Genomic DNA, 234,128 nt, shown 5'->3' on the forward strand with positions numbered 1-234,128 from the left:
CCAGAGGACAGCAAAGTGCCGGCGAGCAAGAGCTCTTCTGGTAGACGTCTCTAGAGGTGGTGGGGGTGGAGGGATGCACCACATAGGAGGTAGGAGAGCTCTGTGACCTTGACCTCGCCAAGCCTCAGTTTCCCTGTGTAACCTCAGCTCTGGCGGCTCTGTGGTAGATGGGTTTAACCCAGCGTGTGAGCCTTGAGTACCGACTGCCTCGTTTTCTTGCCAGAAGCCTCCAGTTTGGCTGGCAGAGTGGCGACCAGCTGGCCAATTGGACGGGGCTCTTTAATGTCACGGACGACCCAGCAGTGCAGAGCGGCAGTGACTCCAGCTCCAGGTACAGATCCCCCGGTGAAGGACGTGGGTGGGGGGAAGCCCATCCTGAGGTCACCTCATAGCTCCTGCCCCATGGCCCACCCCAGAGCTACCCTCAGGGAAGAAGCAGGCTCCAAGCTTCCTGTGTCTCCGCCTTGTCTCCTTTGATATGAGGGGTGAGGACTAGACTCAACCACAACAAAGTTGGGACTCACTGGCCCCTCTTTGTCGGGGGGGGGAGCCTGAAGGGGGGTGGAGTCTGGGCTTCAAGCTTTCATTTGAGGTGGGGGCTTCGCTCCCTCCCTGCCACAAGGATTTCGGATGTCAGCCTGCAAGAGCGTGCAGGTGTGTGGGTGGCATCGGGCTGGGTGTTGGGCATGGGCTCTGCTCCTCTGACACCCCGCTGGGCAGGGGGTCCCTACTCTGCCCATTGGTGGGGCTGACCTTGGCGGGGGCTGACCTTGGCTGGGGAAGAGCCGTTCCCATCAAGATGGTGCTGGCATTTGACATTCATACCATCACGTGGATATTTCTTCTTGCTCTGCTGCCGTGGTTGGAGTTCAATCAGGAATGAAGGGCACTCTGTGTATTCTGAGTTCAGTGTTTGTTGAATGAAGGAAAATACAATATTCTCGGGTGGGGCACACTCATTGCAGGGAAGGCATTGTGGGGAACTCTTTCAGACAGGTGGAACTCTCCCTGCAGAGCTGGGTGTGGCTGGAACTCCCCAGCTAAGGGATTCCAGGGGCCAATTAAGTTGTTAGGTCCCTTAATTTTTGCATTTCTAAGTACGTGCTAACTCTCAGGTCCATGTACCTGGGAAAGAGGCCTGAGTTTTTGTTGCTGTTCATTTTGACATCAGAACACTAAATTGACCCCACAGAGAGGAAGTAGTGTGTTTTTTAGGGACCCCCAATATGTATGTGATTTGGCTCGATGATTTGAAAAAGTTAAGATGCTCCAGTGTCGGAAAAACTTCTGTCGGGGCAGTGTCCACACACAGGCCAATTAAGGCGTGGGGTAGCCTGGGGACCTGGTCTTATTCTGGTCTTTAGGAGTACGGTTCTTTCCATATGTGAGTGGTGGGAGCCCTGGCCAGCTGCTGGGTCCCTGGGCTGTCACCTGGTGAGGGGAAGGGGGGGGTCCAAATGCTTGACCTTCCCAAGCATTGAGCCTCCAGTGTTGGTCTTTCCGCTGCGTGACTCGCCCACCTGCATGGGGGGCCGTCTAGGTAAGTCCGCAGGTGTCTGCCTTCTTGGGGAGGACTCTGAAGAACTCTCGAGACAGGTTTGGCTGGAAGATGCTAATCATCTGAGCAAGAGGGCCCACGCCCTTCGTGCCACTTCTGGAGGAGATGCCTGCAAGAGCTCTCCTTCCACCTTTTCCTGTTGCTAACAGCCTTTCTCACTCCTCCTCTTTCTGCATTTTGTTGCTAATTTCTCTGCCTTCCTGCCCCATCTCCTCTTCCCCCCCTTTCTTCCCCGACACACTTTTTGGTCCCCATTTCCTGCTTCCCTCCCATCTCCTTTCTTAACTACTCCGCCTCCAAGTGACCCAGGCCAGGATCCCCCAAAGTCAGGGCCGCTGCTGGCGTCTATCCACTTGGCTTTGGAACTAAGTCACCCTTTGTTCCACATCCTCCCCAGCGGAGTTGATTTCCTCCTGGAGGGCTGCCATTGACACAGAGCCCCCTTGCTCATGGAATAATCATGATGGGTCAATTCCAGTGTCAGATCCCGGTTTCTGGTTGACCCTGCAAAGTACTTGCTATGCATGTGAGAAACCACGGTACATAGAGTTCCCATGTGTTGGAAATAACGGTGAATGTACTTAGAACCAAACTGTATGCTTCTGCCCTCCTTAAAACGGATAGGACAGCATGGGCAGTGGATTTGCAGGGCTTGGTGAGGGGGCTCTTGCTGCTCTGGAAAGCGCTCTTTAGGGTGAAAGCTTGTCATCGTCATGAGCAGCCCTCCATGCCTGGAATATGCGCGGTGTCTCGTGATATTATTCACCTAGTGAATAATTCAGTGCGTATGCCATATTTTGCTAGCCATAGCGGTGTGGTTTGTCAAAGTGTGGTAAACTGTGTTATTTATTATTAAAACGGTTGGAAGGGAAGACAGGAGTTACCATATATAACCAGAAGACAAGAAGAGGCAAAAAAAAAAAGTGCAAATGACTCATAAATTGTATATTCAACCAGGAGCCCCAGGAGAAGGAGCAGGTCCAAGTGATTGGTCTGGAAAGCTGCAAATAAGACCACAAAGAAAATCCAGGCCAGATAGAGCTGCTAATGGCTGTGGTCAGGTCTTCTCATTGGACATGAGCTAGGGGAAGGCTGGGCCAAAATGGAAAGTGTGTGGGTTATAAAATATACATCGACATATAGCCTTCTTAATTCAAGCACAGGCCTAAAGGTGTCCAATAAGAGTCCTTAAGGGAACTGCTTTAGGGAGCCAATAGGAATAATTTTTAATCACCAAATGCTGCTATTTAAGTGTGTGCTTTGAACAAGCAGGAAGATCTTAGAATCTTAGAAGACTGCTCAGCACGTACGAGTTAGTGTCTGTTTCTTTCTGTCTCTCGCACTAGACAGTGATTGTGCTTCCCCACCTCTGAATTCCCAGCATGCAGTGTGGCACCTGGCACGTAGAAGGGGCTCAGTAAATGTTAATTGAATTAAAAAATGAATTAAGCAGGCATGTAGTAAAGGCTATTGGTCAAAAAGCAAACTTAAATGTCAGTGTTGCTGAATTCTCTTTTAGAGATATATTCCTTGGCATCAATCTGTCTCTGGCACTGTCTTTGAAAATTCATCCCCAAAGCGGAAGCACATTGAATCACAAACTCATTCAGTTTGAAATGATGGGAGAATGTTCTCTTGACAAGAGCAGGTAGTAGAGTTCTGGGCAGCCGGGTGGGAAAAGGGAGCCTGTGGGTGGGGAGGGATGGCTGAGGAGTAGAGAGAAGGCGGCGAAGGCAGATTATGTACTTCTGCAACAAGGCCTCCCAGACACCTCCCACAGAGCATCGTGGCAATTCTGGAGCGGGGATGACAGTGTGGGGAAAGTTCTTGTCCTTCATGGCCAGCTCCATGCTTTGAGCCCCCTGGCCTGGCCCAGCTGCCTGCCTTCCCGGTGACGGCCCAGAGGGCGGGGGGAGGCAGCAGTGCCCTTGGCTGTCACGGTCCTGCAGGGTGGGCAGTGTGGCGTCTGCTGCCTCCGCGTGTCCCAGGGAAAGGACCGCGTCAGAGGGGCTGAGGGGGTGAGGGCCGCTGGGGCAGGAGTCCTCCCAGTGCTGACTCTCGGCCAGGCCCGCAGCCACAGCACAAAGGGCTTCACTCAGCTTCTGCCAGCCGGACCCCTGCTCCACCTCAATGTGTTATCATCCTGCCAGTGTCCACCTCCCACCCCACCTCCTCTTTGAAGCCTTCCTGGATAGCCTCTCTCTATTCTATAAGAAGTGTCTGCACAGAGGGCTGTTTCTAACATCTCACACACGGAGAACTCTCCAGCAAGTGCACGTGCCCTTTTCTGTGTTTGTCCAGGCATTCATTCCGCAATCCCGAGACCTGGGCTGGACTGCCTGTGCGTGCATCTCCAGGGCCCTCCAGCCCCTCCAGCCTCGGACACGGCCCCCAGGTGGCCTGACTGGTGGGCCTCACAGCCCTTCTCACACATTCTGCACTGCCTCTGCCCTCCTGGTCTGGGTGATACGGTGAGAGGCGGTGTGCAAAGATGACTCCAGAAACTCTTCTCCCTGATGTCTAGAGCAGAGCTGACCCCAGGCCATGGCCCACCCGAGCTGCCCGCTCCTGGGACAGCAATCTCTCCCTGCTGCCGGGCTTTCAGCTCGGGATGCAGGGGACTTCCCAAGTCGGGGGCGGGGTGACGCACCAGCCATGGGAGAAAAGGGCAAGCCCCGAACTGATGCGACAGAGACTGTTCCACAGAGAGTGAGCTGGCTGAGTGTTCAGGGCGCCGGGCCAGAGCCCTTCATTCTGGGGTGAGGTCTGTGTGCGTGTCTAGCACGTACTGTGCGGCACAGGATTAGGGACGGTCATATTTCAGAGCTGGAATTCAATTTAGCGTTTTATTACGCTGTATTCGGTTGTCCCCTAATTGTTTCAAGGCAGCGTGTAACTAGGTAATAAATTTGCGTGGCACGGACGGCGAGTGCGCCAAGAGCTCCGTGTGGAAGTCAGAGGGGGGAGGATCCGGCCGGGATCCTGACAGGTGACGCCCACGGCCGAGTGCGGCTGACGGCGTGCCCGGCCCTCCTGCGTTTCCTCCCCACCCTCCACTGTTTGAGGCAGGTCTTGTCATTGCCCTCATTTTACAGGTGAGGAAACTGAGTCCCTGCTTGCAAGCGGTGGGGGAAGGAGCTGGCCCATGCCACGTGCCGTGGGATTCCAGACTCCCCGGCGGACAGGCCGTGCTAGACTGAGGGATTTTCTTCCTGGACTGTGGACAGGTCAACCCGAGTAGGGTTGGGTGTTTGGGTACATCTTTAGGGTCTCTCAGCTCGCGACCCCCCATCTCTTTGCCTCCTTTTATCATCTGTGTATTTCTCCCACCGCCTTGTGGTTGGTGCTTTCTTGACTGTTACCCAAAGGTTTCCTTCTACCTGCTCTTGGAGGCTCTGCATTTCAAAGAGGAGCCCTTGAGGGCAGGGTTACCCCAGGGAAAGAATGTTCCTTGCTCTGCTCGCCCTGCACACCTGACTTGTGGGTGGAGGCTGGCTTAGTACCGGCCTTTCTGGTCAACTTTTAAGTCTGTGGGAAAGGACAAAAAATAAATAAAAAGAGGGATGGCGTTCTTTCGGGCTCCATCCAGCTGGGAAGAATTTGGAGAATCAGGTTTGGCGGAATGTTCTGGGCTGGGTGCTGGAAAAGCAAAACAAGATGGCACAGCTTCTGCATCTCCTCCCACGTACCCGACGTGGGGCTCTGGTGGCCACCGGGCAGGCGGCTGTCTGTGGAGGTCAGGTCGTTGGTGTCCTGGGACTCATCGACTGGTGGTGTCCCATGTGGTGAAGTCCCCGGCCCTCGAGCTTTGTGGCCCTTGGTTGAGTCTGAATTGAGTCTCCTGGGCAAATGACCACTTGGGTGAATGGTTCTGTGCCTCAGTTTCTCATCTGTTAAACTCTCACGTCATTCACTCACTAGTGGTGGAGTCCTCTGAGAGGACCTTCTGGGGAAGATCTGGGCCCCAGCCTCGCCCCAGCTCACGGCTGGGAATGAGGACTTCCCTCTCTGAGCCTCGTTTCCAAATCAGATGACCATAGGTGCCTGCCAGGACCTCCCTCAGGTCTGCTCCCAGAATGGAAAGGAAGAGGGGGTGGGGTCCGGCTAGGAGGAGCAAGCATGCACCTGATAAGCAGTGTAGGGGGCTCCCAGATAGTTAGGCGCCCGAGGCCGCCCAGTGTTGCACTCCCTACGTGCAGTGCTCGCACAGCCTGCACCTTCTACGTCGATGGCCGTAAGGACCGTGCTGGTGGGGATGATGGGGTGACAGGGCTCACAGAGGCTGCCCTCCCCTCTCAGGCCTCCTCGTGCAGATGTAAACCTTCCCTCCCTCACCCTCCACCGGGGTCCCACGGAGCACTTAGGTCTAGTCCTTCCCACTCCAGGGGAAAGCCACTCTTCCCATTTCAGCAGGACCGAGGTGTCCCAGTGTCACTGTCCGGGTCCGGGCTGGCTGCTACTACAAAGTACCACAGATGGGGTGGCTTCGGAGCAGCTGACTGTCTGTCACAGTTCTGCAGGCTGGATGTTCGCGATCAAGGTGACGGCACAGTCAGGCTCGGGTGGGAGTCCACCCTGCCTTGTACACCGTCGACTTCTTGCTGTGCCCTCGCAGGGTGGGAAGCAGGTGAGAGAGCTCCATAGGGTCCCTTTTATAAAGGCACCGATCCCATTCGTGAGAGCTGCACCCTCGTGACCTAATCATCTCCCAGAGACCCCCCGCCTCCTAATGACATTACATTGGGGGTTAGGATTTCAGTATGCGGATTTGTGGGGAGCACACACCTTCAGTCCGTGGCACTCACTCAGTGCCCGACACGCAGACTCCGCAGTCATTGTGTCCAGCACCTCCCACTTCGTTCTCACCTCAAGCCATGCCAGCGGGGCGTCTGCCTCCCAGCTTCCTGAATCTGCTCTTGTCAAGGTCGCTGATGACCGTGTAGTTGCTAGGGCGGCGGGACCTCCTCCAACCTCCTCTTCGGGGCCTCCATGGGCTCCGGACAGAGCCGACCCTTCTGTCCTGGGAACGTTCTCTGTTCTTGGTTTCTGTGTCACTGGGCGCTCTGGGTTCTCCTTCTTCCCACAGACTTTCCTTCTCAGTGTCACTACATCCTTTGTCCCTTGACTCTGGAACATGCGTCTCTAACCCCGGCCTCTGCACCGGGCTGCGGACGGGTGGGTCTGACCGCCTGCTTGCTTACGATCTCCCCCTGAGCATCAGAGTCCCAGCAGCCTTACTGTGGCCCAGGGGCTTCTGATTTCTAGCCACGCTGTCATCGTCATTCTTCCCTCTGTCAAAATGGCTCTGTGATGCAGCCAGGTGTCCAAGCTAAACTCCTAGGAGTTACTGTTGATTTCTTTCTTTTTCGCTGTTTACATCCTGTCATCAGCTTATCCTTAACCCATTTCTCGCTCTGTCTCCTTCTCCCACGTCTCAGCCGCCACTCTGTGCCGTCCACCCTCTTCTCCGGCGGCAACAGTCCCGTCCCCTCGTCTGCCCTTGCTGTACAGTCTGTCCTCCCTGCAGCGGCCAGAGGGACCGTTTCCATCAGACCGTGGGATTCCCCTGCTTCACCGTGCGGCAGTACCGAGGGGCAGCTTGACCTGGTGCCGCTCGCCTCCTCGGCCTCAGATCCTCACTGTCCGCCCCGCCGCCCCCACGGCCCTGTCTCTGCAGCCCACTGGCCTCGTCCCTCCTCAGGGTGTCTGTGTTTAGTCGCCCTTCCCTGTCCGCAGTGCTCTTCCTGCGCTCCTCCTGAGGGCGCCGTCTCTGCTTGTTCAGAGAGGCCGTCCTTGACCTTCCGCAGCCTTCCAGATCCCCTCCGGGCCCCTATCCCGTTTTCATCACCGCTTGGCACTACGTTGCATTCTTATTTCATTTGTCTCCTCCCGTGGAAGTCCACGAAGGCGGGGATTTTATCTGGCTTGGTCACCACAGCCTCCTGGCCCAAAACAGCACCCGGCCCGTAGTGATGGGTCAGCAAACCTTGGGTGAGGGCAGGGGGAGAGGGGAGTGGCACATAGTCCAGCTTACTAAGGACTGAGCTGGGGAGCGTAGCGGGGGCTGTGGGCACATTAGAGGGAGAACACGGAGGCTGCCACGAAGCTGACCTCTGATGTATAAGCAGCTAGGAAGACACCGTGAGGAAGAGTGTCCCTGGCAGAGACACCCCTCCAGCGAGAAAAGAGGGCCGACTCACGCCCCTGGTGCTGCGAGGGAGAGAAGGACCCCAAAGGGAGCAGAGGCGGCCCGCAGGGTGGGCGGGGAAGTACGAGGAGGCCAGTACATGCAGTGTTTAGCTCGGGCCCCTGCAGCGGGACACCTGGCAGTGTGCAGGGTGATTGGGCTGGATTTTACAGAGGAGCCCAGAGTTTTCCAGGGCTCCCCGGTGCGGCACAGAAAGTAAGGCCAGTGCGCATGCACGCTTGCATGGACCATCTGCACACCGGGTGTGGGGCCCCCGCCGAAACGCTGGCTGGGGGAGGGAGTGGCAGCAGGCTTTGCCCCTGACCTCAGCCCCCACCCTGTGCCGGGAATGACCCTCCAGGGAAGCTCTCGCACTGAGAGCAGAGCACGGGACTCTCAAGGGTTCAGAACATCAGGCTTAGCTTTCCGTTCTGATCCTCCAAGCCCCTCTGCAGATCCCTATGGACATATGAGGAAATGGTGGCCCAGAGAGAGTCAGCATCCAGCCAGGGGTCCGAGTCGGGTCTCTACCGCCCGGGGAGGGGGGAGTGTCTCCTCTGGGCAGCTATGACCTGCAGTCGTTGACAGTCCAGCTCTTCTTGCTTCTCGCTGTACCTGTTTGAGAAGACGCTGCAGTCCTCTGAATTGTCAGGCTGCAATTTTCAGACTCTGATTTCTGTGCGTTTGCTCTGATGGGTAGTGTGCAGTCTCGAGATGGCAGCTGTTCTGGCCCTGAAATAGCTCACTGAAGTGGGGGGGGGTTGCTCACCAAGAAAGCCCCCCACCCCCCGCCCCGTAACTGAGGCTTATCAGAATCAGGGAGAAGGAGTGCATTGTAGTCACTGAAGAACATAGATTCTGTGCTCCTGAAAGCCTGAGGTCCACTTTCCAGCACCCCCATTTATGAGCTGAAGGACTTTGGGCAGGTTGTTTTACCACTTACAGTCTGAATCTTGGATATTAAAATGGGGAAACAATGTCTGTCCTCATAGGGCTGCTGGGAGGATTAAACAACACAAAGTTAAAGAGTCCAGTCTCAGGCTGCCACATACCGTTGTGCAGGATGGGCACTGCACAAAGATGCCCAGCCAAGCGGTCAGGCAGGGTTGAAGTCCAGCTCAGTCTCACTTGATAAACCAGGTGACTGGCGTGTGGCTTAATTCATCTGGAGAAAACGGTACTTTTTCCTAATTTGCACAGAGGTGCCATACCCTCAGTGTGTTCCTACCTGGTGTGGAAAAAATAAACCACTCTGTGGTGCTCTGAAACTCTGTACCAGGTTTCAGAAGAGTGCAGGGGTTCAGATTGCTGAGCTGATGCCACTTCCCTGCTCCCTGGGCTGATGGAGGCTCTTGCAGGACATAGAGACCTCCCTGGGCTCCTGTCCTCTTGAACACCATCAGCACCTGGGGAGGAGGGGCAGTGTTGGAAAGCTGAACACATGCCCCTTATCCGGTACCAGCCAATGCTTGCTGGGGCTCAAGGTTCTGTGCCCTCCAAGAAAGATCCCATGGTCCGGGGCGCCTGGGTGGCTTAGTCGGTTAAGCATCCGACTTCGGCTTAGGTCATGATCTTGTGGTTCGTGAGCTTGAGCCCCGCATCAGGCTCTGTGCTGGTGGTGCAGAGTCTGCTTGGGCTTCTCACTTTCCCTCTTTCCGCCTTATCCCTACCTGTGCTCTCTCGCTGTCTCTCAAAATAAATAAATAAACTTTAAAAAAAAGCCCCCATGGTCCTGATGAAGTTCCAGAGGGGGTTCAGGCCAACAGGAGGGCCAGGTTCACGGAGGAAGGCTGGCAGGGATGTGTGCGGGCCCCTGCGCACGCTGACGAGTCTCCTCAGCCTGCAAAGCTAGAGCCCATGTCTGGGTAGGGGGAGGGAGACTAACCCACCGCGGTCACCTCTGCGTCTGCCTTCTCACTTAGCGGAGGCCATCACCCGCTGGCCAGGCAGCCCCCCGACCCCGCACGGTTCCTGAGGGCACAGAGGAGGGGGCAGGATGGAGGTGGCTTGGCGCCGGCCCCAGACTTGACTGCCGGAAGCCAAGTGGCATCTGAGATGAGCTGCTCTGAGCGGCTGTGACTATTTATACCTGTGAGGTGCCAAATTCGATGCCGGGGCCCCTCCCCTTTGCTCTGGGCAGGGATCATCTTTCGAGAATTGGACGAAGAGACGGTGACTGACTCCCCTTGAGAGGCCAGTGGAGCGGAGAAGCTTGGAGAGACTGCTTGTTGGAAAGTTGGGAGGCTCAAGCTGTGCTGTGGAAGATCTAGGACATAAAAGGGCATTTATTAGCGCTTTCCTATAGAGAAAGAGTCATAACCCCATTACAGAAAACTTATAACAATACCGAAAAGTCTTTTAAAAATCACTCACAGCCCCATTATTCACAGAGCCCCCCATCGGGGCCGGGTTATGGCTCTCGCCTTTTGAGCTGTGCGTTCACATATGTGTACAGCGTTCTCTTGGGAGGGCGCAATGGTGTGGCTTGTGTTTCCCATGCGGCCTCCTCCTGGGAGCATCTTCCTGCATCATTGCACACGGAAACAGAAGCATCTTTTCTGATGTCTGCCTAGCAGTGTGCGTCTGGGCCAAAGAGGGATTACCACGCCTCGTCCAGAACCCAGTCCTTGGGTGTCCCATCAGAAGCGGAAGCCGGGGGAAATATGATCTTATTTCCTCAAGTGTTATCTTTGGAGACTGGGATGGAGCAGCGCAGCTCAGGAGAGCGAAGCCCGGGTGGGATGGGGACGGGAGAGCACGGGCTACCGGCTCTGTGACCAGACGGCAAACCTGGGGCTTTAGACCCAGGCGTGCAGCGGTTTTGACAACTTGGCGTGGAGTGTTTTCAGGGTGGCCGGGGTTTGGTATCGTCATGTACAGCAAGACACGCAGATGTGGGAGTCAGTGCCGTGAAGGAGGAGGAGTTTATACTCACAGACCCCTAGACGCAGGAGGCACACCGCACCGTGCAGGGCTGCATAGGGGCCACGGGCTGGTCNNTTTCTGTGGAAGAAGCAGATGAGGCAGGCACAGAGGCACGGGGCTGGTTAGTCTGAATGATTTCAGTGGGCTCGGGGGCCTCCGGGCTGTCCCTAGCTGGGCGGTTCCTGGCCCCGGGACCAGGGCAGGGAGAGAGAGGCCCTAATGTGAGAGGATGGATGGTGGCGGGTTATGAGCTCTGGATTGGTTTGTTCGCATAGGAAGGGTGTGCTCTCAGGGGGTTACCTTCTCACGGAATTGGCTAGCCCCAGGGTCAACAAGGCCCCGGATGCTAAAGCGTCAGAAACACGTCGTTTTTGCACGGAGCCTGCCGCACAGATGGGTGATCAGGGATATTCGCGTGTCCAAGCAGAACACAGCATGGGCTTTATCCACAGGGTGGCAGGGGAGAGGTTTACTAGCAGCTGCGGAAAGGGGATGCCCGCCAGTCCAGATGGCAGAGAAGCTTCCCAAGGTGACCCATGCCTGACTCAGCGCTGCCATCAACCAGCCGAGGGCCGTAAGCAAGACACTGGCCCTCTGGCAACTCTTGCCCTTTAGTGGCAGGAGAGAGGAGAACGAGGAATACACCTTCCTTGGGCTCTTGCTGTGTGCCAGGCTCCGTGCTGGGGCTTTCCATGAAATTCTCATCAATATCTTATCTCAGCCTTGTCACACATGTACTGCCCTTTCTTGTGTGTGGATTTTACAGATGAGGAGACTAAGGCTCACAAAAGTATGGGCCTAGGGTGGCTTCTGGGGGCAGAGAAAGAGCATGACCCACCCAGTTCTGAAGGTCTGTCCACCTCACGGCCACCAAACACAAGGCACGAGACCATTTGGAGTCACCCGCCTGCCTGGTTCCCTGGATGGGTGAGGTCGGGGATTCGGGGGAGCAGGAGACGGAGAGGAGGCTGGCAGAGGGAAGGTGGGGATGGAGGGGCTGCCTGATCTTTGTGAGCTTCTTCCTTGTGTTTGTGGATCATTCATCCACAGTCTCACTGTGGCGTGGTGAGTCCGTGGGAAACACGGAGGGAAACTTGGGATCATACTGGAGTGCTGGCTGGGGCCCGGGCTGCCACCTCGTTCAGACAGATTGTTTTAAGGAGGAGAAAGAAGAGGCCCAGAGAGGGGAAGCGATTTACCGAAGTCACGCAGCTGGGTTTAGCATATGCAAGATGTGTCTGCAAGACTCCCAACCCTCCTCCTAAATAACTCCTGCACTCTTTGAATCTGGAGCTTTTCTTAGTAGCAGCCTGAGATCACGGCTTCAGATGACCCAGTGGATTCCAGAGGACCCAGTGCCACTGGCTCTGGTTGCAAATAGTGATCCTTGTGATAAGACACCAGACCTCACTTACTGGTGTGTGACTGGAAAATGATGTGAGTTACAGCCAAGTTCTTGGACTTTTCTGGTGGCATCATGCTGACCCTTTGTTCTTAATTGTGGGGAACAGAATCCATTTAGTGAGTGAAAGCAGAAAGGGATTTATTTAGGGTACAGCTAGTGCAGAATCATTGGGAACATTGAGGCAAGACTGAAGGCTGAGCCTCCCTAAACTGCACTGTGAAACGGGGCCACCGTGAAAGCTACTGCCTCTGATGTAATCATGAAGGTGCTGCTACCTCCTTGCAGTTTCCGAGAGCCATGCCACTTCTGCTATGTCATGTGCGAGCCAAACAACGCCTGGAGCTCGGTCATTGTTTACCTGTCACCCAGCTCTGAATCAGTCTCATGCAAATAGTTCTGATTGGTTGAACTTAAATTATATCCATACCCTAGCTGCAAGGGAGTCTGGGAAATATAGTTTTTAGCTTTCTGTTCAGTAGTACAAAAGGTACAGAGGTAACAAAGAGTCCCTGTGTTTGAGATATTCACAACATGGTTTGGAAGGGAAAACAGATATATAAACAGATTATTATAATACAATGTTATTTCCTCTGATTAAGAGATGAAGTAAGAGGGATCCCAGGAGTGGGGGTCAGACGAGGCTTCACATGAGTAGGGGCATCAAGCTGGGTACTAAAGGATCAATGTGGGTTTGCCAGAGGAGAAAGACAGAGAAAGGAGTTCTAAAACATAAGGGAAACAGAGAGAAAAAGGAAAATGTGGCATTTTGGGAATCCTCAATGCCCAGTTCTTATTAACTCTGCTTCAATTCTTTTAAGACATGAGAATAAGAAGCCAATTTCATTTTGTAAATAGGAGCCAATTTGTTCTATAAAATGTTTTAATATTTGCGGCGCCTGGGTGGCTCAGTTGGTTAGGTGTCCGCCTTCGGCTCAGGTCATGATCTCACAGTTTGTGAGTTCGAGCCCTGTGTCGGGCTCTGTGCTGACAGCTCAGAATCTGGAGCCTCCTTTAGATTCTGTGTCTCCCTCTCTCTCTGCCCCTTACCTGCTCTTACTCTGTCTCTCTCAAAAATAAATAAACATTAAAAATATAAAAGAAAATGTTTTAATATTTAAAAATATTACTTAAATTTACTTAAAAATATAACTTTAAAACTTAACTATTATATTTTATGAAAATTAAGAACAAATATTTTAAAATATATTTTTTCAAGTATTAAATACAATATTATTGTATATAGAAATGATTTAAAATACACATATTTTTAAAAGAAGCCAGTTTATTGGTCAGAATGCCTTTCTCTGTCTAAAGCAGCACATCCATGCGTTTGTGCACGTAAATTAGGTGTGCGAGAANAGAGAGAGACGGGGGCAGAGGATCCAAAGCAGGCTCTGTGCTGAGCCCAGAAAGCCCAATGCAAGGCTTGAACTCACAAACTGTGAGGTCATGACCTGAGCTGAAGTCAGACACTTAGCTGACTGAGCCACCCAGGTGCCCTCCCGCAGCCCTTTCTGAGCAACCTCCAGAGAGAGGCCCTGAGGAGAGGTCCCATCCTGCCTCTGTGGCCGAGTCCAGCAGTGAACTACTGTGTTTCATATCTGCGGGAAGCCTCCCTGCCACCCGCTGTCAGGCAGGTGCTCTTCCTGCCCTGGGCTGGTGGAACTTCAGGTGTGAGGGGGCTCTTTTAAAGGCCTCCCCCCCAGTGGCTGTGGGAGGCCACAGGGCCCTTTTCAGGGGCCACCAGCTTTCCTTATAGGCGCATGGACAAGAGCAGCCTCAAGTCAACGCGTAGGTTCGTGCCCCTGCATTGCCACCCACCATCTGTGTGGCTCTTGGCGAGTGAGTCAACTCCCAGAGCTGATTCCGGATGCTTATGATGATCGCTTGCCTCGTAGGCTAGTTACAAAGATGAAAAGGGAATGCATTCCCATCAAGCATTTGGCCCGAGGAAAGGGCTCGGCAAGCACTGGCTGACATCAGTATTTTTCTGCACGAAGCTGCAGAAGGGGTCCTGGGGTGGCTCTGACACGCCTGGATCCAGCCGGTGTTGGAAAGGGCTTGCGCTCCTCTGCAGTGGGACCCAGCCCGAGCCTGGCCCTGCCCTGCAGCTTGTGTGACCTGGAGCTCCCTCTGTCTAGACTCAGTCTTCTCAGCTGCCAAACGGGAAGAAAGAAATGTCGGTCTCACCTGGTCACAGTGTGAGCATGGAAGTCAAGTGAGCTAATGACATGTAGAAAAGGCAGAAGATCTTAGCTGTGTTTGAGGCTGTCACCGTGTGGCACTTTCCCAAGGGGAGAAGAAAGGGGCAGGAAAGGGCAGGACTGGTTGAAAGTCTGGGTCTCACTGCCCTGACTCCCAGTGCTGCCTCATTCAGGGACTGATCACAGGAAGCTGGAGAAGGAGACGGTGCTCAGAGCATCCTGCCCTTTCCTTTACACTTGCAGCCACTAGTTTGGAACCCAGCCTGCTTCAGAATGTCATGATTTGCGGAGACGAGTTCATGCCTTGTAAAGGCTTACACTCCTGGGATTGTGAGGCACTCTGAGTAGTCAGCCACCCAGTGAACAACCCAGAGGGCCCCCAAGGTCCTGGTGCCCCCCACCAGGTCATCTGCTGGGGTGCGACTGATGTGCTGTATTTATTTGACCAGGATAGACCCACCGCCGAGGAGAGCCCCGCAGTCCCCCAAAAGTCTGGCCTGCTTCTCTGCATAGTAACCTCTGTCCCTCTCGTTTCCCAGGTACTTTGAATTTTACGAGGGCCCATTTGAATATAACTCCACAAGATGCCTGGAGCTGAGACACGAAATCCTGGAAGTGAAGGTGCTATCCATGTGAGTGTGGCCGGGGTGGGTGGTGGGTGATAGTGCACGTGGAATGGGCTGGGACCAGGGGGCAGGGTGGGGCACGGCCGGAAGGAGACAGGAATGTGGCAGATCCCAGCAGAGCGAGAATTAGGTCTCCTTCCCCCCCAGGGCCTCTGGCATTTGGAGAGCAGGGCTAATTGTGCATTTGATGAAAAAAAGGCCAGGTTTGCAAGGTCACCTCTGGTGACTCAGGGGATTCAGTCCCTGTCTCAATTACCAGTCTCCGTGATACCGTCACCGGGCGCCGCTTGTACAGAAACCAAAGAGGGCACGAGAGCATCTCACCTGAAATCCGGTGCTTCTAGCAGAAGCTTCAGCATTGCTCTCTTGCTATTGCCTTTTTAAAATGTTATATTGATTACATTTCTTAAAAATCTTATTGAGTGATACAACATTCGAGCAGTACAAAAAAGTATACAATGAAAATCCCCCTGCCCAGAGCCCCCCATTTCCCGTCGCAGGCAACCTACGTGCCCTGGTACATGTTCCCAGAGTCTGCATAAGCAGCATCTGTGCGTGGATCTGGTTTTTGTTGTTGTTTGTTTTGCACACGTCACGAAAGCACTGTACTTTCTGCTCCTCTCTCAACAAGACACCACCTATGGCTCTTTAATTTTATTTTTTAAAATTTATTTGTTTGTTAATATAATTTATTGTCAAATTGGCTTCCATACAACACCCAGTGCTCATCCCAAAAAGTGCCCTCCTCCATGCCCATCACTCATTTCCCCCTCCCCCACCCCCATTAACCCTTATTTTGTTCTCAGTATTTAAGAGTCTCTTATGGTTTGCCTCCCTCCCTCACTGTAACTATGTCTTTCCCCTTCCCCTCTCCCATGGTCCTCTGTTAAGTTTCTCCTGATCCACATATGAGTGAAAACATGGTACCTGTCTTTCTCTGCCTGACTTATTTCACTTAGCATAATACCCTCCAGTTCCGTCCATTTGCTGCAAATGGCCAGATTTCATTTTTTCTCATTGCCAGATAGTATTCCATTGTATACATAAACCACATCGTTTTGATTCATTTGTCAGTTGATGGACACTTAGGCTCTTTCCATGGTTTGGCTANTTGGTTGCCTATTTTCTTGATTGTTTCCTTCACTGTGCAGAAGCTTTTATCTTGATGAGGTCCCAATTCTTCATCTTTGCTCTTGATTCCCTTGCCTTTGGGGATGTGTCAAGTAAGAAGTTGCTGCAGTTGAGGTCAAGGAGGTTGTTTTCTGATTTCTCCTCTAGGGTTTTGATAGTTTCCTATCTCACATTCAGGTCCTTCTTGCATTTTGAGTTTATTTTTGTGTATGGTGTGAGAAAGTGGTCTTTCCGTGTTGCTGTCCAGTTCTCCCAGCCCCGTCTGCAAAAGAGGCTGTCTTTTTTCCATTGGATACTCTTTCCCACTTTGTCAAAGATTAGTTGGCCAACATTTGTGGGTCCAATTCTGGGTTCTGTATTCTGTTCCACTGGTCTCTGTGTCTGTTTTGTGCCTATGGCTCTTTTATAACCAATGGGAGGAAAAGCGCATTCCATGTGAAACATTTCAGTGCGTGTGCTCACCCCTCCTTCTCTCCCACATAGAATTCCCTGTCCCACTGAAAAGAGTTTTGTGGTTTAATTTCAAATAAAGTTCCTATTTGTTTGAAAACAGGTCTATCTGGATGTAGAAGGAATATGGTTGATTCAGGGTCAGGTGGTGGTGGGTGCTCTTGCAGACTCGTAGGCCCCTGCCGTGATCCCTGGGACCACTGTCCGTGGCCCACAGGCAGGAGCCACGGCTCCTTGAGCGATTTGACATGATCCATGCAGTGTGGGTCAAGACAGAGCATGGCCCTGGGGGTCTGGCAGACCCGAGGTCTCATGAGCTCTACATCTTTATACAAATTACTTAATCTCTCTGAGCCTTTTCTTACCTATAAAAATTGGGACGCTATTACCTAGCTTTGAAGGGTTTCCATAAAGAGTAGATGAAATAACGTATGTGAAAGCAGGTAGCGCCGCGGGCCACCTCCATAGTAGCACACGTAAGAGGTGCTCAATAAATGTTAGTGTGCCGCCCTCCCTTTTCTTTCCTTCCTGGGGCCGCTACCAGCAGCAGCAGCTTTTCTGGGCTGTCAGTCGGAATCCAGAAGCTTAGTAGCTGCAGGAAAGCTCCAAGAAATCCACTGGGAATAGCTGTGTTGTTTCTGCTTCCTGCGCTAACCAAGGGTCTGTGTACCCTCTCTAGAGGTAAACGTCTGAGCACCTCCCTGATCAACTCCACCTGCCCTCGGCTGCGCACACGCCGTGGTCTCTGCCCTCATGGAGTTCACGGCCCGGCAGGGAGGCAGACGTGAATAACTACCCTAGGGAGACAAGGCGATGGCAGGGAGCTTGACCTGGGCTGGGGCGGGAAGGGGGCTGTCAGGCAAAGCTTCTCTGAGGAAGTGATGCTGGTGCTCCCATTGGACAGGCGTTAGGAGTTAAGTAGGCCAGGAAGGTTCCAGACTGAGGTTCTAGTCTGTGCAAAGGCCCTGTGCCAGAAGGAAGCCCGCTGTGTCCCAGGCTCTGAAGGGTCAGGGCAGCTTGAATGCCAGTGTGAGAGGGGGACTGGGAAGCCATGTGGCCGGAGGGGCATATGGGGCCCTGACCTTGTGGGACCTTCAGTGTGAACCTGGATCCAGATTCTAGCATCATCTGAGAGCCGTGGGAACCCATGAGAAGCCTTTAAGCAGGTGGCGGTGCAGTGTGTACGATGTGCTTGGTTGAGGAGTTGGGATTTAGTGGCAAACGTGGCCACCCGGACCTCAGGCACGAGCCAAATTCATCAGCTCCTTAGCAGAGATCCTTTGTCTTTTCCCAGAATCCAAAGACCCCAGGCCCTTAAGTGTGTCGTTCTGGAAGGCCAGAGCACACCTGTCGACAACATTCCTTAGTGTTTTCAAAGGCAAATGATTACTTTTTAAATTAGATAATAATTTCTTCACGGTTACTTCGCAGTCTAGAGCCAGAGATCCAAGAGACCCATAAAGTGGTCATCCTTCTACATAACTTCCTGTTCTGCAGGCTGGGGGCCCAAACAATGGAACTTCATTCATCACAGTCTGGAGGCTGGAAGTCTGAGACCGACTGAGGCGCTTCTTCCGAGACCTCTCTCCTTGCCTTGCAGATGGCCGCCGTCTCCCTCTGTCTTCACACGGACTTCCTTCTGGGCCTCCCATCTGTGTCCTCATTTCCTCTTCTAATGAGAACATGGGTCATATTGGATTAGGGCCCACCCTAATGACCTCATTTTAACTCAACTACCTCTGTAAAGACCTTGTCTCCAAAGACTCACATTCTGAGATCTGAGGGGTTAGGATTTCAACACGGAAGTTTTGAGGGAGAGACGATCTGGCCCATAATAGTCCCTGTTGCGGCTTCCATTCGGGGATCAAGGTCGAAATGACCCAGGCCCTACGTCACAATCATGGTGGGGGGGGTGGTTGGGAGGAGGAACTTCATGCTTCCATGATCTGTGCACACCTTTGTCCCTTGTCATGGCTGCGTGTTTGGTGCTCCGCGTGTTTAGCTCGAGCTCTCACCTCTGCCCTTGGGCACCCTCTTTGGTCTCCTGAGCGGAGCAGCCGTCGTCCCAGCTGGTGACCCTGGGCCTTGCGCTCCCCCATTCCCTCTGGGACACTGGCCTCCCTGGGGTCCCTGGACTCTGAGAGGAGAGGAAAGGCAGAGGCTATTTGCAGGCCATCGGCGTGAGGCTGGTGGGACGGCGGGGGGCGGTGGGCCTGGCGTCTGCTAGCCTGGGTCCGGAGGCTGAGGCCCAGCGGGAACCCCAGGCCTGAAACCAGAGAGCCCGGAGGCCGGCCTCTGATCCGGAAGGTTCTGGCATCGCCAGGGCACCCGTGGGCTTTGCTGTGCCCTGGCCCGGAGCCACGAGCGGTGCTCAGAGTGGAGACTCTGAGTCACTGGGGAAAGGTTAAATCGCCTTCTGTGAATGGAGGGGGCCGGACGGATGGGCTGCGAGGCCCTTTAGGTGCAAAAATGTCAGCTGGCATTCTGAGGAGACAGGGAGGGGTGTGATTCATCCGGGAAGGATTCAGATCCAAGTTTGCTCCAAACACTGGTAGAAATCAGCCAGCCGGAAAATTCCCACATGGAAAAGGCCTTGGTCCCTGACAATGTCAGATGCGTGAGGAATGACTCCGTGGTGATTTATTATGAAACACATTGTCACGGATACTTGTACAAATTACTTGTTTGTATTTAATCATTCTGGAGTCTCTTTATTTTATTTTATCTTTTACAGTTTCTTTACTTTTAAGCCAGTTACTGCCAGATGGGGGTGGTACCTGGGACATCTCCCTGGGGCCTCTCATGCCACCCCTTCCCCATCCTTCTGGGGCAGAGAACCCTGCGCTGAGCCCAGGAAGAGAGGCTGGGAGCGAGGCTTCTCCTGGCTGAGAGGCCCTTTGGGGCCCAGGCATGTCTGAGTCCCAGAGTGTGACCCTGCAGGTCTTGTTATGTGAATGAGTGGACTGGGCACGTCCAGGAGAGCTGGGCGGAAACGGAGGAGACCATCAAGGAAAGGAGGAGAAAGAAGAAAGAGAACAGAGATGGCCATTATCACCTCATTATCCTCAGGGAAAATCAAGTAGGATACAAAAGCTGATAATAACAAGAAGCCAGGTCCCTGCCCCACGCCTTCTTCCACCCACCCTGTGCCTTTAACTCTTGGCCGTTTCTTCTTGTAATTACTTCCACACCTCTCAGTAATATGCACCTGCTGTTATTTCTCGAGCTACCGAGTTTGCACAGCGTGCACTGACCTCCTGCCTCAGTGGGTGAGGATTTGGCCCCCTTACACCACCCCCGCCCCCTCCCTCTCTTCTGGGTTGAGAGATATTATTATTTTTAGTTCTTCTGTCTATAGATTGCCCGAGGAACCAATTTCTTGTTCTGCCAAATACTGGCAGTACCTCTTGATCCTGTACTTTGTGAGATGAGGCTATTAAAATTATCCTCATATTTTGGTTCCAGCCTCTGGCTCCAGTCATCCATGGGTTTACCTTTAAAATGTCAAGGCTGATAACATTTACATTTGGTTTGTACCCGTAATGAGTCGTTTGGGGGTTTTCTCTATAGGTTGCCTTTAAAATTTCAAGATCAGAAAATAGTGATTCTATTTCCTTTCTTGTACGTTTCCCCCCTCCCCCTTTTTTTTCCTGGATATTCTTGTCATCTTTTCCCTCTTGGACTGTTTGTCTCTGTTTTGCCCTATTTTAATTTCTTGCCCGCCTCTCCATCAGCCAGGCCTTCCTCTCGAATCTTCCCTTCATCCTCCTGCCCCAGCATGGACAGGCTGCTCTCCTGGTGGGTCACACACGATTGTCCCCGGACTTCCCTTCTCTACCTCCTTAGGTTGGATTCACTTTTGCTTAGAACCCATAGCTGCTTCTTGTTTACCTCTTCATTTTGCTTCTTGCTCATGTTCCAGTAATTTCCCAAAAAATGATGGGTAGGGGGTAGGGCTTTGAGTTCTTTGAGTTCTCTGTCTAAATGACTTAATTCTACCTTTATACCTGATTGTTGGCTTGGTGGGGTTGGTGTTTTAGGTGAAAATCATTTTCCCCCAGAATGCTGAGGACTTTCTCCATTGCCTTCGGGCATGCAGGGCCAGAGGAGCTTGTCGCTTGTTGTTCCTCTGGAGGTGACCCTTTGCCTTCTCTCTGGACTGTTTCCGGGTCCTGCAGTTGTGAAATGTACCAATGGTGTCCTTCAGGATAAACACCTGTTGGGATCTCTTAATTTGGGGCTCATGTCCAAACTCTTGAATGTTCTTTTGGAGTTTTAAACTATTTCCTTCTCCCTATTCTTCTCTACCTCCTTTTTTCTAGTCCTTTCAAGATTTGTACACTGGACCTTCAGCATCGCTCATGTGATCTCAGCTTTTCTGTCTCTGCCCATTGCGTCCACTTTCTGAGAAGAGTCCTCGGCTTCATTTTCCAGCTCTTTGAGCAAACTTGTCTCCCCCGCCCCATCCCTCCCAAGAGCTCTTTCTTTGTTCTAAGAGCAGTCTATTCCTATCTTTAAGAATGTCGGGGTGCCTGGGTGGCTTAGTCGGTTAAGCATCCGACTTTCGCTTAGGTCATGATCTCGCGGTTCGTGGGTTCGAGCCCCGCGTCGGGCTCTGTGCTGACTGCCAGCTCAGAGCCTGGAGCCTGTTTCAGTCTGTGACTCCCTCTCTCTCTGACCCTCCCCTGCTCACACTGTCTCTCTCTCTCTCTCTCCTAGAAATAAATAAAACATTAATCTCTAAAATAAAAGAACGTCATGTCTTCTAGACTATCTCTGGAGACACTAAGCAGAATATTTTAAAGTTGTATTTTGTTCCTCCAGCATTTTCTTCTTTTTTTTTAAGGAAGGGAGAGAATCAGAAACAGGGTAGAGAGAGCGAGAGCAAGAGAGAGAGAAGTCCAAGCAGCCTCCATGTGCAGTGCGGAGCCTGCCATGGGGCTCCATCCCACAACCCTGGGATCAAGAGCTGAGTTGAAATCAAGAGATGGATGCTCAACAGACTGAGCCACCCAGGCGCCCCTCTCTTTGGATATTTTAACTTATCCTTTATCTATTGTTTCCATCCAGTTGACCAGGTGATCCTGGGTTATCTATTCATATTTAAATTGAGAACAATAAAAAGCTGATAGAAACTCTGACTGCAGGCCTTGTTGGAGGTGTGCCTGGATGGCTCAGTCCCTTGAGTGGCCCACTCTTGGTTTCGGTTCAGGTCATGATCTCATGGTTTGTGGGATTAAGCCCTGTGGCAGGCTGTGCTCTGACAGCACAGAGCCTGCTTGGGATTCTTTCTCTCTCTCTCTTTCTCTCTGCCCTTCCACTGCTCTCTCTTTTTTTTCTCTCAAAGTAAATAAATAAACTTAAAAAATTAAATTAAAAAAAGAGTCATTGTTGGAGATGCCACTCCTTTTCCCTGGGAATGATCATTTGCTTTTGGTTTTTTGTTTTTTTGGTAGGAACTGACTAACAGTCTGGGTCAATCCCTCACCTCCCTTTGCTGGACTAAATATCTGGGAGTGGGTTTGATGGTTCCAGATACAGACGTACAAATGATGCTCATTTTCAGCACCATGCCCCTTCCCCACCCTCCACCCCTCTTTAAAATGTCCCATGAGGTTAGACTCTGTCTCTGGGCTGTGTCACCTTTCCTTATGTCCCCTCTCCTCCTTCTACACACTTGTCAAAATCTCTATTCCATTGAACTCCCCCCACCCCGGTCATTCCATTCATCTGGTAGGTCTAAACCTTTTTTATTCCTCTTCTGGAATGTAAGTGGTATCTTGGGAGAAAGGAGATAAGAGCCTATGACCAACCCCTCGTCTTTAAAGTCAATATGATCTCTGCGTTGGGAAAGTAATTGATAAAATATTGTTATGCATATTATCTCATTTGATCTTTCTGACAACCCTTGAGATTAGCAGGGCAGAGGTTGTTACATCTGTCTTTTAGATGAAGCACCTGCGTCTCAGAGAGATTAAATGACTTGTCTAAGGTCACACTGCAAGTTGGGTGTTCAGGCCCCAGCCTTGGTCTAGCTTGTGACAGGCATTGGAGGCACACAGAAGGGGGCCCAGACACTGGTAACAGTTGGAACTGAGACCCTGGCCTTTAGTCTTGCCATGTCTGTGTTTCTAGAAAGTGTTTGGGGGCATTGGTCATGTAGGGCACTGCTCTAGGGGCCTGTGGGTTGCAGGGTGCAGGGGAGGGAGGCAGTGAGTGAGCCAGGGTAGGGCTGTGTAATGGCACCCTCGTCTGATGTCACACTGGCCTGAGATGTGAGAGCTGCTGTGGGAGCTTTGGGAAAGCCAGAAGGAAGGCATCAGGATGGAAGGATGGATTCCTTCCAGCTCCCTAAAGCTACCAAGTAAGTTCCCACCCCAGTGCCTTTGCACTCACTTTTCTTTTTGCCTGGAATACTCCTTCCCCAGGTATTTGCATGGCTCACTCCTGATCATTTCGGTTCTTTGTGCAAAGCTCGCCTCTGCAGGGAAGCCTTCCCTGACCAACCCTTCTGAAGCAGTCACTCTGTGGTTCCTTTGCCTGCTTCATTTTTCTTCATGGCATTATTATCTGTTTTCTTTTTCTTAAGGGGGGGGTGGGTAAGAACACTAACCATGAGATCCTTTTTACAAATTCTGAAGTCTATAATACAGTGTTGTTGAATGTAGGCACTAAGTTGTACAGCAGATCTCTAGAACTTATGCTTCTTACATAACTGAAACTTTATATACATCGAACAGCAAGCAGCTCACCATCTCCCCTTCCCAAAGTCCCTGGCAACCACCACTCTCTTCTCTGTTTCCATGAGATTGACTATTTTAGATACATCATGAACAGAATCATGCTGTATATATCCTCTGGGACTGGCTTACTTCACTGAGCATAATGTCCGCCAGATTCACCCAACTTGTCACATGAGACAGATCCCCTTCTTTTAAAACACTGAATAGTATTCCATTGTACATCTGTCACACGTGTTCTCTTTCTGTTCATCATCAGTGGACATTTAGGTTGTTTGCACACCTTGGTTACCGTTGACTAATACTGCAGCGACCACGGGAGTGCAGGGAGTTCTTTTAGATCCTGATGGCAATTCCTTTGGCTATATACCCAGAGGTGGGATTGCTGGGTCACATGGCTATTCTTGTTGTAATTTTCTTGAGGAACCTCCATATCGTTTGCCATGCTATCTGCACCATGTTACATTCCCACCAACGCTTGCAAGGGTTCCCTTTTCTCTACATCCTCACCAACACGTGCAATCTTTTGTTTTTTGTTTTTACCTTTTTGATTTTCTTAAAAATGTTTATTTTTGGGAGAGAGAGAAAGAGAGAGAGAGCACAGGTGTGAGTGTGTGAGCCAGAGAGGGGCAGAGAGAGAGGGAGATGGAGGATCTGAAGTAGGCTCTGCACTAACAGCAAGGAATTTGATGCAGGGCTCAAACTCATGAACCACAAGATCATGACCTGAGCTGAAGTCAGACGCTTAACCAACTGAGCCACCCAGGTGCCCCTTTTGTTTTTTTTATATTAGCCATCCTAACAGGTGTGAGATATCTCATTGCAGTTTCGATTTTTATTTCCCTGATACTTAGTGATGTTGAGCACGTTTTCATCTGTCTGTTGGCCATTTGTATGTTTTCTTTGGGGAAATGTCTTTACCAGTCTTGTGCCTTTAAAAATCAGGTTATTTGGAGGTGCCTGGGTGGCTCAGTCTGTTAAGTGTATGACTCTTTAAAAAAATTTATTTTTTACATTTATTCATTTTTGAGAGACAGAGTGAAAGGGCATGAATGGAGGAGAGGCAGAGAGAGAGAGGGAGACGCAGAATCCGAAATAGGCTCCAGGCTCCGAGCTGTCAGCACAGAGCCCGATGTGGGGCTCAAACTCATGAACCATGAGATCATGACCTGAGCCGAAGTTGGACGCTTAGCTGACTGAGCCACCCAGGTGCCCCTAGCATCTGACTCTTGACTTTAGCTCAGGTCTGATCTCACAGTCATGGGATTGAGCTCTGCATCAGAGTCTGCACTGAGCGTGGAGGCTGCTTGGGATTCTCTCTCTCTTTCTCTGTCTCTGTCTCTCCCTCCCTCTGCCCCTCCCCTGCTCATGCACTCTCTCTGAAAATAAATACACATTTAAACATAAAAAAAATCAGTTTATTTGGTCTTTTGCTATTGAATTGTAAGAGTTCCTTATGTATTTTGGATATTAACCCCTCATCACATAAATGGTCTGCAAACACCTTCTCCCGTTCCCTGTGTTGACTTTGCACTCTGTTGTGGTCCTTTGCTGTACAGAAGTTTTTTTAGCTGGAAGTAGTCCTGCCTGTTTATTTTTGCTTTTAGCGCATGTGCTTTTGTTGTCATGTGCATACATACCTGTTTTTCCACCTGCCTCCTTACTGGTATTTAAGCTCTGTGGAAGCAGGGGTTGTTTTGTTCACTGCTATATTCCCAGTTCCTGCCACATAAGGGAGTTCAGTAAATAATTATGGACTCTATCGGAACTCAGACTTCTTGGCCCACTCACCAGCTTATTGATATTCTCGGCACACATTCACCGCAGGTCGGCCGTGTGCCTCAGCGCCAGACTTAGGGCAGTGAACTCAAGCATGATCCCCTCCCTCTACCATTATTTCCTGGCTTGTGGGAAAGATTAGGAATGAATAGAGATGGCCCGTGGGTTTAACAAAAGGGGAAAGTCCAGGGGGCTGTGAGCAAGAAGAGTCCAGGCGGTGCAGTTTAACCATAAGAATAACTTACAGCAGGGGCGCCTGGGTGACTCAGTCGGTTGAGCATCCGACTTCAGCTCAGGTCATGATCTCACGGTTTGTGGCTTCAAGCCCCGCGTCGGGCTCTGTGCTGACAGCTCGGAGCCTGGAGCCTGCTTCGGATTCTGTGTCTCCCTCTCTCTCTGCCCCTCCTCCACTCGTGCTCTGTCTCTCAAATATGAATAAATTTAAAAAGATAACTTGCATCTGCCAGGTACTTTCCGTGTGCACTTCCCATTCTTAGCCCTTTATTGCATCACCTTATTTAATAATTTTAAGAATTCTGAGATGGTGAGTGACAATCTATTATTATACCCATTATATAGATGAGGCTCAGAGAGGTCAAATAACCTGCCCGCGGTCCCATAGCTGGGGGGAATCTGAGGCCCAGCTTCTGAGTGCAAAATCCACATACTGTGCCACTATCCTGTACTTCTGCACTCGCCATTCGCGATCACCCCTCCCCCCACCAGTCATGTATGTGTTCCTTCTGTGGCTGAGGCTTGCCCTGTGTGGGAACAACCCTTTCCCCTCCATTTAAACACAGGGGACCCAGCTCTGCAGAATGAAACTGGTTTTTACTTTACAGTTAAGTGAGTGTTCGTCCCGTTTTTGGCATCAAGGACCTCTTCGGGAAGCCAGTGAAAGCTTCAGATTCTCCACGAGATATGCACATGGGCAGACAGACATGGGATTGTGCCTCTAACTCAGAGAGCTCTTGAGTCCCCTTAAGGCTGGTGGCCCAGTTGATAAAGGAGGCGGTGAGACTGTGGGCTCAGGACCGGTAGGTTTGTGTGCGGAAGGCATGCTTGCAGGAGAGCGGTTGGCTCTGTCTAGGAGTAAGCAAGGCCCTGGGTGCCAGAGCATCAAGTTAACACAGTTAACGTCAAGGACCTCACCAGGACTGGGCGTAAGGGGGAGCGGGGAGGAGTGATGGCAAATGCCGCCTCTCTGGCCGGCCTGGCCCTTTCACGTGCTCTTCTGTCTCTGCTCCCAAAGGGTGAAGCAGTCGGAGCTGTTCGACAGATGGAAGAGCCTGCAGATGTGCAGATGGGCGATGAATATCTCTGAAGCCAACCAGTTCAAGTATCTGTGACCCATATGCCCTCCCCTGCCCTCCCTTTGGTGCTGTTCTCCTTGCTGGACCTGCAAGGTCCAGCCCCGGGGTCGCCTTTCCCCAGAGCTCGCCCTGGCTGGGCTTTGGGGTCTGGGCAGCGGGGAGGTTCTGACTCAGCATGCAGGCTGCAGTGGGCACCCTGCTGGCCACCGTCCCCCCCCCAATTCTGGCTTCTGCTCCCCTGCCCCCATCGCAGGCCTCGCAGCTGCCCGGCGGGCTCAGGAGCGATCGCCACTACAGGTCCACCCTGGCTCCAGGTCTCCTGGAGGGAGGGGCCAGCCCCTCACGGGGCAGCTTGCACCAGATGTGCATGCGAGGCCTGCTGCAGATGAGTTTCTAATTGCTCTCTGACCCGAAGCGATAGATTATAAGCTTCCAGAGAGGCAAGAGCCATAGCTCTGGTCCCCATCTGCAAGAGCCGAGCAGCTGGCAGACATCCTCAAGTTCCTTCTGATTCACGCGAACCATAGGGTTCTCTCCATCGCGAAAATGCTGTGAGCTCACAGTATAATGTTAGTGCAGAACGACCTTACTGAATGCACTTGATGGGACCCCGGCCATGTGGGTATGGACCGAATGCCGCCACTCAGGATGAAGTTCACATGTAGTCAGAGGCCATTGGCATGCAGGAATCCTACCTGGGGAGGCTGTGAAAAGCAAACGACACTAAGCATTTTGTCTTTTCCTTATGAGTCATTTGGTCCGGTTTGCTGCAATTCCAGGCCACATCTAAAGACTGAGTAGTAGTTTTAAGTGGCACATTTTTAGAAATGTGGATGTTTAAAGTGATAACCCTGGAAGAACAGATATGAGCAGCCGCAAACCAGAGGCCTCTGTGAGACTGCAGATTCCCAGCTAAGGCCCAGCAGGTGTGCACGGGGACCCCGCCTGCCCTCCCTCCTCCTGCCCTGCACCCCCCCTCCGCCCCCCCACCCTCAGAAAAGTAGAACATGGACTTGAACAAAGTGCTGGGAGGGGGAAAGGTCCAAGATCTGTGTGGCAAGTGCCACCCTAAATCCACCCCTACGCAAGAGGTGTTAGTGTCGGCGCCGGATAGGCAGATGCCCCCTGGGGTGGGCGGGCCCTGAGCAGGTCGGTGGCGTGGCTTACCTGGTGCAGAGGAGGCCAGTGAGGTGCAAGATGTTGTCTGGGCCGGAAGCTGCACCGAAGTGTCCTCTGTGGGATTCACATATCTAAGGAAATAATGAAGCAACAGGAAGATGAAATGGCAGCAAGAGAACAAGGATAAGTGTGGGAGCCTTCATCAGGGATCAGCCAGCACTATCCAGGGGAGACGCTGGGGGGCGGGGAGGCTGAGCCCCTTCTTGGGGTGGGGATGGAGGAGTAGTTTCAGGTGAGGAAAAGGGAGATGACATCAGGTCTTGCCAGGCCCCAGATGGAAAAACCTTCAAGGCCAGTCAGCTGCTTCCCTTTGCTCTCATTACAAGTTCATTCAACGAGGATGAGATTCTTCATTCAGGCTCACAAGAACCTGGGATGGTGAAATGAGGTGGGGTGGAGGGGGTGCGCTAGAAAACAGATGTGAGCTTCCCACTTACAGGAAAGGAGTCCTGTAACTGAGGCCTTCCCTCACCCTACTGCCTACAAACGGACACGTTGGCATTCTGGTTAATAGATCAGTCACTCGTAAGCTTGGTTAATATGAGTCAGTTTCCATCAGTGGAGAACTCTCCAGCGGGCTCACAAGGTTGAGTTTCTGGACCAGCAAAGCTAAGTGGGCCAGTGCTGACTCATGGCCTGTGCTGGCCAGACCCCTGGCCTCCCCTCTGCGAAGGCTTAGTCACATTCTGAAACTCATCACTGCACAGGCAAGACCTCTCTCTGACCTGCAGCCAGCCGAGCTTCCCCAGTGAAATCCCTGCAAGAAATAAAGTCATAAACAATAATTGTATAACCTTCCTGGCTTTGGCAACCCAGTCACAGAACTAGAGAGGCTCAGCGGTGGAAGAGCCAAGGCTACATTCTGTGGATGAGGAAGCTGAGGCCCAGACCAGGGAAGACCCCTTCCCAGAGCCCCACAGCTGGCAGGAGCAGAGCAGAAACTAGAACCCAAGCCTCCTGACACCAGGTTGGCAACCCAAGTTTCCATCCCAGACCTTGGATGTGAACTTTCCAGAAAGCTCCTCCTCAAACGTTGGTGATCGTCATCATCCCGGCTCCATGGAGAAGGTGTTCCATCCCTCCTGGGGCCGCCTGACACTGCATGTGATTGTGCCTACAGCCAGGGTTGGGGGGAGGAGGCCAGTGTGCACTCAGCACAACATTGCTGCTTCTGGAGAAAACGGAGCCTTGTGGCTTCAAAGCCCTCCCCACCCCCACCAGGAGGAAGGGCTGCAGCCTGCCTCCTGTGTCAGGNTCAGCAGGCCTGGGAGAGAGAGCAACCTGGGGAGCACTAGCTGAGGCAGAGGGAAGACTCAGCCTTCTCTGGCCTGGCTGACTCCCAGGTCTAACCCTCAGCACACCCCTTCTCCCTTGGAGGGTTATTTTTTTTATTTTTTATTTTTGCAAAGCCTGCTTGCGTCATCTGATCTTTAACCCTTCTGTGGCTTGTGTTTGAATGTTTTTGTGAGTGAAAACTGCAGGGCTTTTGCCTTTTTTTTTTTTTAAGAAACCATGAACTCCTGAAAACCTCTTTTGGAAGTCAGTCAGACTCCCCTTTCGGCAGGAAGTCACATCCAGCATCTGCCCACCAGCCCACTTCCTGACCTCCCCCTCTTCCTCAGACACTCTCTAATTGGTTGAAATTACATGCTTTTGTTGACATTGGTGTCTTGNGCCCTCCCTGGTCACCCCCAGGGGCCTCAGTTCCCCGACTCTGTTCTTCCAGAGACTTTGCTCTGCCCTGTGTCACCTGTCCCTCCTGGTCTGTCTCCTGACTGGCAGGTCCACTCTGTCCAGGTGCTGCAACGCCCCCTCCTTCCTCTTCACTACGCAGAAGAACACACCCCTGGGGACAAAGCTCAAGTACGAAGTGGACACCAGCGGCATCTACCACATCAACCAGGAGATCTTCCGCATGTTTCCCAAGGTGCTGCTTCGGGCTGGGCAGTCCGGGCGGGGCACGGGGGCGACCTCACGTGGCCCTCTGTGGCCATGCGCAGGTGGTGTGGCATCACTCCGCTGTGCTCTCTGCACCCGTTGTGGCTCCGGTCGCCTCAGTGGACTGTGCTCCAGGGCTCCTCCAGTGAGTGCCACCTGGCTGTTACTTGAGTGACTCTGGCAGGAAACTGGTTGTTAACTTTGGTTATCGCGTTGCTTGCAGAGGACATCCTGAAGGTCCCTGGGAAAGCAATTAGGCATTTGTCCCCCACTAGCGGCAGGCACAGGAGCAAAACCATCCATGCAAAGGTTGCGTGCACAAGAAATCACAAACCAGTAGAGAGCAAAGCGGGAACGATTGATCTCACGTTGATGACCTTAGACGGTTTTATCTTCCAAAGCCTCAGTCTCCCTGTCCATCAGCTCATTCTGATGGTTGTTACCATCTGAAGTGGAAGAAAGTTCCACAAGATGTGTTCATAACCACCACCTGGAGAGCGATGGGCCCAGGGCAGGACTTAGTGGGTCTAGTTTGTAGAAATGCTGAGTGGGGGCATGTTTAGGTCTTTGCAGATGAAATCTGAGGGCCTGGACTGCCCTGCTTCAGTGGGCGTGCTCATGAATGAAACAAAGCCCAGAGGTCCCTGTGTTCTGTTACTTACACGGAAGGTGCTGACAAGATTGGGCCTTGTGGGGGCAGTGGGGAGGAGCTAAAGGTGGAGAGGCATCACACATACTCTCCCCACGTCACTGGGCTGGAGGATGATGGAGGGGGAGGGGCAGAGAGAGGGAGACAGAATCCGAAGCAGGCTCCAGGCTCTGAGCTTTCAACACAGAGCACATTGAACTCCCAAACCACGAGATCATGACCTGAGTTGCAGTTAGACGCTTTACTGACCGAGCCACCCAGGTGCCCCTACAAGGGGGTGTCTTGCAAGGTCTGGACAGCAGGCTGATGTCAGCAGGTGGACTTGCATCTCATGAAGGTTATGCCAGTGGGTGACACACAGGTCCGTTACGACACGTGGGTCCAACAAGGGCCGTGGGTATAGACTGCCAAGGCCCAGGGAGTTAGGGCAGGGCTGCCAAACGTTCTCTGGAAAGGGCCAGAGAGTAAATATTTTAAGCGTCGCAGGCCATATGGTCTCTGTCACAGCTCCTCACCTTTATGGCTCCAGCACAGAGCAGTCATGGACCTTCGTAAACAAATGAGTGTGGCTGGGCTCCAGTCCCTATCAGCCACTGAAACGTGAACTTTACACCATCCTTACTTGTCACAAAGTCTTCTTTTGATTCTCCCCCCCCCCCCCGCGCGNATCCATGCTTAGCTCACGGGCTGTACAGAAACAGGCAGAAGGTCCGATGTGGCCCGCAGGCCATAACTGGCCACCCCCTGAGTTAGAGCATGTGACTTAGAAGTATTCTTACCCTCAAGGTAAGTACTCCTTTGGGACTGTATAAAATTCAGCTTCTCGATCTCCTCCCCCGACCCTGGAGATTCTGATTCCATGGTTCTGGGAAGGAGCCCAGGAATTTCTATTTCCAGAAAGTACTCCAGGTTGTTTCTGATGTACAGAAGTTTGGGAAACACTGACATAGAACATAAAGGCCTTTGAGGATCTCTCCAAAGATAACTTTGGTTTTTTCCTTTCCCTGGTACAAGTCAAACAGTGCCGTTCTCCCCACTGGCTGTGAGACTCCCTTGTTTTCCCCATCCTGGCCCCTGGGCCTGTTCCTTCAGAGAAAATGGGCCTTGAAGGACAGCCGCACAGACGGATGCAGCATCTCCTTTGGATTTAGCCTCCTTCCTGAGGACCCACTGTGGTGTCATTTCCTGTGACTCCCCCTGGCAGCTGGCCCCACTGGAAGGCCAAGGTGCTGACCAGGGCTGCTGTCATTCAGGGCTGGCCAAGTGACGTGTGCTGAAAGGGGAGCTGCCCATTAGGCTCCTGGGGGAGGGAACTTTGGGGACTAATGACAGTAATAATCTGGCCCTCCTGCAAGGTATCATCTCCCAGAGATAACCTCTGGGCCCAACATCACACTGGGTAGGCTTTTCATTTAACCAGTGGTTCTCAACTATGGGGCCATTTGGCAATGTTTAGAGACATTTTGGTTGTCATGATTGGGGGATACCTTGGACATCCAGTGGGGAGAGGCCCAGGATGCTGCTAAACATCCTACAGCCCACAGGTCAGCCCCCCCCGCCCACAACAAGGAATGAGCTGGCCCCAAGTGTCAACGGTGCCAGATCAAGAAACTCTGCTTGAAAAGCACAACATACACATGGAATTATCCTAATTTTACAGATGGGAAAACTGAGTTGCTGAGAATTCAAATCACTTGTCTATAGTTCCTTCACCTCATTATTGGGCAAAACCAGGGCTGAACGTGGGTCTTCTGCCTGGCGGCCTGATCCTGATTGGCCCCAGACTTTTCTGGTTTGACCCGAGGGAAGCCCTGCAAAGTTCCCCGGTCCTGGGCACACTGGGATGGCTGGGCACCCTGCCCTGGACTCCAGGTCTGTGCTCCTGTCTGCCCGTGCCGTGCCTACGGCTGCTTGGCTCCATCTGCCTCAGGTTCCCCGGGAGGGGATTATGACCCAGACCAGGGACGGGACAGAACTGGGACCCTTAACCCTCAGACCAGTGTTTGCTTTCTCCTGCCGATGTGCCTGTGGTCCCCTGGAGAGCATGCCCGGGGAGCCTTGTGGGGAGCCGGTGGCCAGACCAAAGTAACCCCAGCAGTCAGTGTGACAAGGTCAAAGTGCCATGAGATGGTCGCTCCCAGGGCTCCCGTGAGTGCCACTGTCACTCAGGGTAAGTCCCGCGCTCCTCTGCGCTTCGCAGAGACTTCAGGTGCTCCGGCCCCTCCCCGCTCTCCTGGCAGAGCCTTGCTTACTCAGCCCATGGTGTCTTGTCCCTGCTGCTGCCAAGCCCTGCCATCTGTCCTGGTCTGTCTGACCTTTCTATCCCAGGCGTGTGTCCCCACTGCGGAGCAGAGGCAGGGTCGGCACCCTGCCCTGATCTGGAAGAGGTGAGAGCCAGGTTTAGGGCCCTGGTCCCCGGGGGCCCCGCCCCCATCTCTGCTGCTGTCATCCCCCAGAACAGCTGCATTAACCAATAAAATATGCACACTCGAAGTCGTGAAGAAGATGTGCTTCCAAACACTGGCAAAACCAAAGGCAAGCAGGACTGGCCATAACGTGTACTCTCTTCTTTCTGGAAACCCGAGGCATCCCAGAGCTTATTAGAAAAGGTTGTGGAGACCGGGCTTCTGTTCCAGCTCATTCGTACTGGCCAGTGGCGCTGGGAACAAGTCTCCTGGCCTCTCTTCTCATCTGCAAAGTGGAATGACCACTTTTCTCCCACATTCCCTGCAAGGCTGACTCGTAGACGTGGCCATGGGTACAGGGGTGAGGGCACCCGAAGAAGGCAGGGAGGGCACTGCCTGTGACAGCTGCGTCCCTGTCTCCCCCAGGACATGCCCTACTACCGGTCCCAGTTTAAGAAGTGTGCAGTGGTGGGCAACGGAGGCATCTTAAAGAACAGCCGCTGTGGGAGGGAGATCAACAGCGCCGACTTTGTCTTCCGGTAAAGAACCCCCCAGGCTCTGCACCTGCTGCTTCTACCCCCCCCCCCCTCCCGCTCTGTGCCCTTCCCTCTTGCTGTGCCCCGCCCCCATGCCCCAGTGCTGTCCTTCAAGTGCTCCGCCCCCAGCCCTGCACCCCCTCATGCTCTGGGTTGTTTCTTACCCTCTCCTGTCCTATCTTTTGGTGCCAGTGGCCAAACCTCTCACATCCTCCGTCTCCATGTCTGCGGAATAAGAGGTGTGTAAAGAACACTTCTGTTCTTTAAAAAATTAAAAAGAATTAATTTTTTAAAAAGAGCACGGCAGCTATGCAGACACTGAGGACGCACAAGGTCGGTGCAGATCTGTTGGTGTGCAGAGCCCTCCCCAGTTGGGTTCTACCCCTCCAGAAGCAAGGTTTGGAACCCGGTCAGCCTTGGGGCTGGCACCAGTATTGGCTTCGCCTTGGCCTTAACTAAGCCAGAGATGGGTCCTTGTATTTCTTCTTCCTTAGATAGAGCCTCCTCTTACTTCTTTGGGGATCCTCACTTACGTCTTTAGCCTGCAGAAAGAAGATGGGTTGAAAATAAAGGCTTAATGCAGAGGGATTGGGGTTGAGGCTGTCCATGATCATTGTGCCACTCGGTGGGGGGCGGGGGGGAGGAGCTAAACTTGCCTCTCTATGCACAGGCCACCAAGATTCCACCCAGCTGGCTGCCTCTGCATCCGTCTGACCATCTGAGCACCATCCCCTCCTTCCCCACATCCCACCCTGATAGCTCTCCAGCTCTATCTAGAATGACTGAGCACAGATGGCCTGGCTGCCTTGTCTCCTCTGCAGGTGCAACCTACCCCCCATCTCGGAGAAGTACACCATGGATGTGGGAGTGAAGACGGATGTGGTCACTGTGAACCCCAGCATCATCACAGAGAGGTAACTGACCCTCTTCCAGACTTGTGCTGTCCAATATAGTAGCCATTAGTCATACGTGGCTACTGGCCACTGGAAATGTGGCTATCCAGATTGACATGGGCTGTCTGTAAGCATAAAACACACCCCCGATTTCAGAGACTTAACATGCAAAGGAGGATGGTCCATATCTCATCTATTGTTTATATCAATTACATGTTGAAATAGTAGTATTTTGGGTACAGCAGGTTAAATAAAACATTGTGAGCATTAAATATAATATGATGAAAATTAACTTCACCTACTCCTTTCTACTTATTTAAATATGATCATTAGAACATTAAAAATGACATATGTGGCCTGAATTATATTTCTTTTGGACAGCACTGGTCTAGATAGTCTTCATCTAGATGGGCCAGAAAGCTTTCCTGAGTGTGATGGGGGAAGGCAGCTCCCTACGCTGGTGTGTTCAGGTGGCCCTGGGGAGAAGACTCTTGCAAAGATCTCAGTCCCTACCTCGTGCCCCTCCTGGGGTCTGTCTGCCTGGGAGGCCTTGGAGAAGCGGGTTAATGAGTTAAAACTCCAGCCAAGAGCATAGTCACACCAGCCAGGTCAGACAGGGTTAAGATGGCCAGACAGCCAGAGACCAGAGGCTGGGGAGTTGGTAAATCAGGTGTGATGCCCAGGACACTTACAGAGTCAGCAAGGTGAAGGAGCGATTGGAGAGGTGGGAGATGAGCCCACAGGAGGGCTGCTTGGTGTAAAGTGCAAGGTGAGTGAGGGGCTGCGGGGCAGGAAGGAGAGAGCAGGCACACTCATCTGCTGTGCTCGTTGGGGGTCTTGGGAAAGAAAGTACATGTGGCTGCCCTGAGAGCCCAGAGAAAGTCCCCACTTCCTCCCCACCTCTCCACCTCCTCACCGAGTCTCTTCCCCCACTCCCCCGAGACGCTCTCATCACTTTGGGGGAAGCATTGCCCTCCCTACGTGGTTGTTTGCTTCCACTTAGAAAAATAGAGCTGCCCGAGAAAAACAGGCATTCATCTTCAGAGGTGAATGAGATGAAAGGAAGCCGGGTGGCCTTGAGTCTCCTGCAACTTCTGGAAAGGCCCCAGGGTGCCAGGCGGGGGCAGCAGGGGCTCCCGGGAGGGTCACAGAAACAGGGGTGGGGACGGGGAGTGGGCCGCCCACCCTCTTTCTCTGACCCCGCCCAGGTTCCACAAGTTGGAGAAGTGGCGGAGGCCCTTCTACCGGGTGCTGCAGGTGTACGAGAACGCGTCGGTGCTGCTGCCCGCCTTCTACAACACGCGCAACACCGACGTGTCCATCCGCGTCAAGTACGTGCTGGACGACTTCGAGTCGCCGCAGGCCGTGTACTACTTCCACCCGCAGTACCTGGTCAACGTGTCGCGCTACTGGCTCAGCCTGGGGGTGCGCGCGAAGCGCATCAGCACCGGCCTCATCCTGGCCACGGCGGCGCTAGAGCTCTGCGAGGAGGTGCACCTGTTCGGCTTCTGGGCCTTCCCCATGAACCCCTCGGGCCTCTACATCACCCACCACTACTATGACAACGTCAAGCCCCGCCCCGGCTTCCACGCCATGCCCTCCGAGATCTTCAACTTCCTGCACCTGCACAGCCGAGGCATCCTCCGCGTGCACACGGGCACCTGCACCTGCTGCTGAGCGCGGCACAGGCTGGCCGGCCACCCGGCAGGCAGAACCTCGCTCCTCCTCTCCTTCCTGCGCCGGGCAGTGCGTGGGCCTGGCGTTCAGGCGGTCACTACCTCCGGCGTTCGGCTTCCTGCTTGGGTGTTGTGTGGGCCGGGAGGCAGGGATGAGTGGCCCCGGGCAGAGTCAGCTCTGTGCTGAGCCTCCTGGCCTCAGCCAGGGACCTGTGTCCCCACCCTGCCCGCGGGTAGCATGAGGCTGGGCCACACCTCAAGGTCAGGGGCTTTGAGGATTGCGAATGAATCAAGCACATTTGCACTCAAGGTTTGCATTCAGAACGCAGGCCTTGTCGCAGCTAGAGGAAGGCCCTACGGCATGGACAAGGGGGAGACTGGGTGTGTGAGTATGGTCAAGGTTTAATTCAGACTTTTGGCTTCCTGAGTTTTATACTGAGGCCTCAGCTGTGAATCGCTATGTAGAATCTCAGAGCTTACTGATCAACCCAGCAGTCAGACTTTCCTGGGAAGACAGAGTGGCTGAGGGAGGCCCAGGGTCTTAACCACGCCTTTTCAAACATCCTCAGACACGCACGCGCACAGTCTTGGTGCCTCCGGGTTCAATCCTGTGTTTGATCTTCTGATGAGAAGGACCAGCCATTTGCACTAAGGTTTTCAAGCCAATGTGATTGACTCAATACGTGCTTAGCAATTTGCTTCCTCTACTGTCTCCTTATTTTCAGCTCTGTTTTAACCAGGAGTTATTTATAAGATCCGTTCCTCTCTATGCTCCAGCACCCTGCAGAATCCTGCTATCTTGTGTTTCTGAACTGTGGGCTCCGGGCTGGAAAGCACTGAGATGTAACTGATGAGCTTTGCAGACGGGAGTGCGTCATGGCCTCTGACACCAGCATCACCGAGGCTTCTACTGTGAAGGCAGGACTTCTCACATCACACAGCCAGACAGCCTTCACACACTTGGACCCACAGAGCCTGTGCTTTGGGAAGTTAACAGTGCCTGGGCCAAAAGGGGTTAACATGGCATTTCACATCTGACGTTCCCTCCCTTTGCTCCCCCCAGGGTGTAACCACCATTAGCGTGGCTGTACCTAGTAGACTCCCACGGTGAACTGCCTTAGCACCTAGCTGCATGGACTCGTAGAATGTTAGCTCTGGAGGGACTTCAGGCTTTTCTTTCTCTCCTTCTCTCCCTGCCTCCCTCCCTCTCCCCGTTCTTCCCTTCTTCCCTTAGACACTTCCAGAAGCTTATTCTGCTTTGGTCTGGGGTTAGGCTTGGGAAGACATGATAACGAATCAATTAAGTATCGCTTTCTTCTCAGAATGGAGGGCAGACAATGCTCAGGCCCGGACCCAGCTGCCACGTGCTCTGAGGAAGACGGGGAGCTGTGAGGGTTGAGCAGGGAGAGCATCTGATGGCCTCCTTGTACGAGGCATCGCAGCAGGCCTAGCAAGTGGGACACAGAGGGGAGTGTGGTCGCGGTCCCAGGCCTCCAGGCTCCCGGCCCATGGCTCCTTTCATGGCCAAATCGCTTTGTTTTGGATTTTAACAAATCCCCTGTCGGTGGGTTGTTACGGAGTGCATGCCTTTTCTGAGCCCTGGTCCTGACTGGGGAGACCTGGCACCGCTTGCCTGTAGGGCAGGGAAGTAGCCTATGAGACCAAGTAGACCCTGGTATGCCATAAACTGGGAAAAACTCCGCAGGGGTGGTGGATGGCTGTGCTTTCTCGGGCTCTTCCTGTTCCTCCCAAGGTACTTCTGGAGAAGCGGCCAGTTAGTGGAGGTTTCCAGCCACTTGTTTGTGGTTAATTGAGCTCAGTTCTTAGAACCATGGGATGTCAAGACTACAGGCTCCTAAAGACCATTTTGTCCCATTTGAGGAAACAGGCCTAGAAGGGGGAGGTGGCCTGGGTCATGCCTGGGGCTCTACTGAATGCGTGCTATGGCCAAAGCCCCCCGATGACACTTATGTTCTAGGTGGGGCAGGAGCCATGGTGAGTCAGACATCAGAGTTCCCACCACTTGAGGCTCCTGCGGTTTGGCATCTGCCCCAGCAGGGCCCTCATAGGAGCTGGTGATAGGATGTAATGATCCATGCCCATAAAGAAATCGGGACCCGTGGTCCCCTTTCTGCCTGTGGATTTTAGGGTGAGTCACTTCCTCTCCCCACAGAGCTCAGTTTCATCACCTCTACAGCTAGAGGCTTAGGAAAGATCTCTGGGGTCTTCACAGCCTCTAATTTGTTGTTAGAGGTGCTCCTGATGTACGGATCTGATCCACAAAGAGTATTTGTTATTACAGTCGCTAATATGTAGTGTGTTCTCATCCTGTGTCAGGCCCTGCACGAAGCACTTTCCTTGCATTATCTCCTGTGAGCATCGCCAAGACCCCCTTAGGCAAGAAGACTCCCGTCGGACAGGTGAGGTGGAGGTCTCAGGCCCGTGCTCTGGACCTCTGTCTTAGCTGCCTCTCAGCCAGTGTCACAAGGGCTGGAACCAGAGGGATCCTGGTGGGGGTGGCGCTGCAGGGTGGACCCCGCCCCAGGGACAGATGCTCTGGGAGGCTCTCATGGGTCTGGAGGCCACTCTCTGCCTGGAGGTGTCCCCCACACCCCCCCCACCATGAATGTGTGCTCTCCTGGCACTGGAGGGGGTTGAGGGCACCCCTACATCTTCAGGTGAGGAGGGATGCCCAGTGACAACATGTTGCGTGACTTGCCCAAAGGCCCATGGCCACCAGCTAGTGCCTCATTTGGGACTCACCTGGTCTCCTGACCTCCAAGCCATCCTCCTTCTCCCGCAGTCAGTGTTTGAAAAACATTTTTTTTCAAAGGCTCAGAGAGACCTGGGCATTGATTCAGGAAGCCCCCAGCATGTTCCCTGCAGCCCCGACACCCTCCTGCTGTGCAGTGCAGACTAGCAGTTTAAGTTCTTATTTAAGGGAAATCGATTCACCACAAATAAAACAACCCTCATGTCTTCCTTTGTGCTAAAGCCACTGCTCCAGGGTTGAAAGGCAGCAAAAACAAGTAAATGACTCAGTGCTTAGCCAAGCAAAACAGAAGGTGGCTCAAGGTCAGATGCAGCCTTTGAGGCGGTTTAGCAATGCTGTCGAAGCAACTCTGCCTACGAATCACCTGGTGCCACAGAGAGCAGAGAGCCTCATGGCCCTTGACTTTGCTGAACGTGGGGAGGGGGCAGGGACAGCGCTTCCTTGACAGTTGAGGGAGGGCGTGGAGCTGGCTTCAGCCAGGCCTTTAACAAATAATTATTGGGCACTCACTTTGTGCAGGGCAGCGTGCTAGGCGCTGGGGGACGAATAATCAAAAGTATCAAAAGGTAGCCCCTGCCCTCCCCGGGGCTGACAGCCTGGTGGGGGTGTCCAGACGCTGAACCAGGATCCCACACATGTGCTGAAAGCTGGTAAGTCCGAGCTCAGGGACAGTTATCAGGGAAAGAGGATGAGGCTGTGCTGGGGTTAAGCTGGAATTCTGAAGGCTGGTGATTGCCAAAGCAGTGGCCACATCTCAGGCCACATCCTTGATATCCATGTGACATGGGTGGCTTCCCTGTCCTTTGTTTCCTAACAAACCACTCTCTCCTGACTTCCCTCCTGTCTCTGAATGCTCCTTCTCAGGCCCCTTTGTTGACTCATCTCCTGTGAACCTCGGGGTTCTCTTCTCTCACCAGGGACGCTCCTGCAGAAAGCTCATCTATTCACAGCCCGTCTCTCCCGTCCTTCTGCCTTAGCCCCCTAACTGCAGGCTGGTTCTCCCTGGGACCTTCAGAAGCGTGCTCACCGCAGCCTCCTGAACACCTGTCCATGCACTGCATCTCAAACTTCATCATGTCCTCAACTGGCATAGTTAAAAGGACAACCTGGATTCAAGGTTGCCTCTTACCACTTACTAGCTGGGTGTCCTTGAGGGAGCGGCTAAAGTCCCTCTAGGCTCTGATTCATTATCTGAAGGGTGAGGCCAGGACGCCAGCCTCTCCAGCTGTGGCGAGGGTTCAGTGAAATCGGGCTGCGCAATGCCTCACACAGAGCCGGGCACAAACTAGACACTCGGTAAGCACAGCTTCCTCTGCCTCCTCCCTTCCCCAACCCTCTCCCTGTGAATGGCTCTCTTGCACTGCCGGTCACTCATCCCAAAAACCTGGGCCATGCCTGGCTCTTCCTTTTCTCTCATCTTGCATGTCAACACGAGTGCTGGACAACCACACTCTGCAATGCCTGTCATTCAGTGGCTGCTGCCAGGTGAGTGCTGATGTCTGGCTTGGAATTCAGACGAGACAGATTCTTAGGTGAGAAAAGAGTTGAAAATGAAAATCTGGCACACAATCCAACTTCTGCATCTCTATGAATATGAATATAAAATTTAACCCACTATTAAACTAGCAACACAAAAATAATTGCTTGGGAATCTATCACATTTATGAAATCTGTTTTGGCCTTGACCCTATCGTAGATTGTTTTTCTCTATTTTTGGTTGTAGTAAAATTCCCATGACATAAAATTGACCATTTGAGCCATTTTTAAGTGTACAGTTCAGTAGTGTTAAGGACGTTGACATTGTTGTGCGACCAATCTCCAGGACACTTTTCATCTTGCAAAACAAACTCTATGCCCATTAGTGGACAGCCTCCATTTCCCCTCCCCCAGCCCTGGGAAACACCACCCTACTTTCAGTCTCTGTTCTAGGTATCTCATATAAGTGGAATTATATGGTGTCTGTCTTTTTGTGACTGGTTTATTTCATACGGAATCACTTAGGCAGGTACAAGCTGTTCTCGGATGGCATTAATTGTTTTCAGCGTCTCCGTGACAGAATTCTGATTTTCCTTTTGGTCCAGAGCAGCCCTCCTGGGCCCTTGGTCCATCCCTGGCTTCTGATGACCTTGGCACCTTTGCTGAGGCTCAGCAGACCCAGTCTGCTTTGCTAGCTGGGCTCAGCTGTCCTGGCTGCGGCCAGCATCCTGAGAGGCAGTAGCTCTGTGCATCTTTTCTAAGTCATTAGGCATTTCCCCTGCAGAGTATTTTCTGCGAATCTCCTTTCTTTTTTTCATTTCAAAAAACAGAAAAGGGAGAGGGAGAGGGAGAGAGAATTATACACTTCAGTCAGTGACTTAGTGTTTGGCACAAAAGCCAGAAATCAGTGACTGTCTTTCTTTCCATTCGAGGGACGGTTCCCTTGGCAACTAAGTAACTCATTTCCTTCAATAAAATTGCCTTGCTCAGCTTTGGGGTAAAAGTTTTATTTCCTCTAGAATTGTGGTTCTCAGCCTTGCATACACATTAGAATCACCTGGGGATCTTTATAAACTAACCCCCATGCCAGGTCCCAGAGATTCTCCCAGAGAATCGGATTCAGTTGGCTTAGGGATAGGGCTTCGATCCTAAATCTCACATGACTCTATGGCACAGCAGTTAGGATCCATCCAGCCCGGAGAGGCTCTGCCTTGGCTGCACTTTGCTCATCTGAGGAGCTTTGATAAATACTCGTGCCTGGACCCTGTCCACCCCCAGAGGTTCTGGTCCAGTTGGTCTGAGGTATGACTGGGGTATTCAAACATTTCAGACTCTCCCAATGACTCTAATATGCAGCCAACGTGGAGAACCATATTCTAGAGCAGTAGTCCTTGAACTTGAAGCTGCATCAGAGTCACCTAGGGAGCTTGGGGGTTCCTGGGCCCCACCCTGCAGTCTCTGATTCGATGAGTGGGCATGGGGCCTTTCTTGCCAGCTCCCACATGACGGCGATGCTGGTCCAAGGATTACGAGGCCTGATCCTGGTTGGCCCCAGACTTTCCTGGTTAGACCCCATCCTGGCCTGCCCCCACTCCCCACCGCACCCACGGAAAACAAGCAGGGAGGTGGTGATGAGGGAACATCCCACAGAAATGGTTCATGTGACCCAGGGACTGAGCTCCCTCCCGATTGCACTGGGCCCTTCCTTGCTTTTCCACCTTCCTTTGGACAAGGTTCCAGTTGACTCCAGCTTCTTAGCATCTGGATCCTGCCTCAGTCTCTCCTCCCTCCAACTGAAGGCAAGTCCTCTGCCCCTTCCCTCTGGAGACGTCCCCAGTGATGTGGACCCAGCGAGAACTTTATCCCCATGGCAGCTCAGAATCCCACATTCAACGGCAAGGTTTACAAGAACACCTTGAAGACTTGTTAAAGGGGAATATGGTGACTTTCTTACTGAAACAAGGTCAAAGCACATCTCACTTCCCAGGACCACTTACCCAAGCAAGCTCCTTCAGCCCTTAGGTAGCTGGGGACTCAGATGAAGGAAAATTAATTTTGAGCCCCTGAAATAGATGCTGTAAAGCTCTGTGTTAAAGACCAAACATTTTGCTAAGAGCAGATCCCTGGTGGCGCTCGCTTTAATTTTAAATTCAATTCTAGGGAACTTGATTCCAGTTTTTCATAATAAAGTGAACCAAGAGAATGACAACAGGTGCTAGATTTAGCAAGAAATGGCAGCTAGAAGCCTATACAGCAATGGCATCAAAAAGACCAAAACTATACGTTTCAGAAAATGCCAAGTGATCTGAGGTCAGTTAGTGGAGGGGCACATACTGGAATAGCCCCGAGGCTATACACAAAGCATCTTAGATCTGCTCACCTTGTGGTATCTGCAACCACACTGGGAAATGGAAGCAAACGGCATCCAGTGCCCTGGGTTTAAGAAGTCGGAGGAGCAACTTACCCATTGTGGAATTACTTCCGTTCCCAAACACTTAAAACACAGTCATAGAAATCTTGGTGCTTAAAAGGTTAGCCCTCAGTTCTCTTGACGTTCAGGTAGGTGAAGTAGTTCATTATCTGATAATGTAGGATAAAGGAGATGGGCGAACTCACGCATTTGGACTGGCGTGTTCCCTCTGACGCTTGCTACCCCGTCCCCTAAGAAATAAAGGGCCAGGAGAAGAGGGGAATGCCCCCCTTCCGCTTCCCCCCTTTGAAGGGAGCTTGGCGGCCTGGTTGACGGTGGCACCACGGCATTCTCTTCCTGCACCTCTGCTTCCGCCTGTGGTGCCCTGGTCACGCCGGGGCCAGGACAGTCTCTGCAGTGACTCAGGCCTGGAGTCATTTGTGAATTTAAGAATATGACTCTTTCCTGTGCACAGATGAACATCTCCCACTTTCCAAACACCATCATTGATCTCACCAGGCCTCCCTGTGTTCTTCTGAGGTGGGCGGGGCAGTCAGCGGGGTCCCTACCTGACTGGGGCCCAGAAGGATGACAGTGGCATGCCCAGGTCACATTGGATTGGTGGTAGCATTCTGGTATCGGGCGCTCAAGCTTCCAGAGGGGACAAAGTGGGGTAACCATGTCCTGCTGTAGCCGCTGAGTCTTCTCTGCTTTCTTCCCTCTGAGGTTGTCAGGCTGGTTGGGGTCTGGTCCAGGCCTGGGCTCTACCCCTGGCTTCGTGCCCTGCCTCGGTCTGAGGAGGGCCCTTTGTAGTGTTCATTCCTCTCTTGGTCCTGCGTGCAGGGTGCCCAGAGCCAGAGCACTGGGTGGCCCGCTGTACTTGGCGGAGAGTCACCTAAGGCCACAGGCCTGAGCCAAGTGGGACTGCGGAGGGAGTGAGCATCAGCCCCAGTGATGCAGGCCCCTAGTGCTGTGGCTGTTTGGGAAGAGGCTGGTGGGGTCCCCAGCAACAGACATACCAGCGCACCCCGGAGCCAGCTCCCTGCCCTCTTCTTCAACAGGACCCTGGACTCTCACCGTGGCCACTTTCTCAGCACGCCTTCCTGCCCGACGTTGCTCTGGGGGACGGCCCATCCTCTGGGGGCTCCCACACTTCGCACAAATGTTTTAGGGATGCAACAGGGTCTTCCTGGCAGCCTGCAAATGTCACTTTTGGACTCAACCGCCCTCCCTTCAGAAAGCCATAACTCTTCCTCAAAACCGTGTTGTTTGAACTGTGAAATATATGTATATGTATTATTATTATTATTTTTAACTAACACACTATCTCAATGAGCACATGCTGGGTTGCTCAGTGCTAACAGTCTGGAGTCACTCCCATGCCACCCAGCTCCCCAGATGAGGCAGGGGGGCAGACAGGAGGCCAGCAAGGAGCACGGGGAGCGTTGCCCTCACCCCCACAGCCGCGCTGGCCTCAGGCAGCCCCCTCTGCAGTTTGCAGCAAGCCCTGCCCAGGGGCTCCCGTGAAGGCAGAGGAGTTTGTCCCTGTGGGGTCGGTGGCACCAGCTTGACTCGAGCCGAGGGGCCTACTGTGTGTGAAGGCAAAGCGGCCACGTGGCCGTGACCTGTGTGGGCCCCTCTCCCGGGAGCTGGATGACACTGACCATGCTCCATGGAGCCATTCCCGCTGGGCAGGGAAAAGGGGGCGGGTGGGGGTGGAGATTTGCTGGGATGCAGAGATGCTCCATCTGGGTGCGAGCAGGTTGTTGCTGATCTGGCTCGCCCCCTCCGCGGCCCTGTGCCTGACGCCCTGGAGAGAAACACATCCGAGCTGAGTGAAGCCCCAGGGCCAGGGGAATGCGGTCTGTGCCCAGGACCAGCCTATCCAGGCTCCTGCAGCACGATGACAGCAGTGTGTGGCTGTCCCCAAGTGACTCGGAAGCGATGACTGAGTTATCCTCAGAGTATAATCAGGGTACTTTGTATCTGTCACTGTGCTTGAAAGGCCCTCAATTTCCATTCAATAAAACCAGTCAGATGGTTCATCTAGCAAAGACTCCGGCTGTGGCCGTGTGTGTGTTTGGGGCTTGGGCTCTGCGGCGCAGCCCAGCGTGAAGAGGCCGCCGGGTCTTGTGAGGGGCCCCGTGGCCACCCTGGGCACATTATTGCGCAGTCTTGGGTAGGGTGTGGGGTCCTCACGCACCCTGTCCGTGTCTGAGCAGGGGAGCGGGTGGGCTCAGAGACCAGATCCAGATGGAGTCGGGCGGGGTAGCAACACCCTACAGGGCTCTAGAGGACGCCGAGGGGGAACCACAGGCTTGTGCCTGAGGAGGGAGAGTCCTGGAGGGCTGGAGGGCTGCCCGAGCAGGGGGGTGTCAGCTGCGCTCCTACCTAGAAGCTCTGCGGCCCTACCTCTCTTGAAGCAAAGTAGCTGCCAAGGTCTGGAGTCACATCAAAAGGCATTTGAGCACGAATTCCCTTCTTATAAAATGTTTTTACATGTTTATTTATTTTTGAAAGAGAGAAAGCAGGGGAGAAGCATAGAGAGGGAGACGGAGAATCTGAAGGACACTCCACACTGTCAGTGCAGAGCCCAAATGTGGGGCTCGAACTCAGAAACTGTGAGATCATGACCTGAACTGAAATCAAGAGTTGGACACCTAACCGACTGAGCCACTCAGGCACCCCTAAAAAGCTTTAAAAAGTTCTTTCCATTCCAGTGTCCATGAGTGTGTTTAAAATAGGATTATATAGGGGCACCTGGGTGGCTCAGTCGGTTAAGCGTCTGACTTTGGCTCAGGTGATGATCTCACGATCCACAAGTTCAAGCCCCTCTTTGGGCTCCCTGGTGTCAGCACAGAGCCTGCTTCAGATTCTCTGTCTCCCTCTCTGCCTCTCCCCTGCTCACACACTCTCTTTCTCAAAAATAAATATTAAAAAATGTTTAAATAAAAATAAAATAGGAGTGTGTGTGTGTGTGTGTGTGTGTGTGTGTGTGTTTAATTTGTGCACAAACAGCCTGACGGGGGCTTACCTGTAGAAAAGACTTCCCCACATCTACATCTTGGGGAGGCTCAAAGCCTTCCCTGTGCTTTCCCGTTAGAGAAGACAACGTGTAAACTCCCAGAGGCTGGCATTTTCACGTTCCCTCTGCCTTCAGACTCCTGCTTTTGAACATGTTTTGGTTTTATATCCCTTAACCACCCATGTACTGGGCGCAGACCTTTCCTCGATATCAGTGATCATACAAGGCATCCTGGAGTGATGCAGGAGCAGAGGAGAAAGGGATGGAAACCACTTCCGAGCAAGCAACGTCAAATGGAATGTTCACCATCGTCTTGGTGTCGCCAGGCTAACATGTCCGTGGCCAGCCCAAACCCCCGCCAGCCTCCCAGTGTGGACACTGCACGTGGCCCCAGCCTTAGCCAGCCCCTCTGGCCCCTCCTCTTCCTGTCTCCTCTGTGTCTCCCTGGCCCTAGTTCCCCAACTACCTCCAGGGGAGAACATAGCTCTGTGCACTTGGTCTCCTACAGAACTGGGATCTCAGCTCACACTTTACCTTCCTCCTAACAAGGATTTCCATGCCATCTGCAACATGTTTCAGTGTTTCTTATTACAACTGTAAAATGCAAAACACTCAAGCAAGCAACCATGGACTCTAAGGATGCTATTTGAAGGCTAGCCCTGAGACCCGGGCACTGCATTGTAGTCTATCATCGTAAAGAAAGAGTTCAGGGTCAGGGAAGCAGTAGTTCAATAATATATTTTTGAATGAATGAATGAATCAATCAATCAATGAGCTGGGGGACAGAAGTTGAATGTAGTTAATTGAGTTATTTAATATACACTTATCAGTTTCTCGCGATATGATTTGTTTTGCAGTAAAATCCCTTGGCTCTGAGCGGAGTGGATCAGAGGGGGCAGAAGTGGTGGAGGGGTGAGCTTTCCCGATACCTCAGGCAGCCTGAAATGAAGTGTTAGTGGGGACTAACAGAAAACCACCAGCCTCACAACACTGCACTTGCTCTGCTTCCAGAATAGGAGGTGGTTCATTTCGAGATAGCAGGGCTACCTGGTTACCTTGGATGAGAAATCAGGCACACGTGGTGGTGGGAAGCCCCAGGTGGGAACCAGAGCCTCTAGGGCACGCCCTCAAGTTCTTGGGATTTACATGGGCTCTCTACACCCCACTCACCACCCCCCCACACACACTTGTAATCGGCTCATTCACTGAACATGTCTTGAGGGCCACATTCATACTCTAGTGGGCACTGGGGATACATGTGACTTCCTTAGAAGGGAGTGCAGACTGGTGGAACCGAGAAGAGATTGGGGTAGATTGAATTACTGGTCCCAATTCTTCACCCTTTGCTGTGTCCACACTCTTTGCTATGAAACTTTACAGCCGCTGCTTTGTGTGGCTGAACGATGTTAGCAGATGGGATGCACGTGGAGTCCTCAAGGGTGCTGGCAGCGCCAGACTTACCCCCTTGCTCTTCCAACATGGCCCTGAGAAGTGCCCTCCTGGCAGCTGCTGCTCCTTCAGCCTGGCCCCAGGGTGACCCTCCCCAGCCAAGGTCAGCTAGGCCTGTAGCTTGATGCAGAGCTACGGGCTGAGCCCAGCATATGCAAGTCACCCCAGCCAACCCCCAGACCTGTGACAAATAATGCTTGCACCACTGAGTTTTTTGGGATTGCTCGTTATGTAGCAATAGCTGGCTGATACAGAAATGCATGCTATAGTTCCAATGTCAGAGTGAACTCAGGCTTGTGGGAGGAAAGCACCGAGGAACGTCTTCAGTTTAACTACACTGTTAACTCCCCTAAGCAGGAGGTTGGGACAGATTACAGGGGGCCTTCGATGTCAGCTTGACGTGCTAGAATTTAATTTGTGTCGGGGACATTTGTGATTCTTATGCAACCTAGCATCTGAGTGCCCCTTCTAGAGTTTGAGGAGAGGACAGCTCCTCGTGGAAGAGCTGAACATGCCCCAAACTCACTTTCCCAGCCTCCTTTGCAGCAAAGTAGAGGCACATGACTTAGGCTCAGCCAGTCAGGTGCACAAGCCCCAGACTTAACTGGCGGAAGTCAGCAGAGCCTATTCTGGAAAGGTTGGCACCAGCAGGGGCAGCAGAGGCCAGTGCTGAAACTTGGTACGAACTGCGTGTCCGGGCCCAGCACAGGGCCAGTAGGGGCCACCCTGGATCAGGTGTCCTTTCTAGGGAGCAGCCACTAAGACCTCTGGGAAATTCTGAGATCCCTGTGCCCCAACATTAACTTTTTAAACAAATTTTCTACTTAAACCAGCCAGTGTTAGTTTCTGCTACTTGCAGTCCTCGAATCTTGGCTAATAAAATTTGTCTGCACTGAGGTGTAAGTGAAGGTTTGTGAACTGGAAAGTGGCATGACCAAAGGCAAGCTTTAGGAGAATTCATTCAGCCGCAGAAGGATGCCCTTGAAGCGGTGTGAGGCTGGGGCAATGAGATCACTTTGTGTGTATGTGTGCCTTCGTGCGCAGGTGTGCATGGCCCCTGGGATAAACAGCCCCTTCCCTGTAATCAGAGGCTTGGGATTCCCATAATTACTATGTCTGGGTGGCATTTTTACCACTACGCAGGAAACTGATGGGAATCCAAGTGTCAGCTTTATCATTTAGGGCACAGGACCACCAGACGATGCTACGCCTAGATTGGAGGAAGGGGCCTGCAATGACCTTGGCCCTGCCTGGAATGAAAGTGGGTCTGCAAACCCACCCTGAGCACCCTTTCTCAGCCAACCACACACAGGGTGCTAATACCGCAGAGCTTGGGATGAGGGTCAGGCCAGCAGCCAGGCCTGTGCTGTGGGCCTTCCCCAGATGGGCTCGCGCCTGCACGTGGAAAGCCAGCAGATGAGGCAGCCCAGGAGGATAGAGAGGGAGGAGCCCGGGGCAAAGCACTGCCTCCTCCTGCCTCCCTGTTGCAAATCCCCTGCCCCAAGGCCCAGCCCCTACGACCACTGGTCTGGTGTTACATCTCCCAGAATGCCACAGAAATGTATTCAGACAGAATGTAGCTTTTCTTCTGACTAGGTCCTTTCACTTGGCTTAATGCTTTCGAGATTTGTCCACACCGTAGCAGGTACCACTACCTCCTCCCTGTTTATGGCTGAGTAGTATTGGCCAGTTGATGGGCATCTGAGGTGTTTCGGGTTTTGGCTGTTATGAATAAAGCTTGCATGAACATTCACATGTAGCTTTTGTGTGGACATATATTTTCATTTCTCTTAAGTAAATCCCCAGGAGTGGAATTTCTGGGTTGTGTGGGAAGTGTCTGGATAGCTTTCTAAAACAGGGCCAATTCTTTTTCAAAGTGGCTGTACCACTTGTCACTGTCACTAGCAGGAGGAGAGCTCTGAGAGTCGCTCCCTGTCCCTGTCAACACATGGTACTGTTTCAGACCCTGTTCTCTCGCTCTTTTTAAAATTTTAAAAAATCTTTATTTATTCTTGAGAGACAGGGTGTGAGCAGGGGAGGAGCACAGAGAGAGGGAGACAGAATCCAAAGCAGGTTACAGGCTCTGAGCTGTCAGCACAGAGCCCATCTCAGGGCTCGAGCTCATGAACTGTGAAATCATGACCTGAGCTCAAGTCAGACGCTCAACCGACTGAACCACCCAGGTGCCCCTCAGACCCTGTTCTCTTAATCATTGTTCTGTTAATCATCTTAATCATTCAAGTTTTTGAAAAAACAGTCCAATAAGCATTTTATTGTTTTTTTAATCTGAACCGCCCTTCATGCAAAATGAACACTTTATTTTATTTTTTCTCTGGACGTATATAGTATTTGCCATAGCAATCCTAGTAATTTCTCTGTACTCTTTAAGGCCTGTTTCTAAAGAACCCAAAGGTCGAATTAACAACAGAGGTCAAACCACATGCTGCCAGCAGGGGGCGCGCATCGTCCACGATTGAACTTCCCTCTTCTCCCTCACAAGGACTTTGGGCTGATTCCGGGGCGGTCCTTCGGCAGAATAGGAGAGGAGGTGAAGTTGATCTTTCCTGGGTGACGACTTTGGGGTCAGAGATACCTCCTCGTGGTGGGGACGCGGGTGGCTCGAGAGAACAAAGCCGCCCCAGACTTTGGGGAGGGGTGTGAGTGCTGACTGCGGCTTAGGGAGCTTTGGAAATTCCCTGCGCCCAGGCTCCACCGCACACAGCGAAAATTCGGCTTCTCTGGGGTCCCACCGACCCAGGCATCAGCATTTAGAAACTCTCCGGGCAACTCCAGTGTGCAGCTAAGGCTGTGTACCCTTGCAACGGAAGCTTGCTGAGCCCCTCCCCTTAGCCTAGGTGAACTGATCAAGTTAGTGAGTTCACCTGGGCAGGTATAGGCCCCTCTTGCTCTCTTTTAGTACATCCCCCCATCTCCTCTCCTACCCCCTGAGGAGAGGGGCTTGTTGAAACCCTGGCTCCCCAAACTTCATCTTCAGAGATTTTGACTCAGTAGGTCTGGGGTAGGGATGAGGAGTCAGAAATCGGCCCTTGGTGAGTTATGCAGGGCTAGTCCAGGCATTCCTGGAATCCGGCTTTAGGAAACATTGACCTTGACAGAGAGCATCTCAGAGGGAGAAGACCCAGAACAGAGAAGTTGAGGTGGTGGCCAGGGAACCTGGGCGCCGGGCTAAGGGCACTCTGGGCAGAGAGGTGGTGAGACACAGAGGTGACAAAAGAGGAGCTAGTGAAAAGTCTTGAGGTAGCTGCAGACCCGCCCCCTCCTCCCTTCTGAACCCCACCGCATGCTGGGGGCCATTGCAGTGGCCCCTGGCTGGGTGACCTGTCATGTTCCTCCACTGTCTGTCTGCACCTGCCATCCAGCCTTCCAGAGTGTCCCAGCTACCAGATGGAGGGCTGTCCAATCCAAATCCACAGGGGCTGCTGGAGCGCCCCCTGATGGACGTTGACTAGTGATGTCATCCAGCACAGTGTGTCACCCAGGGCAGCACTGGGGGTCCCACCCTTCTTCCTGGATTGGGTCAAAACCTGCCTTTCTGCAATGACCATCCACAGCCACTCAGATTAGTCTAGTGCTTGCTTTACAGGACAGACATCCACATTTGTGAGCAAGTGTCCTCTTCTCTAGGCCAAATGTGCTCAGAATGGTATCTATTCTGGGACACTCACCCTACCAGTATATCATTTAAAGTGTGGCCTCTTTTCAGCCCGTACAGATTTCCTGGGAAACAGAGGGCCTTGTGTTCGTGGCTGCTTTATAGATCTGCCTGCAATTTGCCCCTGCAGCCACTGAACTGATGCTTACTGAAGCCCGCTGTGTGCCCGGCATATGATAGGTCCTGGAAGCCCAACACTGAACAAGAGGGCACGACCCCTGCCCCCTCAGAGCTTGTGGCTGGGAGAAGCGGGGGGGACAGACCAGCAAGTAAACAGACGTCTCTGTCCTGTGTTGGAGGAGACGATTCAGTGTGTTCACACGTGGCCTCTGATGTACTGGGGCCAGTCCTTGCATAGGAGACCCAAAGGAGGGCTTCTGGAACAATCTGAGATGATAGCAGAGCATTACCTACTCCTCTCCCCGCCTCCATACACACACATCATGCAAAATAAGAGAGAAACCCTCATTAGGAGTCACAGGCATTTAGTAAGCCCCTACTGTGTTCCAGAGGCTTCTGCTTACTGAGCACTTTCTCCAAGTACTCAATATGCCTTCATGGGTCATTATCCCCTTTCCACGGATCGGGAGCCAGGCCTCCTCCCAGGCCACGCAGCCAGGAGGCAGTGAGGGCGGTCTAGCTCTTGACCTCATCCTGCCGTGACAGAGGGATAGGAGTTCCAAGTAGGATGGAAATTTCCAGCATTTTGGGATTTACCCAGAAATCTTACAACTCAGGTTGTAAGAAATCTTAATACAATCTTAATTAAGTGCCTTAATAGAATCTTAGCAAAATAAAATAAAGAAGGAAGAGGAGTCTAGCAGTTCTAAGGGGAACTTTCCTTGCTGCTCAAGGGTGCAGAGGAGCCTCTGGGCCTTGGTTCTCTTGCCCCACCCCAGATCCCCCACCCCCCACCCCCTTGTGAGGCTGTGGTTGAGGAGTAAGGGCCAAGTGTCAGGGCTCTGAGGGCTTGTACCATTTCATTTGTAAGTGCGGAGGGCAGGGTGGGCCAGCGCAGAGTGCCTGTTAAAACAGATGCTGGTGAGCCCTGCCTGGCCTGTCCAGGCACTATGGGGGTCACGGATGATACAGTGGGGCCTCCCTGGCACCCACGGCTCTCGCCTGGCAGTGCTCGTAACTCACGCCTCAGAAAATGCTTTGTGGATTATGAGTGCTGGTCTGAGCAGCGTCTCTGAAGGAAAGCAGGGTCTCCTCCAGCCAAATGGTCTCTTCTAGAAGCCAGCGGTCACATGGAGGTGGAAGCAGAGAGAACAAGAAGGATCACTAAGAACTTTCTCTGCTTCGTAAGGTGAGCAGAGGTCATGAATAATGGAGAGAAACAGAGGCCTCTGAGTCCTGGGAGCTCAGAGGATTCGGGCCCTGCCCTCCTTAGGAAGGCCCCAAGCCCTGGGGACGCTGTTCACAGCTCTACCTGTGAGGCTAGGGGATCTCCGTGGGGGACGCCCCCCTCTACTGCTGCGGTGACCTGGAGAGGCCCCCTTGCTGTGAGGCCAGGTGGGAAAAGATGCCAAGGGCTTGATGTCACCTGATTCTCCGTGAAGGGAGGAGAGGGGCGGGGTAAGGAAGACAGCCTGCCCGCAGTCCCCATGAATAAGAGATGAGGCCCAAGGAGAAGCCCTGGGGCAGGTGCACAGGGTGGCAGCGAGAGGGGCCGGGACAGGAAAGGCAGAGATCGGGCACCGAGGTTCTGCTCAGGGGCCGGAGAGGCAAGGGGAGCACGAGGGGGCTGTGCACACAGGGGATCCAGAGGTGGGCGCGGGAGCTCAGGGCCAGGAGGGTGCGAGAACGTGGGGGCCGTAAGCCCACCAGTGCCCGGAAGGGGCAGCCAGCAAGATGATGCCCCAAAAGAAAAAGAGGAGAAAGAAAGACATCGACTTTCTCGCCCTGTATGAGGAGGAGCTGCTGAACTACACCTCGGAGGACGACGAGGAGGAGCTGGAGCACGAGTATTACAAGGCGAAAGGTGCGGGGCCCTTTCCTGCGCTCGGACGAGGGCGTGCGGGTTCCAACCCGGCTCTTTCCCGTGGATGTGTCTGTGCTCCATTGCCAGGGAGTGGCCGGGCAGGCATCACACTGGGGTCCCTCCCGTACAGAGTCGGGGCCAGTGCCCTTAGTCATGTCTTAGTGGCACAGAATAGAGCCGAACCACGGCGCCCACACTCTCCAGTCCTATACCTCCCAAGAGCCAGGCTCCAGCATGGCCTGCACCCTGTGGTCTGACGGCCCAGAGTCCCTGCTCAGGCTGTGGAGGGGAGAGAGGAGGCCTGACCCCTCTCGGCTGGCCTGGCAGGGGTGAGGACGGCCGTCACCACAGCGGCGGAGATGGGGCCTGGAGCTTTGCAAGGAGGACACTTACCGCTCTGCACCCCGGGGCTTGCCCTTCCAGTCTCAGCCTCCCCCTGCAGTGGACGGGGCTGCTTTGAACGGCAGGTAACCCGAGAGGGCTCCTTGGGTGAGTCCAGAAGGTAATTTTGGCCTGCAGAGGGGTTTTGCTGGTTTGGTTTGATGGTGTTTAGGTTTTTTTCTGCCTTTACAATGTTTTGAAAGGTTTGGCCTTTCAAAAGGTTTGCAGGCCGTGGACGTCCAGTCTCCACTGCTCCCTATCGCTCACACCAGGTCTGCTTCACCCATCGTCGCTCACTGCCGGGCCCCTGAAGGCACTGAAATTCTCCGTGCTTACTCCAAAGTGGCTCGCTAGTCCCTGTAAGCACCACATTCATTCGTTCACTCTCTCATTCCATAGTCTGCGTTCCTTTCATTGATTGATACATTCATTCACTTGCTCATTCATTCCCCCAGGTAATTATTTATTGTGCGCTTGCCACTTGCCAGGCTCTGTGCTGGGAGCGATGCTGTGGGGCCATTGACAGTTCTCTGTGCTCACCTGGGGGGGGCACTTTGTTCGTTGGGGTTCGTTCCCTCTGGAGCCAGACAGAATGTTGTGTTTTCCACAAGATCATTCTTCAGCTCTCTGAATTAAGTTTATTAATTAAAATTTTTAAGTTGAGGAATAATCTATATATAGTATAAAACTTTCATAAAAGTACAGTTTAATGACTTTTCATGTGTATGCATGCTTGTGTGATTACCGTTCAGATCAGGACACGGAAGGAACATTTCCAGCCTCCAGAAAGTTCTTCACTCTCCTTCCCAGAGGTGGTAGCTCTCCCAGTTCTATCACTGTAGATTAGTTTTTCCTCTTCTTGAACTTCAGATAAATGGAATCATACAGTAGATGCATTTTTGTGTCTAGCTCCTCTTTCGCTCAATATTATATCTGAGAGATTTCTCCATGGTGTCACACCCTGTACAGTTTGTTCTTTTCGTGTACTCTACTGTATTTTATAAATGCATCATTTATGTAACCCTTCTATCTTTGATGGGCATTCAGTTTATTTCCAGTTTTTAGCTACTATGCATAAAGTTGCTGTGAATCTTTTTTTTTTTTTCTGAGAGAGAGAGAGAGAGAGAGAGAGAGGCAGCGTGAGCAGGGGAGGGTCAGAGAAAGAGGGAGACACAGAATCCGAAGCAGGCTCCAGGCTCTGAGGTGTCAGCACAGAGCCCGACATGGGGCTCGAATCCATGAACCATGAGCTCATGACCTGAGCTGAAGTCGGATGCTTAACTGACTGAGCCACTCAGGCGCCCCAAAGCTGCTATGAGTCTTGTACATATCTTTTGATGGACACGTGCACTCATTTCTTTTGGATTTATACTTAGAGGTAGAACTGCTGAGTCATCGAGTGGACATATATTTGGCTACAGGTGCTTGTACTGATTTACACCCCCACCAGCATTGTGTGAGAGTGCTAGTGGCGCCACCTTCTTGCCAGCACTTAGTACTGTCAGTCTTTTTAATTGTAGCCATTCTAGTGGGGACATAGTAGTATCTCATTGTCATTTTAATGTGCATTTCCCTGATGAATAGCGGTGCTAAGCACTCTTTCATATGTTTATGGGCCATTAGGATATCTTCGCCTATGACTTGCCTATTTAAATCTTTTGCCTACTTTTCAATTTTACTGAAATACAATTTTGTTGAAATACAACTACTTTATAATAAAATGCATCTATTTTATTTATTTATTTATTTATTTTTACAAATAGTTTATTGTCAAATTAGTTTCCACATAACACTCAGTGCTCATCCCTCCTCCATGCCCATCACCCCCTCCACCTCTCCTCCACCCCCATCAACCCTCAGNATGCATCTATTTTAAATGTGCTGTTTGATGGGCATTGACAAATGCCTCTGTGTGACCATTAGCACAATCTATGTATAGAGCACTTAAATTATCCCCCAAAGTTCCCTGAGCCCCTCCTCAGTTAATTTCCCCTGCTTCCAACTCTAGGCAACTGTGTTTTGGTTTCTGTTAAAATACTTTAGTCTTTTTAGAGGCTCATGTAAATGGCATTATAGTGTGCAGTGTCTTGTGTCTGACTTCTTTTGCTCAACGTACCCTGCTTGAGATTCATCTATATGGTATATAGGGTGGTTCACTCCTTTTTGTTGCTGAGTAGTATTCCATTGTGTGGATATGCCACAATTTGTTTATCCATTCACCTGTGGTTGCATATTTAGGTTGTTTGCAGTTTAGAGCTATGATGTATAAAGCTGCTATGAACATTTGTATGTGGGTCTTTGAGTACACATGCTTTTATTTCTCTTGGGTGAATAACCCAAAGCAGAATGTCTGGGTCTTCTGGTAAGTGTGTGTTTATCTTTTAAACAATTTATTGCCCATTAAAAAAACATAGTGTGGTATCTGTTTTCCTTATTGATTTGTATGAATTCTTTATATCTTCTGAGTATGAGTCCTCTGATAGCCATATGCATTCCAAATAGCTGCACCTTTTCATTCTTATGATGGTCTTAATTTTCATTAAGTCCAATTTATCACATTTTTTATGGCTAGTGTGCTGTTTAAGAAGGAGCTGTATGCCCTTGAATCAGCTTTTGAGGCAGCTTCCTCATCTCTCTCATACCCCAGACTCCCCTTTTCTCCAAACCATGCATCTTCAGGCCTCTATGTCTTCCCACATGTGATGTGGTCCTGGAATTTCCACCATGCTGCTCATTCTTCTGCAAACACTCAGTTTGGAAAAGCCCTTGTGTAAGTGCAAAGCTGTGTGGGCAACACTTCAGGCCCTGGGGTTGTCCAAGGAGGGCTTGTGTACAGATCAGGCACCCCTGTGGTATAGACCATGATGAATTAGGATTTGTTTATCACCAGAGACAAGGAGTTGTGCAAATGTACTGCATCCTTTCTTCCCTCACAGTGCCTTGATCGAGACCTTCATCAGAACCAGTGACTTCAAAATAAAAGGCATCAACAGCAAATAGTACAAGCTTCTAGGAACCTAAGAGAAGGGAAATCAGTGCCCCTGCTAAGATAGGACTCCTGGCAAGCTCTTCTCAGCTCTGGGACACCTTATCCTGAGCCTGCAATGGCAGTGCCAGGAGCTCATGGGAGACGAGAGCTGGCAATGCAGCTGTACTCATAGAGGGCAGAGAGGAGAGTGAGGGGCAGGTGCAGGCTCTGAAGAAGGCCATGTCCAGGAGGCATATGAGTGCTGTGCTGGAAAGATAACAGACCAGGAGTCCAGAGACCCTGGACTGGGCTCTAGCGTTGACACTGAGTGATGTGTGACCTGGGCTTTCCCCCTGCCTATAGGCTCCTTGCCTATAAAAAAGCCACCCTGGCTCAGTGGCTTGTGGGTCATAACAGGGGTTTGCATAGACCTTTGTAGCTGGGTACCCCCCTGGGGAGCTGGCAGGAGCTATGGCTTCTCCAAGCCCATGTAGGATCCTGGGTTTTCACAGAAGTCTGTGATCTATTCTCTCTTCTCCACCAGTGTACGAGGTGGTCACAGCCACGGGGGATGTTCGTGGTGCAGGGACAGATGCCAATGTCTTCATCACCATTTTCGGAGAGAATGGGCTCTCTCCCAAGCTCCATCTCACCAGCAAGTGAGTACCAACTTGGCCTTAGTGAGGTCATGGGCCACTAAGGTTGGGGCTGATGCAGCTCTGGAACCCAGGGAGAAGACCCGTGTGTCCACAGACCTATTAAGTGGCACGGGGTCTCTGTCAACCAGGTCCCTCCCAGTGATCTCCAGTCAACCTTCCTTAGCTCCCCAGTTGGTTTTTGTGTGAAGTATCGCCCACTTTGGATCTCTGACTTCCCAAGGATCTTATTGGCTGTCCCTTGCTGTGGTAGAGGACACTCAGGACTAAGTAACATGGGTCTAGGTCCAGCTTTATCACGTCGTTGCCATGTAACTTTGGCCAGATCTCTTTGCATCCAAGGCCTTGGCTTCCTCATCTAGCGTCTGGGAGTGAGAATTCTCCTTTTTACCAAACTTACAGGATGGTTGAGAGGAAGAAACAGAAGTGTGCATTCAAAGGAGCCCTGAGCTTAAAATGCTCTGCACCTGTGTCCAGACTGCTAGGGCCCAATGTCACACTAAACCTGTTAATGCACACTCGAGTCAGCCGTATAGACTACTTGTGTGTGTACTTGTGCACGTGCCTGTGTAGACCTGCTCTGTGTATACGTTTGTGTGTGTGCCTTGTGTCCTTCATGTCATTTGCAATCCATTGAGACCAGGGGCTGCTGCCTCTTCGTTTTGATCCTCTCGCCTGACCACACACAGGTGCACACAGATAAACCCAGAACAAAACATGGGAACACTTTAGTGGAATTCTAGAATTCTAGAGCTTTCCAGGGGCTGCAGGTGTCGTCTAGGAAGCTGGTTTTCAATCTGTGCTGAATGGAACTGGGGTTGGTACTGGGCCCGTCGTGCCTCCATCCTTCCTGCAGAGTAGCTCACTTATCGTCGTCTTACCCACTGAGTTTTAGAGTCAGATTTTATTTGTACCAAGAAAAGTTTGAAAACCCACTACATTTATTTCAACTTATTCTCGGGGAAACTGAGGCCCAGAGAGGTGAGGAGATTAGCTCTGAGCCATGGAGCTTCTAGATGGGAAAGCTAGTCCTCAAACCACAGGTACTGGATGTGGACGTTTTTCCTCTGGACTCTGTGGCCCAGAGGGTGTGTGGGAATTTCCCCTGCAGCCTTCCAGGTCATCACTTCCAAGGGGGCAAGGGAGGCTATAGACAGGTGGGGTCCACAGGCCAGGACATCCCCAAACTCTGTGCTTCACCCGTGTTCCAGGTTTACCCCGAGCGCGGGCTTTGGCATAAACGTGATCCCGTCGAGGCAGGCATAACATCCTATTTTGTCCATTTCCGCAGAACAGGGTACCCGGCTTCTTGTACTCCTAACAATGCAGAGTGGCTGGCTTGCGGAAGTCTTTCTCACCAGTGATGTGGGCACGGTAAAGGGAAGACATGAAATGTCCATCCTCTTTGCCATGTGACTGCCCCCAAGCACACCTTTCTAGGGAGAAAACACTGGGCTCTGGGAATGCAGCCACGTTGGTTTCTAGAGTCCTCAGCCTGCCTTTTTTAAACAAAAAGAGCCATTTTCTTCTTTCATGGTCATTTCTCACTGTCCTTCCCACTTTCTTGCACCTAGTACCCCCACTCTTCCCCCTCGGCAGCTTCATGTGTCAAACAGCCTCTCGGGAAGGCCCCAGAGTCAGCCTTCATGAGCTGGTGTGAAGGTTTGTCCCTGAGTCCCCGTTTCCAGGAGTGGGAGACCCAGCCTTTCTTCTCAACGTGGAAGGGAAGACGGCCTCACGGCAGAGGGGCTAGGGCACGAGCAGGGCCAGGAGGTGTCTGGGCGTCGCCCGCAGGCCAGTGTCTCCACGNGCTGGAGCAGCAGGGGCACAGGCCTGGCCAGGGCTCCCGTCGGGCTGGCCTGGAGGGCTCTGCAGGAGCCCACGGGGAGTGGGTGGTTTCGGAGATGGGGCTCATTTTGTAGCATCAGCCATGTGTCCTGGGAGGCTGGGGAGGTGCCGTGCCCAGGGATGCCAGGTGGGGGCGGCTGATGAGGGGAGGTCTGCTTCATCACTCCGGCCCCCTCCCAGTTGTTGGCAAACAGCCAGGGCTCAGTAATATTATGCTGTCAGGGTGGCCAGAGTGGGACTTTACAGGGAAGGGCACGTGATCTGGGCCTGAGGTAGAGAGAAAGACTCAGATGAGAGAGGGGCAGGAGGAGGGGACTTTAGACCAAGGGGAACAGCTTGTGGACACATGGAGGCAGCAAGGGGCAAGGAGGCTATAGAAGGCCTTGCTTGCAAGCTGATCAGCGGAGGCCTGACTTAGGATGCGGCCCAGAGAAATGAATCTGGCTGCCGCGAGACCCGGGGAAACGTCTGCAGAGAGAATTGCAAAGACACAATCCTCACCATCTAAGATGCATTCAGTTCAAGACGGAGCCCGTGGGCCTGGGAGGGGAGCACCGCTTTCCAAGGAATCAGGGTCGCAGAGGTCACCTTGCTCTGTGCTGTTTAGATGCAGGTGTTCCAGCCCACCCCTCACCCCCACCCTCGCCCCGGGGTCTGGCTCGGAATCTCTCGTCTCACTGCCGGCTGCCGTTCCCTCCTTGCCATGCTGTGTCACCCCAAACCCAACTCATGTGTCAACTGGAACTGAGCTCTTTTCCTTGCCTTACACACACATGCATACACACACACATGCATACATGCACATACACACAGGCTACAAGGTGTTTTGGGGTGCATCAGACTTCACTGATACTCGGCACCAGAGCGAGTTCACATCACAGCAACGCGAATGGCTTAAAGTGGAATATTAGACAGACTCCCTCATCTTAAGATTCAGCCCTGCCTGTCCTGGAATTTCTCCCTGGCTGCTTTCTCCACAGTGCCAGGCCTTGTCCCCTCACCCCACCGTCCACTCCTGCTTCACCCACATCCTTTCTCCCCTCCGTTCCTCCTCCATCTTCTTCTGCCTTTTCTCCTGAGCCCCACATGGCTCGTCAGCACGTTTGTTTCCCAACACAAAATCATTCTGCTGCAATTATTTGGTGCCTGAGGTTAACATGCTGACTGTTGTTATCCTCATGGTCTAGTGTCTAAATTCCTCCATCCACATTGGGCTGTCGCTTAGGCATGTTCACTTTGATCCTCTGTTAGCTTCACCCCGAGCCCAGACCAGTTGAGTGCAAACCGCCCTGGGTCCCGGAGGATGCCCCCCCATGTTCTGGGCTCCCTTCCCGGTGACCCAGGACCACCCCCAGCGCTGGCCCACATGTTCAGAATATGGCAAAAGGATGGGATCTCATGCATCTTCTGGAACACGGATCTCCTGTTGAGAATTCGCCATCTGAGTGTCAGAAAATGCCTGGCATTTTAGCCTGCTAGCCCAGCCAGGTTGGAGGCTAAAATGCCCTGTGCGGCCTGGGAAGCTTCTCCTGGGCAGGGGTCCCTGCTGAACGGCAGGCATGGACAGGGAGGGGGCTGTGAACTGCATTAGGCTTCATTTGCTGAGCAGCCAGGAGCTGTGGTGAAGCCGCAGCCTCCCACAAAGAAACATGAAGAAGCCTGCACTCCTAATGTTTCCCTTGACAGGGGGGCCTCCGTCCTTGGGATTTCCACCTCACCTCCAGTTTCTGAAACCCACTGCATTGTCTTCTGACTTCCCAACGTGGGGATTTTGGAATCTGACCCCAGTGGGCTGCAGTTGGGGGTTATCTGGGATTATCCTGGCTGCTCCCTGTGAGAAGAGAGTCCGGGTAGGCCGGTCTCCATAGTCCTTCTTTTCCTTTCTCTGGGGACAGGCCCTCAGAAGGCCTCCCTCTCATCTGCAGGGAAGATGTTGGGCCCCATCTGGTGACTCTGCAATCGCTCCACACTGTGTGATACCCTGGCACACTCCGGTGTGGTCCTGAGACCCTCTGCCCGTCCTGGTACTTCTTTCTCTCCGGCTCTCCCTCCTTCCTCCTCGCTTTTTAAAATTTGTTTTCTGAGTGACAGTAAAGCACCGCGCTCAACTATTAAACAAACACGCTGGAACGTTCAAATCCACATTCCACCTGGTCACGAGCTCAGGGCCTTTCTGCAGGGCACAGGCAGCTGTCAGAGCTTCTCTGGAAGGGGCTGCGGTCAGAGGCCCCCCCCTCCCAGGACGCCAGCTGCTCTCCTTCCAAATCACCCTCCTCTTCCCCTGCTCATGGGCACTCGCTCTTTTTCTAAATTCCAGGCGAGTCGGCAGATGAAGCCTGACAAGCCTCACACTCATCCCCAAGGACTCAGCCCAGGCAGCTGCTGGCCATGGGGCGTGGGGGCTGCGGACACGGGGCCCAGTGCTGTGTGCGTAATCACAGATCGGGATGTCCTCCCTTTGGCAAACTTAGAAAACATATACGTACAGGCGAGAAAAAATAAGCAACACTTCATAATACTTTTAGCATCTAGACATGATGTTTTGTATACATCCTTCTCCTTCATTTTTTTAAATGCACCTGGCCTCCTATGGTGTTCATACATTTTCTTTTTCAACTGCTTTTTATTTTAAGCCTATATTATAAACCTGTTTCTGTTCCATTAACATAATAGGATATTTTTGATGGCTGCATAATATTCTACTTCACAGCCTCCCAGGGTGGCTATTTCTTAGGGTATTTATTTGGCGTAGAGACCCTTGTCTATTCCACGCATTTATTTCCTGGTCTCATATGTTGAAAGTACCTCTTGTTCACTTCCTTATGTCCCACCCACCCAAGCCTGATGGGGCACAGAATTGACGTTCCCGTGTTTTCCATGTTGTTGTGCATCTACTCTTACTCTACGGCACAACATGGGTTGTGATTAATCACTTTTAGAGATAAGATTCCCACAGGCATTTGCAGCAAGCCTGGGGAAGGGAACCTTCAACTCCAGCGAAAATCCAGAAGTTTCTGCCACTTTCTCCTCCTCCCCCTCAGTGCCCAGACCACAACTTTGGGGCCTCTTTTCCCCCAACAAGGCTGTCTCCATGTACACTTTTCACTTCATTTCATGAGGCCTGCCCTGCTTTTGGAGGAGCTTAGGCCTCATGTCACACAATGTGTCCACCTTAAGGAAACTTCTCGGGACAGACTGCTTGCTAAAGTGGGTCTGTTTGCAGAGAACCACAGCTTTGGAATCTGAAGAACTCACAAGCCTTTTGTTACTGAGTCTGAGCCTTGTTGCCTTAGAGAGAAGGCTCTTCCTCTCCATATTTGGAAATACAGTGATGGCTGATAAAGAGGTATTCGTCTTCTGCGCTTTTCTTTTCCCGTGGGCTGTGTGCTGGTGCCGGGAGCCCGTGCCGGGAGCCCCGGGGGAGGTCGACGTGAGGCTCTGAGGCCTGTGAGGGTTTCACTGCGTGGGCAGGAAGAACTGTGAGTAGACCCCGATGGCTGGGTCCGAGCCCACACAGAGGACGCAGCGGATGTCCGAGCGAGATTCAGGCTTCTGCTCCCGGAGGACTCCGGGCTGAGGCTGCTCCAGCCCTCCTGTGTCTAAGCTGATGGAATCTAGGATGCTCCTGAGTCTGGACTCACCTGGGCGGCTCGTTGGGGAACATCTCAGGTGTACTAGCTTCTGTTCACACCATCTTTGTGTTGCCAGATATGCATTCCCTCACCGCCCCACCTCCCTGGGTGCTGGTTTGAGTGTTTCCTTTCTTGTTGGAATGGCAGGACCATGGACCACCACCCAGGTCCGCATCCGCTGCTTGGGGCTGCCATTGCAACTCCCCCCGCAAGAGCAAGGCAGTGAGGAGAGGCCCGGGGGCCTGCAGACCCAAGGGCACCATGGCATCCACTCTGCCCTCCTTCCTCCTCCACCGTCCCAACGCAGAGCAACCAGAGGGCATTGGATCATGACTCTGGAGGTCCAGGTTCTGGTCCAAGCTCCGCAATCAGTTAGCAGTTTACCTGTTTGTAAAATGGGGCTAATTGTTGCCCACCATACCTGCCTTAGTGATGCATGGCGAGCATCACAGGAGAACGTGAGTGTGAAAGAAAGGAACAAATAGTAACAGACCTTGCCCTCTGTCAGGAATCTCCGAACAGGAGCGATTGCTTATAGCACTGCCTAGGGCTGGGATGGTGGAGGAAGAAGGGGGATGCCAGCCCTTGGCTCTCCTCCCGGGCTTGTGAGCCAAGTGCAGATCTGTACTAAGGGTGCACGTGCTCGTTGTAGGAGTGAATCTGCCTTTGAGAAAGCCAATGTCGACGTGTTCCGGGTGAGAACCAACAATGTGGGCCTCATCTACAAAATCAGGTAAGAATCTGGCCCCTGACCAGCAAGGGAGTGAGATAAAAACCAGTAGATTAGGAACTGGTGTTATTACTGACACTTTCTACATGTTGAGTACTCCCTGGTGTCATTGAGGGGTGACTGAAGGCCCAGATCTTCCCCTTCCACGCTGAGTCATGGCTCCCTAAACTTGCCATTAGAGATTCACTTCTTTGTGTTGAGACTACTTAAGACAGTTTCTCATAAACTTGGCAAATATGCTCCAAGAGGCACTAACATAGCGGTTAAGAGTGGATTCTGAGTCCAGATTGCCTGGGTTCAAACTTCTGCCCTGCCATTTGTTAACTGTGGAACTTTGGGCATTTCCTCTCCAAGCCCCAGTTTCCTCATTTGTAATAATGATGCCTACCAGCTAGAGTTACAGAGGACTCAACCAGTTAGTGCTTAGATAGTAACCGGCACTCAGCAAGTATTAGAGATGCCGGGTCACACTTCAGGGTGCCTTTCCACAGACAGCTTGTCTCTCTCTGGGGGCATCTGTGTGAGTGGTGGGAAGGGGTAATTCTATCATCCTGGTTGCCAAGGAAGAGTCTTCAATTGCCCCCCTTCCCCCCTCCCTTCTCCCTTCCCACTTGCATGACCCACTTGCATTCAAGTTCATGCCCATTTGTCTTCTGACAAATTCTTGTCTTCTTGACATTCTTGTCAAGATCATCTGGGGTCTGATTGCATGCAGGCTAGGGCCTGGCTGGCTCAGTCCTAATTTTTCTTCCTCCCACTAGAAAGTATAGGACCATGCCTGTCTTTCCTGGGAAAATAAGGGACAAATGAGGGTCCCGGCACTGGTGTGTGAGGGAAGGGTGTGACAAACAGGGAAGGGGAGGGTCGGGAAAGGGGTTTTGCTGTGGGGAAAGGCAACCACTATGCTGAGGTCCTACTAGGTGCTGGGCTCTGTGCCAGGCAGAGGTACACATGCTCGGGTATGTCACACGTCATCAGTGTGTCGGGACTGTGTGCTATGAGCTGTGACTGTCCCATGATGGCCTGCAAAGATAAGGTCCCAGTGCAGTGCACAGGGAGGAGATATTTGGTGCCAAGTGAGGTCATGCAGGGGTCAAGGTCTGGGGGAGTAACTGACCTCAGAGAAAAAACTGGGATTGCCAAGGATGAGGGGGACTATCAGAAGTCCAGGAAATCTGGGGGGCCAGATTTTGAAGAGCGCCGATCTATACTGCCTGATACAGTAGCCCCTGGCCACACGTGGCCCAAATGCTTGAAATGTGGTTACTCCAGATTGAGATGCACCATACCCATATAAACACAGCAGAGTTTTGAAAACTTAGTATAAGAATATAAAAAATTGCATTGATAAATTGTCACATGGTTGCATGTTGAAATGATAAATGGATGAGATAGAATATATTATTAAAATGAACTTCACCTGTTTTTTTGCTTCTAGAAATCTAGAAAATCTAAACCTATGTACATGGCTCACACATGCAGCTCATGTGATATTTCTATGGGGCGACATCAGTGTAGATGGCCACATGGTATCCTCGGGTGGCTGGATTCAGGAGAGTATCTGGGGGGCCTGGGGGTCCGGGGATTAGGGAGAGAAGGGAAGTTTAAGATGGTCGTGCTGCAATCCTGGGCAAGCCTGGATTTTCCCTGGAAGGCAACAGTACCTTGCAGGCGATGTAACAACGTAACACTCATTAATAAGCACATCTACCTTGCAAGGTATTCCCATTTTGCAGATGAGGAAACTGAGGTTCGAGGGGGTAAAGCAACAACAACAAAATGAGGGAACCTCTCTTTGGAGTGAACATTTGGGTATGCCAGTGTGGAAAGGGTGTCATCTCTGTTCTGCCAATGACGTGTGGGTGTCTGCTTCTGCCCCAGGATCGAGCATGACAACACTGGCCTGAACGCCAGCTGGTACCTGGATCGTGTGATCGTGACCGACATGAAGAGGCCTCACCTCCGTTACTACTTCAACTGCAACAACTGGCTGAGCAAGGTGGAAGGTGACCGCCAGTGGTGCCGTGACCTGCTAGCCAGCTTCAACCCTATGGACACGCCCCGAGGTCAGTGCTGAGGCTGGCCTGCCTGCCGTCCCTCCCTGCCTGGGCTGGCCCCCGCCCCTGTCTTGCTCTGGGCAGTCCCCGGTCCCCTTGCCACTCCTCCAGGGTCTTCCAGTCATCTGGGGCCCAGCGGAAGCCCCATCTTTTCCACAGGACCTTCCCAAGAGCAAGCTTATGTGCCCTGGGGGCTCAAGGAAAGGGGAAATGCAAAAGGACCGGGAGGCATGATGGAGGGGTGGGATATCCTGCCCCTATCTGGTGTTTTCAACAACTCTTGTTGATGGGTATCTACCTTGAGTCCTCTCTGAGTTCACAGGCAGCTTTCTACATCTTCCCGTCTCTTTGGCCTTCTTCTCATGTCCAAAGGAAGGTGAGCTACAGCCACGCCATGGTGGATGGGAATCAGAACTCACAGATGCAGGGGCTCGGTTGAGCTGTCCCCACCTCCTCCTGATTCTATGAGGAGGGAAACAACTAATTCCACGTGCATCTCTGGCCAAAGGCCTTAAATTCAGGCATTTTAGCTCAACAGGAGGGGTGTGAAGAACAAACCATGTAAAAACACACACCCTGTCCTATGACCTACTTTATCACACTTTGTCCCCTAAAGTTCTGACCTCACTTCCTCTCACTATTGGACATATTTGCCTTTCCAGAAAGGGAGACATCACGTGTGGGCACTACCATCATAGCACCTTGCTCGCAGAGCATCATGGGCCATCGGAGGTGAAGGCATTTGATAGCCAGGAGAAATGACTTTGCTGGGGTCGCTCAGTAGAGTAACAGAAGGCGGATGCACTCCTTAGATGCTGCCTTCCAGCATGTACCTTGTGGTCTCCAAGTTCCATCCTCTCTTGCAGCCCAGCTGGGCAGAAATAAGCATATCCTGTATCTCACTGGGCTTTAGCTCACCTTCCTCTGTCTACCTCTGATTTCCTACCTTCCAGTGCATCTTGAACGTGCTTCATTCCTCTGTGGCCTCCATCATAATAACTTTCAACTTCACTGTTTCTTTTTTAAAAATGAGATGTTACTGATTTTTCTCTTATTACAAAAGCCAGATTTGATCACTGTAGAAAATTTAGAAAATGGAGATGCTCAAACATAAAAAAAAAAAAAAAAGAACACCTGTGATTCCATCACCTGGAGAAACATCACTGATGACACGTTTGTGCTCTCATTTCTAGTCTTTTCTGTGCATAGATAGTTTGAGAGAATGGGCTGGCACCACATCCTGTTTAGAGGATGTTTGTCTCTATGCCATTAAATATGGCTCAACGCCCTTGCTTGGAGTGGCTGTGAAGTGTTCTTGTACAGGGAGGCACCATCATTCATAATCCCTTGGGTTGAAAATTTACATTGTGTACTCCTCTAAAATTTTATTGTTAATATAAATAATACACCTAAATCCTTGCACAGACAAATGATTCCTTAGGATAAATTCCTAAATAGAATTTCTAGGTCAAATAGAATGCACATGGGTAAGGCTTTTAATGGGTGTTTCCAAAATGCTGCAGAAGGGGTGCATCAGTGCACAATCCCACCAGCTGTGCAAAAGCACCCACTTCCTTGCCCTTAATACTTACTATTATTTAACTTTCTAATTGGCTAGGAAAAGGGATTTTGCAATGTTTTCTCTTTGGTTATTCGTGTGGCTGGATTTTTTTCATGCTGGATATTTTTCATGTGTTTATTGGCCATCTGTATTGTGTGTGTATATTTGTGTGTGTGTGTGTGTGTGTGTGTGTGTGTTTATGAATTGTCTGCCCATACCCCATGAGTGTCTTTTTTATTTTATTTTATTTTTCATTTTAATTCTTTTTTTTTTTTTTTACAAATAGTTTATTGTCAAATTAGTTTCCACATAACACTCAGTGCTCATCCCCTCAAGTGCCCTACTCCATGCCTATCCCTCCTCCCCCCCACATCCATCAGTTCTGTTTTTGTCAGCATTCAAGAGTCTCCCATGGTTTGCCTCTCCCCCTTTCTCCCACTATTTCCCCCCTTCTTCTCCCCCATGGTCCTCCGTTAAGTTCCTCCTAATCCTCCTATACGTGCAAACATATGATATTTGTCCTTCTCTGCCTGACTTATTTCCATGAGTGTCTTTTCAATTGGGGTGAATTTCATAGATTTTCCCCAAAACTTTAAGTATCCATGACGCTTGATCCAGTCTTTTTACTAGGATCAGTCCTTAGCAAGTTGTTAAGCTGGCTATAACTCTTCCTCTCTACTCTCTCAGGTTTTCCCTTTTGTTGGCTTTTTCCCACCATTTAGTCCTTCATGCTACCTTTTGCTTTGGTCACATGAAAATCTGGGGTTCCTCTGTTAGAAGAGCTTCTGAGAAGTCACCATTAAGAAAGAATTCATGTAACTCCATGGTTCTCCAGCTTTCCATGGGAATCATCCAGCATAGTGTTCTTGCCTCTTAAAGGAAAGACAAAGACACCAGCTGACCTTGTCCCTGAATCAGACCACTTGGGCCCCAGGCCCTTTTATGAGCTTGGAGGGTACTGAATTTTTAGTATTTCCATGTTGGATTCTAGAAGAAGGAATGAAAAAGGGGATCTTCGAATATTCAAAGGACTGCATTGATAAACAAAAGGTTAACTCTCTTTGCTTTTCACCTGGAATTATACCCACTTGATATTTGGTTGCTGCAGGAGGCACTCTAATGGTCAAAATGGAGAAGATAATCAGATCTTGATAGACGAAAATATTTTAAGTCGTGAGATGGGGCTTAAGAAGGGGACTTTTTAGTGTATATTTCATCCCCTCCCAACCATCCAAGGGATGGTGAGTCATTAGCTGGGTAGCTTTGCTCCTCTGTTCCCACCTCCAGGACCATCTCCTGAAGCTCTGTCTGATAAATAACTGGAACCTTCTTTCATTCCTGCTCTTCAGGGAGGGTAGGTGTTCTAGGCTGACCGACTGACCCTTTGGCCGAGGTGGTCAGCAGTAGTGACAGGGGTGGAGGGACTGGACCTTGATCAGGTTTCTAGATGGTTCCTCTATAGGGGATCTTGTATATCATGCTTAGTTAGAGATATGGCCCCTGTGGGTGCTGGTGAGCTGTGTAGCTTTAGGATTGCTGCCCTGGACAAGAATGTCACCCTTCCTGAATGACACAGTGCCTGACGTTTGCCATGGAGATGACTTTTCCCTCTCTAGGGTTCTCTTTAAACATGGGAAAATGCCCCACATATTCCTGGTACACTGGGGTGAATGCCTGGTCAGGGCCACCCTCTTCCTTCATGGAGCCCATGGGGTAAATGTAGCCATGTGAAAAAATACGCAGGAGGTTCCAAAAGCAGAAGGTGGACGGTGGCTAACTCACAGTTGTGTGGATGGAATATCCTAGAGCCCAAGTTCAATTTCTCAATTGGTTGGTAAAATCGCTGCACCTGGCAACTTAAGGAAGCCAGGCAGCAGAGCCAACCCAAACACTTCACCTTTTGATTTCCTCTATGTCTGACTGCCAGGCCTGGGGATCTCTTGCTGGGGCCTGGGGAGACCGGTGGTGGTGTCCCCTCAACCAGTGGAGGCTCCCGAACTCCAGCCACTCACATTCCATCTTCAAGAGTCTTGCCTTATTCAAGGACAACACTTTTCCTTGTCTTATTCTTCTTTAACTCACTTTTGGCAACTTACATATTAACTTGTAAACTTATTTTTAAAAGAAAGTAGATATCGATATCACAAAAATACTGTTATCAATTCCTGTAAATATCAGCATATATGATAACCCTCCTGTATCACCATTAGCACCCCATGTGGTGTGCAAATTGCACTCTGGGAAACACTACCAGCCCTGATCTGTGAGAAAGGGAAAGCAGAAGTGGGGAGGAGGGGAGGGTATCTGGGCTGTCTTCTTCAAGAGTCCTTGCTTCACTTCTTCATCCCTGGCACACTTTTGGGGGAGGCAAAGTGAAGGATGGTAGGCAGGTGTTAATTGCACAGAGGACCAAACTGAGGCTCAGAGAGGTGGTGATTCATCTAATACCAAATGGCCAACCACTGATAGAGCTGGGACTAGAATGTGGAGCTCCTAATTCTTGGAATGGGCTTCCTGCCTGTTTCCAAGACCAAGGGCAGCCAACCTGGCCCCTAAGAGATCAGGGCTTGAGGGATCACAGCTAGGGCTCATGGGCATTAGTAGGATCAGTCTACTGTCACAGGGATCCTTTCCACACTGTCCACATCAGTTGCTTCTCCAGCCTTGGTTTGAATCCAGTCTTTCTTGAGGATGATTGATTCCTAACCACCCAGCTCAGCCATCCCAGTGCTAAGTGGCACTGGCTTTCAGGAAGCTCTTCCTGCAGTTAAACCCCATACAATCTCCCTGGGACTTCTGCTTGTCTGTTGCAGTCCTCAGCTGATGACCCCTTGGAGGTTTTCATGTCTGCCTTTCAGCCACGTGAAGACAGGCTGCCCTCCTCTCAGGACTGCATCCCCAGGTTCCTTAGACTCTCGTGTTGTGGCTCATGTCCAGCCTGCATCCCTGAGTAGCTCTGGTTGCCAGTGTTCCCCAAGAATGTACTTTCTAGGCGAGAACCCTATCTTCCAGATGGAGGAACTCCTCAGAACAAGAGTGGATGGATCTCCCTGACTCCATCATCCTACTTCTTTTAAAAAATTATTATTATTGCAGTAAGACATAGATAAAATTCACCATATTAACCATATTTAAATGTATTATTCACTGGCATTAAATAAATTAATTATTGGGTATCCATCACTATCATCTGTCTCCAGAACTTTTTCATCTTCCCAAACTGACACTGTCCCCATAAAATAGCTCTCCTTTCCCACTTCTTCCAGCCATGAGTAACCTCTGTTCTGCCTTCTGTCTCTATAAATTTGACTTAGGAATCTCATATAAGTAGAATCGTACAATATTTGTATTTTTGTGACTGGCTTATTTTACTTTAGCATAATGTCTTCAAGCTCCATCCATGTTACACCGTGTGTGGGAATTTCATTTCTTTGTATGGATAAATAATATTCCATTATATGCACAGCCCCTTTTTTATTTATCTAGTTATCTGTCAATGGACATTTGGGTTCTTTCCACCTTTTGGCTATTGTGAATAACACTGCTATGAATGTTGTGTACAAATAGCTGTTGAAGTTCCTGCTTTAATTTTTTGGGGGTACAGGTCCATCAGTGGAATTACTGGATTGGGTAGTAATTCTATGTTTAACTTTTTTGAGAAACAGCTATACTGTTTCCTACAGCAGCTACATCATTTTGCATTCCCACTAACAATGGACAAGGTTCCAATTTCTCTACATATTCACCAATACTTGTTATTTTCTGGGTTTTTAAAATAATAACCACGGTTAGTGATGTTGAACATCTCTTCTTGTGCTTATGGGTCATTTGTACGTTGTCTTTGGAGAAATGTTCATTCAAGTCTTTTGCCCATCTTAAAGTTGGGTTGTCTGTTTTTGTCATTGAGTTGTAAGGGACCATCCAGAATATATTTGGAGATATTAACCTCTTATCAGATGTGATTGATTTATAATTACTTTCTCCCATTCTATGGGTTGCCTTTTCACTCTGTTGAAAGAGTTTTGTTGGTGCACAAAAGCTCTTAATTTTTATGAAGTCCAATTTATTATTTTTCCTGTTGTTGCCTATGCTTTTGGTGTCATACCCAAGAAATCATCACCAAACTCAGTACCATGAAGATTTTGCCCCATGTTTTCTTCTAAGGGTGTTATACATCTACCCTTACATTTAGCTTGTTGATCCATTTTGACTTAATTTTTGTACACAGTATGAAATTTAAAAAATTCATTTTTTTGCACCTGGAGATCCAGTTTTCCTAGCATCATTTGTGTAAAGGCTGTCCCTTCCCCCATTGAATGGTTTTGGCACTCGTGTCAAATACCATTTGACCATATTCGCAAGGGCTTATTTCTGGGTTCTCTATTCTGTTCATTGACCCAAATGTCTGTCCTTAAATCTACTGCACTGTTTTGATTACTGTAGCTTTGGACAGAGTTTGGAAATCAGAATATGTAAGACTTCCAACTTTGTTCTTTTCTTTTAAAATTGTTTAGACATTCAGGCTCCCTTGATGTTCTGCTTTTTTTTTTTTTTTTTTTTTTTATNTCCACCCTGCATCTTCATTAACCATTTTTCACAATGACAATATATCACATTGACTTTACTGTCAAAGAGCTCTTATTCCCCCAGAAGAAAGGATGAAAGTGCTGTCTCCACCCCGAATCCTCAGTTCTTGCTCAGGACTTCAAGGCTTCTGGAGAAGCATCCTGGATTCTCCTGACTAATTCCCACATGAGTCAGCAGGAGCGGGTGCCCCATTCTTGGCTGGCTCCCCTCCACATGTTGGTGGGATGGTCCAGGAGACACAACACCTCCTGATTAATAATCGCAGACATACATGCACACTGCTGGGGAGTTAGCAGCCGTCTCTATGCTCGTTTCCCTCTTAGAGTGGGTGTCAGGGGTCCTGGCACTTTCTGGGGCCAGGGGAGGATTGGCAGCCGCTTTCCCAGCATGTCTGCATTGACTATCCCTGGGAACACAGTCTTGGCTATCGAACTGCTCCAGAATTGTAGTGAATTCTCCCTCCTGCCATCTGCTTCTTGGCATCCCCCCATTGCCATGCATGCCTGACTCTCTTCCTAGAGGATTTCTGTCTAGAATGGCTGCCCCTTTTGACAACCCAAAACCCAGAGGGTCAGGGTAGCTGCATTGACATCTGTACACTGAGGGCAGGCCCTGGCCAGAATCTCAGCACAGTCTCCCAGGCCTTGAAGTGAAGTATCACCATTAGCAGCTGTCATTGGTCATGCCCCTCTGCTCCCTGAGCTGCTCTTAAATGCTGAGTCTGGGGTAAGGATATGACCCTTGCCTTCCTGCTGCTTGAAGTCCAGTAAGGACACAGACCTCATAGTACGAGCTACCCTCAAGGGGAGTGGAGGGCATCACATGGTTCAAAGCTCCATGTCTCAAGTCATAAGAGTCCTAGGTTCAAATCCCCAAACACTGCCTTCTAGCTGTGTGACCTTCGGACAAAATACTTCTGTAGTCTTGTGTCTTCATATGTATACACGGGACAAATCTACAGCACTCCTAGGAGGTAAGGTCTATTATCCTCCCCACTTTACACCTGCAACAAGGGTCAGGGTGAGGAGGCATGGACCACCTCTCCCTGTGTTTCTTAGTTCCATTCTTAGTCCCAGCTCCCATTTCTCAGCTTGTTTGCTCAGACTGTGTTGGCTCCAGTGTCTGGCAGACGGAAGCTCTGAAAGCTGTTCTCTCCAGCACTAATAAACCATGGGGAGGTTTCAAGGGATCCATAGGAAACCGGTCTGAGAATGAGATATCTTCCCCCCACCTGCTCTCAGATTGTGGAGAGAAGCCAGACCGCTGACAGAAGTTTCTGGGGTTCAGCCCTGTCCCATCAAGCCCCACAAGGACCCAGTAGGACTGCTGTCCCCAGAGCCCAGAATCCTGCCTGCCTATGGCCTGGAAGGGTTATCCTTGCTCCTAGACTTCTGTGTCAAGTTGGTTAGAGAGAAATCTGTGGATCTCCTACTAAAACATATCTCAGGGTCAGGAAATGTCAGAGCCAGTGCCTTCCCTGCCCCTCTTCCTCCTGTCTGCTCTCTTTTATCCTGTGCTTCATTTTTCTCCAGGCTACCCAAATCCCACTAAGGGTGAAGCTGCAGCCTCTCTGGAAAGCACTGCCTGCTCGCTCACCTTGGGGTTCCTCCTCCAAACTCTGGAGAAATTGAAGTCTGTGCTATCCACTGAGGTGGATTTTCAGGGGGTTCCCCCAATCCAACTGCAGTCAGGGATGTGTAAGGAGTCTAAGGGCAGAGAGGAGGAACTTTTCAGCCAGCTCTTTGAGACGCAGACGTGATCCGGCCAGTTCGTAGCCAGAAGGAGCCACCATGGCTGATGGGGTGGGTGGCAGCCCTCAGGGGTTTTGAGATGGATCAATGGCTGAGACACCCCATACCTCAGGGACTGCTGTTGGCCTCTTTGGGTGCGAACTGCTGAAGATGTGTCTATCTGGGCTCTCCAGCCAAGCTCAGGCTTCTCTGGGCATAACACTGGGGTCTTCCCACCTGATGATTTCTCTTATACTTGCTGACTTGGTCACTGGAACTAAGAGGCTTGAGTGAAGATGAATAAGAAACAGGCGTGTGTGTGTGTGTGTGTGTGTGTGTGTGTGTGTGTGTGTAGACACAATCACTTATAAAGACCAGCAGCAGAGATGGGTGGAAAGAGCTCTACCGTGGAGTGGGAGGCAGATAAATGGCTTCCAGTCTTGCCCTTCGGTAACTGTGTGACCTAAGCAGGTTACTTGTCCTCTCTGGGCTGCTTCCTCATCTTACCAGAAGGCTGGACCAGATGTTCTCTGAGGTCCTTTGTAGCACTGGCTTTCTCTGGTATTCTGCCAGCTAAATGCCTCCTTGTCTCTGGTACCTGGCTCCAGGTCTCCCACTCCCCAAATTCACTCCCTGAACTTTGACGTGGTTACTTCTGATGTGACATTCATGGGGCACAGCACTCAGGTGCAATTGATGACTACATGACAGAGTTGCACAGGCTGAGAGCACAGGGCTGCCCATCCCTCTGGCCCCAGGGAGGCTCAGGACACATTTCTGGGGCTGAAGAGGGCCAGACCTGTTTAAGACAGACCCTGCCTGGCCTTCTCACTGCCAATATGATGTCATTTCCTGCTTCCCGGCCAAGTAATTGTCCTCATCCCAGCACCAACCCACAAACCCGCCCACCTTAAAAAGCACTGAGATGATCACGTGGCTTAACTTAGTACTGAGCCCACACTGCATCGCTTCGGGAGAGTTCTGCCAACTTGGCAATGCGACAGGCCTCTGAAGCCAAGAGCTGAGTTCCAGCTGGCCTGGGGGCTGTTCACACCCCAGAGCTGTCAGAACCCAGGCACAACAGCTCATCGATGTTTCAGACCCAGGCCTCGCAGACAGTGGAGGAGGCCCTTGCATTCAGAAGGTCCCTGTCTGAAGTGGGTCCTGTCCCTCCCTGTCTCCCAACGGAGCCTGTTCCCTAGGCTTCCCTTGGGACAATCCTTTCTCTAAAGGAGCAGTTATCTTCTTTGGTGGGTTAATAATTAACATGGCTGCAGCCAGTATTGTGCTATGCCCCAGAGAGACTGAGGGGCTGGCTGTTGAAGGAAAGGGGGCCCATGAGAAGTAGCAACCACTGGGGAGGAGAGCTGGGAGCATGCAGGTTGCTGGGGAGTGGCAAATTGCCACTTTTCGTCCAAATTCTCAGTCTGGGGCTTTTTCTTTCTTCCTTTCTTCCCACTTCTTCCCTTCCTTCCTTCCTTCCCTCCTTCTTTCCATTTTTCGATCCTTCTTTCCTTCCTTCCTTCCTTTTTTCCTCCTCCCCACCTTCCTTCTTTTCTCCTCCCCCTCACCCTTCTTCTTCTCCCTCTCCTCCTCCTCCTCCTCATCTTCCTCCTTCTCTTTGGCTGTAGCAAATAGGACAGCTAATGCTGGGGCCGAAAGCTGCCCAGAGCCACGGAACAGGTAGAAATGGTACTGTGTTTGTCCAGCATAATCACTGTTTCCACTCCCAGTGATTTCATCAGGCAACTGGGTTATAATTTCATTACAGCCCACACTGTGCTACACAGTGATTATCACACAGCTCCAGATGTGCACCCAGTCTAGGCAAGACCATGCTGGGCATGGTGCCCACAGTGCATTTGAAGAAGAGATTGGATGAGAAAGGGCTCTGGATTAACATTTTAGGGGCATGTGCACATTTCGCTGATGTATGGTGGATTATGATGGGCCTGCCCGGGTGCTGCCTGGTGCCAAAGCAAATGCAGCATGAAAGCAGCCTGGGTGATTGATGCAGAAATCACCCATCCTGAGGGCTCTGTCACACAAGCCAGCAGCCCTGACTTACTCCCCGATTCTACAGGATGACACCACAGAGTAATTAAATCATTGATTTTAAATATAGCTCTCTGGGTTAGAAAGCACATGAGACTATATACCCTGAGTTCTTTTTTTTTTTTTTTTTTAATTTTTAATGTTTATTTTTGAGAACAGTGAGAGACAGAGTGTGAATGGGGGAGGGGCAGAGAGAGAGGGAGGCACAGAATCTGAAGCAGGCTCCAGGCTCTGAGCTGTCAGCACAGAGCCCAACGTGGGGCTTGAACTCATGAACCGTGAGATCATGACCTCAGCCAAAGTCGGACGCTTAACCAACTGAACCACCCAGATGCCCTTATATACCCTGAGTTCTAGTTCTGGCTTTGCTACCAATAGCGATGGGACCTGGGGCAGATCTCAGGTCTACTCTCATCCTCAGTTTCTTCCTCTGTAGAATGGGTGCACTAGGTGGCTTCTGGGGGTCTTTTTAGGATTAGTAGAGTGTCATATCAAAAGAGAGACAGATAGGTCTGGGGCTAGCCCTCCTCCGTGGGGCAGGGGAAATTGGCTTTTGGTAACTTTTGGAAATTGACTTCTGCTGTGGACACATTCCTCTTTCCACCCCCAAACACTCACCATTCTTCTGCATACTGTCCATCTTCCCACTGTGAGCTTGGTTGCTGGACCCCCATTCTCTGTAGTCAAAACTTGGCTCTGCTATTCTACCAGTTGGTTAAGCATGAGCAAATGTATAAAGCTCTGTGCCTCTATTTCTTCATCTGTAAAGTGGGGATAACATTAATTCCCACTTCATAAAGCAGTTGGGCTGATTAATTGGGGAAATGAACATAAAGACTTAGCGTAGTGCTGGACATAAAGTAAGCGCTCAGTAAATGAGTACCGTGGTGGTGGTGGTAGTGATCCTGATGTTTTACCTTCTTCCTCCCGTCCATCCAGGCTTTTTCTGACTCTCAGATGCACAGACTCAAGATTCTGGCCTTTCAGAATCAGGACTTTGGAGCCACTCAGTGCCAGGATCGCCTCTATCATCCAGCAGGCTCATCTAGACAACTGGAAACAGGCTTATGACTTGATTTCAGTTAAAGCCTGCAGAGAGTACCTCTTTTCCAAACACTTTTCCTTCTCCCTGATGTGTCCCCTTAACTCAGTTCAAATGTTATCCAGAGCCCTCTGAGCTAGATTTGCTGTGGATGCTGCTTGGGAGTTATTGTTCCTTTGAACCCTATGGAGGTGGTGCTGGGCCTGTGGACTCAGAGCCGGACTCAGAGCTAGAGGGCTTCGGGGCGGGGGAAGCTGGGCCAGTCCTGCCGCACTCTCCTCCTCTGAACTTGCCAGCAGCTCCCCGCCCACCCCATCTGCTCCCACCTAACATTGCAGAAGATCATCTCCGGAAAGAGTGGGAAGAAGAGAACTGTTTCCAATGAGGCCCCAGTGAGGAGTATCAGAGAATTTCAGGACCAGAAGGGACCTTATCTGCTCTTCCTCCATTGTACAGAAAACAGAAGCCTTGGCAAGTTAAGCCACCTGCTCTTGGTCACACAGTGTGGACAGAGCTAGTGCCCTGGGCTCCAGATGCCACCTTATGCTCCTCCAATGTCATTCAGTGATTCAATGGGCACCAGTTGGGAATCTTATATGTACCAGACCCTTTGCTCAGGGTAAATATGTACAGGCCTTTCTCTCTAGGAACTTAGCAACTAGAGGGAAGAGGGTCCAGCCGGTAAATAATGAGTACCAAAAAACAGAATATTCTAAGTAGGAACTGACCTATATCAATGGAAGCATAGAGGCAGGAGGAATCAGGAGGGCTTCATAGAGGAGGTGATGCCCAATTGAGACTTCATAGTTGAGAAGGAGTTTGCTAGGTTTTCAAACAGAGTGAGGTTTCCAAATAGGTGTTTATAATAACACCTACGCCCCTATTTTTGGAGAGTACTTTCTCAGAGCTGCATTTTGTGTGTGTGAAATCAGAACTTATGATACAGACATTGTCTTGGCCCTGATCCAGCCGTGGGTGTCCATTGCAGCAGCCACCAATGTTTTCCTGCTGGACCCTTCCCCTGAGCTCCAAGCATTGGCCTGGGTGGTGCAGGGGTGTCAGAGAAGGGGTTCCCACCTACCTGGGGCTGAATTTCTATCCGGTGGCCAATGCCTCTGTTTCTTCTCTTCCTTCATCCAGTCCTCAACCCTCCCCCTAGCCTCCTAGCCACCCAGACCAGCAAGCTCAAAGGTTTCTGGTACCAAAGCCAGCTCGAGGATGTAAGGCTATCTCTCATGTGCATGGGTTTTCCTCAGGTGTGTATTGCAGACTGGCAGTTATCAACAGCTCCCTCCAGACCATACAGGGCATAACTTATCCAAGTGTTGGCTTTAGGTGACTTCAATCTTTAGTTTTCAATTGCAGGAAAAAGAAATATGGCTGTTGTAAAGATTATCAAAAGTACAAATAAGCAAGAGTTTGAAGAAGAATAAAATCTTCCATAATCCCATTAGCCCAAAATGATAATAATAAATTTTATCGGGCATTCACTCAATGTCAGATATTGTTATAATCACTGTCTATCTAATCTTGACAATAATACCATGACAGATGTATTATTATAATACCCATTTTATAGGTAAAGCAAACTGAGGCACAGAGTGGTTAAGTAATTTGCATATAAGTGAAGGGCCCAAGAATAAACCCAGAACCTTGAACTTAATCCCTGTGTAGGAGAGCCTTGGAGACACCGTCATTAACATTTTGGTGAATTTCCTTCCTGTTCTTTATTATGCATGAATGTATTAAACACTACATACTGATGAAAAGTGGTGTTATATCATAGTCAACTTTGTAACTAGATTTTTTTCACTTAATACTAACACATTGAATAATCTTTGAACCATTATTTTAAATGGCCACATGGGTGAATGTCATAATTCACCCCACCAATCCCCCATTCTGGATATTTTCAGCTTGTTCTCAATTTTTTGTTATTAACGATGCTGTGATAGACATCTTTATAGGTCATCTGTGAACCCAATTATTTCCTAGTATAAATGAATTGTTAGGCACAGGGATTGAATGGTTAGTTCAGGGGTCTGCACAACGGAAAGCCTTTTGGCAGGCAGTACTCACCCGGCCCCCGGGAAGGCCGTGCAGCGTTCTGGTTCCTCCAGCCGTGTATGAGAAGTGCATTAGGGGAGGATAAGCTCCAGCAGTGGAGTGGAATCTGGGTTGGAAAGGGAAGAAATGGACAAGATTGCTGGGGTGTGTGTGTAGAAGGGGAGGGTCTACTGTGGAGCCACAGGAATGGGAGCCAAAGGAGATGAGTGACTGAGGGGCATGTGGAGATAGCTTTGTGGGGCTTGGCAGTGAATTGGGTAAGAGCGGCTGAGCGCAGTGAGCTAAAAGGAGGCAAGGCCTACCTACTCCATACTTTTTCAGCACCTGATAGATAACATGAGGCTTACATCACAGCTTCCCATGAAGATGGGCTAGCTGTCTATGATTTGGGGGTGAAACAAGGGACAGAGTATTTTTTTCTTGATTACCACCCAGGAGCAACTGGTAATGACTGCGCGACGTTTTAAAAAATTTTTTTAATGTTTTATTTATTTCTAGGAGAGAGAGAGAGAGAGAGAGAGAGACAGCGTGAGCAGGGGAGGTTCAGAGAGAGAAGGAGTCACAGACTCTGAAACAGGCTCCAGGCTCTGAGCTGGCAGTCAGCACAGAGCCCGACGCGGGGCTCAAACCCACGAACTGCGAGATCATGACCTAAGCGAAAGTCGGACGCTCAACCGACTAAGCCACCCAGGCACCCCGACTGCACGACGTTTTAATGTCCTTGTATAACCAGGCTCAGCTGAGGTCACCCCACGGCCTGTGCTTGATCAGATGTTAGGTGCCAAATAAGTGATACAGTCGTGGGAGTTCAGGAGTGGAGCCCCCTGGGAGGTGGGCTTTCAGCTAGACTTGGGGGTGATGGGTGAAAGGACAGCCGAGAGAGAACCGTCTTGCCTGGACCTCTTGAGTCCAAATCTGGGCCTCACCCTTTCTAACTGGGGGAACTTGATTAGGTTTCCTAACCACTTGCTTCCATTCTCTCCTCGGTAAGCGGTGCCCGCGGTAGTCATAGGGTCTGTCATCGTGACGACTGCATGAGAAACAGATGTGGCCACCCCACAGTCGGTCCTCAGTAAGCTTCAGAGGCTCTTACCAGCTTGAGGAGTGCAGGTGTCTGCAAGGGCGGCAAGATTGAGGTATTCTCCAGAGAGCAGAGAAGTTCCTACCTGAAGAAGTGGGTGAATCTGGGTGAGAGATTCGGGGCTCTGGACCCGAGGGAAGGAAGAGGAAACCCTCTGGGGGCAGCAGCGGGGAGGGAGACTTAAGTCTGGGTATCTGGGAGGCTGTTCACTGCTCAGTGGCCAAAACGCAGCTCCCTGCCGGTAGGGTGCGGCCCATCCTTGGGGTCTGTGGACGCTGCTTCCCTCACAGGCGGGTCAGCGGCCACTCCTCCCCGCACGGGCGCAGGCCAGAGGAGTTAGGGGCCTTCCAGAGCCGGGGGAGAACATTCCCCTCGCCCTCACTCCCAGGACAGCCCCGCCGGTGTCTCTCGCTTGTTTCCGTGTCTTCCCCCGTCTCTTCCCCAGCTCCTGGCTCCGGGTGAGCGGAAGTGATGGGTGCCGGGGAGCAGCCGTGGCCTCGGGTGGGGGTGGGCGGAAGTCAGGCTCAGCCAGCCTCCTCCCCCCACCCCCCTACCACTCACCCTCCGGGCGAATGAAGCCGCGCGTTCTAAATATGTTCTAAATACGCACGACCCGAGAATGGGCGAAGCCTAGGGAAAGAAACACCCTGCGGCACTTCAGGATCGCTTCATTCATGATTCCCTGCTTCCTAAAAAAGCTTGGGCCACGTGAGCTGCTGTGAGGCACAAATCACGTTGGGTGTGGGATGGTCCCTTCCTTGGCAAGCAGGACGGAGGCCTAGTTTCCGGCCATTTGCTTGACTTCTGTCATCGGGAACGTGACAACCAGCTCAGCCCGGCTCAGCACCGAGATTTGGGGGATCCGGCCCACTCATGGCTGTGCCTCCCCCACGTCGCCCAGGGCGGTTCTCTCAGATGTGTCCTGTCGCTGCTGTGTGCTGACTGTTCCAGACAGAGCGCAGGCGAGGCTGTGGGGGCGGCTGGTGCACCAGGCCAGGAGGCAGCTGGGGCCTGCCAGTGCCTGCCTTTTCTGGAAGCCCACACAGGCAGCTTCCGGCTGGCCCACAGGGGACACGGTTTCTGTTTAGAGAAGCAGGCCTGTGCCTCTGCCATGGAGGCTTCAGAGGAGAGAAGAGGCAAGGCTGGGCTTGTGGGCAAGCAGGGCACAGGCCGCCTTATGCTTGTGGCCTTGAGGGCCGTCTGTGTGTCTTTAGGCTGCTGCTAATGCCATCCGTGTAGCACCCCAACTCAATTCTGTTTGGCTCTGGAAGGTACTATGTAATTACTTTAATCTCTGGTCTATGTCCTTTCTTGTATGTTGTTCGGATCAATGCTTAAACTACCTTGGCTTCTTTGAGCTCACACTGACCTTCAGCGAAAGGCAGCCATTCTCTGAAAGGTAGTGTTCCTGGGTTCAGGTATGTGGGTTGTGCACTGTACAACTGAGACTATGTAAAGAGACGTTTTTCACATCATAGAGGTGGTAGGTTGTATATTTATGATAACAATCATCCAACAGATGGGTCAAGTGTCTTGAGGAAGGAAGCCTTTTTCTAATTTGTAGAAAGGCACCCTATAAGCTACTGGTAGCTCCCTAAAAGGCCAGACAGAAATCAGTTCTAGGGAGAATGCTGTAGCATTGATTAACCCACAGGCCAGCCCTAGAATTGGCTGGGGCAACAATTCCTGCAAGCCTTCACTAGGCCCTATCGGTCCCACTGCTTGCTCAGGAAGGACAGTGAACTTGCCAGCCGCTCCTCCAACCTGACCTTCCTCTCTCTTTCCATCTCTATTCCTTGCTCACTCTCAGCCAGGCAATGAACTGAAGGCACAATGTCTGAGGTTGCAGAACTGGTGCTGCCATCTGTCCCCACCTTTAAGAAACCCCAGCCGCGTCCCCCCATTCTCCACTGCGCTCAGGGGAACATTGAGCTCAGCCCAGTCACCCAGCATTGCAGGGGCATGGGAAGGCTGGCCCTGCCCACCCACTCTGGGCACGGGACATGCTCCTTCTCACCCCCTCCAGCCCAACAGATAAAGGACAATAGTTCCCCAATCTCCAGAGCTTTGAGCTGGTTCGCTAGTGAAGAGAGTGTGCTGTGATTACCCTGAGGCTGCACCAAGCAGCTCCCAGTCCCCGTCTGCAGAGAGTTGAGTTGCCTCAAGTCCCCTGCCTAGACGCACAGAAGAGGGCCTGAAAGTACAAGGCAGCCTGGGGCAGCCGGTGGCCAGCGACAAAGTGGCTGACTAGGCGAAGCTTTGTGAGGCCCTGGAGCTAACAAAATTATTTTACATTTTTTAAGCGTTGAAAAGAACTAAACAGGAACAACAGTTGATGACACAAGAAATTTATACGAAGTTCAGGGTCTGTTGCCCACAAAATTTTTTGGCACAAGGCCACGCCCATTTGCCTACGTGGCTTTTACGTAGCGCCATAGCTTCCGCGTTTCCGCGGTTCACTCCTCGCGGTTTGAGTTTCTCGAGGTGAACCCACGTCCAGAGCGGTTCTTAACATGCGTCAGAGCCTGCGTCATTCTCTTCCCTTCGTCATCACGCAGCTGTTTGTCACCCCCTACCCCCAACCTTCAGGAGAAGGGTGAGTAGAGGGCAGGAAGGAATTTTCAGGGAGGGAGACTGCGTTCACATCGCTGTTATTACAGGGTATTATTACAGTTGTAACGTGATTAGTTATTGTTGGTAAGATCTTTGTGCCTGATTTAGAAGTCAAACTGTATTATAGTATGTATGGATAGGAGAAAACCTAGTTTCTAGAGGGTTCGGTACCACGGGTGCAGGCATCCACGGGGGGTCTTGGGCTGGTCCCNACTCCTGTATTGCGCCTGGCTGCTTTCACGATACAGCAGCAGAGTGGAATAGTTGCAGTAGAGACCAGGTGGCCTGCAAAGCCTAAAATATTTACTACCTGGCACCTTACGGAAACACTTTGCCTTCCCCTGGCATAGAGAATGAGAGGCCATGACACATTCTAAAAAGAGCCCTGACTTCAGAGACAAGAGACCTGGCTTTGAGCCTCTCTTGCATCATTTAGCAGCTATGCATCCCTGGGTGTCCCTGGGCAAGCTGCCGTGCCCTCCGAGCCTCTGTTTCCCCATCTGTAAATGAGAACGTCAGCAGTATCTGTCCTGCCTGTATCATGTGGCCATGGTATGGCTCAGATGACATCAAGGACGTGCTGGGACCTCGTGAGCTGCAAGGCCTGGGTGACTGTTAGGTGTTATTTGCCCTAGAAGGTGGGCCAGCCCTGGCCATTTTCTTTCAGGTCTTTCCTCTCATCATTTTTCTCTGTCCCGCCTTGTTCCCCTCTGGCTCCTGGGGCAGGGGTTTCTACTGGCCTGGGACCTTTCCCTCTGGCCCCATTCCTCTCACCAGGAAGGCAGCCACATTTCACATATGGGCATTTTGCTCTCACGTGGATCCACAGATCTAAGGGGTGAATTCAACATATAAAAGCCCACTTGTGACCAGACTTGCAAGTTTGTGCTCATTGAAATTCTGATCACGGGGACCTGGGGGGCCTCTCATGACCGCTTGGGAAGAAGGCTTGATGCACTGTGAGGACAGTCTGGCAGCCGTGAGAGAATGAAGCCCTGCTTTTATCCCGTCTAACTCTTGCCACAGTATATGCATTTAATCACAATTTAGGGTTGGCACCAGGCCCTAGGCCTTGTTCAGAAAATGGCAAATCAGATAGTATGGGGTTCTGCCTGAAGAGGAAATGTGGACGAAAAGCAGGGAGAACAGTAATATAATCAGGCTCATTGTGTACAGAGCGGTTGTGTGGGGTGTGCCTTGCCCACCCCGCAGCAGCTCTCAGCCCTTCCTCGGTGTGATCAGAGGTCACCTGGCACCGGAGGGTCCTGCTTTTCACTCAGCCAACTACGTGGAGAACCAGGACCCCATCTTGCCATAGGGAGGTCTGCAGAGGATACAGAACAGTCCAACCTCATTCCAGAACTGATTACCTCCTATATTCTGTTCAGCTGACTTCCTGACCCCTGGGCTTGAGCCCCTTGTCCACCTCGGCTGGACAGTTCTGGAAGCTCCTTCCACCCTTGGCTTGTCTCCTACCTTGCCTCATTTTAGCCCTGATGACTGCTTCTCTGGACTTCCCTGGGGATGCTGTGTGTTTTCAAAACCCTGCATGGGGTCCTGCCCCCCAGGCCTGCCTGTACCGGCCTCGGGCACCTCCCCCTGTACTTTGAGGGGCCCCCTCCATCTCTTGGCTTCCCTCTGTATCTGCAGGCTGCCTTTCCTGGTCAAATGTCATGGAATTGCAGATTGAAAAGGACCCATAGTGTTCTCACATTCTCTCACCTCTGTCATTTTCTTTACAGCCTTCCTGACAGATGGCTCTCCACCAAAGTGCTTGTCACAAAGTGACTGCTTAGATGTCTCTAGGGGTGGGAAACTCGCTTCCCCCAAGGGCATACCATGCTTTGTTGGGTAGCCCTACGTTCTAGAAAACGTTTCTTTTGGTGAGCTAAAATATCCTTCTTTATAATTCAAGTGCTAAGTCTAGTTCTGCCTTTTGGAATGATGCAGAATGTCTGCTACTCCTGCCCCAAGTGCTCCTCACCCCCACCCCCATCCTTCCTCCTGCTGCACCGTGCCCAAGGCTGTCTGGAGTCCGCTCGCCCTCTCGGACTGACTGATGCTCAGCAGGGGCCTTTAGGGCCTCTCCCCAGCCCCCTGGCATCACCAGCCAAGGGGTCCTGGGCATCTTGTCCCTCTGCAGAGGGGACTTGCCTCTGTGTGAAGTGAGCCCCAGACTGGACCTGAGAAAGGATGTGAAGCGAAATGAATGGTTCTCAGAGGCCCTGGCAGCCAGGGGAACAAGCCTGCAGCCAGGGGCCTCTGCAGCTTGGAAGATGAGCAGGAGCAGGAAGCTAGACATGGCCAGGGCCTTCTTCGTTCTTCACAGCCATGCGTGAAGGACCTTCTGGGGGGGCGGGGCCGGGAGGAGCCTGGAACTCTGCCGTGTCGGCAAGCTAGCCTGAATGTGGCCCGGATGTCAAGGCACTCATCTAGGGGTGGCCTGAGTCTGGCCTCTTCTGAAGACCTGGATATGTCTCCCATCTCAGAGGGGTCTTCTTGGGAATCCAAGGTGGGTGGGAGTCTGGGAGATCTTTGGTTGGGGGCACGGATTAGAGGGGCTTCCCTCTCTTCTGATGGGTCTCACCGAGTGAGGTTTGAGGGGAGAATGGCTGTCTCCTGGCTCGGGTTCTCGGCAGGTTAAAGATCAGCCTTCAGGGCTGCATGTGTGTCAGGGGTGCCCTCCGTGGGTGCCTGCAACGTTCTGCATCATGTCATCTCTAGATGGCAGGTGCTGGGCGGGATTTGAGATGGGAGTGGGGTGAAATTAGGTTTTCTCCTTATCGCCCCCACCTCACTCCTTTGCACTGAGCGACTTCCCTGGGACTTTGAGCTTTAGGAAGTTCGAGTCAAGTTGTTTTCCGATAAACTTAGGCTCTAGTTTGTGCCCAGCACCGTGCTAAGAGGACGTGTGTGTGGGGAGCTATAGGTGAGAAGGAAGTCCTGCCCCAGACCTCTTTTAAATTCTTGAAGATCTTAGAAGCCTCACCTGCAGGAAAACAGCAACTGCACAAGGCAGTCCCTGGTGAACTTGGAAATCACTGGCACAGACAACCTGGCAGACCCAAGGAATGCAGGGGAGAAAGGCCCTGGGGGCTAGGACATCAGGGAAGGCCCCCGGGATGGCGGTGGGCAGAGGGACTGGAACTCTGGGCCTCAATTAATACAGTTCTATTGTTTTTTTATTGAGGTGTAATTGACATGAAGCATTATATTCGTTTCAGGTATACAAAATAATGATTTGATGTGTGTGCCTATTATGAAATGATCACCCCAAGTCTAGTTAATATCCATCACCACACATGATTATAATTTAATTTTTGTAATAAGAACTTTTTAAGATCTGCTCTCTCAGCAACTTTTCATATGCAGTGCGGTGTTATTAATTATACTTGCTACGCCATACATCTCACGTCATGATTTCTTTACCTCATAACTGGGAGTTTGTACCTTTTTAAAAAAGTTTTTAAGTTTATTTATTTTGAGAGAGACCCAGACAGTGTGAGTGGGAGGAGGAGCAGAGAGAGGGAGAGAATCCCAAGCAGGCTCCACGCTCAGTGCAGAGCCCGACGTGGGGCTGGAACTCACATAACTGTGAGATCTGACCTGAGGCAGAAACCAAGCGTCAGACACTTAACCGACTGAGCCACCCAGGCGCCCCAGAGTTTGTACCTCTTGTTTCCTTTCACCCATTTTGTACACCTTCTTATCCTCCACCCCTGGCAACCACCAATCTGTTCTCTGTATCTACGAGTTTTTTTGTTTTGTTTTGAGGGGTGTTTTTGTTGTTGTTTCTTTTTTAGATTCCCCATATCTGTGGACTCATGCTATGTTAATCTTTCTGTGACTGGCTTTTTTTCACTTAGCAAAATGCCCTCAAGGTCCATTCATGTCAAGATTCCCTTCTTGGAATGCTGTTCATGACTAAGTAGTATTCCATTGCATATATGTAATACAACTTCTTTATTCTTCCATTGAGGGACACTTAGATTTTCTCCATATCTTGGCTACTGTAAGTAATGCTGCAATAAACATGAGGCTACAGATACCTTTTTGAGTTAGTGAAACACCTCTAATTTTTATTAACTTCACATATTGGGCATAAGGAATCTGAACAGAGTTCTTCTACATAAAAAATAGAAAGTCTTTGAAGGAAGGGAGAAGGGAAGGGAAAGTCGCCTCAGCCCTTGGAATTGTTGGGACCTAAAGAAAGTCTAGAGGAGTCTTCCTTCCCATACCACCCAGCAGCTCCTGTCCTTCGCTCCCCACCCTGAGGCGGGCTGCAACGCAGGAGACCCAGGTGGGCTCAGCATGTTGTGAAGTTTACATTGGGCCCCATCTCCCCGGTGAGGCCATGGGCAAGGCTGAAGCATTTGGGGATTACAGTGCATGGGTTTCTGTTCAGCGAATGGGGGAAAGATACAGGAAGCGGTACAGGTCTTTAAGTGAGGTAGCCACTAAGCATGCGCGTGCTGCCTACTATTGGTGCCCTGGTCTTTGCATTAGTTATGACCCTGACAATTAATTTACAGATAAATTTGATTCTCATTTGCAGAATGTATTTTCCCTAGTGAATTTTTACACTGTGATGTGTGTGGAGAACAGATTGGAGAAGGCAGAGTAGATGTGCAGTGGGCCCATTAAGAAGCATTTCAGTATCCAGGGGAGATTGGCTGGTGGTCTGGTTCAGTGTGGATCTGGATTTGGGCTGATTTATGCATCCCAAGGCAGCCTGAAAACAGAAGTTTCATCTATCTCCGATTTATGCTGTGTACACTGTTTAGCAGTGACCATTTGACTTTTTTCTTTTCTTTCCCGCTTTATTGGGATATAACTGACATATAACATGGTGTACGTTTAAGGTGTGCGATGTGTTGATGTGAAACAGGTATATTAGTAATGGCCATTTGGAACCAATGTCAGGCAGCTTGTTTCTTGCTCTGTTTTTGACAGCGATGGTGACACTTGATGCATTGCTGGAGGGAAGGGTTGGGGATGTGGTAGCTCCTTTGGAGGCCTTTGTTCTCTTCTTTACAGGATCCTAACGAGCTGAGGCTTTCTCTGTCCTCATTCCCAGGTAACAAGTATGAAGTCAAGGTGTACACTGGTGATGTCATTGGTGCAGGGACTGATGCTGATGTCGTCATCAATATCTTCGGAGAGTATGGAGACACAGGTACTGGGTTTGAAATCTTCTCTTCCCAAGCTGTGCCCACTTCTGCTTCTTAGGTGGGCTCTTCCCCCAACTCCTGGCAGAGGAAGACAGCTCCAGTCTCTTCTCGTGAGCGGTAATTCTGCTTGTGGTGTGCTTTGTCACAGCCTTCCCTGGGCAGCAAGGTGCTCATCTTGTAAAATTTATGTGTGTGAAATGTTTTTAGAATAAGGTGGGTTTGAGGTCTATTTAAAATTGTCCTTCATGCTAGACTATGAACAGACCCGAGCTTTACATTACCAGGGAGCTCATTCTCACTGTCCTGATCTCCTTAAGTTCCATGGCCATCTTGAGTTATATTTTGAATGTGGCTGGGCACAGCTTGATTCAGTGCAGTGGCTTGATGCAGACCAGAATGGGATCAGGGGATAGAATTAGACTTCGTGGGTGAAGCAAGAACTGAGGACACAGACATGGCTATGGGTGTTGGGAGGCCAGTCAGGCCAGTAGAACTGAGATGGGAAGGCTCTCCTGTTTCTTCCAATTTTATGAAATAAAAAAGGGGTCAGAAAATCTACTGACATGTGAATTTTGGTCACAATGTATTAAAGAATTCAGAATGCATTGCTGAGCTTATAAGAAGAGAGGAGAAATCTCCAGGTGCCAGAAATGAAGAGGGAACTCAAAACCAAAGTATTAGCTATTAATCGGTGCACAGCTCTTGGAAGCAGGGACCTTTCATGTTCAGCTATCTACAGGATAGATTGTCATACTCATTTGGGGTCAGAAAATGAGATTTTGTGCTGTGTGAAGCAAGACAGGCAAAATTAGAACTGCACATAAAGCCAGGAGCCTTGAAAGTTCACAGGAACATCTTCACTGAAAAAATAGGCCAGGAAAAATTTTGCTCATCAGTACAGTAACCTTATTTCTGCAAGAGCTCTAGATGAAAAGACAGTTGCTGAGAAATTGATACCTCCTGCTTGCATACATGTGGGCTTGACGTCTGATTTTACACTACAGCTGTGATTTGGGAACCCCTACTCCCCCAAAGGACGGAAAATTTGCTCCATGCCAGAAATACCCTTGGGAGTCTACAGAAGCATTGCATAAGATTCCCAAAGACAAGGTACTGGAGATAAGTTCACTTTTCAAAATTACAAAACACTCAAGGGCATAATCCACTGTGACTAAACATTAGTGAACACAACAGATTAAATCCTGCAAAATTTCAGACAATAGAGTAATCTGAGAAAAGCTATAGTTTAAGGATGCTTAAATAGGCTAAAGACATGAATAAAACAATTGAAGAAAATAACAAGACCCCATGAAAAATATAGAAAACAGAAATATAGAAAATGAAAATGTAGTTACCAAATATAAATACTTTACGGATGTGTTAGGCAACACAGTTAGAAACCACTGAATAGAGACTCAAAAACTGTAACACAAATATGAGCAAAATACTCAGATATAGTAGAGGTATAAAGAGTTGGAAAATATAAATGAGAGGTCATAAGGTCATGAGGCATGTAGGACAGAGTAAGTTCTGATAAATGTTGAACAGGAATTCCAAATAGAGAATACATAGAATAGGCAAGAGGGTATATTTGAACAGATGATGGCTGAAACTTTTTCAAAACTGAGCAAAGATACGAATTTTCAGATTAAAGTAACAGAAGGAGTCACTGAGCAGGATAAATGAAAACAAATCCACATTTAGATACATTGTGGTAGGGGCGCCTGGGTGGCTTAGTCGGTTAAGCGTCTGACTTTCACTTAGGTCGTGATCTCGCGGTTTGTGGGTTCGAGCCCCGCGTCGGGCTCTGTGCTGACTGCCAGCTCAGAGCCTGGAGCCTGTTTCAGAGTCTGTGACTCCCTCTCTCTCTGACCCTCCTCTGCTCACGCTGTCTCTCTCTCTCTCTCTCTCCTAGAAATAAATAAAAAACATTAAAAAAATGCATTGATACATTGTGGTAAAACCAAAGGCAAAAGGAAAGAGCTTAAAAGTAACCAGATTTGACAGATTCTCTTCCACAAAACCAATTAGGTTGATAGCAAATTCCTGTCAGCTACCTATACAAGGTCATAAGTTCTAATAGCTTAGTGTTCTGAGCAAGACTATATCTCAGCCTAGAACTCTGTATCCAGTTAGGTTATCATTCCAGAGTGAGGGCAGAATTAATGAATTGCCATGCAAACAAAGAGAAATAGGGTTTACCACTCATAGACTTAAGCAGCCACTGAGGAATGTGCTTTAATAAAAAGGAAATCCTGTCCCCAAGAAAGGTAAAGCAAGAAAGAGAGTAAAAATTATTGATAATTATGTAACAAAGCTAAGCAAGCTTTGGCTATAGTGAGCAATTCTAATAATGATTATCATTAGGGCATGAGAAAATATGGACCCAAAATACTAAAACATAATAATCTTTAAGAAGGAAGGTGGATAATGAAAGTTAAAACATACTTGGGTTCTTGATCGCAGTTCATTCCCCAAGGGATAGGAGAGTAGAGACATTGATGAACTTTAGACTTTAGTAAGTCAAGTATGCATATTAAAATTGTAAAAGTAACCATGCCCCCCAAATAAAAAAATGCATAACTTCTAAACCAATAGAGTGAATAAAAGAGAATAAAGCCTTAATCAAATCCAATAGAAGGCCGAAAATGAGGAAAGGGAAGCAAAAAAAAAGCATGGCTAATCCTAAAAAAAAAAGTAAATGTATAAATAATCACAATAAATAGAAACAGATGATGAACTGATGATGGCTGAAACTAAACTCATCAGTTAAAGGATAGGTATTTTCATATTAAATGTAAAGAAAAAAACCCCAGCATAAACATGTGATCCAGAAGGGCAGAGAATAAATAAAACTGAATAAAGTGTGTCAGGAGCATATCAATAACATGGAAGATGGTGGTACAGCTGTATTATTATTTGTTAAATTAAACTTTAAGGCAAAAACCACTTTGTTAGAAATAAAAGCATATTGGACAATGACAAAAGGAACAATTTACCTATAAGATGTAATAATTATGAACTTGTATAAATTTTACAACATATTCCCAGAATACGGGAAGCAAAAATTAACAAAATTGTTGAAGAAACTTGACAAACACAGAAGTATAGTGAAAGATTTTTATATATCACTCTCAATAATTGATAAGTGAAATGGATAAAAATTTAGTATGGATACAGAAGACTTTAATTACCCAGTTAATAAGCTTGATCTAATGGAACTATACAGATTCCTGTGTCCAACTGGTAGAGAATATGTGTTTTTCAAGCACATAATGACCACATACTAAATCACAAAGCAAATCTTAACAAACAAATTAAGTAGTAGGACAGAGACAGCATTCTTTGATCACAGTCAATAAAATTAGAAGAAACTCCTAATTTCTCTCTCACCCCATTTAGAAACAAATTTTAACTTTCATAAAAATAATAATCAACTATAAAATCTGGAGGATTTACAAATCATTAGAACCATGGGAAAGAAAGTTTAATAAAGGTGCGGGATACAAGATTAATATACAAATCTTAATAGAAACAACAAGCAAACATTTATTTTTATTTTTTTAAGCAAACATTTAATTTAAAAATACATGGTTTATAATAGCAATTATAAGGTGCCTAAGAAAAACTCTAACAAAAGAACTTTCTGTAAAGAATATAAATATTTACGTGAGGATATACAAGAAAATTTAAATGGAGAAATATGCTTGTGGATGAGAAAAGTCTCAAATTCACTAAGAAGTCAAATTTTCCCAGATTAGCCTATGAATGCAGTGCAATTTCAGTTACATTTCCAAAAGGCAATATCCCACAGCTTAAGCTGCTAATAAAATTGGCATCCATAAAGGGCTAACTATTGCCAAGACTATTTTGAATAAGGAAAATAATATTAACAATATTAATAAGTGGGGATACTTACTGTGATCCTAAAAGACACCACTGATCTCTAAAAACTAAAACAGTATCATATTGATAGAATGAGAAACAAATCAGTGAAATAGAATGGAGTCTAACACAGAGATAGTGTTATAAATCAGAAAGAAAGGATGGAATATTCAATTATTCGTGTGCAAACAGTTGTCTTACCATATGAGGAAAGATAAAATTAAATCTTTTTACCTTTCACCATACACAAAGATAACTTCCAGATGGGCTAAAGACTTAAATGTGAAAAAGCAACCCTCTGAAAATTTTAGAAGAAACTTTAAGAGCATGTCTTTTGAATTTCAATTTAGGATGGGGTTTCTTGAACAATTCACTAAGAGCACAAACAACAAAGGAAAATATTGATAAAAGTCCAGTAAAATAAGAAAAGTATCTGTATGATAAAAGACACTGTAGACAGAGGAGAGATGATAAAGAATATAAGAAAGCATACGGACAGAAAAAATTACAGAAGAGCAAGGTCTAAATGGGTGTATATCTCTCAAGAAATATATATGCACAATATATATTTTAGTCTCTCCATATAATCAAGAGAATGTAAATAAAAATCACAACGAGATACCATTACATACATATTGATGTAAACTTTTAAAGAATGTATTTTAATGATGATTGTGGGGAATGGGACCCCTCATACACTGTGGTGGTAACTGACGTACAACCGTTTTGGAGGGTAATTTGACAACACCTAATACACTGAAGGTGAGCACACCCCAGGACCTGGTGACTCTGTAGGTGTCCACTCAGAGCATTTGTCATGGGTATGCAGCAGAAGACAGTTATGAAAGAGTCCATTTCAGTGCTATTTGCAAAGCAAAAAGCCAGGCACAACCAAAATGCCCATCAGCAGAAGAAACATAATAGTATTTTTTCATTCAGTGACTCTGATACAGCAGTTCCACAAATGAACTCAAGGTCCCAGTATCTACAGGGTAGTCCCAAGAGCACTGTATCAACTGAAAGGGAAGTCAGTTGCACAGGGTATGTTGACAGCGATGATTGGGTGATTAGGGAGCGACAGCAACAGCCTCCATCGCTGACACACTTCCCATGGGCGGGCGCGGCCACCAGTGTTTAGTGTGTACCAGTTCAGTTAATCCTCACAGCGGACCCTGTGCGGTGGTGCTATTACCATCCCCACCATATAGATGAGGAACCTGAGACAGATATGCGCTGTGATGTTATTTATGTACATTCTTTAAAAAAAAATTTTTTTTTAATGTTTATTTCTGAGAGAGAGCATGAGCAGGGGAGGGTCAGAGAGAGAGGGAGCCACAGAATCTGAAGCAGGCTCCAGGCTCTGAGCTAGTTGTCAGCACAGAGCCCGACGCGGGGCTCGAACCCACAAACTGTGAGATCATGATCTGAGCCGAAGTTGGACGCTCAACCAACTGAGCCACCCAGGCGCCCCATACGTAAATTCTAAAACATGCAAAAATAGCATGTTTTCTTTATGAATGCCTCCATGTGCCAACCAAAATTCACAGAGACCATACATATCACTTGTGGATAGTGTTTATTTGGGAGAGGGAGCAGGGGAGGCAGGATGGCCAGTGAGACTGTAGAACTACCTGTCATCTCTTCTTTAAAAAAGGGAAAGGTCATCGGCGCCTGGATGGCTCAGTCGGTTGGACGTCCGACTTCTGCTCAGGTCATGATCTCACAGTTCATGGGTTTGAGCCCCGCGTTGGGCTCTGTGCTGATACCCAGCTCAGAACTTGAAGCCTCCTTCTGATTCTTTGTCTCCCTCTCTCTCTGACCTTCCCCTGCTCATGCTGTCTTTCTCTGTCTCTCAAAATAAATAAAACATTAAAAAAAGAGAGAGAGAAAGGTCTTCAGCAAATTAGACAGTGTTAGCATCTTTTTTGCCTCTGAAATCTGGGTGGTGGGTGTACAGATGTCTTTTCATTTTTTAATGATTTTAAATTTATTTTTGAGAGAGAGAGTGCATGAGAGTGGGGGAGGGGTAGAGAGAAAGGGAAACAGAAGGTCCGAAGCAGGCTCTGCACTGACAACAGTGAGCCCGAGGGGGGGACTCAAACCCATGACCTGAGCCAAAGTCAGATGCTCAACTGACTGAGCCACCCAGGCGCCCCTCTATGGATGTCTTACGCTACTTTTGTATGGTTTTGAGTTGCTGCCATTACAATGTAGAAAGATTTAAAGAATTCAATTAGAAAAGAAGAGGAACAGGTGGCATCAGAACAAAGCTGGTGCTTAGGTGGGGCCGTAGGGGTTAATATGACCTGTAAGCTTGGGAACATAATAACGGAAAATTGCAAAGTAGAAGGAACAGGTTAGAACGGATCCTAATGACATGCTTAGCACCCAGCATGACTTCTGACATGTAATCTCACTTCTCCAAGCCTGTTTCTTCATCCACAGGACAGAATTAATAATACTCCCTCATGGATTGTAGTGACAAATAGAAAGAAAAAAAAAAGTATCTGTGTGAAACTAGTGTGTCTGATGGTAGCTGTCATCACTGTTTTCCAGAAAAGGAGGCGGGCCTAGGGAAGTGTGTTGGCCGTCAGGGTCCCAGCACAGCCCAGGACCAGCTCCCATGGTTGTGCTCCCAGTTTGCGCCAAGCAGCTGGTACAAGCCAGGCAGGACCTCAGCTCCAGGCCTGGGCGTGCACGTGTGGTTCCCAGGATGGGAACTCCAGACCAAGATAGAAATCAGAAGCCCAGTTATGGGAACTGGGCACAAGCCACACACGGGGCAGGCTTGTGCCTTGACTGGAGGTTGCGACAAGGGACATACAGAGCTCAGAGATCTCAGGGTGAAGCTGAGCTAATGTTGTTGTCAGGGTAGTTTTAGGTTCACAGCAAAATTGAGCGCAAGTACAGAAAGTACCTACGAACCCCCTGTCCCCCGCTGCCCACCCACCTCCTGCCTTGTCAAGAGACTACCTTCAGCGGGCAGACCATTGGTTCTTTCTCCTCTTCAGTCTCCTTTGTAAGTTTCCTGCCTGTGTGTGTGTGCAGGGGAGCGCAGGCTGGAAAACGGAAAGGACAACTTTGAAAGGGGAGCTGAAGACAAGTTCATTCTGGATGCTCCCGACCTGGGGCAGCTGATGAAGATCAATATTGGCCACAACAACAAGGGCGGCTCTGCAGGTTGGTTCCTGTCCAAGGTGGGTCCAGCTGCCTGTCTGTGGTCCCTGAGGCCTGGGAGGGGGAATTCTGGCTCTTCAGAGGGTTTATTTCAGCCCCGACTTCCCTCTCTTGGCCCATCTGGCTCCACTCTTCCATCTAAGCCTGCTGGCCAACTATGCTGCCCCACCCTGCCCACGTTACCCCCTTCCCAGAAAGCCCAAGTCTCCCATCTGAATGTAACCATGGCCTGATCATCCTTGAGACTCTGCCACGAAGCTCTCCCTGACTTGCCCACCAGAACCTCTCCCTCCCATGAGTTTATAACCCTGCCTGCTTAGAGCACCCATCGGAGCTTAATCATAAGCTCTCTTGTGACTTATCTTGGGCTGTTGCCTTGAATCTCAAATTTCTGCATCTTAGATGCCTTATAGTCTCACCAACCCAAGACAAAGGTAAGAATCAAGAAAAAAGCAAACAGGCTTCTGAGAAGCTAAAACACAGCAGGCTCAGAGTTTGTGAGTAGCTCTATCTTGCCCTGTGCTGATTTTGAAGGAGAGACCCCTCAGACTCTCTCTCATGTCCTAGTGCTCACTCACAGTCCCTTCTAGCAAATTCTTGCCTGCAATTTTAAACCTACAGTAGAACATCAGAGAGGGAAAGAGTCATTATTTTAGGTAGGGCTGTTGAAAACTGTAATGGGGACTCAAGGAAGATAGAAAAAGCCAAAAGAATATTAAAAATCCACAGAAGTCTGGGGTCACCTAGAAAATGAGCTATCAGCCTTTTGTAGATACTTCCCTTCATGAGGCTATCAGTAAATTTCAGCTCATTCCAGAATGATAGGGAAAGGTTATTGTAAACCATAGTTCCGAGAAATATTTTGGAAAAGATCTTAGTGCTTAAAACAGAAACCCCTCCAATTTGTGACAATTTAACAATGGAGAATGAGGCTACCGGCTAGGGGAGATTTTGTTATTATTCAACTTCATTTACCTTCTAATATCTGCAGTGGCTGACCTGCAGTTATCAGAAGATTTCTCATCTCACACAAAATCCAGATATGGTCAGCTCAGGGCTGGGACAGCTGCTTTCTAGGACACCTGCTTTCTTGCTGTGTCACCATCCTAGGCACTGTGGCTGTCATCCTCTACCTTGTTGCCTCATGATCACATGATGGCTGCCGAACCTCTAGGCATCTCATCTGTGTTCCAGGCAGGAAGAGAAGAGAAGACCAAAGGGGAAAACCACTTTTTTTTTCTTTCTGGCACATGTTGTTTTATTTTGAGAGATGCAGTGCCCTCCTTGGGCCTTTTGCCTACGTTTGGCCAGAAATGAGTCATGTGACTAACCTAGCTACAGTGGAAACTGGGACAAGTGGCTGGCTTTCCAGCCTTTATAAGAAGAAGGTGACCAGCAAAGGGCTGGGTGAGCATCCTCTAATGTCTGCCACGCTCCTCTCCATAACTAGCCCAGAAATTCCTTGAGGGCCTTTCCCCAGCTCTTGGCCTGGGATGGGGCATGAATTGGTGAAGTGAGGAAAGGCCAAAGTTCCTTTGGAAAGGAGGGGGCTTGTTTGGCCCTAAGAGCAGCAGCCCGGTGCTGACCAGGGTTCTAGGAGGCTAAATGCTGCTTGGATTGGAGAAGAAATGGGGCAGGAGTCCAGAACCAGAATAGCCAATGTGAGGCCGAGGTGTGTCTTCAGGATGGAGGAGGGAGAGGAGGCAGGTGCGGTTTGTGACCTCAGCGGGGATGGGGCCCAGGGACCCAGTTCCCTCATCCTGGGAAGAAAGGCAGTGAAAACCCAGGGTTAGTGCAAAGAGCTGCAAGGTGCACCCCTGGCCTGGGCGTGGCCTTAACCAGTTTTGCAGCTGCCCCCTCCTGAGCTCAGGTTCCTTTCTGGTTATATGGGCCCACTCACCCTGCTTCTGCGCTCTCAGAAACTTCACGAAGGAAGTGGGTTTTTGTGCCAGAACAGGCCCCTTTGCATAAGGAAGGGGCAGCTTGACTGAGTGAACACATTTTTTCCTTTTTTTTTTTTTCCTGTAAGGTGTTGTAAATCTTGTTCCATTGCCTTCTGAAATTTGGTACTGAGGCCAAGGAGATTTTTGTTTCTTTCGGGATAATCTGTTTTATTTTGTTGTTCCAGCCGGGATGCTCGCAGAAATCTTTTTCTTTATATTTATAATTAAAGTCTAGAAGGGGGGGCTCTGTTAGTTCATTTACACCCCCATCCTCCCTCCCACCCTCCTTCCTTTCCTTCTTTCATTCTTTCGTTCCTTCCTTTCTTTTGCTTTTGTTTTTGATTTTTCAGGGACATGATTAGTCTTTACGTTGATGCAAAGGATATTTATTTATTTGTAATTCATTTATAGCTCAGAGAAGAGAGCTTGGTTGTCTTGGACTTCACAGGACAACTGTTCCTTTGGTATTTACATTCAAGGACTTGGAGGGATAAACCTAGAAGCCAGTATAATTAACCCCTTCACAGGTCGTCTCCTTTCTAGCCAATTGCCCACATATGCTTCTCAGCCCAGGGGTATGGCCCTCGGGGTGACCAGCACCCCCTTTCCCCTGTGCTGCACCCTCTCCTGGAGAAGAGGGGGCTGGCATCCTCCCCTCTCCTGGCTCTTGCCCCACGACCCATGGCCTGGGACCTCACGTGTGGTTAGTCCACAACTGTGATCAACTCAGATGGTAAGTTCAGTTCAAAGACCATTTCAGAAGAGCAACAGTCACAAGATGGCACATCATGCACCAATGGGCCTTGTCCTCGGTCTATCCGCTGGAGCAGAAACTTGCCTGAGGCCTTGCAGCTCTTCAGTGGCCAGCCTGGTCCTTACCGCATCCAGGCTGGTCCTTACCCCGACCTAGGGACTCCCGTCCAGCCTGGTCCTTACCCCGACCTCATGACCCCCATCGGTCCCAGATACCCTGCCCCTCCAGCCTCATGTTGTAGACCTTGGGGCCAAAAGTTTCATAAATAATTGTTTGCATACTTTAATATGCACTGGGAAAAGCTTTTTTAAAAATTTTTAATAATTTTTTAAATGTTTATTTATTTTTGAGAGAGAGAGAGACACAGAGTGTGAGCAGCGAGGAGGGGCAGAGAGAGAGTGAGACAGAGAATCCCAAGCAGGCTTCAGGCTCTGAGCTCTCAGCACAGAGCCCGATGCAGGACTCAGACTCATGAACTGCAAGATCATGACCTGAGCCGAAGTCAGACCCTGAACCTGCTGAGCCACCCAGGTGCCCAGGAAAAGTTTTAGACCTGTTCATGGACTCTTATACTTTCTGTACCAATATTTAAACTTTCATCTTCTCTCTTGGCCCTCCTTTGTATGTAGTATTTTGGAAAACCTCATTTTTCCAAAAATGTATTCAAGTATTGCCTCTTTCCTTTGTGGCTCAGCTAGTTTTCTCCTGTAGAGGTAGTTAATGGTACACGTTCTATTTCTCAGATTAGCTAAACTTCTCTCGTGAGGAATTTCCATCAGACACCAGGCCAGGAGAGGGCGCTTTATTGATGACAACCCCATGAGCTCTGAGGGGGGTGTTCTTGCTCTTGAAACCGTGGCCAGCACGCTAGTCTATGAACATTTAAAGATAGAGATGGTGCATCTGTTCATCAAGGTTTATTAATAGGCTCATAGCTTCTCTGGTAAACTAAGTCCTGTTTTCCTTCACTTTGCTTTTAAGAGTTAAGGGGGTTAGGAGGCAGGCTGAAGCCTCAGACCTTTGTCATTGGCTCCCCAATCTCCCCCTAACACGGAGATGAAAGCCACAGAGAAATGTGCAGATAGAAGGGTTGCAAGAGGCTGGACTTTGACAGCAGAACCCTCCCTGGCCTGTGCCACAGTGGTCTCAGGTGCTCAACTTTAAAAGTACAGACACTCCATCAAATCAGCGGGCTCTGAAGGGTGACTCATACCAACCAAACTCACAAAGGACTGATTTATAAACCAAAGCCTGAATGCTGATATATCTGAGGAGAGAAGCCTGGGAAGACAGTGGCCTCTAGTCACTGGTTCAGGACACTGGCTTTTCCCTAGTGGATGGTATCCTCAGGAGAACAGCTCTTAGCCCAGAGGGTTCCTTTTTAAAACGGGATTAGAACAGGGTGAGATGGCTTCAGGCAGCCCAGTGTATGCCCTGTTTCCACACTGCAGACATTTTGATCTTAGGAAGTGAGACTTTCATTGAAATTGGACCCCCCTCCCCCCATCTTGGGCAATCTTGGGAATGCCTGGGCAGACACTTTCACTTTCCAGTTCATCCCGTCTATCACTAGAAGCCTCTGCCTGCACAGGGCTATGACTGGAGGACAGATCCTAGTTATTAATGAGTCTGCTTATGTTAGAGTGGGGTTTTGTTTGGGTTCCTGGGACATTTAGGAGGGCCTTTCAGCTCCTTGGTAAACTCTGAAAGACATACTTATCTCAGCCTTGCCAACCTGGCTCACAGGTGAGCGCCCTGTGGGAGGCTCTGTAGGCGGCCAGTTCCATTCTCCTCACTGTCAGTGGCCGACATTTTCTGACCTGGTTGCCAGACCCTGGGATTCCGTGTGCCTCACTTGGGGCTTGTAATTCTCCTTGCGGGTAGGGTCTCAGCCTTCTGCTTCTCACCGAGGGTAGGGTCCCAGCCTTCAGCAGGCGGGGAAGGTGATGCTCTCATTGCCGTCTGTAAATTCAGGCTTCACACCCAGGTCTCACAGGCACATCCTGCCAAATTTCCTGCACTTAGGTTTGAAAACAATCTGCAGCAGAGGAGGGAATAGTGGCTCAGTCGTTCAAGGAGGAGGTAATTCCAGTCATCCCTGTGTGCCTCTCAGTGCTTTGCAAAAGGCAAGCCCTGGTGCTAAGCTTTCTCTGGGCCAGGAAGAAGGTGAGAGTGCATTCAAGTGCTGGAGGTATTTGATCACCAGGTGCGCTGTTAGTGACCCTTGCCGCTCCCGCCACCCTCTCTTCTCCTCAGATTATCATTGAAGATTTTGGGAACAAGAGAAAATATGACTTCCCTCTTAACCGCTGGCTGGCTTTGGATGAAGATGACGGCAAAATCCAAAGGGATATCTTGGTGGGCGGAGCCGAGACCACAGGTAGAGCAGAGAGAGGGGAAGCCGGACTGGCTGGTATTCCACTTACTGCCTGAGGTTCAGTGTTCTCCTCTGTGGGCCTGGAGGCCTGTGATCCAGTAGGAGGCAGCCACTCCTCCTGCTCTTGAAAGTGTTCCGTCCCTTTGTGCTGGAGCCTGACTCTGCTGATGCCAGAGGCGGTGGGGGGGATACCCCTGAGCAGACACTAACTTTCAGGGCGAAAGAGATTAGCCACTAGATAAAGCCGGAAAGTGAACTCCTGTTCACGGTGGATGGGGGTGTGGATTTACTCATAACTTCTCCTCCTATCAAGTGCTTACTATATGCCAGGCCCCCTGCTAGGCACTTGACCCATTTGGTCCCCTTTAATCCTCACAGTGACCCTGTAAGATACAAACTGCTATCATACCCATGTCGCAGAGGAGCAAACTGAGTCACATAAGCATTGAGAGACCTGTCCAGGGTCACACGGCTGGTAAGTGACAGATCAGGATTCGGTGTGCCACGTAAATCTCCACGCTGTGTGGATTCCACAGAAAAGCTGCACCTCCCAGCGTGGGAGTTCACGGATGTTCCAGAACATCATGTCGTGAATGTGCACACCTGAGAACGTCTCCGCCACACAGCGTCCACAGAGAATAAGGCCAGGCCCTGGGGCATAGCATGCAAACTGCTTCACGGTTTGGCTCCAACTTACGTATCAGCAGAATCTTCCAACATCTTGTCTCCCCACTTCCACCTCCCCACCCGTCTCTCTGCACCTCATCAGCACACCTTTTGCTCTTTCCTGAACCTACGCCCCCTTTACCCTCCTTCTGCCTCATCCGCTTGTCTTCCTGCTTCTGCTGGTGGGGGGCGTGGGGGACTTCCCTCCCCTCCCCTGTCCTCCTCCTCAGCCATGCCTTCCCCCTCCCCTCCCTGAGCCGCTGGCCTGACCCTTTCTCTCACTTTATCTTTAGAGTGTCTTTCTCCTCAGCCTGTAATGCCATTTCTCTTCTCTACATTCCCAAACTCCTGCTCCCGTCACTCCTTCTGAGCCCTCCTTCCCTCCCTCCCGTAGACGGGTACTCCCTTCCTTTGCACCAGACACTTGGGCGGACCTTGAATGCTCTCAGGAAATCAAACGTTCCTCTGCGCCAGCCCTTTCCAACCTTGCACGGTATTTGTAACTGAAGTTCACAAATTATTTGCTCAAAAACAGAGAGGAGGGGCACCTGGGTGGCTCATTTGGTTAAGCATCTGACTCTGGATCTCAGCTCAGGTCTTGGTCTCAGGGTCATGAGTTCAAGCCTCGTGTTGGGCACTGCACTGAGCATGAAGCCTACTTAAAACAAAACAGAATGACAAACAACAACAACAAAAACCCCCAGGCCCCAGTAGGGGTCTGCTCTGACCCCTTTAACCGCGTTAGTCTTACTGGCCTCCAGTGGTAGAGGAGAAAGAGAAATGCCTGTCAGAGCCTGGGAATTGCTGGCAGCCTGGGCCAGGGTGTGTTCTGGAGAAGTAGAGCTGGAGACACGGCTGGTTTCATCTTCTCGCCTCCCTGAAGCCTTGGGTGTAGTAAGCGCTCAATCCGCATTTGTTGAAGAAAGGAAGGTGTAAATGTTTGAATGAATCAGGCATCCCGTAGCTGCATGTGGCTAGCTCGAAAAGACATTTAGGATCTTCATTTCATTTTCCAGGGCCCAGGGCTGGGGGTGGGGGCGGGGGTAGGGAGAAGGGGTGTGTACGCGCAGGCCATTACCCTAGACTCTGGGACCAAATGGAGGGAGGCCAGGCCTTAGCAGAGCTTCCTGTCCAGATGTTTGTCTTTGGTGTTTTCTCTTAGTCCATTCTCACAGCTAATCTCCCTTTGCTGGCTCTAGCCCCAAACTTCATGTCCTCATCTCTCCTCCCGACTGACCAAAACCCCAAATGGCCCGACCTCTTCCCTCCCTCTTCTCTCAACCCCCCATGTCAGGCAGTGAAGAAGGACGTTAGTGCCCTCTATTAAAAGTTATCTTTTTAAGCGATGAGCTGAAGAGCAAGCGAAATGAATCAGCTAGCCCTGAGTATAAATCTCCATTAATGGAGTTGACTATTATAATTAAATCAGACATAACAGAATTCATCCGGCAGCTATTAATAATATGCACATGGTAATTAACATTAATAACAAGTACTATTCTTAGCTGACTCAAATTCCTCCTTCTCCCTGGTAGTTCTTGTAATCAGGGCTGGCAGCTTCTTAGAGTGATACCTGTACTTTACTCCTAAACTCGGATACACTGACCCCCAAACTCTGAAAAAGAGAGCACAAAGTGGTGAGGGGCACTGGGTGTCCCCTGGGGAAGAGGACGGGGGGGAATGACGAAGAGGGAGGGCCTAGGGAGGCGGTAGCCAGGGAGGGGAGACTTGGGTGGGATTCTGTAATCAGCGGGCACTAACCTTCTCCTTCCTTGTTGCTTCCGCACCAGCTATTTCATATATTGTCACGGTCTTCACTGGGAATGTCCGTGGCGCCGGGACGAAATCCAAAATCTACTTGGTTATGTATGGGGCCAGAGGGAATAAGAACAGTGGGAAAGTCTTCCTGGAAGGCGGTGTGTTTGACCGTGGCCGCACAGACATCTTCCACGTCGAGTTGGCCGTCCTCCTCAGCCCCCTGAGTCGGGTCTCCATCGGACATGGCAACGTAGGTGTCAACAGAGGCTGGTACTGTGAGAAGGTAAGGGATGCCCCGGAGAGGGGCCTTTCTGATTCAAGCCCTCTCTTCTTTAACTTGCACATGCAATCTGACCTGCTTCCTGCTTCCTTTGGACCAGCTACAGAGCACATGGGCAATTGGGTTGGTAACATGCCCATCCATCTTGTTCTGCTTATGGTCAGGAGTGAGGGCTGCTCTGTGCACGTATCCAAGGGCCAGACTGCAGGGTAGCTTATCCAGAGGTGGAAGTTGATAGTTACAAACTATCCTGATTCTTCAGCTTACAAGTCTCTCAATCAACAAGTATTTTTGAAAATACGTTTGCATTGTGGAATACTTATGCTTTAAAGCATACACTCAATAAAAGTGAACTATAGATAATGATAAGGAAACAAATATCCATTTTGTCTACCACCCCACTTAAGAAATGGAACATTTCCAATACTTTTGAAACTCCACTGTACCCTTCCTCAATATAAAATTTTCTTTCCCCCAAAGAGCGTGCACTGTTATGAGTTGTATCTGTGGAAGTATTATTTGTACATAGCAGTTTTCATTCAACACTGCTTTAGAGATTCATCTGAATTGGTAACGGAAACTGTAGTTCATCAATTTCACATTCATTCCATTGCATGAATCAATCACCATTTATTTATTCTTTTATTGACAGACATTTTGGGGTTGTTTCTTGATATTTTCTATTATAAGCAATGTTGCCATGACATCCCTATACATATATCTTTGTACAGACATGCAGTTGGTTGATAGTATATGTCCAAGTATCTTTTCATAGCTTGGCTTACAATGTTCTTTGAGCAAGAGAATATTTAATTTAGAAGTAATCTATTCAGGGGCACCTGGGTGGCTCAGTTGGTTAAGCATCTGACCTGGGCTCGGGTCATGATCTCATGGTCCACTGTTGGTCTCTGTGTTGACAGCCTAGAGCCTGGAGCCTGCTTCAGATTCTGTTTCTCCCTCTTTCTTTCCCCTCGCCCCCCCCCCCCAAAATAACAAAGAAATATTAAAAAATTTTTTTTAAAAAAACCCTGGAATTCTTTTAAAATATAGATTCCTTGGCTCCAATGCAAGCCTACTGTGTCAGAATTTCTAGGTAATCAGGATATTTAGATAATTCTTATCATTAAGGAAATTTCAGAATCATTGATTTACTAAATAGTAATTCCCAATTGTTCTAAAAAGGCAATGTAGTCTTGTCAAATTCCCCAAATGTATGGTTTTGCTTCTGAGCTTTCTTGTCTATTCCATTTATTGATTTAATTTATTCCTACACTAATACAATACTCACCCTCATCGTTTCATATCTTTATGCAAGTCTTGGTATGTGCTAGGGCAAATTTGCTCATTGTATTCTTCTTCCCCAGGAGTGTATTAATATTCATGACCCTTAACTCTTCCATAGAAATTTTAGAATTTTCTTGCCAAGTTCCATGAAGAATTGTGTTCAAAAGAATTCAACTGGATCTATAGATCCATTTGGAAGAATTGACACCTTTACTAGATACTTTTTATATCTGTGAGCATGGTACACCTCTTAAAATGTAGGTCTTCTTTAATATTTTCCTTCTTTTTTCTTTATGTTAAAAGTTTATTTATTTTGAGAGAGAGAATGAGAGAGGAAGCACTTATGCGTGTGAGCCAGAGAGGGACAGAGAGAGAAGGAGAGAGGGAATCCCCACCAGGCTCCCCGCTGTCAGTGTAGAGCCCAACAAGGGGCTCAGTCTCACAAACTATGAGATTACGACCCAAACCGAAATCAGGAGTTCGATGCTTAACCAATAGAGCCACCCAGGCACCCTAATGTTTTTCTATATAGTTTTATATTTTTCTCGATAAAGGTCTTGCACATCTTTGTTACATATATTCATAGAGACCTTACAATTTTTGTTCCTATTATAAATGATACCCATTTAAAATTATATTTTTAAACTATTTGTTTAAAATAGAAGAAATAGGGGTGCCTGAGTGCCTCAGTCAGTTGGGCGTCTGACTTCGGCTCAGGTCATGATCTTGCGGTTCGTGGGTTCGAGCCCTGCATCAGTCTCTGTGCTGACAGCTAGCTCAGAGCCTGGAGCCTGCTTCAGATTCTGTATCTCCCTCTCTCTCTGCCCCTCTCCTGCTCTCTCTCTTCTCTCTTTCTCTCTCTCTCTCAGAAGTAAATAAAACATTAAAAAAATTTTTTAAAAAAAGAAGAAATAGAAATACTTCTATTTGTAGAAATATAAGTACTTTTGTACATTGAATTTACAAATAGCTATCTTACTGAACTTTAATTATGATAATTTGTCTTTGGATTTTGGGAGAAGTTTCTTTATAGAATAAACTTTGTTGTTTGTGAATGGTGACAGTTTGGTTTCTTTCTCTGCAAATCTTACACTTAATTTGTTTTTTTTTTTTTGTATTTGACCACATGAGCAGTACATTGCTGAACAGAAGGGTTAACAGTAGACATCTTTGTTTTGTTTTTGATTTAAAGGAACTGCTTCTAATTTTCTGGTTATTTAATTATGATTGTTGAGGGTTGTTAGTAGATAGTCTTAAATTAGATTAGGAAGTCCTATTTCTGTATTGTTCAAAGTTTTTATTGTTAATTGTTGAATTTTATCTAATGCTTTTTCTGCATTTAGTGCAATAGCCATAAGGCTTTTTCTCTTTTAGTTATTAATTTGGTGAATTATGACTGCATTTTCTAGTGGCAAACCAACTCCGAATTTCTTTAAGACATATTTAGTCATAAGGGGTTATAATTTTACATGCTTCTGGAATTGGTTTGCCAACATTTTATATAGGATTTTTGTGTGCATGTTCATGAGGGGCATGGCCCTTAATTTTCTTTTCTCATGTAGTCCTTGACAGGTTTGATCCTGGCATGAAATGAGAAATACTCTCTTTCCTGAAAGAGGGTATATAAAATCGCAATGATCTGTCCCTCAAAGTTTGGTTGTAGTCTCTTGCAAAATTGTGTGTGTGTGTGTGTGTGTGTGTGAGAGAGAGAGAGAGAGAGAGAGAGAGAGAGAGAAATTACTGATTTTAAAAAGTTGTTGTTTTCGTTTTGCTGGTTATAGAATTATTTAGGTTTTCTGTTTCTTCTTGAATGTTTAAATGAGCTACATTTTTTCTTGGAATTTATATATTTATAGGTATCAAATGTATTGGCACTTACAACATTAGTCTTATACAGTATTCCCTTATCTTTTTAACCTCTGCTGCATCTATAATTATGACCCTCTTTTTGTTTCTAACATCATTTGTTCCTGCCTTCTTGCTTTTTAAAATACCGTTCTCACAAAAAGTTTATTTAGTCCTTTTAAATAATCAAGATTTGACTTTTTTATAGTCCATTTTATTTCCGTTCACATGTTTTCGGTTTCTGTTGTTATCTCTCTTAATTTCTCTGGGTTTCTGTTGTTGCTATTTTTCTAAATTCTTTTTTCTTTTAATGTTTATTTTTGAGAAAGAGCATGCAAGCAGGGGAGGTGCAGAGAGAGAAGGAGACAGAGGATCTGAAGTAGGTTCTGTGCTGACAGCAGAGAGCCTGATGTGGGGCTCGAACTCATGAACTGTGAGATCGTGACCTGAGCTAAAGTCAGATGCTCAACCGACTGAGCCACCCGGGCACCCCAGTTATTTTTCTAAGTTCTTAAATTGGATTCTTAGCCCATTAATTTTCAGTTGCCTTCTTTTCTCATATAAGCATTTGATACTATGACTGTGTCTCAGAGTAGTGCCCTAGCCGCACCCCACATGTTACAATATGGAATATTTTTATTATCATTCAGTTTAATTTTATTGTTTCATTTAAAAGCCAACTTTGCTGAGGTACAATTGACATAAAAATTACACTGTTTTAAATCACATAGTTCTATGAGTTTTGACAAATTCATACATCGTGTAACTATTACCGGAACCGATATGCAGAAAGTTTCCATCACTGCAGCCTGTTTCTTGTGTTCCTCCCGTCCCCGTCAGTCTCTACAATTCCAAACACTAACGTGATTTCAGTCACTAAAGATGAGATTTGTCTTTCCTAGCATTTAATATAAGTGGAATCATGCAGTGTGCACTCTTGTGTGTGTGCCTGCGCACACGTGTGTGTGACTTCTTTCACTCAGTATAGTATTTTTGATATTTCTCTGTGTTTTACATATTAGCAATTTATTCTTTTTATTGCCAAGTAGTATTTCATTGTTAGGGTTTATAAGAGTTTGTTTATCCATTCAACTATTCATGTACATTTGGGTCATTTCCAGTTTATGGTTTTTGTCTTGCTTTTCACTATTGTGAATAGAGTTGCTGTGAATAATCATGTACAAGTCTTTGTATGAGCATGTTTTTAATTTTGTTGGGTAAGTGCCTAAAAGTGGAATATCTGGATCCTATGGTAAATATATACGTAACTTTTTAAAAATCTCCCAAGATGGTTTCTAAGTGGCTAGAATGTTTTGTACGCCCCTCCAATGTATGAGAATTCCAGTTCCACAACCTCACTATCACTGGATATTGTCAAGCTTTTTATTTATTAGCTATTATAATGGGCGTATCATGGCATTTAATTGTGATTTTAATTAATATGCCTCTGACTACCATGTATGTTGAACATTATTTTCACGTACTTATTGGTCATTTGTATATCTTTTGTGAAGTATTTTTTGCTTATCTAATTTTTTTTTTGCCTTTTTATTACTAATTTATAAGAGCTATTCATATATTCTTCATACAGGTTTTTTTGGTCAGGTATATCTCTCTATATATGTTTGTAGTGTATTAAGTATAATCTCCGAATGTGTGGCTTTCCTTTTCCATTTCTTTTTTTTTTTTTAAGTTTATTTATGTATTTTGAGAGAGAGAGAGAGAGCGCGCAAACAAAGGAGAGGCAGAGAAAGAGGGAGAGAATCCCAAGCAGGCTCCACACTGTCAGTGCAGAGCCCCACATGGGGATCGATCTCACAAATTGTGAGATCGTGACCTGAGCTGAGATCAACAGTTGGATGCTTAACTGAATGAGCTACCCAGGCACCCCTCCTTTTCATTTTCATGACAATGTTTTTTGAAGAGCAGAAAGTTCCATATTGATGAAGAGCAATTTGTTAGCTTTTTCCTTTATGCCTAGTTATTGTTCTACATAAAATTGTGCTTAGTTATTGTTCTACATAAAATTCTTCTGTGACCCATTAGCTATTTTGAAGTGTGAGTTTTAGGTTCTAAATACATGTTCTTTTGTTGTGTTTTGTTATTTATTTCTAATTTAATATCATTTCAGCCAATGAACATAATCTGTATGATGCCACTTAAAGAGATTTGAGATTTACTTTAAAATGCATGTTCAATTTATGCATTGTTCCAGGAGTTGAATTTAAGATTTTGAATTTAAGATTAAGTTTATATATTAAGTTCAGTTTATTAATACTTTTGTTACTTGAATTATCTATTTCCTTACTAGCATTTTATTTGATCTATTGATTACTAAGAAAGATGTGTTGAATTTTCTCATGTAAGTGGTAGATATTTCAATTTCTTATTATAGAGCTAACAGTTTTTGCTGTACACAGTGTGAGGCTATGTTATTAAGTGTGGAATTACTATAACCTCTTGGTGAGCTAAATCTTTACATAATCCAGTCTGACACCATCTGTTTTTTTAACTGGCAAACTTAGTCCACTTATATTTATTGTAATTTCTGGCATATTGGTTTTTCTGCTTTTATAGTTTTCATTTCTTTAGGATTGGTTGGGTTTTTTTTCCTTGATACTAAATTAGAAATTGTATTCTATTTCTGGTTTGTTTTGTGTTGTTTTAGTGGTCACTATTGCAGTTTTACCCTACATATTTAATGTGCCAAACCCAAAATTCAGTCACCAACTGTACTTTCTTTTAGGCAAGGACCTTGAAAATCTCTAATGGTAATAACCCTGCATCTGGGCCGCATGCTAATCTCGATTAGTATTTTAGCTCTGTTTTAAATTATTTTCAAATCCACACATGAGATATGGTTTTGTAGAATCATTTTTTGTTTAGATTTACCTACATGCTGCCAGTTTGCTTGCCATCCCTCCTTGCATCAGAGACCTTCTCTCTGGTGTCCATTTTCTTCCTCCTGAAGTTATATTTTAGAAGTTCCTTTGGTTAGGGTCTGTTGGTGGTGGGCTCTGTTTTTTTTTCATTTAGGATATGTTTTATTTCATCCTCATTCATGAAAGCCAGTTTTGGAGTACAGAATCCTAGATTGAGTTATTTTGCCTCTCCGCTCCCCCAGGTATTTTCTGGCTTCCGTTAGTCTAATTGCTATCAGCTCTCTTTACTCTGCTGGTGCTCTTATCTTCTCTTTGTCTTTAGCATGCTGATGTTTCCCTTCGATACATCTAGGTGTATGTGTATTTCTACTTCTTCTGCCTGTGACCAGGCTTGTGGTAACTAATTCTCAGGGGAAGATTATTACTATCTGTCTGGAGCAAAGGCAGAGAAGATAGGATCCCTTTGCAGATGTTTCCCTGCCCACCTTTTTCCTGAGGGAGCAGCTCCTTCACATGTGTCTCCTTAATTAGGGTTTGTAGTTCAGACCCTACAGTTCACAAAGCCCAAGGGCTCCTGCTTCTCAGTTGTTTGTTGGTTTCCTGATCTCTTGAGTGTCTGGTATTGTCTTTTCGCTTTGGGTGCAGCGCCAACTTTGCCATTCACATATGCCCATTCCCTCGGCTTCTGCTTACTCTGAGTTTTGCTGGCTCTTGTGGCCTTTCTATAACTTCATGGCAGCTTGACAGTGTATATACAATTATATTGTCTGTTATTAATCCGGCCTATGGGTATTTTGCAGTGGTGAGAAGTTTTAAAGACTACCTTGTTTGTTGGACTACCTCTTCCAGAAGCAGAACTTTTAACATGTATTTTAAGTACTTACTGTATGCTTAGAGCTATGTTTGGGGGAGCCATAAGGGATGAGAACACACAACCTCAGCCTTTTAGGAGTTTGCTATCTTGTTGATCAAATGAGACTAACACGCATGTAACAACTAGAGAGCCATTCAAGAGTAAACTAGGAGGAAGTAATTGCATGGTTTGTTCAGAGGAAATAAAGAAAGGCTGGTCAATAATTGTTGGTGGTTATAACTTTCTGTGCCCCCAGATCACCCCGTATGAGTATCCTCCAACTTTGTGTACGGGTAGGTCCACTTCTGAATACATGGTCACATACTCTTCAGCACAAAAGTTAGAGTGCAGTAATGGGTCCCAGGGGACCTTGGCCTTAACAAGAATCCTGAAATTCTTGCTGATGGGTATAAAAGGCCCCTGTCTAATAATTAGGAATCAGGAACATTTATGCTCCTGGTACGGACACCAACTAACTGCAAATTTGGGCACTTCCATTCCCTTTTCTGGACCTCAGCTTATTTCCCACATATCGAATGCATGTTGGGGTAGACTGTGTTAATTGCTAATGCATTTGTGTCACAGGACTACAGTGTTTGAGGAGGCTACTGCCTGAGGCATCAGTTAGCTGTAGGGAGGAGAGTTTTCAGGGAGGTTGAAGGTGTGCAGACTCCCCCGACTCCCCGATCTTTTATCTCCCTTCCCCTTGGTGCCTATAAGTCAAGGTTTCATACAGCTGTGATGGTCAGATAGTAAGTATTAGTTGAACTCTCAGAGATATCTGGGTATATGTAAGTGTAATAATTCAATCCAAGGAAACTGTAGTCAATGGTAATAAATATAAACAACTGACCACAAATAGCCAGTGAGACAGTACCTTGTCAAAATGCTTGATCAGTGGTTGAGTTAAATAAGTTTCAAGTTGGGGCGCCTGGGTGGTTAAGCGTCCAACTTCGGCCCAGGTCATGATCTCGTAGTTCGTGGGTTCGAGCCCAGAACCTGCTTCAGATTCTGTGTGTATCTCTCTCTCTGCCCCTCCCCTGCTTCCACTCTGTCTTTGTCTCTCTCAAACATATGTAAAACATTTTTAAAAATTCATTTCAAGGTAAAAAGAAGATAAATCAGAGAATCTAGCAATGTGAAGAGTCAAAATTTCTTGGCTGATAGAAAATCTTGTAGTGTCACAAGACACTGTGGTGTCACATTGGACATCTCTAATGTGAGTGGTCTAGGCTGGATACAATTCTGAGTTCTAATAGACTCATGAGTTCAGAATGTGACTAAAGTGTAGGAAAGAAGGTTTAATGAGGCTCAAGCCCCGAAGAGAGCAGTTTGTTTTTGTATTAAATTCCAGATATTCATTGCCTTTTATGTGATTGACCTTTTCCCTACAAGACAAATATAGGGAATTAGTTTTGTATTCTAGTTCATCTGACCTGGTCTGAGATTTTATGAAGTGCATAAAGAAATACGGTCTTCAAAGAGGGTGTTACCGTGTAGGGGGAAGGATTCAAGATTTGAGCTAGTAAATTGGAGGATGGATGATACCTACTTGGGAAGACTCCTTGGGGGAGATATTTCTTGATGGAAGATTTAATGAGGCAGAGAACAGGAAGGAAAGTGCCATTCTTTGAGGAACCTAATGTAGACGACCCCCTTAATATGAAGAGGCTGTCAAACATTGTAAGGGTCCCAACCAGGGCACCTGCTGCAGGAGACTTGTCGTCTGCCCTCCCAGGTGGTGATTCTGTGCCCCTTCACCGGCATCCAACAGACCTTCCCTTGCAGCAACTGGCTGGATGAGAAGAAAGTGGATGGGCTGATCGAGAGGCAGCTCTACGAGATGGTGTCTCTCAGGAAGAAGAGGCTGAAAAGTAGGTGGAGGGGCCCCAGAGGCTGGTGGCCTTGCAGGCAGGGCCAGCCGCGGCCAGGATGTCAGACCCCTGGGCAAGACCTTCACCTCGAAGGAGTCCTCTTCTGCTTCTTGGTTCTTCTCTAGAAAGGAAGGGAATGGGCCCCGCAGAACTCAGTTCTCCAAGTCCAGGCTGCGTCCCGGCGGAGAGTTACATACCCGGGCCTAGTATCCCTGTGACCTCAAACTGAGTAAGCTGCTGTGATGTGCTAGATGTTAAACCAAACGGTTCAACACAGTGCACTCTGAATATACACAGGGTGCAGGGAGTCTAATCCTCTCCCTATTTAAAACATACTAATAGGCTTTTGCCATTAAAAGGAACATTAAGGTATCCTCTTTCAAATAGCAGGGAATCTTTGGGCTCCTGATATTGGCACCTGTTAGAGCGGGTTTCTGAGAGGGGACCACCCCTGGGTGCAATCTGTGCTTCAGTCCTGGACTCCTTGGATTTGCTCCTTTTCCCCACTGGTAACATGAAAGTCTCTTTATTCTTGACCTGTCTCTGCAGAGTTCCCCTGGTCCCTGTGGGTCTGGACGACCGACTTGAAGAAAGCTGGTACCAACTCGCCCATCTTCATCCAGATTTATGGGCAGAAGGGGCGGACGGATGAGATTCTCCTGAATCCCAACAACAAGTGGTTCAAACCAGGCATAATTGAGAAATTTAGGGTAGGAGGGAAGTGTAGTGGCGTGGGAGGGAGGGAGGGACATAAGACGTATTTGTCATAGGGATGGTTTTCTAAGCCAGATTTTGAATCCAGTTTGAGGACAAAAGGGTACAATGAGAAATTCAGCTCCTTGCAAGGGGTGTCAGAGCGATCTATAAGCAAAGCACTGATTGACAGGGGTGCCCTTTGGATCTGGCCCTTCACCTGAATCAGACACTCCAGAACCAAGCCTGGGGGAAAGAAGCAGGTAGGGAATGCTCTTGAGGAGCCTAGAAGCTTGGAGAATCATAGAATCATTTGCAGCATCAAACCGCCTGATCGGGAATGAATTAGAGAGGAGCAAAACTTAAGGTAAATTGTAAATTTAACGCTAAATTTCTGGTGCATATCTAACCAGAGCAAGGCTTATTTTGCCAACAGAGGTGTGCTCTGACCTTTAGGTGAGAATGATTTGTAATTTTCAGCTCTCTTCCCAGAGCACCCCGCTGGTGCTTCTGCTAGGCACTCAGTTCATTGCTCTTCATGTATTTGTCTTCCCGGCTAGACTACCAGCCCCTAGGGAAAGGGCGTGACTGCTATATTGATCTTTTTGTCTGTGTTAGTGCCCAGCAGAGTTCTGGGACTGTGGGCCTGTGCTAATTTGCAGGGTTGCTATATGGGTTCTGCTACTGGGAGTTTATTGCTTGGAAGATGTTCTTTATTCTGGATCCTACTGTGGGTCAGTTATTTTTATTCAGTTTCACTAGGCCAGACTGAAGCCTAGCCCTGCATGGCTGTCTTGCCCTCACGTGCCCCTGGCTGCAAGGGCACGAGAGGACAAAGTCCACAAGGGTGGCTTGAAGCAAAGCCATCCTCACTGTTGAAGAAGTGGCCTAGGGTGGGCGCCCTCTGGGGAGGGGGTCAGCTGTGAGGATAAATACATTTCACTTGATTGTGTCCACCCACCCGAGCCTTGTGATTTCTCCCTGTAGATTGAGCTCCCGGATCTTGGCAGGTTTTACAAGATTCGGGCATGGCATGACAGAAGGAGCCCTGGTTCTGGATGGCATTTAGAGAGGGTGAGATTGCCATCTTCGGCTTGGGAGGTGGTGGGGAGAGGGATCCTTTCTAATGACACTGCCACATATGTCTGTGTATGTTGGGAGCGGGGGTGGGTAAGTGTGGGTCTCACAGTGAGAATTTGGACATAGGACATGGGGACTTCCTGATGGGGAGAAGACCTCCAGAGCAGACTAAGAAAATGCTTAGGTGTTTAAGAGACTCATTCTTCCCTGGTCACCTGGCTGCTAAGAAGGTGCAAGGGACCAAGAGGAATAAGTGTTAATCAGGCACTCTGCTTCCCACAAAAATCATCTTGAGGGGATGGCCGTGGCCTCCCTTAGATGTAGCAGAACGGGGCCCCCAGGGCCTGGTATATCTCTCGGACACCCCCTTGCTCACCCCAGGACTTCATTCCAGATGACCCTGATGAACACCCTGACCAAGGACAAGTATAACTTCAACTGCAATCGCTGGTTGGATGCCAACGAAGACGACAATGAGATCGTGAGGGAAATGACTGCGGAGGGCCCCGCAGTGCGGAGGATAATGGCCAGTAAGTGCCGACCATCCTGGGGGAGGCAGTGGAATTCCTCCTCGGTGTGTCAGCGGGGGCTGGCCCTTAAGCTGGTAGTCTTGTCCACAGTACTTCATCAGGCCCCCCCAAATGCCAGGATGAATGTAGAAGTTCCCAGCCTTAATACTGGCTTGAAGGAGCCTGTCTAAGGCAGGTCACCAGCGCTCTGTGACAGTGGGTATGGGGGAAGGAGGGGACATTTATGGGTCTTCAGGTGGACTATGAGGGGATGAGAAGAATCTGCACTGAGCAATGTTTCTCCACAGCCTTCTTGACATTAAAGAAACATCCTTTTCAAATTCCGCATGAAATGGTCCCCCAAAGAGAAGGCTGTATCTTGTGGCCATGATTGGCTGTCCCTGATGAGCCCTCTATTTCTAGTTAAGGCCAGTAGGAGAGGAACTAAGCTTTCAGTCTGGGGCCCAGGCACATTCAAAGGGGTAAAGGGAGATCATCTTGCCTCTAGGTTATAGTAGCAGAATAGACAGAGACACAGCACATGTCCTGTCCTTTGACCTTGGCAGACATTACTTAGTGATCACAGCATTCTCTCCCATTGAGTCTGAAATGAGTTTCAACACTCTCAATATAGCACCCCAAGCAGACATTAGCAATTGATCAAGATTGACACTTAAGTTAATTATTCTATTTACTATCACTGTGGTAGTCCCTAATTTTTAATAGTATAATATTATATAATTACAGAGTTAAGAATATATAGAAAGTAATGATACCCATAGTTCCAGTAATCCTTCTAAATATTTGGATAGGGTCACTTCTCAGACATTGGTATATCCAATAGAAGCTCTGGTATATATTTGTTGAAATGATTTAAATAGAGGTAAATACTCAAAAACTTAGAAACCCCACATAGCAAATATCTACTAAGAAAGCACCCTGTGAGTCTAACGAGGCAGTGCTTGCAATTACATATCATCTACTTTATGGTTCTTCTTCATTTTAAATAAAAATGTGACCATAGAATATTTGGGTTCAAAAACCTTTAAAATAGCCTGGTGCAGTCCGGGAAAGTGAGGCGTTCTTGCCCTGATTATACAGTTAGAGAAAGAGTCAGACCTAGAACAAGGTCTCCCACCTCCTGATTCAGGGTCTGCACTGTCTTTTCACATTTAGTAATATTTTCTGTGTCCCTACAGACATGATCAATAACAGCATTCTGCTCCAAATTGAGAGTTACTAGAATATGTAGTCCATCAAGGCAGGAATAAACAGATCTTATCAGATCTGTCCCCTTTGTGCTCTAGGACTGAGCCTGATATGAACCAGTGGGGCTGGGGTGTTGGGACCTAACCCCTTCCTCAGTCATTCTAGCCAGTTCTCAGGACTTCGGATCCTCACTCCCTGTGTCTGAAGTTACCCAGTGCTGTCATTCCTGAGCCTTTTTGCTGGTTGCCTCTCAAATTTCACAAGTGAGAGCTCTGATCAGTTCTCTCTGGTCTGGTAAGTCAGGGCTCCTCAGGACTTCCCCGTGCACTATCACCCGGGGGGCTTGTTAAAACACCGTGTGGTGTTGGTTGTGGTGGAGGCGGGGAGCCCTCACCCGCAGGGTTTCTGATTCAGGAGGTCTGGGATGGGACCTGGGACCTGTGTGTCTCGCAGATTTCTAGGTGGTGCCCATGCTGCTGGTGAGGAACCAGATGCCAAAGCATCAATCACTTTTCCAGGGGCTCTCAAGCTCCCAAATTCTTGTTGCTGTTGTCTGTACTTGTCCCTCTCCCCTAGCTTCATGGATGAAACCATTTTTTATTTGGTTAAATCTTGAAAATACCGGTATATTGTCATTTTAGTGAGGTCCTTCTACTTAGAATGCTCAGGCTGTTCTTGCCCTCCACCTCCTCCTTACCCCGACTGAAGCCTGACTCTCCTGTCCATCCAACCCTGTTTTCTCTCCTCACAGACTGTGGGGCTAGGGGGAGGGAGTTCGCCTGACTCCCTCTGCACCCTCACACTGGAGCTCATACTATCTCACATGTCGCCTCTGCCCCATCAACCCCGTCTTCTGGTGGCCTCTGGTTAACTTTCCTCTTTCAGGGAAGGTGGGGTAACATGCCCATTGGTCATTCTCCACACCCCCGCCTCCTGCCATTGTTCTAGGGCAGTGTGTTACTGTGCTCCGGCTGCCACAGCAAAATGCCACAGACCAGGGGCTTAAACAACAGCCGCTAATGTTCTCACAGTTCTAGAGGCTGGAAGCCTGGGATCAAAGTGTCAGCAGGGTTGGGTTCTCCTGAGGCCTCTCTCCTTGACCTGGCAGATGGTGGCCTTCTTGCTGTGTCCTCACAGGGACTTCCCCTGTGTGCTTATGTCTGTGTCCTAATCTTCTCTTCTTATGTGGACAGGAATCTATTGGTTCGGGGCCCACCCAGAGGACCTCATTTTATCTTAATCACCTCTTTAAAAGCTCTACCTTCAAATCCTGTCACATACTGAGATACCTTGGGTTAGGACTTAAACATATGAATGGGGGGGGAGGGGGACTCAATTCACCCCAGATATGCTGATTAGGCTCCCAGAGGCCTATGCCTGGTAATCTGCATTTTAATCAAGCTTACTACGTTTTTTGCACCAAGTTTTTTGCACATCAGGACTTCTGAGCCTCTGTGCTGCTTCTTGCAATGTTCATGAGGAAAATCCTCGCACCCACATCCTGGTCCTTGACCACTTTGCTGATCGCTACCTTGCAGCCACTTACCCAGGCCCCTCCATCCGCATGCCTCACTCAGGATCAGCCCCGTGAAGCTCCTCTGAGCAACGCGTCCCGCTGGCTAAGGCTTCTGCCTCCCAGCCCTGCCGTGAACTTGATGACACTCCACCACGCCCTGAAACCTCCTTCTAGCTCCTTACTCCCAGCGCTTCTCCTGGCCTGTCTCTTGGACGTGTGGAGGACAGATTTTAGGGGCAAGTCTATAAGAAGTCATCGAGGGGAGGGGCACCTGGGTGGCTCAGTCAGCTAAGCGGCCGACTTCAGCTCAGGTCATGATCTCACAGTTCATGGGTTCGAGCCCCACGTCAGGCCCTGTGCTGACAGCTAGCTCAGAGCCTGGAGCCTGTCTTCGGATTCTGTGTCTCCCTCTCTCTCTCTGCCCCTCCCCCGCTCACTCTCTGTGTCTCTCTCACTCTCAAAAATAAACTTTAAAAAGAAAAAAAAAAAAAGTCATCGAGGGGAGAGAAAAAGAGGTCCTGGGAGTGGGCAAGGATTGGCTAGACTAGAGAGAGGATAAATTCAAGAGAGATTTTGAAAGGGACTCTGGCGGGACTTGGTGAAAGAATGCCATGGAAACCCAGCAGCGAGGTGAACTTTGTGCCCAGGATGTTGGGAGATAGTCTAGATGAAGTGCCATTTGAGCTAGGTGTTCTCTGCGTCGGGATTTGACAGGTAAAGAGGGATCGTGGCAGGAGGGGTGGGGAGGTGAGCGTGTCTGTAGATTACATATGTAAACGTGCACGTAACATCTTTAAACAGGGTACAGGATGTGGGGCTGTCGTAGCTGTTGGTTTTTGTCTTCTGCGATGCTGTTAAAGAACCATTTCAATGAAAAAAGTCTGTAATGAAGAGCTGGATCAAAGAGCCGCCTGTCCTGGCTCTTAAGTCAGTTTGATGTCTTCTGGTCCTTGGCAGTGCTTTTGAGCCCATGTCAGCTTGGATTTCTCTCTCCCACATGTTTGATCCAGCCCACATAAATTTCTCTTGTGCTTGGAACACCCACCCCGGTGTCCTCACGCACCTCTACGGGAACTTGGATCTCTCTCTTTTTTTTTTTTTTATCTGGATGCTTTTCTATAACAATAAACAGAGCTGGTGGCAAGTCCCACTTCCCCCGTTGGTACCAGGGCTTAGTGGATAATGTACAGGGCTTCCTGGCAATCCCTTAAGTGGAGCGTCTCGGATTCACATAAAATAAGTATCAATTTAAAACCAATTCTCTAACTTTGAAACTGTGCACTCCTGATTTACTTACTTACTTACTTACTTACTTACTTACAAACTAGGGTCAAAGAAGCAGTTAATGCCATGTCTGAGAGAGAGAGGCTTTTGGGAGCGACCTCACTGACTAATGCAGCCCCAGGACACAGACTAGGCACACCGTTTCCCACGTATGTGCACCCTGCCCTCCCTCAGGAGCTCGGTGAGATGGTAGAAGCAATGCGATCTGCATTCTCCACTGCAGGCTCGGCAGAAGTGATTACTTACCGCTGATGAGTGGGCAGGAGACCACTGGACTCAAGTGCTGAAAATCGAAGCTTCATGTTAATCAGGCCAAGCTGTAATATTTATTTATTTATTTATTTATTTTTAATGTTTTATTTATTTCTAGGAGAGAGAGAGAGACAGCGTGAGCAGGGGAGGGTCAGAGAGAGAGGGAGTCACAGACCAAAACAGGCTCCAGGCTCTGAGCTGGCAGTCAGCACAGAGCCCGACACGGGGCTCGAACCCACGAACCGCGAGATCATGACCTAAGCGAAAGTCGGATGCTTAACCGACTAAGCCACCCAGGTGCCCCCAAGCTGTAATATTTAAATTAAAGTTACAAGAGGCTCTGGTAGTACATCCCTGTCTGTTGGAAGTCTACACTGCTGATAGCTAGCAATACAGTTATTTTGGATTGTCCATCGACTTCCTGCCAGGAAGGAGCTGAGGACCTGAGAAGCCACTCAGGACCTTAGTGGCTGGTAGGCTGGGAGGGCCCCCTGGAGAAGGTCAGGAGCCTCAAGAACTTCCCACCGCATGGACCTTTGTGCTCCTGAACAAAGAGGACTGGAATTCCCAGGCAGAGGGATTGCTGCATTCCCTTATCAGTTTGCTTCTGGGAATTGCCTGGTAGTTACAGTTAACACTGCAGAACTACCCACCAGAATTGAGTCAGCAAGGCCGGTGTTCCTTCTTCCCCTCTGTGCTTCTCCGATTCAGGACTCACTCCACTTCAGGCCCTTCATCCCTCTTGCTGCTACCAGTTCTATCACTGGGAGCTACACTCAGAAGCGTCAGCCTCACTTACGCAAAGGCTGAAGGCTGAAAACACTGCGTTTGCATTTCAGCAGAGGTGACTGGCGAAGGCAGAGAGGCTCCAAGTTCAGGGGCTGTGGCCCTGTGAAGAGGCAGCGTAGGGGCAGGATGCTTCCTCACCCAACCCCTTCGTTCCACTGCCATCTGTGCCAGCTCTGTGGACAAGCAGTCATTCTCTACCTGTTCTTTTTTTTTTTTTTTTGAGTTTCACATTAATTGGTACTTTATTTGCTTAAAACCTAAACATTGTCAGTTAAGAAGAAATCCACTCTGGTGTATAGAACTTGCCATTTAAATTCTAGGNCTATGAATACTTTTAGTAACAATTCAGAATTCGTCTTTGTCTCCTACCTGACCCATCAGTGGAAGTTTAGCATCCTCATTTTCTGTAGAGGTCTATACTTGTGTCTATAGACAATATGAACTTGTATTAGATGACAATTGATTCTTTTAAGTCCCGTCTCTACCTGTTCTTCTAACCAGAGCTGTGGCTACACACTCTGTGTCTTAACAGACCTACATGTTTAATGGTCAAATGTGATTTTCAGATGTCTCTCCATCTCCAAGTAAAAGTGGGTATATTACTGAAAACAGAATGTGCGCATTGAATTCAACTTTTTGCTGATTTGTCTCATTCCTGATATACTTTATCTTCATTTTTGGACGAATCACCAATGTGTAAGCCCATTTTTAAAAACAGGAGCTTTATTGAGGTATAATTCATGTCCCATACACTTCACCCATTTTAAGTGTGTAGTTCAGTGGCTTTCAGTATGTTGATAAAATCATGCATCCATCACTACTGTCAAATCCCAGAATATTTTCATCGCCCCCAGAAGAGACACAGTATCCATTAACAGTCTCACTCCCCCCTCTGCCCCACTCTTCATTTATTTATTTAAAAAAAGAATTTTTTTTAATGTTTTATTTATTTCTAGGAGAGAGAGAGAGAGACAGCATGAGCAGGGGAGGGTCAGAGAGAGAGGGAGTCACAGACTCTGAAATAGGCTCCACGCTCTGAGCTGGCAGTCAGCACAGAGCCCGACGCGGGGCTCGAACCCACGAACCGCGAGATCATGACCTAAGTGAAAGTCGGACACCTAACCGACTAAGCCACCCAGGCGCTCCTCTGCCCCACTCTTTAGACTCTGACAACCAATAATCTATTTTGTTTTTGTCTCTGAAGATTTGCCTGTTCAGGACATTTCATATGAGTGGGGTCATGTAAAAGGTAACCTTTCACATGGCATATTTTCAAGGTCCATCCACATCGCAGCTCCTATCAGTACTTGATTTCTTTTTATTGCTGAGCAATATTTCAGTGTACTGACAGATCACATTCAACTGCTGATAGACTTTTGGGTGGTTTCTACTTTTTGGCTATTATGAATAATGCTACTGTGAACATTCAGGTATAAGTGTTTGTGTAGACATATACTTCTCTTGGATATACGCCCATGAGTGGAATTGCTGGGTTATATGGTAACTCTTTGTTTCACTTTTTGAGGATTTACGGCACCGTTTTTCAAAATAGGCACACCATTTTACATTCCCATCAACAATGTGTGAGGGTTCCAATTTTTCCACATCCTTGCCAACACTTCTTCTTTATTATTCTTTTTTCTGGATTGTTTTGGCCATTCTGGGTCCTTTTCAATTCCATATGAATTTTAGAATTGGCTTTTCAGTTTCCACAAAGAGATCACAAAGAGACCACAAAGAGATCAGAGGTTGTCTTTTATCTGTAGATCCATTTGGCAAGTATTGCTAACTTAACAGTGTTAAGTCTTCCAATCAGTAAACATGGGATGCTTTTCCAGTTATTTAAATAATCTTTAATTTTTTAGCAGCAGTATTTTGTAGTTTTCAAAGCATAAGTTTCTCACTTGTTTTCTTAAATTTATTCATGTCTTATTCCTTTTATGTTCTTTTAAATGGAGATGTTTTATTAATTTCATTTTCAGATTGTTTGTTGCAAGAGAATAGAAGTTACAGTCGATTGAGTATATTAATTTTCTACTCTACAACTTTGCTGAACTCATTTATTAGTTAAGATATTTTATAATGGAATCCTTACAATTTTGTATATATAAGATCATGCCATCCATGAATAGAAATAGTTTTACTTCTTCCTTTCCAATCTGGATGCCTAACTGCCTTGGCTAAAACCTCCAGAACCTCCATGTTGAAAACAAATGTTGAAAAGCAAATACCTTTGTCTTATTTTTGACCCCAAGGAAAGCATCCAGTCTGTCACCATAAGTTTTATGTTAGCTCTGGGGTTTCATAGATGACTTTATGGGTTGATGAAGTTCCCTTTTATTCCTAGTTTGTTGGTGGTTTACTTTTTTTTTTTTTTTATCATAAAAGAATGTTCGATTTTGGGGCACCTGGATAGCTCAGTTGGTTACGTGTCCAACTTCAGCTCAGGTCATGATCTCACAGTTTGTGAGTTTGAGCCCTGTGTTGGGCTCTGTGCTGACAGCTCAGAGCCTGGAACCTGCTTTGGATTCTGTGTCTCCCTCGCTCTCTGTCCTTCCCTTGCTCATGCTCTGTCTCTGTCTCTCAAAAATAAATAAACATTGAAAATAAATGTTAGATTTTTCATATTTTTTTCTGAACTTATTAAAATGCTCATGTTATATTTGTTTTTTATTCTGTTAATATGATACATTACATTAATTGATTTTCAAAACTTAGATCCTTAGGATAAATTCTACTTTGTCAAAGTATATAATTCTTATTTATGTTGCTGGATTTGGTTTGCTAGTATGTTGTTGGGGACTTTTGCGTTTATATTCATAAGAGATGTAGGTCTGTAATTTTCTTTTCTTGTGATATCTGTGTCTGGTTTTGATATCGGAGTAATGCTGACCTCATAAAATGAGTTGGGAAATATTCCCTCCTGTTCTTTGGAAGAATTTGAGAAGAATTGTTACTGATTCTTGTTTGAATGCTTGGTAGAATTCAGTGGTGAAGACATTTAGGCCTGGGCTTTACTTTGTGAGTAGACTTTTGATTACTGATTTAATCTTTTCACTTGTTATACATCTATTCAGATTGTCTGTTTCTGGTGGCCAGTTCTGGTAGCCATTCTTTACTTTCAACCTATTTATGTATTTGAATCTACAGTGTGTCTCTCTATATAGCAGATAGTTATATCCATTATCAATTTTGCCAATCTCTGTGTAATAGTGTGACTTTTTTTGATATTTGACTGCTGACAACTTTCAAGCTACACTACCCCTCCCCCTTTCTGCCTAATACCTGGGCAATTTGATCAGAAGACTGGATGCTTCCTCTCTTCGCACTGGTGGAAAGTTCAAGCCATGCAAGCCCTGACCCTGGCAAGGGAATTCTCATCTCTTAATTACCATAAAATCCCAAGCTAGTCATCCTTCCCTGCTATCTCCAGCCATTTTTGGACCCTCTTGGGAACCTACCATACCTCTCCCCAGAGCTCCTCATTATATGAATAATACATCTTATATTCACTCTTGGTACATATGTGGCATCATCAGCCTTGGTATCTGAGTAAATACGGGGTAAAAAGACCCATCGTGTTTCTGCAGGATGATGATCACACTCTGCCTTTTGATTGAAATATTTAGTCCATTTACATTTAATATTATTACTGATATGGCAGGATTTATGCCTGCCATTTTGCTATTTGTTTTCTATGTTTCAATTTTTGTTTTTTTTTTCCTGTATTTTTACATTAATACTGTCTTTTGTATTAAATAAATATTTTCTAGCGTACTGTTTTGGTTCCTTGTTTCTTTTAATGTATCTTTTTTGTAATTTTTTAATGTTTGCCAAGAGAATTACAATTAATGTTCTTAACTTATAGCAATCTAGTTCAGATTAATACCAACTTAATTTCAATAATATACTAAAACTTTGCTACAATGTAGGTTTGTTCTCTTCCATTTCCTTTGTGCTATACTGCCATACAAATCATGTCTGTGTATATTTTAAACCCACCTGTGAAGTTTTATATTTACTGCTTTATGCAGTGGTCTTTTACAAAGTATGAGAAGAAAATAATTACAATAAAAAAATTACATGATACTGTCTACACATTTACTATGTTGTTACTTTCCCCAGTTCTTTTATTTCTTTGGGTGAATTCAAGTTGCTGTCTAATGTCTTTTTTTTAATATGTTTTATTTATTTTTGAGAGAGAGAGAGAGGGAGCAGGGGAGGGTCAGAGAGAGAGAGGGAGACACAGAATTCGAAGACAGGCTCCAGGCTCTGAGCTAGCACAGAGCCCGATGTGGGGCTTGAACCCACGAACTGTGAGATCATGACCTGAGCTGAAGTCAGACGCTTAGCCAACTGAGCCACCCAGACACCCCACTGTCTAATGTCTAATGTGAAGGACTCCCTTTAAATATTCTTGTATGGCAAGTCTACTAGTGATGAATTTTTTTTCAGTTTTTGTTTATCTGGGAATATCTTTATAGCTCCTTCAGTTTTAAAAAATAGGCTTTATTTTTTTAGAGCAGTTTTAGGTTCACAGCAAAATTGGGAGGAAGGTATAAAGATTTATCATGTACTCCCTTCCCCCATACTTGTGTACCCCCTCCATTATCATCATCCCTGACCAGAGGGATACATTTTGTTATAATTAATGAGCCTATGTTGATACATCCTTAGCACCCTGAGTTTATACTTTACTTGTGGAGCACTCTTGATACTGTACATTCTATGCGTTTGGACAAATTTATAATGACATGTATCCACCATTATAGTATTATACAGATTAATTTCACTGCCCTAAAAAATCCTCTGTGCTCTGCCTATTTTTCTGTCCCTTCCCCCCTACCCAGTCCCTGGCAACCATTGATCTTTTTACTGTCTCCATAGCTTTGCCTTTCTCACCCTAACATTTTTTAACTGCATCAAGACCTATATTCTACTCATCTTATTATCACCTTCTTCTTGTACTCAGTTTTCTCTATACCTGGCTAAGATTGCACGGTCCACCATTGTAATCTGCCTCTAAAGATGCCTTTATCTTTTCTGCCCTTATATCTCTCTATCATGCTTGCCTGGATAAACTGTAGGTAAAGTCAACAAGTGACCTATTCAGTTATTGTAGACTTACTGTAGTACAACATGCAGCCTTGTGGACTGGCCTCATTTTAAATTTATAACTCCGTATATCTCAGTTTATACTTAAGGCTGTCCCACAACCTGTCACTGCCTCTGAGGCTACACCTCTACCCTCCTTCCAGTCTCTATAGTTGTAGTTTCTTGAACCCTAGAAAATCTAGGCCTTTATCTATGCTCTAGTCATCTTTTTCCTCTCTAAAGAACTTCGCCTTCTCTCATGCATTATCATTTCTTTTCTCTCACAAGACCATTTCCATTTGGTATAATAATCTAGTATCTCACATCTTAAATATTTTATAATAAAACATCTTTAAACCTAATCCCCATTCCAACTATTACTTCCCTTTTGTATTCCTCTTCACAGTAGACTTCTTGAGAGAGTTCTAGCCAGGCATCCAGGTGCTGTATCCACTTTCTCACTTTCTGTTCTCTATTCAGACTCTTGCTGTAGGGCTTCTTCCCTTCCCCCACAATTTCACTGAGGCTGCTCTTGTCCTTGACACAAGTGCTTTCCATGTAACTAAACCAAAGGTCACTGTCTGTCTTCAGTGGCATTTACTACAGACGATCATTCCTCCCTTCTCATGGTTTCAGAGACATGTTCTCTCCTCCCTTTCCCCCCCGCACCCCTCCCCTGCTTCACTGGCTGCTTCTCATCTGAGTTGCTAGCTTCTTCTGGGCTTGATCTGTAATGTTGGTGTCCCTCTAATCTTTGTCTACATCCTCTCCATGGGGGATCTCATTTGGTCCCATTGATTTCAGTGGAATCCATGTGCCAGTGATGACCAGTCCTACCAACAGTCCTGACTCCCCAGACACATATGCAACTGCCATCTTGGCCTCTCTTTATGAACATCTAATAGATACCACAAATTTATGATGAACAAACAGAACCATTGATTCATATCCCCAAACCTATCTCCCCCCCGCCCCAGGCATCCCTACTTTTTATTGGGAATACTATTTAGTTACCCAAGCCAAAACCCTAGGAATCATCCATGATTCCTCTTTCCCTCAGTTACTTATCCAATCCATCACCAAGTACTATTGATTCTACCTCAAAAATATATCTTTACTGGCTTCTCCATCTCCACAGCACCCCAGCCTTAAGTACCCTCCTCTATTTTCTAGACAACTGTAATATTCTGTTAACTGGCCTCTCTGATTCACTCCTATAATCAGTTCTCTCCTTCTTCTTCCCCTACAATCAGTTCTCCATATGGTAGCCAGAGTACTCTTTAAAACATGAATCAGTGGCACAAAAACAGACACATAGACCAATGGAATAGAATAGAGAACTCAGAGTTGGACCCACAAATGTATGGCCAACTAATCTTTGACAAAGCAGAAAAAAGTATCCAATGGGAAAAAGACAGCGTCTTTAACAGATGGTGCTGGGAGAACTGGACAGCAACATGCAGAAGAATGAAACTAGATCACTTTCTCATACCATGCACAAAAATAAACTCAAATTGGATAAAGGACCTGAATGTGAGACAGGAAACCATCAAAACCCTAGAGGAGAAAGCAGGAAACAACCTCCTTGACCTCAACCGCAGCAGTTTCTTTCTTGACACATCCCTAAAGCCCAGGGAATCAAGAGCAAAAATGAAGAACCTCATTTGGGACCTCATCAAGATAAAAAGCTTCTGCACGGCAAGGGAAACAATCAATAAAACTAATAGGGAACTGACAGAATGGGAAAAGATAGTTGCAAATGACATATCGAATAAAGGGCTAGTATCCAAAATCTATAAGGAACTNAACAGAGGACCATGGGAGAGAAGAAGGGTAACAATAGTGGGGAGAGGGAGGGAGGCAAACCATGAGAGACTCTTGAATGCTGAGAACAAACTGAAGGCTGATGGGGGTGGGGGAGGAGAAGGGAGGTGATGGGCATGGAGGAGGGCACTTCTGGGGATGAGCACTGGGTGTTACATGGAAACAAACTTGACAATAAACTATGAAAGAAAAATAAATTTTAAAGTTATTCCAAAAAAGAAAAAAAACCCCATAAATCAGATCAAATTACTTACTTACTAAAAGTGCTATAATGGCTTCCCATTAGAAAGTCACACTTTTACTTTGACCTGTCATACCTTCCCAGTGCTGGCCTTGGTCTATTTCTGGACTTCATCTAACCCCCCTCCTCTCCTCCCCAAGACATACTAGCCTTCTCTCTGCTGGAACATTTGCTGCTCATCCCCACACTGGGGCTTCACACTTACCTGTACCCTCTTCTCGCAGAGCTTCCTGTGGTTGGCTCCTCTCATTAGCATTTGACCAGACATCACCTCCTCACTGCATCTCTAAATCCTTTTCACTCCCTCACCACACTCCCCCGCCCCACTTCCATTCCACTCTAGGGCACCCTGCTCCTATGTAATCTTTGTTGCAGACATAACTTGGAAATTTTCCTTGTTATAATTTGTTATGATTTTACTGTCCATCTTTCCTCTCCACCTGCCGACTCTCAACTCTGCTGTAACCATGGGGGCAGGAGTCTGTTGGTCTTGCTCACTGCTGAATCTATCCTGTAATGGTGCCTGACACCGACTAGGCTTCAGTCAACACACACAGGACAAATGAGCGAATGAGTGACTGAATGAATGAACTTCACTTTCAAGCTTATTTGAAGGGAGAAAGGAGGCTTTGATGGACAGGGATGCAGGTCTACCTCCTCCAAGGTACATTTTCAGCAGAGAAAGGAGCTGTTGTCCTTCCCATGGTGGCTGCATTTTGTGCCTTTCATTTTTTTTTATCCACTATTTTTTTGGTATCCACTATTTTTATTTTTTTATTTATTATTATTTTTTTTACAAATAGTTTATTGTCAAGTTGGTTACCATATAACACCCAGTGCTCATCCCCGCAAATGCCCTTCTCTGTGCCTTTCGTTTCTGAAGAAAAAAGGGGCTTGGTTCTGTTTCACAAAGAAAAATCATCTGACTTGCGAAGACAGGACACATATGAATTGGAGAACCACCTAAGACAAAAGAGTCTTGCTGGGTTAGATGGAACCAAGGGTCGGATTATTTGAATCAGACCTGTGATCCCCAAACACCGCCAACCCCATCAGAGTCTCCTGGGGGCGCATGTAAACAGAGCAGTTTTAGGGATCCCACCTCTGGAGACTAAGATTTGGGAAGTCTAGGTGGGACATAGGAATCTGCATTCTTCAGGAATTTCCCAGGGGATTCTGATGCTTGACTGGGACTGGGAGCCTCTGGTTTTTGTGGGAAGAGGCATCTGCAGGTGAGCTGATCCTTGACTGGATTGAGCCGGGATTTGCGTAGCTGGAGAGGGAGCAGAGTCAGCCGGGGAAGACTTGGAGGGAGAGAGGGAGGAGGCGCTTAGAGGCAGGATAGTGGGGCCAGTGCTGGGAGCAGGGGAAGGCCAGCCACTATGTCCCTTTCTCTACCTGGCAGTGGCCCGGTACCGTGTGACCGTGTGCACCGGAGAACTTGAAGGTGCAGGAACCGATGCCAATGTCTACCTCTGCCTTTTTGGCGACATGGGGGACACCGGGGAGCGGCTGCTCTACAACTGCAGGAACAACACGGACCTCTTTGAGAAGGGCAATGTGAGTCAGCCATGCACCTCCCCCACGCGCTCGCTGCGTCCCAGGTCCTATTCCCTTGTCTTCTGTCTTCCCTTCCCTGCTAACGTAGAGCCGATGTGGGTGCTGGGGCCCAGCTGTCGGAGAGGCTTGCTGAGGGGAATGGCAAACTAACATGCATGACCTCCTCCAGTCTGGGACTGTTCAGCTGGGACCTGAAGAGCCACCCGGAGAGGTCATGGTCCCCTCCCCACCCTTAAGCTTTGAGAAGGGGGCTGAATAGGAGGACATTTGGGGAAGTAGGAGCGGCACCTCTCTTCCCTCAGAGATGGCCAGGCAGGGAGGAATGGTGGGCACCTTGCCTGTGGATGGGAGGATGGCAGCTAGTGGACGGAAAGCTAGGAACTTCCATTCTCCCCTCGACATGACCACTGGGGGACCTTGTCGTTTCCTTTCGAGAGAAAAACCAAGAAAGAACACTAAACGGGGAGTGGAAGAGTTGGGATCTGCTCCTAGCCGTATTACGGATGTGCGGGGTGCACCCCTCATTTTCCGCACCTGTCAGATGGGTTTCCCGGGGAGGCTGAGCGGGGAGATGGGCAAAGTGGCAGGCAGATCTGGGGGCAAACCCAGCCTGGGGCCAGTAGCCCCGTTCCCCCAGCCTGTTTTCCCAGGTTTAAAATGGGGAAGGGATGCCTACCTGTAGGCAGCTGATGTGAAGATCAGGGATGCGAATGTACTGCCCCGGCCACCAGACCTGGCCTGCAGCACAGAGCAGGTGCTCAGTAGCGTCGTTGTTGCAATAATGTGAGGCTGGAGGTGCCCACCAGGTGAAGCAGATTTGCAGGCTGACTTTACCTAGGTCTTGGCTCTCTCCCCCTCTGCTGCCTCTTCCTTGGCGATGGTAAGGCAAGCCCTGGGACCCGAGTGAAGGTCTCTCTGCGGCCAATCCAGGCTGCCCTGGTTCTTGGGTAGCAAAAATAATCTGAGTGTTGCAGGTACATGGAAGTTCACGGGGGAGGAACGGTGGGGGAGACGTCACATAGATCTATACGTTTCCTCTCTCCCCCCCACCTACCTACCCTTTCCTACTTTTTCCTTCTACCTCTTCTGACTCCTTTGTCCCTCAGTCCCACACTTGTGTTCCTGTTCCTGGAGGCTCCCAGATGTGCTCATGTAGGCTTGGCGCCTCGCCAGCCCCTACTGTATTTCTGCCGCCCCATTAGCAGGCAGGACTGTGAAATTAGCAAGACTACTGGTCCCCCAGCCAGTATCTTTCTATAGGAGGAGCCCAAGTTGATTAGCCAAGGAATTCATTCATGATAAATGGTTAGTGACTGGTAACAGCCTATTGTGTACATCCTCCTGGGAGATCTGCCGCCTAGAAGGAGATCATAAGGAATGGCCATTGTTTAACCAAAAAACATAGACTCCATTGTTGGGAACTTGCTATCGAATGGCTTCCCAGTGGGAGCAGTTGGGGAAGGGGTTAGACCTGTTCTTTCTAGGTATCCCCCAGCCTACCTGTGAAAGGCCAGTAGCCCACCCATCAGCCCTGGCGTTACTGATTCCTGGACCTGTGTTTTCCCTTGGTGTTTGGGAGCCACTGTCCAACTGCCCTTGCTGTCTTCCGCCTCTGAAGGCTGATGAGTTCACCATCGAGTCGGTCACCATGCGGAAGGTGAGGCGGGTGAGGATCAGGCATGACGGCAAAGGCGCGGGCAGCGGCTGGTTCCTGGAGCGCGTGCTCGTGAGAGAAGAAGGGCAGCCTGAGAGTGACAACGTGGAGTTCCCCTGTCTCAGGTGTGTGGGGCCCCGGCTTTGGGAAGACTGAGCCCTACCCACTACCATGGACTGGGGAGCAAGGTAGTGGCTTAAGCATGTTGCTGGTGCAAGAAAGAGGTGGCCCTCCTGATGGTGCTTAGACTTGCATCCCCATCCCAACCCGCAGGTGCGGACACCCCGATTCACGGGTCCCAGTGCGCTGCTACTGTGTCTATTTATGTACCAGTGTTCTTACTTTTTAAAGATACAATATGGCAATTTCAGAATTTAACTGAGTTATCTCACACTGTTAGTTAGCTGCAGAATGAAAGTTAAAAAAAAATTAAGATTTAAGAAGATCAGAGGGTGGATGGATGGCAAGGAGGGGGGGGTTCATCCAGGCTGGAGAGGTGGCATGAGGCACGGGACTGAGGAGGGGACTCATGCAGAGGCCGGCAAGGGGCTGATTGGCTCATGCAGATGAAGGATGAGGTGGGAGAGTTCTGGTTACTCTCCAAGTCCCTCACTCACCCCTTTTCCCCTACTGGACCAGGAGGCTGCCTGGCTGATGGCTGGATGGAGCGGACTTACTCCCATTCACTCAAAATATATTTATTAATCACTTGTTCCACACGTGCTCCTTGACCTCTAGGCTACAGTGCGTAGCCTAGAATGGGACTAAACAATAAGGAAGTGAATAAACAGTGAAAGCCATACTCATGGACTGCGAAGAATGGGATGAAGGAAACCGCATGATGGCCTGGAGGCTGCTGGGACCAGCCACACAGAGGTGGGGTGGCTTCAAGATGGAGGTGCTGAGTATCTGTCTGCAGAGGGGACAGTTGAGCTGACTTCCTGAGGAATAAAAAGGAAAGTACCAGGGAAAGAGCTTGAGGGTTCAAGAACTTCAGTGAGACCAAAGCAAAGGAGAAGGTCACTAGGTGAGGTCAGAGGTGGACGGAGACAAGTGTCAGGCAGGGACAGGCAGCCACTATGTGGCTTTAGGCAACTTCCATTTTAGGAGGTCTCCTCTGGCTTCTGGATGGAAAGTCCAGAGGGGACACGGAGCCTCACAGGAGGCTTTGCAGGGCCCCTGATGGCACGTATTAATTTGCTGGGCTGCTGTGCTAACGCACCCCAGACTGAGTGGCTTACACCACAGGATTATTGTCTCACAGTTACAGGACCAGAAGTCCAAATTCAAGGTGTAGGCAGGCTCTGCACAGGGTTTTCCCCATGCTTCTCAGCTTCTGGTGGCCGCAGGTAGATGGCCACCTTCTCCCTGTGTCTTCACATCACCTTCCCTCTGTGCATGTCTATCTCTGTGTTCACATTTCCCTTTTTATGAGGACACCAGTCATTTTGGAGTAAGGCCACCCTAAGGTGACCTCATTTGAACTCGATTACCTCTGTAAGTACACTATTTCCAAATAAGGTCACAGTCTGTGGTACTAGGGGTTAAGAATTTAACATATTGGGGCACCTGGATGGCTCATTCTGTTAAGTGTCCGACTCTTGATTTAGGTTCAGGTCATGATCTCACATTTCATGAATTCAGGTCCCTATGTCAGGCTCTGTGCTGACAGCTTAGAGCCTGGAGCCTGCTTCAGACTGTGTCTCCCTCTCTCTCTGCTTTTCCCTCGCTCATGTTCTGTCTCTATCCCTCTAAAATAAATAAACATTTAAAAAATACTTTAACATATCATTTTTAGGGGACACATTTAAACCTGTAACATGGCAGCTTGGCTCTAGGTGGTGGCTGTAGAGGTGGGGAGAAGGGGCCACACCAGAGGCAGATCCCGGAGATAGAGCTTGTAGGATGTGCCCACAAGAGAGAGGGTAATTGGAGACCCCAGGTCTCTGCCTTTGGTAGATGGGCAGAGGTCATGCTCTTGCTGAAGTGGGGGGCCTGGGGAGGAAGGGTTGAGGGTGGAGATGGGGAGCCTGGAGAGGAAGCGTTGAGGGTTGAAGTTCTGGAACTCTGGAGGTTTAGCTGGGGCATTTAGGTTTGAGATGCTTGTGAGTCAAGTAGGCAGAATCAGGCCTTGAGAAATAGATCCAGGAAATGAGAGCATAACAATGGAATTTAAAGTCAAGGAAATGCATAGGATCCTTCGGAGAGAACATGGGTGAAGAATGGTGAGGACTGAGCCCTGAGATGGGTCAGTAACAGGATGGGGAATCTGGAAAGGGGATCATTGCTACACGCATGATGCAGGGGGAGTGTGGGACCAGGAGTCTTAGCCATGTCCCTGTTGTGTGGCTTTGGGCAAATGTCTTAACCTTTCTGGTCTTCTGCACCTTCCTGCCAGCATGTGTCTTACAGTGATGGGGAGGATGAAATGGGATTGCACTGTGATAGGAGCCACGTCTGCCAAAGACACAGGTGATGCTGACTGTAGGGCACAAGGCAAGCTAAGGCCCCCAGACCCCCTGGAGCCCTCTCTGCCCCCAAACACTTAAAGTGTTCCTGCAGTTTTGAGAAAATGGATTCTTGTACCTTGCTGAGGCATGTGGTGATGGCATTTGCCGACTCAGGACCCAGGAGGACTTTGAAGAACCTGGAAGTAGAGCTTGAGCTTCAAGCTGCTGCTTTTTCTCACCTGAGCTGTTGTTTAACTCCCTGGGAGAGAACAAAGCAGGTCTCTTTATCCAGACTTCTCTGCCAGGGTCAGGTAGGATGAGCAGTTTAGCTCTGTCAGGTGCACACGTGCGTGCGTGTGTGTGTGTGGTGGGCATGTATATGTGCATGTGTGTACCTTCTTGTGGGCCCAGGGAAACAGCAATAAAATCACCAATAAATGGACTCACCCACTTAGCAGCCCTTCACTCTGAACCTGGGCCCAAGTGTCTAAAGCTGAAAGAAAATGGCTATATTTGGAAATCTCTATTAACACCCTGCAAGTACTTCATTGGAAACTGAAATGACAAGCCATGGTGTCCCTCTACTGCTGGGGTGGGCCTGGGGATGGGTGAGTGGTGGCGAGAAGGATAGGAGAGTGTGTGTGTTTTCTGATGGCAGAGGGTGTGCTGGCTCCATCACACCCCTGCCGGGGGCCGCGCCACACCCTTCTCTGCAGTCTCTATCTGTGGGAAGTGCTGGGTGACCTCTGCAGGCAGTGACCTCCACAGGACAGAGGTGGGGCTCCTAACAGGTTGACTGGAGGGGCTCTAGGCAGTAGTTCCTGCTCTCAAATATCTCTCCCTGCCTCCCCTCCGCCCCCTGCTGATGTCCGCATCAGAATTCCACAATTGCATCCTCATGTTTTAGAATCCCAATGATTGTGTTGTTCTAGACTGAAGCCCATGGCGAGTGTAACCACTTAGCTGCCCACTAACATTTATGTGAGCTAACAGCTGGCAGGCAGTAAGGCCCCGTGGGGGTGTAAGTTCATGAGCTTGGGGCGGGAGCAAGAGAGAAGGGCTGGGGATGCTGACCCTCAGGTGGGGGTATATTGGCAGAAAGACTGCGGTTTCAGGAAGGTGCCTCCCTGCCAGGAGTATAACAGGGCTGGGTTGCCAAGACCACCTCTAATGCAGAGGATGGGGAGATCCTGGTTAAGAGGCAGGTACTCTGGCTTCCCCACGGTTCTGGAGATCACCGAAGGTGTCCCTTCCGCTGCTGTTACCTGTGTCACAGACCCTCATGAGTACTGGGGCCTAGGCACCTTGTATTTGCACAGTCGTCTGATTTCTCAGGCTACATCCTGTGCTCAGTGGGAATAGCGCTTTTTGGGTGACCCGGTGCAATATGTTGCCCCCAGGTGGGTGACCAGCAGAGAGCTGGGGCCATGGCCCACTCTGACATATAGAGGAGACACCACCACCAAACTCAGCCCTGTAGGGTCCAGACCCAGCTTCTCCTTATTGGCAAATCCCATTATTCCTCGAGGACTCAGAGCACAGCCCCTTCGCCACAAGCTGTCCTCATTGCTCTGAATTCCTGTTGCACTTTGATTCAACAGCCTTCCTTGTCCTGGTCTTCAGCACCTTGGCTGGTCTGTCCTGTCTTCTTAACTAAATGGTAGGTTCTCTAAGGGGTGAGCTGTGTCTTTACTGATCTCGGTGTATCGTCTCTGCCTCCTCCTCTCCCCAGAGCGCTCGGCACAGTGCCATGCGTGTGGCAGGCTCTCCCAAAAAGAGGTGATTGTGTTTGATGATAACAATGACACCGGTGTTCGTGGATATCAGGACAAACTCTTTTTTTTTTTTTTTAAATGTTTTATTTTTATTTCTAGGAGAGAGAGAGAGACAGTGTGAGCAGGGGAGGGTCAGAGAGAGAGAGGGAGTCACAGACTGAAACAGGCTCCAGGCTCTGAGCTGGCAGTCAGCACAGATCCCGACGCGGGGCTCGAATCCACGAACCGCGAGTACATGACCTAAGCGAAAGTCGGACGCTCAACCGACTAAGCCACCCAGGCGCCCCTGGACAAACTCTTTACTGTGATTGCCAAGGTCCTACATCCTGTCACCCTTCCACTTGTCCGGCCTCATTTGCTGCAGGCTCGCTGCCCTTCCCCCGCTGCCTTGCGTCCACACTGGCCTTCCATCAACGCCTGGAGCCTCTGCTCCGTCCCAACACTTGCTGTCCTCCGGAGGTGGCACCTCCCTCTTCTCCCAGCTAACTCCTTGTCACTGTTCCCACCTCAGCTAGTGCCACCGCCTCAGGGCCATCTTCCCTCCCCAGTCCGGGCAGGGACCCTTTGCTCTCACCGTCTCCAGAGCCTTTTGCTCTGCCGAATTCCCAGTTCTGGCCTCCCTGGTGACTCCGCGCGAACAGCGTGGTGGTTGGTTGTTGGCCAAAGAACTAACAGCCCCTTGCCTGCCCAACAGGTGGCTGGACAAGGATAAGGATGATGGCCAGTTGGTCCGGGAGTTGCTGCCCAGTGACAGCAACGCAACACTGAAGAGTAAGTTGTCCTGAGACCAGGTGGCGGGTGTGCCCCTGATCAGAGAGACATCCTCCTGGCCGCTGCCTTCTTCACGTCATTCCCGGAGGGCGGCAATGGGGAGGGTGGAGAGGAAGAGGCTCTGAGGGAGGATCTGGAATCCTCTTCTCCGTAGTCTCTTTGTGGCATTGGGTGTGGGCCCTTGAGTGTGCACAGGCCGCTGTTGTTAAGAGCAACAAAGGTGGTGGCACCAGCCAGCCAGACGTGTTTGTCCTCCCTTGTGCACCGACGATGCAGACCCTTCTGGGTGACGGAATGGAAGAACAGCAGCACGGCATCCCGTTTCATGCCCGGGAGCCTCAGGCCCACATTAGGGCCACTGTCACTCCTGGCCAACTGTCTCTGAACCGTTGACATCTTGGGCCAAACATGTAACCTTTTAAAGCTCTGATTCCTCACTTGTAAACCCGAGATCAGAGTGCTTAGCAATAATACCGCGTATATAACGCGCTCAACACGGTCTGCAAAGCTTGACGTTCCTTCGCTCCAGTGTCTTCATCCATCAGATGAGAAACTGGACAGGGTGGTTGTCTGAGGTCCTTCAAGTCTTTTACACTCAGTATTCTTTGAATGCTTTCCCATTGTTAGCATGTTCACACCTTGTGGGCGGGCCAAATGGGGATCAGCGTCCCAGCGTTGTTGATGAGGGGACCCGCAGAGATGAAGGGAGCCCTGCCCCATCTCGAGGCTACTTACGGAGAGCAAGGGTTCGGCTGCTGACCCCCCACCCAGTGTCCCGCCCTGGCTGCAGACCGCCCACCTGCTCCAGCCCTTCCCCCCCCAGCCCTGCTCTAACCCCTCCCTCCCTGCCTCCCACCTTGGACTGCCCAGACTTCCGCTACCACATCAGCCTGAAGACAGGGGATGTCTCTGGGGCCAGCACGGATTCCAGGGTCTACATCAAGCTCTATGGGGATAAATCTGACACCATCAAGCAAGTTCTTCTCGTCTCTGACAACAACCTGCAAGACTATTTTGAACGTGGTCGGGTGGATGAGTTCACGCTGGAGACCCTGAACATTGGAACTGTAAGTCTCCTTCCCAAGACCGTGTGACATGGTCTCACCCACCCTGAATGTGTCCACGTGTGGATGCACACACACACTCCCGTGCACACATCACATCCATGTGATGTGCATGCATGCACTCACATGCACAAATCATACACTCACATGCATCACACACTCACATACACACATCACACACTCTCCAGTACACAGCACACACTCGCATGCATACATCACACACATGCACACATCACACACTCACATATGCACATCACACATACAGTCACATGCACATGGGGGAACCCATTTTAATGGAAAAAAAATGCCTCCTTGGGGGTTAGTAAAGTACACTGTTTTCTAGCTATGACCCAGCAGAATGTATGTGGACAGTGGTTAAGCCCCCAGAGTCCATTTAGGGATGGAATGTGTATTTTCAGTGTCTAGTTCCAACATTTCCTTTACCTACATAGCCGTGACCAATGTCGCTGAGTCTCAGGGGAGAAGGGGACACAGGCATACAGGGAAGGAAAAGAGGAGAAGGGAAGACATGAAAAGAGGGGCTGAAAATACTTCCCAGTTCCCAGCTTGAGTGTACGTCTATGAATTATGTTCAGGAAACCTATTTCAGTGCACAACCCCAGCAACACTGGAGCGATTCTGCCTTAGAAGATGGCACCTGAGGGTCTCCATCTGTCAAGGCCCTGGTGGCCCTGCTGCTATAGGTCTGAGCACTTCATCTGGGAAAACACAGATCTAATACCCTCAACCATAGCATTGAAAACTTTTCTAGAAATGTCTGAGCTGGCCTTCCTCTTAGCACCTGCCCTTCTCAAGGTGTGTGGCTAGCAGGAATTGAGATGCCGACAAGCTCCCGTCTGCAACCACACTTTCTTGTCCCTTTCCCCTCTCTCTGAGCCTCACCCTATTCAGGTACTCCATCAAAGTGCTCTCACGTCAGTCATTTATACCTTGATGGTAATGAGCTTAAATCACAGTCTTCCTTCCCCAAAATGTACTTACATCTTCAGCTGAATTAATAATCGTGGAGTGAGATGCTGTTCCCTTTACTGAGGATTTCTGGCAACAGCCCCAGATAGATGAGACATCTGAGGGGAGGGGAATGGAGTTTGGGGCCTTTCCTTGTGTGCCTGAAATCCCCTCAGCAAGCAGTGTGGCCGAGAGGTTGGGAGAGCCAGCTCTGGCTGCTGACAGCCCAAGGCCCCATGTTGCCACTTACCTGCACTTGCCTATAAGTTACTTCACCTTTGTTTGTCCTCTTTTATAACAACAGGGGATGCCAGGGGATTGTTATTGGCATTAACCATGTTGATAGCACCCACATGCCCACAGTCAGTGCTCAGTAAGCTGGCTGTTAATGAGCAGTTGCTCCATGTAGGTGCTAGGCATTCTGGAATTGAAAGAACTTTAGGAGTTCTGTCTGTAAGGAGCTTCCCATTCTGTTGGGCAGAAGACACTTGTCCCTGTCTTTACTCTTCCAACTGATCCCATCGCTGTCCCAGTACCATGGACAGTGAAGCTCTCCTGTGGCCCTTGGCACTCACCCAAAAGGCTCTCAGGCTTTGTAAACAAAGCTGGTTTCCTTCCTATAATTCCAGGGGACCCGGGCTACATGCACTCAGTTATGACGCTGTTTTCAAATTCGGCTGTAAAGAGGCACTTAGTACTCATAAGAGTGAGAACAGGGTTTAAAGGGACAATTTTCTAAATCTAGCCTTCTGGCACCAGACTCATGGCTAGCATTACCCCCTTCAAACCAGCACAGANACACACACACACACACACACACTAAAGGGGTTTGACATTGAAGAACCAAGTTCTTGTGAGGATGGTAACATGATGATCTCCGCAGTCATCTGTGCTAAATGCAAAGATGTCAAAATGTAAAATAGCACAGCAAGCAGACCACTGAGTGTTACTGGAAAGAGACAGATGTTCCTCAGGGCCAAGAGCGAGAGAAGCGATTGAGCACAGATCCAAGGGGTACATCAGAGAAGAAACACAGAAGTGGGTACAGTAGCGTCTTATTTAAAACAAAGCCAAACCAGTACCACGGCTATCGAAGCAAATGGTTAATGTTTTGGATGTTTGCTTCCTTGTGTGGCCACCACGCAACATTATCACGGACATCCTGGAGTCACAGCCACTCCCCAACCTGCTTCTCACAACTACCACAAGAGTGGGCTCCTCTTAAGAGGAGGGAATGGAGGCTCCAGGCAGAAGTGGCTCCCTAGTGCCCCCGACGGACTGATGGTGGAAAGACTGGGACCCAGCCTCCTCCTGCTGAGCCCCCCTCCTCTGGGGAGCTGAAGGTCTGGGTTGAGGACAGCAGTTTGCACCAGTGTTGGTGGTGGGCGGGGGATGGAGGCATGGAGGTTTCTGGGCACCAGCTCTTTGCTCACTTGCACCCTGGGTTTCTTTCTAGATCAGTCGGCTGGTGATTGGGCATGACAGCACAGGCATCCACGCCAGCTGGTTCCTCGGCAGCGTCCAGGTCCGCGTGCCCCGCCAAGGCAAGCAGTATACCTTCCCTGCCAACCGCTGGCTGGACAAGAACCAAGCTGATGGGCGCCTGGAGGTGGAGCTCTACCCCAGCGAGGTGGTGGAGATCCAGCAGTGTATGGACGCAGCAGTGCTGGGCTGTCAGCATTGTGGGATGGGGCCGTGGGGAAGGAGGAGGGACTGTGGGATGACTTGCTTGTTTCCAAGGGGGAGGCTTAGGGGAGATAATGGGGCTTCTGACTGCCTGTGGTATCATGATTCTAGGAGGGGAAAGGGGGCTCACTTTACAGATACAGAAAATGAGGAGTCAGTGGATGAAACATTTTTTTCTGGAATAAAGGCAGCAGATGACTCTATTAAGAAATGTGCATTCTCAGCCCTGAGTACAGGAGTTTGAGACATAGTCTGTGTCTTCTCCTGGGAAGACTGACTGAGGAGATAAAGCTGTTTATTTATTCATTTATATGGTAAGTATATACACTTACTGTTTCTCTGAGCCAGCACTGCCCTCGGCACAAAATAGGCCAAACTCGCCCTTGTGGAATTTACATTCCGTCAGGGGAGGCAAACAATAAATATATAATACAATGCCAAGTAAGAGCTATGAAGAAAATGAAGCAGGATAGGGTGATAGTAATGGCATGGGGGTGGGGGACTTTTCTGGACAGGGTGACAACATCTCTGAATGAAGGTGAAGTTCAAGGTGATCTCTTCCTAACTATCCTGTAGGTTCTTTCAGGGCTGTGTCTTATACACATGCTCTGTAATGGTACCTGCCACTGTGAGGAATCGATTCTTTCTCTTTTTATAAGTGAGAACTTGATTTCCATCACAGTAATACAGGTACTAGTTAACAAGATACAGATTTTTAAAAAGCAGTAGTTCCGTTCCCCTTCCCATCTCCCTTCTTCAGAGGTAACAATTACTTTCACTTTTCCTCTGAAATTTATCTCCATATTTTTAATAATTTGCTTCCCAATTTCTTGATTATTTTATTCATAGACATGAACTCTTGACTTCCCACAATGGAAGAGGAGGTTTAGCTCTTTTAACACACAGGAGTGTGTGTGTGTGTGTGTGTGTGTGTGTGTGTACAGACACACTTCCACTCCTTCCAACCTTCAACAAAATTAAATCAGTATTCAATTTTTACATTATTACAACTATGTAAGTATTATTCGCTACTGAGACATCTACTGTATGATGATTACATTTCAATTTTTGTACAACTCTTTATTTTTTCTGGAGTTAATAATAGCCTCAGTTTTCATTTGGGTAGTTTTCTATATTCCTGTCTCTATTTCCATATACCCATCTATCTGTGTTAGGGTGGTAGAGCTGCCATTAAAAAAAATACCACAGACTAGATGGTTTAAACAATAGAAATTTATTTTCTCATAGTTCCAGAGGCCAGATGTCCACAATCAGGTTGTCAGCAGGTCAGATTTCTTCTGAAGCCTTTTCTTTACCTTGCAAATGGCTGCCTTCTTGCTGCATGTTCACATGATCTTTCCTTTGGGCATTTGCATGTCTGTATCCTAATCTCTTCCTCTTACAAAGACACCAAGCATATTGGATTAGGGCCTCACTTTAATGGCCACAATTTAACTTAATTTTCTCTTTAAAGTTCTTATCTCTAAGTCACATTCTGAGATACTAGGGGTTAGGACTTTAACATACAAATTTGGGTTGGGGTATGAAACAATTCTCCCATAAAATCATTTTATCTCCATCTCTCCAATAGAACTAAAATTCTTTTCATAATTCTGTTTCCTCTCTACCTCCTTCTGCTCACTCCTTGCCCCAAGACATTCCTCTAGCAACCTCTGTTCTCCTGCTCTCTAGGCTGTCGTAAGCTGTCCTTTTGGGACTTTCTTTCGCCCATCTTTTTGGAAATTCTTTTCTTTTTCGATTTCCTGTTTCCTGGACTTCATGTCTTCCTCTTTTTTGGTTTCTTCCTTCTTTTTGCTTTTACTGAAAAGCTTACTGGGGAAATGTGCATGGAAGTGAAAAATTGAGACCTTGCATGTCTGTAAATGTCTCACAATTGATCAGGAATTGGCTTGTTATAGAATTCTGAGTTAGAACTCCTTTTCCCTTAAAGTTTAGAAGTAATTATTCTACCATCTTCTAACTCCTGGTGTTGCAGTTCAGAAGTCTGATGCCATTCTGTTATCAAACCCTTCAGGGTTTTTTCTCTCTAGCAATTTGTAGGATCCTATATTTATATCTGGCATTCTGAAATTTCATGATGTCCTCACTGCCTTTTGTGATTGTAGTTTCATCCATTACTCTCGATTCATCACAGGCTCTTTTTAGAAGCATTTTTTAATTCTGAAACTTTTGTGGATCTTTCTTTAACAATTTTTAATTCTCTGTCCTCTGTTTTCTTGGTAAGATGTTGAAATTCTTCTACTTTTCTTACCTTTCTATCTTTCGTTATTTTGTTCTTGAGAAGTTTCCTCTTTTGTTCTTACGAGCTGTCCTTGACTTTATCCTTGTTATGGAATATTTTCTTTCAGCTACTACATGTTAATTTCCAATAGCTGGTTCTTGCTCTCTGAATGGTCATTTTATCTATCGTAGTTTTGTGTGATTCTGGCTGCCTGTTACTCTAGGATCTGACAGAGGGAATGTGGTTTTGGGTTCTGTCCATTCAGAATGCTACCTTTTGCTGAATCCCCCCATTGTGCATACACTTGCCTATCCTCACTCCCAGCTGATCCTGGTATCTCTAGATCAACTTCTTTAGGCTCTCAGCCAGTCCTCTTATTTTCTGCCCCAAATCTCTCATAACGCTGTGGTTATGGAAGATCCTCCATCTTGTTGAAAATGACAGTCTTACCTTGAAGATAAAAATCATGATATCATCATATGGCATTGCTGAGTGGGCAAGTCTTGCCGCAGCCACTGAAAAACCAAGATTCCATAGTTCTGGAAGACATTTCGCTCATCATCGGGAAGTGCCCTCTAGTGGTGCATATCTGTAACACATTTCCACCCTCTAACCGCTTGCTAACGTATTACTTCAAAATACAGACAACTCTCTCTATGTGTAGATGTATCTGTTGATATCATCTGAAAGATGCATATATTTAAATGAAAATTATAATTTCAGGGGTCTCTGGCTGGCTCAGTTGTTAGAGCATGCTACTCTTGATCTTGGGGTCATGGGTTCAAACCCCATGTTAATATATATATTTAAAAAAAAAAAATTCTAACTTCAGTCCCTGTCCTTTACTGAATATAAGGAAAAGAGGCAAACACACAGCCTTTGCTTCTCTCTGCTCCATGACGTCTTCCCAGGGGTAGGCACACAGCAGAGAGTGCTCACTGGCGTTTTAACTACTCCTCATTCTGGCTCCAAGAAGTCACATGTGATGCAGTGGATGACTAGGCTCTGAAGTCTGACTGTCTGAGTTTGCCATTTCTACCACCTACTCAATCCCTCTAAGCCTCAGTTTGTCAACCTGAAAAATGGCCCTGATAGTCCCCACGATGCTGAGGAGAGGGTTAGATGACACGATGCTGAGGAGAGGGTTAGAGGGTGAAGCACCAGGCATGGTACAGGGTCAGGAATGTTTGTTTTGCTGCTCTGATTGCTATTAGTAATATTACTGAATGTCCTGTTTCCCCCCCATGTGCCCACCCAGTGGTCCATTATGAGGTTGAGGTTTGGACGGGGGACATGGGCGGCGCAGGCACCACTGCCCAAGTCTACATACAGATCTACGGCGAGGACGGCAAGACAGAAGTGCTCTTCCTCTCCAGCCGCTCCAAAGTTTTTGAGCGGGCATCCAAGGACACATTCCAGGTGTGTGTGGGTAAGGTAGCGGGGGTGCCCACAGAGGGCTGGTGGATGCCCCAAAGTGAAGGGATTGGACTAGATCAGTGGTCCTCATCCCTGGCTTCCTAGAATCACCTGGAGAGCTTTAAGAAAATAAAAAGGGGCCCCTCTGGCCTACATCCAAATCAGTTAAGTCAGAGCCTCTATGGTGGGATGTGTTTTCAGGGTATGTTTGTAAAAGCTCTGCCGGGAGACTAACATGCTGCCAATTTCAAGAACCGCTGGAGTAGGTGATTCTAATTTGACAAAATATGGCCTGAAGCCCATGGTTACTGCACCCACTGCCAGCCTGTGATCCCACAGCTCTCTCCACCTGTGGGCAGGGCCATGCTTCGAAGCAGGATCTGGGGGTGAGGGGGCCTCCTGCCTGCATTCTCGATGCCCCAGGAGCCTGCACTTCCGTTTGAGTAGAGAAGAGGAAGAGATGAGAATATAAGCATGTTGCTGTTGGCGGGGGAGGAGAATGCGGGTGGGATGCATGTATGTTTCATATGGGATACTAGTGCACGTGTGTGTGTGTAACAGATATATGTGTGCAGGGAGCATATTCACGCTGAGTGCTCTGTGTGTGTTTATGTGCCTCAGGCCACTTGGTTCTTGGCAGAGTCCTACCCCAGTGCCCAGCAGGGCCTGGCTGAGCTGGGCCAGGGTGTACAGAACGTTAGCGCTGGAGGGGGCCTTGCTGAGGCCAACCCCCCATGACTCTGCGGAGGAGGTAGAGGCCCTAACATTTCACCTCTCTGAGCTTCAATTCTTCCTAAGTTCAAGCCTAGCCGTAGAGTGCCGCCCTGGCCTGCTTGAAAGTCCTTAGAAGGATCCAAACAGTCAAGGTCAGAGAATGTTCTCAGGAATTTGTGGCCAGTTGTGGGGATGTAACAGAGCAGGGCATCTTCCAATGCCAGCATGCTATGTGGCTGGAAGTGGTGCCGGATGTAGGTGTGGGAAGAGGGGACAGTGAGCAGGCCCGACTGGAGAGGTTGATGGCAGGGATGCTATGACTCGGAAAATGCTGAGGAGGAGACCTAATGTGCTGAAGAATGAACTTACCAGGCCCAGACCCCATCCCCTAAGGAGCTGAGAGGAAAAAAAATGCCTCTTCTCAGGGCTCCTGGGCTCCCTCCCATTTTGGCTCCTTCCCAATTTTCTCAGAAATGTGGTTGTGACTACACTGTGGCTTCACAAACAGAGTCATAAGACCTGAGTTCTCCTCTAGGCCTGGACTCCAGTCATGGGGCATTGAGGAACTCAGGTCCCCAGTCCCCAGGACAGATGTGGCAAAATTGGTGGCACTGGGCTTTGGAAAGTGTCAGACACCCAGAAGGGGCCCCACAGAATGGAGAACAGAGTGGCCCAACCAGCAGGGACCCCGTGTGGCGCCTCCCCTGAGCTCTGCAGGAGCTAGACCTCACTGCACGGTGAGGCTTAGAACAGAGTAGCAGATCAAGGGCTGAGGACCCAATCGTCTGAAGAAAAGCTAGATCCATCCACACTGTGCTGGACCCCAGGCCGGAGAGGAGCAAGAAAGAACAGTCCCTGTCTTAGCAATTCCCCCATTCAAGTGGGCGGGAAGCAGCTCACATGGACAGGGAGGGCATCGGGGACAGTCCAGAACCACGGCCAAGGTCTGGGCCCCCTCTGCACTGTCAGGGAAGGAAGAGGCCGTGTGCTGGGGGAGGGGCCTGGGGTCCCTGGGGACATGGGGGAGGGGGTTGGTTTTTTTTTTTTTTAAATAACTCTTTTTTCTTGCTTATGTTGTATGTGATTCATGTTGAAAAAAACTTTGGAAAAAGAATGCAGAAAAGCACAAACTGAAAAGGAAAGTAGTAATCAAGTTCAGGAACTGGAACGAATGGGATTTCCTTGGAGTTAGAGGAAGGAGTAAAGGTGTTCTGGGTCGGGGGAGTGCATGGCAGAGATGTGGAACCAGGAGTCACGGACCTGAGTGTGATGTGCATGTGTGTGTGCGTGCATGTGTGGATGTGGGGGGGAGAAGAGAGAGAGACAGGGAGACCGTCCTGACCATGACTGGGGGGTTAGAAAGAAGGAAGTGTGCGTGGAGGGTGGGGGGCCGCAGGATGAGAGAGAGGGAGCTGGTGGAAGCTTCTGGGCTCTAGGCCCTGGGCCTCCCCATTGCGGCTCTGCACACAGGCCCGTGCCTGGCTTCGCGGGGGAGGCGGGGAGGACGCCAGGGCCCCCCCCAGCCACTGCCCTGCACTTTGCACAGCTGGAGGCAGCGGACGTGGGTGAGGTCTTCAAGATCCGGCTGGGGCACACGGGCGAAGGCTTCGGACCCAGCTGGTTTGTGGACACGCTGTGGCTGCGGCACCTGGTGGTGCGGCAGGTGCAGCTCACGCCTGAGGAGGAGGCCCGGAAGAAGAAGGAGAAGGACAGGCTGCGGCAGCTGCTCAGGAAGGAGCGGCTGAAGGCCAAGCTGCAGAGGAAGAAAAAGAAAAAGAAGAAGAAGGGTAGCGATGAGGAGGAGGAGGAGGAGGAGGAGGAGTCCTCGTCGGAGGAGTCTTCGTCTGAGGAGGAGGAGGAGGAGGAGACCGAAGAGGAGGAGGAAGAGGAGGAGTTTGGGCCCGGGATGCAGGAGGTGATTGAGGAGTACAAGTTCGAAGCCCACCGCTGGCTGGCCCGGGGCAAGGAAGACAATGAACTTGCCGTGGAGCTGGTGCCGGCAGGCCGGCCGGGTCCTGAGCGTAAGCCTGAGGAGGGGTCTGCCGGTCCGCTGAAGGGGGCCCGGTGAAGGCGGGAGTCTAGCTCTCCGGTCCCGTGGCAGCCCCATAGCGGGGCACCGGTCACAGTTCCCAAATAGGTCTCCTGACCTGACAGGCCTCTGTCTGGGGTTAGCTCTGCCTTCATCCTGCGGCTCTCAAGGGGAGCCTGGATATAGCTCACGATGACCGAAAGTGGGACGGGAGGTGGAGGGCAGGCCAGGGGCACTTTTCCCTTGACTCGTAGGCTCTTGGGCTTCCTGGCAAAGGGAAGTCTTGAGCAGTGGGGAGGGACGGGTTTAGTTCCAGGTTTGTGGATGACTCTGTAGGTCCTTCCTGCTCCACAAGCTGGCTGGATCCGAGAGACTGAGCCTCAGGTCCACCCCGAGGCCTGGGTGTCCTCAACGCCACATTCTTCTCCGTCCCCAGCCAACACCTACGAGGTCCAGGTAATCACAGGGAACGTGCCCAAGGCCGGCACCGATGCCAACGTCTACCTGACCATCTACGGGGAAGAGTATGGGGACACGGGAGAGCGGCCCCTGAAGAAGTCGGACAAGTCCAACAAGTTTGAGCAGGGACAGGTAGAGTGGAGGCTCTCTGGCCTTTGCGCCAGGTGGNTCAGCTGATTTCCAAGGCCACAGCCGCACCAGCATGATGTCCAGTAGGGGGCTCTGTTGAGTGCAGCCAGACAGGATGGAAGCTGTTCGTTCCTCTGTGAGCTCCGGTGCCTTGTGGTGGGGGCTGTAAGACAGGCCTGGGGAGGAGAACACCACGAAGCTCGCAGGACCTAACCAGAGATATTACGGGTAGCAGATGCTCAGGTGCTGGGTGGGCAGAGCCAGGGTTCAAGGAGGAAGTGCCCACGGCACTTTGGGGAGAACAGGGTAGGAAGGAGAGCGGTATACTGGGTCATGGCGGGTAAGTGTGGGTTGGATGTCTAAGACTGACCATGAGAGGTGTTCTCCGAGGACAGGACTGAGGGACAGAGATGTGGTGTGGAAATCTGGAAGGCTCACCTCAAGGACAGGGAGTCTTCCTGCCCATGCTGTGTTAATGCTGAGCTAGGGGTGGGAGCTGCCTCTGGGAAGCTTGATGAGCCTAATTAGGGGGGTGGGGCATGGGATCCTTGAAAGAAAATTGAGAAGCCTGGACTGAGGCCTGGTCCCTCCCTAGTGGGAGCCTCGAGCGTTAAAAGAAATGCACACACACCCCTCTTCCAGGTATGGTGGGAAAAGTGGGAAAAATCCAGCTGTCATCTTTTCCTTCGAGATTTTACAATATCCTTTGGCTGGATGACTCCTCAGCTCACCTTTTTCATTCCTGCCCCGATCCTAAAGCCACATTCCGTCATCCACACAGAGACACCAAACCCATCAAAGTACTTCTGGGTCCCTCTGATTTATTTCAGAGGCTGCCTGCTTTTTCTTTCAATACTCCCTTGCCATGACTTGAGGCTTAGGGTTTATTTCCATAGCCACTATGATCCTGGATTGGAAGAAAACTGTTTGAGAGGACGTAACTGGTACAATGGATGAAATTTGAACACGGGCTTGTATGTTAGATAATAGTGTTGTGTGTCGATGTTGTCTCCTGAGTTTGGTGACTGTCCTGTGATTATACAAGAATCACCTGTTCTTAGGAAAGCTTTGGTGAAGAATTCAAAGGTGAAGGATCAAGGTATCCGCCATTTACTTTTAAATGTTTCAGAAAAAAAATAGCAAAAGAGAGAGAAAGAGAAAGCAAATGTTGCAAAATGTAGGTGAAGGGCACACAAAACTTTATTGTATTATTTCTGCAAATTTTCTGTAGACTTGACTGTTTCTCGGTATAGAGAGTTTAAGAAGTTATAGCCAAGAGGAATCCCATTCACTTATGCGTTCCTGCTGTTGCCTGCCCCCTGCAGTGCGCACCTGTACACTTGTGCTCCATGCACTGTCTTCCTCCCTACGTGGTGAGGGAGTACAAGTCTCCTGCTTCTGACTTCGGATTTACACTTTGAATTCTGTACCTCACCTTGGACTTGCACTTTGGCCCATCCCAAATGCTTAGTCAGAATGCGTGGCTGAAGGGGCTTATGCACACATGTGCACACATAGCACAGGGTTTCAGCACACACCCTGCCCCTCACGGTCACCTTCCTGGCCTCCCACTCCCCCCACCACCCTTTGGGACACAGAGTGAGAAGACCCCTGGTGTGGGCAGGTTAAAAAGCAAGAGTGCAGTCCGCACACCAGTCAACTGGATGCAGTTTCCACACCCCTCTCCCTCGATGGTGTGGGTCTCACTGCCGGCCCCAGGGTGCCCCAGGTGCTGAGGATGAGGCTGATGGCAAGATGCGTCAGAGGGTTGGGGGCACCGTCTCTCTGAGTGCTTCCCTGGCCCTTCCCAGACAGATACCTTCACCATCTATGCTATTGACCTGGGGGCTCTGACCAAGATTCGGATTCGCCATGACAACTCGGGCAACAGACCAGGCTGGTTCCTGGACAGAGTAGACATCACCGACATGAACAACGAGATCACGTGAGAGGGGCTTGAGGGAAGGGAGGGAAGGCCCAGCCTGCTTCTTAGTCCTGGAAAGAGGGTCAAGAGGGGGTGGCTGGGATGTCGGAGGGTGGGTGTGAGGTGGCTGTATGTTAGTTTGGTTCCCGTGGCTGGCTGGGTGGGCACTCCCCCTCTCTCTCTCTGCTCCCTGGGAGCTCCTGGAGTTCCTGCTCTCTCAGGTGACAGTCTGGTAGGACCTCCAATCTAGTTCTGGAGATTTGTCCGTTCAGAAGGTCAGGTTTCCTGTCCCTACAGGACACTGGCCTAGTCTCCATGCCTAGGCTCAGTCACTCATCAGTGTCTCCACATACGAAGTGGCTTCCAGTACCGTGTGTTAATGTTCTAGACCAGGGGTAAGCAAACTTTTTCTCTAAAGGCCAGATAGTAAATATTTTAGGCTTTGGGGCCATTTGGTCTCTATCATAATTGATCTCCTTGCCTTTGCAGCAGTGAAGCAGCCACAGGTGATACTTGGTGGAGGTAGCTTTGTTCCAATAAAACTTTATTCATGAGCACTGAAACTTGAATTTCATGTCATTTTCACATCTCATAAAATAATACCCTTCCTTAGATTTTTTTTTCGACCATTTAAAAATGTAAAATTCAGTTAACTGTATGGCTCTTGGTTTCGGCTCAGGTCATGAGCTCGAGGTTCATGAGTTTGCACACCACAATAGGCTCTGTGCTGACAGTGTGGTTGGTGCCTGTTTGGGATTTTCTCTCTCCCTCCATCTCTCAAAATAAATGAACTTAAAATGTAAAATTCATGCTTAGTTTAAGGGATGTAGACAGGTGAGGGGGCCATATTTGGCCCGCAGGCCATAGTTTGCTGGCTCCTGCTCCAGATTCCCAGCTACCACAAAGAGCTAGGTTGGGGAAGGCATATTGTCCTCCTGACAGGTGAAGAAACCATGTCCCAAGGAGGTGAAGCCACACCCACAGAGCTAATTCATGCCAGAGTCAAGACTAGAACTCCAGACCATCGGTGACGAATCTGGTGTGTCTCTACAATCAGGCCCCATTGCCTCTTGAGCAAAAGAAGCCACAGAGCCATAGACATGAACAAAGGCTGGAGGGGTGGTGAGGAGGTGCAGAGGGAGGCAGAGACAAAGGCGGGCACGATCCTGAGCGTTCTGTAGGGCTGCAGAGTACCTGCCAGTATCTGGAATGTAGTGGGCACCCAGTAAATAAGCATGTGTTGACTTAACTTCTTGGTCTGCGATCTGGTGTCTCTTGGAGCAAGCCCTCTTCTTGCGCTAGTCTCTGTGCAGCACAGGGGGGGTTGAGGAGGCTCGCCCCCTCTCCCACCTCCACCCTGCCCCACCAGCCCAAGAGACTGCCTCAGATGAGGAAGCCAAAGCACACCTCACACGTGGCCTGCTGTCACGGCTTTCCATGAAGTCATTGTGACGGCACAGAAGGGCAGTGGGACAACCCGATGGCTGGGAACCGGGGTCCCGAGCTGTGGTAGGTCCTCTCCCAGAAACTTGCCAGGTCACCCTGAACGAGGTGCTCCGTGCCTGTGGGCTCTCATTCACTCTTCTGATAAATGGGCTTAAAGATGTCAGCCCACCTTACTTCTCAAGATGTTCTGCAAATCTAAGGCATTTCAGCTTGAGAAAGGATAAAGTACTGGCAAAAACAGAAGGACAGGAACAAGCCAAACATCTCCAGCTTCCCCTCGCAGCCCCGTTAGGCTCAGTTAAGTCTGTGCCATTGATTGGACATTCCTGGGCCAGCCCCACAATTTTTAAATTATTGTAGCCTTATGATCTATTTTAATATCTGTCCGTACTTGTCCACTTTCATTACTCTTTCAAAATATTAGCTTTTCTTACCTTCTCAAATCAAGACATTAAGCGATTTGGAAAAAAAAAATCCTGTTGGAATGTTGAAGGTTATGCCATTAGTTATATGTGTGGAGAACTGTGTACTTAGAGTATTAAGTGCTGCCCCATGTATGCGTTTCCATGTATCCAGTTGTTCTTTCTGGTATCCCCGTGATGCTTTACAGTTTTCCACAGTCTTATTATGTTTATGGCCAAATATTTTGTATTTTTATCACTCTTGTGAATGGTACACTCGTCCCCCTTCTTCTCTCCCTCTCTCTTTTCCTTCCCTCCTCCATTCCTGGCTCCCTCGTCTCCTCCCCCTCCCTCGTCATCCTGTCTTCCTGGTGTGAGTCGGAATCCACCCCCCACCCATCTTCACTAGCCCTGGTCCCTCTGCCGCACCCTGGTCCCTCCTGTGTCTATAGCAGTCCGGCCCTCGGGGGTGTGTCCCTCCTCTGCTCCGCAACCTGCAGAGGCTCCCATTCCCTCCCAGGTCAAAGCCAGAGCCCTTCTACGGGCCTGGCCCCACCCTTCACTCTCGGTCCTGGTCTCCCTCCTGCTTACTCCTTGCTGTTCCTCGAACCCAGCGGCCAAGGGCCTTTGCATGTGCTGCTCCTTGTTCCTGGTCCTCCTTCCCCTAATGGCTCACGCATGCTTTCTCTAGGTAAGGTATCTGCTCTGCTGTCGTCTGCTCATCAAGGCCCCACCTCCCACCCTGGACCTCTTATTTCTCTCTTCTCTGTTTCTTTTTCTCCACCCCACTTATCATTTGACCTATAGAATCAACTGCAGTATTTCATCATTGTTCCTCTCCCCACAACTGAATATAGGGTCCCTGCCTAAGGTAACGATCTCACGTGTCTTGTTCCCCGCTGTGTCCTCCCCAGTACCTGGAAGAGGGCCTGGTGCACAACAGGCTTTCCATAAATACTTACTACATCAACTAATGAATACAGATCGTGCTTGCTGTATTGACTCATTCATTCATTCATTCAGCAAATACATGCCATGCCACGAGGGTCAAGTGGCTGGTTCTGACTCTCCCCCTGAAGAACAGAAAACTGTGATGGTCTAGGAGGCAGATGTTTTAGGTTCATTCCCTGTCTCTTCCTCTCTTTACTTGTGTGGCCTTGGGAAAGCCACTTAAACCCTCTGAGCCTCAGTTCTTCCATCCATGAAGTGGGCATAATAAAACTCCCTCACAGCTTTGAGATAACCCGTGTAAGGGCCAGCGCCGTGCCTGGCACCCAGCGAAAGGGGCACCGTGGCAGTAAGAATCCAGTCAGTCGACATCTAAAAGTGGCTGCACAGCTAGGAAGGAACGGGCGTGAGCAGGATTATGAAGGAGCTCCTGGGGCAGCCGGGAACACAGAGCAAGGTGGCCACTGTCTCAGGGTGGTGCCCCCAAATGCTGAGGGAGCTCAGGGGCTGGCGAGGGGGTTTCAGGGTGCTCCTCTGTCCGAGGTGGCATTTCAGATGGGCTTTCACAGACCATGATGTTTGGTGTTTGGAACAAAGGGCACTAAAGTGGCTGAGCTGTGTGATGTGGGAGCCGAGGGGCACGAACAGCAGGTGGTGGGTAATTCTGTCTGCCTCGTGCATGAGGGAAAGAGCACAAAGAACTTTGGGAAGGGAGGTGGGAGGTTGGGGCTGCTGCTCCACAGCCAGAGGCCCCCAGCTGGCCAGCTTTCCCTTCTTTTTAATTTTTTAAAATGTTTTTATTTTGGGGGGGGCGGGCAGAGAAAGAGACACACACACAGAATCTGAAGCAGGCTCCAGGATCTGAGCTGTCAGCACAGGGGCTTGAACTGGTGAATCACAAGATCGTGACCCGAGCCAGTTGAAGCTTAACCGAAGGAACCACCGAGGTGCCCCTCCCAGAGAGTCTTCTGAGGCCCAGGCAGGAAGACAGAAGGAGCAGGGAGGCACTTGTGGGAGATGTTGGCTTGAGCAGAGATTAGAGAGGATGTGATCTCTGGAGCCCCTGCCACCACAGTGAAGTCACCCAAGCAGGGTGTCCTGGCAAGGCTAGGGCTCAGCAGGGTGTCAGCAGGGCCATGCCCAGTCCCTTTGGCCTCCAAGATTGCCAGTTCTGGAGAGCAGCTGAGCCCGACTGGAAACACCTGGAGGAAGGGGTGGGGGGAGAGGGAGGGCAGAGGTGGATTGATCTGCAATGCAAATTGCTAAAAAAGGAGAGTTCTCTTTCTCTTCTAGTAGCAAGTGCTTGAGGTCCTTTGTAGGAGTCCCACGCTGGCAGGAGGCGGCCAGGATGATTCAGAAAAGGCTTTTGAATGGTGGTTTGCAGCCGTGGGTGGCTTTGAGTGGGTTGTCCTGGGGTCTGAGGTCTCCCGTGGGTGGACCAGGGCTCTACACACAGGCTCACATTCCCTCATGAAAGGACCTCTCTGGTCCTTTGCGCGAGGAGAAGATGGTGAAGCTGGGGAAATTTATCTCTGGCCGCCTCCTGCCTCCGCTAGCCTGGGAAGCCCCCCACCCCCGCCTTGGCCACTCTGAAGAAAAAATAGTTTAAAAAAGTGTCAGGTTGATTTTTATATCGGTAGCCATATTTGGATCGAGGAGAGGCTGGTCCCACCTCCTCTCTGCTCAGATAATTCCTGGAGCCCTGGGCTGACTTTAGGTAGCACATTCTAAGGGGAATGTTGGAAAAAAAGAAAATGCATCTTCAAGGAAATGATAATGGCCAATTAAGAAACTCAGAGTTATTGCAGGAATTTGAAGGAGGAAATGAATATTTCACCTTGATAGGAGATAGTGCCTTTCAAAACTGCTGATACCTATGGTTGCCGATGTATGCCAGGGCCTGTGAACACAGCAACAAGCAAGAAGACCCTGAGCTCATGGGGTTAGTTTGCCTGTTGGGGGAGACAGACAAATTTATGCTCTCTGGGCAAACTTCCATTCTCATCACTTCAGTGACCATTTACTTGAGAATAATGCCCACATTGATATCTCCAGTTGTATCAATCAGAGTAGTCTAGGTTCTGCTGAGTAGCAAATGGCCCTTAAATATCAGTGTCCTAACAACAGGAGCTCACTTCTTGCTCACACTGCGTGTCCAGGACAGGGCATCAGGGGACTTTGGTCAGTGTGATCTCTCAGGGACCCAGACTGATGGAACTTTTTCCTCAACACATGTTTCCATGGTCATTCTTGTAGTGGAAAGAGGTGTGACACATCACACACTGACTCTTGAAGATTCCTTACAGCCCAGAGATTCTAATCATATTAGCAAGGACTTAAAAATTCAAAGTCCTAACATCCCAAGCTATGTTTGGATTTCAGAACACATGACAGAAATGGTGGGATTTGAGGGGGATACATTGTCTTGAACTAACACAATCTTGGTTAAATTATTGACTCATTGGCTCTGCTACTTTCTCACCCCTTTCCATAGCTCTTGACTTGACAAGTAAGTGACATTGTGTCATGTCTTCCTTCCTCCTTTAATAGTTGAACTAGCTGCTTTTTTGACCTGCATTAAAATCTAATACGTTCAAGTTCAAAGAGGAAGAGGCAAATGCCACAAAAGTTAGGAATATATTTAGTGTCCCTAGTTTTGTCCATATTCAGTCTGATATATTTTGCTTTCTCTACCTGTTTTCAGCCCTAAGACATAGATTCCCCTTCTGATTGGTGGCTTGAGGGTCCCCTAGATTGTCATTAAAGACAGATACTGTGGGGTGGGCTTCCCTGCAAGAGTTGAACAAAAAGCTTGTTGGACTTTTTCCCCTTGAGCTTCATCTGACAAGATGTTCTCTGGAACCACTCACTTTTCAGGGACCTTGGAATGTTGAGACACAAAAGACCCCACAGATGATTTTATCAGCCTTCATAGTGGTAGAACTCAGGGCCTAGGGGCCACGTAGCTTTCTAGGGGGAGAGTAGGGACACAAACCCTGCGTTCCCGAGTTCCCATGCTCTTGTGGTCATGCCACCTGCCCCAGTACCACCTGCTGACTCATACCGGATACAGTCCAGCACTTGTGCACAAAATGGGGAAGTCCATACCAAATGACATACATTTTACAGCATTAAGTTTTGCAGTCTTCTTAGTTTTTACTTTTTTTTTTAATGTTTATTTATTTTTGGAGAGAGAGACAGAGCATCAGTGGGAAAGGGGCAGAGAGAGGGGGAGACACAGAATCTGAAGCAGGTTCCAGGCTTCGAGCTGTCAGAACAGAGCCCAATTCAGAGATCAAACTCATGACCCATGAGATCATGACCTGAGCTGAAGTCACACACTTAACTGCTTAACCAACTGAGCCACCCAACATCCCCCACTTTTCACTTTTGAGTGAAACTTAAGATTTGCTCCAATAATCAGTTTAACCTCCCACTCACCCAAGCCATCCCTTTCCTTCCAGTGGCCTTGTTTTAAGCAGGGTGGTGGCCACACCTGGCCGGTACAGCCACTGGCCGCTCTTCTCCTTTGTTCTTTCAGAGTCCCTGGCGACTTCCGTCCCTGGCACCCAGAGACCTGCTTGAGCAGGACTTACTGCTGTGGGAGGAAGGGGGAGGGGAATCCTCTGCGAAGCCTTCTGTGGGTCCTTGTTGGCGTCATGGGGTAGAGACTGAAGGCCCAGCGCTCAGGCCAGTCCCAGCCCCTGCTCCAGTTCTGCCCATCCAGGGAGATGGCTCAGAGAAGAGAGATGGGAAGAGGTGCTGCCACTCTGGGCACACTGAGGGGCGTTAATGTCCCAGTGCAGGGGCCTCAGGGACACTGGAGCAGTCGCTCAGGGAAAGCCAACCTCTGCTTCCAGAGTACACACATGCTGGGCCAGTGTGGGCAGGCTAGTGCCGTACCCCTGCGGTCTGGCTGACTTTTTTCTCTCTCCCGGGATGAGTCGCCCACTCTATCTTTGTGTCTCTCTCTCCCTCTGTCCTTGTTCTGCTCCAGCTTCCCACTCTCCTTGTCTCCGCCTCTGCCACAACCCCACTCCTTTCTTTATTTCTGTGGCTCCTTTAATTGGCCATAATTTAGAGCCAAAGCCTATTATTCATAAGTTAATTCGTTGAATAAAAAAACGTAACTTTCCCATTCATAACTTAAAGACTGGGAAGTGGAACAATAAACATTTTTCACTTAAACCCTAATTTAAGTGCAATTTAGTCTATATTGCATTTGGTTGAGCTCCTCCCACCCCTGGAATCCATGTCCGTGAACACAGACTCATCCCCCTGCAGCCCGTATGAGCCTGTGGGCTGAGATTCTGCTCCTCTAACATGTTGGCGCTGGGAGGCAATAATATCTATAGAGGAATGTGGGCTCTGACAAGGATGAGACCTCCAGCCTATACTGCTTCCTCCTCTCCAGACCCTGATCGGTCCCTGAATGTATCTTGAGCATCCAGGCTGGTGGGAAGGGGTGGAGATTGGGTGGAATGTCCCCAGTGTAGACATGGGCTGCATATACCAACCCTCTGAGTTGTTCTAGTATCTTGGGGGCCCAAGGAGAGCTGCCCGGCACAGAAGCTCCAGAGATCCCAGGCATGGGCAGAAGAGAAACAACGGGAAGTACAATAGTAAGAGTAACAACAGCAATAGTATTAGTAAATTCTAACTGAGAGCCCAGTATTTTTACCAGCACTTTTAAATATTTAATTCTGGGGCGCCTGGGTGGCTCAGTCAATTGAGCGTCTGACTTCGGCTCAGGTTGTGATCTCTCATGGTCTGTGGGTTCGAGCCCCCCGTCAGGCTCTGTGCAGATAGCTCAGAGCCTGAAACCTGCCTCCGAATCTGTGTCTCCCTCTCTCCCTGCCCCTCCCTTGCTTGTGCTTTGTCTCTCTCCGCTTCTCAAAAATCAATAAACATTAAAAAATTTTAAAACAATAAAATAAAATAAAATGTTTAATTCATGTAATCCTCATAACAACTTTGACATAAACAGTATGATCTTCATTTTACAGAATGGTAATCTAAAACACAGAGTAGCATTGCCAGGTAAAATACAGAATGGCCAGTTAAATTTGAATTCCAGAGAAGCAGTGAGTAATGTTTTAGTATAAGTATGTCCCAAATATTGGGTAGGACATATTTATGCTAAAACATTATTCATGGCTTATTGAAAATTCAAATTTAACTAGGAGCCCTGTGATTCTGTTGGCTAAATCTGGCAACTCTAACACAGGGAGGTAAAGAAACTTACTCAAGGTCACATGACTCTAAGTGGCAGAGCCAGGATTCAAACCCAGTATGGCTCCAGAAGTGAGTCCTTAATTAACTTCATGTTGCCACCTCCGTCATCCCTGGGTCCCCACTCCCTTTGTCCAGGTATCTGCATTTCAACTGGGCTCAGCCTCTACGCTGAGGAGTCTAGTGTGGACCTCCCTTCCCTAGATGGTGCAGCTGTCTGCTATGGCAGCTCCTTAGCCACCCTCCCTGTATCTTCCAGAAGCATAGTTGGGTGTCATTCCATTAAAATCCATTTACTCAACCATTAGGCACTGAACACCTACTGTGTATAATATTCTTTGCTAAAGTAGTGTTGGCTACCAGATTAATTCTAGAAAAGGCTGGAAGAGACCCTGGAAGCTCTTCTAGATACCTCCGACATGACCCTGAGAGAAGGTTTAATAGGCTCCAGGCAACTGTTACACATCCATTTTCAACAGGGTGCCTTGAAACCATGTCCCCATGTTTACTTTCCGCTCCAGGCAAGTGACTCTCACGGGGTGACCCCCAGGCTGGGTAGGAGGGAGGCCCATGGCAGATGGGGAGTGTTGGGGCCCCTGAGGGCCTCTCATTTTGCAGCCCAGGACTGCTCTTTAATGAAACCTTTCCGAAGAGACGTTCCTAACCCCTCCTCGTTCCCCTCCCCACAGGTACTACTTTCCGTGCCAGCGCTGGCTAGCAGTGGAGGAGGATGACGGCCAGCTGTCCCGGGAGCTGTTGCCAGTGGATGAGTCCTATGTGCTGCCCCCGAGCGAGGATGAGCGTGGAGGAGGTGGTGACAACAACCCCCTCGACAACCTGGCCCTGGAGCAGAAAGGTTTCCTAAACTAGAGCTGGTTTCTTCCCTCCAGCCTCCCTCCCTCTGCCCCTCCCCCACCCTCGGTCTCCGTGTTCCCCTCCTCTGGCAGAGTGTCTGTACTGCTCTTGTTCCTCCATGGCAGGGAGGTGAAGAATGGGGAGATGAGGAGACATACTCCCACACGCCTAGCATAAGGCTAGGTATAAAGTATATGGCTAGGCACGGAGTTATGATTAGGAATGGAGTGGAATGGAATAGAATGAAATAGCATAGGATAAGATGGGATGGAGTGGAATAGAATGGAATAGAATGGAATATAGAATAGAATAGAATAGAATAGAATAGAATAGAATAGAATAGAATAGAATAGAATTAGAATAGGTTGTAGCCTCCTGTGATTTAGTTTTGTATTCTCCCCTGCAGGCACATCATAAATCCCCTCAATACATTTTTGTCAAAGGAAAGCAAGAACTTTCAAGAATTCTAGAATGCTTCCCTTCCTTGAAATTTACATCCCTNTGGAGTTATGATTAGGAATGGAGTGGAATGGAATAGAATGAAATAACATAGGATAAGATGGGATGGAGTGGAATAGAATGGAATATAGAATAGAATAGAATAGAATAGAATAGAATAGAATAGAATAGAATTAGAATAGGTTGTAGCCTCCTCTGATTTAGTTTTGTATTCTCCCCTGCAGGCACATCATAAATCCCCTCAATACATTTTTGTCAAAGGAAAGCAAGAACTTTCAAGAATTCTAGAATGCTTCCCTTCCTTGAAATTTACATCCCTAAAACTTCCCAACGTGGAGGAGTCAAACCAGGCTCCTGGCTGATGAGCCTCTGACTCTCAGTCACCCCAAGTCTCCCCTAAGCATCCTACAGTTTAATTGAGAGCTTCCTGTGTGAGCTGGAGGTGGGGGGACCTCATCTCTGCCTCGAGGAAGTTTCCAGACTACAGGCAACTGCAGGACAACACACGCTACAAGTAAAGCAATTCCTAGAAATGGCCCACATGAATGTAGAAATGTACTCAGTATGTTTTCGCCCTCCTCCCTCTACGGGAGGGGCAGTCTACCACTTACTTCTCCACACTCCTCTCCTGGCAGACAAATCTACCACATTCTCAGTGACCGTAAAGACTGGGGACAAGAAGAATGCAGGAACAGATGCCAATGTCTTCATCACGCTCTTTGGCACGCAAGACAACACTGGTAAGAACGTAGTGCAAGGCCGAGGCTCACCCACATTCCTCCCCAGAGAGACTAGGGTTCAACAGAACTTTCCAAGGAAATCCTGGTCATGCTTCTGTCTTTCTCTTTTAAAAACAATACTTAAGAATTCCCTTGTATTGTTTTACTTTATTTTATTGTGGGAAAACACTTAACATGTGCTCTATCCTCTCAAATTTGAAATGTATAATGCATCACTGTTGACTGTAAGTATGGACTGTACAGCAGACCTCTGGAGCTCCTTAATCTTACTAAATGGAAAGTATGCTTGATGATTAATAACTCCCCATCCTCTCCTCTCCCCAGCTCCTGGGAACCACCATTCCAGCCTTTGATTTTATGAATTTAACTATTTTGGATACTTCGTATAAGTGGAATCGTGCTATAGCTGTCCTTCTGTGTCTGGCTTATTTTGCTCAGTGTAATGCCCTAAAGGATCATCCACATTGTTGCAGACTGGAGAATTTCCTTGTCTCTTAAGGCCAAAGAGTGTTCCATTATATGCATATATAGATCACATTTTTTCTATCTGTTCATCAGTTAATGGACATGTAGGGATTTCCCACATCTCAGCTATTGTGAATAGTGCTGCAGTGAAATGGGAGGGCTAAGATCTTTTCAAGATCCTGATTTCAATTCTTTTGAATATATACCCAAAAGTGGGATTGCTGGGTCTTATGGTAGTTCTATTTTTAATTGTTTAAGGAACTTTCATACTATTTTCCATAGCAACTACACCATTTTGCATTCCCACCAACTGTGTACAAGGGTTTCAGTTTCTTCACATCCTCACCAAAAGTTGTTGTCTTTTCATTTTTGATGGCAGCCACCCTGACAGGTGTGTGGTGAGATCTGGTTGTGGTTCTGAGTTGCATTTCCCTGATGTTTAATGACAATGAACATCTTGTTCATATACTATTGGCCATTTGTATGTCTTCTTTGGAGAAATGTCTATTTAAGCCTTAGCCCATTTTTAATTGGGTTATTAGCTTTTTATTATTGAGTTGTAGGATATTGTGGTAATGAACCCATTATCAGCTACATGGTTTGCAAATATTCTTTCCCATTCTGTTGCCTTTTCATTCTTTTGATTATTTCCCTTGCTGTGCATAAATTTTTTAGTTTGATGCAATCCTACTTATTTTTTAAAAAATTTTTAATGTTTAGTTTTGAGAGAGAGAGAGAGAGCAAGAGTGAGCATGAGCAGCGGAGGGGCAGAGAGAGGGAGACACAGAATCCAAAGCAGGCTCCAGGCTCCAAGCTGTCAGCACAGAGCCAGACACGGGGCTCAAACCCATGAACTCTGAGATAATGACCTAAGCCAAAGTCAAACGTTTAACCAACTGAGCCACCAGGCATCCCCTCCACTTGTTTACTTTAGTTTTTGTTGCCTGTGCTTTTGGTGTCATATCCCTGAAATCATTACCAAGACCAATGTCACAAAGCTTTCCCCCTATGTTTTCTTCTAGGAATTTTACAGTTTCAGGTCTTGTGTTTAAATCTGCATCCATTTTGAGTTGATTTTTGTGCACAATGAAAGATAAGGGTCCACATTAATTACTTTATATGGAGATTTCCAGTTTTCTCAGCACTGCTTATTGAGGAGACCGACCTTTCCCTGTCGTGTATTCTTGCATGCCCCACACTCTAACAGATGGCACACAACTAGCATTGTTGGAGGAAAGCATTTCCCTTTTTCTTAAAAATCTCCATGTAAGGTGACTTGTCTACCTGGATTGTAAACACTGGTTCTTTTAGAGAGACTTCCTAAATCTAACTAAGTTGCCCTACTGTGCACCAGAGGGCAGAGAGCCCCCATCCCCTCTCCTGTCTTTATTCTTCTGTCTACCACCTTAGAACTGTTTGGAAGCCATATGAATCCTCTTCCCTTCAATGTCCTCGCCTTAGGAAATGGCGCCTGATCCTGTGGTCATTCATTTTCCAGGCCTTTCTGAAACTTTTTTTTGCCATTTCCCGTGTTCTTCCTGAAGTCATCAAAACCATAATGAAGGACCTCCCAGTCCAAACAGTAACTGGTCTCTTCTCTGTGACTCCTGCCACATTTCTCCTTTTTTTTTTTTAAATTTTTTAATGTTTTATTTATTTTTGATAGAGAGGTAGAGACAGCATGAGCAGCGGAGGGTCAGAGAGAGAGGGAGACACAGAATCTGAAGCCGACTCCAGGCTCTGAGCTGTCAGCACAGAGCCTGACGCAGGGCTCGAACTCACAAACTGTGAAATCATGACCTAAGCTGAGGTCAGACGCTTAACCGACGGAGCCACCCAGGCACCCCCCAGCTTTCTCCTTCTGTTCAGGTGCCCCTGAGACCCCAGGGAGCATGGGGAGGGTGGTTTTTTCCCTGGCTTCCTCCCCATGTGGAGCAAGTGAGGGATGTGGAAGCAGAGTCTACACTGATTTAGGACCCCACCGCTTTCTCCTGGATGGACTTGAATAAGGACTTCCCCTCTTGGTGTGTCTCCTTTTCTTTAGATACAAACTGGAAATAAAAGTACACACCTTGAAGGCTTATTACAAAGCTCAATTAAAGGCCACACGCACGTCCAAAAAATTGCTAAATGTGCAAAGGTGCCTGGTGGACAGTAATTGCACGCTGCAAATTTTATGAGAGTTACAAGAATTTGGTCATTATGAGGAGGGACTAAAAGGGGTAGTCAGACTCGTTTGAAGGTCTCAGGTCCAACCAGTCACATGGGGGCCATTTGGTTGGCAGGAATGACCCTCCTGAAATCCTCCAAGACCAACAGTGACAAGTTTGAGAGGGACAGCATCGAAATCTTCACCGTGGAGACCCTGGACCTGGGAGACCTGTGGAAAGTCAGGATTGGCCATGACAACACAGGTCTGACTTCCTTCCCCCTCTGTTTTCTGCTAAGAATGCAAGGAGCACAGACAGGTCCCTGTGTGGCTGGGGACGAATATGCAGGACACTTGAATGTCACCTGCCTTCCATGATGACACGACTTCCTCGAACCCTTCAACCCATTGGGCCCTAGCTGCATGCAGAAGATTCCAGTCTCATTGGCCTGGGCTGGGGCCCGGACACCAGTGATTTCCCCAAACCCCTGCCCTGAGTAGTTTCACTGTGCAGCCACATTTGAGGATCCCCAGTCTTGCTCAGTGGCTCTCTGACTTGAGAGAGCAACAGAACCACCTTGGGGGGGGTTGTTAAACACAGATTTCTGGGCCCCGTCCACACAGGTGTTGACTCAGTAGGTCTGGGGCAGTGGGGGCGGGGGACTGAGCATTTCTGTTTCTCACACACGAGGCTGTTGGTCTGGGGACTCCACCTTGAGAACCATGGATCTAGTTAGTTCTTCCCAGAACCCCTCTGACACTCCAGCCAGACAAGGTTTGTTCTCTCTTAGTAAAGTAGGACTTGTGTTCTTGGCCCTTAAGTGTTTTAAGGCTAGGGAAGGAGGCTGGCCTCCTAGACCCTGGGATGGAGAGACAGGCTCTCTGCTCGGCTCCCATTTCCTTCTTTAAACCTAATCACTCATTTTTCCAGGGAAGACCCTCCATCCTTCACAGACTTGCCTTCCCTTCATGCACCACAAACTGACAGGAAAGACCCTCCTGAAATCCTCCAAGACCAAAGGCCAGAGAGCTTGGAGTGTCATCCTTGTCGCTGGGTGAAATTATGATATCCCCGTTAACACGAGCTCTCTCTGGCATCTCCGAGCTCCCTATTTAGAGTGCCTTCCACCCTGGACGGTGTGCTTGCTGTCATCTCCTGTCACCTCTTCTGCAGGCTCATTCGCTCTTGTTAATTTCCCTGACAGCAGCCTGGAGTGTCAGCTTCAGCCGGGTGCTCATTTGAACAGGAGTTATTTAGCAGTGCTCCCAGGGGAAGGAACGGCATGGGCTCCGTGCAGCTGTGGACGTCGGCCACAGGGCCGGGAAGCACGTTGGGAGTCACTGTGGTTGCCCACAGTAAGCTGTCTGTGTAGAGCTCCTTGGGTTCTGTCTCCTTCCCTTCAGGCAAGGCTCCAGGCTGGTTTGTGGACTGGGTAGAGGTGGACGCCCCGTCTCTCGGAAAGTGCATGACATTCCCCTGTGGCCGCTGGCTGGCGAAGAATGAAGACGACGGTGCCATCGTCAGGGACCTCTTCCACGCGGAGCTTCAGACGAGGCTGTACACACCGTGTAGGGACTGTGCGCGGCAAGCCTGGCCCTCCTCCCAGGCCCCATCACCCACTACCCCATCTTGGTCCCAGCCCCTCCTCCAGCCCTGCCCCGGGGCCAGGCGTGCCTCCTCCCCACCCCACCCCCCACCCCCAGCTCTCTAGGCTTCGTGTGGGCTGTGGGCAGTGCCCTGGATCCAGTGGGCCCAAGCCAGCTGGTGCCAACAAGCAGAGAGCCTGACCTCTCTGGGGCCTTTTCCTCGTCTGCAAAATAGAGATAATAATACATAATGGTCATAAGACCCCCCGAAGGGAAGACAAAAGTCTAACTGTGAGAAGTCACATGGGCCCCGTCACCGGTGTTCAGTCCAGTTAGTAACGTGACCAAGAAATCACCACTGTAAGATTTTATCCTGATTGGGGGTGGGGGGTGGAGAACTTGAAAAGATGATAAATGTAGTTCTTTTCACCAGTAAAGGAGGGGAGGAAAGGGAACAATTGGTGAAGTTTTGACACTTTCTTTCCCGAGTTGTCAGAAAGTATGTATTATATGTTTGTTTACCTGTAGGGACATACTAGGAACTGAGAATCAAACTGAAATCAACCAAACTATAAAAATCTGTTTAAATGTGCTAAAATCAGAACCAAACCCCCAGAGAATATAATTTTTTTCCTAACCAAATAATTAGCTATACCAAACAACTTCCACCAAACAGCTCATAATTACATGGGATGAATCAGTGATGAATTTTTTTTTTCCTAAAGCAATTAAACTGGAAAAGACCGGATCCATCAAGATATTTTCTGGTCCAAAGGCTGAAACAAAGTGACATTTCCCTCTAGTAAAATCTCTGCATATACAAAGCAAACCCTGGTTGTAGACGCTGCCTCCAGGAGTTGCCTACAGTCTAGGACAGACACACTGACCTGACAGATGTACACAGAGCTGGCAGCATACTGGGTGAGACACTTCAAGACAGAAGTAGCTGTTTCTCCCTCCGTGCCCTCACACAGGCCTGAATTTGCATGACCTGACCTTGAATATATTCAGCTCTAGCCTGATACTAAAGCAAGCCCGTTTGCCCTTTGTCCTAGACTCACATTCACACACACACACACACACACACACACTGAAGGAGAGGCTTGCCTTTCTGACTGGAGAACAGCCTCAAAGTGTCCCTCTCCCCAAGTAGGTGCACAAGAGGAGGGTCTGTTGCTCAGAACCTATTTCCTTGTTTGGGAAAAGCCTCGAGGGCACAAAGCCAGGGAGCTTCCAGGGCTGGGGAGCTGCAGTCCCAGGATGGCCAGTTGTCATTCTCAGGGGCCTAGAAGGCTTAGAACTAGATTTGGCAGTTCGTCAAGGCGGCCCAGTACACGTGAAACCGGGACACAGCAAGATGGCCCTGCTTCCAGGCCGACAGAAACGTGCTGCCCACACAGTAGAGATGTGGCAGTTAGCAAGGGGGCCATTGTGACGGTCTGAACTTACAGGCTCCATACAGCATGGAGCCCTGAATGTCAGAATCATGCCACTTTAAGGCTGGGGGGGCACCTTAGCCTTATGCCTGTGTTCTGGGGATTGCTGGTATTGAAGGGGGTGTCTCAGGGCAGCTGGTGGAGGAGGGGAAAGGATGAGAGGGAACAGTTCCCAATTCATGCTGTCCAGAGCCACTCCTCAGCTTTAAAAAGTTAAGTTTTTTCAGAGCATTCTTCCCAAATGTATTGTTTAAAATTTTTTAATGGTTACTTATTTTTTGAGAAACAAAAGAGAGCATGAGTGGAGGAGGGACAGAGAGAGAGGGAGACACAGAGTCCAAAGCAGGCTCCCGGCTCTGAGCTGTCGGCACAGAGCCCAAAACAGGGCTCAAACTCACAGGCTGTGAAATCATGACCTGAGCTAAAGTTGGACACTTAACCAACTGAGCCACCCAGGCACCTGAGTTCCTAAATGTATTTTTAGGAACTCCCTCAAAATTTTCCATTGAAAATTAAATTCGGTTAAACAGTCTGAAAGCCACAGATTCTGTTTGAAACCCTCTCATTTTACAGACAAAGAAAAGGGCCCAGAGATATACACCCATTTGCCCAAGGACACACAGCTCCTCAATCCAGAGGCAGAACTGGAAATCAGGAAGCAAATCCGACCCCGGGGCCTAGGGATGAGGGCTGAAGGTGGGCTGTTCCTGTCCAGATATTTTTAGGGCTTTTCCCGCTGCCAGATAGTCTCAGGAAAGCTCAAGTCCATTGTAGTCTTCTCTGCTCAAGGCCGCCTAGGCCTTAGACCAGGGAGATACCCTCAAGAGGACTCGGGAAGTTGCCTCCATTATTGCTGATGCCGTTTCCCTTAACTTTGGTGAGCACCCTGTTCCGGCCATTGTGGGAATGGCAATCACCCCCATAGGTCATAGGCCCTGTGACTTGTAGGTAGGGAGCAATACTCACCTCCAGTTCATGACAATAGCACCCTTAAAGGTTGACCACACAGGATTTAGGGGTCAGACAAGCCTGGGTTCACCTTGGAGTTCCACCTCTGACCAGCCCTATGATCTGGGGCAAGTTACCTTACCTGTATGAGCCTCGTTTTTCTCATCTATAAAATAAAGTACAATGATACCTCCTCCAGAGGTCATTGTCAAGGCTATGGAGATGAGGAAGGTAGAATGCCTAGTACAGAGTCTGGCACCTGGCAAGTACTCCACAAACGACACTTACCATTAATACAAGTGTCCCAGTTCTACAGCAGAGTAACCATCGTACTAAATGAAAAGAAAATTCACTGGCTTTGGAGCAAATTTGGAGAAGGTTGGGGCCACCTGGGAGAAGGTGACTTTTGATGTGATTCCTTTCGAGGTCAAGACCATAGAATAGGGTAGATTTCCACTTAAACTGTTTCTCTGGGTTTTCCATATATATTTTTTATTACTGTGACTTAGAGTAAGTAAAGATACATTTATATGCATCTGAGACAAATAAGTGTCACAAATTTAGCCTCACTGTGAGATGTCCAATGATATTTTTTATTCAGTTCCATATATTTTTTAAAATACTGGTGCCTACCCACTAAATTTTATTCTATAACCTGCTAATGGATCTCAATCTGTAGTTAACAAACTACTTTTAAACTACTGGTCTCATGCATGTTTATCGGGGATATTGGCCTGTAATTCTCCTTTTTTGTGGGGTCTCTGTCTGGTTTGGGAATAATGCTGGCTGCATAGAATGAGTCTGGAAGTTTTCCTTCCATTTCTGTTTTTTGGAACAGCTTGAGAAGGATAGGTATCAAACTACAGTGTAAAGTCTGAGTTAAATATTTAGATCACTAGACCCATCCCATAGAGAATCTGAAGTAAGGTTGGGGATCTGAGTGTATAATAAGCACGCCAAAGAGTTTCTGAGGTGAAGAGTCTGTGGCCCACACACTGGGCAATGCTGGTCTCTACCCCTCTGGTAAGTGCCTTTCGGGAAGCTGCTTGCCAACAACACTGATAGGTCTTTTTTAAGGAGTACACAAGGTCCCCCACCCCCACCCTGCATCCAACCCAGCAAGGGCCAGGTGCATTATGGATGTGTTAGGAGCTCAAGCCAGTGTGGATCAAGTGAGGGTGAGAAGAGAAAGGATTCTCACCCTGTAAACCGCTGATCTGATTGGTCCATTGCCCCCTGAAATATAATCCTCCTGTTTATAGTGTCTACAGCTAAGGACCATGGTGGACACTTCACAGAAGAGGAAACTGAGACTCCTAAGTGACTTGCCCAGGTCACACAGATAGTCAGGATAGTCTGTGCTTTCAGCCAAACTGTTGTACCAGCTCTGTGATGTGAGAGTCACAGAGACCCTAATCTGAGGTGACTGGGGCTGTCTGTGGGCAGTAAGTGTGACATGACACTGCCTCCCCCCTCCCCCTGTACCTGTGGTTGCTAAGCAACCACATGAAGGTCTAGGTCCCTGGGCTGCAGCTCCCCGTGTTGGGGACTGGGGCCATGGTGCCGATGAAGAACTTGATCTTGCCCACATTTGTTTTCTGTTCTCGCCTCCCCTCTGACTTCACCCTCTATCCATCATCCTCAGTTGTCCCTTACGAGATCATCCTCTACACCAGCGATGTCTTTGCTGCCGGGACGGACGCCAACATCTTCATCGTCATCTATGGCTGCGATGCTGTGTGCACCCAGCAGAAGTACCTGTGCACAAATAAGAGGGAGCAGAAGCTGTTCTTTGAGAGGAAGTCGGCCTCCCGCTTCATTATGGAGGTGCCTGGGCTTTGTGGGCTGCCGGAGGGGGGGTGGGAGAGTGGGGAGGGCTGGGGCTGAGAAGCAGGGGGTGGCACCAGAAGAGGGGGCGGAGGCACCCTACCGGGCTGCTGGTGGTGAAGAGGCCAGGCAGTTCACCCAGCCTCGCTGGGCCTTACTCAGCACATCTGAATAACCCAGGGGGACTGGCACCTCACCCTGCCCCACCCGGACTAGTGTCAGGATCTAAGGCGACAGTGAGTGGACAAGGTTTAAGGAAATAGAGACACAATCCCAGTTCCACTGGGGCCACCTCCGATGCTAGCGATAACACACATGTATCTGTGTAGAGAGCTTGGCTTCCAGACACCCCAAATGTTCCCCAGCTGCCCTTCTGGGCTGGGGGGTTGCTCGTTCCCTGTCTACTGTAGGCATCGGTCACAGCACCTTGGCATCCTGTGCCCTTCAGTGCCTCCTCTGTGCTCTCCGCTGTGTGCTAGGTTGGGTGGGAGAGGCAGAGGAAGGGGGTGGGGCAGACTCTGCCTGCAAGGGGCTTGCAGTCCAGCTGGAGAAACCCAGACCCCCACACAAGGCCAACAAGAGAGAATAACTGATCTTGTGGGTAAGAGAACACTGTCACAGGGCTTTATCTGTTAACTCACTTAGCCCTGGCAGCAGCTCTGTGCTATTATTATCACTGTGTAAAAATGGGGAAACTGAGATAGAGAGTGGAGTAGCTTACATAAATTCACACAGGTAGGGTATACTGGAAGCAGGATTCAAACCCAGGAGTACTGGCTCAGAATACGTGCTCTTAGGCCCTGCAGGACGCCAGCGCATGGTGATGAGGACAAATGCGGGACTGATCGAGAATGCAAAGGAGAGACAAGAAGGGGAGGCATTCCTAGCAAGGGGAACATCACGGCCCAGGGCCAGAGCTGGAAATAAACACAGCATGTGATTTGGTGGGAGGGACAGAAGGAGAATGACATGATGGATAGAGGACCAGCTGAAACAAGACTTAGAAGGGACAGCTCTGAAGGAGAAGAGCTAGGCATCTCATGAGATTGGACTTTCCAGGTAGTGGGGACATTTGCAGAAATGCCCCTTATCTTCTGATGGGAATCAAAGTCCAGAGCCCCATCCTCCTTCCCTGGCCAGTGTCTGCCCTGAGGGACGCCCCGCTCCCTCTCCACCTTCACTGGGAAGAGTCAGCACTTGTGGAAAGGTCACCACCTTGGTGGAGTCTTTAACAAAGGAAATTCGAGGGTGATTCATTTATCCTCACAGAATGGCAGCTCAGCCATCCAAGATGGCGGTACTGAGTCATCCAACCCTGACGCCATCAGTGGTTGGGCTGTGATCACACGGGCATGACTTCCATGGCATTTTATCAATGGAATGCCCACTAACAGCAGCTGTAATTTGCCAGTAATTTGTTGCTGTCTTTTTTCTTTCTTCTTTTCAAATCTATCTGGCTGTTGGGGGAGTGTGAGAGTGTGGAAACACATAAAAAAGCTGTGCCTCTGTCTCTCCGTGTCTCTTTTCTGACTGATCTTCAGGTAGGACGTAGAGCACTAGGTCGTAAGCACACAGCCCTGGACTCTGGTTCTGGCTCTGGCTCAGATGCAAACTCATGAGCAAGCCTCTCCCTCTCTCTGTGGCTTTGTCCTAAGACATGGGGAGTGGCTGAAAAAATAGCAGTAATAACTAGAATTTATTGAGCACGTGCCTTGTGCCAGCCCCATTCTGAGCACTTTGACTGCATCAGCTCATGGAATCCTCATTGGCATTCCAAGAGTTGCTAGTATGATGATCTCTGCATGGGAAGGGTAAGAAACTTGCTCAGGGTGTCCTGATTAACAAAGGGCAGAGCCAAGATTTGAACTCCAGCGGTTCAATTCCAGAACCTTCTCTGCTGAACTCTTCCACCTCTTTGGAGGATACTAGGGTTTCTTCTGATTCCGAGTCTATCCCAGAGGCCCATCATCCATGGCTCGCATTCTGCTGAAGGCCTTCTTGCTCCCTGAGGGTCACAGCTAAGACGGCCACCTTGATGTAGCATCCCTGACTGACTGGATGGATGATTAAGGTTCCAAAAGTACCATTGAAGCCAAGGTCCACATGTCTGGAACCTCAGAGATGGGATAGAGGGAAGAGGAAAAGAGGCCCCAGGACAGAGGGAGGGGCAGTGAATCCACTGCCCAATGCATTTGACAGCTCAGTGTCCTCAAGTGGTCATTCTGTGGCCCAGGACTTCCTCCCACAGCTTCTGTATCTTCCCTTGTTATAAAATGCCCAGAGCACGAATGTCAGCCTGAAGTCACCAGTCTGTTCAGTGATCAGAATGCCCCTCAGGGGCTCACAGGGGACAGCACTCAGGGTGAAGTGAGGGTGAGCCGGCCGGAAGGAGGCAGGGGGCAGGACGGCAGAACCCACCTCCGCGGTAGCGCCCTTGTGGACTCACACAGTGCCCAGCAGTGTGGTGCCCTGCTGGTCACTTGGAAGGAGAACCAAGCTGACGGAATGATTGCTGTGATCTTAGACCTAGAAGTGACCTCAGGAGGTTGCCCCAGCCATGCCTCTGCCTTCAGCTGAGTAAGACATTACTGTCCCCCATTTTATAAAGAAGAAAGTTGGGGCCTGGAAGGTCAAGTGCCCTGCCTCAGATTATATAGGTGGTAGGTGGCAGCGCCATGGCCACAATTGGAAAGGATGAGGGGGCTGCGAGTGCGGTGGGTCCCCCAAGCAGTGCTGATGGGCCTACCGTTGGCTGCCAGCTGTGGGTGGGTGTGTGGGGAAGAAGGAAGCCAGTGGTTGGAAGCTGTTCCCTTTTGTTCAGAGGTCACTTCCGCATGAGGCTATTTGCATTTGAGGACTGACTTAATCTGTCATTCAGATGCCATTCCCTCATCAAGGGTCCTCACCTGCCCCAGAGCTGACTTGCTGTCTCCTAGCACTGAGGCCTTGGTGGTGCCGGCCAGGCGGCCAGCTCCACAACGTGGCTTTGAAGACACTCAGTCAGCACACACACCCCCTCACCGCGTGTCTGGCCACCTCGCTGCCTCCTTAAGAGATGTGGAAAGATCAGGGGGTCGGTCATTCCTGATGAGTGTCCCTCCCCTGCACCCCGTGCCTCAGACCCCAGGCAGGGGAGAGAAGAGATGCTATCTCCTGAATTGCAGGCACTGGCTATAGCTCGCACGCATCAGCTTTTCCCTTCAGGGGGACTTCCAGCCATACAGTCATGGTTAAGTTTCAAGATGGCATGTGACAGAACCCGGCTGACATTGTCCGGCTCATTCTTTCATCCTTTCAGCCAATGTATACTGAGTACCGGGGTTCACAGGCTCTGTTCTAGGTTTTAGGGATAGAGCGATGGGCAAAGATAGGTGCTGTGCCTGCCCTTGTGGTTTTCAGTGGTAAAGAAGAGGATATTACACAAATGAAGGCAAACTTCTGACTGTGAGAAGTACAGGGGAGAGGTGCTATCAGATGCTTTTATAAGAGGCTCTCATGAAGAGATTTGACTCTCTTGAGGGGGTCAGGGGGCTTCCCTGAGGAAGCGATCCTTGATCTGAGACATGAATGATGAGGTTGAGGTTTAGGTAAAGAAGAGGAAAGTGGAAGGGCACGAAGAGCCTGTGCAAAGGTCCTGTGGCAAGAGAACATCAAGTTCGAAGGACAAGAATTTGAGGGATATAGAAGAGGAGTGGTTGGAGATGGGGGGGGTGGCCCTTAGGGGCCAAGGAGAAGGTCAGGCTGCCAAGACAGGGCATCGGCAGAACCGGAATTCCTCTTGATACCCAAATCAGTTCTCAAGCAGGGAATGAGCTGCACAATGGTAAATAATGGAAGACAGAGAGGTGAGCTCCACCATGAAAAGGGGGACAGCCTCCCAAAGGTTGATGGAACTGAGTTCTGGAATCTAGGCTGATTTCAAGTGGGGAGAGAGGAAGGGAAGCCTGAGCATGGCGTGTGGAGGGGAGAGTGGGGGCTGGCCAGGCTGGACAGCGGGGCTGTACTGGGAGAAAGGGGCCCCTGGAGGCTCAAAGGGACTCAAGAGTGGATGCCCCGGAGAGACAGGATGTCGCTGAGCTTTACTTTCCTGAACTGTTCAGCTACACGTGGTGCATTTTCTCCTTTCCACAGTTAGAGGACGTCGGGGAAATCATTGAGAAAATTCGGATTGGCCACGACAACACGGGCATAAATCCTGGGTGGCACTGCTCCCACGTGGACATCCGCAGGCTCCTCCCGGATAAAGATGTGAGTTTCTGGCTGATCTGTGCTGCTGTTTCCTCTGCCCCTTTCCGGAGGAGATGCAGGTGGATTCTGGACAAGAACCTGCAGCCTTATTAAGTCGAAGTAAAATCAGAGGACAGTTCACCCAGTTCACTCAGAGTGCAGGAAGCAGCTCAGGTCCAGGGCAGAATCTTTTAGCACCTGGCTTAAGGGTCAAGGAGGAGAGTCTGGGCAGCCCTGTCTCTGTGCCCCACCCCCGGGGCCACATTACTGGTGAGTGACCGAGTATGCCCTTCCTCCTGCTCAAGGTCAACTCACAGAAAGAAATCCATGAGAACAACTGGGCAAACGTCCTGAAGCCACACGATTCTAAATGTGGAAGGCAGGTTTCGATTGTGGCTGTGGTCGGGTGACCTGAGGGCAATTTAAAAATACAGAGCCCCTCCCCTTACCCACTGAACCTGAGGCTGTGGGGGGGGGTTCTGGTGCCTATTTTTAAGTTACCCTGGGAACCCCACCTTCAAGAGCAAACCCCTGATGTGGCTGTTGAAGTCTTTAAGTAAGACTGGATCTGCCGGCCTCCCCTGGTGGCTTTTCCATTATCTGTGGGGCTCCATGACCCTTGTCCTTGGTCCCCATGGTGTTGACATGCTGATGAACCACTGAAGTCAGAAGGTTCCACAGGAAGGGCTCATTTTCCTCTTGCCTCCTCAACCCAGGGCACAGAGACCTTGACTTTCCCTTGTGATCGATGGCTTGCCACGTCGGAGGATGACAAGAAGACCATTCGAGAACTGGTTCCTTATGACATCTTCACTGAGAAATACATGAGAGATGGGTCCTTGAGGCAGGTGTACAAGGAAGTGGAGGAACCTCTAGACAGTAAGAGCGGCACCCTCCTCACGGGCGGCAGCAGCCCTTCATGGAGGGCACGTGTCCCGGGCCAGGCCGAGTCTTTGCATCGCAGGAGGCAGGGTCTGTTTTCATCTCCACTCCGTAGAGAGGGCACATGAGGCCCACAGAGACTGCCTGACCTGCCCAAGTTCACAGAGCGGATACATGGCAGGAGGCTCTTCTTCAGGGTCCCGGCTGCCTCACTGCATGTCCTTCCCTGGCCTGGCTGTGACACGGCATCCCCCGTGTGTTCTGTGCCTGGATTCTCCTGATCCTTGTGGCCTCCCTCCTCCCCGTCTACACAGCTACTCCTCTGCAAGGCTTGGTCCTCTCTGCTCCCACAGGATGCGTATGAATCAGAAGCATCCTGGACTGCATGTGTGCGTGTGTGTGTGAGTGAGTGTGTGAGCACACGCACGCACAGGCACGCATTCCTCCTGGACGACAGGCAGTGTCACACCTCTTTTTTTGACCAGCAATGCCATTGTCCTGTCAATCCCCAGGTTATTCAGTCAGCCCTAAATAACCGTTAGCTGTATCAAAAATCAAACTCACTTGCCAAAAACAGGCTTTCTGCCACTGGTGACCAAACGAATACCAGGGGCTCCCCAGAGGGTGGTCTGGACGGATCAGAGAGGCCCTGAGGGCTTGGAAACCCAGCTCACATTTGTTGCCTTACATCCCTTCTTGGAAAAAACTGGACTAAAATCCAAGATTGCTGGCCCCATGTGGAACCTGGGAGATGTAAACCAGCTATAGCTCTAACGTTTCCTTTGATCTCAGTTGCCACTCGGTTAGAGATAAAAACAAGCGCTGCCTCCGTAATGTGCCTTTCCCTACCCAAATCCCTTTGCTATTAAATCTGGAGGAAAATTCCCTTTTCTCCTTGGGTCCCAGAGGACGCCCTGGAAAGCCGTCCCAGCGGCACACTTGGGCTGTTCGGTATTAATAACATGCCACAAACCCACTCTGTGCCTGGCGATGTTTCTAGGGAAACATCTTTCCACCGAGAGCTGTGTGGCTTGGGCGGGACGAGGGAGGGAGGAGGATCCAGAAATAGCCGGTTTTGACTGCACAACTGCATTGCTCAGCACCCAGAAGCCGAATCAGTGCTCCTTTCCCCAAGGACTGGAAAGAGCATTGGGGGTGGAGGGGGGGAGAGGGACGGCCATCCGTCCACAGCTCCCAGTGACACAGCGCCCCGCTGTGGGACAAGGACTCCCGGCAAAGGTCCTGCCTCGGTGTGGAGCGGGGCTGAGTGCGCGGCTGCCGGGAAGCGAACGGGGAGAAAACACGAAGGGAAGGACAGTCGATTGTTGCGTCTAAACTGTGACCAGATTCCTAATATGACCTCGTGTCAGTGTCAGCCAGACAGACTTGGGTAATGTTGGCTCTCCAACACCAAAGAGCAGATCTCATTTATTCATGCAGCACATGAAATGCTGACAGCGTACTGAGCTGAGCAAGGTGGGGGCCGGGGGAGGGGGGAGCAGTAGGACTGGTCCCGGTCCCCCCCCCCAACCCCAGCCCGAGGGGGCAGGCCCTTGGGAGCTGTGCTCACAGCAGAGCAGAGCGCTGGGCTGGGGAGAAGCTTTGGAAAAGGGGCTTGCGGGAGCGGGCGGACTTCAGGTTTGCATGTGAGTTTGGGACATCTAGTCAAGGTGGACGTGTCCCCCAGGTGACAGGGCTGTAGACCCAGAGCACAGGAGAGAACAGGATTGGGGACACAGGCTCGGGGCACTCACAGGAGTCAATACCCAGAGCGTGCAGGAGGGGAGCTGAGAGAAGCGGACAGAACCAGGCATCTGGGGGGCAGGAAGAAGGTCAGGAACCCGGAAAGCTGCTCCAGAAGGAGCGACCAGAGAGGCAGATGGAGAACAGGAGAGAATGATGCTGCAGAGTCCAAGGGAGAAAAGAGGAGAATAATAGGAACCGTGCTGTGGGCGCAAACGTGTTCCATACACGGGTATGAGTAACTCACGTCATCTTCCTTTGCTTGATTTAATTAAATGTAGTCTGAGCCCACTTGCAGGAGTTGGTGAGAAAGTCCATCTCAGTCACTGCAGGGAGGGGGAATCCCTCTTTTTCGGTTTCATAAGAATCCCAAGCCTCACAGGAGGGGCCTGGCCTTTAGTCCATCGTGGGCACCACCGATACCTATGTCCCCCCAACACACGGTGACAGTTGCTGCTGGTTCTCTGCAGACATGCAGGTGGCGTTTCTCTATGTGGCCAGAAACACTTTGGCTTCATCATGAGACCCTCTCTTTGGCCATGAGAGGTTCGTGCTCCCAGATAACCCCTCAGCCATCTTCCTGTAGGAGCTCTGTGTACAGATGAGGGGTTTCTGCCCCCAAGGGGACTCCCAAACCCTCACCCCCACACAGGCTAGGGAAACCAACCTACCTCCAGGCTGGCCACTTCTTCCCTTCACCTCAAAGCTACAATCTCCATCCCTCCCCTTGGGGATAATCCAGCTCAGTCCCTTCTTCCTTGGCCTGAAACTCTAAAGCTTTTAGGACAGAGGGGACAAAATTCTTAGCCACATAAAAATGTACATCTTGCCTTTCCCCTAGGGGTGGAAGTTGGAGAAAGAGGTATTTTATTCTTCCTCAATGAGCCCACAGCAGCAAAATAAAGACAAGATAGCATTTGTTTTTATTTTCATTAGTAATTTTTAATAACTGTCACACCAGTATTTATCAAGCCCTTCCCACAGACCATGGGAGCTGAAGAAGAGGGTGACAGTCACTGGGACAGGTGCTGGATGGCAGGGAGTTGGAGAATAAAGGCAAATAGAGAAATGGAGCAGCTGGGTGGTTCAGTTGGTTAAGTGTCTGACTCTTGATTTCAGCCCAAATAAATAAACATTTTTTAAAAATCAGGAAATGGATGCTACGGGAAATCTGTAGTCTCAAAAACATTTGATTTTTTTCTAAAAACCATTTGAAAGGAATTGGCATGGATACTAGTCACCCTCAAGTGGGAAGGCATATTATTTTTTTAATGTGTATTTATTTTGAGAGAGAAAGAATGAGAGCAGGGGAGGCACAGAGAGAGAGAGAGAGAGAGAGAATCCCAAGCAGACTCTGCTGTCAGCGCAGAGCCCAACTCGGGACTTGAACTCACCAACCATGAGATCATGACCTGAGTGGAGATCAAGAGTCGGACGCTCAACTGACTGAGCCACCCAGGGGCCCCGGGTAGGCATGTTATTGTTGGCGAGTCAGTGCATGCACATTTAGCAACCACAGCACACACGCACGTCAGGCGGTGTCCTGCACCTTCCCCTCACCCCCCACCCCCCGGAAGCTCAGACAACTGGATGGGTGGATGGTGTGAGGGCTGCTGGGAGAAGCCTCCGTCCTCTCGGTCTTAGGGGCCACCTGTGTCCAGATCGGATGGGCAAACTTCTCACTGGTGAGTCTTTGCAGATTTGTAGCAGAATGTTCATGGTGGAACAAATAAAAGGAGGAGACTAATGCCTCCTTGAGACCTGGGCCAGAAGCTTAATACCTTCTATAAATCCAGTTTCTTCAATCCTAAAGCCAATGCCATTCTTTTCTTCCCTTTGTCTATCTGTCCAACTGTATGCCCAGTTGTGCTGTACTCGGTGCAGATCTTCACAGGAAACATTCCTGGGGCAGGGACGGACGCTAAGGTCTACATCACCATCTTTGGAGACCTGGGGGACACCGGGGAGCGGTACCTTGGCAAGTCAGAGAACCGTACCAACAAGTTCGAGAAAGGAACGGTATGTGGGGCACACAGAGTTTTTATCCCCTTCCCTTCCCCTCCGGGGCCCAGGTGGCTGGGGGCCAGCTCTTGGTCCCTGAGACTGTCTGCAAACCTGTGGGTGTCAGGCTCCCTCCTGTGAGCGGTTGGCCTTGCACTTCCCCCTGCAGAGCAGCTGGTCCCCTCTCTGAGGCTATGCATGGGCCCTGGGCCCTGCATCTCGAGTGGAAGTACAGTAGAGGGTAGGGCTTGGGCAAGTGAGAGGTCTGTTTGAGCTGCAGGATGCTGGCTGTACTGGGGGGTGGGTGCTGGTCGTCATCAGAAAATCAGCTCACTATGGGCAGGTCCTGAGCATGGTAGTAAACCCCAGAGTGGTGGGGGCTGGAGGCCTGCTTCTCCCGTCAGCTCCTTATCCAGTTGAACCCGTGTGGACCTGGTTTCTTCATCTGTAAAATGAAGAGTATGATGTGAATCAGCTAAGCTGTGTTGTGCAGAGCTCTGGGCAGTACTGAGGCCCATGGGAGCCATGGACAAGTCCCCCAGGCCCCCAGCTAAGGTCCACTTTGACCTGGACTGGCTGTGGGGGTGCCAAGGAAGTCCTCTATTAGGTAAAGGGCTCTGACACGCTAGGGTTTTAGGAAAAGGAAGACCTCTGTCCCAATTTCCCTTCTCAGCACCTCGACTTTCCTCCTCTCCCTGCTGTAGCTCTGCTTTCTCCCAGGCCCTCCCTGCCTTACCCCCTTCACGCAGCCTCAGCCTCTTTTCCTTCACTGCATTCACCTAAATCTGCCAGAACTGCCAGCAGGCCAGGTTGCAGCTGCAAAGTGATCAGAGCAAGGTAACCCAATCTGTGGTCTTACCTGCGGCCATGCACATGCAGGGCTTTCCTGCATTGACCGGTGGATGTTTAGGAGGGGTGTGCTTAGGCCTGACCCTCAGCCAGGCATGATTCTTGGCACTGAAACATTTCCTACTCGTGAGGAGGAAATGAGGTCTGGAACAGGGATAGCAGATGTCATCTAAGTGGGTCTGCGGCTGCCCGGTGACCCCATGGCCAGGCCGTCTGGAAGGAGTCCAGCCTTGGCCTCAAGGTCCTGGAGAAGTCAGGCCCTGGTGTTTCCATTAATTTGTTCCATTGTCCAGCTAGGAACCATTGACCTTTAGCTTTGGTTTACTGCTTCTGAAGTGGGGATAGCCGTATGGTAGCTACTTAGACCCCTGGACTGAAAAACAGGACAAAAGATGTAAGAACACTTTGTATCAGGGAGAAATAATTACAGACACACACAGACACACACACATGAGATATAACCATTTGCTGCACTAGTAAGGTAGCTAAGGAGGTCTATCCATTTTGGGGAAAAATGGAATACAGAGAAGTGCACTTAAGTAGCTCCTGCAGTGACCCGGACTCTATACTGGGGACAGGCTCCCTCACCTATGCTGTTGTGGGATGTGGCAGTGCCATTCAGCGGTCAGACCAGTGGCTGGGGCCAGATCACTTACATTCATTCACCTCCTAATACTGACTAGCTGTGTGGTCCTGGGCACGTTACTTTGCATCTCTGTGCCTCAGTTTCTTCCACCGTAAAATAAGTTCACTGAATTAGAACATCTGAAATGCTGGCTCTTTGTCAGTGCTGAGTGTTGTTGAGGATTGGGGAGCTCACCTTCCCCTGCCTTCGCTGGTGCCCGGAGCCAGCATGGGTGAGCTCACTGTGAACCAGCAGTGTGGACAGGTGACATCCGGATGTCTGTCTGTGGCCACACCCACGGAACCCGGCACACAGAAGGCACAGTACATACTCATAAGTGAATGAACTTAAAAATGAAGGTGATGCAGTCTATTCCACCTGAGTTCAGAGTCCGATTTTTCTCTCTAGGCCATTGTTGTATCACAAGAAAAACCCATGTCCCGTCCTGTACCACCCCTTTCCTTTCCTTCTCTCCAGTTCTGAGGTCCTGTCAGGAGAACTGGAGCTTCTTCTGGTTTAGTCACTGATGATTTACGTGACCTTAAGTTCACTGCTGAGCATCTAGCAGCTTCCATTTCTCTAATTATCTCCTCCAGAATACGCAAGTTCCCCTTGACACCCTCCCCCACAAAGGACCCCCCACCCACCCACGTCCAGTCTGTAGCCAGGTCTCAGAGAGTCTCCCTTCCACATGCCTCCTAGACCAGCCTATCGGCTCCTTAGCCCTTCCTCAGCTCACCTGGCTTACCGAACCCCCCCGGCTGCCTGCCGCACCACCTCGTTTCCCCTAGCCAGAGCTGACCGTCACTCTGCCAGCCAGGGGTCTGCATCCATGGACGGGTGCCCATAGAAAATCCATAATTGCTGTTCTGTGCTTTTCATTTTTTTATACGTATAAAAGACATCACCCCTATATGGATGCTTCTTCAGCTTGCCTTTGGCATGCAGTCTCTGCGTCAGGATATTGGAGTGCAGACGAAGCTGGCTCATTCTTCGGCACCACCACACACGTGACATTCTGCACACAGTGTCACCATGGTTATTTAGCCATCCCCCCAAGCACTGGACACCAGATGGCTCCCAGTTTTCCACTGTAGAAGTTCTCCTGCAGTAAGCATCCTTGGGCACACATAAAGGTGTCCCCTCGGGACAGAAGGAAAGAGGGGGACTCGCTGTGCCACAGGGTGTGCCTAGGTTTGCTCCGGTGAGCTTAGCCATTTGTCGGAGCCCTGCGCCTGCACGGTCAGCCTCGCACTGCCCACCTGCAGTTTCCTCTGCCTGCAGTCACCTGCTGTGGCGCCGGAAAGGCCCAGCGGCCACCCTTGGCTTAATGCTACCACCTGGAGAGTCTTGCCAGCCCTGCCTCTAGTCCTCAGGCAGGTGCTGCTCCCCACCCCTGGGCTGTGATTATCCACCTCCCCCTCTCCCAGTCTGGGCTGTGGGGTCCCAAGGAGGAGCAGAGGCTTCCTATCCTATTTATCTCTGGGTTCCCAGCACTCAGCAGTGACTCAGCACATCTTCCATCTTCTGGAAGAAAAGCACTGTGGCTCAGGGCCACCGGCCTCTCCTGCCCTGCTCCAGGCTCCTGCCAGCCACATTCAGCCTGTGGTTGTGACCATGCCTCACTCAAGGCCTGGAACCCCACCTCTCACTGAGCAATCCCCAGAGTCCTAGCACCCAAGAGGGTGAGGACGCTTTGCTGCAGGGAGAATCGGACCCAGAGGGCTTACATCACACCCCACATAAAACCACCTGCACCCCAGCTGCCATCCCTGAGCTCTCCTCAGCCTGGCCTCCCCCAGAGCCTCTCCTGGATCTGTCTCCTCTGCCGGGCCTGGCCCAGCGGCTCCTCCGCCTGCCTCCCAGCTTCCCCCCGGGGAGCCCCTCCTCGTTACCCCTTCCAGCCTCCCACCCAGACTTGTGCTGATACTCAGCGTAACCAAGGACATCCAGGTACCAGGGCCAGGGTGAGCGCCTCGTCTGCCCCACGCCCACCCATGTCCCATCTTCCGAACATCCACAAGGCTTATCCCAGGAGGAACAGAACTGCAAAACAGGGCCCCTGGAGAAGTGAGGGAGGTCTCAGCATACCAAACGCTCCGTGTTAGGGACTTGGGCCTGGAGGGCTTCCATCTAGGAAGGTCTGTTCAGCCCAACAACTGAGGGAGATGGAAGGTACTGGATGGTCAGGGTTGGAGTGGGTGCAGGTGGGGCACAGCTCCACCCGAGTCCCCACATCTGGACTCCGCAGGCCGACACTTTCATCATCGAGGCTGCTGACCTGGGTGTCATCTACAAGATCAAGCTCCGCCACGACAACACCAAGTGGTGCGCAGACTGGTATGTGGAGAAGGTGGAGATCTGGAATGACACCAATGAGGACGAGTTCCTGTTCTTGTGCGGTCGCTGGCTGTCCCTGAAGAAGGAAGACGGGCGGCTCGAGAGGCTCTTTTATGAGAAGGTGTGGGGAAGGCAGTGGGCGGTGCGGGGTGGGGGACTTGGCTCAGCCGTACCTCGTACTGTGGCAGAAGGGGCCAGAGCTGTGATGGGGACTGGGTCGTGCTCCCGGGCAGGAGTACACCGGGGACCGAAGCAGCAACTGCAGCAGCCCGGCTGACTTCTGGGAGATCGCCCTGAGCTCCAAGATGGCAGACGTCGACATGGCCACGGTGACGGGGCCCATGGCCGACTACGTGCAGGAGGGCCCAGGTAGGCCAAGCAGGGGGCTCAGCAGAGGAGAGGCAGGTGCCAGGATGTGTGTTCAAGCTCTTCTTGGGCAGGCCATGCATTAGCCCCACTGTCATGTGACTTCTGCCTAGTGCTTTATAATTCACACCAAGCTTTCCGTCCCCACAACCCTACAGGGGCAGCGACCAGCCCTGTTGCAAATGGACAAACAAAGTCTAAGAGTAGTCAGGGTGATGATACCCTTAATCCACTGACCCACTACCAGGAGGCTATCCCGTGAGCTCTGCCCTCACCCAGACTCTCAGGATGTAGATTCAGCCCCGAGGGCCTGGGACAGTTCTCACCAGACAGAAATCCATAGCAGCGGTGAGAACACCTTGCATGTCAGTAGGGCATCACATGGAGGACTTCAGCCGTGCAGACGGAAGGCACAGTGTGATGCGGTCAGGTAGGGGAAGAAGTCCTAAGATGTCTTTAGGGGGATTTAAGTTCCATTTCTGCTTTAGACAATAATATACGTGACCTGGTACTCCTTTGGCCTCAGTTTTCCCCTCCTCCATAAAACAATGCTATAAAGCCCTGACAAGCTCATTTTTCCAACCAAAGTTTTGAGATAAAGCAGTTGTGTTTGTCTATTGGACATTTAAAAGCACTGCCTGTCTGTTCAGCTCTCTTAGTATAGAGCATGATGGCCACTGTATTCCTCCCCCAGAGACATTGTGGGAGGTCTCTGGGACTGGCCAGAGCACGCCAGTCATGTTCTATTCTACCTTCTCACTATGTGAATAATGATGGGACCCACAAGAAAGCGTCTCTCCTGAATTAAGCACTCTGGTCACCTGTGAAAGGCCAGGGGGCCCTCCTGTAAGGGTGAAATAAGGCCACGGGCAGGTGCAGAAAACAATGCTGGTAATTCCAGCCAGGAAGGTCTAGTTTGGAAACTTGCAAAGAGATACAAATTACATAACCTGTAACCATACAATCTCTAATCCATACCAGAGCATTGTCTCCCAAGATATTGAGGAAGATGATCCCAGAGAAGGGTTTCCAACTTGTGTCAGTTAGTAACTGCAGGTGACAGAGACAAGATAGTGACTTAAACAAATGAGGGATTTTCCTTTTCTCACACATAAAAGTTCAAAGATAGTCAATGAGACGGGCATAGCAGTTCCAATGAAGTCAGTGACTTCCTTCCTAAAAGCTGCCCATGGTCAAGATGACTGCTGGAGTTCCAGCCATCACATCCACATTCCAAGCAGAATGAATGGAAGGGTAAGGGGTAAAAGGCTGCTCCTCCCAGCTGAGTCAGAAAGTTCCCCCAGAAACCCACCCAACAATATGTGCTTACATTTTATGACCACCCCTGGCTGCAAGGAGAATGGATACTTGCTGGGCAGGTAGAACTCTATGCTGCACTACCTGAGCAAGTTTTTATGCTGATCGGTCTGTTTAGGATATGGGGATGCCTTCTAGAACTTTCATTTACCATGTTACACTTATAATGCTATCTTATTTTTCTTCCCCAAACTCCTACTTTCTGTGAGACCTTGTTTTTAACAACCTTGTTTTTGCCGACTGCTGTAAGCTTCTCAGGCTTCTAACCCCTGTGCCTGGTGAAAGGTTACTTTCTTACCCTACTTCACACAGGAGTGCTGGGTGCAACTAAGATAATTGGTCAACGGGGCTTTTTAGAAGTGGCAAGGATGCTCTTTTAGGACGATCTTCACTTGGGAGATACCGATCCCTCATTCCCTGGAGAGAATTATCTATCTCACCATAGATAATTCACCAGTCTGGAAAGCTCTGGTGCACTCTGCTCTGCAAAAGTCATTTCCAAGTGTGTGAGCCCACCCCGAGTCTACCTGGCCCGTTACGAGGCTGGGCCCCTGGCTCTCTTGCAGTGATTCCCTACTACGTGTCAGTCACCACTGGAAAGCACAAGGACGCAGCCACTGACAGCCGGGCCTTCGTCCTCCTCATTGGGGAAGACGATGAGCGCAGCAACCGCATCTGGCTGGACTTCCCCCGGGGGAAGAAGGGCTTCAGCTGCGGCTCCGTGGAGGAGTTCTATGTTGCAGGCTTGGATGTGGGCATCATCAAGAAAATAGAGGTGCTGGTCCTGGGATGGTGCCCACCCCGAGGGAGGGAAGGAGCTGACCCGTACCTAGCGGGAGGGGGTGTGGAGGGCAGGCAGAGCAGCCAGCCTGGAGCCCCACCTCAGAGCAGGTAGTGGGGGAAGGTCCCCTGGCCTCCGCCATCAGCTGGCGAGGTAACCTGGACTGAGTCACGGCCCAGCCAGGTCTGTTTTCCACCCACCCAGTGGGAAAGCCTGGTGTATTCGTTTTCTATTACTTGGTAAGAAATTACCACAAACTTAACAAAAGACCCCACAGACGTATGATTTCCCAGTTTCCCAGGCCAAGAGTCCACATGTGAGCTAGCTGGGCCTCTTCCCAAGTTCTCACTGGGCTCAAATCAAGTTGCTGCTGGGGCTGTGGTCTCATCTGAGGCTCAGGGTCCTCTTCCAAGGTCACTGGTGGAATCCACCTCCTTGCAGCTGTAGGACTGAGGCCACCAGTTCCCAGGGGCTGCATGCATCCCTGCCATGCAGGGACCTTCTCCAAAACATGGCAGTTTATTTTTTCAAGGCCAATAAGACACAATCTCTTCTGCTTCAGATCTCTCCAGCATCTCCCATCTCCGACATCTGGACCCTCTTTTATTTATTTATTTTTTAATTTTTAATGTTTATTTATTTTTGAGAGAGAGTATGAGTGGAGGAGGAACAGAGAGAGAGGGAGACACAGAATCAAAAGCAGGTTCTAGGCTCTTAGCTGTCAGAACAGAGCCCAGTGTGGGTCTTGAACTCATGAACCATGAGATCATGACCTGAGCTGAAGTCGGATGCTTAACCGATTGAGCTATCCAGGTGCCCCTGGACCCTCTTTTAAAGAGCTTTGCATGATTAGGCCAGGCTCACCCAGAATAATCTTTGATTAGTTCAGAATAATCTGATGAGAGACCTTTATTTTATCTGCAAAATCTTCACCTTCATGGGAAAGACCTGGGTCAGTGCGTGCACAGCACATTGGGAGGAAGCACTGAGGAAGGAGGTGTGGAATGGGGAATGGGATGCTGAGTGGCCAGGACTTCCCAGACCCTCATGGCCCTGGGATGTCCCCTCCCAGCTGGGCCACGACGGGGCCTCCCCAGAGAGCTGCTGGCTGGTGGACGAGCTGTGTTTGGCTGTGCCCACCCAGGGCACCAAGTACACATTGCGCTGCAACTGCTGGCTTGCCAAGGACCGTGGCGACGGTGTCACCTCCCGCGTCTTCGACCTCCTGGATGCTATGGTGGTGAACATTGGGGTGAAGGTATAAAAAGAGGGGCCTGGGTGTGCATATTGCATGGCGAAGGCTGTGCAGATGGGGGTGGGAGAGCAGAAGGAGAGAAGGGAGGGAGAGCAGAAGGGGAGACAGAAGTGAAGGAAGAAGGAAACGCATCGCTGGGGCACAGGCAGGGGCTGCAGCCTGGTGTACTGGCCAAACTCGCTTTGCTCAGGTCTCTTTGGGTCTGCTGCTGTGTAACCTGGGGCAAGTCGTCTGGCCTCTCTGGGCCTTGGTCTTCTCACACAGTACATGGAAATAACATTTCCCATCCTGTGAGACCTTGAGAATGAATGAGATCATGAACAGTCCACGGAGAGCTTTGCAAGCTGCATAGATGTGCAGAGTCATTTTTTTCCCAAAGGCTCCTTCAACACCCAAAGGCAGGGGTGGGAAAAGATAGCATGTGGGATGCTGTGCACTTCGGGGTCTTGCAGTGCAGTTAGAGCTGCTTGCACGAGATCCTCTTTAAGTGGAAAAGGCTGGAAGGCAGGAGCTCTGAGCTCCTGTCCAGGCCCCACCTCTAACTGACCAAATGACCTGGGACAAGTTGTGTAAACTTGCAAGTCAGTGCTGGGCAACAGCCAGGATGCCTGAGTGCTGGTGCCCAAGTATACATGGCCATTTGGTGGCTCAGAGGCTTCTGGTTCACATGACACTATAGGCTTCTCCTCTCCAAAAAGCTGTGGGGTCAACAGAAAGCTCTAGCCCTCATCTCTGTTCCTGAATCCAAACCAATGAGCTACTAGATTTAGGTCAGAAGGTATCCCACAAAGATAAGAAGAAATCACCCTGGACCTGAGGGAGCCCTGCTTATTTGTATATGGAAAAAGAAGGAAGGGCTGAGTTTGGGCTTTGAAAACCTCAACAGGCAGGAGTGTAGATGCCTGCTCCTCCCCTGCTTGAGAGCCAGAAAGCAGAACTTTCTACAGCACAAATATCCTCCCCTCCCTTCCCCAGACATCTCCATCTGTGGCCAGACGGATGGTGTGGGTGAGCACACGGTTCATCCAGGGACCTCTGTCCTGACCCAGTTCCCAGCATGCACGTGGGTGTGAGTGTGTCTGTGTGTGCCACCCCCTCTCCCGCTGCACACATGCACACCCCACTCAGTGCAGCCGCACCTCCCCCTGAGCCCTTTAGTCTGTGGAAATGTAGACCCACGCCCCTATTATTCATGTGACAAAAGAACACAGGTTTATCACTTTGCAAAGAACCACAGGTATCTTTGGACTGGCCATCTCCCCAGGAGATATCAGACCGGAATTACAAAAGCCCCATTTCTGTGTCTCTTTCTGGAAACAACCTCTTACCTAAAAAGAGATGTGTCTGTGTAAAGGAGAGAGAGATGGTCCCAGAGAACACAAGAGTCCAGGGGGACTAGCCTTAAGGGGCCAGTCTCTATGCAGTCGTCAAAGCACTCATTTTGATCTTTCTATTTTTCAAGCGTGTCTGACTAACAGCAAAAAAGCATCAGGCTCCTGCCTTCACTCCCAATAGCTCCCCCTGCCACCACAATGCCCGTGTTAAGGTGTGAGAGTATTTTCCTGGTAACGCAAGAGGCTCCTCAATCATTTCCTCAGCAAACAAGTATTAAACTTGTCCTCTGGGCCAGGCTTGCAACTTCTAACTTTAGAGCATCATGGTGAAGATTCTAGATACTGCTGGCAAAGCACTCAGCACCCAACAGGTCTAATGTCAGGGGCATGATCACGGTGACAAATAACTTGGGTGCTGAGTTCAAGGGCTTCTGGATAGTGGGGACCAGGCACCTGTGCAGGTGATACTGCCTGTGGCAGCCACAGGGGAAGGGAAGGGCCAGGTGTGTTCAGAGAAGACGGGTCAGCCCAGCACTTCCCTGGCCATGTGCATACTTCTCCCAAAGCTATGCTAGTCCACGGGCACCTGGCAAGAGGGAATGGAGTAAGAAGCCAGGAGCAGAGGACACTCTGGAGCATGGATGAAGGTGGCCCCTCTTGCCACAAGACTCCTCTTGGAGGAAGAACCAGCGAGGGCACCATCCAGGAAAGAGAAGGCTGACACTCCCCTTCCAGTGAACACATGCAAAAGGGACACATTCTCTCTGGAGCAAACCTCAGGCCAAAGGGCAAAATCCCAACTTGAAGGGCAAATCGTGGGATCGGTGGCTGTCCTACCTCACAAGTGAATGGAGCCAGAGCTCCTTCAAATGTAACTGCTCATGAACGCTCTGGGTGTGTGCTGGGCATGCAGGAAGCAGAGATGGCCCAGGAATTGCTGCTTCCTGACCTGTGGCACATGGAAGGCGAGGCATGGGCCCAGGCCGAACCATTTGTGGCTCTCACAGCTCTGTGAAACGTTTATCCTTGTTTCTCAGTGGAGGAAGCAGAGGCTGGCCAGGGTGGAGTGCTGCCCAAGTTTAACAGCTGGCAGGTGGCAGACCCGGGATGCAGATGGCATGATGGATGGCTCCAGAAGCTGCTGTCCCGCTGCTTGACTGCATGAGCTCGAGCTGGGACTTGATTGACAAAGCAATCGGTGAATGCTGGGGCTTTCAGTCATGCTTCTGTGCGCACACATCCTCTGTCAGAAACTGAACTCCTCTCTAGCGCCAAACCAGACACAGCCAAGGACATAGAGTAACAAGGCCTGTCTCTCGTTCTCCAGGCAATAGCAATTGATCAGGGGAGGATTTTTTTTCAGAGCCATAGAGCTTGGAGCTCGTCTTGCCCTGGAGAGAATGAGGCAAGGTGGTGGGGTTGGTGGGTGAAGCCAAGGGTCAGGATCCGCATCCCTCTCCCTGCAGGTGCTCTATGAGATGACAGTGTGGACGGGTGATGTGGTTGGTGGTGGCACCGACTCCAACATCTTCATGACCCTCTATGGCATCAATGGCAGCACAGAGGAAGTTCAGCTGGACAAAAAGAAGGCCAGGTATCCAGAGGTGGCCTCTGCCTCTTGCTACTCCACACATCCAATCCCCCAGCCTCCAGTCCCACCCGGCCTCAACCAAACTGCTTCCCTCACTCTCCCCTCATACCTTAGGGCCTTCCAGCCTCCACAGCTTTATCATGTGATTCCTCCCTCCTGGAATGCCCTTCATCCATTCTCTTCTGTCTCAGGACCTTTCTCTTCGAGGGGCTACCTCAAATATACCCCCTCCAGAAAGCCTTCTTTGATCAACTCAGCCCACAGCCCGTCCATCCATCACTTCCTTCCTTCCTTGCTTCCTTCCTTCCCTCCTTCCTTCCTGCTTCCTTCCTTCCTTCCTTCTTGCCTTCCTGCCTTCCATCCATCCATCCATCCATCACTTAAAAACATTTATTGTAAGGTCTATATATTTATTAGTTGGTAGCACTGTATCATTGTGAATCCCCTGCTTTCATTCACTGGATGGTGGTGATGTAAGATTTAAGATTAGGGGAAGCTGAGTGAAGAGAACACAGAAACTCAGTTCTATTTTTGCAACCTTCCTACAAGTCTAAAAAGATTGCAAAATAAAAAGCTTAAAGAATTTTTTAAATAGTAAAAGATGATTGAACACCTAGTATCTGTCAGGCACTGTCATAGACACTGGAGATGGAGTACAACCAGGAATGGAAGATCCCTAAGTTTACAAGGTCAACACCTGAAGGAACCATAGCAAGAGCATGAACACTGGTGTGGCCTTGTGAGCCATGAGTTTTCTAAGCCCTTTGAATGTATTGACACACCTTGTCCTCCCTACAACTCCGTGAGGACCACCCTGTTTTACAGGTGAGGAAACCAAGACACAACAAGGTGAAGTCATGCTGTCGAAGGTCACAGGGCCAGTAGGTACACCATGGCACTTGGAGCTGCACGGTCCCTCATCTTAAACATTAGGTTCTATTGCCTCTTAAGTGAGTAGTAAGGACAATAATGGTGGACCTCCCATAGTCCTCACTGTCTGCACCTTCATTGAATCCCTGACTCAGTCCTGGGTTTGGGATGGTTTTCTGTGTTTGGCCATCATCCCCCAAGCCATCCCTGGCCCCTGATATGTTGAGCAGCAGAGAGGAGAGACTCAGAGCCCAAGCAGGCAGTCATGGAACAAGTCCCAGCCATTGTAGGCTGGCTGCTAGTCAGGCAGTGGACTGGCTGCCTGGGGTGCCTGCCGCAGGGCCATGGGCCGGAGATCTGTTATCTCATGTGGTCTAGTGCTGTCTGTTCAGATTTTGGTGCTCTTTCAGTGCTCACCTCTATACTCGGACCCTAACCTCCATCCCAACCCTAAAGTCCTATTATTTTTTTTAATTAATTATCCCATGTCACTGTCCCACCTTATTTTTCAGATGTACTCAGAAATAATCACTGGTAGGAGAGATAGACACCTAAATTCCAGAACTGTTGCTTGAAAGTCACATATTAAATATAACCATACTATAAATTATTTGAGGCACCTTGTTAGTTTAAAGTTTTGTTTTTCTGAATAAAGACTTGCGCTTTGTGATGAGAGCCATCGCTGGTTTGCAAGCTCAAATTTTGCCTCATTTCATTTGCAAGTGGCTCTGTTTGACCTGTTCCTTGTTTTGGGTGTCCACATCTTGGACTCAAGGACTTGGATAGTAAGACTCATTTGGCTTGTGACATATGCAGAGCTTGGTGTCGGGCAAGGAGATGCTTCTCCCAAGAAATGGTGTGTGACCAGATAGGAGGCAGAAGCATGCATGTATACACAGAGAAGGTCTTATGTGGGTTCGCCTGCTGCAATTGCCCTGTTGTCAAATACTGCCATACCCAGAAGCCAAAGTTAATAGCCATTCACTCACCCCACTCCCCAGCTGAAGTCCCAACTTCTTATCTTGCCACTTTGGGGGAAGTGGTTCTGGTAAACTAATTCACACTGAGATGCTGGTGAATTAACGTGCCATCCAAAAAAGGTGGCATCTTCAAAACGTACAATGTAAACCAAAGAATGAGTCTCTAAAGGTGGAGTTTGAGTCCATTGGTGTCCAGTGGGTATAGGTGCTATTTTTAGACAAAAGTATGTGAGACTTTTTTCAGGGAAGTGTGTGCCTGTAAGGAATCACTCCTAGGTCCTGTAGAGAGTCATGTCCTGGGAGATTCCTTGATCTGGAACACAAAGGGAATTCAGAGTTCTGTTGGGTCTGGTCTGCCCAACAGAATGGCCCCACGGCTTTCACTAGCCCTCAGTGCAAAGAAGAGGAGGAGCTGAGCTCAAGGGAATGCCAGGGTTCCAATTGCCACTTCAGAAGGCAGTGAGGAACTCTTTGACCAGTGACCATAGCCAGAGCTGTGATAAGCTTCTAAGTTTTGAGCCTTCCTTCCGTATCTTTATCACTTAGGACTCATACTGCCTGATTAGCATGAAAGCTCTGAGAATAGAAAGAGGGGAACTTCAAGGGTAGAGGAGTTGTTGGGGAGGCTGAGTCCTTCTCTCAGTTGGGCTTGGAGACAAGTCTCAGGGGACAGAATAGGAAGGCAAGCTGCCTTCAAGAGCACCCAGGTCAGGCAGTTGGAAAGTCCCAGGCCCACTGCTGGGTGACCCCTCCTGACACATCACCTGCAGCTTGAAGGTTACGCTTTAAGAGGGCATTGGCAGATTTGAACATGTATAGACCTGATCATGGCATTTGAGAATGATAGATATTTAAAAGCTGTTTGAGGTTTCTTTGACTTTGGTCTATGCTCAAACCATTGCAAGGGTGCTCATGCAATATGGATGCAGGCAGGATGGATGTAGCTCCCTGTTGCCTCCTTATATCCTATGGGGGCATGTGCCATGTTCACTTACCTTAATGGTCCTGAGGAGGGATCTGAGGGGCCAGGGACCATTGGCTTTGCCTTTTACCCCCCAGGCATGTCAGCACCATGGACACTTGCACCCACTGAGGCAGTGGTCCTGCTACTTGCCAATGATTGGAGCTCCCTCTGTGCAGGTCATCTGCCCCCTTTACAGTCCCAAAGTGCTCCATCCATGCCACTTGGGCTTGTGATAAAAATTTACTGCAAATCTAGTGTCTTAAAACAACAGGGATGTAGTCTCTCACATTTCCTGAGGCCAGGAATCTGAAGTCAGTATCACTTGGTGAAAATCAAGCCCAGCCTTACCGCCTTCAAAGGCTCTCAGGGAGAAGACATTCCTTGCTTCTTCCAGCTTCTGGAAACTGCCAGACTTCCTTGGCTTGTGGCCACATCTCTTCAGTGTTCAAGGCCAGCATCTTCCAGCCTCTCACTCTCCATCTTCACATATCCACCTCCTTTGTGGAAGTGTCAAATCTCTCTGCCTCCCTCTTAGGAGGACACCAGGGACTGCATTAAGGGCCATCCTTGGTAGGTATTCATCAGCCTACCACAAGGGCTGTGACCCACAGAGCATGGATCTGAAAACCCTGTCGTGTAAGGAATAGTCAAAAGTTCCAGGGACATTTAGTTTTCAAAAGAACTTTATTATGAAATATATATATGGGTGGGGATATAGCTCCTTCTATGACCTATATAATTTAATAACTTCATGCCCTTTGGCACAAATTAATCAGAGAATATAGTTATGTTTAGTTATATCCAGTCATCCATTCATATATGTATAACAAATGTAGCATATATAACATATATTTGTACATAAATCATAAATACTTACAGAAAAAAACCTATGCAGCCACCACCTAGGCCAAGAATTGGACACTGCCAGTTCACTCTACCTCCCCATCCCTAGAAGTCACCATTATCTTGGCTTTTTTTTTTTTTTTTTTTTTTTTCCTTTATTATNTTTTTTTGCTTTCCTTTATCATTTTATCCCTACCCTGTGCATGCCTCCCTAAACAATCAGCTTCCATTTCATCTGGATTTCTGGGTTATGTAAGTGAATCAGGCTGCAGGTATTTTATGTCTTAACTTCTTTCCTCGACATTAGGATTTTCAGATTTCTCTGAGCTGCTGAGTGTGGCTATGATTTATTTGCTCGTCTTTACTGCTGCCTAGTATTCTGTTGATGGGGGCCTGGAGAAGGGAGTTCAGGTGGCCTGTTGCAAGGACTGGGGAGGGAAGTGGAGGCACCGAGTGTGACCGAGCTGTTGCTAATGAAACAATGAGCTCAGGTGGGCAGCAGATCTGGGGCCAGTGAGAGGAGGCCCAACTCTATGTGAACAGAACATACCAGAAGTTGGCAGCCACTGTCCAGAGAGAGAAAGCTGTCCCAGGCGGGTGCGGGGCCCATCACTGGAGGTGACGGGCATGAACTAGATGGGCATTGGTATGGAGAGCCCGGCCTGGAAGCAGCTTGGTCTAGCATGAAGCTGCAGCTGAGGCTCCAACCCCAGCAGTTCCCAGGGTCCCTGGCCATGCCTCTAAGATGCACAAAGGCAGACTGCCTAAGCAGCTACCTCCCGCAAGGCTGGCTTTGGACCCCACACCCCTTCTTCCTGGTCTTCCCACCAGCCCCTCCCCAGGCTCCCTACCCACACACCTTCCCTAGCTTCTTAGCAGTGTCTCAAATTCTTCCATTAACTAGTTGCTTTTCCAGACTAAAGCCCTGGTCCTGGTTAGCTCTCCGGCTATTCTAAGTCACAGAGACCAGTGAGTGGGTGGGTGCCAGGCCCTTTCCCAAGGACAGACGACCTTTGCTAGGGGCAGGGAACAGAAAGAAACCAGAATAGGAGGGGATTGAGGGGAGGCCAAGGCTGCAGTCCCCAAGCTCCACCTCTTCAGCTGCCATGTAGAGGCTCCTTTGAGCAGATGGGCCACTGGGGCAACCCTGTCCCCCTACGCCAGAGACAGTGGGGACCTGGGTCAGAGGCTGCCTGCCTCTCCAAAGGTGACCCCTCAATGCGGGAGCCCCTCTGCGTGTCAGCTGAGGTGTCCTGAGGGGCTCTGGGGCAGCAGGAAAGATGTGGTTGGTGAGTCGTGGAGGGATGAAGGGTCACGGAGGGGCTCTTGCTTTGCTTGTGGGCCTTTCCCCCTGAGAGAAGGAGGTCCATCCAGGTGTAACTGGGGTCTAACCCATAATAAAGGTGAAGGGGCAAAGTCATCCACTCTTGAGTCTTCTAGAAGAAAAGCTTATTTCTTTCTCCCTTTCTCCTTATACCTGCCCCACCATAAAAGTCTCCATAAAATAGGGATACTTGGCTAAATTGAAAGGGTGGTAATTAACGAGAAACCCAAAGCCAGGAATTCTAAAGTTCCTTTGATCTGCAAAACTATATGCCTAGTGAGGAGTCAACTAGTTGAAAGATTATTTGAGAGAATTTCTAGTATTTGACATGAGCTTGAGAGGGAACTAGTGAGTACCTCCTCCTAGCTTCCACAGACCAGAGGACAGACAGGGCTTAAATTAGAGCAGATTTAGGGCAGATTTTTGGGAGAATGTTTTCACTTCTTTTTTAAAAAAACTTTTTACTATTTATTCATTTCTGAGAGAGAGAGAGAGAGAGAGAGAGAGAGAGCAAGAGCAGAGTAGGGGCAGAGAGAGAGGGAGACACAGAATCCAAAGCAAGCTCCAGGCTCCGAGCTGTTTAAGCACAGAGCCAACGTGGGGCTCAAACTCACAAACTGTGAGATCATGACCTGAGCAGAAGTCAGATGCTTAACTGACTGAGCCACCCAGGTTCCCCAGAGAATGTTTTCACTCCTAATAATCATAAAGTGTACGTGAGTAAGTTATCAAAAAGGATTAGGCCTCTGTCCCACCGCTGCCTTTAAGACAAGGAATAGTTCTTGGTTTGCAACATTTTCAGTCCCAGCCACACTGGCAGTGGCCTCTGTTTTTAAAAATATGTCTTGTATACAAGGAAGCATAATTGCCATGCAGTGTCATATCTTCAGTGTCAGTTGCATTACCCCAGGGGCTTATCAACAGCAGCATCTGAAATCAGTCAGCAGTCAAGCAATCAGTCAGTATTGAAGGTTGCATTATACATGTAGCATTGTGGGAATAGTGTAAGCTATCAAGATAGAGCATCTCTCAGATGATGAGGTCATTCAGCAGAAAAATAGTAATAGCAACAGAAGCAATGTTACCTTCTATCCACCTGCCATTTAATAGTTATTGGTAGCATTACCCAATCTGAGGCCACAATTTTGCAGATTGTGTATAGAAATATGTAAATAGTACCGTCTGGAGCTGAGCAGTGTATAACCTGCCCCACCATTCATGGCATCCCTGTCACTCATAGAATATCATTTAAAGCTCTGCAGGTATGGAATTCCTTTTATATTTTAAGCTGACTTCACATTCACTTGGTCCTCCTGACAGTCTTGTGAGATTGCAGGGTCAGTGTCATTTACCCCAGACTGCAGATAAGGAAACCAAGTCCCAGAGAGAAGCTTGGTCTGCTCTAGGTGGCTGGCAGAATAAGATTAGGATCTAGAGCTGGTAGTTTTTGATGCAGGGCCATTGCTGGCAGCTAAACTCATTCACTCCAGGCTTTCAGGAACACATCTGGGGTGCAAGAGACAGGCTACTGGGGAGTCACTGAGAGCTGAGAGAGGGGCTGAGTAAAGGCCTCCCCTTCCCTGCTCACCCAGCCTAGCCCCTCATGGTAGCTAGGTCCCTGCTTGATGCCCCTCTTCTCTTCCCTTAGATTTGAGCGGGAGCAGAGTGATACCTTCATCATGGAGATTCTGGACATTGCTCCATTCACCAAGATGCGGATCCGAATTGATGGCCTGGGCAGCCGGCCCGAGTGGTTCCTGGAGAGGGTAAAATGTCTTCCTTCCACCCTTCCTGCCCAGCCTTTCTTACTGCTCTTTTAAGTTGTTGGTGGACCTGGTTAAAGTGCAGATGTCACTTTAGAGGGTTGTTACATGAACCAGGTCTGTATTATCCATGTGCCCTTTGGTGTGAATTAACCAGAGGATGCAGTTTTCTTTATCTGTGTCCAGCATGTGCTGTCAGTGTAATGTGGACAAAGACTCAGCATGTGCTTCTTGGAGGAGGTGAATTGGGAGGATTGAGGGAAGAGCTGCAGGAGCTGGGGCAGCCGAGGCTCTAACAGTGGGCACTTCAGGCAGGAAGGCAGGAAGCTTTCAGTGCTCCTGTGATCGCACATTAGGTAGCTGCCTCTTTTCCCATCTTGGGCTCTGCTTTCCCCCACTCAGTCCTCTCCTCTCCCATCCACCAAACACTGTTTCGAGTGCCCTCAGGCTCCTGCTCCCCTGTTCTGCGGCTAGCAGGTTTTTCCTGAAACAACAATATGGTGCCCACACCAAGGACAGTTCGGCAGACTTCAGGTGTTTATGGCTGACAGTGGTTTGGTTGGTCTGTTTTTTTGTCATTCATTCTGCAAACATTTCTTGTGCATAGTGATAGGTACCTCTCAGAAACATGTTTGGATGAATTATCCATTTCCTCAAATTTCCAAACTAAGGTTGTCACAGTAGGGGCTTCAGACCCTGTGCAAGTCATACAGGGTAGGGTCTTTGTTTGGAGAGTCTAAGTCAAAAGAACTCATCTCAGGTCTAGAATCGTGGGTCTTTGGGGTTCAGCCAAGGGGGCTGCATTAGCAGGTGGGCAGCTGGTGGAAGTGAGGGAGGTTGTTCCCACACTGGCTCCCTCATCCAGATCCTACTGAAGAACATGAATACTGGAGACCTGACCATGTTCTACTATGGAGACTGGCTGTCCCAGCGGAAGGGCAAGAAGACCCTTGTGTGTGAAATGTGCGCTGTCATTGATGGGGAGGAGATGATGGAGTGGACCTCCTACACTGTCTCAGTGAAAACCAGTGACATCCTGGGTGAGTCAGTGGGTCCCTCCTGTCTCCCAGTTCCACATCCCACTACCCTTGCCCTTCCTCAAACTCTGGCCCAGGTCAGGGCACTTTTCTTTGGATGACCTTCCAAATGTTAGTCAACACAAGTCCTTTCCACCGTATGTCACTGTCTGTCTGAACAAAGTATTTTCTCCCAGTTACTGAATTGGCTCTGTCCCTCATCCCTCAAGGCAGTCTGGGAGAACATTATGAGGCAGTATGGTTAGCACTTTTGAAAGCTATGCAGGAGCTTAACTCCAAGGCCCTCTGTTTTCCTGCTGCTCACCTATGCCCCTCAGGCAGATGCTGTGCATCTCAGATGCCCTTGGGTTCCTTCCCACATCTGCGTGCTTGGCAGCCATCCTCTGTGTGCCAGCTTTAGGCCTAGGGTCTTAGGATGGAGATATGACCTCGGACCCTTGTGAGTCTGACTTTCTAGCACAGCCATGACAGTGAAGCTCTGCCCAAGATCTGCACAGGAGCTGGAGAACCCACAAGAGAGTACCTTACCTGGCCGGGGATAAAGGGCAAGGGTCATGGAGGGCCTCCCAGAGGCAATACCGAAGTCTAGTGCAGAAATACAAACAGAAGCCACTGAGGAATATGGAACACCAGATTAAGGGTCTTACAAGCAAAAATACTAGTGTTTGCAAAGGCCTGAAGTTGAGAGGGAACACACTCTTATCATGGAGGCAGTGTCTCCCACCTACCCTTCTCTATACCAAACCTGCTTTCCAGGGGCTGTTGCAAGAAATATGGTAAACTCACTCACACTGATTATATGTGACTAGAGGGATGAAGCTGTTTGGTCCTAATAGCTTACATTTTCAACAGAGAAGCATTTGGCCAAAGAAATTAAGCTCTGCTGGTAGGATCTCAGGCATGAGTGATGGATCAATATAGTTGGTAAATCTGTTGGCACCTCCCTTCTTCCTTTCTCCTGACAGTAGAGCCTTCACTCTTTTTGCTGGAAGTTCCAAGTGTCCACATGTGTTGCACCCTATATCTCCTCGTGATGTGTTCTCAGAAAATAGTTGATAAGTTCCTTAATAACCATAGGATGTGTGTGTGTCAGAAAAGTTTCATGGAGCCACCTCTTCCAGAAGCATCTCTTTTTTTTAACTTAGGTCAAAACCTCTATTTGGCTTAAGCAAATGATCTGAAGCTCTAGTATAGACTGTCAACTAAGGATAGATCTGGGGAACAAGGAACTTTCCTATTTCCCTCTGAACCCACATTGTGCAGGAAGGAGTCTGTATTTCTAAACTACAAAGCCAATATTCATGGCATACCTTTAAAGTATGAGTGTATTTCCCCCAGAAACAAATGAGTTCTTGCACTAAAAGCTTTCATAGTTGCTAGCCAGGACTCCAGTTAATCCAACAGCATTTACAAGGTACAGAGACAAGATGAAGGATAGAATTAGAGACACAAGAGTCCCAGGAAACTAGCCAGCCCTTTCCAACCTCACCCCTGGCCTCACCAACATTAAACTTCCCATCTGCACCACTGGCCCTTCCAAGGAAGCCAGGATGGAGACCAGAGCCAGTGGGCTGTGCATTGGAAAGGCTAGCACCTAGAGCCTCTGTCTTTGCACCCCAGGAGCAGGCACCGATGCCAATGTGTTCATCATCATCTTTGGGGAGAATGGGGACAGCGGGACCCTGGCCCTGAAGCAGTCAGCCAATTGGAACAAGTTTGAGCGGAACAACACAGACACATTCAACTTCTCTGACATGCTGAGCCTGGGCCACCTCTGCAAGCTGAGAGTCTGGCATGACAACAAAGGTACCTCCTGCTCAAGGTCAGGGTGGTGAGGATGGCAGGCCCCAGCTCTCCTCATGAGCCCTTTCCTGTCCCCCTGGCAGCATATTGACCCTTTTACCACAGGGTGACAGGCAACTAAAAGTGGTTGATTGCCACCATTTTGACACTTGCATCAGTTAGAAACTGTTCTGTATTTCTGGACAAATTTTAGAAATCAAGCTTCGTTCCTAACACCATTATCTTGTTCATTGCTCTTTCCCTAATGCTTATCACATTGCCTGAACTATAGTAGGGACTTTATATAGTTTTAATGGAATTTATTTATAGCCATGTTTCACTCTCTCAGATCCATTTTCTGATTTTTTCATGCTTCAGTCACAGGAAACCACATTTCTCTGAAATCAGTTTTTCCGCATGCCTATTACTTCAAAAATTGAGTCCTGGCCATGAATCTCAGAATCATGACTAGGTCCTCTATTACCAGCTCCCCCACCTTTTCCCCTGTGCACTGACTGTGCACATAACTAGACTTTCTCATTTTTCTTGATGCATTTTTCTTCTATGCCAAAACTCGACAGCCAATTGTTTTGTATTTGCTCACAGTCAAAACCCTGAAAGAAAAGGGAGGCAGCTCAGCACCACGGACAGCTCCATGCAGGTCCAACTGTATTGTTTGCTGCTGCTTACTGTGGTTTACATGCCTGGCTCTTCAAAGACCTTGATTCCTCTGTTGGATAACTCAAGACTATCTGATTGCTTTGGTCCCATAATAACTTCTGGACCTAAAGAAACCCAGGAACAACAATGTTATCCTCTTTCCTTTGAAGGCAGAGAAGTGGGCCTCCTCACCTCCAACCAGTCTTTGGATCTGAAAGCAGGGAAAGGAAGATGTCTGTATCCTCACTGAACCCGAATGGTTTGGATACTAGGGTCAGGAGAGGTACAGGGAAGTCCAGGTTGTGTGCCTAGCTTCCTCTTTATAGTAACTTTCTCCTCCATAGATGGAAGCTTAAATGTTAATATAAGCCAAGACAGCTAAATATGTCCTTAAGTGCTCTCTCTATGCCACATTTTTTCATATTTAGTTTAAAAATATTCAAGCTGCATTATGCTTCCCTTGCATAGCAATTTATGAGGATGAAAATATTTCATTTGAGAGCCTTCCACCAAAAAAAGTTGTGCATCCCTGAAGAGATACCATATAAGTTACAAACATTTAGTTAACTTAATAGCATGGCAGTTATCTCTTCCCTTGATTCTACCTTTCCATCTTTTTTGTTTATCCAGAAATTTTCAATGAAAAAATTTAAGCATGCACAAAAGTGAGGGAAATAGTATAATGAGCTTCCACATACCCATCACATAGATTTGACAGTTATGACTTGTCATACTTGCTTTCCCCTTTTTACTTTTCCTTTTTCTTTCTTATTTTCTTTTTGGTTGCTATGTTTCCCTTTTAAAAATGGACATTTCTAAGTGAAATCCAATGCTACTGTCACACTTAAGCGTGACTTCCTTGTGTCATCCAATTTCCACTCCATATGCAAAGTTCCTTAAGATGAAAAGTGTCTTTTTACTTTGATTTTGCTTGAATCTGGTTGAAAACAAGGTCCACACACTACATTTATCTGTTACCACCCTTTAGTCTCTTTTAATGCAGAGCATGCTGATTCTCTTTATCTTTTCCATGCTATTGGCTTGTTGAAGGAACTGGGCCCAATGATCTGTAGAATGTCTGCAGTCTGGACCTGTCTGTCTGCTTCTTCATGGTGTCCACATTCCAAACAATCTGGAAGTCACCTCTAAAGGCTTGCCTGCATTCAACTTTCTTTGGCAAGTATACTTTATAGGTGATTTCAGGACTTCTTTAAAATGAGAACCATGTATTTCACATTATATTACAGCAGCCCGACTCTTCCTGATGCTCCCGTCCATTAGTGGCTGTAGGGACTGTCAGCCTGGTTACCCCAAACCCCCCACTCCAGTCCTGTAACTTTTCATCTAATGGCTTCATCCAGTAATGATCAATTAAGATTACAAATGGTGGTTTTTTAATTGTCCTTTCTTACTCACTTATTAGCTAGAATTCTGTTCTAAAATAATGCCCCTATGATTACCATGAAATATAGTTCATAGAAGAAAGTCAAGATAAATGATTTATTATTCCCCTTAATTCCAATTACCTGCATAGCTTTTATAACACTGAACAAATTATAATACATTGTCTTTATTTTCTATTCATCTTACTCTTCTTGCTTTCTCTGATGAAAACTCTGGGGAAATGAAGAATCTTTTTACACAAAATTTGATCTATGATTTAAAAAGATCACTATAATGTATGTGGAAGGATAATAATTATAGCACCAAGTATGGGAGTAAAATTCTAGAGAACTAATTATTCGTCAACAAGGTAGTGTGTGCATAGATCATGTCTAATGTGTGCATAGAATGGAATGCCAAACAACTGTGAAAAAGGATGAGGCAGATATTTATGTTCTGATGTGGATTGGCTGTGAGTGAAAAGGGAAGGTGTCAAACAATGTGGGGTTACTATCTTTGTGTAAAAAACAAAAATAAAGTATAACTTTAAAAGAGGAGACTTTGTAAGAAACAGACTCTCTAATAAGAGGTTTCAGATGATTGGGTATTGATCCCCAGGGCCTCCTCTATCAGGCTAGTGCTGGCCACACAGTTGGCCAAGCTGTAACTATGGGTTTGTCTTTACTAGTAAAAGCCAACCATGTGATATCAGCCTGCCCAGAGCTACCTGTTCCCAGCTACATGTTTGATAAGCTCTCCATTGAGCTAGTTGTGGTAGGATCCTTATCAATCACATCCAATATTTTCAAAACAAGGCACTTAATCAGCAATGAAAAAAAAAGAGCTGAGGATGAAGTTTCTTTCATCTTAACGGAGTTGGAGTTTTTACCTTGGTATTTACCATGAAAGGAGGAGGTTGGTTATTTTTTTTTTTTCATAGAATTCTAAGTTGAAAAGAGAATTGGGGATGGGTGAGTGGGCAGTGGGAAGGGAAGCAACCTGCCACCAAGCACCAGGGCAATGTGGGCCAGGAAGATTCCTTCTCTGGATGTCCATGGATAAAGTTAAAGCCAGCCCAGAATCCACCCTTCCCCTCAGCCCACTGCTTTCCTCTGTCACCACCCTACCTGGAGTCCAGGAGGTGTAATTCAGGAGTAAAACCTACCTGGGTGTAAAGCAAGATGAATAGTGTGTTCCAGCAACAGAAATGATCTTGTGATGACCCACATCTCCAATTAATGTCATCCCTCTCCACCAACACTCATACATATACACACACTCACACACTTATAATTCCCATTGATTTCCATTGGTCATTTTGTCATGATGTGATATGATAGAAAGACTATCATCTTGGAGTCAGAAGAGATGGCATTAAGCCAGTGATTCTCAAGGTGTGACCCTGGGACCAGCAGCATCAGCGTGACCAGAGAACTAGTTAGAGATGGACATTTTGGGACCTCACCACAAACCCAGTTAACCAGACTCTCTGGGGTGGGGGAGGGGGGTGCTTAGTAATCTATTTCAACAAGCCTTCCAGGTGATTGCAGTGCAGGTGCTAGTTCTCAGCCTTGGGTATACATTGAAATCACTGGGCAGCTTTAAGCCTGGGTCCTACTCCAGAGGTTCTATTGTAAGTGATTTGGGTAAGGCCTGGATGGTAGAATCAGTCTCTCTTTCTCTCCCTCTCTCTCTCCTTCTCCCTCCTTCCCCACCCACATCCCCATATACATACACACCCCTTCCAAAAGGACCAACATTTTGGCTTCTCATTTTCTGCCTTCATTTTTACTTGCCTCTCCTTCTCTGTTCTGGAAGCCTGTATAAGAACTACTCCAATAAGTCTTATGTGCATCATTTCCAGACTGAACACATTGGGAATTATTAAGCAGTTTAATTCGTTTCATGATATTATCAGGAACCATCTCAGAAAGCAGCCAATTTATAACCTTGTAGGCAGAACTGTCCCTAATGTGGAAAAGTAAGCCTATTATTGAGATTTTTTTAAGTTTATTGATAAAATAACTCACCACTGTTTAACTCAACAGAAGGGTTTTAAATTTTAACATAATTGTTCTAGCAATCATGGTTTTCCACTTCCGTAAAAATCCATGTTTAAAAAATATATGAAGTACTTTTTAAACCCAGAATTGAAGCATCCTAGGACTGCCAGTATGTATGCCCTGCCGGGAGCCTACACATCTATCAACTGCCCCAGAAGTCCAATGGCTCAAGTGTGTGTCCATCTTTGTGTGTCTCTGTGCTTGTTAGATCCTTAAGACCAGCAGCAGGATCTACAGATGTTGCTGTGGGCAGTGTCCAGTACTAGAGAATGGCTTTTTGGTGGGGACAGTGGGATGGCCCCCACACCCCCAGGTGACATGAGAGGGCAGGATGTTAGAATAAAGCATATACATGCCTTCCTTGTGACGTTGCCCTTGTGAACATACTATGAGTAGCACATATCATCACCATAACCTGTCACACCACTGGATTTCCCCCCACAGGTGACAGGTGCTTTGGATTTCAGAGTGCTCAGGGACTTTGAAGAGTGGAGAGTAACTGAACTGGTGCATGGTACAAATAATATGCAGCTGCCGCAGCAAATGAACATGAACTTATACTTGATAGCTGTGACTTGGGGAGACCACTTCTGAGGGAAGCCCTACCAGTTACAACAGAAGTAGCTGTATGTTCAGTATTAGGCCAAGACCTTTTAAGTTTCACATATACCCTGAAGAAGTAGCAGCTTCTTATTCCTTCTGTGAAGGCCGAACAACCAAGGTCCTCAAAGTCCTAACATACACATTCAGCATTCACTGAGAAGCTACTACCTGCCAGTCAATATGCAAGGCATTAGGGAAACAAAAATAAGTAAGACCAGCTCCCTGCCCCCAGGAGCTCATGGTCAGGGGAGCAGACATGTGTAAACAGTGATGACATCGGGTGGTCAGGATGTGGCTAAGGCAGGTGCAGGGTGCTGTGGGAGCAAGGAGGACATCAGATATAGGCCTACTGGGCAATCAGGGGACACCAGGGAAGGCTTCCTGGAGGAACTGATGCCTGCACTGATTTGGAAAGGATAATGGGCATGAGCTAGGTGGATACTGGTGTCAGGAAGTAATAGGATTCATCCTTCAACTGCGTGAACCCCCAGAAAGTCAGTGACCCCACTGTGAATCTGATGAAGGCCCTGAGCCCTCTCCCTGGTGAATGGAATTAGAGCACAATTCCTCAGGGCCCTTAGACTGCTTCATGCCCATACACAAATCCTCCAAGGGCCCATGAACCCCAAGTTAAGGATTTTGCAAAGAGAATTATATTCTCTGGGCTAGAGGAACCCTCAAAGATCATCTAACCCACCTCCTCATTTCATTAAATAGGAAACCAAGGCCCAGAGAAGACAGAGAACTTGTGCAGGGCCACACAGCCAGTGGGCTGGGGGCAGCAGAAAGCTGAAAACGCATTCAGCCCCCAATCCCCACTGTGTCTCTTCCCCAGGGATCTTTCCTGGCTGGCACGTGAGCTACATCGACGTGAAGGACAACTCGCGTGATGAGACCTTCCGCTTCCAGTGTGACTGCTGGCTCTCCAGGAGTGAGGGTGACAGGCAGACACTCCGTGACTTTGCCTGTGCCAACAACGAGATCCGTGATGAGCTGGAGGAGACCAGTATGTGGCGGGGTGGGTGGGGGTGGATGCCAAGGTGTGACTCCTGGGCTGAAGCTTCAGAGTTAAATGCGAGGTAGCTCAGGATGGGATGGAAATGGTGTTGGTAAATCTGAAGTAGAGACCATTATAGCTGGAGGGGAATCAGATGTGCAGTGAAGGAAAGAGTCTTGGGAAGGCACACGAATAAACACCCTAAATGTTACTTGGTGAACTTGGAACAGCCAAGACACTGCTACCAGATCTTGGCCCCAGTCATAGGGATTAACTAGGTAGCAGGAAAAACACTGGGGGGGAGGCTCACTCTGCCCTCAGGGCTGGGCTGGACGTTTTGGTGGGAAGCCATCTCTGGTTTGTTTTTTATCATGGGCTCCATAAAACTGCTACCTTTGGCAACACCTGACAAATCAAGACTTCTGGAAACAGAATTTGTAGGGGGAGCCAGCATCTCCATCGGCCACTTTCTTTGATCCTTCCTCAGGTGATATTTAAAGGGAAAGAGTTTAAATTGATCCCTAGAGTGGATGGCCATTCACTAGGGAGTCGTTTCTTTAATACAGATGCCAGTGTCTGGATCCAACAGATTTGAGGAAGCCTTATCAAAGGCAGAGCCTGGTATAAAGAAAGGACTTTTTAACCTTAGTTTTTAAGGTAACGCTAACTGCAGCAAGAGGTGAACCTCAAACCTCAATGGCTTAACAAACCAAATTGTATTTCTCACTCATGTAATAAACCATGCAGTGTGGTTGTTGGCAGGAGACCTTCCACACTGTAATTCAGAGACCCAAGCTCTTTTGATCTGTGTCTCTGCCGTTTTCAACATATGGCTCTTACATGTCTTGGAAAAGGGAAAAGAAGGTGGAGTAGGCATACTCCCCTACCTTCTTAACAAAATTGACTCACTTTCTATTAGTGAGGACTAATCACTGGATTCCATCTAGATGCAAGGGTACCTGGGAAATGTAGTGCCTAGCTGGACAGCCCCTGGGGTGGGGGTAAAGGAAAGGAAGCATGGATCTTTGGTAGAAAGCCACCCCACTCATGTCGTCCACACCATCCAAACTCTCCAATGATGAGGTTAGCTGCTCTCAGAGGTAGTGAGCCCTAAGTCCCAGGTAGCATCCAAAGGAGGGGCCAAGCACCCCCTTGTCAGGCTTACTGTACAAGGATCCCTGCCCTAATTCAGAGGATGGAGTCCCAGCTTCTGTAAACCACACTTACTGAGGAATCACTGGGTGCCCAGCTTTATTGTAGATGCTGTGAGGGGTACACACACCGCTTTGTGACCTCCAGTTTATTTGTATTGACCTTTGCACATGGTTAGTCTCCTTATAAACTATAAGCTCCCACAGGTCAGGGATAGAGTCACTCATGTGTGTAGCCTTCTACAGCTCTGCAGGCCTTGGAACTCCATAGGTGCACTGTTACTGCTCAGGGGATGGAAGAAGAGGCAGTCCTTTGTCTTGGAGCCTCAAAATCTTGTTAGAGGGAGACGCTTAAGCCCCTTATGCAATAGGAATGCTTAAGTCCCTGACACATGTGCCAAGATGAGCAATAGTGGCTCCTCAGGCCATTGACGTTCAGGGGAGGAGAGATTCGTGAGGCTCAGAGCATAATCACTGAGTCTCCTTCACAGATTTCCTGGCAAACAGCTGCTAAGACCTGCGGGGGCTGAGCTGGCAGGGAGATTGCAGAGGGGAGGTGGCACTTGCATTTGTTCCAGAAGGGTGTTACAGACTGGAGATTTGACCCCAGGGGCATGGAGCCCAGGATCCAGCCTGGATGGCTGGTCTTTACTGAGAGGCTGTGGAGGGCAGAGCAGCGCCTTCTAGAAGTCCATAGAGGGACAGACAGCCACACCTGTGTCTTCAGGTGGAGGGTCATCCTGGGGAGAGCCCTTGACACAGCCGGGGCCAAACATCCCAGTCCTCAGCGACCTTTATTTAACCGTTTGGCAAAGATTTACTGAGTACCTACTAAGTGCCACAGACTATTCTGAGTTCTGGGACACACCAGTGAATAGAAGACCCTGCCCTTCTGGCACTTACTCTCAGTGTCTGTGACCCCTGGAGTGCCTCTGGGCATTCAGCTTGTGAGAACAACACCCTCTCATACTCGAACAGAGCTTCATATGTGGAAAGCACTCTACGCCTCTGTTCTCATTAGATCTTCACAGCCCCACTCCCACCCCGTGAGCTAGATAGGGTGCACATTCACACCTCTATACCATGGGCAAGGAAAACAAAAGCCCAGAAAGGTGAAGTGACATATCTAAGGCCCATTCACAGCTGGTACGATCCAGGTGACCTGAATGCTAGACCAGGACTCACTGCACTGCTGCTGGCTGTCTTGTCTTTATTGGGCCTGGCTGCTATTCCAAATGGGTCGACTGCCCCACCTGCCTTAGCCCCCTGTTCCCCACATTCACCTCCAGGTCTTGTTAGCAGCTCCAGAAGCTGCTCCCAGGCCTGTGCAAGCACTTGCCTCTGCAGAGGATTCCCATGTGCAGCAGAGCTGAAAGCCAGGGGCAGCCTTTAAATAACACTGACATCTGGGTTCTATTCCCAAATGCTGGTGCAATTAATCCAGGGTAAGGCCTAGGCAGTAGGATTACATGTTCTTGCTTGCACATGCATGCACACGCACGCACACACACACATGCATGCACACATCTGCATGTGCCCACATGCTCACGCTCACGTGAGTGCACACATACACACACCCTTGGGAGGACGAAATACATGTCTCTCGCTGGGATGTCCTCTAGCAAGACCAGTGCTTCCCTCTTTACAGCCCTTCCCCCCCGCCCCCGTTCTCCCTCCCTTGACACCGTTAGGGCTGCTCAGTCAGCCTTCTCCACAGCATTCCCAGACCAAACACAGTCCAGTTTGATGGCCTGCTCCCCAGGAGTGGAGGACTTCACCGTGTGACCGGGCAGCTCTGCTAGAAAATCTGTCTTTATGCTCACATTCTTGAAGCTTCCACTCTTTGGCAGTCCCAATGAAGCCAAACAGAAAATTTGGGGAGTGGCCAGGACTCTTGGTTGTGTGTGCCTGAACCCCAAATCTAAGCCGGCTCTGGCTGAGACGGAACGTGTTGTCCCCCAGGACTCCAAGGCTCCAGTGGAGCTGGCTGCCACTTGGCCATTTCCGGAGGCTCCAGTCGTTTGAGTACATCCCCACCCCCTCTCCTCTCAGCTCTGCTTCTCTCTCTGCATCATGGGAAGATGGCCGCTGGTAGCCTGAGCCCCACAGCCTTCCACTTACCAGCCTCCGTGGAAGGGGAGAGTGTCTCCCATGGGAAGATCCTGATGGGCCATGCAAACCACATCGCAGGAGCTCCTCAGAGCAAAGACACTCCTTTTTTTTTTTTTTTTTTTTNCACATGCCATGTGTGGTCTGTGGTAGTCAGTGTGTGGGGGGCTGCAGGTGGGGCTCTAGGGCTCCCAGAGTCTGCCCCCACCCTGACACAGCACCCACAAAACAAATGTTGCTGAGTAAATGCAGATACACTCAAAAGAGGCGCAGGGGAGGGGTGCGGTGGTGCTGAGTGTGACACCAGCTTGAGACAGGGCAGGACTGTGTGTGGATAGGGCTCAGGGCTCTCCTGGAGTCTGGCCCCTGTGTGGCTTCCCCCTCCCCTCCCCCATTCTGCCTTCTCTGCACAGGATCTCCATTTTGCATCTGGGGGGTGGGGGACTGTCCATCCCGGAGAGCCAGGCCCCAGCACCTGTCCCCAAACTCCCTCTGCCGACCCCCTGCTTCCTGGTGTTTCACTCCCAGCGGCTCCATGGTCACCAGGCAAAGCAGCTGCACTATAAATAAAAGACATGCTTGCGGTGGCTGCAAGTGGGGCAGGTTTTTGTTGTAGTGCCTCGTGGGGACTCTAGCCTGCCCCCAGGCTGTGGTCTAAGATCACACGGAGGACAGAGAAGCTGCAGGTGGGGGGCTGCTTCCCCCAGCTGACCTTCCCCCACCTTCTCCACTGCAGCCTACGAGATCGTCATAGAAACGGGCAATGGAGGCGAAACCAGGGAGAACGTCTGGCTCATCCTGGAAGGCAGGAAGCATCGATCCAAAGAGTTTCTTGTGGAAAATTCTTCCCGACAGCGGGCCTTTAGGAAGTAGGAAGAGGGGTTCTCACTGGGGAGTAAGGGGTGTGGGGTGGGTGAGAGAGGGACCCCCAAAATCAACCCCCTTGGTGGGCACCCTAAGTATACAAATGTGCCCAAACTGTAAGCACTTATTGAGTGCCTACTGTGTGCCAGTCTTGTGTGAACTCCTACGGATGGATGAAACAGGAGGCTTATAAAAGGGAAAGGAGGGGATTGCCTCACAAACAGAGGCCAGTATAAGAGAGGAGAATTTAATTATTCCAACCACTAAAAGGAAAGGACAATTCTATCACCAGACAGAAGTGCCAATTATCATTAGTATGGCAATCATTCTACAGAATATCAATATATTAAATTAACACATTGTGCACCTTACATTTACACAGGTTTATGTCAAATAGATTTCAGTTTTAAAAAGTTAATGGAAAGCTACAGCAAAAATTAGTAATTAATTAAGGAGAGCCCACCGTACAGCAGGACCAGGAATCATTGCAGACCTCGTCCAAGTCTGTGCAGACAGCACAGTATAGTTGAGCCATAAAACTGAAAGAAAGCAGCGTAAGACACCGTAGACTAAGTTCTACTTAGGAGATGGAAGGGAAGAGAGAGCCTCTAAGATGCTTTGCAGGAAAATCAAAATCCAGTCTCGGGTAAAGGCGCTTCTTCTCACCACTCCTGGTTGGCAGGTGCAGCCAGAGAACCTCACCTCCTCCTCCGCACCAGAGCCCCTCTGAACGGTCCACATGCCCACTTCATCTCCCCACCCCCACCAGGACTGCTTACAGAAGTCTCCCCCTCCTGTGACCCACTGTACCTTTCACTTGAACTCCCTCTGCATCGGGATGATGTCTGAGCTCCTTAGAGTGGCGCTCACGGACCACCACAGAGGGCCGCACCCCACCTTTTCCATTCCCACTCCCCTGGCTGGACCCCGCCCCCTGCAGCCGAGCCAACATGCCCCCCAGAGATGCTTCCTTGCCCTAAGTCCCCATCCCATGACTTCACCAAGTCAGTCCACCTCAGGGGCCTCTTCCCTTCCTCCCTTCGCTGTGCTCTCTGAATCCCACCACCCTCACCCGCCTCCCAGCTCTGTCTGCTTCATGATGTCACCACTCCCCCTGCTGGGATCAGGCAGCCTGAAGGGGTTTTTAGTGGCTGTGGTTGTCTTGTTCCAGCACTACACTGAACCCCTCCAAGAATGCAGGGCTGACATCAGGTCGAGGTTACCATTCTATCCCTACCCCTTAGACCAGTGCCTGGAATGCAGTAGGCATGCAGTAAATGCTCACTTTCTGCAGTGGTCGTGGGCATCTCTTACTGGCCGTGCTTTTGTGTCCTGCAGGGGGACCACGGACACATTTGAATTTGACAGCGTCTACTTGGGGGACATTGCCTCCCTCTGCGTGGGCCATCTCGCCAGGGAGGACCGGTTCATCCCCAAGAGAGAGCTCGTCTGGCATGTCAAGACCATCACCATCACGGAGATGGAGTATGGCAATGTGTATGTACTGTGCCTCCACCCCTCCCCCTGCAAGGGCTGCTCCCTCCGCACAGAGGGATGGGGCTAGACCACAGGCAAGACACCAGGGCCCAGGGAGCTCTCCCCTGCCAGGCCCCCTCATTCAGGAAACTTACAAGGGAGGGAGGGATGAGGCAGCTGTCCTGTTCTGGAACTTTCTGAGCCATCGGCCTACCCTCAGAGGCAGGGACTAAACCAGATGAATTTAAGGGCTCCCGCCTTTTAATCCAGGGACACTTCCTTGGAAGAAGTAAGCCAAACTCCCCAGACAGCGGATGCTTCCCTTTCCTCCCCCTACCATCACCGTGTGATGACAGAGAAATACAGCTGTGAAGGCTGATGCTTCCACTGTCACAGTGAAAGCCCTGCCATTCTTGTGGGCAGAGTGGGGACCAGAGTCCAAGTGGAGTCATCCCGTGGCCCGCCTGCCTCTGAGGACCCGGATCAGGAGTTTTACATTTCCCCCACCAGGGCCTTCTGGAGGCTCAGGCATTTCTGCAGGATTAAGGGTTTTAGTTACCTGGGTAACAGTCCACAGCCATCAGTTTTTCTAATTAAAACCACTTGGTTACCACACTGGATGCCAAAAAGCGCCCCGAGGCCCTGGAAGGCGGGCAGACAGTATGAAGGCAGCAGGAAAGGAGGAAGGGGAAGCCTAGGGCAATGCCCCAGGGAGTGAGTGACAGGTGAGATGTGCAGCTCAGGGGCCAGCCTGCCACTGCTCGCTGGGTCACCCCCAGAGCCGCTGCCCCCGCCCCCGCTCCTGGAGCTGGCCCTGCCCGCGGCGCCGCCGTCACAGCGAGCACACCAGACAGAAGCAGCAGCCAGGTGCAGGCTCAACCCAGGCATGAACCCCGGCTGCCTGCTCTGGCCTCAGGAGCTCAGGTCACTCAAGGCAGTGTCTGTCCATGCTCCCCGGGTGACAGCAGGCTCCCTGGGATTGGCTCCCTCTGATGGAGCTTCCCCTTTGGGAATCGCTCAGGAAAGGGTCTGACTGACAGACTTCTGTCTTAACCAACCAGCTCAGGCTGTGCTATCAAAATCTTGCAGACTGTGTAGCTCAAATAGCAGACCTTTTTTTCTCACAGTTTTGGAGGCTGGAAATCAGAGGTCAGGATACCAGCATGGTTGGGTGCTGGTGAGGCCTTTCTCTGTGGCTTGTGTGTCGTCATGGCAGAGAGAGAGAGAGAGAGAATATGAACTCAGATAAAGGCACTATTCTCATCAAGGGGCCCCACCCTCATGACCTCATCTAAACCTACTCACCTCCCAAATACCATCCAAATGCCGCTGGCACATCGGGGGTTAGGGCTTGAGCATATGAATTTGGAGGTGGGACATAATTCAGTCCCTTTCCGGCTGCAATGTTATCCGTTGCTCTTTTAGAGAAAGACTAGCCGGTTACAGTAAATACCAATGAGACTTGAGAGCTGGGACACAGAGGCCCAGAGGAGTCACCAGCTCACCCAGCAAGCCGGGGCCAGGGCAGAGCCCCTTCTGCAGCCACTGCCTCCCAACCACATGGAGTCAAAGCCACACCTCTGTAAACCCCCCAAGTAAACCAAACGGTGCAAGAAAATACAATATAATACAATGCAACCCAGTGCAGTAATGAAATGAAATAGTCCTCACTTGAGTTAGCTTTAAACCAGCTATGGTGGCTGTAAGAAAGAGAGAGAGCCCAAGATCTCAGCATCACCAAGCACCTTCCAGTCTCAGAAGGAAGGGAAATAGAAGCTCAGCCAATGAACTTCCTGCCCCACAGTCCCAGGGCCGAGTTGTAGAATTTCTCATCTGGGGGAAAGAAGCCACCATCTCTACACCCTCAAGAGTGTGGCCTTTTGTCAGTTTATCCCTAGGGCTGGAGGGGAGGATGGGATGTCCGTGGAATGAGGGCTCTGCCCAAAGGGAAGGGAGGTGCAGAGAGTCCAGACCCCGAATACTAGAGCTGTCACCTGGTCAGCCATGTGGTGTCATGCAGTAACCCATCACCTCTCTGTGCTCACTCCCTCGCTCCGGGAAGACAGCTGGGTGTTCACTGGGGTCTGGCACTGGGGAAGGACAGCAGGGGTCCAGGGAGCTCTCAGAGCTTGTCCTCAGCCCAGCAGCCTGTGCAGATCTCAGCTTGGTTCCCGTCGGGTGGCATATATGCGTCATGGTTCCTTTCCAACCACCACGTTATCCGTACTGCTTGGACTTCTGTGAGTCACAGATGAATTTAATCTCAGCCTCCTATAAACACAGTCATCTCGTTTTCACCTTTCAACCGTTTCCAGTTCTGACTTCTCCTCAGCAATGTGCGGTACCTTCTAACCAGTCTTCCTTCTCCACTAAGATCCCTAGGGTGTCGCTGGAAAGACACACAGGGGCTTTTCTTTCTTTTTTTTTTAAACCAAAAATAACTTTATTCTTTTATCTCAATATCATATATGATACACAGCCATTATAAAAATCCAGATAGTACAAATAGTTTTGTATAAAGGGGCGCCTGGGTGGCTTAGTCGGTTAAGCGTCCGACTTTCGCTTAGGTCATGATCTCGCAGTTCGTGGGTTCGGGCCCCGCGTAGGGCTCTGTGCTGACTCCCGGCTCAGAGCCTGGAGCCTGTTTCAGAATCTGTGTCTCCCTCTCTCTCTGACCCTCCCCTGCTCACGCTGTCTCTCTCTCTCTCTCCTAGAAATAAATAAATAAATATTTAAAAAAAAAAGAAAGTAACACTTCCCTAAAGCCCTACCCATCAGAGATGGCCACCATGAGTATTTGGTGACCCCACTCTCTCTGACACTTTTCTAATATCTCACAAACACTGTTCACAGACGTGTGGTCATATTTACACGTTTTTCAAATGTATTTAATTTCTTTTCATTTGTTATTTCTTGCTTTTGCCTTTATGCTTCCTGATGGCCCTTTCCTCCTTTCCAGTGGGCCCACATCTAGAGTCATGACCCCAAGAAGCCCTAGGGTCCCACAGTTTGGTGATCTTATAATTATATACATTAGAAACCTTTTCCTTATGGGTCTACTAGGGAATATTTTTCAGCCATTAAAAATAATGAATTAAATAGGTACCAGATGACTTGGAGCAATTCCCGGGAAAAGCAAGATATGGGAAAACACATATTATATGATGCCATTTTGTAAAGGGAACACTGACGTCCTGCATATGTCTGTCTGTGTGGGTCTGTGCATGGTTGGGTGAAATGGAAGGAAATTTGGCAAGATACACGCACAACCGCTCCATGGGTTATCTGAGGTAAAGGTGGGATGTGGAAGTGGAGAGGAAGGAGGGAAAAAGGAGAGAGGGCCAAGCAGAAAGGGGAAGAAAAGGAGTGTATTTAGAAAAACACGCATGTGATCACATGATTTGTGCATTTATAGAGAATTATGTATATCAGAATTTGCATAAAGAAATACATTTTTAAAGAATGTCTAAACAAAGATTGAAGCTGTATCCCCCTCTGAGAAAGTGTGGCATGTAACAACAATCCGGATTTATCAAGTGATGAACTGGGGGAAGAGAGATCTTGAAACAGAATGCGGATTTCCTGCCAGTGTCTTTCAGGGGCTGGCTCCTCAGGTGGCTAGGCAGGCTGGCTCTGGGCCTGGCTCTGGCTCACCTTGAGCAGTGACTCCTCTTCTCTGAGACTTAGTTTCCCCTTCTGTGAAATGGGAGGATGATGCCTGCAGCTCAGGGTTGTCGTGGGAGCGCTGGCACCGAGGAAGCAAGCAGAAAATCCAGCCTTTTTGCGGTTATGCATTTTCATCTAAAAGGGGTCTGATTGTGCACCACTGGGCACGCCCTTTTAGGGCTGCATTCCTGAAGTCATCAGTCAGGATAGCTTATTTCAGAAGATGTTAAAATAACAGCAGATGGAGAATGGGAAGAAGCCATAGAAGTTGTTCAGTTCAAACCTCTAGCATTGCCAATGGGAAAATCAAGGTCTGGGTAGTAGACGTGGCTTGCCCAAGTTCACAGGAGTGGTAGGTGGCAGGGCTGGGGTAGACCCAAGGCCCCCTTGCACTCCATGCAGTGTTTTCTCACTGTGCTCCCTGACTTTCTCCCTTGTAATTAATTATTATACTAACTACCATTACCCACAGGGTAAAATTGCGGGTGTGGAGGGTGGGGATAGAGAAGGGACATTTTAGTCCAAGACCATTTCTCTTGGCCCTGAACTTGCTTCTGCTTATGGTGGCATCTTCAATACAGGACTTTTTCTTACCCCTTGCACCCCTCAGACCATGAGCACAGGCATGTACATGTGGGCGTGCATGCACACACACACGCATGCACACACACATACACACACACACTCATAGTTCAACTCAGCCCAGTGCAAGGGATTTGGGATATTTCCACTTTGCTTTTGCCTGGATCCCACAGCTATCTCTGAAGGTGAGAACACCAAGTGCAAACATTTATCAGTCCCTTTGAAAGAGCAAGGGGATCAGCGTGGTTGGTGTGGAGTGAGCTTAGTTAAACAGGGCCAGGTGCCCAGTCAGAAAGGCAAACACCAGGCAGAGGGTTCGATCAAATAGGGTCAGGCCTTGGTAAGGTGATGGTTTTTACTTAATCTAAGAAGCCATTGGAAGGTTCTGAGCAGAGGAATTACATTCTTGGACTTTCATTTCAACCGGGTCACTTGGCTGCTGTGTAAAGAATGGACCACAGAGGACAGTAAGTAGGGAGACCAGCAAGGAGGCTGATCTAGGTGGGAGGAGGTACCGGTGACTTGGACCAGGCAGGCGGCAGGGCAGATACTTTTTCAAGTGGCTGATTCTAGACCTATGTTAAAGACGGGTTCAATGGGATTTGCTGGTAGATTTGATATGGAGTGTGGGGGGATAGAAATGAGAAGATTTCCAGAAAGAAAGGATGCCCCTTGCTGTGGCTTTTAATACAAACAAGACCCCATCCTCATATTTTAATGCAGACATTTCCAACCCCAGTCTCCTGCCACCTGGAGAGGAATCAGTTATGGCCCAGGGGCCCCGGGGGGCGGGGGGTGTGAGCCTTGGCTGGTGTCCACTGAGCCTCCTCCCTCCCTGCTAGGTACTTCTTCAACTGTGACTGCCTCATCCCCCTCAAGAGGAAGAGGAAGTACTTCAAGGTGTTCGAGGTCACCAAGACAACGGAGAGCTTTGCCAGCAAGGTCCAGAGCCTGGTGCCGGTCAAGTACGAGGTCATTGTGACGACGGGCTATGAGCCAGGTGCAGGCACAGACGCCAATGTCTTCGTGACCATCTTTGGGGCCAACGGGGACACGGGCAAGCGGGAGCTGAAGCAGAAAATGCGTAACCTCTTCGAGCGGGGCAGCACCGACCGCTTCTTCCTGGAGACGCTGGAGTTGGGCGAGCTGCGCAAGGTGCGGGTGGAGCACGACAGCAGTGGCTACTACTCGGGCTGGCTGGTGGAGAAGGTGGAAGTCACCAACACCAGCACCGGAGTGGCCACCATCTTCAATTGTGGCCGGTGGCTGGACAAGAAGCATGGGGACGGGCTCACCTGGAGAGACCTCTTCCCTTCCGTCTGAGGGGCTGGAGGCTCTCCATCCCACCATCCTGCCAAGATGCTCCTGACCGCACCTTCCTGCCTGTCCTTCACCTTGACTTTCAACAGGCCTTTCCCAGAGCCTCCTGGAGCTGGGGAAGGGTGGCATGTGTGGCATGGTGGCCCAGAACGTCATGGTTCTCTGGAGGCCACCGCAGGGGACCACTTATGGGGGCCTGCCCCTCCTCAGCCCCCTGCACCTACAGGAATCAATCAACATGTGTCAGAGTCCCTGGCTGCACAAAAATAACTTTTTGCATTTTCGTTTCCAGTAACAGCGGTGGCCAGGCTGAGACTTGCTGCTGAGTGTAGATGGGAAATTGGGGCTTCACCCAGGGGATAGAAGTGGGGAAGCGAAGGCCATCGAGATGGTGTATTTTAAGAGAAAACTAATTAACACGTTTTTCCCAAAAAAGCTGGGCTAATTAAATTATTACTGACCACACCCCACAAAGGACTCATCTTGGCATCTGCTCACTAAGAAATGCATCCTTTCCCCCAGTTTCAATAAATCCAGTGGCAAACAGAGAAAAGCATCAGGAGGTAGTGTTTTAGCCCTGTCCGGGGGGGGAAGGGTTATGAGCCTGCAAAAAGAATAAAAAATGATTCTTTCCATCATTTATGGAAAACGCCGTGCCAGGTGCCCACTGGTTGTTCTGGCCTGTGAGAACACAGTTTAGACCCAGAGACCTGAACAGAAGGAGATGGGGTGGGGGGACAGAGAGGAGCACAAAATAAAGGTGCGGTTTCTGTCCTCCAAGGGGTATGACCTTGATGGAGAGGCTGCAGGAGAAATACACACACACCTCCCTCATGGACAGTCACAAAGGGATCTGCAATGCACAGCAAGAGCGCCTCAGGGCTCAGCACCTGACTTCTGATCTTCCTGCAGAAGCAGGACTGACCGGGGAGTCTTCCTATAGGAGGGCACCCGCCCTGTCACCCTGTGTCCTGTAGCCCAGACAGGTGTAAACTCTTATCGAGTTTTGATGGGTCTGAAACAAGTTACAGGACCTCCCAGAGACCCTCAGAGAAAGGCTGAGTTTGCAAGCGCTGGCTCAGAGGCAGCCTGCCTGGGCTTGAGCCCAGCTTTCCCCAGAGAGCTTGGTCATGCTTAGGCACATTTTATTTCATCTGCTGGAGCCTCAGTTTCCTCACCTGTCCAACAAGGACCATGATAATCGGTACCACATAGGTCATCATAAGGACTGAATGAGTCAATCTGTAGGCACTTTTAATTCAGCGCCTGCACTGAAGGGGAGTGTGCCCATCATGTTCTGAACTCTCCTACTTAGGTCATACAAAATGGAACCCCCACCTTAAGTCACAAAGCCCATTATAGTTGTGCAGTTTAAATGTCTGGCTCTGGTGCCCCAGGGTGGCTCAGCTGGTGAAGTGTCTGACTTTGGCTCAAGCCGTGATCTTGCAGTTTGTGAGTTCAAGCCCCACACTGGGCTCTGTGCTGACAGCTCAGAGCCTGGAGCCTGCTCTCAGCCCCACTTCCCCACTCACACTCTGTCTCTCAAAAATAAATGAACATTAAAAAAATTAAATGTCTGACTCTGATGTAGAAACCAAAGTCACACTCAGAATTTATCTTCTCCCCCAACTCAGTGCTATCACAGGGAGACCAGAAGTGAAGGGGACACTCGTGTGTATGTGCACAAGTGCAACTGTGTGTATGTGTGTGCACACGTATGGGTGCGGGGGGGGCACCCCCTCCCCCACCTCGCACTGTCACTCCTGCTCTCCCTCTTGCTGATCCCTGGTTCTGATCCCTTGGAGAAGGGAGGAAAGGAAGCCCCTATGGGGGCTCTTTCTCCATGCTTCACTCACTCATGCCTCCACTCTGTTGTCTTTTTAGGACCTAAGACACCCAAATAGGTCCTGTGGCATCCTTTGCTCTGACACCATCTGGGCATTCGGGCCACTCATCTCTGCCATCAGCAGCCAACCCATCCTTCATCCCTAGGATTTCTGTGGATGGGGCAGGACACACTCCCACCCCCCCCCCCCCCCCCCCCAGGTATCCCTGTGGAAGTCGCGGTCACTAGCATTAGGTAGCAGGAGGGAGGGGGTACTCCTAGGCCACCCACAGCAATTTCCGAGTGTCCTGTTCCCATGGCCACAGCCTCCTCCTCAGCCTCTGCATTGTATCTAAACCTGGAGAAGGATGGTCAGTTCACAGTTGAAAATAGTCTTCCGCCATGCCCCCCGGCAAGCGCTGCATACCCTCGCTGTGGAATGCGGCAGCTGCTGTCCTGCTGATCCGCCGGGACTGGACAGGGACGGCCCATGTTATCATCCTGCTGCTGCCGTGCCCAGGGTCAGCTCACTCTTACCTGGATGGGGCAGGTCTGGTTTGACGACACGCCCCATGACCTTAGTCCTTTCCATCCCTTCCCTGCCTGCCTCCTCTGCCCTCCTTGCAGACGGCTGTCGAGACCCATGACACTGCTGCTGTGAAGACCCTGTAAACAGTGGACACACCTTTGGTGCATGAAGATGCACTTTGTTACCCTCAAGGCACCTCCCCCCAACCGGGTTCCCCAAGTGTCGGGACCTGGGCCATCTCCATGTCCAGCAGGCTCCCCTCCAGCACCACCACACACACTGTCCTCCCTGCTGGGCCCCTGCTGAGACAGCGCTGTCCTGAGGTCTCCTGCCCTCCGTCATGTTCCCAGGCCCTATGCTAGTCCGCCCTTCCTGCTTTGTAGGGGTAGAGCGAGCCTCTGACTCACCCAGGGTCCCCAGAGGCAAAGCTGGGCTTGAACGAGGCCGTCTGACGCCCTTCACACTCTGTGGAGAAGGTGGAGGGAGAGGCGGATAGCCAGGGGGGCACGGGGGCTTGCGGGATTCAACACCTGGAGGGTCCAGTCTCCACAGCCCTGCTCCTGTGGGCACCTCCTTGCCCGAGGGAGTACTGAGGTCCTTGGCAAGTCATATCATAAGGTCCTCCTTTCTCCAGCAGGCTGTGCTGAGGATGCAGGCAAAGGTGGGAGGCATCGCCTATAAGGTGGCTGGGGAGAAGGGCGCTCTGCTCGGAGGAAGGAACGAGGGACCCCCCCCCCCCCCCNAAGTCCCATCTCTTCCTTGTAGGCAATCACAGGAATCTCCTCTGGAAGGGCAGAGAGCAAGGCTGGGCTTCAAAGGCAAACAAGAAGCCCAGGGTGCAAACTTTAAGAGAAAGCTCAACCTCAGGCTGGTACCATGGCAGTGCTGTACCCGAGGGTGAAGCCCCTTAAATGTTGCTCCCAGGGCACCCCCACTGCCTTCCCCTAGTCCCAGCCCCAAGCAGGAAGTTATTCTTCTACTCGTAGCGATGGCAAAGCTCTGCACCCTAGCAGTCCGAATTCCGAGGCTGAGACCCAGCAGCCAGCCATGGTGAGGGTGAACCCTCTTGGGAGGGTCCCTCTTGAACCCAGCTCACCCAAGGCCCTGCTGCAAACAGGTCGTTGCTGGGCAGTAGGCCATGGGCAGGTGGTGCTGCAAGCCATCCCGCCAGCCAAGACAGAGCCCCTCACTAGGGCTCAGGGTGAAGGAAACAAAGGAAGGAATGGTCTCTTCCTCCCCCAGAGCCTCCTTTCCCTTCTTTCAGATCTTGCCAGAGCTGCGGGTTCCCTCCCCAAATCCCCCCGGCACCCACAGCTTTGTTAGAAACATCTTCCTTAATAAGGATGGCCTCTTGAGTGACAAGGTTTTCTATCAGCTCCATCTTTCCTTTCCTGATTCAGAGACAAGCCTCCATTAAAGAATATTTGGAGAGAAACTTAATTGCATTGCTTTTGAGTAGCCCTAACAAAGTATTTCCAAATAAATATCCCCAGGGGTCCACATCAAAGAAAAGATAAGACTCATTTGCAGTTAGCACAAGCTATTTACATACAAACTGTTGCACCAAAGTCTAAAAAACACTTCTGTTTAACCTACTTAAACAAAAACCTTCCAATTTTATTTTCTCAGCTTTGTGGTTGAACAACCTTTTTCTTCCAAGATTTTGATAGTTTACTTTTATACGCCAGTTAAGTTGCACACCTTCTGAATTCTGATTATGTGGGGTCCTACTAGATGACGCCACAAGTACTGTGGGTGCCCCACGCCCTGAGGACCCCTGGTGCTGTGTCTGCTTCCTGAACAGGTGTCGCCATTTATCCAGCCCCTCGGCAGAGCATGGCACCGGGCGTCGAACCCTGGCGGGCACCCAAATGCCCTGAGCCCTCGGGGGCAAGGTAAGGGGCTTCGGGAAAACAGGTCAGGGAGCCCCAGCTTTGGACAAAGGGAGTAAAGAGAGCCTACGAGAAAGGAGGAGGTCTTGGACAGATGGACCTGGAAAGTAAGGGAGGAAAGAGCACTTTCGCCTTAAATTTAACAGGGGACATTTGGATGGGGTGCCTGGATGGTTGGGGAAGGCGGGATTGCTTGTGAGCTGGAGAAAAGAGGAGTTCTATCCTTCTGGCCTAGATGCCTCAATGTGACTTTTCTTTTAGAATCTCCCAACTGAATGAGGAAAGTTACAAAGTGGTGATTCCAGAAGTCTTGGCTTTGAGGCCTCAGCTACCAGCTCTCCTACCGGATAAGCCATTGCTGGTCGCTGACCATGGCCCGAGGCGGCCAGAGGGGAAGACTACACATTGAAGGGGCCTGAAAAACTCTCTAGGAAAAGGAAAGGGCGGGGAGAACAAGAGGGCCAAAGAGAAAGACTATGGAAGGCAGGGATTTTTTTTAATGTTTATTTATTTTTGAGAAAGAGAGAGAGAGCAAGTGCAAGAGGGGCAAAGGCAGAGAGAGCGGAATGGAGGATCTGAAGCAGGCTCTGTGCTGACAGGGCAAATGAACCCTACGCAGGGCTCAAACTCACGAACTGTGAGATCATGACCTGAGCTGAAGTTGGACACTCAACGGACTGAGCCACCCAGGCACCTCAGGGATTTTTTAAAAATTATCATCATCATCATCATCACCATCATCATCATCATCATCATCATCATCATAGCTAATGTTTATATAGTGCATACTATAATCAGACACATGTTAAGCACTTTACATATATTAGCTCATTAAATCCTCATAAGGACGTATGAGGGAGGTGCTATTATGATCTCCATTTCATAGACGAAGAGACTGATACACAAGCCATTTAAGGAACTTGTCCAAAGTCACACCACTAACAGGTGGCACAGGAAACCCAACGGCAGGGCTTTCCTCAAAAACAAACAAACAAAAAAACGCTGGATGAAAGCTGGGTACGTAAAACAGATGACAGAACAGCTGCTCTGGCTGGTTGTGGGGCGAACAGGGCCATTCTGAGACAGAAGGCCGCTCAGCACATGCAGGGCATGTGTGGAGAAGTGTCATTTGCTGGGCTTCAGGCTGCTGCCTCAGGACGAGAGGCTGCCTGCTCTGACGAGAGAACTCCTTGTTTCCTACTTCCCAGAAGCAGCAGGGGTCTCCCCCACCACCTCCCCCCCAGAATGGGGAGTGCTGGGGAGAAGCAGAAGGCCGGATGTGAGAGGTCTCATTGCAGGGCGGGGCTTGGAGGGAAGACAGAGCAGCCGGAAGGCAGCCAAGAGCCCCGGGGGTGAGGTGAGGGTGATGTGGTAGTTCATCTGGCTGGCCATGGGGTATCCTGATTAAATGTTACTGGGATGTGCCTGTGAGGGTTTCCAGATGAGTTCAGTGTCGGACTCATAAAAGTAGACTGCCCTCCCTGGTGTGGGTGGGCCCCTTCCAATGACTTGAGGGCCTGAACAGAACAAAAAGCAGAGGAAGGGGGAATCGGTCCCTTTCCTGCCTACCTGCTCCAGCTGGACATGAGTCTTCTCCTGCCATCAGACTGGGATTCTCACGGTCGGCTCTGCCGGTTCTCAGACCTGCAGATTCGGACGGAAACTCCACCATGGCTTTCCTGGGCCTCCAGCCCACAGACAGCAGAGGCTGGGACTCAACCTCCGTAATCATGCAGGCCAATCTGCTCAATAAATCTCCTTTTGAATATATCTGCTACTGGTCTGTTTCTCTGGAGGACACGGACTAATACAGAGACTCTTCTTTAACTTGACCTCCTGGGGGAGCTTCACAGTGCCTGGGGGTCCCAGGCCTCTGCAGAGTGTGAGCCTAGATGCTCTCTGAGAAATTCTTTCCACCCTGGCACTGCCTTAGAAACGTGGGGGAGAGCGAGGTTGGAGGGGATTAGGAACGGTGTACATTTGCCCACCGAGGGGCAGGGGGCAGAAAATCCACGGAAAGAGTACTGTTCCCGCCCCCCGCCAAAGCTAGCCCAGGCCTGTGCTCAGGGTCACCTCCACTGCAGGTATAAAAAAGACTGAATAGACACGGATAATGGAGGAGTGCAGGGCCTGTAAACAGACACCTGTGGATCAAAAACTGGAAGGAGCCTAGTCCGCCATCCACATTTTTACAGTTCTCAAGACCAAGGAAGGGAAACGTCTGTCCCCTGTGCTCACGACCGTTAGTGGTGAGTGGTGGGCCGAGGACTGCGGGGTCCTGGTCCACGGATCAAGAAACACAGATGGAAATGTGTGGAAGGCTACAGACAGCATTTTGGTTCACTCACTTGCACAACAACTAGGGATTTGAACGTTCATTAATCTAATGTAAACTACAGACTTTCATTAATAAAAATGTCCTGTTAAGCATCCGACTTCGGCTCAGGTCACGAACTCACGGTTGCTGGGTTCGAGCCCCGCAGCAGGTTCTGTGCTGGCAGCTCAGAGCCTGGAGCCTGTTTCGGATTGTGTCTCCCTCTCTCCCTGCCCCTCCCCCGCTCATGTTCTGTCTCTCTCTGTCTCAAAAATAAATAAACTATAAAAAAATTTTTTTTTAAAGAGAGAGAAACGGACTTTAGACGCTGCAAAATATCTGGGCTTGAGCCCTTACAAAGAAATGAGAAATCCATGACAACTGTTGAAAAGCAACTCCTTCTCTGTTACAGAGAAATGGAGGAGCCGTCTGGTTCAAAACACAAGAGGTTACATTTGAAACCTGATCAAAAATGAGAACTTTCCCCTTTAAGATTGATAAACTAACGTTTAGGAAAACAGGTTAATTAGATCCATGGCACTGAACAAACTTTTTGAGAGATAAAGAGGTAAAAAAGAATTTTAGATAAGAAGAAAGGAGTCCAGGAGGAAGAAGACTAGCAGGGAGGAGGAGGAGGGGAGAGGGAGGAAGTAGGGGGAGGAAGAGAGGGGGACAAGGAGGAGGGGGAAGAGCGGGGGTGGGGAAGGGGGAAGAAGGAGAAAGAGATGGGGGGAGAGACGGAGGAGAAGGGAAGCACTTGAAGGACAGTGAGCAAAATGGATGGGGAAAAGGTAAATGACATTACCTCGTTTCTTGGACAAAGACAGGTCTGTGAGAGGCTTTCTGCGGACACGCCCTGGGCACACGCGGAAATAAGCACCCTGCACGAGCGACGTGTAGTTAGCAATGCAGTTCATTTTTATTAGTTATAAATAAAGTACAAAAAATCCACCCAAAGTGAATCTAAGCATTTACACAATTCCTAATGTCTCCGCCTTTTCATTGATGCACTATTGCTTTAATATTCATAATAAATATTCTTCTAGCTTTCTGCTATAAAATAGTCTATGTAGCAAAATGTTGCACAGCACAACAGAACAGAACAGCAGGAAGATTACAAAAAAGGACAATCAACACTGAGGATAATCCTTTCACTTACCAGGGGCAACCAAATTACCCCAGCGGGCCCGGCGTGGCTGGCTCTGGAGCTGAGAAGTGAGCCGCGTCCGAGGCCAGGGTGGGGCTAGGGAAAAGCGAGGGGCTGGGGGAGCGGAGGGGGGCACAGGCCAGCCAGGGCAAAGGACCCCTTCCCACTCTGACCCCGCAGAGCAGCATAAGGCTTGTCCCTCCAGGAGCCGTGCTGAGGGGCCGCGGCCGCCAGGCCTGGCAGTGTGGTGGTCACGCCCTCCCCAAGGAAAAAGCGGGAGAACACGGCTCTGGGGCCGAGGCAGGCAGGGAGCCCAGGGAACGGGGGCCAAATGTGGGGCTTAGGGACCCTACGCGGCCCGGCCACTCCTGCAAGCCCGGCCGGCAGGTGCCGGGTCTGGGCCTCCGCCTCCTCCCCCATCAGCACCATCCCAGGGGCCTCATGTGGAGGATGGACTTCTCCACCAGGCAAAGGCAGTGATGTCAAGAGGCAAGAGGGAAGGATGAGCCAGAAAAGAAGGGAAGGAGGACAGGAGGGGCTCCTCCCTCGCCCCGCCAGGGTCACTGCCCGGGCTCAGAGGCCTCTCCTGGGAGCACGGACCTCCTCTCTCTCTTTTTGGCTCAGAGGCATCTGGGCTCATGGCACTGCCAGCCTTTGAGGCGACCGCCTCCCCCAAACCCTCCCCTAGCATTCGTGGTCCTCGGGAGCGGTGAGACGGGAGGGCCATGCCATCCTCCACAGCAGCCCCTCCCCTACCCGCAGCCACGGAGCAGGGGCAGAGGTGAAGGAGGAGATCATGAGTCCGAAATCCGTGTCCCAGTCTGTTGTCAAGGGTACCACTCAACAACAGAGGATCCGACAGAGGACAGGACGGGGTGCCAATCCCAAACACACTTGGGGGCTGCTGTTCTGCCTAAGCTCTCCCCACATCTCAGGAGATGTGGACTCCAGCTCGCTCTACAAATGACCACCGAGCCCTGTGAAAGCACAGGTCCTGTGTCTGGGGATGTGCCCACCAGCCCTGCCTCCCTGACTCCCGCAGGATGCTGCGTATGAAAGGACAAAACCCTTTCCCGGTGTCTACCCTGAGCAAATCCACCGAATAAATTCTCAGATCACTCTCTTCCGCTCTTTTTTTCTTTCCTCTCCTTCTCTCCACTCCTCCATCTTTTCTCTTCTCCTTCCTTCTCTCCTGAGAGGGTAAGACAGCCCAGCGCGGGGTCCCCACTGGATCCGTGTCATAGTCTATCCGGGTCTGAGGGACCCTAGACTACCCTCCCTTTTGCCTCCCTCACCTCTGCCCAGAGCACTGAGACTCCGGGAGGCCACGCGACTTGCTCAAGGTCACAGGGAAGGTTGCAATAAAACAAATGGTCTGAGAACCCGAGCCTCCTGACCCCCCAGTCCAGGGCTCTTTCTAATAAATTAGGCTTTTTGGCTTTCAGAACCTCCAGCTGGTAATGTCTGAAGAACCCAGTTTCCGGAACCAGAGAGATTTGGAGCCCAGGTGGAGGAGAGTGACCCTCCTCGGAGGGTGGAGGCAGGGTTGGCTGAGGTCGTGGGAAGGGTAAGGGAAGAGAGAAATGGGTTAATGGTGGGGGGCGAGGGAGGGGGCAAGGGTAGCAAGTGAAAGGATTACCCCAGTCTGCTGACGAGTGCAAATTATATTTATATATGTGCTAAATACAGTCACTATATTGGAGTTTTTCACTAGGTCACAGCATACAGAATCAAAGGTTTGCATTTCGTATGGAATGTATCCAAAGAGGCCAGCACCACAGTAGGACAGCTTGCAATCACACACCCTGATAGTTTGGACGAAATAAAGTTCGCGGAATTTTATTTAAATTTTTTTTTCGTATTCATAGTTGTTTGTCATCGTACCAATGCATGCAAAGCATTCCACTCCCAGAAACAACGCCAAAATGAGGTAATAGGAGTAATAAAAAAAATTAGTATCCTTTCTAAATAAATAAATTATAATTAAAAATGCAAAACAACTATAAAAATAATTAAATAAGAACCCACGATATCTACAAGTTAGTCATAAATTATGATTGTTAAATATAAGGCATTTAAACTCACAAAACCCTGTAAACTAGCAACGTGCCATGTTTTTTGTTTTTTGTGTTTTTTTTTTTCATTTTTGTTTTTCTATCAGCTGAAATCGCTCTAGCATTTGCTCTACGCGCAGGAGATGAAACACGACAGGGGACCTGACAGACGTTGCTACAGCCCCACGCGGGGAGTGTTTGTCCCGCCGGCAGGCGGGGGGCTTGGGGGATTTCTTCAGGAAAAAAAAAAAAAAGATCTGGTGCTTTTTCTTCACCATTGAAAAAACTGTGCTTGTTCATTAGGCGTCAAGAGTTGAGAATACTTGCAGGGAGGCTGGGACATTTGCAGAAGAGTAGCTTGAGTCCTGTCACGGTGGCTGGGCCAGGGCCGGGCATCCGGGCCAGTAGAGGAGCCCCACGCCCTGGCCCGCCCCCCTGCTCGCGCCAGCCGCCTGGGGCTGTGGCTGTGGCTGTGGCTGTGGCGGTGGTTTCGATGATTGGCATCCTCGGCACCCCGCTGCGGCCCGGGCTGCACTGCGGCTGGGAGCCCCAACGTGAATCCTGGGGTGGCTCTCGCCCCAGAAGGCACTCATGCGTCTCAGTCAAGAAAGGGTCTGAGTCCCTTGAGTTGAGCAATAGGAGTTCTACCGGGGTCTCCCCTCCCGGAGGAGGTGGGTACAAGATGCTGAGGCCTGAGCCTGCCTCGTCTCCATCTTCCCCAGCTCCCGGACAAGGGAGAGGGGCTTCCAGAGAGCAGAAGCACAGACCCCTCTCCTGTCTTCTCACCCAGAGAGCTGCCTGTCTAAGGAGCCTGGAGCTGGCAGGAGCCGGAGTCCGTGTCCCCTCCTGTGCCCACCTGCAAGGTACAAGGGCCCCAGAGAGACGGGGAGGGGAGGGGAGGCTTCAGGATCCACCCCCACAGTCAGCGGCTGACCTCTCCCCGCTGGGTGATCCCCACCCCAGTTAGTGCCTAATGTTGGCCTGGGGCACTCGGAGCGTGCCCAGAACAGGGAGGAGGAGGGGGCCGCATCCCACTCTCAGCCCCTGAGACAGATGTTGGTGCCCACAGGAAGTTGTTTTCAACAGCTTGGTAGGCACATGGCCCTACCACTTGAAAGATGTGTTGATGTCAGGGAGGATCAGAGAATGTGGGTGAATGTTGGAAGGAAATTTAGCAAGCATCCAATCCAACCTCCTTGCGTTACAGCTGAGGAAACTGAGGCCCAAAAAGAAGGAGGGGTTCTAGCATTACACGCTTTGTCACTGAAGAGCCAAGACTAGAACTCGCAGACAGCAGCTCTCATACCATCTGGCTCCGCACTGACTGCCCCGACTTGCTAGCCTTCTGAACCAGCCTCAGAGAGAACAAGAGCCCCAGACTACGAGGAGAGTGACCTTCCCTAGACCTCCCTGGCTGCTTCCCAGTCCAAAGCAGGCTGGGGAGAATTCCCAGCGTCCTGTGCGACTAGTAATTAGCTTTCCCCCAAATCCTGACTCGGAAGCACTTTCTGCACTGGTGGGTTTTCCAGCCTTCAGCCCTGGAGACAGGTCACACACTGAACTATGGAAATGGATGATGTAATGCTCACTGCTGTTAACCTCATATCAGAGAGCCACCATTTTTGTGCTATTGTATGTGTTCTGGCTCCTTGGCTACACTGTAAACTCCTCGAGGTGGGGATACTGCCCTCTCTCCCAGCACTGAGCAGGCACTCAGGAGAGGTTTTATAGAACATGAGGCTATTGGTGCTGGAAGAGGCTTCAGTCTGAGTAAGATCCTTGAGTAACCCTCCCACCAGAAGCCCACAGCCCATTCTGTGCCCGCGGGTGTCCAGAACAGCCATGCCTCTGCCTGACAGCTCTGGTTGTGCTAGAAGGCTCTGCCTCAAGCCAAAATCTGCCTCTCAGTCATTGTTAACCCATTGGTACTGGTTGTACCCTTAACCTTACAGAATTTCTTCATATAGGGGATAAGTATCCTGTCCTCCTTCATCTTCTCTTACTGATGTGAGGGCATTGAGATTGGAGGAAGGGTGAGGGGAGGGGGAGGCTTTGAGGGCAGTGCAAATAAGGGAGGGGGCGGGGCAAAGGAAGAGAGCAGAATTTCAGCTGGGCTGGGGTGTTCTGCACATGGATGAAGAAAGCTGGGTTGGGGTTGGGATTTGGTGGATTTTCCCATCTCCATTCGTCTGCCCTCCCATCTCTCTGCTCCCTTTGAGGTCCAGAAAAATTGTGGGGTGGTGCAGAAAGACACACTGTGTGGTGTCACTTGGAACTTCCAGATCTATCTCTCTCACCACTCCTCTCCCTAAACCCCAAGGAGGTTCCCAGGTCAGAGCATGGATTTGTTGAGTGGATAGTTATCAGTCCTCACAACATCTAGGTGAGGTAGAAGAAGTGGAGATGGGGATGCACTGTTGTTTCTCTCCCCTCCAAAAAGAAGGAAAATGAGGCACAGAGAAGTAGAGGAACTTGCCCAAGGTTATCAAAGAGTCAGAGAAAGAGCCAGAGACTAGGGACACAGGGCTTCCCAAACCCAGCCAACACAGTCTCGGGGCCAGGGCCATCTCTGAGGGACTCCACTGAGATCTGAGACATCCCAAAGGAAGCAGAAGGTCCTCCCCCAGGTCCATGGTGTTTGACCTCAGCCCCTGAGTGCTAGCCAAGAGCACTTTTGCCAAAACCAAGTATCTACGAACTATGCTATCATATCCTCATCATCCAGTTAATTTTTTGCATAGGGAGGCAGTGGCCAAATTGCCTCTTTGTGACAGGGCATAAACACAGCCAAAAGGAAGAAGGTGGCATAAGCAGGGACATCCTGGCTCTGGGGAACAAGGGGGCAACTCTAGCAGAAGGCTAGCCCCGCCCTAGTTCCGCAGGGGACCGCGGGACCCAGGACATGGCTGGAACTAAGTACATGTGCCCTGGAACTGGGGAGCCCTCCTTCAAGACAGAATTTCCCCATTCACTGACCCAAACTCTGCCTTCCTTGCCCTGGTTGAGCCCCCATCTCCTCCTTTTCCTGCCCTCCCCTTCCCCAGACGCCCCCCCTCCCACACTCTGTGCACTGTAAACATGAGAAAACCAAAAGCAAAGGAAAAATCAAAACCAAAACCAAAACAAGAACCACCCCCCTCCCGCCTCCCAATCCGGGTGAAAAAAAAATCATCCTTTTTCATCAGAAACAGGATTTGGTTTTTTTTTTTTCACCTTTGATTCCTTTTTCCTTTTTTCTCATAAAGACGGGAAGATTTGGGCTGTCGTTGGTTGGTTCAGTCAGGCACCAAAACAAGGAACTCAATGAGAAATATTTGGTGCGAATTCGTAATAGCGACATGTCCACCACAAGATGACTAGAGCACCACACACAACATTTTTCTTAAGCTAACATGCTCCGGCTGCCATCCACAGAAATAGCTAGAGACCCCTACGTGGTTTCTACGTGGTCGAGAGGTATATATACAATCCTTCAAAGGACAGGATTGAGGGGCCTGTCTATCAGCTAGGACCTTCCAGTTCTCATCCAGATTCTCAGCAGCATGGGCCCCCCCTTCCCACCCCTGCTCCGGGCACGGCCAGCTCCCTCCCGCGCAGCGAGGTGGATGGGGGCAGTCACCGCTCTGGACGGGGGTTCGTCCCCCCACCCCTCCTTTCCCTCAGACACTGATACCGCCAACTCCTCTTTCCACAAAATGTGCTTGCAGGCTTTTCCTCTACATCAAATGGCTCAGAAGGCAAAGTTTGGCTGCAAGGGCTATGGCCGTGGGGGGGACCTGGTGAAGGAAAATGGGGTGTCCACTGGCTAATTCCTCCCTCAGCTGTCGGCTCCCAGCTGTGTCTCAATGTCCACTCGGCAGATGGGACATTTCTTGCTCATGGCGAGCCACTGGTCCACACACAGTTGGTGGAAGAGATGCATACAGGGGAGGCGCCTGGAAGAGAAGGGACGATCAGAGGACTGGAGGAAAGAGAGGGGCCCGGGGCTGGGCCAGGGGTGGTGCAACACTGGCTGTCACTGGACCGGGGACCCACACCGGCACCATGGGGGATGGGCCAAAGAGAGTGTTGGGAGTCCTGCCCCAGCATGAGGCTGTGGCTGGGAGGGGAAGTTATGATGGGGAGGGGCATCCCAAGGCCCTCTTCCTCCATGAAGCCCTTTCAGACTGGCCTGAAACAAAGCCATGACTTTGTCTTAGATCGATGCAGGCCACATATCACCCTGCTCTCTTACACTTTGTGTCCACCAGTCCACACCAGAGGCATCACACATCTCCAGTGTTCCACGCCCACCTTAGTCCACTGTGGCACACTCAGCACGCACATGCACAGGTGAACAAGCACCGCACCCCTGACATACAGCGTGTGGTTGATCGCAGATGCCTGTGCGGGAAGGGAGGGGGAACAGAAGAGTCTGGCCTCCTACCTCACATCTTCTCCATCTTCCAGCATAGACAGACAAATTGTGCATTTCTCATCTGTGTCTGACTCCTCCCCCTCTTCCTTCTTGCCCTTGCCATCCTGGGGTCTTCGCTGTGAGAAGCAGAGGAGGGGCATTAGTTACCTGGAGCAGACTCACCTGGTGCCTACTGTCTTTCATCCACAGCCTCCCCCTCCCTTACTTGTGAGTCAGCGTCTTTCTAAGTTCTTAAGGAAACCCCAGGCTGGTGTGCTCTCCCGAGACCCTTCTCCTGGCCTCCTCCCCTACCCTTGCCTCAGGATACAGGCATGGTGTCCTGGCCCAGGCACTCGGGGTTTAGACAGGAATTGGGTGCCTAATGAATCGATCCTTCGCAAAACTATGGCTTGTGCATGAACAGCTTCCCATTCCTATTTCCCTCATACTGTCCATTCCTCCTTACATCCTTTCCAACATAGATCCCTGCCTCCAGGCTTCTCCCTCACATTCAGGTCCAGTACACTTCATCCATCCATCCATCCATTTACTCATCCACCCATTCGCTCGCTCACTCACTCACTCACTCACTCACCCTCCATCCACCCAACCTCTCACCCATCCACCCAGCCTCTCACCCATCCACCCATCTACCCATTCATCCATCTACCCAACCACCCATCCATCCATCCATCCTGTTTCCTTTCCTTCTCCCTTCCTTCCTTCCTTCCTTCCTTCCTTCCTTCCTTCTCCTTCCTTCCCTCCCTTCCCTTCCCTTCTTCTCTTCCACTTAACTAATGTCTACTCATTTATTCATTTATTACTAGATAAAGGCAAAATTCCTCAACCTGGCATTAACTCCTGTAATTTACACTGTTGGATCTCTTCCTATCCAGAAAGTTCCTTTAAAATCGACACTAGCTCCAAACGCAAGTTTGGACATCAGTCATTCTGTTTATACATACTGACTTTAGTTGTCCTGTTTTAAAGTCTAAGCTAATTATTTTAAAATAGTTAACTAGCTTGTAGAAAGTTCCAAGGTCTTAGGTGGTGAGGACCATGGTCCAGCCTTCTTTAGGTACTGTTCCACACTTGGCCAAGTAGAATGCACATCACTGGTGCTTAAAAAATATTCTGGAGAGGAAGTAATCTAACCAGTGAATGAAATCAGCCCATGTTTTTTGTCCCCATCTCCACTGCACAATGCTATGTAGTGAAATAGTCTGATAATATCCATGGAAGAAAACTAGCCCTCTGTCCCCTTTCGAGAGATAAAAGCCATTTTGCCAAGAGAAAAAGCTGGAGTCACAAGATAAGAAACATGCACAGAATGACTATAAGCTTGGTGCCAGGCCTAGGTACCAGGTCTCCCTGCTCTGGTCCCTGGTCCTAAGCCCTGGAGTTCCTCCGTCTGATATGGTCTCCAGAGTATTGTAGCCTAACGAACACTGAAGGAAATCTATGGCTTCTGCTCTCAGCTTCCCTGTGCCCAACACACTCCAACTGCAAATTATGTGATGGCCATTGCAATAAATGTCCCCTTATCTAGAATCCAGAAAATCAGAATTACACCCATAGTCCCATATAACTATCATGGCTTTTGAGTCTGAATGGAGTCATGATGTTCTGCCTGCCTAACATCCCAGCTGTGTTTCTGGTGAGGACTGGCTTTCTTTCAGTTGGTTCTTCAAGAAAAGGGATATTACATAAAAGATACTAATACGAGTCACTATTTGCCTATTTTCTATTGTTTTTCCCTACCATTATTCATGATTTCCTTTTTACAGTTAATGATTTAAACTTAATAGTCTTTCCTTGTTTTACCACATCTAGTCTATATTTAACTATTGTCTCTTTGCAAATCTTTTCCTATTTCCTCGTTTTATTTTTAGTCTTCTAGGTCTTCTGGGTTTTGTCTTCTCCTTCATGTAACTTTTATTTTAACAGTAACTTTTCTCAGCATTTATCTATTTCGTATTTATTTTATTCCTTCCACCCGTACCTCTTTGTCCTCATTCATATTACCTTTTCACATCAGTGTTATTAGTTTTAATTCTGTATGTTGCTTTCATATGTTTTTGTAAAAGTGTTTATTTTATTTTTGAGAGAGAGAGTGCAAGCGGGGGAGGGGGACAGAAAGATTGGGAGACAGAATCTCAAGCAGGCTGTGCTGTCAGCAGAGAGCCCAAAGCAGGGCTCAAACTCAGGAACCATGAGATCATGACCTGAGCTGAAACCAAGAGTCGGACACTTAAACAATTAATCACCCAGGTGCTCCCTGTTGCTTTCATATCTTTGCCTAATTCTTATTTTTTTACATTTTCTACAAGACTATATTTCTTCTATATTTTTTATTCTTATATAATTGCCTTTGTAAAATATTTTTGTTTTGTTTTGTATTACCTACTCTCAGTTAAAAAAATTTTTTTTAAGTTTATTTATTTTGAAAGAGACAGCCATCAGCACAGAGCCTGATGTGGGGCTCAAACCCACAAACCATGAGATCATGACCTGAGCTGGGATACAGTCAGACGCGTAACCGACTGAGCCACCCAGGTGCCCCTCTCAGTTCACATTTTCAAAGTTTTTTTCACAATTTATTCAGGCCCTAAACTTTATCCTTTCATATTTTTAATTCTTCTTGTTTCTTTTTTATAATATTCTATTCCCCTAACTCTCCCTTTATTCTCATCATTTTTACCTCAGCTCTTTATATCATTGGCTTGGCCCACATTCCCTCCTCATTCTGTGTGTGTTCTGTTTCTGTCTCCTCACGGCCTATTGCCTGAGGGCAGGTGAGGGTGTGGTCCTGGCAGGAGGGAGGACACCTTGGTCGGTGATGTGGAAACTGCTCAGGGTTCCTGAACACACCATTCATTCCCTCCAAGTTCTTCTCCAATAGCCTAAAGCCCTCCCTGCAGAGAATGATCGTCTCCCACTTCCAGATGACACCTTTAGCTACTCAAACACTATCATCTCCTCTATGAACACACTACCCATATAGGACACATCACAGATAATAAATGTTGGTTGAAATCACTTATGGATGAATCTAATGCCTCTATCTTGGTCTGCACAGACCAAGATTCACAGTCTTTGACACTGACTCCATGGACACCCATGCAAGCCTAGGACAAGTGAGTCTTATATCAAGGTGAGAGTGGTTCACCGTTCCTGATCACTCACCAGATACAGGCACTGTACTAAGCTGTTCTATGCATTATCTCACTGAATCCCTGGAGCACCTTTATGGTGGCTACTAACACGTCATTCCTATTTTACATTTTAAAGGGCAGGGAAAGGGCCAGAGAAGCCAAGTAAGTTGTTCAGAGTACCTAGCTATCAGCGGTGGTTATGGACTGAATGTCTGTGCCTCTCATCCCCAAATTCTTATACTGACGCCCTACCCTCCAGCGTGATGGTATCGGGAGATGGGGGCTCTGGGAGCTAATTAGGTTTAGATGAGGCCATGAAGACAGAGCCCCTGGGATGGGATTAGTGCCCCTATAAAGAGGAAAAGACACCAGAGCTTCCTCGTTCCGCCATGTAAGGATCCAGTAAGAAGGCAGCCTTCTACAAGGCAGGAGGAGGGCCCTCACCAAGAACCAAATCTTCCAGCACCTTGATCTTGGACTTCCCAACCCCCAGAACTATGAGAAATAAATGGCTACTGTTTAAGCCCACCAGTTGGTGGTATTTGTTATAGCAGCCCAAACAAAGACAGTAAGTAGTAACACTGAAATTAAGAGCTGGCCCTGTCTGACTCCAACACCTGGTGATCACAACCAATGTGCCCTAGCACCTCATGAGGAGGTGACAATGGGCTCTGGCTTGACCACAACGAGCAGTTTCCCACTCCAGGTTTCTCAGCACTTGTCAAGCTTTTAATTCTCAAATTAAAAAAAATTATTTAATACTTGTTTCCATAGCAGAATTTATTTTGTAGGGCAGTTTTAGTTTATATTAAAATTGAGCAGAAAACACAGCACATTCCCAAATCCCTCCCCTTCTCAGCACACACACATACACATACATGCACACATACACACGTATGCACTTTGCCCTATTATTAACATCTTGCATTAGTGTGGTACATCTGTTATAATGGATGGACCAACAGTGATACACTGTTATTAAATGAAGAACATTGGTTTACATTAGGGTTCATTCTTTGTGTTGTAGAATTCTAGGGGTTTTGACAAATGCACAATGTCATGTGTCCACCATTACAGTACATACAATAGTTTCACTTAAAATGCCCTGTCACCCACCCATTCATTCATCTATCCCTCTCCCAGAGCCCCTGACAACAAGGGATCTTTTAACCATTTAGTTTTACCTTTTCCAGAATGCTAAATAGTTGGAATCATACAGTATGCCACCTTTTTGGGCTGGCTTCTTTCACTTAGTAATATGCATGTAAGGTACCACGTATCTTTCCATGACTTAATAATAGTGCATTTTTAAAAATCATGGAATAGATTTAAATCTATGCATTCCATTGCATAGATGTGCCACAGTTTGCTTGTTTATCCATTCACTTATCGAAGGATATCTTGGTTGCTTCCAAAAAAATTTTATTTATTTGAATTTTAAAATGTTTTAAAAATCAGATCCTTGGGTCCTAACCCTACTCCACATTCCTGAGCAATAACCCTAGAAAGTCTACCTCTATAGGCTCAGGGTACAGCCTGTGAACGTGTGGCTTTAAAAGCTCCCCAGCTGATCCTGCTGGTCAGTGAGGATTGGAAACCCCAGCTCTGAAGCCTTAGGTGTCCATTTGTCCACACAGAGGGTTGGACTTAGAATTCTCTTCTAAGACAAATCTTAGCCTTCACTGCAGGTGCTCCCTTTGCCCACCTCATTCAAATACAAACATTCACATACCTGTACCCCTACCTAATACAGCCACTCACAAGTCCATGTGTACCACACACCCAGCCCTCCTCCTTTATGATGAGAGGCACACCTATCTCCCCCGCTGGTCACACCTGACAGAGACAAGGGAGGAGACCCTGGGAAAGCATCACAGCTTCAGAGCATCTAACCACAGCCCCTCAAGTACGCAGGCTGACCTGCTTGCAGACGCACCTTCTTGTATTTGTGGGGGAAGGTGAACCTCTCGATGGTGTTCTGTACAGCTCCCCTAGTCACATTTCCCAACCTATCCTCAAGCTGCAGCAGCTCCTGCAAAGAGATAAATGTGGACATGTGCACTCTGCATGTACAAGCTCACACACAGACACACACACACACACACACACACACACACGGTAAGGAGGAAGGACACTGAAAGATGTTAGCAGGAAGCATTCACACAGCCATCAGGAAGAAGTCATCTGGTACTGAAAGATCCCCACATCTCTACTCACTCTCTCTTTTTCTCTCTCTTACTCTCAACCCTCCCATGCCCTCCCCACCAGCAGGGGAAAGGGGGAGGGGACAATGGACAATAATGGTGTCTCCACCAACGCAGCTGGAGCCAGACAGAGGGACAGGCATACCTCGTAGCTCTCCCGCACTGCAGAGGTGTGCCTGCTGGGGTTCAGTCCCTGGAGAGCAAGGAAGTGAAGCTGAGGGTAAGGGTAGTTTCGGATTTCATGGACGACCTGTTGGGGAGAAAATGCTCATTTGGGATTCCAAGCTGCAAGAGCCCAGCTTCCAACTCCTCACCACCCCCATAACCACCAGTCTGCACACCCTCACAATTCTTCAGGCAGAAGTGCTATCTTTCCTGCTCTTCTGTTCTCCTCTCCTCATCAAGAACCAAGCCTATACTAGATCAGCCCCAGAAAAAAAAATAACAAAATCAGTAAAGTAAATATAAATTAGGAGCACCTGAGTGGCTCAGTTGGTTAAGCATCTGATTCCTGATTTTGGCTCAGGTCATGATCTTGCAGTTCATGGGTTCATGAGTTCAAGCCGTGCATCTTGGGATTCTCTTTATCCCTCTCTCTCTGCCCCTCCCCTGCTCCTGAACATGCATGTTCTCTCTCTCAAAAATAGATGGAAAAATATCTAAAAATATATATAAATTAGTAAATATGTATGCTTTATGCAAGTATAATTAGTAACATAACTAAGCTGATTGGGCATTTATTTCATGGCGGGCACTATCTAAACACTTTACATGATTAATTCAATGATCTCATTTGGTCTAGAATGTGGGTGCGATTGCTATCCCCATTTTACTGATAGGACAAATGAGACACAAATAAAGTAAGTGCCCACATTATGCAACCAAGTGGCAGAACCACAATTTCAAGCCCAGGTAGTTGAGTGGCCATGGGCCATTTCCTTCCCCTCCACTTGGCGCTGCCTTAGACGGTGAAGAGCTTGGGCCAGGGTCCTAACTAGGAGGGGCAGGTGAGAGCACAAAATCGAAGCAAAAAGACTCGGTAATCAATATCTTAATGCAATATTTTTTAAATCGAAATTAATGCGAAAAGTCCATAGTGAGCAAAATATCAAAAGTTTAAATAAGACAGAATCTCCCCCTGTGCTGGAAGGACGCTGCCCTTCTCACCCCGCCCTGGTGCTAGCTTTGTATCAGAGGGACCAGATCTGTATCACAGCTCCTCACTGCATGAACCCTGTGAGTTACCCCCCTATACCTCAGTTTGCCAGTCTGTAAAATAGGGATAATTCCCTTTTGTGTAAGGTTACGGATCATTCACGCAAAGTGCTTAGAATAATGCCTGCCAGGCAGTAAGTGCTTGATAAACGTCAGCTCCTTTTCTTAGGAGATGGTGCTTCATGACACACACCATCGAGCCTCAGAGCTGACAAGAGCCTTGGAGATTACTCCTCCAAGCCTCTCATTTGACGAACAAGGAGACTGAAGAACGGAGTGGCTAATGGCAGACGCAAGGGCTGGAAGGGTGAAATTGTGAAGCAGCTGTCTGGAGATAAGATTCTGCAACCTGTCTTTTGCCACTCTAATGGAATATTCAATGTCGGCCATTCCACTTAGTTTGCATCGCCAGGGACCGGAAGGCCCCCAAACCCCCTGCCCCCTTCTGCAGTCCCAGTGCCTGTGGTGACAAAGTCCAGCCCCCTGCAGAGAGCAGAACTGGATCCACAGGCAGGGCCCAAGGGTCACCTGTGGGGTCTCCTTTGTCCCTTACAAGCAGGCATCTTCATCCCGTTTCACAGATAAGCAAAATCAAAGCCCAGGGAGGCACTGACTCCAAGAAATTAATTAAATGAGGTCACAGCGAGGGAATGCCAGGACCGTTCTTAGTCTTCAGCCTCTTCCCACAGACCATAGCCTGCCACGCGCCCCTCTCCCCTCCTCCAGCACCCCATTCCTCTCGCCGCAGCGCTGCCTTTAGCCCGGGAGGTGCCATCAGGCCAGAGTGGGAATAGGAGCGGGGAGGGGAGAGCGGCATCTCAGCAGGGCCCAGGGCAGCCGCTGGCCTTAGCCCACCATCTGCACCAGGGCCTCCGGTTCCCGGCAGAGCCCTTCCACTCACCATCTGCGTGGAGGAGGAGTTTCTGGGAAAGTGGTGCATTCGAGGAGTCGCTAGGTAATGCTGATAGTGCTGGGGGATGGGCCGCACCTGGAACTGGGCAGGGCTCAAGCCGGCGTCCACGCTGAGATCCCTGCAGGGGCGAGGCCACAGTGAACCGCGGGGTGGTGTGACTCAGCCTTCTGCAGGAGGTCTGGAGGACGGGCCTCAGGCCTCAAGTCCGGGGACAAGAGTCAGAGTCACAAACCACCAAAGCTGCAAGGGGCTTGGCGTCACCAACCCCTTCCCCTCTCTTTATAGTGCCGAAAACAGAGACTCAGAGGAGGAAAGGGGTCTCCCAGGCCTGAAGGGGCTAGATCGGTCTATGCCTCACAACCTCCTTAAAATGACTGCACCAAGGCTCCCTCCTAAGATAAAGCCCAGCCCTGACAGAACTGCTGAAACAAGAATCCAAATAGAGCTGATCAGGGAGGGAGACGGAGTAAAGGGAAGAAAATGAGACAGAGGCAGAGGTGGGAACAGATGCTGTTATTCAGAGAAAACCACAGAAGAGGGACAGACCTCTAGAGGGGTGAGGCTGGACAATCTATCTTGGGCCCCTGCCCCCACCCCCACTCCCACAAGTACAGGAAAACTCATTTCCCTTAAAAATTAACCAGTCAATGGGGCACCTGTCGATTAAGTGTCCAACTTCGGCTCAGGTCATGACCTAACAGTCTGTGAGTTCAAGCCCTGCGTCCAGCTTTGTGCTGACAAATCAGAGCCCGGAGCCTGCTTTTGATTCTGTGTCTCCCTTTCTCTCTCTCTCTCTCTCTCTCTCTCTCTCTCTCTCTCGCTGCCCCTACCCAGCCTGTGCTCTCTCTCTCAGAAACAATAAATGAATAAACCTAAAAAATATATTTTTTAAATTAACCAGTCAATGCAACTGCAAAGGAACCAGGGCTCCTTGGGAAGTGGCTAATTTCAGGTCTGGAGCAGAAAACACACAAAACGTTTTGAAATGTCTCATCATAACTGCAGGTAAGGAAGTTATCCCAGGTCAGAGGTCAAAAGGATTCAGGAACCATCCTGGAGAGGTTCCCACTGGCCAGTCTGGACATCAGGCAAGTCAGTGAGCTGAATTACAACAGATCCCATTGCGTAGGCTTACGTGACGCTAAAGAAAACCGGGTCTTTTGAAGCCTGTCAGGGAACCCAAACTTCACTTTGAAAACGAGTAAAGAAAGGGAAAGAACAGAACGTTTATCCTGCCTTTCCTCTATTAACAGTACTTAAGGGTAATCAAATGACTGACGAAGGGAACTTTCTCTTTATAAAAGCTTCCTAGCTAATAAAGGAATAAGCAATGATTGAATTGTCACCTTTTTGCAGCCCCTAAAGGAGTAAAGTCTCCTGGCAAAGATCAATTGCTGTTTCCATCACAGAAGGAAAGGCAACCAGCTTTCTGCTGGAAGAACACACCCCCTGTGAAGGATTTTTTCCAAGAAATAGTAAGAGCTGAACCTGGATCTGCTCAAACCTTGATCTAAGCGCCCGAGCACAGGGAACGTAGAAAAACTGAGGGACGTCTTAAGGGATATGCCAGAGTTCAAGTACAGCTAGCTAAATCCAGAAAAGGAGAAAGTCCACAGAAGAAGCAGCCCAAATTCTTCAACAAATACATTTTTAAAACAATGATACGAGGGGGGTTAGGCATTAAGGGAATTTCTGCTTCTAGCCATGATATACATATGTATTACAATGTGCATGTAGTCCTGTATTTCCTGAATATATTAGCCCGGATCCCTGGAATAAATTTTCATGAGTCTTTCATTTGGAAAATGAGCTAAATTCTTGGATCCTGTTGGAAACAAACTTAGAAATCCACTAATCCAGCCTCCAGATTCCTCAGGTCTATCTGAGGCCTGAAGCGCGGCCGTGCCTTAGCCCACGGTCTGAGGCAAGCCAGTTTGGGCCACCTGGGTTCAAAGCCTTGCCTGGGCTTATTCCATTGACCTGCCTCTGGGAATGGTGTTCCATGGTGCACCCTCATGTGGCCGAAGCTCTGGCTCTCAGTATTTACTTTGCAGCCTCAGGGGGCCACCAAAGTCAAAGCAGCAAAGAGACATTCAGGGAGTTCCATCAAAAGCAAAGTCCAGAGGAACCTGGAACAGAGTTGGCCCAATTGCAAGAATGCTAACTGGGAGACAAGGGCACCGTGACTCTCAGGCGAGTGGGATGACCTGCCCAGGTTGGCCCTGGGTGGTCTCTGGGGTACCCCTCTTATCATCTCACCGGAAAATTCCTCCCTAAACCCAGGATCCCTGAAAAGGGGATGCTCATCGGGTGCAAAAGAAGCCTGGATTGGGACTTGCCCTAGGACATGTCAGCCCCTGGAGAAGCAGTGTCCCCCACCTTTCTGCTGCTGCCCCAGACTGTGAGAACCTGGCTGAGGGTTGAAAAGGGTCATAGAAAACCCTGCAGCCCTAGAGCACAGGGTTAACGCAGAATGGTGTCCTGGAGATTTCCTGTGGGCATTGTCTCAAGGTACACCTCATGTCAGCTCCGTCTGAATATCAAGCTAAACTTGGAGTGCCTGGGTGGCTCATTTGGTTGAGTGTCTGACTCTTGATTTTGGCTCAGGTCATGATCCCAGGGTCGTGGATTGACCCCCATGTTGGGCTCACTGGGCGTGGAGCCTGCTTGGGATTTTCTATCACCCCCTCAGCCCTCTCCCCTACTTGCACACATCTCTCTTTTCTCAAAAAAAAAAAAAAAAATAAATATATATAAACATATTTTTAT

At 49.3% G+C, this 234,128-nt stretch overlaps 3 protein-coding genes across 4 annotated transcripts in view; 2 read left to right on the forward strand and 1 right to left on the reverse strand.

Moving 5' to 3' along the window:
* ST8SIA5 (ST8 alpha-N-acetyl-neuraminide alpha-2,8-sialyltransferase 5) overlaps positions 1 to 36,322 on the forward strand; it is a 53,616-nt gene extending 17,294 nt beyond the window's left edge. The window contains exons 4-10 of the mRNA XM_077777648.1: positions 224 to 331; positions 14,819 to 14,911; positions 26,258 to 26,344; positions 29,280 to 29,424; positions 32,916 to 33,028; positions 33,847 to 33,939; positions 35,127 to 36,322. Of these exons, the coding sequence (XP_077633774.1) occupies positions 224 to 331; positions 14,819 to 14,911; positions 26,258 to 26,344; positions 29,280 to 29,424; positions 32,916 to 33,028; positions 33,847 to 33,939; positions 35,127 to 35,595 (1,108 nt within the window). The 3' untranslated portion in view covers positions 35,596 to 36,322. The remainder of the gene's footprint in view (positions 1 to 223; positions 332 to 14,818; positions 14,912 to 26,257; positions 26,345 to 29,279; positions 29,425 to 32,915; positions 33,029 to 33,846; positions 33,940 to 35,126) is intronic.
* A 15,932-nt stretch (positions 36,323 to 52,254) lies between these two features.
* Positions 52,255 to 210,262, forward strand: LOXHD1 (lipoxygenase homology PLAT domains 1). 2 transcript variants are annotated; one of them, XM_077777637.1, is made up of 41 exons: positions 52,255 to 52,384; positions 56,278 to 56,392; positions 62,522 to 62,602; positions 64,481 to 64,665; positions 86,470 to 86,568; positions 93,497 to 93,645; positions 98,579 to 98,702; positions 101,156 to 101,406; positions 110,006 to 110,141; positions 110,691 to 110,851; positions 111,822 to 111,908; positions 112,309 to 112,444; positions 126,038 to 126,192; positions 127,811 to 127,971; positions 132,766 to 132,842; positions 133,713 to 133,909; positions 136,332 to 136,524; positions 140,062 to 140,222; positions 142,480 to 142,954; positions 143,399 to 143,553; positions 145,362 to 145,495; positions 154,191 to 154,357; positions 155,451 to 155,555; positions 158,306 to 158,434; positions 159,574 to 159,738; positions 163,786 to 163,967; positions 168,099 to 168,215; positions 168,911 to 169,073; positions 172,684 to 172,838; positions 176,546 to 176,755; positions 176,868 to 177,003; positions 178,884 to 179,092; positions 180,171 to 180,356; positions 183,154 to 183,281; positions 189,908 to 190,025; positions 190,888 to 191,062; positions 192,680 to 192,865; positions 198,386 to 198,556; positions 202,544 to 202,676; positions 204,010 to 204,168; positions 209,238 to 210,262. In XM_077777637.1, the coding sequence occupies exons 1-41, from the start codon at positions 52,255 to 52,257 to the stop codon at positions 209,716 to 209,718; spliced, it is 6,837 nt and encodes a 2,278-aa protein (XP_077633763.1). In that variant the 3' UTR covers positions 209,719 to 210,262. The 2 variants fall into 2 exon arrangements, with proteins under 2 accessions (XP_077633763.1, XP_077633764.1); XM_077777638.1 differs by lacking the exon at positions 180,171 to 180,356.
* A 12,942-nt stretch (positions 210,263 to 223,204) lies between these two features.
* Positions 223,205 to 234,128, reverse strand: part of ARK2C (arkadia (RNF111) C-terminal like ring finger ubiquitin ligase 2C) — a 13,280-nt gene continuing 2,356 nt past the window's right edge. The window contains exons 2-6 of the mRNA XM_077777701.1: positions 231,348 to 231,477; positions 229,377 to 229,481; positions 228,964 to 229,059; positions 223,903 to 224,009; positions 223,205 to 223,411 (exon numbers count right to left, since the gene is read on the reverse strand). Coding sequence (XP_077633827.1) covers positions 223,294 to 223,411; positions 223,903 to 224,009; positions 228,964 to 229,059; positions 229,377 to 229,481; positions 231,348 to 231,386 — 465 coding nt within the window. The 5' untranslated portion in view covers positions 231,387 to 231,477 and the 3' untranslated portion in view covers positions 223,205 to 223,293. The remainder of the gene's footprint in view (positions 223,412 to 223,902; positions 224,010 to 228,963; positions 229,060 to 229,376; positions 229,482 to 231,347; positions 231,478 to 234,128) is intronic.

Source organism: Crocuta crocuta, unplaced genomic scaffold, assembly GCF_008692635.1.
Source record: "Crocuta crocuta isolate KB4526 unplaced genomic scaffold, BGI_CrCroc_1.0 scaffold36, whole genome shotgun sequence".
Taxonomy (NCBI): domain Eukaryota; kingdom Metazoa; phylum Chordata; class Mammalia; order Carnivora; family Hyaenidae; genus Crocuta; species Crocuta crocuta.

Excerpts from the sequence above, each read along its gene's own strand:
- LOXHD1 (XM_077777637.1), top strand. The coding sequence starts at position 52,255 with ATGATGCCCCAAAAGAAAAAGAGGAGAAAGAAAGACATCGACTTTCTC. Across the intron at positions 110,142-110,690 it reads CAGGAAGAAGAGGCTGAAAA|AGTTCCCCTGGTCCCTGTGG; the intron begins GTAGGTGGAGGG and ends CTGTCTCTGCAG. Across the intron at positions 110,852-111,821 it reads GCATAATTGAGAAATTTAGG|ATTGAGCTCCCGGATCTTGG; the intron begins GTAGGAGGGAAG and ends TTCTCCCTGTAG.